This window comes from Bos javanicus, chromosome X (genome assembly GCF_032452875.1).
Source record: "Bos javanicus breed banteng chromosome X, ARS-OSU_banteng_1.0, whole genome shotgun sequence".
NCBI classification, from domain to species: domain Eukaryota; kingdom Metazoa; phylum Chordata; class Mammalia; order Artiodactyla; family Bovidae; genus Bos; species Bos javanicus.
In genome coordinates this window covers 143,970,734-144,253,303 of record NC_083897.1, presented here as the reverse complement: position 1 = coordinate 144,253,303, position 282,570 = coordinate 143,970,734, and the positions used below count along the sequence as shown (strand labels likewise).

The following is a 282,570-nucleotide window of genomic DNA, read 5'->3' as shown; positions in this document are numbered from 1 at the left end:
TCAGATGGTAAAAGAATCCGCCTGTGATGCAAGAGACTGGGTTCAATCCCTGGGTCCGGCAGATCCTCTGGAGGAGGACATGGCAACCCCCTCCAGTACTCTCCCCTGGAGAATCCCATGGACAGAGGAGCCACGGGTCACAAAGAGTCGGACACAACTGAGCAAGTAACACTTTTAATCTTTATGCAACCCACAAAGGCGTGACTTTCTGAGGGACCCAGTCTTTGCCTAGGTGTGTGTTACAGCGGGGCTCCAGTAAAATCTTGTCTGACTTCAGCAACCACATGGACTGAAGACAATCTTGTTGTTTTTTAGTCGCTAAGCTATGTCTGACTCTTTTGCAAGTCCATGGACTGTAGCCCACCAGGCTCCTCTGTCCGTGGGATTTCCCAGGCAAGAATATTGGAGTGGGTTGCCATGCCCTCTTCCAGGGGATCTTCCCAACACAGGGATGAAACTTATGTCTCCTGTATTGGCAGGCGGGTTCTTTACCATTGAGCCACCGGGGAAAAATAAAAATGTTAACAACTCAGTCTTGTCTGGGTCTTTGCAACCCTGTGGACTGTAGCCCACCAGGGTGCTCTGTCCATAGGATTCTCTAGGCAAGAACACTGAAGTGGGTTGCCATGCCCTCGTCCAGGGGATCTTCCCCACCCAGGGATAAAATCTGCATTGCCTACATTGGCAGGCGGTTCTTTACCACTGAGCCAACCTGGGAAGCCCATTGAGGACGTCACCTGTCAGCAGTTAGAACTCAGAGAGCACGTCGATTCCCCAAACACAGGAAACATGCTGCTAGTCTCCTGGTTCATCATCTGCATGCGTGCTCTTCCTGTCTGGGGGTTGTGCTTTGGCTTTTAAAGTCGCTGTCACAGTGGAGGTTGGGCCACTCGGATTCATGTGGAGTCGGGCTGACCCAGTGTGAATTAAGGGACGGAGGGAAGTGGGGTGAGTGAGCTGATGAGAATGAGCGCCTCCTTGGTTTCAAGGCGAGAGAGACCCTCTCAACGGTGACCTGCAGCTTCGTCGTACGGGGGTGCCAGCCGTGTTCCTGGCGGGGCCGAGCGTCCGGCCAGCATTATCTGCCCAGTGAGTCTTCATTCCAAACCTCTGGCCACCAGATGCGAAGAACTGACTCATTGGAAAAGACCCTGATGCTGGGAAACATTGAAGGCGGGAGGAGAAGGGGACGACAGAGGATGAGATGGTTGGATGGCATCACCAGCTCAATGGACATGAGTTTGAGCAAGCTCCAGGAGTTGGGGATGGACAGGGAGGCCTGGCGTGCTGCGGTCCGTGGGGTCGCAGAGTTGAACACAAGCAAGTGACTGAAGAATGACAACCACCCAGGGAGCAGGAGGGTGGCTCAAAGGACACCACCCCGTGGACAACGACACCATGCTCCTTCGAGGCGGTTGCTTTTTTCAAGCAGAAGCCTGGAAGCAAGAGGCAGCCAGCCTCCGAATGCAGGCCTGGAAGGTGCCATGTGCTTCCTGCGGGCTCTGTTTAGAAAAAAACAACCAGCAACAACAACAGAAAATCTCCTATTTCCTTTAGTGGGAAACCCACCTGAGTCTGGAGGAGCGGCCGGGTTTCCGCGTTTCCGAAGGGCTGTCATCTCCGGCTCCGGCTGGAAGCCTGCCAGGGTGCCCTGCTGGGTATCAGGGCAGGCCGCCCCCCGCCGCCGGGGACTCTGACAGGTTGACCTGCCCCAGGAGGGCTCGGAGGGGTACCTGACAAAGAAAGACCTCCCCTCCACCCCGGGGCCGGGGGGCGATGGGGAGTTGAGACCCTTCTGGGAGTCCAGGAAAAGAGGTGTGCGTGTGTGCGTGTGTGTGTGTGTGTGCGTACGCGTGAGCTATTTTCTCGTCCATAATAGAGAGCATCGTGGCGAGGTTAGATTAGAAAACTTCAATTAAGCCTTTCCAAAAAAAAAAAAAAAGACCATCTGCCGACCGATGACGGGGGGGTTGCGTGTAAACAAAAATGTCTGCACCGCTGACAAACAAATGATCTTACCCATTGTCTTGTGTTACAAATTAAAATTAGATTAAGCCACCTACACGGTACCTCCTCTGCATGTACAATTGCCCGGCGCATCGGAGCAGCGCTCCGCACATATTGAAGCCGGGCCGGAGCAGCCCTCATTATCTGTGTAGCGGCATCGCTACCCGAGCGCAGCATAATCAAAGCCTCGGGGTACGTATTAATTATCCTTTTGAATAGTGATGAAATTTTAAAAACATCTCCTTTAGGCTCAGATCATCAGCAGATGAAACAAAGGCAGCCACAGCTTGCGTGTGCAACCCTGCGTGTGTTTTTACATCTGTTCAGGATATTTCAATTTGAAGCTCAACAAGCAGAGACGGCGATTAAAGAGGAACATGGAGACAGGCGGGGGGGGGGCAGGTGGAGTGGGGGAGAGAGAGGGAATAAAGTATAAAACCCTGCAATAACAAATAGACTGCCCCCCTCCACCCACCACCACCACCAGCTCATCAACCAGAGAAGAAAATGAGGTTCCTTCCCCGAAACGCACTGTTGTTCTAGGAAGCGTCGGTCAACGACTGGGATTCAAACGCTAGAGTCGCTGGGCGACGTGTCCACCTGTTACCTCCAGGCTCCAGCGTGCGCCCTCGAACCTGCAAGTCAGGGCCGCCTCCTGTTGATTTTCGAGGGTGAGGCGCCGAATTCGCAGGATCCGTCAGCGGACTCTGCAATCTATCTGGAACTGGAAAGCAACTGTGTGGTTGTTCCGCTGCTCAGTCGTGTCCGACTCTTTGCGACCCCGTGGACCGCAGCACGCCAGGCCTCCCTGTCCATCACCAACTCCCGGAGCTTGCTCAAACTCATGTCCATCGAGTCGGTGATGCCTTCCAGCCACCTCATCCTCTGTCGTCCCCTTCTCCTCCTGCCGCCAATCCCTCCCAGCATCAGGGACTTTTCAAATGAGTTGGCTCTTCGTTTCAGGTGGTCAAAGTATTGGAGCTTCAGCTTCAACATCAGTCCCTGCAATGAACATTCAGGACTGATTTCCTTTACGATGGACTGGTTGGATCTCCTTGCAGGCCAAGGGACTCTCAAGAGTCCTCCAGAACCACAGTTCAAAAGCATTGATTCTTTGGTGCTCATCTTTCTTTGTGGTCCAACTCTCACATCCACACATGACCACTGGAAAAACAATGGCCTTGACTAGATGGACTTTTGCCAGCAAAGTAATGTCTCTGCTTTTTAATATGCTGTCTAGGTTGGTCATAACTTTTCTTCCAAGGAGCAAGCGTCTTTTAATTTCATGGCTGCAGTCACCATCTGCAGTGATTTTGGAGCCTAAAAAATAAAGTCAGCCACTGTTTCCCCATCTATTTGCCATGAAGTGATGGGACCAGATGTCATGATCTTCGTTTTCTGAATGTTGAGTTTTAAGCCAACTTTTTCACTCTCCTGTTTCACTTTCATCAAGAGGCTCTTTAGTTCTTCTTCACTTTCTGCCATAAGCGTGGTGTCATCTGCATATCTGAGGTTACTGGTATTTCTCCCAGCAATCTTGATTCCAGCTTGTGCTTCATCCAGCGTGGCATTTCTCATGATGTATGTACTCTGCATAGAAGTTAAGTAAGCTGGGTGACAATATACAGCCCTGACGTACTCCTTTCCCGATTTTGAACCAGTCTGTTGTTCCGGGTCCACTTCTAACTGTTGCTACTTGTCCTGCATACAGGTTTCTCAGGAAGCAACTCCGGGAGCCCAGGAAGAGGACAGTCCCTGCTGTGAGATGGTTACGGGGATGAGAGCGGGGGTCTTTGGAAGTTGAGGGGATATTTAAATGGACTTATCTGCGCTGGAGTGAAGGTTGGCGGACATGCAACCAGACTCCCTGCAGACTGAAGTTGTCGGTGTGGGATTGAAAGGTAGGGTCTCGCATTAAACCCTGAATGCTCACAAATACTGATTTGCTTTTTTTTAAGTGTTTGTTTTTAATGTGGACTGTTTTAAAAGCCTTTCTTGAATTTATTACAGTATTATTTCTGTTTTATGTTTTGATTGTTTTGGCCACAAGGCATGTGGGAATCTTAGCTCCCTGACCAGGGATTGAACCCCCATTCCTTGCATTGGAAGGTGAAGTCTTAACATCTGTACCACCAGGGAAGTCCCAAATTTGCTTTTAATTCACTGTTTAAAGCAATTCAGAGGGTGTCGTGAAACAGCGGCACCAAGAGTGGATTTGGGGAAGATCATCCAGAAATGGGGGCTTCTCTGGTGGCTCAGATGGTAAAGAATCTGCCTACAATGTGGGGGACGTGGGTTCTATCCCTTGATCAAGAAGTTTCCCTGGAGGAGGGCATGGCAACCCACTCCAGCGTTCTTGCCTGGAGAATCCCATGGACAGAGGCACCTGGGGCACTACAGTCCAGAGGGTCGCAAAGAGTCGGACGTGACTGAGCCATGAATACTTTCTACTTTCTTTATCCAGAAATCAAAATGTCATCAAAAGCCATTTGAAGTGTACAACAGCTATGTGACTGAAGGCGTCTTTGAAATGACATTTGAGAAAATGCCCCTTATACCACTGGGTGTGATGAGAGCTTAACCCCAAAATATAGTAAAAATAAAATTCAAGGTCATTTTTTAAAATCTCTGAACCTGCTTTTCTGGACAATTGGAGATGAAAGAGTTCTTCCGTTATGCATGCTGTGTGTTGTGGTAAGTCACTCAGTTGTGTCTGACTCTTTGCAACCCAACGGACTGTAGCCCACCAGGCTCCTCTGTCCATGGGATTCTCCAGGCAAGAATACTGGAGTCAGTTTCGATGCCCTCCTCCAGGGGATCTTCCCAACCCAGGGATCAAACCCAGGTCTCTTGCATTGTAGGCGGATTCTCTTATCATCTGAGCCACCAGGGAAGCCCATGTTGTATCAACGTCCTAAGACTGTTGTGTTGGTTATTCATCAGGTGGGGTGGATGGCCAGGAGATCTCAGGAAAACAAAAATATGTTTTTTGCCGTTTCTGGAGATGAGAATTTGGAAATCAAATTGGCAAGGCTGGGCTCCCTCCAGAGGCTCCAGGGGAGGGTCCTTCCCACCCCTTCCAGCTTCTGGGGGCTCCACGTATGCCCCTGGGCTTGTGGCCGCCTCCCTCCCATCTCTGACTGCCTTGTTGCCTGGCCATGGAGAGTCAGGACTGACGGTGGTGATGCAGCCAGGAGGCTGGAGCTGGGAGGAGACAAGCAGACCTCGGCGAAGGACAAAAGTCAATCTGCAGGTGATGGTCAATCCTTGTACCTTGGGTTCAAAATAGCCCTGGACTGAAACACTCCTGAAGTCAGTGTGAATTCATCTACGCTGAGAAAGTCCAATGCACAGGCCACGCAGACAACTCTATCATATTCTAGCTCACCGAGTGGAGAGAGGGGGCACGCAACGGACAAGGGTGACTCCAGAATTGAGCCCGGTCAGGAGGACAGGTAAGACAAGCCTCACAGGGTGGTCCCCTAGCTGACCCCAACCACGTGGGCCCAGTGGGTATATCTCAAGGTAGTCCCGCATTTGACCGCAACCACGTGGTCCCAAAGGGAACATTCTCCTAGGGCTGGTCTCCTAGCTGGTCAGAACTACACGGGCCCGATGGATATATCTCCTCCACGTAGTCCCACATTTGACTGAAACTGCATAGCCCCAATGGACGCATCTCCTTGGGGTGGTCCCACAGCTGATGGTGACACACCCGTGTAGACCCAGTGGCCATATCTTCCTTGGGGTGGTCCCATAACTGACCCCAGCTCGTGGACCCAAAGGCCACATCTGCTCATGATGGTCCCCTGCTGCTGATAAGTCGCTTCAGTTGTGTCCGACTCTCTGCGACCCCACAGACAGCAGCCCACCAGGCTTCCCCATCCCTGGGATTCTCCAGGCAAGAACACTGGAGTGGGTTGCCATTTCCTTCTCCAATGCGTCAAAGTGAAGTCACTCAGTAGTGTCCGACTCTGTGCGACCCCATGGACTGCAGCCTACCAGGCTCCTCCGTCCATGGGATTTTCCAGGCAGGAGCACTGGAGTGGGGTGCCATTGCCTTCTCCGCATGATGGTCCCCTAGCTGACCCTAACCCAGAGTGTCATTAGTTGGAAAGCTTCATGGGTAGAGAATCTTGTCAAAGGAACGCCCTAAACCTGGGGTCTTCACCCGGGGCCAGCATTGCCCAGAGACATCAGGGGCATCCTGATGTTATAGGGTGGATTTTTTTTTACAGGTGTCTTTCTAAGAGGAGGTTTCAACTTTTCACACATCTCACAGGCTTTTGTCTAAGGAAGCTTGAGATTTGCTACCACTGGAAGTTAAGAGACTGTATAAAAGGAGGAGCTGCCGTGATGGAGACTGGAGAGGACAGAGCTTCTGAACCCAGCCTTTGGGTGACCCAGGAAGACAGTGGTCTGGTCAGATAAGTGCCTCATGATGGAGGCTGCAGAGGACATAGCTTCTGAACTCAAAAGCTTCTGACCCAGAAGCTATTCACTCATCCATGAGCCTTTGGTCACACGATGTTCTTGTCCTGTGACCCAGGACACACAATTCCAGACAACGGTACCTTGATCGGTCGTCCAGAATGATGGCCCCCCGTGGACAACGCATCAGCCCCCAGACGATAAAAATCCAACTCCTCCCCGTTGAAACACCCGGGAAATTCACTGTGATGGTCTCTTGAAATGACTAGATTTATTTTTCTTTACACCGCCTTGATTTTGTTTAATTGTGTCCTTTGCTCCCGGGCTGAAATTCTACGACTCATTTCAGCCTACAGCAGTTTGAACAGCTGAGTGATAAAGCTCCCCAAAACAGGGTTCTTGCAGCCAGCTGACGTCACTTTATCTCCTGAGGAGTGGAGGTGGCAGAGCTTTAATTAAAAGGACCTGGAGTACTCTGTCTTGGACTAACCTAAATAGCTATCAGGGTAACTTAAAGTTTCTCCGGATTACCGAAGGCTGTAGGACATGGAAACCGTGTTCTTCCTTGCCAGCAAAACAGATTGCCCTATTCCGATGACGGGTGAAAAAAAAGCAAGCTTGTCTGTGGGTTTCAAAATGACCCTAATAAAATATTCTTTGAAAATGCACAGAGATGGGACCGCAGGTGGGGGCTCGGGCTGTGGGAGAAGCCACTCAGAAATGGCTGAAATGATTCTCCCCGCGTTCACCCCAGTCTCGCAAGAGGCTGCAGCCCTGCTGTCTGATGGCGAGCGTAGCCGTTAATGCTTAAAATTGGATATTAGGTAATAAAAATAAACATTTCCCGTCCTGTATCTCTCTCTCTCTTTCTTTAAGTACTGTGGCTATTTTTTTTTTCCTCTCTCTCTCCCTCTTCTGGATCTGATATTCTGTTGATTTCTTCAATGTGTGAGGATGAGAGAGTCTGGGATGAGTTTTCATGTTCGTTCTGGTTTAATAATATTTTCTTCTGAGATTTCGTTGGACTCCTTGATAAAAGCTCTGCTGTTTTATAACTTAGCGTTTTATGACTTCCCTTCAGCGTTGTTCCTGCATTCACCCTGAGTTTTTGCTTGCTTGCTTTCTCTCTCTTTCTCTTTTTTTCTTTCTCTTCCTTTCTTCTTTGTTTTCTTTCTTTCTCTCTTTCTTCCTTCCTTTCTTTCTCTCTCTCCCCCTCCTCTCTCTTCTTCTTCTTCCTACTTTGGGCTTGCTTTCCTCTTAGCTGCTAATTCCCGGCACAGTGTTGGGAAGTGAGGTTTCCCTAACCTGGCACAAGAAGGCATGTCTTGTTTTTTTTATTTTGTGTGGATAAGCTGATCCATTGGACATTCTCTGTGGATACTTCTCTTCTTCTGACTAGGAAGGATGCGTGAGCCCTACGACGGAGTATCGAAAGAAGTAAGGGATAAAGATGGGAATTATGTAGTTTATCCCAGAGGAAGCAGAAGTAGGAGAAAAGTTAAAATAATGGGACAGCTCTTGGAGGTACGAGTCTCCCAACACCATCCGGTCATCATCATAGCCATCATCGTCATCAATGTAATCACCAACTTCATTATCAACATCATCACCGCCACCACCATCTTCACCACCATCTTCACCGCAGCCGCAGCATAACGACCACCTCCATGCATTTGGAGCACACGCTTCAGTTCCCATGTGGCTTTCCAAGCTTCAAAACTGAGTTATCTCAGGGCTTCCCCGGTGGCTCAGTCAGGAAAGAACCCACCTGATATGTAGGAGGTCACCTGCGATGCAGGAGCCCAGGGTTCGAGCCCTGGGTCGGGAAGATCCCCTGGAGAAGACAACAACAACCCACTCCAGTCTTCTTGCCTGGAGAATCACATGGACAGAGGAGCCTGGTGGGCTACAGTCCACAGGGTCACAACAGTTGGACATGACTTAATGACTAAACCACCAACCACGACCCTGCCAAGAAACCCTGTGGTTCTAGAGACCTCATGCCCAGACACTCTGATGCCCCCATCCAATTTCTGCCACTAGTCATTATTCAGAACTGCTTCTGAGTGTTAATGTCTGAACCTGGGAGTCCTGGCTCAGTGTCTCCGGTCTCCACGATGGTACAAATGTAACAGGCTTTGCTTATTTTTTTTTTTTTTAATCATTTTTGCAGACAGCATCTCAGAACTTTGGGAAGGTGTTGACCTGGCAGCTAGTGAAGCTTGGGGAATGAAGCAATGCCTTCATTCTTTTTATTTCAATAGAGAGAGTGTGGTTTTTGTCCTTGAGCTCTGAGCCAGGTTCCCAGGCCGTGGAAGCGGTTGCCTATGCAGACTGGGTCAGCTTCTGCTGGACGGTCAGGAAACCCGGATGCGCGTTCGTCGCACGCCCTCTGCTGGGGAAATCCAAAGCTTCCCTCTCTTGCTTTCAGCTTCCCTACTTCCTGAGGCTGTTGGAGGAGGGGATGGTTGCAAAGATAAGGCTGTGTTCTTAAGACAGGCTGGAGGAGGAAAAACCCAGTGTGCCCTGACCCTGTAACGCCACCCGCGGTTGGGACCCGCTAAGAATGCGAAGAGAAAGTGTGAGGGCTGCTGGGGCTGATACTGTGACGTTACTCATGCTAAAGACCACCAAGAGAGAGAAGGAGACAATGCAGGGAGAGACTGTGGAACTCACAGCCAACTCCGACAGACCCAGTGTCCCCAGCCCCTGGAAAGAAGTGGATGGTCATTGCATTGCTTCCAAGGGCTGCTGCAGGAACAGCTATGGGCTTCCGAGGTGTGTCTCAGTGGGAAAGAAGGCACCTTCCAATGTGGGAGACACGGGAGACGCAGGTTCAATCCCTGGTCTGGGAAGATCCCCTGGAGAAGGAAAAGGCAACCCACTCCAGTATTCTCTCCTGGAAAATCCCACAGACAGAGGAGCCTGGCGGGCCACAGTCCATGGGATCACAAAGCGTCGGACATGACGTAGCAACTGAACAACAACAAAAAAACAGCTACAGACACAGTGGCTTAAACAGCACACACGTTTCTATCGCCTAAGAGTTCTAGGGGAGAGAGGTCGCAAAGCGCGAAAGACAAGGAGTATGCAGGGATGGTCCCTTTGGGAGCTGAACCTGTGTCCTTCCCTTCTCATCTCCTGGAGGTTTCCAGCATGCCCTGGCTTGTGGCCCGTCCCTGCATCTTCAAAGCGCGTCACTGCAGCTTTGGTCATGTCTTCACATGGCCTCTGAGCCTCCGACATCCCTCTTATGAGGGGTGATGTTCATGCACCCAGGGTTATGTTTTCATCTCAAGAGGCTTAATTCAATGACCTCTGCAAAGCTGCACTTCTCAGAGAAGGTAACACTCAGAAATTCTACAGGTCAGGATGTGAACACCCCTGAGGACATCACTGTCCCCACACGGGGTCAGGGTGTGGTCACCCCTGAGGACATGACTGTCCCCACACGGGGGTCAGGACGGGGTCACCCCTGAGGTCATGACTCTGTCCCCACACGAGGTCAGGGCATGATCACCCCTGAGGTCATGACTCTGTCCCCACACGAGGTCAGGACGTGATCACCCCTGAGGACATGACTCTGTCCCCACATGAGGTCAGGGCATGATCACCCCTGAGGACATGACTCTGTCCCCACACGAGGTCAGGGCATGATCACCCCTGAGGACATGACTCTGTCCCCACACGGGGGTCAGGATGTGATCACCCTTGAGGACATGATAAGATCCCCACACACAGGGGTCAGGATGTGGTCACCCCTGAAGACATGACTCTGTCCCCACACGGGGGTCAGGATGCGGTCACTCCTGAGGTCAGGACTCTGTCCCCACATGGGGGTCAGGATGTGATCCCCCCTGAGGACACGACTCTGTCCCCACATGGGGTCAGGACATGATCCCCCCTGAGGACACGACTCTGTCCCCACATGGGGTCAGGACATGATCACCCCTGACGACATGACTCTGTCCCCATATGGAGGTCAGGACAGGGTCACCCCTGAGGTCAGGACTCTGTCCCCACACGGGGTCAGGATGTGATCACGCTGAGGACGTGACTCTGTCCCCACACGGGGGTCAGGACGTGATCACCCCTGAGGACATGATAAGATCCCCACACACAGGGCTCAGGATGTGATCACCCCTGATGACATGACTCTGTCCCCATACGGAGGTCAGGACAGGGTCACCCCTGAGGACATGACTCTGTCCCCACACGGGGGTCAGGACGTGGTCACCCCTGAGGACATGATAAGATCCCCACACACAGGGGTCAGGATGTGGTCACCCTTGAGGATGTGACTCTGTCCACACGGGCTCAGGATGTGATCACCCCTGATGACATGACTCTGTCCCCATACGGAGATCAGGACAGGGTCACCCCTGAGGACATGACTCTGTCCCCACACGGGGGTCAGGACATGATCACCCCTGAGGTCATGATAAGATCCCCACACACAGGAGTCAGGACGTGATCACCCCTGAGGTCATGACTCTGTCCCCACACGAGGTCAGGACGTGGTCACCCCTGAGGACATGATAAGATCCCCACACACAGGGGTCAGGATGTGGTCACCCCCGAGGACATGACTCTGTCCCCACACGGGGGTCAGGACGGGGTCACCCCTGAGGACATGACTGTCCACCACCAAGGGGCCTTCTAGGTACCACATGGTGAAGGCCAATCCACCCAAGAATGGACTGAAGCCGAGGGTCGGTGTGCAAAGAGCAGGGGTGGGAAGGGGCGGGCATAGTCCCAGTGGACCGAGCTGGCATGCACACCAATCAGGTCCTAGGTCTCAGGTCCCACTGTAAGCACAGCCAAGCTCCAACACCCTTCCCTCATCCGCTTCCCTCCCCAGCTCCTCCAAGACCTGTACATGCAGCCATAGAGAAGTGTTACTCAGTCGTGTCTGACTCTTTCTGACCCCATGGACTGCAGCCCGCCAGGCTCCTCCATCCAAAGGACTCTGCAGTCAAGGGTACTGGACTGGGGTGCCATGCCCTCCTACAGGGGATCGTCCTGACCCAGGCTTGGAACCCACATCTCCTGCATGGGCAAATGGATTCTTCACCACTGAGCCACCTGCGAAGCCCACTGAAACATGGGGACAGCTACATGCCTGGGAAATGCACCCAAATTCCATCCCAAATAACCAGCAGAGGTTATTTCCACTCTGAGCAGAAAAGCCTACTCTTGGTAGGGAGGGTTAACCCTGGAAGACTCGAGACCTCGAGGGAAAGAAACACCCTTGTTTGCAATTTGTATCCTGTTTATGAGTTTCAGTCGAGTTCGTGTTCCGGGCTGCAGAGGTGGGGCGAGGGTTAAGGTTTAATTTCCTTTTCTCTCATGCATTTGTAATTAAAAACCCAGAGGACAAAGGAAAGAAACCTCATACGGCCCCCTGCTCGCGAAAGCTCTGAGGAAGGGTGTTTTCCCCTCTTCTGCGATGGATCAGGGTTAAGTGATGCCCACACGGAACCCACGGGCCAAGGGGAGCCCGTCATCCCTGCAAGCGGAGCAGGATTGCCTGGCCTGAGACACACACGACGTGCACACACGGGAGCCCAGATGACACGGAGCATCTGCCTTCTGGGACCCTGTTCCCCTCTGTGGAACCATGACCATCTCCTTCGTGAGTTTGACCAGTGAAAACAGAGAGAGGGGGGAAAAAAAACCACCGTTCTGACTTGTATTATAAATCACGTGCTCTTTGTCCAGTCGCTCAGTCGTGTCCGACTCTCTGCGACCCCACAGACTGCAGCACGCCAGGCCTCCCTGTCCATCGCCAACTCCCAGAGTCCACCCAAACCCATGTCCATCGAGTGGGTGATGCCATCCAAGCATCTCGTACCCTGCTGTCCCCTTCTCCTCCCGCCTTCAATCTTTCCCAGCATCGGGGTCTTTTCCAATGAGTCGGTTCTTTGCATCAGGTGGCCAAAGTTTTGGAGCTTCAGCTTCAGTCCTTCCAGTGAATCTTCAGGGTTGACTTTCTTTAATCCACTGCTTAGTTTACTGGAATTTATTTTATACAGTTCCATGAATTTGGTCTATGGAAGCACAAACACACACACACACACACACACACACACACTTTGCCCTGAGCCTTGAAACCAGCCAGCATGCTGCAGCAGAGTGGTGTTTTTACCTGGAAGTACTCAATGCTTCCACCAACCCTTGGAATCTCGGATTGCCTTTGAAGGTAATGGCAACAATTATCTGGGCTTCATAAATACGGAATTACTCTCTAATACTCCTGGTTATTAACCAGGGTATTGCTTTTAAAAAGAGACGTGTGCGTCATGGACAGCCTTCACCGGAGGAATGAAATCAGTTCCCAGGAGGTGGGGACGTGGCTTTGATGTCCCCGCTGTAGAGAACCACACGGGGGAAGCCGGGCCTGCTTGTTCATGGCTGGAAAAGGTCCAGGAGAGGCTGAGGCCCCGGCGTTCCCTGCCACTCCTCTGCGATGCTCCATCTCTGATGGCGGGTAAGTAAAATCTCTCCTGATGAGCTCGGAGGGAAACACAGGAATAGGGACCGGCGTAGAGTTTCTTTTCCTTTGGAGGATGGGAAAAACCTGGGGATGTCATGACTCAGAGACAGAATAATGTCCCCAAGGACGTCCACGCCCTGGTCCCCGAGGGGTGGACAGAACAGTGTCCCTCAGGCTGTGTCCCCCCCACCCCCATTTCTGGAGGCTAGAATCTGAGCTCAAGGAGTCAGCAAGGCTGGTTCCTCCCGAAACCTCTGTCTTCGGCGTTTGGACGGCCGTCTCCTCCCCGAGTCCTCAGCTGCTCGTCCCTCTGTGTCTGCCTATGTCCTGACTTCTTATGAGAACCCCAGTCCTGTGGGATCAGGACCCACCCTAGTGATCTTATTCCACCTGCATCCCCTCTTTAGAGACACCCATCTCCAAATAGAGTCTGGGGTCCTGAGGGTTAGAAGTTCAATACAGCAGTTCGAGGAGGACTCGATTCACCTAGTAACCGTCAGCGTGCATTGCATCTCTCTGTAGTTTTCACCCTGTGAATTCCTTGTTTCATCAGCACCTCTGAGCTCCCCAGGGCGCCAGCAAGAAGTCACGGCCATCAAGCCCTTGGGCACTGCAGCCGTCCCCAGCGGCCCACACTGAGGGGACCCAGGATGGAGGGAAACGGGACACGCACCTCAGATAGCTGGGGCACCCATCAAATGACTTCCAGGAGCCCAGGCTCTTGCGGGCATCCCTGGTGGCTCAGCTGGTAAAGAATCCGCCTTCAAGGCAGGAGACCCCAGTTCGATCCCTGGGTCGGGAAGACCCGCTGGAGAAGGAAACGGCTACCCACTCCAGTGTTCTTGGGCTTCCCTGGTGGCTCAGCTGGTAAAGAACACGCCTGCAATGCAGGAGACCAGGGTTTGATCCCTGGGTCGGGAAGATCCCCTGAACAAGGGAAAGGCCACCCACTCCAGTATTCTTGCCTGGAGAATCCCATGGACAGAGGAGCCTGGTGGGCTACAGCCCATGGGGTAGAAAAGAGTTGGGCACGACTTAGCGACTAACACTTAGAGCTGCTTTACAAAGCTGTGTCCGTTTCTGCTGTACAGGCTGTGAAGTGAAGCTGTTAGTCACTCAATCATGTGAGATCCCATGGACTGTAGCCCGCCAGGCTCCTCTGTCCATGGGGTTCTCCAGGCAAGAATTCTGGAGTGGGTTGTCTTTTCCTCCTCCACGACATCTTCTCAACTCGGGGACCGAACCCGTGTCTTCTGCATTGGGAGACGGGTTCTTCACCACTGAGCCTTTAACGCACTGAATGGAAGGTGACGTCTGTATTATCATTGCTGCTGTTCAGTCGCTGTTCAGTCTCTAGGTCGTGTCCCACCCTTTGTGACCCCATGGCGTGCAGCACGCCAGGCCTCCCTGTCCATCACCAACTCCCGGAGCTTGCTCAAACTCACATCCATCGAGTCGGTGATGCCATCCAACCATCTCATCCTCTGTCATCCCCTTCTCCTCCTGCCTTCAATCTTTCCCAGCATCAGGGTCTTTTCCAATGAGTCGGCTCTTTGCATCAGTGGACACAGCATTGGAGCTCCAGCTTCAGCATCAGTCCTTCCAATGAATACTCAGGGTTAATTTCCTTTAGGAAGGACTGGTTGGACTCTTGCAGACCAAGTGAGTTTCCAGAGTCTTCTCCAACACCGCAGTTCAAAAGCATCAAATGTGGAGGCTGTTAACTGCCCCCTAGGATGGAATCACTTTCTTGGACAGGGGATCCCAAAGGACAACAGTCCATAGGGTCACAAAGAGTCGGACACAACCGAGCAACTAACGCTTTCACAAAGAGTCCTGTGGACTCTAACCCACCCAGTCTGTGATGAGGACCCAACATGCATGCAGAGAACAGACTGACTGGGGCTTTCAATGCCCCGGGGAGCCCCGTTTGGAGCTCTTAGGAGTCGCCCAGCTCGTCCGTGTCCGCTGGGGGCGAGGCCCGCCTCCCGCGCAAATGCAGCTCTCCCCGCCTGCCTTTGTGCGCCGCAGAGGTGATCTATTAGCCGGGTCCCACGCTTCCCTCTTTCAACCTCTCAAACTGGCATTTGCTCCTAATGGGAGACAGAGGGGTCCAGCAGGTCCCCGGCCCGCGCTCGTTAGCGTCTGCGGGCAGGACCGGGCGTGATGAGGTGCTAATCGGATACAGCACAGGCAGAAGAGGCCCCGACGTCTCTGCCTCACGTCTGGGTAAAATACAGCCCTGATCTGTGTGGCTTTCATGTGGCTGTCTGCAGGAATTCGAGTCCCCCCTGCCCAGACCCCCTCACCCACCCCCGCCAGCCTCTCCTCCCCTCCTCCACCCCTGGCCTCACCCAACCCCTGCCGGAGCCTTTGAAAGCCTGAGCCGGGTTTCCTGAACCTGGAGCTTCTCTGGGTTGCCCCGCTCCCACGCCGGGGAAGGGATAGGCTGCCCAGGCCGTGTGTGTGTGTGTGTGTGTGTGTGTGTGGTGTTTGAAGCTGTGTATCGTCAGCTGGGTTTTTGACAGGCTTGTATCTAAAGAGAACCTGCAGAGATTTCTTCCCTGAGCGGCTTGGGGGTCAAGCATCTGCCTGCCAATGTAGGAGACATGGGTTTGATCCCTGGGTCGGGAAGATCCCCTGGAGGAGGCCATGGCGAGCCACTCCAAGATTTGTGCCTGGAGAATCCCACGGACAGAGGAGTCTGGCAGGCTACAGTCCACGCGGTCACAGAGTCGGACATGGCTGAGCGCGAGCAGAGAAGAGATAGGAGATGGATGGATAGATACCTAGGTAGGTAGACAGACAACTGGATGGCTGGGTAGGTGGTTAAATGGATAGATAGATGATTGCTACAGAGATACATACATACGTAGCTCACAAATAGATAAGAGATGAGAGAGATGATATAGATAGATAGACAGACAGGCAGATAGAGTAGGTAGATTCAGAGTAGCAGACAGACAGACAGTCTCCTGTGGTTTGACCAGAGGTTCTCCAGGCCAGCATCTCAGTACCCGGGGCAGGACGACCCCTCTGGTCTCAGGACCATCAGTCCCGGTCTCCGCCGACCACGGGCCAGGAGCATCCCTCCCTCACCACCCGTGACAATGGGGAGTCACCACAGGTCCCAGGCAGGGCAGCGTCGCCCTGTTTGAAAAACCCCTGTTGCGGAGGCTTTTCTGCTGCGGATCTGGAAGGCCCTCCCGCACCCTTGATGCCTCTCTGGGGCTGCAAAAATGCTTCTGAAGGAGGAAACAGAACAGGCTCCGTCTTGAGAGCAGGACTCCATCTCGGGCCTGACTGTGGACTTTGAGCTCCATGCCCAATATCTATGGAAACCACACATCAACTGGAAAACCAGGCCGCCCGGAAGGAAGAGCCACAGGGCTCTCCATCGCCTAAAAGAACACCCTAATTATCTGTGTAACCGAACAGAACCATACATTCTATTATGCTTATTAGGGAATGACCACAGGCCTATCGATAATTGTCCACTGTTAACCACCTGGGCTTAAGGCGTATGAATCACCGGTGAACTTGGATTGTATCTTTCCTTTTCTTTTCTCCTGACTAGTTTCAGGCGATTTGGGGAGGTGGGTTTGGGCATGTACGCTTACGGTATATAAGGTTTTCACAAAAAGTGGCCGGGGTCCTTGGCTAAGAGGAGACTGCCTGGGGCCCGCTGGTGTAGTGACCTGCACTCCACTACCTGCATTGTCCTTCTGAGTGAGTTTCTTTCCCGGAACGCATGGCTGCAACACTTTCCCAGACAGGGTCATGCTCTGCCGCCCCGAATACCTTGCAGAATTTACAGTCCAGGAAAGGGAAAGGCTCGAGTCGATTCCTTGCATCTGGGTCCAGAATGGGGTTTCTGCACCAGGAAAGCAGGGCACGGCGGTTTGGAGTCTGAATCCCAGGGAGGCTCAGGGCACGTCTGTCTCCCGAGGTCCATCTGGGAAATAATTCTCGCCCCAAGGTGACCCAACATGCCCAAGGCCCATTTCCCACTTAACAGATCACCTTCTACCAGGCTTTGCAGAAAACTCTAGTCTGACCGAAACCTCCTGAAAGAAAGCTTCCCTTTCAGTAATACCTTCCAACTTTGTCTCTTTTTTTTTAGAGGGGGGGGGAATACGAACCATAGAACACTTCCTTTATTTACTTTCTTCACCACCCTAGCCCCCAAACAATAAACTATTTAGGCAATGTCGTCCTTGGCTTCTCACCTCGGTGGTCAAGTCATTAATTACGAAGCCTGGCCGGCTGCTAAAGGGCCCTGCTGGCCGGCTCCTGCGTGGGGTGCAGAGAGAGCTAACAGTGGGGAGCTTGTCCGGCCCTGGGGGAGGGCGGAGGGCCCCCCTAAAAGGGCTACTGTGGCCGCCAGCCTGGGAGGACTGAGTTCTCTTTCTGAGCCTCTGGAGGAGGGAGCCCGCGGGGCTGGCGGACAATGGGGATTTTATGCAGACTCACGTTGAACCCGATGCTGGGAAAGCTTGAGGGCGGGAGAAGCGGGCGATGGAGGATGAGATGGCTGGATGGCATCACCGACTCAATGGACATGACTTTGAGTAAGCTCTGGGAGTTGGTGATGGGCAGGGAGGCCTGGCGTGCTGCAGTCCATGGGGTCGCAAAGAGTCAGACACGACTGAGCGGCTGAACTGAACTGAACGTGGAACTCGGGCTTCCCGGCTGGTGTTACTGGTGAAGAACCCGCCTCCCAGCACAGAATATATGAGACCTGCGTTCGATCCCTGGGTCAGGAGGATCCCCTGGAGGAGGAAATGGCAGCCCACTCCAGTATTCTTGCCTAGAGAATCCCACGGACAGAGGAGCCTGGCGGGCTGCAGTCCACGGGGTTGCAAGGGTCACACGTGACTGGACGACTGAGCGGGCACGCATAAGTGCTTCTCCCCTGCAGCCTGGATGCCGCCGCTGGCCAAGCTCAGGTGTCAAGGTCTCATCTTTCTCCCTCTCCTCCGTCCCTGCTTCCCACCCAGGAACTCGACATCCTGCAAAAGAGGACGGATGGCTGCAGACACCCCACCCCCGGGAGTGGAGCCCGGTGAGCAGACCACACGCCTCTTCCAGTCCACCGTATCACTTGCCATGAAGCCCCCTCGAGAAAGAGAGGGTCCTGTATTTCTTAGGGGGATGGTCAGCTCACACTCAGTGGCTCAGCAATGCCTTCGATCCTAAGGAAGGAAGTGAAGCAAAAGTATTAGTCGCTCTGTTGTGTCCGACTTTCTGTGACCCCCTGGACTGTAGCCCACCAGGCTCCTCTGTCCATGGGATACTCCACACAAGGACACTGGAGTGGGTTGGCATTTCCTCCTCCAGGGGATCTTCCCGCCCCAGGGACTGAGTCCACGTCACCCGCATTGCAGGCAGATTCTTTACCAGCTGAACCCCCAGGGAAGCCGAACAAAAATAAACCAAATGATAATCAATTATAATTATTAATCAAAAATAATCAAATTATACTATCAGATCATATCAGAGGGAATAAAATGGGAGTTTTTTCCTAAGACACTCAGCGAATTCTATTGACGCGACTTTCTTCTTCATAGCGACGTTTTTAAGGCATTGAAAGCTCTCATCTCACCCTGTACGCGTCTTACTTACCCACAAAGGCCGCATTGCTCCAAGAAGCTTTCACGGACTCCGCTGTGCGTCCAGCAGATAAGAATCCATCTGCCAAGGCAGGGGACACAGGTTCGATCCCCGGCCCAGGAAGATCCCACAGGCCATGGAGTAACTGAGCCCGTGCACCCCAACAAGAGCAGCTATTGCGATGAGAAATCCATGCAGAACTGGAGAGGAGCCCTGCTTACCGAAACGAGAGAATGCCAGTGAGCAGCAGTGAGGACCCAGCGCAAGCAAAAATAAATAAGCAAATATATCTTCTAAAAAAGAATTGTTCATGACTATATATTGTTGTTGCTGCAGTTCAGTCGCTCAGTCGTGTCCAACTCCTTGCGACCCCATGAACCGCAGCACGCCAGGCCTCCCTGTCCATCACCAACTCCCGGAGTTCACCCAAACTCATGTCCATTGAGTCAGTGATGCCATCCAACCATCTCATCGTCTGTCGTCCCCTTCTCCTCCCGCCCTCAGTCTTTCCCAGCATCAGGGTCTTTTTCCAATGTATACGTTGCAAGTATTTTTCAACCCCACGAGAGACTGACATGTCATGGAAATTTTTCCTTCCTACTTCTTCATGATTAAAAAAAAACAAAGACTTTTAAAAAAATTTAATGGGAACAGACTCTTGGTTTCGGATGACAAAAATGTTCTGGAGATAAATGGTTAGAATGGGTGCACAGTGAAGTTAAAGTCTTTCATGGGTCACAGAACTGTGCGCTTAGAGTGATTAAGATGGTAAATGTTATGCCGCCCATCTCATACCACAGCAAATGCTGCTGCTGCTGCTGCTGCTAAGTCGCTTCAGTCGTGTCCGACTCTGTGCGACCCCATAGACGGCAGCCCACCGGGCTCCCCTGTCCCTGGGATTCTCCAGGCAAGAACACTGGAGTGGGTTTCCACTTCCTTCTCCCAACAAATGCTACATGCAGAAATTCATTCTCTTCTTTAAAAAAAAAAAAAAGAAATTCATTCTCTTCTTTTATTTCTCAGTGACTCTTCCTCGTATATCCCCGGCTGTAACGTGAATGGACGCTTCAATACCTGTTGCCCTCAGGATGTCGTAAAAACCCTCCTGAAGGATAATATAAACCATCCTTTTTCCTGTGAGAATTCGGCCTCGTGAGGAATGGAGGCCGGCGCCGTCAACTCCAGCGTCGTTTAGATGGAACACCTTGACGTCTGTAAGCGAACCGTCAGGAATTCGGCGGGTTCTGCTTTGAGTTTTCGAAAAGCGCTATTATGGAGAGGGGCCGGGGGCAAAAAACAGAAAGAGCGGTCCCCACTTCCGCCGGGGGTCACCCCAACCCCAGCACCCGCCGCAGGTTGCATAGCTGGCACACACAGCCCTTTCTTCCTCCGCCAAGAAAAGAGGAGATTTTCAGAAACAAACAAAAAAACGCGCTGAAAGGGAAACAGGCAGAGATTAAAAATTCACTCACATCATTTTCGCCAGACCCATCCACCCCAAAAATACCAGGGGAAAATCTGTAGCATTTTAACTGGAAATAGTTTGGGCGTTAAGAAATCGTATAATCATAAATCGCACCTATAGAATTCGACCATTAATGAGTTTCACCTGTTTTGGGGAGGGGGGGTGTGCATAAGTCTCACCAGACCCCGAATTTCAGAACTTAGGGCAATGAAACCTAACACTTCACTCTGGACTGTTGGGATAAGCGACACAGTCAACCTGACTCGTGTTTTTTTGTTTTTTTTCAAACGGAAAGGAAGAAAACGGAGGAGATTTTGAATTAGTTAAGCATGCAGAGAAGGTGACATTTCATCTTACCTGCTTTTCAATAATATTTTTTTAATGAGGCTTAATCCAATTGCAAATTCTTCGCAAGGACCATACGCGTGGGTTTTTTGAAAGCACAAAGCTGGAAGTGCAGAGTCAGGAGAGGAACAGACCCTGCTTGTGCGGCTCACGCGTGGATTCCTACCGGCAGCCGGTTCCACACGTCTCTTGTTCAGTCGTGCCCGACTCTCTGCGACCCCGTGGACTGCAGCACGCCAGGCCTCCCTGTCCATCACCAGCTCCCGGAGCTTCCTCAAACTCATGTCCATCTAGTTGGTGATGCCATCCGACCATCGCATCCTCTGTCCTCCCCTTCTCCTCCTGCCCTCAGTCTTTCCCAGCATCAGAGTCTTTTCCAGTGCGTTAGTTCTTTGCATCAGGTGGCCAAAGTATTGGAGTTTCCGCCTCAGCATCAGTCCTTCCAATGAACATTCAGGACTGATGTCCTTTAGGATGGATTGGCTGGATCTCCCTGCTGTCCAAGGGACTCTCAAGAGTCTTCTCCAACACCACACTTAGAAAGCATCAATTCTCCGGCGCTCAGCTTTCTTTGTGGTCCAACTCTCACATCCTTACATGACTACTAGAAAAACTATAGCTTTGCCTAGATGGACCTTTGTCGGCAAAGTGATGTCTCTGCTTTAAAATAAAAATTAAATGTCAGGGAAAAAAGCAAAAGCACCTTCATCGTCCTGAAAGCAAGCTGACTCCAAGGCTTTACCATTGGTACTTACCACCCAACCAGACCCAGGTGGGGAAACTGGGCAGAGTCTAGAGCTCCTAGTATCTGCGAAGTGTCCCCCAGCCTCATCGATTTTCCTTCTGCAGGTGCGGTGCCTCCCGGTCCCCAGCACGATTTCTCAGCTACTCATTTACTCAGAAACAGGAAGCTCCCTGGCTCTCTGCTTCTCCTCACGTTCATTCCCAACGTGACCCTGCCCCGTTCGCCATAGTCCAAGACATCTTCTGAACAAATGGGCAAATTCCAGCTGCCTGGGACCCACGGACCAACCGCCGTCTTCCCCTTGGATGACGCTGAGCTGAAGCGGGAACCTCCGATGAGGACCTCTTGGCTTCCCAGATGGCTTGGATGGTAAAGAATCCACCTGCCAATGCAGGAAACTCAGGTTCGATCCCTGGGTCGGGAAGATCCCCTGGAGAACGGCGTGGCAACCCACTCCGGTATGCTTGCTTGGAGAATCCCATGGACACAGGAGCTTGGCAGGCTAGTCTGTGGGGTCGCAGAGTCAGGACACGACGGAAGCAACTGACCGTGCAGGCGTGCACGCCCTGGTTCTGTGTCCCTGGGCGACCAGTCGCCGGTGCGTCACTGTCCACCTAACCAGACCGACCTTGGGGGGAAAGGGTGGGCTTCTTGGGCCTGACTTGATTACCGCTGGGGTAGGGAGGTGTCTTTCACACCCGCTGTGGAGTTTGAGGGAATGCAGAGTGCACAGTGGGTTCTTAACAGCCTTTACATTTAGTTTTTTATTTTTGCTTTTTTTTTTGTTTTTAAAACCAAATAAGGTCTTGTAGAGAAGCTGCAGGTATCTGCTGCCCCCTAGTGGCAGCTGGGGGAGTATGGCGCATCCTTCCGGCCCGTCTCCTAGGAGGGCTTCCCAGGTGGCTCAATAGTCAAGAATCCGCCTGTAGCGCAGGTTCGATCCCCGGGTTGGGAAGATCCCTTGGCGGAGGACATGGCAACCCACTCCACTATTCTTGCCTGGAGAAATCCATGGACATAGGAGCCTAGGGGGCTACAGTTCATGCGGAATCAAAGAGCCAGACACAATTTAGGGACTAATCAACAATGGCAAAATAGCAGAATAAAAATATATAATTTTATGGATTGAGTCAGAAGTAGATGGCACAATAAACTGTATCTAATCCTGTGCTTTTGGCTAGAAAGAAGTAGAATAAACTATATGGAACTTTGCGCATTTAGGCAGAAATAAGTAGCAGAATAAAAATATCTAATTTTATACATGTAGGCAGAAATAAATAGAATAAAAGCATCCAACCTTATGCATTTATGCAGAAATTTTAGAATAAGCTGTATCCGATCTTATGCATTTAGGCAGAAATAAATAGAATAACCTATATCAAAGCTAGTGTTTTAGGCAGAAGTAAATAGTGGGATAAACCATATATGACCTCATGCATTCATGCAGAAATAGATAGCAGAATAAACTATATCTAATGTTATGCATTTAGGCAAGAATAAATAGAATAAACTACGTTGAAACGTCTGCATTTAGGCAGAAAATAAACCGTAAAATAAACCACATGTAAACTTATGCATTTAGGTAGAAATAAACAGTAAAATAAATTACACGTAACCTGGGCTTCCCTTGTGGCTCAGCTGCAATGAGAATCCGCCTGCAATGCAGGAGACCTCAGTTCGAAGCCTGGGTTGGGAAGATCCCCTTGGAGAAGGGAAAGGCCACCCACTCCAGTATTCTGGCCTGGAGAATTCCATGTCACTCGGACACAACTGAGTGACTTTCACTCTGACTTTTATGCATTTAAGCAGCAGTAAAGCATAGAATAAACTATATGCATTTAGGCAGAAATAACTAGAATAAACTACATCCAATCCTATGCATTTAGGTAGAAATGTAGAGTGGACGAAATATACCTAATCTTATGCACTTTTTTGCCTAAAGAGGAAGCTTTTTGTATACAGGAATGATAAGCAATCAGGAAAAAAAAAAAAAAAAGCTTTTACATCATATTGGACAGCTTCATTCTCGTTCGGGAATCAGGCTTCCTAAGAAATGAAATTTTTGGCTCCTTATAAATAAACGGGCATCTCAAACCTCAGCTGCCACCTGTGAGTGTCCTCTCCACGATTCCCTCCTGGGGCATGCTGGGAAATTCAGCATTTGAGATGCTGCGCTGGGTACCAGGATCTGAGTGGGAGTCTTGTGTGCATTTGGATCACGGGACACCACTCTTGCAAATTCCCTTGGGTCATCTTTTTCTTCACTTTTTTTTCCTATTGGAGAATAATTGCTTTATAATATTGTGTTGGCCTCTGTCCTTGTATCTTTTTTCTTAATGGACAGAAAGATGAAAGAGGTTGGTGATGCCTGCTGCCATCAACAGTGTATTTTCCATCTTGAAGACGTGTGATTCTCTTCCAGCAGCTCAGAGGAGGGACTGGTCAGTGGGGGGACTAGGGGGAGTGCTCTTTCTGGTGAAGGCAGGTGCACGCCAGGCCGTGAAAATAAAGGTGCCTTCGGCCGGGAATCTTCCTTCCTTTCAGGAAAGGAAGTAACTTTTGTCTACCCTCAGGAAAGGAATGTATGCACACAATTTACAGAGCCCAGATAACACAGAGCAGAAGACTGAATTTAGGGAAATTCACCTTCTCTCCCGGAAGGAAATTTGAAAGCTGACCAGCAAGGAGGGACGGAATCAGCAGCAATATGGAAACGCCAGCTCAGCAGTGAAGAAACTGGCAGAAAGGCAAAGACTGGGGGCAGGAAAGAAGTGCTTTGGGGTAGGACGCTGGGCGGGGCTGTGGGGAGGAGACGCAAGAGAGAGAGGGTATATGTGTAGGTATAGCTGATTCCGGAGAAGGCAATGGCACCCCACTCCAGTACTCTTGCCTGGAAAATCCCATGGACGGAGGAGCCTGGTGGGCTATGGTCCATGGGGTCGCTAAGAGTCGGACACGACTGAGCGACTTCCCTTTCACTTTTCACTTTCATGCATTGGAGAAGGAAATGGCAACCCACTCCAGTGTTCTTGCCTGGAGAATCCCAGGGATGGGGGAGCCCGGTGGGCTGCCGTCTATGGGGTCGAACAGAGTCGGACACGACTGAAGTGACTTAGCAGCAGCAGCAGCATAGCCGATTCACTTTGCTGTACAGCAGACACCAACACCGCTCTGTAAACCCACTACGCGTGCCTGGCCCCTTCCGTCGGTCCAACTATGAGACGCTATGGACCGCAGCCGTGCCCTCCTCCGAAAGCAATTAGACTCCAGTTAAAAATAAATTTAAGAAAACAGCAAATACAGTCGATGAATTGCTAAGGCGGATACATTTGAGTAAATTTGATAAAACTGATTGCAAGTTGATTAACTGCTCAGGCCGAGCACAGAGTGAAAAAATAATGTGAAAGCGTTAGTCTCTCAGTCGTGTCTGACTCTCTGCAACCACATGGACCGTAGCCCACCAGGCTCCTCTGTCCGTGGGATCCTCCAGGTAAGAATACTGCAGTGCGTTGCCATTCCCTTCTCCAGGAGATCGTCCCGAATCTGGGATCCAACCCCGGTCTCCTGAATTGCAGGCACATTTCTTTACCGTCTGAGCCACCAAGGAAGACCCAAGGGAAGGACAGGAATAGACTAGGAAAATATCTACTGTATTTCTAGCCACTGGTAATGAAAACTTAGAAAGTAAAAATTTTAATTAATGTATAAAGAAGTGTAAAAAAAATTTACAGGTACACCAAAAACTCCCAGTATAAACAATTAAATCTAGCAAAATAAATCCAGCACTTCTTTCAGAAAGCATTCATAAAACTTAAATAGATATGACGATCATCAATTTTGTTTGGTGGTTAAAAACTCAATATGGTAAACACTTCAATTTCCCTGTATTGCTTATGGATTTAAGGGAATTCTAATAAAAAATCTTTGCTGATTTTTTTAAAAAGTAGCATTAACACATGTGCATTACCATATGTAAATTAGAGAGCCAGTGGGAATTGGTTGTAAGAGCTCAAACCGGGGCCTCTCCGTGACAACCTAGAGGGGTGGGAAGGGGTGGGAGGTTCAAGAAGGAAGGGACACGTGTCTACCTGTGGCTGCTTCATGCCGATGTTTGGCGAAAACCAACACAATATTGTAAAGCAATTATCCTCCAATTAAAGACAAAGCAATTTAAAAAAAAAAAAGAAAGAAAGAATTGCTTTGCACATATGGCGACCCGCCCAGGGGTCAGAGGGCTAAGGAAACACGGACTGTGGTCCCAGGCGCCCGCAGGGTCAGGGGTCACCGAGGAGAACTGGTACCCAGAGCCACATGTGGAAGACGGATGGGGCAACGGCCCCTCCCCTCCGGGACGCGACGGCTGCAGGTGGGCAGGGGGGCGGGCACCCCATCTGGAAGCAGGGAAAGCGTGCCCCGCCCTGGGGAGAATAAATCAGAAGAGGTTAGAGGTCACGGGTCACATTTCAAGAACAGGCAGTCAGGATTCCACCTGCTGGACAGTCACGCGACTGGCTGGGCCCCCAGACCTTGGAATCTCAGCACAGGGGTGACCCCCACGGGCACCTTGTGCATGGCATTGGCGAGCGTGTGCTATAAGACCGAACGCTACCTTTTCCCCCTCACCCCAGGAAGAGACGGCATCCCAGGTGTGACCATACACACGAGTTCAGTCTTGTGTGGAACCATCACTTCCTGGGAAGGTGTTTCTGTGTTGAGGGGAAAGGGGTGCGGCATTTGCCACTGTGGCATAAAATTTTGTTTTTGTTTCTGAAATTCTTCATCTGCCTGAAAGTAGAGTCTCCCCCGCAACACGAGTTGCCCAGCACCCACTTCCTGGGTGCAACTCTAATCTTGTTTTCTGGGCAGTGAGGATGGGACCACACCCCACACAGACGTTAATACCCAAATATCATATCTCCCATCTATTCTACGAAGGGCACATTTGCCTTCTGTTCTCTGAAGGGCATGTTTATCTTCCCAGTTATTTGTTTTTCTTTCAGGGCCCTTTGTCTCCCCATTTCCAGGAAGCCATTTCTTCTCCCAGAAATGTCCTCTTCCGCTCCTCATTCCCTGTGAACATGAAATAGAAAGCCCCCAATGATTCAGAGTCCTCTGTGAATTCCTGTGCATATATATATATACATGCATCATTCAATGTTTTATTCCCTTGTTAACCCAGCTTTTATCAGTTTAATTTGCACACCCCAATGAAGGCACCTAAGATGGTAGAGGAAAAGTTGTTACTCCTTGGCAATATCGACAGAGGGAAAGATGATACAGAGTGGCTGGATCCAATGTACCCCAACTTCATCTGCTCCCCCAGAGTAACCTTTCCACTTTTTCCTTCCTTTTCCCATCTTCAAATACCTGCCTCCCCAGATACCAATGCAAGAGACCCAGGTTTGATCCCAGGGTTGGGAAGATCCCCTGGGGGAGGAAGTCTTACCCCACTCCAGTATTCTTGCCTGGAGAGTCCCATGGACAGAGGAGCCTAGTGGGCTACAGTTCAAGGGGTTGCAAAGAGTTGGGCACAACTGAGTGCCCAACACTTTCACTTTTCAGATACCAACAAAATGCAAGCTTTGCGCTTCCTTGAAATCATTTCTCTTGGGGCATTGAGGCTGGACCCGAGCGACAGGTTTCCCCTGGCAAGTATCTAGGAAACAGTCCCTGGGACGTTGGTGATGGGCAGGACTGCAGGAAAGGATTCTCAAGGGGCCCTAACAGGAAGCGTGGGAAGCCAGAGCCAGACCCTTGACCAAGGTTCTCAGGTCCTTCAGTCTTGGTGCCGAACTTCTCAGGCGGCTTGGGTTACAGTATGGGCTTCTCTGCTTACCACTGTCTGCAGGGAGAAAACTTTTCCACGCTAGGGGGCTGAGCTACTGTCTCTGTATACCAGTGGATGACCACAAGGGCATGTACATCAAGCCTGTGTGAGTTGAGTTACTGTGAGCTGGGCCTTAAGAAAAAAGGCTGGCTTTGGGAATTCTGGTGAAAGTAGATTTCTGGGTCTGTCAATTTGAAGGGGCAGCTTCACTACTGGAGGAAGTCAAACTTAGCAGGACTAACATCCCAGCCGACTTTAGTTATAAGCCCTGTTCACTCAGTCATGTCCGAGTCTTTGCAACCCCATGGACTGTCGTCCCCCAGACTCCTCTGTCCATGGAATTCTCCAGGGAAGAATACTGGAGTGGGTTGCCATTCCCTTCTCCAGGGGGTTTTCCCATCCAGGGACTGAACCTGGGTCTCCTGCATTGCAGGCAGATCCCTTACCATCTGAGCCACCAGAGAAGCCCATTTAGTTATAAAGAGCTGACACAAAAGCTGTAAAATATCGCTGATAGGATAAAAAATTCAAAATGTTACTGAAAATGGAATCAACTGATGATACACCATCAGTTCAGTTTAGTTCAGTTGCTCAGTCGTGTCCGACTCTGCAACCCCATGCATCGCAGCGTTTCCACATAATGCACTCTGTATTTCAAAGAGACTGCTGGTCTGCAAATTTACCTGGTGATCAGCCCAAATGCAATCAGAATTTCTACAGTTTTTTTCCCCCCATTGTTATTTACAAGCTATTTATAAAGGATGTGTGGAAATTCAAAGGGCTTAGAATCGCCCAGCAGAAGGGGTGGAGGAGGGAGGGAGGCCGACAGAGAGAAGAAACAAGAAACACTTCTAGCAGACAGTCAGACGTCACGTTTATTTGTTGCTGCTGTTCAGTTGCTCATTCGTGTTCAGCTCTTTGTCACCCCCATGGACTGCAGCACTCCAGGCTTCCCTGTCTTCACTGTCTCCTGGAATTTGCTCAAACTCCTGTCCATTGAGTCGGTGATGCCATCCAGCCATCTCATCCTCTGTCATCCCCTTCTCCTCCCGCCTTCAATCTTTCCCATCATTAAGGTCTTTTCCAACGAGTCAGCTCTTCACATCAGGTGGCCCAAGTATTTTTGAAGTTTCAGCTTCAACATCAGTCCTTCCAGTGAACATTTAGAACTGATTTCCTTAGGATGGACTGGTTGGATCTCCTTGCAGTCCAAGGGACTCTCAAGAGTCTTCTCCAGCACCACAGTTCAAAAGCATCAATTCTTCGGCACTTAGCCTTCTTCACAGTCCAACTCTCACATCCATACATGATGGCTTGAAAAAACCGAAGCTCTGTTTATACGGACCTTTGTCAGCAAAGTAATGTCTCTGCTTTTTCATATTAAACCGTGGGAGCACTCCGAAACTCAGACAGGAGGAGTGATGTACCACCTGGGGAAGGGGGACTTGTTTACACGAAAATGCAAAAGAACAAGGTAATCCGGAAAAGACTGATGCATCAAGGAGTCTCTGGACAGTAGGGTGAAACCTCATTTCCTGCTAGAGACTTTTCCCCAAGTCCCTTCCAAACACTTCTGACTTTCTAACGTATTTCTTGCTTACACCGAGAACCGCACCCTCTCGGAACTCTCTGCTGCCCTGGAGGCGGGCATGCCAAACCACACCAGTATCCTTGCCTGGAGAATCCCACGGACAGAGGAGCCTGGCGGGCTACAGTCCATGGGGTCACAGAGAGTCAGACACGACTGAGCAAGTAACACTAGGCTAGACTAGAAATCTCCAGATGCGTCTGTGTGTTTCTTCCTTTTTCTTAGGAGCATGGTTTTATTATTATTATCATTTTTACTACTGCCCTGTCCCCGTGTTATTGGCAGATTTCTGTTTATTTGGGGAGAGCGTGGCTTTAGCGCGCGCGCTCGCACACACACACACACACACACACACACACACACACACACACCCCGCCCCCGGCTTCCGTCAGCTTCCGTCGGCTTCCCTCGGCTTCCGTCGGCTTCCGTCGGCTCCCCTCGGCTTCCATCGGCTCCCCTCGGCTTCCGTCGGCTTCCGTCGGCTTCCATCGGCTTCCCTCGGCTTCCGTCGGCTTCCCTCGGCTTCCGTCGGCTCCCCTCGGCTTCCGTCGGCTTCCGTCGGCTTCTCTCGGCTTCCCTCGGCTTTCGTCCGGCTCCACGCCGATCCCCGGAGAAAGGAAGTCGCCACCCCCGACCCCTCCCCAGGCGCCAACTGTCAGTCTTGTTGCGGAGAAGAAAACAGAAGTTGCGCCGAAAGGCTGATTTCACGCCCAAAAAAACCCCGAATCCGGGGGTATGCTGGCTGAGCCGCTCAGTGGTGTCCGAGTCTCTGCGACCCCGTGGACTGTAGCCCGCCAGGCCCCTCTGTCCATCGCATGCTCCAGACGAGGATACTGGAGCGGGTTGCCATTTCCTCCTCCAGACCCAGGAATCGAACCCAGGAAGCCACCGGGAAAGCTTGGGGAACAAGGCTACACAAATTCCTCCTCACGGTGGAGTTACTTCCCGAACTCAGAACATCAGAAAATCGCCTCCCTTTAAAAAAAGATTAAAAAAAAAAAAAGACACCCCCCCTCCTCACTCCCTTCTCCAGCAGAATTGATATCATTAAAAGAGTCGGAAAAATTATCAATAGATGGGAAAACAGTGGAAACAGTGTCACACTTTATTTTGGGGGGCTCCAAAATCACTGCAGATGGTGACTGCAGCCATGAAATTAAAAGACGCTTGCTCCTTGGAAGGAAATTTATGACCAACCTAGATAACATATTCAAAAGCAGAGACATTACTTTGCCAACAAAGGTTCGTCTCGTCAAGGCTATGGTTTTTCCTGTGGTTATATATGGATGTGAGTGTTGGACTGTGAAGAAGGCTGAGAGCCGAAGAATTGATGCTTTTGAAGTGTGGTGTTGGAGAAGACTCTTGAGAGTCCCTTGGACTGCAAGGAGATCCAACCAGTCCATTCTGAGGAGATCAGCCCTGGGATTTCTTTGGAAGGACTGATGCTAAAGCTGAAACTCCAGTACTTTGGCCACCTCATGCGAAGAGTTGACTCATTGGAAAAGACTCTGATGCTGGGAGGGATTGGGGGCAGGAGGAGAAGGGGACGGCAGACGATGAGATGGCTGGATGGCATCACTGGCTCGATGGATGTGAGTCTGGGTGAACTCAGGGAGGCCTGGTGTGGTGCGATTCATGGGGTCGCAAAAAGTCGGACACGACTGAGCGACTGAACTGAACTGAACAGACTCACGTCATCACAAACTTTATTATCTCAGTTTGTGCTCGGAAAACCCCCTCGTTTCTCCAGAAAGTCACTTGTTTTCCTCGTGGTGCCTTTTGATCCAGCCAGCCTTCCACCCTCTCACTTCGTAAGATGTTACAGAAGCCCCAGAAATCCTAGCCAACCTCACGGGTGACTCAAAACACATCACCCCCGGTAATGCCACTTCAGCCTGTGGATGGTTTGCACCTAAAAGTCACAGAGAACCAGTAGACTCCGAGTAAGCTCTCGGTGTTCTGTTAAAGCACATTTCCATGTATGATGAAAATGCTCTTTGTAAAGTTGAATCTCTGCTTTTTAATACGCTGTCTAGGTTTGTCATGGCTTTTCTTCCAAGGAGGAAGCGTCTTTTTTAAAAGCACACACGTCACTTTGCCGACAAAGGTGCGTCCAGTCAAAGTTATGGTTTCTCCAGTAGTCATGTAAGGATGTGATGTTGGACCATAAAGAAGGCTGAGTGTTGAAGAATTGATGGTTTCAGCTGTGTATTGGAAAAGACTCTGAGAGTCCCTTGGACTGTAAGGAGGTCCAACTGGTCCATCCTAAAGGAAATTAATCGTGAATGTTCACTGGAAGGACTGGTGCTGAAGCTACAATCGTTTGGCCACCTGATGCAAAAAGCTGACTCCTTGGAAAAGACTCTGATGCTGGGGCAGATTGAAGGTGGGAGGAGAAGGGGGCGACAGAGGATGAGATGGTTGGATGGCATCACCGACTCCGTGGACGTGAGTTTGAGCAAGCTCTGGGAGATGGTGACGGACAGGGAAGCCTGGTGTGCGGCAGTCCGTGGGGTCACAAAGAGTCTGACAAGGCTGAGCGACTGAACAACAAATGACGAATCTGTCTCCCATACTGGGAAAAAAGAGGTCTCTTAAGAACTTTTATCAGGAGACTATTAGAAGATGGCGGTGGAGTAGGACGGGGAGACCACTTTCTCCCCCACAAAGTCATCAAAAGAACATTTGAACGCTGAGTAAATTCCACAAAACAACTTCTGGATGCCGGCAGAGGACATCAGGCACCCAGAAAAGCAGCCCATTGTCTTCGAAAGGAGAACAAGACCCTTTAAAAAAAAACTACAGCTGGGTTTGAAGCAAGTTGAGAAACCTATAATGTGTATTATTGATTATTTTCCCATCTCTGCAAAGGCAAAGATACTAAAAATAGTGAAGTCACTTATCACAGCCTCCTCCAAGGCCCTGTGCTGAATTTTGCATTTGTACTTTCCTGTTCTTAAAGAGGACTTCCCCACTGCCTAATATGCAGGCATTCTAAAACCTGGATTCATTCTTGAACCTGTGAAAATCAGGCCACACCGGCCTGGGAATAAAGTCAGAGACAAAAGCAATATTTTTATAATTCTACAGCGTCTTGTTATGTTTAAAATAAATTAACAGAATTTGGAAAAAAAAAAAAAAGAACTTTTATCAATAGAGAAAGAGGCCGCTTAGGATAAACCTAGAGTCTGTCATACACTGTGAAGTAAGTCAGAAAGAGAAAAACAAATACCACATATTAATGCATGTATACGGAATCCTGAAAAATGGTGCAGATGAACCTGTGTACAGAGAAGAAGCGGAGATGCGGACGCAGAGACTGGACATGTGGCCACAGCAGGGGAAGGAGAGGCTGGAACGAATGGAGAGAGTAGCACTGACATATCTACATATACTTTTAAAATAATCATTTTTAAGTTAAAAAATAGAGAATGCAGTCGCTTAAATCGGCATAACAAATGTTAATAAATACCCTATTTCACCAGACTTTCCTAGTCAGCTCCCCATAATTTGCCTTCTCCCCAAATCTGTTTTCCTTTGATTGTCTTAAAAAGGAATACAAGGACCCCTTTGAGTTATTGGCCTCTGGGGACTGCCAAGTGTGACTGAGACGCTGTGTTAGTAAACTTGAGTTTCTCTTTCTCTTGTTAATCTGTCTGTGGCCAACCTCAGTCATAGGGTTCCACGCAGAGAACTTAAGGAAACAGAGGGAAAATTTGTCTTTTCTTCCATATGCTCATCACTGAATTCTGCTGGAATTATGCATATTGCATGCATAAATCAGCTCTGGCATGGTTCCCTCCCCCCCCCCCCCCGCCTTCTTATTACTCTTTTGTTAGTTTAATTCACAGGCCCCAGGCACAGAGCATAAGAGGGTAGAGGGAAAATGTTTTTCCCCTACAGTTCAAACCTCACTATGGAACTGTCCTCCCAGACCAATTCCTCTTGAGAACCACTTGCAAGCAGAGAATTCTGTAGCCATCTAGGTCTTGGGCCAAATTCTTGGGTCTTGTCCCAAATGCTTCATTTCCTCCATGCACCCAGGGCTTGGGGTGTGATGGACATGCCAAGAATGTCCCTGACTCAGCAGGAAGGTCCATAATGGGGACCTTATGGGAAAAAACACAGGTTATCAGAGCCTATAAACATTCGGAGAAAGGAGCCTGGATTCCAGGAGGTCCTGACGTGGCCATACCTTTGTGACTTGATCCTTCACCAGAAACCAGTGGCTGATATGGCTGGGTGGGCCTTGTCCAATCAGTTGAAAGTCTGAATAGAACAAAAGCCTGACCTGTTTTGAATAAAACAAAAGCCTGATACCTTGCCGATTGCTTGATTTCAGTTATGGAAACAGATTCTAAGTAGAAAACCCAGCTCAGAAATGTGTATGACATACACATTATATGTTGTCAATATAGCCAAATGTGTGTGTAAGAATGTGCTATGCAGCATAGCTAAAGAAAACAATTTCTAACTCAGAATTTATATGCAAACCTACCTAGATGGAATACACACAGACTTAAAATTAGGGAGCTATTTTAACTTCTAGGAGGGAATAGGAAGCTTTATTTATGGCATCAGCATAGGAAATTATGTGTTTAAGCAAGACACCCACCCTAGACAGCAAAAGTATTCTATGTATTCAAGAGCATGAGTTCATAAAAATATTCTGTTCCATGTGAACAAGCAAAGGGTCCTCAACACAGGTCATCAGTCATCACCCTTCAGATTTTATGTTTGAGGGAATCCAGAGGAGTCTGTCACTGGCCAGAATTCCTAAATGTGAGTGAGCCCAAGATATGTAATGACTGTCATCATATGAGAAACACCGTCTTCCTAGGAGACATTTACGACTCTTTTCCTTCAAGGGGATTCAGATGCAGGAGGCAAATGATGCAGACCTTAAACACGTCCTTGCTCCTGCTGAAATGAGCTTCCGGAATCCCATATTTCCAGCAGAATAGGTAGGGACCACCCAGATGTGAGATGCAGGAGGTGGGAGAGTGGAGGAAAATTGAAATATTCACTCTTTACCAAGTTCTGGGTCTCACAGCCCAGGGAAGGTAAATAGAGAACCTGAGAAAGTAGGGTCAGCAGGTAACATGTGGAAATCACTCACTCCCTTGTTATAAAATTCAACTGCTTGCAAAATTCCCTCCACAAAAATCTGGGGGTATTAGAGTGTGAATATGTGAGTGTGTCTGTCCTAGCTTGATTTTGCATCCATGAACTTGGTTTTAAAAAATGTGATTTTTGACTTAAGACTGGGAGCCTCTGAATTTATACAGCTCAGCAGCTCTTAAATTCATGAGGTTTTTTTGGCAGGCACACAGAGGCACAATGTGGAGGCTTCAAATATGCCTCTTAGGGGATTTTTTTTTTAATTGAAGAAAATGTGAAAATAGAGTCAGCAGTGATGTTAACAAAACATGGACATTTTTACTACTTCTTTTTTTTTTTTTCCAAAAAAAAACAAAAAACAAAAAACACAGGCCCCTCACAAGGCCTGGAAAAGGTCTGGAATTTTTTTTCTATTAAAATCCTGTTTGCCCTGTGTGACAGAAACAAGCCCAGAGGGCATTCAGCACTTCTCACCTGGTGGGTGATAAGGTACAAAAGATTCTCTGACAAACACAGGCAGAACATATTATTAAAAGGAGCACCCATTTATTTTGTGGCATATTTTGAGCATATATTTTTCCTAGAATCCATTGTTACGTCAGATTTCCATCAGAAAGCTCCTTCTATCAGGATTCCCTCAGAAATTTTATCATTTCTCTCAGAAATCACATTGTTTCACCAAGGTTTCCAAGAGATTTATCCATTTATCTGTTAGGATTCTCTCAGAAATCTACTTTCTGTCAGGTATAGGGAAGAAGTCTCCTACTTACTCTCAGGTTTCCCTCAGAAATCTTTCTTCTTCTCAGGTTTTCAGAGAAAACTTCTTTTTCTCAGGTTTTAGATTCAAACCTATCTCTTTTAGCAGAATTTCACACACACACACAAAAAAATTCTTCCTCAAGACTCTACCTCAAACCTCTTTCTTTTCATCAGATTATGCTTCAAACCAACATATCATCAGATTTTATTTCAAAAGTACCTGACTTATGTTAGATATTACCTCAGAATGTCTTAGTTTCAATCAGATTTGCCTCAGAACACCTAGTTCAGGTCAGATTTTAACTCAGAACCTCGTAGATTCTATCAGATTTGAACTAAGATCACCCCCAGTTTCTGTCAGATTTTGCCTCAGAAGACCCTACTTTCTCAGAAACACCCTACTTTCTCAGAAGACCCTAGTTTCTGTGAGATATTAAATGAAAAACACCCAGTTTCTGTAAGATTTGATCTCAGAGTTCCCTAGTTTCTGTCAGATTTTATCTCAGAACCACTCAGTTTCTGTCAGATTTTGCCTTAGAAGACCCTACTTTCTCTCAGATTTTGCTGCAGAAGATGCTTTCCTTTGTCATCTTTGCAAAAGAAGCCCCCAAGTTCTGCAACATTTTGGCTCAGAACACCCTAAACTCTCTCAGACGTGCCTCACAAGGTGCTCCTTTTGGACAGATTTTGCCTCAGAGGTACTTCTTTCTGCCAGATTTTACCCCAGAAGGTCCTTCTTTCTGTCGAATTTTGCTTCAGAAAGACTGTCTTCTTGTCAGAGTCTACCTCAGAAGGTCCTTCTCTCAGCTTTTACCTCAGAAGGTCTTTCTCTTAGATTTTACCTCAGGTCTTTCTCTTTGTCAGATTTTACCACAGAAGGTCCTTCTGTCTAATTTTACCTCAGAAGGTCCTTCTGTCAGATTTTACCTAATAGATTCTGTCAGATTTTAAACCTCAGAAGGTCCTTCTTCTTGTCAGTTTTTACCTCAGAACCTCCTAATTTCTGTCAGATTTTACCTCAGAACTCCCTGGTTTCTGTCAGTTTTCCTCAGAACCCCCTAATTCAAGTTAGATTACACCTCAGAACTCCCTTCAGTCAGTTCAGTCGCTCAGTCATGTCCAATTCTTTGCGACCCCAAGGACTGCAGCACGCCAGGCCTCCCTGTCCATCACCAATTCCTGGAGTTTGCTCAAACTCATGTCCATCGAGTCTGTGATGCCATCCAACCATCTCATCTTCTGTCGTCCCCTTCTCGTCCCGCCTTCAGTCTTTCCCAACATCAGGGTCTTTTCCAATGAGTCAGCTCTTCCCATCAGGTAGCCAAAGGATTGGAGTTTCAGCTTCAGCATCAGTTCTTCCAATGAATATTCAGGACTGATTTCCTTTAGGATGGGCTGGTTTGATCTCCTTGCAGTCCAAGGGACTCTCAAGAGTCTTCTCCCCAACCAGGGGTCAAACCCAGGCCCCCTGCATTGGGAATATGGCGTCGTAGCCACTGGGCCACCAGAGAAGTCCCTCAGCTACTCGTGACTAGCAGAAAACCTTTTGTAAAAGAATCGCTTGATTGCATGAACTTCCCCTTCACCAAAATCACATATACACGGACCCTCCCCCTGACCTCTCTGGAACAGTCTCTCAGAGCTCTCTGAGGTGCTATCTTCCGGGCTGCAGACCTCGTTCTGCCCCAGATAGATCCTGACTCCCATCTCTCTCATGCTGTGCTTTTTTTGTAAGGCAACAGTGGACACTGTTTCTTCATTTTTCTAGACATCACAGACCCCAGCCGAGGGACCCTCGTACATCCAGGGCCTGATGCGGGGTGGGGGTTGGCGACACCACCAGGCATGCTGGGTGGCCGCAGACAAGACCACCACGTGTCCACAGCTGAGAGTGTCCCCAAGGAAGGGCGATCGCAGCCAGAACCAGGTGCAGCCTTGGAGACGTGCGCAGGGGAGCTTTTCTCACCTGCCCTGTGCATAAAAGCAAGAAAAGAAGCCCGATGGGATCTCTCCACATAAAGCCCCCAATTCCCACCCACTCAGAAACGAATACTACTTTTTCTTTCTTGAAGCAGAGTTGATTTGCAAGGCTGTTAGTTTTTCTGCGTGCAGCATAGCGATTCAGTAACGTTTTTCAGATTCTTCTCCATTACCGTTTATGATAATATATTGAGTAGAATCCTCTGTGCTATTCAGCAGTCCTTGTGCTGAAGCTGAAACTCCAGCCCTTTGGCCACCTGATGTGAAGAGCTGACTCACTGGAAAAGACCATGATGCTGGGAAAGATGGAAGGCGGGAGAAGAGGACGACAGAGGAGGAGATGGTTGGATACCATCACCGACTCGCTGGACATGAGTTTGGGTAAACTCCGGGAGTTGGTGATGGACAGGGAGGCCTAGAGTGTTGCAGTCCATGGGGTCACAAAGAGTCAGACACGATTGAGTGACTGAACTGAAGTCAACTGTGGAATATCTATTTTATAGACAGCAGTGTGTGTCTGTTAACCCCAAACTCCTAACATATCCCTTCACCACTTTTCCCCTTTGGTAATCCTAAATTTGTTTTCTATGTCTGCGTGATGTGAAGTGAAAGTGATGGTCACTTAGTCTTCTCTGCGTCTCTGAGACCACATGGACTGTAGCCCACCAGCCTCCTCTGTCCATGGGATTCTCCAGGCAAGAATACTGGAGTGGGTTGCCATTTCCAGGTGATTTTCCCGACCCAGGGATTGAACCCTTGTCTCCTGCATTGCAGACAGAGTCTTTACCATCTGAGCCATGAGGTAAACCCAAGAATACTGGAGTGAGTAACCTATCCCTTCTCCAGGGGATCGTCCCAACCCAAGGATAGAACCCAGGTCTCCTGCATTGCAGGCGGAGTCTTTACCGTCTGAGCCATCAGGGAAGCCCCGAGGTTCTGAGCCTCGTCCAGAAATGCTCACAATGCTTCTGACACAGGCAGGGTGTACGTGTGTGCGGTTTCCGCGTGGAGAGAGTCTGCATTGTACCTGCACAGCAGGAAAAGTGCATCACCATCCGGGGTGACCTTGAGTTCCCGTGGTTACCGCAGACCCCGCAGGGTAAAGAGTCGGCCGCACAGGACGGCCCGGCTTCAGCCAGACGGTAGAGACACAGACGGCGAGGGGTGGAGTGAGGGTGCCCCCTGCTGGTCACAGGCAGTGCCTGCAGGAGGTCACCGGCCGGAAGCTCCCCAAACCCCCGAGGTTCAGGGGTTCACAGAGGATCCGCTGTGGGTTAGGTCTCTGGGCAGGGCCCTCCTCTCCCCTCCCTGGAGGGCCGGGGGTGGGGCTGAACTTTCCAACCCTCTAAACACCGGGTTGGTTTCCCTGGCAACCAGCCTCCATCCCGAAGGCTTCCTGGGGCCCCTGGAGGGTTGAAAGGGGCTTACTGTGAATAACAAAAGATGTCCTTCTCCCTACAATCCTCAGGATGTGCTGGGGGTTTTTAGGAGTTCTGTGTCTGGAACCTGGACTGAGAATCTATGTTAATAATGGTTAAGTCACTACGAAAAGATCTGTCTAGTCAAAGCTACAGTTTTCCCAGGAGTCATGTATAGATGTGAGAGCTGGATCATAAAGAAAGCTGAGCGCTGAAAAATGGATGCTTTTGAAATGTGGTGTTGGAGAAGACTCTTGAGAGTCCCTTGGACTGCAAGGAGATCCAACCTGTCCATCCTAAAGGAAATCAGTCCTGAGTGTTCACTGGAGGGACTGAAGCTGAAACTCCAAAACTTTGGCCACCTGATGCAAAGAACTGATTCCTTGGAAAAGACCCTGATGCTGGGAAAGACTGAAGGTGGGAGGAGAAGGGGGCGACAGAGGATGAGATGGTTGGATGGCATCACCAACTCCAAGGACATGAATTTGAGCAAACTCTGGGAGACTATGAAGGCCAGGGAAGCCTGGCGTGCTGCAGTCCATGGGGTTGCAAAAGAGTTAGAGGCAACTTAGCGATTGAAGAACAACAACAAAAACAGGAGACTTCCGTCTGTAGTAAAAGTCAGCAAAAATAGGTCTTGTTTGGCATTTTGTTCAGTACCTGCAAACTCTCAGCTGCAACAGAACGTTTCCTTTTCCACAGAAATTGTTTTAATTTGTGTATGGTTACTTTACAGTGTTGTGCTATTTTCTGCTGTACAGAAAAATGAATCAATTATATGTATACATGTGAAAGTGAAGTCAAAGTGTCTGTCGTCCAGTCATATCCGACTCTCTACGACCCCATGGACTGCAGCCCGCCAGGCTCCTCTGTCCATGGGATTCTCCAGGCAAGAAGACTGGAGTGGGTAGCCATTCCCTTCTCCAGGGGATCTTCCTGACACAGGGATCGAACCTGGGTCTCCTGCATTGGCAGGTGAGTTCATGACCATCTGAGCCACCAGGGAAGCCCATTTGTACACATATATCCCCTCTATTTCAGATTTCCTTCCCATTTAGGTCACCACAGAGCATTTTCTAAGGGACACTTACACCCCAATATTCATAACAGCCCTACCTCCTTACAATAGCCGAGACATGCAAACAACCTAAGTGTCCATCAACAAAGAAATGGAAAAGTTAGAAGTGGTACATATATACATCCTAAAGGAAATCAGTCCTTTGGAAGGACTGATGCTGGAGCTGAAACTCCAGTCCTTTGGCCACCTGATGCAAAGAACTGACTCACTGGAAAAGACCCTGATGCTGGGAAAGATTGAAGGTGGGAGGAGAAGGGGGCGACAGAGGATGAGATGGTTAGATGGCATCACCGACTCAATGGACATGAGTTTGAGCAAGCTCCGCGAGTTGGTGAAGGACAGGGAGGCCTGGCGTGCTGCAGTCTGTGGGCTGCAAAGAGTCGGACACGACTGAGCGACTGAACTGAACTGAACTGAACATATATACGATGGAATATTACACAGCCATAAAAAGGAATGAAGCTGAGTCATTTGCTGGTTTTTATTTGCATTAGTAACAAATTCCAGAGGCCCCAGAATATCATGCATAAGATACATAATAGCTAGTGTGGTTAACAATATGGATAATTGTATGATACATTTTCTTTGAGTAAATCCCATGCAAAGGATTCCTCTTTGATAACCTCCACGAACCAAGTTTATTATTAACTCTACGACCTTCTGGGCTTCCCCGGTGGTTCAGCAGTAAAGAACCCACCTGCCATTGCAAGAGATGAGAGTTCGATCCCTGGGTCAGTAAGATTCCCTGGAGAAGGAAATGGCAACCCACTGCAGCATTGTTGCCTGGAGAACCCCATGGACAGAGGAGCCTGGCGGGCTACAGTCCACAGGGTCGTAAAGAGTCAGAGGCGACCCAACACACACACACACACACACCCTACAAACTTCTTGGGAGGTAGAGAAATACTCTCTTTTATAAATCAGCCTGAAATCTGTTCATCTGAAAATAGATTTCTCTCTGGTAAATGGTACAGTTAAATGTACCCCAGGGAGAGTCTCCCACCCACAGGAATGGAAGTGGAAGATGTGGAAATCCCAGTGGAAGAGGAGTCTAACTCCACCTCCCTAGTTTAAAAGGCTTTGCAGACCCCTGCTTCCATCCGGCGTGTTCCACGCCCCTCTGCCTGGGACCTGTCTCCTTGGTTCATTCCTCCAGCTGCCCCGGGCGGGACTGCAGGCTTTCAGAACACACAGGCTCAGAGAGGTCCCTACCCTGCCTGAGGCCACACAGCACAGCACCATCTGACTCCAAGCTGCTGAGTCACTCTCTCCGAAGCTCCGGCCCCACGCAGGGCTGCGGTCCCATGGCGTTTGGAGAGTGGACTTGTGCCCTCTGTCCAAAAACGTTCCATTTGCCTTTTCCCATCGCCCGGGACCGCCAGGCACACGGGTGTTCAGCTGGGGTTTTCAGGGGCGTGTAGTTAAAGCCTGTGAGAGTCATTTCTGAGGTTGATCACGGTGATAACCGTGCCCCTGGGGGGCTCAGGGGAAGCACGGCGGAGCGAGAAGGACAAGGTGTAGCCGGAGATAGAGGGCAGATAGCATCTCTGACTCACGGCCGTCCTGTACAACAGCCGATATCGTGGGGTGTGTTAGGAGCTTAGCGTCAAGGACGTCCCGTCTCAGAAGCAGAAATGTGAGAAGCACCGCTCTGTGGCTGGGTCGGAGTGCAGGGGAGTTGGGGGTAGAGTCCCTTGTCCTGACTTACGTTTCTGGAATTGATTGTCATGGAGCTCCGACGTGGGGTGCAGTGGAGGTTTATCAGAGCTGTGTTTTCATGGCCGGCATGTACGTGCTGAATGAGGAAGGGAGACCACCCCCTCTGGGAGAGACCAGCCTTTGTTCCAGCAGAGCCTTCGGCCTGCGGCTCGGTGACAGACGGGTAGGGCCATCTGCTGGGACCCCCAAGCCTCAGAGCTCAAACCCCACCCCCCTACCCGGCCAGGGAGGTTGCTGGTGTCTTTAAGGAGCAGGAATTCTAAACCTCAGTGAGGTCCCCAACACCCCACGGCTGACCTTCTCCGTGAAGACGGACACTGGAGCTCCCCAGTAAGGGGCCCGGGTCCCCTCCCTGAGCAGCCCACGAAGGGCAGGACCCCCGGTCCACTTCTCCAGGCTGTCAGCCACAGGCTTGGTTGCTTGGCCATGTCTGACTCTTTGCGACCCCGTGGACTGTAGCCAGCCAGGCCCGTCTGTCCATGGGATGCTCCAGGCAAGGATACTGGAGCGGGTTGCCATGCCCTCCTCCAGGGAATCTTCCCCACCCAGGGATCGAAGCTGGGTCTCCCACATCGCCAGCATATTCCTTACCCACTGAGCCATCCGGGCCTAAACCTCAGTTCTGGAACTTTAAGTGAGGCTTTATCTCATACCTTAAATGATAAGGTTTCTGACACAGCAGACCTCAGCCCTGAGCAGAAATCAGATCTGGTACCACGAGGTCCCTTATGGTTCCCAGGGGAAGGATGGCGGAAGGGATAGTCAGGGAGTTTGGGACAGACATGTCCACACTGCCATATTTAACATGCAGAACCAACAAGGACCTGCTGGACAGCACAGGGAACTCTGCTCTATGTCACGTGGCAGCCTGGATGGGAGGGGAGTTTGGGGGAGAGTGGGTGCACATATATGGACGGCTGAGTCCCTTTGCTGTCCATCTGCAACCCTCACAGTGCTGTTAATCGGCGATAACTCAATACAGGAGAAAAAGTTCAGACTTTGCTGTTTGACTCAGGGAACTCAAAGCAGAGGTCTGTGACACCCTAGAGGGGTGGGGTGGGGTGGGTGTGAGGGAGACTCAAGAGGAAGGGGTCATACATACACCTATAGCTGATCTCCTTACAGAACCCGCCTGCCAAAGCAGGAGACCCGGGTTCGATCCCTGGGTCGGGAAGATCCTCTGGAGGAGGGCACGGCAACCGGCTCCAGTATCCTCGCCTGGAGCATCCCATGGACAGAGGGGCCTGGCGGGCTACAGTCCACGGGGTCGCAAAGAGTCGGACACGACTGAAGCCGCTTAGCACAGCACAGAACGTGGCTGATCCATGTTGGTGTGGCCAGAGAGCAGCACAGAGTTGTCATTATCCTTCAGTGAAACATAAATCAATTACGAGAAAAAATAAAAAGAAGGGGTGGAGTGTTGAAACCGATCCCACATAAGGATGGGGAGTGGGGTCCTGCCTCCCTCATTTCATCGATGCCTGTCTGGAGACCAAGTACTGGAAACAGGGTCAAACCCAGGGCGGCCGTGAGAGCTCTGAGCAGGACTGCTAAAATGCATTCACACCCTCCTTTCTCTGAACTGTTCCGGGGCCGTGGGATGCAGTGGTTTCAGAAGAAAGCACTTTTTCTGAAACAGGATGTTCTAAACTTTCTCCCTGCTCACAAAATCCCCTGCCCCACTCTACTGCCCAGCTTGGGATCTGCCTCGCGGAGCAGTGACTTCTGGGGTCCCCTCTCCCCACTGGCCACCTTGCACAGCACCTCTGACCCAGGCATGACCCTTCCACACCAGGAGCGACCTGGTGAACGCCCAGCCTCTGGGGAAGGCGCGGGGGGCCTGAGTGCAGCTGGAAACCTGGCCCCAGGTTGCAAAACCCACACCCCACAGATACAAGACACGTAGCCGTGTTTTCTGGAAAAGGCCCAGGGAATGGGTTGCTGAGGTGAAAAAAAAAAAAAAATGGGATGAGAGTCTTTCTCCGTTTGCAATACCCTGTCAAGCTGGCTTCCTGAGATGGGTGTTGCATTCTGGTGTCAAGTGAAAATTAGTGAGCAGCTGAAAACAGAGGGTTATTTTATTCGGTGGGACTGCGTGTAGGACTCCAAGCCAGTATCTCCGTAGCTCTGAGAATACAGCTCCGAGGAGGCGGGAGGGGGAGTCAGGCTGTGTGCAAGTTTGCAACGGAGGGAGCAGGCAGGTCTGAACGTCAAAGATCAGATATCAAGGGAAGGAATTTAGCATTCTGTGTAAGGGAGGATGCAAGCTTGTGGGCTCACTGAATTCACTCCTTTCATATTCACCTCTGCTATCTGGGGCCAAGCCTGTTTCCTTGCTCACCTTAAGGAGTGAAAGAGGTCACGGATGGCTGATTCTTGCATTTTCCCCAGCTCCTCTGCCACTCAGCGCTCACCATGGGCATGGATTAGGGGGGTTTGGGGGGGCGGCATCTTCTGGATCACAGTTTTGGGAGCTCACATTCATATTTGTCCAAGGGAGATCCAACCAGTCCATCCTAAAGGAAATCAGTCCTGAGTATTCACTGGAAGGACTGATGCTGAAGCTGCAGCTCCAATCCTTTGGCCACCTGATGCAAGGAGCTGACTCATTGGAAAAGACCCTGATGCTTGGAAAGATTGAAGGCGGGAGGAGAAGGGGGTGACAGAGGATGAGATAATTGGATGGCATCACCGACTCGATGGACATGAGTTTGAGTAAACTCTGGGAGTTGGTGAAGGACAAGGAAGCCTGGTGTGCTGCAGTCCATGGGGTCACAGTCAGACACGATTTGGCGACTGACCAACATTCGAACTCGGAGGGGAGACATCGCTGATGGCTGTGAGACGTCTGGTTTATTTGACACGCAGGAGGCATTTTCCTCTTCACACTGGCTTGCTGTTTGTTCACTGATAAAGGTGATTTCTTTCATTTCTACCTTTGTGGAGGAGTTTTCTAGGATGGGGATACATTCTGCTAAATTAGACATCCTCGACACCACAGACACACACACATACAGACTCCAGGTATATCTGATCAAGCTTGTTTACTGCATCCTGCAGATATAGACAAGATAAATTCAGTGCCAGCCTGAAAAAAAAAAGCACAAAAAACCACCTGAGAAATCAATACTCTAGACGCCTAGAAAGCTCCTGTACCTGAAGTCTGCTGCTGCTGCTGCTGAGTTCAGTCGTGTCTGACTCTGTGCGACCCCATAGACGGCAGCCCACCAGGCTCCCCCGTCCCTGGGATTCTCCAGGCAAGAACACTGGAGTGGGTTGCCATTTCCTTCTCCAATGCATGAAGGTGAAAAGAGAAAGTGAAGTCGCTCAGTCGTGTCTGACTCTTAGCGACCCCATGGACTGCAGCCTACCAGGCTCCTCCACCCATGGGATTTTCCAGGCAAGAGTACTGGAGTGGGGTGCCATCGCCTTCTCCGACCTGAAGTCTAAGGGGGATCCAACTGCCATCTTCCTGTCTCCACGAACAGCAGCAACCGCTTACATTCTACCATAGTTCTCATGGTCACACTTTTTTAAAAATGTCAGTATCAAAAAGAAACAATGATGTACATTCAGCCTGGGAAGCTCTGTCCCTGCAGAGCGCCGTTACATTCAAGCATGTCTCAGGAGCAAGGTCCCAAGTCACTGGTTTAACGGAACCGCGGTTTGTAAAATGCCTCGGTGATTGCACAAAGGGGCTTTTTTGCCTCTCTGGGGTGGGAGGCGGGTGGCTGGTGTCAGTAAAGCAGGCGTTCTGCACCTCGCCTGCTGGCTACGTGTGATGAGTGAGAAATGATGCAGGAACCTCTTGCGAGTGGATATGGGAAGGACAGGAGCGGGCGGGCATGTGCAAAGCAGGGTGGTCTTGGTCATCTTCCCTTATGATTTCTGTGAGCCAGGAGACAGCAAGAACCAGCCCGACCAAGGATCTGCCGCCTACAGGCAGTCCACCTTCAAGCCCCTGGATGTCGGCATGAATGGGATGCACTGGTTGTGGGTGACCTCAGACGCGGGTTGGGGCGTTGGAGCACTGGGCGACCTTAGACGTCAGCACCCTCGGTTCCGGGGAGTCCCCTTCGTGGTGGATTGTTTGGCTCCCAAGATGTTCTCCCAGGTCGTCAAGCATCAACGTAGATTTGGATGTTGGCTTGTGAGTTTGCACCCCCTCATAACATCATGTAAGAGTGGTCGCTCATCACAAACGTGAAATCCCCAAGAGAGACCACCCCACGGCCCTGGGGCGGCTGGCGAGGGAGCTGGCTGAAATCCCCAGTGGCTTCTTCCTCCCCTGTCTGCGAGTACAGCGGGCTCGTCATCAGCACGGTCTTGGGCATCTCGGCCTCGGCCGGCTGGACCACCACAGCGTCTTCAGGGGCGCACTCCAGCTCCCCGTCTTCCATTTTGTTCAAGGGCGCCACATTCTGTGTGTCCTTGATCCACTCCTGCAAGGAGGAAACGTCTGTAATAACCTTATGGTCACCAGGGGGAAGGATGGGCGAAGGGATAGTCAGGGAGTCTGGGATGGACATGGACACACTGCTGTCTTTAACATGGAGAAGCAGCAACGATCTGCTGGACAGCACAGGGAAATCTGCTCAATACTCTGTAATAACCTTATGATCACCAGGGGGAAGGATGGGCAAAGGGATAGTCAGGGAGTCTGGGATGGACATGGACACACTGCTGTGTTTAACATGGAGAACCAGCAAGGACCTGCTGGACAGCACAGAGAACTCTGCTCAATACTCTGTAATAACCGTATGGTTCCCAGGGGGAATGATGGGGGAGGGGATAGTCAGGGAGTTTGGGATGGACATGGACACACTGCTGTGTTTAACATGGAGAACCAGCACGGACCTGCTGTCCAGCACAGGGAACTCTGCTCAATGTCATGTGGCAGCCTGGATGAGAGGAGAGGTTGGGGGACAATGGATACACGTGTATGGATGGCTGAGTCTCCACTTGCTGTTCACATTGTTAATCATCTATACCCCAATACAAAATGTTTTTGGTGTTAAAAAAATTAAAATTAAAAAAGTTACTGTGGCTCAGACTCTGTGTCTCAAAGCCCTGCCTTTGGAGCTGGTGTGTCTTCACACATGTCCCCGGCGAGGACACTTTCCCTGGTTGGGACAAAAAAAGCTCTCGTATCTAGCCTCTAGGTCTGGAATCCTGTGGTTTTCACACCTGCCTTCTGTCATCAGCCTCAAAGCGCCGGCCTGTGGTCACTCAAGACACAGGAGGGCGCCTGAACATCTTTTCAGAAACCGAGATCTGTTCTCCACCCCCAGGTGTGCCGTCTGAGATGGGACTGATGACGCGTCAGAAGGAGGACCTTCTGTCAGCAGGTCCGAGGGGGCGGACGCCGAATTTCTAACAGGTGACCCAAGATTTCCTGAGGTTGGCAGCTCCATGGGACTGCCCTCCTCAAGGGGACTCCTCACTCCCTTCTAACATCCCTCCCCGGCTCCTTCTTCTAGTCCCAATTTTGGGGGAAAAAATGAGATTCCCTGTCCTCAATTCTGTTGTAACCCCCTTTCCTCCCCTTTTAGGGGGACCGGGCCCAACTCCCAAATATGCCCCTTTGACGTGCGGAGGACGCTGACCTCAAGGCAGTTAAGTATGAAGAGTTGCAGAGCGTGTTCTCTGCTCTCCACTGATCCTCCCTAAAATTGAGGTTAATGTTAATTAATGCCCCTTTGGGAAAGTACATGTACATTTGGAAGAGTCACCGGATCCCTTCCAACTCCAGCTGCTGCTGCTGCTAAGTCGCTTCAGTCGTGTCCGACTCTGTGTGACCCCATAGACGGCAGCCCACCAGGCTCCCCCATCCCTGGGATTCTCCAGGCAAGAACACTGGACAACGCTTATCACCTCAGAGAGCTTGAGTCTGCATAAAATCTCACTAAACAACCCTCACTTCTTATGCATTTCCTAGTCACCTCCTCACATCTCACCTGCCACTCACAGGTCCCCAACCCCTTTTCCTTTACCTAGTCTTTTCCGAACAGTCCATCATCCTTTGTTAAAATGCCAAATCAGCCCCATGGTCTAACTACCTCTTGGGGGTGTTCACGTCTCTCTCTTTCATCTCTCTGGTCTGTTTAATTTGCAGGGCCCCAGGGACAGCACTTAAGAGGTTAGAAGAAAAAAAATTTTTTTTTTTCTTTTCATCTCCTACACCTAATTAGTTTTACAATTCACTTTGCCTGTTTAGGAAGCTTAATGGACTTCCCAGGTGGTGCTAATGGGGGGGGGGGGAACGCCCACCAATGCAGAGGACCTAAGAGATAGGAGTTTGATCCCTGAGTCAGGAAGATCCCCTGGAGAAGGAAACGGCAACCCACTTCAGGATTCTTGCCTGGAGAATCCCTCAGACAGAGGAGCCTTGGGGGCTGCAGTTGATGGGGTCACAAAGTGTTGGATACAACTGAAGCAACCGAGCAAAAACAAACAAACCAAACACTGCACTCTCTTTCTAAAATAATGATATACCCGAGTGCTACCCCCTCAGAACCTGGGAACAGGACTTAATTTGGAAATGAGCTCTTTTCTTTGCAGATGTGATGCAGTGAAGGGTCTGAGATGAGGTTCCTCCTGGATGGGGGTGGCCCTAAACCCAGGGACAGGGTCCTTATAAAACACAGAAGAGGAGAGACAGGGAGGCAGAGGAGAAGCCACGTGGAGACGGAGGCGGAGATGGGAGGGAGGCGGAGACGGGAGGGAGGCGGCCACCGGCCCAGGGAGGGACGCCCGGAGCCCCCAGAAGCTGGAGGAGGTGTGGAGAACACTCCCCTGGAGCCTCTGCAGGGAGCTCAGCCCTGGGACCCCCTGACCTCAGACGCGTGGTCCCCAGGACCGGGTGGAGGATGAGTGTGTGATGCTTTGCACCCCCAGGTTTGTGGCAGCCCCAGGGGACTGCTCCCGGCGTCCTATCAAATCCACACCTGGTGATGCGGGGAGCCGGACCCCCCCTCGCTCCCTCCTCCCCAGTTCCTCCTCGGCCCCCTGTAAAAGCTTATCACAGAACGAAGTTTAACGACCATAAACGTTGAAAAGCGGAAATGCAGCGACCATCAAAGTCGAAAAGCGGAAATGCAGGTTTCGCTGTCGGCCCCCCTGCAGTGGGAACAGTGTCAGAACGGAACCTTCCGATAAGATCAGAAGGCCAGGAGGCTGGAAAATCCCATGGTCCTGCGGCAGGATTTCAAGAGACTGATTTCAAGAGAAGCCGCCCTCGGAGACGCTTGGATCCACTTTCTCTGACCGAAACAGAAAAACGGTAAACCGCTGCTGTCGGATTCGAAGAGGCTCGCAGGCGTTTAAAGAGGAATAAAAGCCGTTTGTTGATTTTTTTTTTTTTCATTAATGATGAATCAGCCCCAGTGTTCATTACAACTCTGTTTACAATGGCCCAGACACAGATGCGGCCTAAGTGTCCATCCACACACTAATGAGCAGACAGTTCCTCCTCCAGGGGGATCTTCCCCATCCAGGCATCGAACCCAGGCCTCCTGCTTTGCAGGCGTATTCTTTACCATCTGAGCCACCAGGAAAGCCCCCGATAAAGGACATGTGGGGTATATATATACACTGGAATGTTGCTTACTCATAACAAGGATGAAATAAATGCCATTTGCAGCAACAGAGATGTACCTAGAGATTATTATACCAAGTGAAGAAAGTCACACAGAGAAGGAGCGATATCCTATGGCAGCCCTTACATGCAGACTCCAAAGAGAAATGATACAAGTGAACTTACGCACAAAACAGAAACAGGCTCACAGGCCAGAGAATGAACTTACGGTTCCCAGGGGGAAGGGTGGGGGAAGGGATAGTCGGGGAGTTTGGGATGGACATGGACACACTGCTGTGTTTAACATGGAGAACCAGCAAGGACCTGCTGGACAGCACAGGGAACTCTGCTCAATACTCTGTAATAATCTTATGGTCACCAGGGGGAAAGATGGGGGAAGGGATAGTCAGGGAGTCTGGGATGGACATGGACACACTGCTGTATTTAACATGGAGAACCAGGAAGGACCTGCTGTCCAGCACAGGGGACTCTGCTCAATGTCACGTGGCAGCCTGGATGGGAGGGGAGTTTGGGGGAGAATGGATACATGTATGGCTGAGTCTCTTTGCTGTCCAGCTGAAACTGTCATTAATAGGCTATACCCCAATGCAAAATAAAAAGCTGATTAAAGAAATACCTCTAGGCAGAAAAAAATAAAATAAAATATTGAAGAGGGGTGATATTAGGCCTGCCCAGAGCAAGCTTGCACAAGGAGATGCTGCTTACCTGGAAGTTACCTTGGTGGGACTCAAAGAGCCCCAAGAAGGAGAACTTGGGATCAGGGACGCTGGGCATGAGAACCTTCTTAATCCTGAAATGGACATGGACAGTCTGGTCAGATGGGCTGGCACCCCCGAGCGGGGCATCCACGTGGAAAGACCCCCACCAGGGGCCCAGGACAGCTGCATATGGATCTCGGGGGCTCAGCACTTTGGGGGAATTGCATCCGCTTGAGAAAAACAGAGCCAAGAGATGCTCTCTGCCCTCTCCCATCTGCCTGAAAGGAGAGCATCAGTTTCCCCTCCTGATTGAAAAAAAAAAAAAAAACACAATAATTCCATTCATAAAAGTGCGCCCTCCTGTAGCAAGAAATGGAGAATGAGTCATATCACCAAGATGGTGTCAAGATGATTCCATTCAGACAACCTTCATCTGCCTGCAGTTTGTCTGACACACCTCTTAATCACTCCCCCACAATTTACGCCCATCCAGACTCCCTGTTCCTTTGCCTGGTGACTTCTCCACAGATTATTGCCCTTTGTTAAAATGCTATAAAAGTCCCCAGATGAACTGCCTGGTTAGCTGTTCACTTGCTTCCTGAGAATGCCTTGTGCACTTAAAAATATGACATCCAAAAAGAAATATAGGCATATTCTTCTGTTACTGTCTTTGGTTGGCCAGTTTAATTTGCAGGCCCCTAGGAACAGAACCTGAGAGGTTCTCGTCTGATAGGATGCTAATCCGATGGGAGTGGGATCCTCATAATAAGAGGAGGTCAGGACACAGACACGCACACAGAGGGGAAGGAGCATGTGCAGACTCGGAGGACACGGCCGTCTGCATGCCCAGGAGAGAGGTCTCAGGAGGAACCAGCCCTGCCCACACCGGGACCTCAGGCTCCAACCTCCAGGACTGGGAGAAATAAATGTCTGTTGTTTGAGCCCCCAGTCTTTGGTGCTTTGTTATGGCAGCTCCGGGAAAATAATACAGTTGATTAGACCACTCATTGTAACAGAAGCTTTCTTAAAGACAGGAGGAGTGTTTTTTTCCCCCCAAAGAAGTGTATTCCTCAGATTCCCTTAGGAGTGGTTTCAGTTTTGAACTAAAAACACCACAGCAAAACAAAACAACAAGACCAAAAAAAAAAAAAATCAGACCTGTCACTTGTCAACACCCCTATCTGACTGCTGCATCTCCTCCCTACTCCCTACTTCCTCTGTTCCCCAAGAGAGAACGATGAAGGTGGCATGTGTCTAAGCTGCTGAAAGCAGGGAATCTAGACTGAAGAATTAATGGGCAGTTTGCAAGAATTAAGAGAATTACCCCCATGCTATATCCAACCATGATGGAAGGTCCTTGAAACTGTCTAACTCAGCCTGGCTCAGACCCAGCGTGAGTGGTCCAGAATGGCACCCCATCTTTCTCTATGCATCGCTCCCAGTGTTGCTATGGAAACGGCAACCGGAGAAACAAAGATGGCGCCCCATTGTTGCTATGGAAACGGCAACCTCAGAAACAAAGATGGCGCCCACAGTCCTGAGCATCAGTCCCTTCGAACATCATCAACAGTCAAACGCCCGGGCACAACTGAGCTTGAATAAGGCTGGAAATGGCAGCGGTTAAATTATTGCCTGGAAGGATAACAGAGAGAACTATTTAATATCGTATTTTTGGAAAAGTTTTCCATGGTTTCAGAGAATTATGTTTTGCTATATCTGTAACTGGATTTACAAGCTTTTCTTGTCCGATTCTCCTCACATCACTCACCAAGTTTTCTTTAATAAATATGAAAAAATTAAAAGATGTTCTATGTGCTTGTCATTCTAACATGATAGGAGAACAGAGCTCAGTGGGGTGTGCGTTTGAACAAAGTTAACTACAATAAACTTAGAAGAATTATTAAAAAGCAGAGACATCACTTTGCTGACAAAGGTCGGCATAGTCACAGCTATGTTTTTTTTCCAGTAAGTCATGTACAGATGCGAGAGCTGGACAGTAAAGAAGGCTGAGCGCCGAAGAACGGATGCTTTCAAACTGTGGTGTTGGAGAAGACTCTTGAGACTCCTTGGATGGAAAGGAGATCAAACCAATCCTAAAGGAAATCTGTCCTGAATATTCATTGGAAGGACTGATGCTGAAGCTGAAACTCCAATCCTTTGACCACCTGATGTGAAGAACTGACTCATTGGAAAAGACCCTGATGCTGGAAAAGATTGAAGGCAGGAGGAGAAGGGGGCGACAGAGGATGAGATGGTTGGATGGCATCACTGACTTGATGGACATGAGTTTGAGCAAACTCCAGGAGTTGGTGATGGACGGGCAGGCCTGGCGTGCTGCCGTCCATGGGGTCAGACACAACTCAGTGACTGAACAGCAATAACACTCTTAGGAGTGAACATTCCTGCATCTTATGGTCTTCGTGAGAATATTTCTCAACAAATTCTGCAGCTATCTCCACACCCTTGGCTCTATTCACCTCTCTGTTTTCTTGTCATATACCATGTGCATTAGAGAGAAAGTGATATTCAGCTAAATAATCACATCACACAATTATTATTATTATTATTATTTTTGCCCAACTCACTGCATATGGGAACCAAACCCAGGTGTCTGAGGATTCTGGTGGGGGCCTCCTTACCTGTGCAGTTTCCATAGAGACAGAAGCAGAAGGAAGACTGTCAGGAAGGAGACCATGCCAGCAATTAAAATAAATTTGGGGAAAAGGCTGTTTTCCCAGCACGAATCTAAAGGGAAATGGAATGAGACCTGTGAAGTTTTCAACATGATACGGGGTCACGCTCTAATCCCCACCCGCCCACTGTGGTTTTTCTTTCCCTTGAGAATTGTCAGCATCAGCAGATCTTGCTTTTGGTGTGAAATATCCTGGTAAGGAGAGGTGGGTACACTGGAGAGGGAGACGTCGGGCAGAAGGGAGCACAGACTCACCTTACTCCCAGGGGTGTTTGAGGGTACCAGGGCTTGATTTTTGTCTGTCTATCTATCTGTCCAGCTGTCTATCTATCTGTGTCTCTATCCATCTGTATATCCATCTGTCTGTCTATCTATCTGTCCAGCTGTCTATCTATCTGTCTCTATCCATCTGTCTGTCTTTCCATCTATCATCTATTTATATGTCTCCCTGGGACTTCACTGCTGGGTCAGCAGTAAGGAATCTGCCTGCCAATGCAGGAGACACAAGAGACCCGGGTTCGATCCCTGGGTCGGGAGGATCCCCTGGAGGAGGAAATGGCAACCCACTCCAGTATCCTTGCCTGGAGAATCCCATGGACGGAGGAGCCTGGTGGGCTACAATCTATGGGGTCACAGAGTCGAACACGGCTGAAGCAAATGAGCAGGCGTCCACACGTCTGTCTATCATCTATCTGTCTATTATCCATCTACTTGTCTACCACCTGTCATTATCTATGTCGATCTGTGTATCTCATCTATCTGTCTCTGCCATTTATCCACCATCAGCTTATCTACACCTGCGTCCTAAGTCACTTCAGTCGTGTCTAACTCTTTGTGACCCCATGGACTGTAGCCCACCAGGCTCGTCTCTCCATGGGATTCTTCAGGCCAGAATACTGGAGTGGGTAGCCTTTCCCTTCTCCAGGGAATCTTCCCAACCTAGGGCTCGAACCCCGGTCTCCTGCATTGCAGGCAGATTCTTTACCAGCTGAGCCAACAGGGAAGCTCAACAACATTCAGAAATATCACTTATTATTCTTGCTGGGTCAACAGAAATAAAAGTGAAGCTTAGTCCGATGATAACAGCCACAGGAAGAGGCATTGCTTCCACAGTGACCTCTGCAGAAGGCCTTGGGGTCATCCATGTTTTCAGGCGGCCCATTCTGCCCTCCCCGCACGGAGCCCACTGGCCTGTATTGGGCAGCGATGCTGCGTGACAAGCATTACCTCGCAGCTCACCCCTCTGCTGGTATGTCACCTCTGACCAGTCACTGGCGTACGTTTCCGAGCCGTAGGCAAACTCCAGGGCTTTCACCCTGGCCCGGAAGAAATAACACTTCTCAGTATCCAAACCATCGATGGTGACATTGCAGGTCTCTGCCTCTGTGGACTGGAGCGGAAAAAAACACTGTGACCCCTGACTGACGCTTTAGCCTGACGCGTTCATCTTGTCCCACAGATTTGCATGAGATTCCTGCTTCCAGTTTCACTTCTCTCTGGGCAGATGTTTATCCTCAGAAACAACAGCAAAAAAAAAAAAAAAAAAAATGCCCTTCCCTCCAAAAAGGAAATAAATCCGCCATAACAAATGTGATGAAAGATGCTTTTGAAGACTTTCTAAGGTCTTCCTTTTTACAAAGTAATTTTTTTAATGTATTTATTTATTTGGCTACATCAGGTCTCAGCTGCAATACGCGGGATCTTCATCACAGAACACAGGCTCAGTCATTGCCTCACAGGCTGAGCTTCCCTGACGCACATGGAATCCTGGGTTCCCGGACCAGGGATGGAACCCACCCACGTGGTCTGCTTTGCAAGGCAGATTCCTAAGCACTGGACCTGCCAGGGAATGTGATAAAGAAAATGCTAGCCGCTCAGTTGTGCCCGACTCTCTGTGACCCCGTGGACTGTAGCCCACCAGGCTCCTCTGTCCATGGGATTCTCCAGGCAAGAATACTGGAGTGGGCTGCCATGCCCTCCTCCAGGGGATCTTCCCCACCCAGGGATCGAACCCGGGTCTCCTGCATTGCAGGCAGATTCTTTAGCGTCTGAGCCACCAGGAAAGCCCATAATCACGTGAGCAAGTGCATTAAACAAGTCTGGATGTCTGTGCCTCTCCGTCTCTCCATCCCGAGGGTGCCTACTCACACCCGACCTGAGACAATGGAACCTCACCTGCCACTCAGCGTCAAAGACAGTCTTGTGTTGGATTTCGTACTGCAGATCGTTGTATCCCAGGCTGGAGCAGGTAACCGTCACGGCCTCCTCGCGCCACTGGAAGCTCAGGGCGCCGGGGGATCTGGGTTTCACTGAGAATGAAGAGACAGCACAGTGACCAACACCGCTGTAAAGATAAACACGACCCATCTCTGAACTCACAGCGGTCCCTGGGCTTCGATTCACCTTCCTCTCTGCCTGCTCCCCGTCCTCTCCCCGATACTTCATGAGACGTGAGGTTCCCTTGTCTTTAGCGCATGGACAGTTAGAAGGGTTAGCCAGCTCTCCAAGGACCCAGGGGGGGTCTTGTGGAAAGGAGCCCCCCTGAAACCAGTGGAGAAAGATTTCAGGATGTGTCAGGCAACGAATTGTGTTCCCACCAGAAAAAGTCGCCTTGAACTCCTGGCCCCTAGCCCTTCACCAGCTCTGGAAAGAGGATCATTACAGGAGGTAACCGTTTAACGTAAGATGAGGTCGTTAGAGACCGTGGGATTGAACAGTCAGACAGAGAAGCATAAACATGCTATGACATCCGTTATATGCAGACTCTAAAAAGACGTGATACAAATCAAGGTAGTTACAAAACAGAAAGAGACAGAGAACGAACTTATGGTCACCAAGGGGGAAAGGACGGGGAAGGGATAGTCAGGGAGTCTGGGATGGACATGGACACACTGCTGTGTTTAACATGGAGAACCAGCAAGGACCTGCTGGACAGCACAGGGAGCTCTGCTCAGTGTCACGTGGCAGCCTGGGTGGAGGGGAGTCTGGGGGAGGATGGACACATGTATATGTGTGGGTGAGTCCCTTCCTGTCTACCTGAAACCATCAACATTGTTCATCGGCTATATTGTTGCTTTTTAGTTGGAAAGTCATGTCTGACTCTTGGGACCCCGTGGAACGTAGCCCACCAGGCTCCTCCATCCATGGGATTCTTCAGGTGAGAATACTGGAGTGGGTTGCCATTTCCTCCTCCAGGGGAATCTTCCGCACCCAAGGGTCGAACCTCCCACCGGATTCTAAGATGGACCTCTGACATTCCAACCCTCGACGAAAAAGAAAGAAAGGAAGGACCATGACACCGCAGAAACGTAGATCAAAGCAGCAAGCTTTGGAGAGACTGGTTCACTCCACGTGTACGATGGCTCCTCACCCGAGATGCGTAGTCAGCCCTCAAGGTACGTCATACGTACGGTAAGTACTAATGGCCAGGTCCTTGGTGAGAAGAGGCTCTGTTCCATTCCGGATGGAAAAATACAGAGGTCCATCTCTGTGTACCTCCAGCAGGCACCCGGCCCTGTAACCGTGTTGAAGGATGTAGTCGGGGCATGGTCTGTATTCCTCCTTTGTATGGAATCTGTGATTTTAAAAACAGAATCACTCAGTCGTGTCGCGTCCTTGAAAATAACATCTTGGGGCTTCCCTGGTGGCTCAGCGGTAAAAAAGCAATCCGCCTGCCGATGCAGGAGACTCGGGTTCGATCCCTGGGCCGGGAAGATCCCACGTGCTGAGGAGCAACCAAGCCCATGAACCGCAATGACGGACCCTACTCCCTAGAGCCTGCAAGCTGCAAATTGTGAAGTCCGTGCACCCTAAAGGGGGTGCTCCACCACAGAAGAGTGTCACACCCGACAACTAGAGACAAGACCGCACGGCAGCAAAGCCTCAGCGCAGCCAACGATCATACATGTAGATCAAATGAAAAATAAAGAGCATCGCGAGGGCCATTCCTTTGCCCCACATCTCTGCCACGGACTCAGAGTGGGCACCAGGTCATCTGCTTCGACGACCTCCCTCCCCTTACCACTAGAGCAAGACCTGTCAAAACAGAAAAGGAGCCCCGTCTCTCTCAAATGTTGATGGCCCTTCGATAGATCCCTAGGAGTTGAACAGTGGCTCTGCAAAAGGCATGCCTACCCGCTAACCCGGAACCTGTGAACAAGACCTTATTAAGAAGCAGTGTCTCTTCAGCTGTGATGGAGTGAAGGGTCTGAGATGAGGGTTCTTCTGGATGGGGGTGGCCCTAAACCCCACGACAGGGTCCTGATAAAACACAGAAGAGGAGACAGACGGACACAGAGGAGAAGCCACATGGAGACGGAGGCGGAGATGGGAGGGAGGCGGCCACCAGCCCAGGGATGGACGCCTGGAGCCCCCAGAAGCTGGAAGAGGCAGGAAGGTCCCTCCCCGGAGCCTCTGCAGGGAGCTCAGCCCGGGGACCCCTTGACCTCAGACGTCTGGTTCTCAGGACTAGGGGAGGATACATTTTGTTTTTCCACTGTTCCCAGTTACCCAGCTTGCTGTACTTTGTTGAGACCATCTAGGATACTATTAATGGTATCAATAATAATAATTGCTGTCACATATCAATACCATGAGCAATCAATAAATTGGTGTCCGTAAATAATTGACCTCCAGAGCAACCAAGCCCTTGATTCAAGGATGCACTTTTAATATGGACGTGCCAAAATTGGATAAAGCTTTGAGACTCTCCTGCAATGTGAACGGGAAGCCTAGAGACAGGTTTACACTCACTCCATCCTTAAGACTCAACCCCAATCTGTGATGAGATCAAGAATTATCTCCCGTACGACAGGACAAACAGCTGCTCAGGGAAAAAAAAAAAAATGAAATGAGCTATCTGTGAGACCATCTGTACCATCCAGCGCTTGTTTCTTTGCCCCATGAGTCTTATTTTGCCAACAAATTCACCTTAAAAATTTCCCTCTTCTGTTTGCCTTCCTGCCTACCTCATGTTTTATCAGATGGCAACGACTCAAGCCCTCACCAAACACCCCACTCTTTACAGAACTGAGACCAAATTCACTGGAAAAAAAAAAACAAAAACCCTGCCTCCCACGTGGCCACTCAGGTCGTGGTTGAGTCAGGCAGGGCAAAGCGCCCTGTGAAAGCGGGAAATGGGGTTTTTTGGAAGGCCGCCCCTGGTCAGCAGGGAATATAGTTGAAGGCGACGGAGTTGAAGGTGGGCAAAGACGGTTGCCGGGACGTTGCAGGGGGCCCCGTGGGGGCAGACCGCTCTGCATCTCCTGCGAGAGTCCAGGCGGTTTCGAGAGAGACTCAGTCATCCCCCGGTTAGAAGGTCTGGGAGCTGTGGTTGTGTTTGTGGTGATACTGGTGGTGGTGGGGGGGGGGGGGGGAGCTGTCCAGAGGGCATACGCACACATTCACACTTGCACGTATGGTTTTTCACACCTTCACTTCCTGGCTGCCCCCGTGGTGCCCTCTTCCGAGGGCAAATGGTTTATCCGAAGGCATGGTTTTCCGTGGAGGGGTGGTGGGGGGGCCCTTACTTGCAGACGGACCTGATATTAATCCCCGTGGCGGCACTTACTTGTAAATGAACGTGAAATTAATCCCAGCATATGCACTTGAGTTCCACGTAACCTGCACCGTTTCGAAGTTAAAGTTGATCACCTGAAGTTGCAATGCGCTTCCTGTGCAGAAAAAAAAAAAAGCAGAGAGGACTCTGAGGCGACGCTGGAAAGGCTTTGAAATTTGTAAAATGATGTCAGCACTCATAAGAATGATACGGTGCTTTTTCAAAAAAAAAAAAAAAACTTGATCATGCATCTTATTTAGCCCGGCATAACCAGAATATTGGCTTTCCATGATGGCTCAGTGGATAGAGAAGCCATCGGCAAAGCGGAAGTCACAGGAAATGCGGGTTCGATTCCCGGGCCGGGAAGATCCCCTGGAGGAGGAAATGGCAACCCACTCCAGTGTTCTTGCCTGGAGAATTCCATGGACAGAGGAGCCTGATGGGCTACGGTCCATGGGGTCGTGAAGAGTCAGACACGACTGAGTCACTAAGCATGCAGGCAACCAGAATATTATCATTTCAGCATGTTACCTATTATCATTATATCGAGTTGTTATCTATCTCGTGTCTGCATTTATATATCTATCAATCAACTGTCATCCATGTCATCTATCTAGTAACTATCTATGTAATGATGTACAGGTATCTATCTAGTTATCTATAATTATCAAGACATTTTATATTTTTCCTGTGTGTCCAGAGTCTGCGTGTGTTTGGCACCTATAATGCAAGAATGATGCAGTTCTTCAAAGGGAGTATAGAAACTATTTTATAGTAACGGTAAAGGGAGCATCGCTTTTCAAAGATGAGAATCGCTATGCTGTACACCTGTAACTTATATTAATACATGATGCCTCTGCTATGCGTGCGAGCGTGCGTGCTCCGTCATGTCCGACTCTTTGCAACCCTGTGGACTGCAGCCCGCCCTGCTCCTCTGTCCGTGGGATTCTCCATGCAAGAATCCTGGAGTGAGTTGCTACGCCTGCCTCCAGGGGAATCTTCCCCAATCAGAAATCGAACCCGAGGTTTCCGTGGCTACTGCTCTGCGGGCAGAATCTTGACCGCTGAGCCACCGGGGAAGCTCACACATCAACTCTACGTCAACTAAAAATTCTGTAAAGCAATTATCCTTCTACTAAAAAAGAAATAATCTTTTATTTAAAAAAAAAAAAAAGGATTGAGTTGTTTGCTTTAAAGAGCTGAATCATCTGGCGAGTAAATTAACTAAGCTGTTAACCAGAACATCACCGCCCCCCGCCCCCCAATCCACCTTTTTCGCCTAATTTCATTTCCCCCAGATCCTCTTCACGTCTGACACAGACTTTGTCGTCTAACACTGGTGAGCAGGGAGCCCCAGGAAGACGGTCTTGAAAACGGGGGCCTCCTATCTCATGGATCCAGACGCTTCTGAAAGTTCTGGGGGCTTTTGTAAACATGACTTTGGTTCTGTAACTTCTTCTTTTTTTTCAACGTTTTCTCAGAAAACCAGCAAGGTCGCGAGCAATCTGGACGTGAACAAACGTACCAGCTTCGGGTCTCCGATAGGCAGACACGTCGTGTAAATACCAAGAACTCACCGCACCCAGCCGCCTCCCCAGAGGTAGAACCCGCTTCCCGATTTGGAGAGCGTATAGAAAAACATGCAGATGAATCAGAGGCATTTGTTCCTGCGAGATAGGGCGTTCAGAGGGACTTGGAGCCCGGCCTTGCTGAGTATTTCCAAGGGGGTGTGAGTAAGGTCATCCAGGGCGGCAGGTCGTGGGGGCAATCAGCAGTCATCTGTTACATTGTTTGTTACCATTGGTTACATCGTTTGACATAGAGTCCTGGGGTCTTTTTCCATCCTGGAAGGTTGGGGCAGTTCAAGCAGGTTTGGCTATTACAGATACAAAAAGGGTTTTACATGTATACACGCTGCTGCTGCTGCTGCTGCTGCTGTTATGCTTCAATCGGGTCCGACTCTGTGCAACCCCATAGATAGCAGCCCACCAGGCTCCGCTGTCCCTGGGATTCTCCAGGCAAGAACACTGGAGTGGGTTGCCATTTCCTTCTCCCAGTCATGAAAATGAAAAGTGAAAGTGAAGTCGCTCAGTCGTGTCCGACCCTCAGCGACCCCATGGACTGCAGCCTTCCAGGCTCCTCCGTCCATGGGATTTTCCAGGCAAGAGTACTGGAGTGGGGTGCCATTGCCTTCTCCGACATCTATGTCTATATCTACATATATATGTAATCTCATCTCCCTAGCTTCCCAGGTGGCGCTAGTGGTAAAGAATCCACCTGCCAATACCAGAGACGTAAGAGATATGGATTCGATCTCTGGGTGGGGAAGATCCCCTGGAGGAGGGCATGGCAACCCCTTCCAGTGTTCTCGCCTGGAGAATCTCATGGACAGAGGAGCCCGGCGGGCTACAGTCCACGGGGTCGCAGAGAGTCGGACACGACTGAGTGACTGAGCACTCATGCACACACGTGCTTGCTCACACACACTCCGTCTCTTGCCCACACCGCCTTCTTACTTCTAGAGCAGCTCGTGAACTCAAGGGCACAGCAGCGAAGACCCAGCAACGGCCGAAAGTAAATGCACAGATAACATAAAACACAGCATCTCGAGAGCCGTTCCTTTGTCCTGCGTCTCTGCCACAGACTCAGACTGGCCACCGGGTCATCTGCTTCAACGACCTCCCTCCCCTTACGACGACAGCAAGACCTGTCAAAGCAGAAAAGGACCCCCGTCTCTCTCAAATGCTAGCATCCCTTGAATAGATCCTGTGGGGCTTGGACTGTGGCTCTGCAAATGGCCCGCCTACGTGCTAACCCCAGAACCTGGGAACAGGACCTCATTAAGAGATGGTGTCTTTGCAGGTGTGCTGCAGGGAAGGGTCTGAGATGAGGTCCTCCTGGATGGGGGTGGCCCTGAACCCCATGACAGGGTCCTTATAAAACACAGAAGAGGGGAGACACGGACACAGAGAAGAAGCCACGTGGAGACGGAGGCAGAGGTGGGAGGGAGGCGGCCACCAGCCCAGGAATGGACGCCTGGAGCCCCCAGAAGCTGGAAGAGGCGGGAAGGACCCTCCCCTGGAGCCTCTGCAGGGAGCTCAATTCTGGGACACCTTGAGCCCAGACATCTGGTCCCCAGGGCTGGGGGTGCGTGCGTTTTCCTTGTAAGTTCAAGGGCATTTCTGAGGAGGGCAAAGGGGCCCCGTCAGTAGCCTAGTAGCCCTGCCACCAACGCATGATGGCCTCGGATGGAAATACTGACAGTTCACTGCAGCCACGAAGTCGGACTCTGTTCATTAAAAATGGATCGACTGAGTGGAAACGGCCCCTGAGGGGTCTCTCGACACAACTCTGGGACCTTGGGTGGGAAGAGGGGCTGCTTTATTAAGACCATGCCTGGTGGGTTCTTAGGGTCTCACACCCGTAATGACCTCAGGCAAACAAAGGCCATTCATAAAGTGAGCCCTGCGTTTTCCAGGAAGTTCCTACGAAGGTTCTGACCGAGCCCAGCTTCACAGGGGGATGAGCCCTCCGCCCTTCCAAGCCCTCTCCCGTGTCCTTGAAAGAAAAGCTACGACAAACCTAGACAGCGTATTAAAAAGCAGAGACATCACTTTGCCAACAAAGGTCTGTCTAGTCAAAGCTATGGTTTTCCCAGTAGTCAGGTATGGATGGGAGAGTTGGACTATAAAGAAAGCTGAGCACCGAAGAATGGATGTTTTCAAACTGTGGTGTTGGAGAAGACTCTTGAGAGTCCCTTGGACTGCAAGGAGATCCAACCAGTCCATCCTAAAGGAAATCAGTCCTGAATGTTCATTGGAAGGACTGAGGCTGAAGCTGAAGCTCCAATCCTTTGGCCACCTGATGCAAAGAACTGACTCATTTGAAAAGACCTTGATGCTGGGAAAGATTGAAGGCAGGAGGAGAAGGGGGACGACAGAGGATGAGATGGTTGGATGGCATCACCGACTAGATGGACATGAGTTTGAGAAAACTCCAGGAGTTGGTGATGGACAGGGAAGCCTGGCGTGCTGCAGTCCATGGGGTCGCAAAGAGTCGGACACGACTGATCAACTGAACGACAGCAAAATCTTACTATTGTATTTGTGCTTCAAGTGGTTCAGATTCCAGAGCTGGTCTAAACTGCACTTTTCCACCCAAACTCCAAGTGTAGGAGTCCCCCCCCCACCGATCCCCGCCAGGGCTTCAGCCCGGAAGGTCCCCGAGGACCCATCCAAACCAGCTGGGCAAGAAGCCATCTCAGACAGCGAAGGTCTAGTGTAGGGTGATGCCCGAGGACAGTTCAGAAAAAGAACATCAGGAACGTGCCATCACTAGCTCCCACCTGGGCCACCCTCAGCGTGAAAGTATTAGTCACCCAGTTGTGTCCAACTCTTTGCAACCCCACGGGCTGTAGCCCACCAGGCTTCCTCTGTCCATGGGGATTCTCCAGGCCAGAATCCTGGAGTGGGTAGCCATTCCCTTCTCCAGGGCATCTTCCCAACCCAGAGATCGAATCTGGGTCTCCTGCATTGGCAGGTGGGTTCTTTACTGTCTGAACCATCAGGGAAGCCCCACCACAGAAAGGTAAGTATTAATTTAAGCAAAAGGCTTGCAACCTCTTTGCAGGCAGGCAGCACAGTGAAACCACCCAGATTCTCAGTTTTCTAGACACAGGCTCTTACATTTCTCTTTTTCCCATCTGGACCTAATCCTGAAGGCAATGAAGAAGAGGGTCCTTTACAACAGGCAGACCCAGGTTTGTAGAGACTTCAGTCGTAACCTATTCTTTGTGACCCCCATGGACTGTAGCCCTTCAGGCTCCTCTGTCCATGGGGATTCTCCAGGCTAGAAGACTGGAGTGGATTGCTGTGTCCTCCTCCAGGGGATCTTCCCAACTCAGGGAGGGGAACCTGTGAAAGCTCTTCTCAGTTTCACAAAGAAAACCGTGAGTTTGCAAAAGACATCGTAAAAAGAAAAATGAAAAAAAAAAAAAAGCAGAGATGTTGAAAGCAAGGGCATTTCACGCAGACAGGCGGCTACAGCTGTAAGCAGGACTTACCCAGTTTGGTTTTCCCTGAAGCGTTCACGCGTCCCAGCAAGAGGACAGCGGCGGCCGCCCAGGGCAGAAAGACATGCCTCATGGTGGAGGTGGAGGCGTCGAGCCGCAGGTCGACTCCTCCAAGAGGACTTCGGCTCATGACTAACGTATGAAGGTCACCCCTTTTTTTAAAAGGCGGAAAGGAAACTGGGGAAATGACTACAGGAAACACTCATGCTTTTATTTTAAAAGATGACTGGTCAGAAAGGGAAAAAAAAAATGCAGAATCATTTTTTCAGCCTCGGCGATCATGTGTGCAGCCCCACCGGATACAACTGTCTAGAGAGGCTATTCAGATAGTGGATGTTGTCCTGATAAGGTTCCCAGCCTCCGGTGGGTCGTGATAGTCCTGTGTTTGGAGACGGAGGCCCAGACAGGTCTCATCTAGCTGATGCTTTCTGGCTGCTCATCCAGGGCCAGGGAGATTTGGTCCAGCTCCCGATGGCATCAAAGGAAGCAGGGGACAGTATGATGTCTCTGTTGGCTGGACTGCAGGGTCTCAATGGAGAATCACTTCCCAGAGGTTATCAGGGAGATTTGTCAATGGGGTTTGTCCAGTCAGTGGGCTTTGTCCTGCAGAATAAAGCCTGGGTTGACCATCAGGAGACAACTTACTCCCACCCCTTCAGGTCACAAAAGCAGTCCATCCTAAAGAAAATCAAACCTGAATATTCATTAGAAAGACTGATGCTGCAGCTCCAATACTCTGGCCACCTGATGCAAAGAGCCGACTCATTGGAAAAGACCCTGATGCTGGGAAAGACTGAAGGCAGGAGGAGAAGGGGACGACAGAGGATGAGATGGTTGGATGGCATCACCGACTCGATGGACATGAGTCTGAGCAAGCTCTGGGAGTTGGTGAAGGACAGGGAAGCCTGGTGTGCTGCGGTCCATGGGGTCACAGAGTCAGACACGACTGAGCGATTGAACAACTCACACCTGCGTGCAAAACCACTCCTGGGAGTCAGTGTTGCTATTCAGTCCACAGGTCGTGTCTGACTCCCTTCGACTCTTACTAAATAACACCCAGCGTGATAACCGTCCTTGCAAAATCATGTTTGAAAAGCTACGAAGCTCTAGGACCTCCCTGGCAGTCCAGGGGTTAAGAATCCACCTTGCTCCCGATGCAGGGAACGTGGGTTCAATCCCTGGTTGGGGAACAAAGCTCCCACGTGCCTCGGGGCAACTAAACCAGTGTACCAGATAAAGACGGTGTCGCCCACAGCGAAAGACCCAACATGTTGAAACAGACCAGACACAGCCAAAGAAATGAATTTAAGAGAAATTAAAACACACACACACACACAGAAAATGACCAACCGCTTTCACAGATATTCACTGATGGAATCTGTGAGCCATGGACAAAGTGAGCATAAATTGCTCCATTTTAGAGTTAGAACCTGAGTTTTCCCAGAAGCTGACCGTGGTTGCATGCATGCTAAATCACTCCAGTCGTGTCCAACTCTTTTGCAACCCCATAGACTGTAGCCCACCAGGCTCCTCTGTCCATGGGATTCTCCAGGCAAGAAGACTGCAGTGGGTTGCCATGCCCTCCTCTAGGGGGTCTTCCCGACCCAGGGATCGATCCCTGGCTGATGGACCTCAAATCGTTCGTTGTGGTACAGGGTGAGATTCAGGTCTTCCTGGCCCCAGACCAGGGGTGCTTCGGCCATGACCATCCTTCTGGAGGTCTGAGGCTCAACGCTGTGGTCTCTGGGCTAAAATCCAGGTGTAGAGTAAGTAGATAGATAGATAAATAGAATAAAAGTATTTGGATAAATAGAATAAGTAAGTAGATAGAACAAGTAGATAGACTAAGTAGACGGAATAAGTAGGTAGATAGATAGAATAAGTAGCTAGATAGAGTAAGTTCAGTTCAGTTCAGTTGCTCAGTCGTATCCGACTCTTTGTGACCCCATGGACTGCAGCACGATAGACCTCCCTGTCCATCACCAACTCCTGGAGTTTACTCAAACTCATGTCCGTTGAGTCAGTGATGCCATCCAACCGTCTCATCTTCTGTCATCCCCTTCTCCTCCAGCCTTCAATCTTTCCCAGCATCAGGGTCTTTTCCAATGAATCAGCTCTTCGCATCAGGTGGCCAAAGCATTGGAGTTTCAGCTTCAACATCAGTCCTTCCAGTGAACATTCAGGACTGATCTCCTTTAGGATGGACTGGTTGGATCTCCTCAAAGTCCAGGGGACTCTCAAGAATAAGTAGATAGAGTAAATGGATACATAGAATAAGTAGACGAACAGACGAAGTAGACGGATGGATGGGCAGAGAGCATAAATGTGTGATTAGACAGTGACGCTGGTTCAGGGTTTCTCAGCCTCGGCACTGCCGACGCCTGGGTCTGGACGGCTCTCTGAGGCGGGGCGTCCCGGGTCCCGGGCCCTGCGGGGTGTGGAGCAGCGTCCCTGGGGTCCCCCCACCGCACGCCGGGAGTTAGCCCTCTGCCACCAGCCGCGACGCTGAAACGTGCGGGATGCCTCTGCCCATCGCCCACGCCCCACCTCCCTCCTCCCTGCCTCATGTCTCCTGCAGAGAAGCTGGAGCTTCGAGCCCTTGTTTGTCCTTTGAGGGAACTCAAGGGGCATCAAAGGAAGGTCAGAGCTCACCATGTCCTCCAGCGTCTCTTGGGAAACCATGAGAGACAGCATCCTGGACATGTTCACAGCTCCGAGAAGGAGTACCCGCTGGGCTTCTGTGGTCTTGGGGGACTGCGCAGGAACCTCTTAGGTTCCCCGGTCTAGCCCTTCAAGGGGACAGACACCTGGAGGAGACGGGGCCAGAAAATAAGCAAACCTCCCCAGTCCCAGCCCCGAACTTCCCCAGCTCCCTTCCAGACTCCAGCGTGGAAACACTGACTGCACGCGAATTCCGAGGACCAGTGGCGTCACCTCTCCTGTGGATGACACACCGCCCCTCCCGGGAACCTCCTTCCCCACGCCCCCAGCGTGCACGCAAAACCACAAACCGAGTCCCCAGCGTGTGTTTCTTCCACCCCGTCAGGCGCAGGCACTGAGTCAGCAAGCCAAGAAAGGCAACGGGGCGGAGGTGGGAAGACGTGCTTGTCCCAGCGGAGATAGAAGCGTCAGCTGTTCTCTCTCGTGGGCATGGCTGCCCTCCCGCACGCGGGGGAATGACTTGGGTGGGCTACGGCTGCGTCTTGTGATGCCACGACGCTTGGAGGCATCCATGAGCAGCGGCGGGTCATGTGTCCTGATTGACAGCGTGGGTGCGCCTGGGAAGCTCTGCTCAGGCTCGGGTGGGGCCACTCTCAACGGGAGGCTTGAGTGCGGGGGAATGTTTGAGCACCTTTACACACACACACGCACACACAGGGCCGCTGGGCTTGAAAAGTAACCTAACAGCTTGAGCGGTCTCTTTCCTGGCCGGGAGACTTGATTTGATGGTCAGCCTTCCCGAGGATCTGGTCACTTCGGCTATTGTCCGCTGGCCAGAGCCAGTCATGAGCCAGCCCAGACTCGAGACACACCGAGCGTCCTTGGGAGGAGCTCTGACGAATTCACAGCTGGGCTTGGTGGTCCAGTGGTTAAGAATCTGCCTTCTTGGAGGAGGCAATGGCAACCCACTCTGGTATTCTTGCCTGCAGAATCCCATGGACAGAGGAGCCTGGTGGGGCTGCTGTCCATGGGGGTACCAAAGAGTCGGATGCGACTGAGCAACTTTCACTTTCTTTCCCCAGTGGCACAGTGGTTAAAAAAAATCCCCCTGCCGATGCAGGGGACGCGGGTTCGATCCGTTCTCTGGGGGAGACTCCACCCACAGCGACTGAAGCCCACACGCCCTACAGCCTGTGTTTGGAAACAAGAGAAGCTACTGCCGTGAGAAGCCCTCTCTCGCCACAGCTACAGAGTAGCCCCCCCCCACCCCATTCACTGCAACTAGAGAAACCCCACAAGCAGCAATGAAGGCCCAGTGCAGTCAAAAAAAAAAAAAAAGAAGAAGAAGCACATTTTAAAAAAAAGAATCCACACCTGTACGGATGTCTGTTTGATAAGACTCAGCATGCCTTCCAAAAAAAGACACTCGAGTCTTGCATAAATTCAAGATAAGACGGGCTCACGGGGACGACGCTGACGGCAAGGACAGTTCCCCCGCCTTACATGTCACAGCCTCCAGCCCGCACGTAGGTTTGTAGAAACGAGCGGCGGGCGTGACACGACCTCTTATCTCTCCTCCGGTGGGCCAGGTTGCCACGGCCAACTGTCACAGAACAGCCCCAGGCCCGCGAACCCCCCCGCGCGGTTTTGCTATCAGATCCATCTGTCGGGTTTGACACCCTGTTGAGAGCTGTTACATAAGAGAAGGGTTTCCCCTCCCCAGCAGCAAGCGGAGGACCATCTGCGGGGCGCAGAGACTGTGGGAAGCTCTCTGCTGTTTCACCTGTTTGGAGAGACATTTGAAGACGGGCAGAGGTGATGATCAAGGACTTTGGAAAAGGAGGGATTGGCTTCAGGCGGCGCGAGAGAAGGGTCACGGGGGGTCCGTACCACGTAGACCATGGTTGTCCTTGCTTTTCAGTGGCCGAGCTGTGTCTGACTCTGTGCGACCCCGCGGACGGCAGCACACCAGGCCTCCCTGTCCATCACCAACTCCCGGAGTTCACTCAAACTCATGTCCATTGAGTCAGTGATGCCATCCAACCATCTCATCCTCTGTCGTCCCCTTCTCCTCCTGCCCCCAATCCCTCCCAGCATCAGGGTCTTTTCCAATGAGTCAGCTCTTTGCATCAGGTGGCCAGAGTATTGGAGTTTCAGCTTCAGCATCAGTCCTTCCGATGAGTATTCAGAGTTGATTTCTTTTAGGACTGACGGGTAGACCATGGCGTGTGTTACTCTCTCATTCGTGTCAAACTCTTTTGCGACCCCCTGGACTGTAGCCCACCAGGCTCCTCTGTTCATGGGATTCTCCAGGCAAGAATACTGGAGTGGGTCGCCTTGCCCTTCTCCAGGGGATCTTCCCGACCCAGGGTTTGAACCTGAACCGGTGCAGAATACCTATATCTCAAGGCAGAGAAAAGACAACCTCTTGACTGTCTCGGCCAGACAGTTGCAACGATGAGCATTGGGGCCTCCCTCCTCCGAGTACACAACCTCTTAAATGCATGGAACCCACCCTGCTGACGCTTTGATTTTGGACTCCTGGCTCCCAGAACTGCCAGACGATACATTTCTGCTGTTTTCAGCCACCCCGCCCGTGGTGCTGTGTTACGACCAAGCCCGGAAACTCACACGGGTGTCACCTAAGTCTTGTAGGGGCGGTAAGCTTGGACCTTCCGTCTGGTGTCCAAACGGCTGCAGTGGACAAAAAGTCCACCCGTTACCCCCAACCTGGCCTGTCCTCCGACCACACGGAAAAACCCATCTCCGTGGGAGCCCTGTTCAGATGGCTGAGGATGGCAAGTGCTACCTCGATTTCCACGTCAAACGAGCCTCCTTCTTTGATGAGCTCCAAGACTCTTCAGTAGCCTGATATCGTGTCAGATTCAAGATGCTGAGCGACCTTCCATCGACTTCCTTCAGGCGCCCAAACAGTAATGATGGAAAGGGTTCAAATGAGTTGGTTTCAGAGATGGAAACATCCAAGAAGGGGAAGGAAGGAAAAAAGAGAAACAAGCAAAGAAAAGTCTTTTCCGTCTATACTCTTAGGTTCTTTCCCTGTGCCCCTGCAAATTAAATTCACAGAAGATCGGTTTGTAGGAAAGAAGAAAGCAGAGTTTACATGTTCAGCATGCATACACGGGGGAGAAACTCAGTGATGAGGAATTGCAAGGAATGCTTAGAGTTTGGGGTTTATACATCTAACTTGGGCTTCCCAGGCGGCTCGGTGGCGAAGAATCCGCCTGTCAATGCAGGACATGCAGGTTTGATCCGTGTGCTGGGAAGATCCCCTGGAGAAGGAAATGGCAACCCACTCCAGTATTCTTGGCTGAGAAATCCCACGGACAGAGGAGCCTGGTGGGCTGCAGTCCATCGGGGTCGCAAAAGAGTCAGACACCACTGAGCAAATTAACAGCAACATGCCTAAGTCAGTAGGTGACGGGGAGGTGGATAAAACACACTGAGGGGAAAGCAAACGGCTTTGAGACACATACGTGGGTTTTTCAGGAGAACAAACAGGAGATGAGAGAGTGGGACAGTGTTTACACAGATAAGAGTGAATTTTCCCCCGCCTTCAGGACTGCAAACTTGCCTTGGAGATGGAATTTGCGGGGTGGGGGTGGGGGTTTTTACTGTCTTCTCCCACCTGGGAGAACATACACCCCGGAGGAGTGGTATTTATGGAGCCCTATTTCTCAGAAATTGCTGCTTTTGATCAGATAGGGAAGCTCCAAAAAGACTTTTTTTTTCCCGTCCTGAATCGGTTGCAGTTCAAAGGTCTTCAGCTTAAAATAATCTTGACACAAAAAAATGTCATCTGTTGCTTGTGGTGTATTCAAATCCCACAGCTGAGGAGTAGTCTGCGGAGCCCCTTTTGCCTGGGGGAAGCCGAGTACTTCATGAGGCTTCGGAGAAGCAGGTGGAAGGTGAGCGATGGATACCCAGCAAGGCATAAGGATGCACCAACCCAGTGAGGAGCCCTCAAGAGGGCTTGGCCGGCCAGCACTTTTCGATGAGAACACCCTGAAAGGGGATCTGTTATTTTCCGCCCCCCCCCCCCCCGCCCCAAGAAATCTGTATACTGGAATTTCCCTGGTGGTCTGGTGGTTAAGAACCCACTTTGCAATGCAAGGGATGCAGCTCACTTTCCCTGTCCCCAGCTTCCCCTTCATGGCAGGCGTGTCTCAGGACCGGCCGTGGGGAGCTGGGCGCGGTTGCAGCTGCGGGTGTGAGTGACTGCGTCACCCGCTTTGCAGTCAGAGCGCACGTCTCACTCCTGGCTAACTCCATCCCGGGTCGGGGAACTCGGATCCCACATGCTGGAGCAAGACAGCATGCACACCATGACGATGGAACTCCACTCGCACCGGAGTGACGAGCATCAGTGCCGAAACTGAGCTCCAACGCAGACAAGGAAATATAAGCCCATGTTTGTTTTTTAAGACTTATTTTTTAATTGAAGATTAACTGCTTTGGGCTTCCCTGGTGGCTCAGCTGGTAAAGAATCCGCCTGCAATGCTGGAGACCTGGGTTCCATCCCTGGGTTGGGAACATTCCCCTGGAGAAGGGAACGGCCACCCACTCCAGTATTCTGGCCTGGAGAATTCCGTGGACTGTATAGAGTCAGACACAACTGAGTGAATTTCACTTCAGTTTTAACTGCTTTACACAATTTTGTTGCTTTCTGTCAAACATCAACAGTAAAAAAAATACTAAAAAAAAAAAAAAATCAAGCTGTATTAAGCATGATCTTTAGAGTCTGGGCTTCCCTGGTGGCTCAGATGGTAAAGCGTCTGCCTGCCATGTGGGAGACCCAGGTTCGATCCCCTGGAGGAGCAGATGGCAACCCACTCCAGTATTCTTACCTGGAGAATCCCACGGACGGAGGAGCCTGCTGGGCTGCAGTCCATGGGGTCACAAAGAGTCGGACACGAGTGAGCAACTTCACTCACTTTTAGAGTTCTGGGTTAAGCAAGAGGAGAACTGGCAAAGAGAAAGAGGGGTTCCAGGTGTGGAGGGATGGCTGACAAGATGCAGGGTCTGTTTTTTTCTGTGATGCTATCTGGATGTGGCATCCTAAGTCACCTCACACCACCTCAAAGTTGGGGTCCTTCACGTGGGCTGCAAGGAGGTCCAACCACTCCATCCTAAAGGAGATCAGTCCTGGGTGTTCGCTGGAAGGACTGATGCTGAAGCTGAAACTCCAGTACTTCGGCCACCTGATGTGAAGAACTGACTCATTAGAAAAGACCCTGATGCTGGGAAAGATGGAAGGCAGGAGGAGAAGGGGACGACAGAGGATGAGATGGCGGGATGGCATCACCGACTGGATGGACACGAGTTTGAGTGAACTCTGGGAGTTGGTGATGGACAGGGAGGCCTGGCGTGCTGCAGTCCATGGGGTTGCAGAGAATGAGATGGGAATTGGGGACTCAACAGCAAAAACAACAAACGTTCTTCCTCTGGAAGGAACCGGGCTCGCAGTTCTGCCGTCTCTCCCCGCGCCCCCGCCCCGTGCAGTAACGCGGAGGAGGAACTCTTCTGTATTCTCTGGCCACGCTGCAGACAGCCGCACCCCGGATTCACGGTCACAAGGGGAAGGGGGTGGAGGGAACCCCCAGAGGTGGCGACTTTCCCTTCAGTAGAGACTTTATTTTTAGAGCACTTTTACGTTTGCAACCAACCTGAGAGGGAAGTACAGGGAGGGTTTTCCCATATGCGTCCTTACCCCACACGGAGAGTTCCCCTGGTATCAACAGCTACCCTCAGCCGGGTGTGTTTTGCACAAATCATCAGCCGGAGTGCTTTGTCTGTTAGATCGGTATCAATGCATGGTCATTGACACGTTGATTGCTATCAGTGTGTTATGAGAGCGATGCTGTGAGTACATGGGTGCATTTGAGCCTGGCGTGATTAATCTTGTTTAGACTCTAAGTCGTGTCCGACTCTGGGCAATCCCCTGGACTATAGCCCGCCAGGCTCCTCGGAACGTGGGATGCTCCAGGCAAGGATACTGGAGTGGGTTGCCTCCCCACCCAGGGACGGACCCCACATCTCCCGCATTGGCAGGCGGGCGTCTTTACTGCTGAGCCACCTGGTAAGTCCCTGTTTCAGGCAAAGGACTCAAAAGCGGAAGGGAAGGACCAACAGCAGGAAAAGCCAGCAAATCTAACATCTGCATAGTTTACAAAACAGCAGAAGGGTGGCCTTACATGGCGTGCTGTGGCTAAAGCTGGTCCTTTTTTTTTTTTTTTTTGGCATCGAGCTTACGTGGGCTTCCCAGGAGGGGCTCATGGTAAAGAACCCACCTGCTGATACAGGAGACACAGGAGATGCAGGTTCGATTCTTGGGTTGGGAAGACCCTCTGGAGGAGGAAATGGCAACCCAATCCAGTATCCTTGCCTGGAGCATCCCATGGACAGAGGAGCCTGGCGGGCTGCAGTCCACAGGGTCACAGAGAGTCGGACACGCCTGAAGTGACTCAGCACACACACGTCCTGCATCAGCCATGGGGTCTTTCCAGCTCACTGTCCGTGACCCCTGCTTCCCCTTTGCGGCAGATACGCCTCTGAGTACTGGCCGTGGGGCGTCAGGAGGGGGTGCAGCTGTGCAAATCTGTGGGTGTGTCACCTGCTCTGGAGTCATGGCCACGTGTAACTCCGTGGTCACTGACCATCCCCAGCGGTGTGTTTGGTACAAATATCCCCTGCCACCCACGGTCCTCACTCATGGGCACATGACCCAGGGCTGGGGGGGCGGGGCATTGCACCAGGAGCCTGCGTGAGGTTGCAGAGACAGGAGCCCAAAGCTGGTCAGTCGGGAGGAAGATACAGCAGAGTCAAACGCAGCAGCCTGTCTGTCGGAGCTTCAGACCGCGTTCCCGGGCAGTGGGTATCTGGGAGCCCGTAGGCTTTTCGAAAGGTGTCCCCGGCTGCTGCTCTGCTTCAAGCTCATGTTCACTTTTCCTGCACGATGTCCACTACTTTCCTGAAAGATACCACCTCCTCGGAGGACAGGAGAGGAAAGTGTTGGCAGTTTGGGGTTGGCAGCTGCAGACCTAGGCTTCCCTGGTGGCTCAGGCGGTAAAGAATCCACCTGCAGTGCGGGAGACCTGCGTTCCATCCCTGGGTCGTGAAGATGCCCTGGAGAAGGGGACGGCTCAGAATACTATATAAATACATGCCTGACCTGCCTCTTGAGAAACCTGTACGCAGGTCGGGAAGCAACAGTTAGAACTGGACATGGAACAACAGACTGGTTCCAAATAGGAAAAGGAAGACGTCAAGGCTGTATATTGTCAGCCTGCTTATTTAACTTCTATGCAGAGTACATCATGAGAAACGCTGGGCTGGAAGAAGCACAAGCTGGAATCAAGATTGCCGGGAGAAATATCAATAACCTCAGATATGCAGATGACACCACCCTTATGGCAGAAAGTGAAGAGGAACTAAAAAGCCTGTTGACAAAAGTGAAAGTGGAGAGTGAAAAAGTTGGCTTAAACCTCAACATTCAGAAAATGAAGATAATGGCATCCGGCCCCATCACTTCATGGGAAATAGATGGGGAAACAGTGGAAACAGTGTCAGACTTTATTTTGGGTGGCTCCAAATCACTGCAGATGGTGACGGCAGCCATGAAATTAAAAGACACTTACTCCTTGGAAGGAAAGTTATGACCAACCTAGATAGCATACTGAAAAGCAGAGACATTACTTTGCCAACAAAGGTCCGTCTAGTCAAGGCTATGGTTTTTCCTGTGGTCATGTATGGATGTGAGAGTTGGACTGTGAAGAAGGCTGAGCGCTGAAGAATTGATGCTTTTGAACTGTGGTGTTGGAGAAGACTCTTGAGAGTCCCTTGGACTGCAAGGAGATCCAACCAGTCCATTCTGAAGGAGATCAGCCCTGGGATTTCTTTGGAAGGAATGATGCTAAAGCTGAAACTCCAGTCTTTGGCCACCTCATGTGAAGAGTTGACTCATTGGAAAAGACTTTGATGCTGGGAGGGATTGGGGGCAGGAGGAGAAGGGGACGACAGAGGATGAGATGGCTGGATGGCATCACTGACTCGATGGACGTGAGTCTGAGTGAACTCTGGGAGTTGGTGATGGACAGGGAGGCCTGGCGTGCTGCGATTCATGGGGTCACAAAGAGTCGGACACGACTGAGCGACTGAACTGAACTGAACTGATGTATATATATGGTGGAGAAAGAACAAGCTCTTACTGTAGAGCTCAGGGACCTATATTTGATATCCTATGATAAACCACAAAGCAAAAGAATATGAAACAGTATATACATGTATATATGAAGCCCTTTGTTATCCAGCAACCATTAACACAACATTGTAAATCTAGTACATTCTCGTTGTTCAGTCGCTCAGTCGTGTCCGACTCTCTGCGACCCCATGGACCGCAGCACGCCAGGCCTCCCTGTCCATCACCCACTCCCGGAGCTTGCTCAAACTCATGTCCATCGAGTCGGTGATGCCATCCAGCCATCTCATCCTCTGTTGTCCCCTTCTCCTCCCGCCTTCAATCTTTCCCAGCATCTGGGTCTTTTCCAGTGAGTCAGTTCTTCCCATCATGTGGCCAGAGTATTGGAGTTTCAGCTTCAGCATCAGTCCTTCCAATGAATATTCCTTCAGCACTACAGTCCTTCCAATGAATATTCAGGGTTGATTTCCTTCAGCACTACATGGTCTGATCTCTTTGCAGTCCAAAGGGACTCTCGACTATAATTTAAAGAAAAAAAAAAAAAGACACCCGTCACCAAATTGTTGACATGAAGTCGGGCCTGCCGCCACAAGTGAAAAGTTTGATGGTCTAAACTGCCTGAATCTTTCACGCTCCTTTTCCCAGAAAGTCACCCTTTTTTTCCTTTGCTGTTGCTATGATCGCGATGTATGTCTTTCCTTTTCCCTGAGCTGGCGGCTGGGACCCCCACCATATTCCTCCAACAGCAGGAAGCACGTTCCTAGCAGCTCCAGAGCCCAGTTACCCTCTGCCTTCCTGCCTGCTTCATTAGCATTATAAGCTTGGACCAAAAAAAAAAAAAACACCAAACATAAGCCCTTCTTCACGAGATTTATACTGCGGAATACATTTCCATTTTCTTGTGTATCAGTGATTGAAATTCCAGCCTGCGATGCGGGAACTGTAAAATAAGCGCCCGCCTCCTGACCCCGAATTTTTTTTTTTACCCTGAAAGTGGTATTTTACCCCAGGAAATAGCCCTCCAGGGAATCGCCCCTGACTGAGGCTGACTCTTAGGGAAACCGGCTTTTGAAATCTTTAAAAGCACTCAGAGAGGGGGTTTTCAGGAATTCCCTGAGCGACCCTTGGAACTTTTGCACTCCAGGCTTGAAAAAAAAATTGGGTGACTGTGTCCTTCCCTTCGCCCCAAAACTCCATCATCTGCTCCCCACACTGCGGCCCCCACCCCAGCCCCAACCTACACACAGCTCTGTCTGGCTTGGTCCTGGGACCCTGCAGGGCTAGTGCGCTGACAGCCCCTTTCAAGCTCCCTGCAGACGATGGTAGAAATGAAGCGGTAAGTGCTTTGGTTATTCACCGGAGTGAAGTACCTAAAACAGGGGCTTCCCTGGTGACTCAGACGGTAAAGAATCTGCGTGCAATGCAAGAAACCCGGGCTCATTCCTGGGTCGGGAAGACGGCCTGGAGGAGGGCGTGCCACCCCACTTCTGTATCCTTGCGTGCAGAATCCCATGGACGGAGGAGCCGGGCGGGGCTACCGTCCACGGGGTCGCACAAGAGTTAGACGCGTCTTAGCTACTAAACAGCAACAAAAGCCTTAGAAAGGTGTCCAAATTCACTTACGGATCAAGAGATTCCGTCACACAGGCCCTCTACGACCTGTGTGTGTATGGGGGTGTGTGTGTGTGTGTGTGTGTGTGGTTACACGCTCAGTCGTGTCCGACTCCTTGCGTCCCCGTGGACGGTGGCTCAGCAGGCTCCTCTACAAACGCCGGGGGTGTTTAATGAAGCCCTGAGGTGGAGGCAGGTTGCTCCAGCAGACGCTGAGTTGCTGACACAGACCCCCTCCCCGTGAGGGACTCTGTCTCTCCTGCCTGGGACTCGTCATCAAGGCTCGGGGACTGTGTCTGAAGGGTGCAAAATTCGGGGATGATTCTGGGGTCTCTGGGTGGTTGATAGAAATCGGAGATGATCTTTCTTCCATCTTTGGACAGAGTGGGGAAAAATCTGGGGTTATCTTAAGGGTCTTGAGGAATGAGGGATGGAAATTTGGGGTGACTGAGGGAGGGTCTCTGGGGGTGATGGATGGAAATTTAGGGCAAATGGGGAAGGGGTGAGTCTCTGCAATGAATGATGGACATTTGGAGTGAGTACAGGGTGTCTGGGTGAAGGAATGGAGAAGGGCATGGCAATCCACTCCAGTATCCTTGCCTGGAGAATTGCACGGACAGAGGAGCCTGGCGAGCTACAGTCCATGGGGTCGCAGAGAGTCGGACACGACTTAGCAACTACACCACCAAAAGGGATTTGGAGTGAGTGAGATTGGTATCCATCACATACCAATGCAGGGTGAATGGGGGTTTTTTGGGTGAGTGGTGGAAAATCCCACGGACGGAGGAGCCTGATAGGCTGCAGTCCACGGGGTCTCGAAGAGTCGGACACGACTGAGCGACTTCACTTTCACTTTTCACTTTCATGCATTGGAGGAGGAAATGGCAACCCACTCCAGTGTTCTTGTCTGGAGAACGCCCAGGGACGGCGGGGCCTGGTGGGCTGCCGTCTACGGGGTCAGGACACGACTGAAGCGACTTAGCAGCGGCAGCAGGTGGAAAGCTGGGGTGAGTGGTAGGGGTGTGTGTCTGGAGTGAGCCTGGGTGTCGTCAGAAATTCCGTAACCTTAAACCTGCCAGGGCACAACAGATCTGAGCAGAAAGTGCCAGAACACTGAACACGTCTCTTCTCCCCATCCTTGAGAGAGAGACACACACACAGTCCAGTCGCTCAGGCGTATCCGATCCTGTGGACTCTGCGACCCCATGGACCGCAGCACGCCGGGCCTCCCTGTCCATCACCAGCTCCCGGAGCTTGCTCAGACTGGTGTCCTAATCCATGGACAAGATGCACCAACGGGAAACACACATCAAAGCCTGGAGAGATCAAGCCGGGGCCACAGGGGTCATGCAGACCCCAGGCACAGCCAGGCGCTTCCAGATGCCCTCTCACCTCCTGGTGGCAGAGAGCAGTGCCCCCTCCCGCAGGCCCCCGTCCCAATCTCTCCTGCATCTAACCTCTCCGCACCAATTACCTTTTTAAAAAAATTTTTTCCAGGAACAGAAGCTCCCCTCCGAGTACAGCCCGGGGGCTGAGAGGGGGTTTCCGAAACTGCAGCAACAATAGAGATAAGCCCGGCAGATAAGCACGCTAATCTCCTGTTTAAATTAAAAAAAAAAAAAAAATGTGAGCGAGCTGGTTCTGCAACCACCTGGGGAAAAAGAAAAAAAAAATGTGAATAGAAGCAGGAAGGGACACAGGTACACCTACGGTTGATTTCTGTTGATGTTTGACAGAAAACAGCAAAATTCTGTAAAGCCATTATCCTTCAATTAAAAAAAAATAAATATATATTCCATCCCTGGGTCGGGAAGATCCGCTGGAGGAGGGCATGGCAACCCACTCCAGTGTTCTTGCCTGGAGAATCCCGTGGACAGAGGAGCCTGGGGGTGGCTACAGTCCGTGGGGTCGCAGACAGTCAGACACGACGGCCGTACTAACACTTTCACTATCTGGTGGTCTCACACCGGTCCCTGGGGGCTGGGGGTGGTCTCTGGCTGACGTTGGAAACCCTAGGACCCAACAGCCAATGGTTTGGCTCCTGAAGTACATCCCTGGGAAGAACCATTCAGTCGCTCCGACTATTTGCAACCGTGTGGACTGCAGCACACCAGGCCTCCCTGTCCATCACCAACTCTCGGAGCTTTCTCAAAGCAGGGAAGAATAACTTTTGCATTTAAAGGAGAATTTGGGGTGGGCGCTTTTGAGAACCAGCCCCCCCCCCATTCCAGCATGACCCCTGTGCCCAGGGATACCTCTCACACAAAGGCGGGAGGTGGTGATATTGCTGATTCATGTCTGACTCTTTGAGACCCCATGGACTGTAGCCCACCAGGCTCCTCTGTCCTTGGGATTCTCCAGGCAAGAATGCTGGAGTAGGTTGCCATGTCCTCCTCCAGGGGATCTTCCCAACCCAGGGATCGAACCCGCGTCTCCTGCATTGACAGGCGGGTTCTTTACCTTCTGAGCTGGGTGAGTGGGCTCATAGAAACCCCACGCTCTTTCCGCCCAGCCTTAACAACACTCCTGCTTGGCCAAGGATAAGTTCCTGATACTCAATGCGGATGGGAGGCCCCTTTCAAGGGCAGCGAAACTCCTTGGACGCCAGCTGGTCTGGATCGGGCTTGCAGAGAGCGCTAGTGACCCCTACTGACGAAAACTTCCAAACCGCGCCAAGACCACCCCCCTTCGAACCACCCCCCATCCCCCGCTCACCCAGCAGCTTAAAGAACAGACCCTGCCCAGCTCCACCCGGCGGGACCTGAGGGCACAGGCTTTCGGGGCAGCTCAGGGCTTGCTAAGTCAGAAGGTGGAGGGTGGTTTAGTCGGTGTGGGTAGAAATGTTTCTGTTCAGCCGCTCAGTCGTGTCCCACTCTTTGTGACCCCATGGACGGCAGCACGCCAGGCCTCCTGTCCATCACCATCTCCCGGAGCTTGCTGAAACTCATGTCCATCGAGTCGGTGATGCCGTCCAACCATCTCACCCTCTGTTGTCCCCTTCTCCTCCTGCCCTCAATCTTTACCAGCATCAGGGTCTCTTCCAATGAGTCAGCTCTTCGCATCAGGTGGCCAGGGTACTGGAGCTGCGGCTTCAGCATCAGTCCTTCCAATGAAGGCTGTTGCCAGGACGGAATCTGGAAGTTTCGGCCACTAGGGGTCAGAAGCGCTCCTCGCAAACCCCGCGCCGGCGCGCATGCGTGCTCCGTCGCGTCCCGCTCTTTGTGAGCCCCCCCCCACCCCGGTGGACTGGGCCCGCCGGGCTCCTCTGGCCGTGGTGGGGGTTCCAGGCGGGCATACTGGGGCTTGGGGCCATTTCTTCCTCCAGGAGAGCTGGACTCCACAAAGAGAAACTGAAAGTGGAGCTGGGCAGCGGGGGTGCGGGGCGCTGGGGAGACAGAGGACGCAGAGATGTGAGCCTGGGCGGCTGGGCCCGGGACCGCGGTCTAACACCCGGGAGACCCCGGGGTGACGAGGTGATGGGCCAGGACTGTCTCCCCGGGGGGGCAGCTCAGAGGTGGCCGTGCCCACGAGGAGGCTCCCGGGGAGTGATCCTCCAGCACGAGACTAAGGCCTGGCCTCTGCGTCTGCAGGAGCTGCGGGTAAGGAGGTCGCATTGTGCATTTAATCCTTTTATTTCTGTGTGTACGTTTGGCTAAGGCTGGGTCTTCCTTGCTGCACGCTGGCTTTTCTCTAGTTGAGGCGAGCAGGGTGGGGTGGTGGTGGGGGGGTGCAGCCTCTTTGTTGGGGTGCGCGGGCTTCGTTGGGGTTCATGGAATGAGGGTTTTTTTCTTTTTGTTTCCTGAATCGGTGTCTCCTGCATCGGCAGGCGGATTCGTTACCACTGAGCCACCAGGGAAGCCCCAAGGAGGTCACGTTTTCCATTGGTTATCACTGAAGGTGCGGGTCCCAGGGGGGTTTTGTTTGGGGATTGCTTTTTCTCTTTTTTTTTTGGCCACTTTGCAGCCTGTGGGATCTTAGTTCCCCGACCATGGATTGAACCTGTGCCCCTCACTGCGGTGGAAGCACAAGAGTCGTAACCCCTGGACTGCCGGGGACCTGCCATTGTTTGGGGGTTTCTGACTATGTGTCCAGAGGGTTCTCAGCACAAGCTAGGCAGTGGCTGCAGTCCTGTGCATCCTTCCCCGTCTTCCTTCTGCCCAGCGTTTTACTCCAGGTGAACTCTGACTCTGTCTTCTCCTGGGGGTGGCTCGCTGCGTTTTCTGTAATGTCTTTACATCATCTTTAATGTCTGTGGAGGCTTTTCTGTTCTTCCTGCAAACTAGGGCAGAAGGTGAGGAAGCAAGAGTCTTACCTATTTTTAATTTTTGCAGTATGTGTTCATTTGGCCGTGCCAAGCCTTAGCTGTGGCAGGCAGGCTCTTTGCTCTTTAGTTGCTACATGTGGGGTCTGGTCCCCTGAACCACGGATGGAACCCAGGCCCCCTGCACTGGGAGCTCAGCGTTTAAGCCTCTGGACCAGCAGGGAAGTCCCCACACTTCCCTTTCCAAGAATGGTTCTTACTTATGTCTACTGAGCTTCAACTTTCTATAGATAATGTATTTTTTTTTTTTTTCAAATTGTTTTCCATCATAGGTTATGACAAGATGTGAGTGTATTTCCCTGTGTTATAAGGGTAAATCCTTCAGTCGGTAAGGAATCTGCCTGCAATGCAGGAGACCCAGTTCCATCCCTGGGTGGGGAAGATCCCCTGGAAAAGGGAGAGGCTGCCCACTCCAGTATTCTTGCCTGGAGAATCCCAGAGGAGCCTGGCGGGCTACAGTCCATGGGGTCACAAAGAGTCAGACACTCCTGAGAGACTAGACCGCCACCACCACAGGAGATATTGAATAGAAGTCCCCGAGCTGTGCTTGTTGGTTATCTATTTTAGGTATGGTACTGTGTACACCTCCATCCCAATCTCATCATTTACCCCATCCCCCGCCCCACACTTGCATCTGCAAATCTGCACGTCTGTGAGTCTGTTTCAGAGATAATTTTGTGTCATCTTTTAGATTTCACATCCAAGTGATATCACGTGATGGTTTTCTTTGTCTGACTCACTTCCTTTCGCGTGATCCACTCTAGGTCCACCTCTGTAGCTACAAAGGGCATTATTTCATTCATTTTCATGGGTGAGTAATATTCCATTGTGTGTATGGACTGCATCTTCTTTAATCCATTCCTCCGTTGATGAACACTGAGGTTGCTTCCGAGGATGGGTTGTTTTTTTTTTTTTTTTTTAATGCATTAGTTTAATTTTTTGACTGCGCTGGGTCTGTGTTTCGGTGTGCAGCTTCTCTCTGGGTGCAGCCCCCAGGCTCTAGAGAGCACATTCAGTACTTGGGGCATGTGTGTTTACTTGCTCTGGGGCATGTAGGATCTTCCCTGACCAGGGATTGAACCCATGTCCCCTGCTTTGGCAGGCGGTTTCTTTACCAATGAGCCACCAGGGAAGGCCTGAGTGTTAATTTTTTAAGAGTAGGTCTTACTTACGTCTTCTGAGTTTAAACATTATATACATGTACATATATATATATATATGTATCGGAGAAGGCAGTGGCACCCCACTCCTATACTCTTGCCTGGAAAATCCCATGGACGGAGGAGCCTGGTGGGCTGCAGTCCATGGGGTTGCCAAGAGTTGGACACGACTGAGCGACTTCACTTTCACTTTTCACTTTCATGCATTGGACGAGGAAATGGCAACCCACTGCAGTGTTCTTGCCTGGAGAGTCCCAGGGTTGGGGGAGCCTGGTGGGCTGCCGTCTATGGGGTCACACAGAGTCGGACACGACTGAAGCGACTTAGCAGCAGCAGCAGCATATATATGTATATATAAATATTCCAGATTATTTTCCATCATAGGCTTCCTTGGTGGCTCACACAGTAAAGAGTCGGCCTGCCGGGGTCCAGCCCCGGTGGATCCAGGGAATTCGCAGCGGGGCTGGCGTCGGTGACCAGGAAACAATAGATCAATTAAGCGTTAATTAAAGATGTAAAGAGTGGTTAAATAAGGATAGCTCAGTAGGAAAATTCAGTGAAGAAAAGAGGCTGAATAACTTGGTTTACATGGAAAGCCAATAAAATTTCAAGACAAGAAATCTGCGTCACCTACGTAGGCCACAGGCATCCTTCCATTCTCCCGAAGGAGAGTAGACACTAAGGCCTCCCCGGTCAGATCTTAGAAGCCCAGGCATAATTAGTAGGCTTGACAAGCCTCCAGGCTCCAGATGGGAATTCACCCAGAAGGTGAGAGAAAGAACGACATAAGGAGACCAGTCTTTCCAGGAACCGATCCCATTCTTTATTTTCCAGGGTCCGCTTTTATACACAGAGATGTAATACAAAAGTCACGCGGGGTCAGCAGTCCTGACTTTTATCAAAATCAGGTGCTTCATACAAATGTACACAAAGGTCTTAGGGGTGTTACATCATCTTCTGGCCAGGGGGCCTGCTGACAATTTATGACCCTCGGCTTGTGACAGCGGTCAGTCAACCAGAACACTTACTTCTCCAGGGGTGACTATTGTTAAAACAGACGCCACCTTCTGAAGGCACCAGATAAAGTTACATTCTTATAGGGTGAGAGTGTAGTGGGTTTTAATTAAGGAAAGAATTTGCTTAGCCTAAGGTCTAACGTGATTAATATCAAAGGTTAATACTTATTTCTCCTATATGTAGTTATATTCATTAACGTGTATAAGGGCAGGGAATGTGGAGACTTAGCAGCAAACATTGGCTTAACAAATGAAAAAACCCTTCACCAGTACAATTCCTAATCAGCCCACTATACTATACTAATAGTTTTCTAACTTCCCTAAAGAACCTGTCTTTAGAAGGTTTAAAGCATCTCGTGCCTCTCACGGTTGGGAGGCTGTGAACAATCACATGTGGCCAGACAAGCCTGTCAGGCAGGCTAGAGAACCTTCAGAGGAGTTTGTAGGTTGATACACTCCTGTCACGCCCAGGAATTATTATTAACTGGAGCTGTAAGTTAACTCTTTTTCAGAGAGAGGTGGTGGGGGACAGCCCCCTGTAAAGTCAGAGGTGTAGGTGAGAGCACAAAGCAGAAAGTAGGCAGACTCTGGTTTTGGGGGTAGATGCTCAAGAATTTCCAGGGGGACTCCTGAGGCTCGATCCTGCCTTTACGTATGTCGAGCCTCCTTCCTCATGACCTTTGCCACGGGCGGAGTTCCTCACGCTGGCTCCCGGAATCTGCCTGCAACGTAGGAGACCCAGGTTCGATCCCTGGGTTGGGAAGATCCCCTGGAAAAGGAAATGGCAACCCACTCCAGTACTCTTGCCTAGAGAATCCCATGGATGGAGGAGCCTGGTGGGCTACAGTCCATGGGGTTGCAAAGAGTCAGACACAACTGAGTGACTTCTCTTAAACGTTGTTACAAGATTTTAATATTGTTCCCTGTGCTATATAGTAAATCACCGCTTCTATATATTTTATATAAGGTATTGAGTATGGCGGAGAAGGCAATGGCACCCCACTCCAGTACTCTTGCCTGGAAAATCCCATGGACGGAGGAGCCTGGTAGGCTGCAGTCCATGGGGTCGCTAAGAGTCGGACACGACTGAGCGACTTGCCTTTGACTTTTCACTTTCATGCATTGGAGAAGGAAATGGCAACCCACTCCAGTGTTCTTGCCTGGAGAATCCCAGGGACGGGGGAGCCTGTTGGGCTGCCATCTATGGGGTCACACAGAGTCGGACACGACTGAAGCGACTTAGCAGCAGCAGCAGCAGCAGCATTGAGTACGGCTTCCTGTGCTGCACAGTAGGTCCTTCTGTTGTATCTATTTTGCATATAGCAGTGTGTATCTGTTAACTCCAGACTCCCAGTTTATCAACCCTTGGCCGACCACAAGTCTGTTCTGTATGTCTGTGAGTCTCTTTCTGCTTTGGAGATGAGTTCATTTGTCTCTCTCGCTCTCTTTTTTTATTCCACATATAAGCTATATCATACGACATTGGTCTTCTTCTGTCTGACTTAGTCCAGTACTTTCATCATGTCTGGTTACATCCGTATTGCTGCCAGTGGCATCGTTTCGTTCTTTTTCACGGCTGAGTTAATACTCCATTGTATATATGGACCACGTCTTCTGCATCTACCCGTCAGTCGATGGACTCCAAGGTTGCTTCCGAGTGGTTGTCGTTCTTGTTCAGTAGCTCGGTCGTGTCTGACTCTTCAACCCCAAGGACTGCAGCCCTCCAGGCTCCTCCGTCCATGGGATTCTCCAGGCAAGAATCCTGGAGTGGGTTGCCAGTCCCTTCTCCAGGGGGATCTTCCCAACCCAGGAATCAAACTTGGGTCTGCCGCATTGGTGGGCAGATTCTTTACCGCTGAGCCACCTGGGAATACTCCTCACCCGTAAAAAAGAATGGAATAATGCCATTTTTAGCAAGAGGGATGGACCTAGAGGTTATCATACCGAGTGAAGTAAGTCAAAGACAGATATCATACGCTGTTGCTTATATGTGGTATCTAAAAAAAATGATACAAATAAATTTATTTATGAAACGGAAACAGGCTCACAGACTTAAAAAAAAAAACCTTATGCTTGCCAACTTAGGGCTTCCTTGGTGGCTCAGATGGTAAAGAATCTGCCTGCAATATGGGAGACCAGGGTTCCATCCCTGGGTCGGGAAGATCCCCTGGAGGAGTGCATGGCAACCCACTCCAGGATTCTGGCCGGGAGAATCCCATGAACAGAGGAGCCCGGTGAGCTATAGTCCATGGGGTCGCAAAGGGTCAGATACGACTGAGTGGCTAACACCTTCACTTCCTGTGGTTGCCAAAAGAGAATGAAGGGAAGGGATAGATTCAGTCGTGTCTGACTCTTTTCGACCCCATGAATTGCAGCACGCCAGGCCTCCCTGTCCATCACCAACTCCCGGAGTTCACCCAGACTCACGTCCATCGAGTCAGTGATGCCATCCAGCCATCTCATCCTGTTGTCCCCTTCTCCTCCTGCCCCCAATCCCTCCCAGCATCAGAGTTTTTTCCAATGAGTCAACTCTTCGTATGACGTGGCCAAAGTACTGGAGTTTCAGCTTCAGCATCATTCCTTCCAAAGAAATCTCAGGGCTCATCTCCTTCAGAATGGACTGGTTGGATCTCCTTGCAGTCCAAGGGACTCTCAAGAGTCTTCTCCAACACCACAGTTCAAAAGCATCAATTCTCCAGCGCTCAGCCTTCTTCACAGTCCATCTCTCACATCCATACATGACCACTGGTAAAACCATAGCCTTGACTAGACGGACCTTTGTTGGCAAAGTAATGTCTCTGCTTTTGAATATGCTATCTAGGTTGGTCATAACTTTCCTTCCAAGGAGTAAGTGTCTTTTAATTACATGGCTGCAGTCACCATCTGCAGTGATAGATTAGGAGTTGGATATTCACAGATTCACACTGCTATATATGAAATAAATAAACTATAAGGGCCTACTCTATAGCACAGGGAACTCTATTCACCATCATGTAATAACCTATAGTGGAAATGAATCTGAAAAAAATACATGTGTGTATATATATATGTTACTGAATCACTTTGCTGTACAGCTAAAACTAATACAGTATCAGTAGTCAACTATACTTCAGTTGGGCTTCCCTGGTAGCTCAGATGGTAAATAGTCTGCCTCCAATGCGGGAGACCCGGGTTGGATCGCTGAATCGGGAAGATCCCCTGGAGAAGGAAATGGCCGCCCACTCCAGTGGACAGAGGGGCCTGGTGGGCTACAGGGCATGGGGTCACAAAGGGTCAGACACGACTGAGTGGCTAACACCTTCACTTCCTGTGGTTGCCAAAAGAGAATGAAGGGGAAGGGATAGATTAGGAGTTGGATATTCACAGAGTCACACTGCTGCTACTGCTACTTGGACAGAGGAGCCTGGCAGGGGCCTACAGTCCACGGGGTTGCAGAGAGTTGGACATGACTGAGCGACTGATATTTTCACTGCACTTTGACACTCCAATTAAAAAACACTAAAATGGGGACTTCCCTGGCGATCCACTGGTTAAGCCTACAAGCTTCCACTTTAGGGGGTGGGGGGTTACAGGTTCCATTCCTGGTCGGGGGACTAAGATCTCGCAGTCCTCCTGTATGGCCAATAATAATAATAGATAAAATGAAACTTAAAGAAAAGAAAAAAATACCAGCGCAGCCTTCCTGCTGCCTGAAGATCTTTGTCCTGGAGTCTGGGAGGAAGTGAAGCCACTCTTGCCGAACCCCGCCCGCCCCCGCCTTGAGTGTGAGGCCCGGCTCAGCCCATCAGGAAGTTGAGAAACTGTGAGTTTGTTAGGAAATGTGTCTCCTCGTATCTGGTTTCCTTTCTGGGAAAATCGATGTTTTAACTTAGTGGGCTCCACCCTCCCCCCAAACGCTGGCTCACTGAGATCCTGCGGCCCACACCTCTGTTTTTCTCTGGAAGAGGCAATGATGACCCCTCTTGCCCATGACCCCTTTTCCTCTCTGACCCGGAGGAGAGTCTGGGAAGGGCGGAAATGTGGGATTCTGGCGGGTGAAGGGGTGGGGAGGAGCCGGTGTCAGCAGAAGGGGCACAGAGATGCTGTCAGCAAGTGCCTGCACGAGCTGGTCAGCCTCAGCCGCCAGGCGTCCGGGGCTGGACGAGTCTCTGATGGGGGGCGTCCTGGGCCCTGTCTGGGGTGTGGAGGAGTGTCCCTGGGCTCCCCCCACCGCACGCCAGGGGGACCCCCTGACCCCATCACTGTTAGGGCCACAATGTCTCCAGACGTTGTTATATTTCCCCTAGGAGGGTAAAGTCCTCCCAGTCTGTGAACCACAGCCAGAGGTGCATACGTGGATGGATGGGTGGATGGATGGATGGATGGACGGACAGATGGATGGATAGGTGGATGGATAGATAGATGTATCAGTGGATAGATAGATGGATGGGTGGATGGATGATAGATGGATGGATAGATGGATGGATGGATAGATGGATGGATGAGTGGGTTGATGGATGGATGGATGAGATAGATGATGATGGACGGATGGATGATGGATAGATGATGGGTGGATGGATGATGGGTGGATGGATGGATGGATGAATGGATGGATAGATGGTTGGATGGATGGACATATGGATGATGGATGGATGGATGCATTGATGGATGGATGATGGATGGATGGATGATGGATAGATGATGGGTGGATGGATGATGGGTGGATGGATGGATGGATGAATGGATGGATAGATGGTTGGATGGATGGACATATGGATGATGGATGGATGGATGCATTGATGGATGGATGATGGATGGATGGATGATGGATGGATAGATGGATGGATAGATGAGATGAATGATGGATAGATGGATGGATGGGTAGATGGATCATGGATAGAGATACATGGGTGGATCGGTAGATAGATGGATGAATGAATAGATAGATGGTTGGATGGATAGTTGGATAGATGGATGGATAGATAGAAGTATGGATAGATACATGGATGGATGGATACATGTATGTATGTATGGATGGATGGATAGATTTATCAGTGGATAGATAGATGGATGGGTGGATGGATGATAGACAGATGGATGGAGGGATAGAGGGCTGGCTGGATGGGTGGATGGATGGATGGATGGGTGGATGGATTGGTAGATAGATGGATGAATGAATGGACAGATAGATACTTGTATGTATGTATGGATGGATGGATGGATGGGTACATGGATGAATGGATGAGTGGATGGATGGATGGATTGGTAGGTAGATGGATGGATGGATGAATGGATACGTACATATACATGATGCATAATAGGTAGATGATAGCATAATTATGCTAATCATGGAGAATGGAGACGGATAGAAAAACAGACGGAGAAATCGTTAGACGACAGACTGTCGTGCCTGCTCAGGGATCCTCAGCCTCAGCACTGCTGACACGCAGGGCTGGACGTGTCTCTGACGTGAGGAGTCCTGTGCACTACGGGGTGTGGAGCAGAAGCCAAGGCCAGTTAGACAAAAGATGTATTACAATGTAAGCAAATTTAAAAATATAAATGGATTAAAATTTTATCATTTTAAAAACTATGCAATAACCAACAAGGATCTACTGTGTAATACAGGGTACTGTACTTTCGTTCGGATTCACATATATATATTCTTTTTTAGATTCTTTTCCATTATAGGTCATTACAAAGTTTTGCGTGTAGTACCCAGTGCTTCCCAGGTGCTTTAGTGGAAAAGAACCCACCTGCTGATACAGGAGACATAAGAGACTCGGGTTCGATCCCTGGGTGGGGAAGACCCCCTGGAGGAGGGCGTGGCAACCCACTCCAGTGTTCCTGCCTGGAGAATCCCAGGGACAGAGGAGCCTGGCAGGCTACAGTCCAGGGGGTCGCAAAGAGTCAGACACGACTGAGAAAGTTAGCGTGCTTTCACGCACACACACACGTGTATAAGTGAATCACTTTGCCGTACACCTTAAACTAACCCAACCCTGTATATGAACTCTACTTCAATGAAAAAAAAATTTTTTTTAACATGCAGATCAGAAAAGAGAAGTAAAACCATATCCCATCTGCAGATGGCTGTTACGGAAGGAAAATCTTGATGAGAATCCACTAAAAAAAAAAATCTTAGAACTAGTACCCAGATTTGGCCTGGCAGCAGGGTATAAGATTCAGGCACAAAGACCCAAGTGCGGGGAACTGTCCAAAAAAAGAAATTCAGAAAACAATTCTATCTGCAGTAGCATCTGAAAGATGGAAATATGTCCATTTTTGTTGTTGCTCTGTTACTCTTTTATTTTTTTAAATTGGAGGCTAATTACAATATTGTATTGGTTTTGCCATATATCAAAATGAATCTGCCACAGGTATACATGTGTTCCCCATCCTGAACCCTCCTCCCTCCTCCCTCCCCATACCATCCCTCTGGTCATCCCAGTGCACCAGCCCCAAGCATCCAGTATCGTGCATCGAACCTGGACTGGTGACTCATTTCATATATGATATTATACACATTTCAATGCCATTCTCCCAAATCATCCCACCCTCTCCCTCTCCCACAGAGTCCATAAGACTGTTCTATACATCAGTGTCTCTTTTGCTGTCTCGTATACAGGGTTATTGTTACCATCTTTCTAAATTCCATATATATGCATTAGTATACTGTATTGGTGTTTTTCTTTCTGGCTTACTTCACTCTGTATAATAGGCTCCAGTTTCATCCACCTCATTAGAACTGATTCAAATGTATTCTTTTTAATGTCTGGGTAATGTTCCATTGTGTATATGTTCCACAGCTTTCTTATCCATTCGTCTGCCGATGGACATCTAGGTTGCTTCCATGTCCTGGCTATTGTAAACAGTGCTGGGATGAACACTGGGGTACACGTGTCTCTTTCAATTCTGGTTTCCTCGGTGTGTATGCTGAGCAGTGGGCATGATTGCTGGGTCATATGGCAGTTCTATTTCCAGTTTTTTACGGAATCTCACAGTTAACCTTTAATAAAGGGTAAAAGGTATTCTGTGTGGTGGGGAGGGGAAGAAAAAAAACCCCAAGCCTCAAATAGAGACAGTGAAAATGAGAACACACGTCCACTGGCCACCTGTAAGTCGGTGGTCCCTGTGGAGGACTCTGTCCCCCAGGCCCTCTGCCCCGTCTTGCAAGCTCTCTGCACACTGTCCTGAAGGACTCTTGGCGCCACCCAGGACCAGGCGCCATCTCCTTTACTCTTGCTCGCCTTGTCTGCACACCCTGCTGGGAGGTCTGAGCTGGTCTGGGAACACGCCAGGGCGATGAAGACGAGAAAAATCACAGAAGGTGAAAACTGGACCTAGAGGGCAGGTCTCTGTTGGACCTTCAGTCACACAGACTGAAGGAGGGAGTCAGGACGAGAAACACAACTGTCGCATCTTGACAGGTTTATGAGGAATCTAGAAAAATGGCAGAGATGCCCGTACTTGTGAAGCAGAAATAGACAGACGCACGGACTCTGAGCAGGGAAGGAGGGGGTGGGACGAGTTGGGAAATTGAGATTGGCACGTATACATGGTTGAGGCGTGCCTGCTAAGTCGCTGCAGTCGTATCTGACTCTTTGTGACCCCACGGACTGTAGCCCGCCAGGCTCCTCTGTCCGTGGGATTCTCCCAGGCAAGAATATTGGAGTGGGTTGCCATGCCCTCCTCCAGGGCATGTTCCTGACACAGAGATCAAGCTCGTGTCTCTTAACTTCTCCTGCGTTGGCAGGCAGATTTTTTACCACTAGCGCCACCTGGGAAGCCCATCTTGATACTGATACTATGTAGCTAATAGATCCTTATACATGTTTACATATACAATAAATCGATAGTATGCATATTGATACTATGTATATAGTAGATAATGAGTCAGAACCTGCTTTACAGCACAGGGGACTCTACTCAGGGCTCTGTGATGACCTAAATGGGAAGGAAATCCAATAAAGAGGGGATACACGCATACTTATGCTGAAGCTCCAATCCTTTGGCCACCTGATGTGAAGCGCTGACTCGTTTGAAAAGACCCCGATGCTGGGAAAGATTGAAGGCGGGAGGAGAAGGGGACAACAGAGGATGAGATGGCTGCATGGCATCACCAACTCGATGGACGTGCGTTTGAGCAAACTCTGGGAGTTGGTGATGGACAGGGAGGCCTGGCATGCTGCAGTCCATGGGGTCGAAAACACGACTGAACGACTGAACTGAACTGAGATAAGGGGACCAAGCTGGTACCGGATGTGAGTAGACTTGGGGAACCTTCTGGTCCAGTTCCTGGGAAGATGACCCTCTCCACATCTGTGATGAAAATGGTTGCTGAGGTGGGTTCAGTGGTAAAGAACCCTCCCACCAGTGCAGCAGACAGGGGTTTGATACCCCATCGGGGAAAAAAAATTCCACGTTCCATGGAGCAACTGAGCCCGTGCGTCACAGCTGCTGAAACCTGGGGGCCCTGGAGCCCACGCTGCGCAAGAGAAGCCACTGCAGTGAGAATCTTGTGTCCCACAGCTACGGAAAACAACCGCATGGTCAAAACATCAAATTAAAAAAAAGAAAAGGTCAGTGAGAACAGGCCCACCTGGTCCCTGACCTGAGAAGATGTGGTGAAGCGTTTGGTCCAACTCTAAGAATATGACCTTCTCCACGCGAGTGATGGGCGGGGGTGTGGAGACCAGAGGACCCGCCTATCCCAGTTCCTCCTCGTGGCAGGCGTGGCAAGGGGAGGGAATCGAGGAGAAGAAAACAGGAACCCAGCTGACGGCGTCTGGTTGTGCTGTCCACGGGACATCACTGTCGGGTGAGAAAGAGAGGCGTCGGGGCGGTCAGACGTGGAAGCCTGGCAGGAGAGCGATGGGGAACGCAGGTTGGCAGACGCGAGCGTGGGGCGTGTGTGTCGGAGGGGAGGGGTGTAACCCGGTCCCCCCTGACCCCCGGGGTCCTCGAAAGTGCCACTTCCCTGCTTCTGTTGCTGCCGTTGACGGTGGGTGCTCCAGGTGGGTCAGAACAAACGTGCTACTCTATCTGCTAAGTTACTTGAGTCGTGTGTCCGACTCCGTGACCCCGTGGACTGTAGCTCCTTCCCAAGCTTCTCCAGGATTCTCCAGGGGATTCTCTGGAGTGGGTGGCCATGCCATCCTCCAGGGCATCTTCCTGACCCAGGCGTCAACCTGGGTCTCCTGCACGGGCAGGCGGAGTCTGTAATGTTTGCACCGCCTGGGAAGCCTTTCGGATGCAGGGCGCCCAGGCAGACAGGGTGATGGATGAGGGGTGGCGTGTGGGCGCTGCGTTCTCAGGTCCGAATGCGCCCCCGGGGACTTGGCCAGGTTGGGGTGAAAGATTTCGGAGTTCCCCAGGCCAGCCCGTGCCTGTCGGGATTGGAACGAGACTTGGGTTTGCGAGCTGTGTGTGCTGCAGTGATGGGGGCCCGTCGCGGCTACGGGTGCTGCCTGGGACGCTGGCATGGCGTTTTGTGTGGCTCAGTTTGTAAAGAACCTGCCTGCAATGCAGGAGACCCTGGTTCGAGTCCTGGGTCGGGACGATCCGCTGGAGAAGGGATAGGCTACCCACTCCAGTATTCTGGCCTGGAGAATCCCATGGGCTGTATGTGTATAGTCCACGGGGTCGCAAAGAGTCAGACACGACCGAGCGACTTTCACTCACGCTCTCCCTGGCGCGCCGAAAAGCACGGTGAGCTCGTGCAAGGGTCCCCCTTGGACTGGCCTCCCGGTTACCCAGCCCCCTCCCCAGGGCGTGTCCTGAATCTGAAAGACGTGTCGGGCCCTCCTACAGGGTTGTAAAACTGAAATCTTTAAATGGGGAAAGAAAGCGCGGCCTGGTGGTTACCAAAACAAGAAGAGAAAGCGGGCATTAAAAAAGCAAGGGGTGACTCGATTCCATGTACAGGAAGCAAAGCCGCACAGGCGAGTCCACGGAGGCAGAAAGTGGGTTCGTGCTTGGGGGGGCTGGGGGACGAGAGGTGGAGGCTGTCGGCTCAGGGGGACAGGTCTCCCTTGGGGAGACGGGAAGGTTCTGCAGCCAGGCTTTGTGGATGTGCTGAGTGTCTCTGAGTTGTACAAGGGGGCTTCCCTGGTGGCTCAGTGGTAAAGAATCCTTCTGCTGACGGAGGAGACACGGGTTCCGTCCCCGGTTCGGGAAGATCCCCTGGAGAAGGAAGTGGCAACCCACTCCAGTGTTCTTTGCCCGGAGAATCCCCAGGGACCAAGGAGCCTGTCGGGCTACAGTCCACAGGGTTGCAGAGAGTTGGACACGACTTAGCGACTGAGCGCAGAGGGTTGCACCCCGTGTGAATTTAGCCTGAATTTTTTTTTTAAAAAAAAGGGCAAAATTAAGTGAAACAGCGATGAGATTTCTGTGGATTTCAGTCTTCTGACCACTTCTGTGAGGCTCCTGGAAGTGCCTCGTAAGATGGAAGTGACAATTAAATCAGGGATTGGCTGAATAAGATACATCATGTTGTTATTCAGTCGCTCAGTCGTGTCTGACTCTTTCCGACCCCATGGACTGCATGCCAGGCCTCTCTGTCCATCACCAACTCCCGGAGCTTGCTGAAACTCATGTCCACTGAGTCGGTGAGGCCATCCAACCATCTCATCCTCTCTTGCCCCCTTCCCCCTCTGCCTTCAATCTTTCCCAGCATCAGGGTCTTTTCCAATGAGTCAGTTCTTCGCATCAGGTGGCCAAAGGATTGGAGCTCCAGCTTCAGCATCAGTCCGTCCAGTGAACAGTCAGGACTGATTTCCTTTAGGATGGACTGGTTGGATCTCCTTGCAGTCCAAGGGACTCTCAAGAGCCTTTTCCAGTGCTACGATACATCACACCCATTGCAGAGTCTCCTTTGGAGATTTTCTCATAGTCCTTGACCAAGAGCCGGCGTCTCCGACGAACTGATGATTTAAAGCGAGCAACTTTTGGGGATGGGTTTCTGTGTCCCTTTGTGGTATATGAGAACTCTTTTTTCGGTCAAGGTTACAGCAGTTTCTGGTTTTTGCTCCATCACGATGAGCAGGAAGCCGGCGGGAGTTCAGTGCACAAGTTAGTGGGGAAGTTGGGGTGAAGGGTGTTGATGAGTCGGGTGGGTTGGGGGGCACTTTGCTACCCCCTCTGCGTGTCCACCCCGCACCACCACCCGGAGGCCGGTACGACGGTATGCCCCGTGGAGGAGAAAGCTGGACTCAGGGAGCTTGGTAAGACAGGTGCTGCCCTCACCGAGGAGGTGGGGAGACTGGTCAGGCTGCGGTTCCTCCCCCACCCCGCCCTGCACCCACGGCCTATCCCCCTCGTCTCCCGTTAAGCAAAGCTCAGACCGCAGACATTTCGCAAATTGCAGATGTGAAAATCCAGGCAAGGCACCAAGAGCCGTGGGGGTGTGTGGATTGAGGAAGGTCCTCTCGGAGAGGTTCCGGGGTGCCGCGGGCAGGCAAGCACACCCCCTCCCCGCTGCAGGAAGCAGCCTCCCCCACAGGTGGGGATCAGACAGCAGGCCCCCGAGAAAGACAAAGTCTGCATGGGGCAGGGTCTCGGGGGGACGGTCCCTGGAGCAGTGGAACAGGAGATGACAGTCAGATGGGAAAGTTGGAACCGGTCTGGTGGGTTGTTTGGTTTTGGTTCCCCTCTGTGATGGCAAGTGAGGTTCCCTGAGGGGACGAGGTTGAACGTGGGTGGGCAGGAATCTGAGGCTGGGTGCTTGTCCCCGGGTATGCTGACGGGCAGGTGTCCCTGTCCTTAAGGAGGGAGGGTGTTTGTGGTCCTCCATGCTTGGCATCCGGCCGGGAGGACCTGGTGAAAATGCAGACGGTCTGAGTGAGTCTGAGAAGAGAAGGCGGAAGAGGATTAAATGTAGGAGGACCAGAGTGAGGAAGGGAAGATGGAAGGAGACAGGAACGATGCAGGGATGCAGGAAGGGGAGAGAAAGAAGGGAGAGATGGAGGGAAAAAGGCGAGGAGGAAAAACAAAAAACCTTGTCATTTGTCACGGCAACCGCCAGGAAAGGAACTCCCCAAGAGACAGAAGCCAGCCTGAGACCGGTAGACTCCATAAACCCAAGGACATGATGGAAAATACGACCGTGCCCAGTAAAATGGAGACAGAGAGGGGGAGCCCTTGGGGAAAAGATACAGAGATCAAAGGATGGGATTCCTGCGAGCACAAAAAGGTGAGGAGGGGGTCTGCAAGAACTCGGCTCGAGACAAATGGAGATTTGCACTGTAGAAGAATGGAAAGGCACATTACAAGTGAGAGCAATACTGGAAAGGAATCAGCACGACCCAAAGCAGCCGGGTATGATTCCTGGTGGCCCCGTGGACCGGAGCCCCGCCAGACTCCTCTGTCCATGAGAGGGATTCTCCAGGCGGGAACGCTGGGGCGGGTTGCCGCGCCCTCCTACAGAGGGATCTTTGCGGCCCAGGAATCGAAACCGAGTCTTCTGTGTTGGCAGGCGGGCTGTTCACCACCTGAGCCACCAGCAAAGCACAGCCTAAAACCACTGCTGGGGAAACAGTGGGTACATCCACAGCTGCCACCCCAAACCCAGCTGGGCGATGAGGTGTTTTCCAGAGTGTGGCTTTGTGGGGGATAGAGGACGGTACCTTGGTAGTTTTTTTTTTTTTTTTAAGTTTAATTTTTAAATTTTTATATTTTTGCCCAAGATGTGTGGCATGTGAGATCTTAGTTCCCCAACCAGCGACGGAACCCGAGCCCGCTGCGTGGGAAGCTCGCCGTCTTAACCCCTGGACTACGAGGGAAGTCCCTAAATTTTCTTGTTTAATGTTAGTCGAGTTTATTTGCTTAGGGCGTGTGTAGGTTTGTAGAAACATGAGGTTCGGAAAGTGTTGGGAATTCCTGCATACCCACTTCCTCCTACAGTTAGTTCCCCAATGATGGACACCAAGCATCAGTCTGGACCGTCTCTTACAATTGATGGAGCAAGTTTGACGCAATATTCTTGACTCAAAGTCAGAATTTGCATTAGGGGTCACTGTTGCTGTTGTCCAGTAGTTTGGCCACCAGATGGGAAGACCTGACTCATTGGAAAAGACTGATGCTGGGAAAGATTGAGGGCAGGAGGAGAAGGGGACGATAGAGGGTGAGATGGTTGGATGGCAGCACCGACTCGATGGACATGAGTTTGCGTAAACTCTGGGAGTTGGTGATGGACAGGGAGGCCTGGCGTGCTGCAGTCCATGGGGTCGCAAAGAGTCGGACACGACTGACCGACTGAGCTGAATTGGGCTTGCTGCTGGGTCTTCTGTGGGTTTGGACAAATGTGTAATGGCAGGTATCCATCATTAGAGCAGAATATTTCCACTGCCCTAAAATCTCCTGTCCTCCACCCACCTGTTCATCCCCCCTGTTCTCACAACCCCTGACAAGCACTGATGCTTTCTCTCTCTCCATTGCTGTTGTTCAGTCGCTCAGTCGTGTCCGACTCTTTGGGACCCCATGGACTGCAGCACGCCAGGCCTGTCTGTCCATCACCAACTCCCGGAGTTTACCCAAACCCATGTCCATGGAGTCGGTGATGCCATCCAACCATCTCATCCTCTGTCATCCCCTTCTCCTCCCGCCTTCAATCTTTCCCAGCATCAGGAGCTTTTCCAATGAGTCAGTTCTTCCCATCAGGTGGCCAAAGTATCGGAGCTTCAGCTTCAGTCCTTCCAATAAATATTCAGGATTGATTTCCTTCAGGATGGACTGGTTGGATCTCCTTGCAGTGCAACGGACTCTAAAGAGTCTTCTCTAGCACCACAGTTTGAAAGCATCATCAATCCTTTTGCACTCCAGTATAATTTTACCTTTTCCAGAAAGTGATAGAACTGGAATCATGCACTCCGTGTGCATGCTAAGTCGCTCAGTCATGTCCGACTCTTTGGGACCCCGAGGGCTGTAGCCTGCCAGACTCCTCCGTCCATGGGATTCTCCGGGCAAGAATACTGGAGTGGGTGGCCATTCCCTCCTCCAGGGGATCTTCCCAACCCAGGGATCAAACCAGAATCTCTTAAGTCTCCTGTGTTGGCAGGCAGATTCTTTACCAGTAGCGCCACCTGGGAAGCCCATGCACTTTGAACTCTTTTTCAAATTGTCTTTTTAGTTAATTTATTTTTTAGCTGTACCGTGTACCATGGGGGATCTTAGTACACCGACCAGGGATCGAAACTGTGGCCCCCTGCGTTGGGAGGACAGAGTCTTAACCACTATAAGCAAGTGACCCAAGCTGCTGGCCAGGTCAGCATGCCGATGCTGACCATCACCCTGGAGAGAGTCCTGTGTTGTTGGGTTTTTTTCCCCATCTCCCTGGGGAAACATCACTGGTGTCCACATCAAGACTCCCACGCAGGCTGGTTTTTCTCACCCCGCAGCGCTTCTGCGTCGTCTGGGCAGCCCTGGAAGTCTCCTGGCGACGGTGGTCCTCCTCTCCATGGTGCTTGACTCCGCGTGGCTCCTCACCCAGGAGCAGCAGGGTGAGTATGTGAATGTGCCTGACCTCTTTCTGCTTCCCCCCATTCCCCTGACCCCAGCTTCTGGGGTGCATGCCTATCACTTCAGTTCAGTTGCTCAGTCACATCCGACTCTTTGCCACCCCATGGACTGCAGCACGCCAGGCCTGCCTGTCCATCACCAACTCCTAGAGCTTGCTCAGACTCATGTCCATCGAGTCGGTGATGCCATCCAACCATTTCATCCTCTGTCGTCCCCTTCTCCTCACACCTTCAGTCTTTCCCACATCAGGGTCCTTTCCAATGAGTCTATTCTGTGCATCAGGTGGCCAGGATTGGAGCTTCAGCTTCAGCATCAGTCCTTCCAATGAATGTTCAGGACTGATCTCCTTTAGAATGGACTGGTTGGCTCTCCTTGCAGTTCAAGGGACTCTCAAGAATCTTCTGCAACACCTCCATTCAAAAACATCAGTTCTTTGGCACTCAGCTTTCTTTATACTCCAGCTCTCACATCCATACATGACTCCTGGAAAAACCGTAGCTTTAACTAGACAGACCTTTGTTGGCGAGCCTATCGGCATAGCCACGCCTGATGGTGCCTGACTCTCTGCCCGTGACGAGATGGGATTAACTAGCCTCTGCTCCTTGCTCGGTTGATCTTCATTTATTTTCACCGTAGACATCTCCACTTGGCCCGCCCTGGTGGCTCAGTGGTAAAGAATCTGCCTGCAGCGCAGGAGACATGGGTTCCATCCTTGGGTCAGGAAGGAGGGCATGGCAACCTACTCCAGTCTTCTTGCCTGGAGAATCCCACGGACAGAGGAGCCTGGCGGGCTACAGTCCAGAGGGTCACAAAGACTCAGACGTGGCTTAGTGACTGTATAACAACAGAGGCATCTCCGCTTGGAGAAACGGGCAGGAGGGAGAGACGGGACAGAGGGTAGGGGACACAGAGGATTTGACAGGGGTGGTTGGCAGTGATCCCTAACGCTGATCTTTCCTTGCAAGACCTGAGGCGAATTGCTTGAGTGGGCATGGAGTTGGGAAAAGGGGCGTTTCTTGATTCCTGAGGTCACGTCCTGCAGATCTTCCAACCGTGAAGCCAAACGCCAGCCTAAATGTGAAGTTTGACCCACAGACGACGAAGCTGACTTGGGACTGCAGGGAAAACGCTAGCTCTGGGGAATGTGTGCTGATTCACAAGGAGAAGGGGCCGATTAAGAAAAAGGTAAGGTGGTTTGGGCACGCGTTTGAGCAAACTCCGGGAGATGGTGCAGGACAAGGGAAGCCCGGCGTGGCTGCAGTCCACGGGGTCACAAAGAGTCGGGCGTGACTGAGCCACTGAGCAGCAACGACGAGGTAGATTGCACAGGCCCCGTTGCGATCCTTTGTCGAGCTCTCATCAAGCATGAGACAAAAACACAAGAGTGACCTGGGGATACGTCTAGGAAGTCATGGTGCGTGGTGCACCGGGGAAGTGACCCTCCTGTCCGGGATGTGTTCAGTAGGCTGACTCCCTGGGGGGGCCACGTTCTTTTCGCTCAGTTGGCTCACGTGCTAGACTTGATCCTGAGCAAGAAAGAAACATTCGCTTGGCCTGTTACATGGAGCCAAACTAAACCGACTGACTTGGATACAGTGTAACCATGACACTCCTGAGACAATGATGCCTGTGGCATAAGACAAGAAAAGTCAGTCCCGTAGAAGAGGGTGTGGGGACTTCCCTGCTGGTTCAGACTTTGAGCTTCTGGCAGACGGGGGTTGTGGGTTTAGTCCCTGTCCCACGGGCTGCATGGCGTGGCCAAAAACACAAGGTTGGGGGGAATGTGAGGTTCCAAAAAGTGGAAAGCGATGAGGATGTAAAGAACAGTCCAAGCTGCATCCCTTGGGAGTTTGTGAGACCTCCCAGACTTCAACTGGGAATCATGTAACCAGACTGTACATTTTCACAAGACCCCCGGTGAGCTCTAGGGGGGTTCGGAGGGAGGTTCAAGAGGCAGGGGACATATGTATACTTCCAGCCGATTCACATTGTTGCAGCAGAAACTAACAGACCATTGTAAAGCAATTATGTGCACATGCCTTGAGTCAAGTCTGACTCTCTGCAATCCTATGGACTGCAGCCCACCAGGCTCCTCTGTCCATGGGGTTCTCCAGGCAAGAATACTGAAGTGGGTTGCCATGCCCTCCTGCAGAGGATCTTTCTGACCCAGGGATGAAACCCATGTCTCTGGCGTCACATGCATTGCAGGTAAATTCTTTACCCACTGAGCCACCTGGGAAGCCCAAAGTGATTATACTCCAATTAAAAATATATATATACTTCATTCTTAAAAAGGTGAGCTCTGAACACTGACTTTCTGAACCTTGCTAGCGGGCCTCTTCTCAAAGAAGGTTACCTGGGTGAGATTTCCCATAGGGAGGTGGATGTCGTGACCAGTGCAGGAGCAAACGGCATGAGGATGAGAGGAAAGAAGACAGGTTCTTAACCCACGGGCCGGTTGCGTCTCTTCAGGTCAAGGACAGTGAGTGTCAGTGCACGTTTCAGGACTATTCTCTCCACGGGGGAGTCACGCTTACCGTTGAAGTACATGTCAACCAGAGACGGCTTTCAGAAATGCTGGTCTACACTAACCCAGGTAGGGAACACACGGGCGGTGACCCTTCTGCTCCCCACGAGCGTCTCGACACACAGGAATTGTGTAGATTTGAGGATTTGTTGGCTTTGTCACTTGGGTGCTTTTGTCTTGGGCCGTTCCTTTGCGGCTTGTGGAATCGGACTTCCCTGACTGGGGAGGGAATGCGGGCCCACAGCAGTGAAAGTGTGGAGCCCTAACCAGTGGCCCGCCAGGGAGTTCCCACATTTGCTGTTTCAGTCTTTGCACGCCTTCCGAAACGATGACCACAGTCGAGCTGTTCACGTCTCTATTCTGCTGCGTGTGTTTTTTTTTTGTGGTGAGAACCCTTCAGGGATCTTCTCTCTTCAGTTTAGTTCATTCACTTAGTCGTGTCCGACTCTTTGCGACCCCATGGACTGCAGGACGCCAAGCTTCCCTGTTCATCACCAACTCCCGGAGCTTGCTCAAACTCATGTCCATCGACTCAGTGATGCCATCCACCCATCTCATCCTCTGCTGTCCCCTTCTCCTCCCGCCTTCGATCTTTCCCAGCATCAGGGTCTTTTCCAGTGAGTTGGCTCTTTGCATCAGGTGGCCAAAGGGTTGGAGTTTCAGCTTCAGCATCAGTCCTTCCGGTGAATATTTAGGACAGATTTCCTTTAGGATGGACTGGTTGGCTCTCCTTGCAGTCCAAGGGACTCTCAAGAGTCTTTTCCAACACCGCAGTTCATAAAGCATCAATTCTTTAGCGCTCAGCTTTCTTTATAGCCCAGCTCTCACATGCATACATGACTACTGGGAAAACCATAGCTTTGACTAGACGGACCTCTGTCGCCAAACTAATGTCTCTGCGTTTTAATATGCTGTCTAGGTTGGTCATAGCTTTTCTTCCAAGGAGCAAGCGTCTTTTAATTTCATTTCTTTTCTCTTAGGGAATTTCAAGTGGACAATACAGTATTGTCAACTGTATCCGCCACGGTGTATGTTAGATCCCTGGAATGTATTCTTCTGTTTTTTGGGAAGAGTCTGAGAAGGACTGATATTGATTCTTCTTTGAACCACGAAGCCATCGGGTCCATCCCTCTTTAAACATCATTGTTTTTTTCTGTACCTTCCCAGGTAGGGAGGGCACAGCTGCCCAAAACTTCTCCTGTGTTATCTACGACGCGAATTTCATGAACTGCAGCTGGGCCAAGGGCCGAGCGGCTCCCGACGACGTCCAGTACTTTCTGTACATCCGATCAAAGTAAGTGTTGACCTCACGTAGACAACCCTGACGAATGCTGCGAAGAAGTGAAAACTGCCCTGACAGTTCTCTGAACGTTTGGGGATCCGACAGGAAAAGAATCGAGAGGGAATGTCCTCGTTACCTGAAGGACTCGGGGACCCACGTGGGATGTCACCTCCAAGACCTCTCGGGATTAACGTCGTACAATTACTTCCTGGTTAACGGTACCAGCCAAGAAACCGGAATCCAGTTCTTCGACTCGGTTTTGCTGTTAAAGGAAATAGGTGAGAACGACCATCCGGAATTTAAAACCACTGCTTAGATAGATGTGACAGAATTTGTGTGGGCATTTGCATTGAGATCCCCGGAGATGCTGTAACACGTGAGCACATACTGGGAGACTTAAAACAGTGGAAATGTATTCTCCCAGCGTTTTGGAGGCCGCAAATCTTGGTCCCTTTCGGAGCATCTGAAAGAACCCGCACTCCCACGTCTGTCTGTCTGCTCCTGCTGACAGCCAGCAGTCCTTGGCTTATAGATGAATGATTCCAATCTCTGAAGCTGCTCCCTCCCTGGAGAACTCGGGAGCTCCTGTTTCTGTCGGGATGGCAGAAAGGGGTCTCCCGTCCGTGGAGTAGCGGAGGCATCCCGCATCACAGGTGTCTCCGGGGTCTCGTTACAGAGCAGTACAACCCACCTGACAACATCACCGTCCAGTGCAACGAGTCCCACTGCCTCATCAGGTGGGAAAAGCCCAGGACCCGACAGCCATGGCCCAACAGGGAGTTCCAGTACCAGCTGGACATCCAGAGACGGGTAAGTGGACTCGGCTCCCAGCAGGGCAGTGAGGCTCGGGGAGCCTGGCAGCCAGCCCCGCATGGAGACTGGACGACCTGGGGCACGAGAGTGGGGCGTGGAACGGGCGGGCATCCAGGGGATGCAGGGCCTAGCAGAGCAGAACGGGTGGGCATCGGGGACAGTCCATGCTGTGCGCCAAGGCCCCTGGACCCGGAGCAGACACGGACACGCCCTCTCCTCACGTCCCCCTGGACCCGGTGTAGACACAAAGACACCCTCTCCTCACGTCCCCTGGACCAAGTGTAGACACGAAGAGACCTCTCCTCACATCCCCCTGAACCCAGTGTAGACATGAAGACACCCTCTCCTCAGGTCCCCCTGGACACAGTGTAGACACCAAAGACCCTCTCCTCACGTCTCCTGGACCCGGTGCAGACACGGACGCACCCTCTCCTCCAAGCCCATGTGCATTCTTAATAGGACCCACCGACTGCTGCGTTTCTGGACGGAGCCATGAACCAGCGGCACTCTCTGTCGTGTGCATAGGTTTCCTCCTCCATGTGGAGCCAACTCCAGCTTAGGAGGAATGTAAGGAGCTCAGCTGTTTGTTGGGCACTGACTGTTTTGTCTTGACTTCATGGAAAGGGGAGATGGGATGAGATCTATTAAAAATTTCAAAATGGAGAAAAGTAAATACTCTCTTTTCGTTTTTTTTTTCTAGCGCGATACCAGCAGCGGTAGAAGTCAACTGGTGAGTGCCAACCCTGACCCTAAATATCACCCTCGTAGTTCAATCCTACATGTGTGTGGGCATGCCCAGTCGCTTCAGTCATGTCCGACTCTTTGTGACCCCGTGGACTGTAGCCCACCAGGCTCCTCTGTCCCTGGGATTCTCCAGGCAAGAACACTGGAGGTGGTTGCCCTGCCCTCCTCCAGGGGAATCTTCCCAACCTGGGCATCGAACTTGTAACTGCCTGTGTCTCCCTCACTTCAGGTGGATTCTTTATTCACACAGCCACCAGGGAAGCTCCAGTTTAATCATACAATATCCATCAATGGACACACACCAATTGGAATTGATCCAGCAGTGGCCAGTATGGAGATGAGATAAAAGTCAGATGATGGGGTTTCCATAGAGCAGTGGTCTCCAACGGTTTTGGTACCGAGGACCAGTGTGTGGGAGACAAATTTTGCATGGACAGAGAGGGATGGTTTAAGATGATTTAATAATAATAAGAAGAAGATGGTTTAAGGGTGATTTAAGAGTGTTGCATTTATTGTCTACTTTATTTCTATTGTTACATCAGCTGTACCTCAGGTCATCAGGCCTTAGGTCCCAGAGGTTGAGGACCCCTGCCTTCGCATATCATCTAGGCAGTGATACACCCCTAGTTACCACTGGGGTGGGGTCTCCCTCTTCTGTCCATGTTGCTCCAGGAAATACTTGAAGTGTCACAGAGATGATTGCGTCCCTCAAAACTGCTCTCGAGGATGATCATCAAAGTACTTTTTGTTGATTTTTTCCAAGCTTCACCACCACTGTGACCTCGGTATCGTCCTCTATCCGATGAGGAACTTGAACTTGGTCCTCTGAACATCCTTCGCGGGGCCATGATCCGTCTATGGGTCTGTCCACATCCTCTGCAGTTCCTGAACCTTTGCTGCATCTGTACTGAACCGTCCCGGAAGCCCCAGGAGTAGTCACTCAGAAAATGCAGGACAATCACCCATTCGCTTTATTTATCTAAGCATCTCTCTGGAGTACTCAGGACGCAAATTACAACATTCATGCCCAGGTTGGGAGGGTGTGGGCTTAAATTTTTCACTTCGGTTGGGCAGACACACACACACACCCACACACCCACTCTTTTTCTCAACACAGGGGACAGCTCTAACTTTCTGCTTTCTCCAAAGATTGTAGTATTTGGTGATTCCGGGAATAGATACAACTTTCCGAAACCGGGATCCAAAGCGAAACATACTGTGAAGATCAGGACAGCGGACGCCCGGAAAGCCCACTGGGGAGCCTGGAGCCAGCCCGTTGAGTTCGGTAGGTGTCCCGAGACCATCCCCGGACAGGTCCTGGCATTCCGAGGCCTTCTCTGAGCCATTCTGGGAAGCGTTCCCGTCCACGAGCCCCTGGTGACACTGTCCCCCTGGCAACGCCTGGTGAGTGAATGTGAGTTACCCAGGCGTGTCCGACTCTCGGCGACCCCATGGACTGTAGCCCACCAGGCTCCTCTGTCCATGGGGTTCCCCAGGCAAGAATGCTGGAGTGGGTTGCCATGCCCACCTTCAGGGGATCTTCCCGACCTAGGGATGGAACCCGGGTCTTCTGCATTGCAGGCAGATTCTTTACTGTCTGAGCCACCAGGGAAAGATTAATTTAAACTATGGGCGAGGAAAAAAAAAAAAAAGTTGACTTTTCCCAGAATACGACTTTTCCTAGAATACAGTTCTAAACAGACTTGGCTCACCTCCACACGGCCTTTTGTTTTGTTTTGTTTCGCCTGCCATCCGGAACATGCAGTTTTGACAATTGACGTATCGCTTAAAAGATAACCGCTGTGCTTAACAGGTCACATTTTATCTGTGTATACTGAGAAATGTTGCAACCGTGATCGAGGCCCATCGGGGTATAATCACTCTGATAGACTGAGAGTTTCTCATTGTATTTTTGACTATTCACAGATGAAAAATGTGCCCTCGTTAGGAAAAAATAATTTTGCAGAAGGAAATGGCAACCCACTCCAGTATTCTTGCCTGTGAAATCCCATGGACAGAGGAACCTGGCGGGCTACAGTCCACGGGGTCGCAAAGAGTCGGACGCGACTGAGCGACTCAAACAGACAAAGGAAAACAGTTTATTGTAAAGAGCACTTACTCTAAATGACTCGTGAAATTAAAGCTTAAGGATGGATGGGAGGGGACTTCTCCGGTGCTCCAGCAGTTAAGATCTGCCTGCCACTGCAGGGGACGTGTATTTGATCCCTGGTCGGGGAGCTAAGACCTCACATGCCTTCAGGCGGAAAGCCCAAAGCATAAAACAGAGGCCATAGGGAATTCCCTGGCGGTCCAGTGGCCAAGAGGCTTCGCTCCCAATGTTCAATCCCTGGAACTAGATCCCTCGTGCCGCAGCTAAGCCCCAGCTATAGTCAAATAAAGGAATAAACATTGAAAAAATTACTATTGTAATAAATTCACCAAATGGGAGGGAATGAAGTTTACAACTGTTTGCCTGGTACTGTTCATCCTATTCAGCTATTGATCCTTTTTTCTGTCCATTTTTAAGTCGAATGGTCTTTAGGTTGCTGTGTTCTAAGAGTGCTCTAGGGGTTTTGAACGTGGTCTTGGGCTCATCTCTCATCTCTTGTTCAGTCGCTCAGTTGTTTCCGACTCTTTGCGGCCCCATGGACCGCAGCACGCCAGGCCTCCCTGTCCTTCACTGTCTGCTGGAGTTTGCTTAAACTCATGTCCATCGAGTCGGTGATACCACCCCACCATCTCATCCTCTGTTGTCCCCTTCTCCTCCCGCCTTCAATAGCATTAGGGTCTTTTCCAATGAGTCAGCTCTTTTCATCAGAAGGCCAGACAAAGTATTGGAGTTGCAACTTCAGCATCAGTCCTTCCAATGAATGTTCGGGACTGACTTCCTTTAGGATGAACTGGTTGGATTTCCTTGCAGTCCGAGGGACTCTCAAGAGTATTCTCCAGCCTCACAGTTTGAAAGAATCAGTTCTTCGTCACTAAGCCTTCTTTATGGTCCAACTCTCACATCTGTACATGACTTCTGGAAAAAACCGTAGCTTTGACTAGACGGACCTTTGTCGGCAAAGTGCAGTCTGTTGTCTCACAAACATTTTCTGTGAAAGCTCCGGGTTAGGGTACTCTGGTAGATTTCCCTTCTTATGAGGCTTCTCTGGTGGCTCAGACGGTAAAGAATCCACCTCCGATTCAGGAGACACAGGTTTGGTCCCTGCTTGGGGAAGATCCTCTGAAGGAGGAAACGGCAGCCACTCCGGTATTCTTGCCTGGAGAATCCCTTGGACAGAGGAGCCTGGCAGGCTACAGTCCGTGGGCTCGCAAAGGGTGAGACGTGGCAGAGGGACTAATGCTTTCAGTGTCACTGGCCGTGCTTCCTCATCTGTGAGCCCGTGAGCTGGCTTCGTGACGACAGCTGCTGCCCCTCCCTTTCGGGGTCCCTGGCATGTCCCCCCGCTCTGTCTTCCCAGGCTCCGAAGAAACAGAGTCCAGCCTGGTGCACATCTACATTCTGGTGGTCCTGGGGACTCTCGTCTGTGGCCTGACCCTCGGCTGCCTTTTCAAAAGGTAACCCCAGGGAGTCCCGGGTTGGCTAACCCCCGTGGTCAGTGGAGGGGCCAGGGCTTGTTCTAAAGTCACCCCACCCCGATCGGCTTACAAAGATGAGAAGGCAGCCTGCAAACACCCCAGGCGGTCCAAGCCACCGTGTAGATTTTCCATAAGAAAATTTGTCTGGGGAAAACAGTGTTGACTTAAAAAAAAATTGCACAATGTGAATGTCGCGAGTTTATGTTTTATTTGGGGCAAAATTAGGACCACGGGCTTCCCTGGGGGCTCAGATGGTAAAGAATCCATCTGCAGTGTGGGAGACCTGGGTTCGACCCCTGAATTGGGAAGATCCCCTAGAGGAGAGCACGGCAACCCACTCCAGTATTCTTGCCTGAAGAGTCACATGCACAGAGCAGCCTGGAGGGCTACAGGTCACGGGGTCGCAGAGAGTCTGCCGAGACTGAGCGACTGAATAAACAACGGAACGAATGAAGGATCGCAGCCCAGGACACAGCGCCTCGGATAGCTCTGAGGAGCTGCTGCAAAGAGGCAGGGAAGGCAGGTTGGGGTATATGTGATTTCGCTGAAGGGGGAGTTCACGCAATCAAGCATATATATATTTTTTTGCAGAAGGTCTCTGCTAGTCACAGGGAGCAGACATGACCATGAAGCGTTTCAGTGCTTGTCTAGCTATGAGGAGATGCAAAAGTTGCGCTCATAAACTGGGTTCCTGAGAATATCTATTTGAAGACCTTTCCTGCCAGTTTTTTTTTTTTTCCTCCAGAGCACAGAGTGTCTCATGTCTGCTCTCCACCCTGAACTTCTTTCAGGAGATGACTGCAGGTCAGCAGCTGCAGAAGCAGCTGGTTTAATCTTTGTAGAGGTAGATGAAGTTTTCAAAGAGTGAGTCGCTCAGTCGTGCCCGACTGTTTCCAACCCCGTGGACCGTAGCCCGCCAGGCTCCTCCGTCCGTGGGATTCTCCAGGCAGGAATCCTGGAGTGGGTTGCCATGCCCTCCTCCAGGGAATCTTCCCGAACCAAGGGTCAAACCCAGCTGTCCTGTACTGCAGGCAGATTCTTCAGCGTGTGAGTCATTAGGAAAGCCCCCTTACAGCTCAGCTGTGCTCCAAGTCCCGCCTTCCGTGTTTTTCGGAGCATCTGAAATCCTTGGAATGTCCCTCCTCGACAGACTTCTGTTGTCCCACAGTGTGTTACTCAGCCCCGGCTCCCAGGCGTCTCCCCACACACACAGGGACCCCTGCCAGAGTCTTTCCTGTCATGTAAGCTCAGCAATCACGCAGGCTCTCTCAAGATGCCCCAGAAGGAAGCCCGGCACATGCAGAATAAAGCTTGCGAGCTCTGCAAAGCCACGGGGAGATTTGGCTCACGGGGAGACCCTCCTGCAGGGCTTGTGGGTCCCATGGGCGTCCACCTGAGGCGTCTTTGTCACCAGGCACCCCCCGCCCCCGCCGTGGTTGGGCGACCTGTGTCTCCCCGGAAACAAGGGGAGACCCTGAGTGCCTGCTGCAAGAAGCTGCAAGGCATCCCGGTTTTGGGGACACGAGGAAGACTGTGGACAGTCTGACCGCAGACGGTGGGGACAGGAACACATGTCGTGCTTTAACACCGAAGACTCATCTTAATCAAAACCTATGTGACTTCCTGTGGTTGCCGGAACCAGTGACCACAAGCTGGGGGGCTTAAAACCACAGACATCCATCCTGCCCCAGTCCCAGGGACCAGACGTCTGAGGTCAGGGTGTCCCAGGGCTGAGTTCCCTTCAGAGGCTCCAAGGGAGGGTCCTCTTGGCCTCTCCCAGCTTCTGCGGGCTCCAGGCGTCTGTCCCTGGGCTGGTGGCTGCCTCCCTCCCGTCTCCACCTCCGTCTCCACGTGGCTTCTCCTCTGTGTCCGTGTCTCTCCTCTTCTGTGTCTTATAAGGACCCTGTCCCTGGGTTTAGGGCCACCCCCATCCTGGAGGACCTCATCTCAGACCCTTCACTCCACCACAACTGCAGAGACCCTATTTCAAAACAAGCTCCCTTTCCCAGGCTTCAGGACCTGAGTGGATCTTTGGGGCCAACGTTCAGCTCAGCACAGCTTCTTATGAGGTCACACGGTTGCTCCCTTGTCGTGAGAACGAAAATAAGTGCCCGTGTGTTCATTCAGCACCACTGGGACGCTGGGGCACCGTGGCATAGCCCTTAAAATACGTGCCATCCACAGCAAACTGGTCAGTCTGGAACCGTGGTCTTCAAGGCTGGATATCTCTCCTGGCCTTTTAACACCAGAGACTGTGGATTCCTCCAAGCTGCTCAAGACTGGGCACATACCACCACTGCTGTCTATGCACCCAAGACAGTGAATGTTCAGTTCAGTCGCTCAGTCGTGTCTGACTCTTTGCGACCCCATGGACTGCAGCACGCCAGGCTTCCCTGTCCATCACCAATTCCTGGAGTTTACTCAAACTCGTGCATCGTGTCGGTGATGCCATCCAACCATCTCATCCTCTGTCGTCCACTTCTCCTCCCTTTCTCAATACTCTGGTTTTTCTTCAAAGACAGTGAATGAAGGTTCTGGAAAGACCTTCCTAGGCATTTCTTAAGTACATCCGCACAGTCTATTATATTCTCCGAGTGTAAGATTGGAGGCCATCCGTCTGTGATTTTTTTTAAGATTTTTTTTTTTGTGGTGGATCATTATTTTTTTTTAAAAATGTCTCTCCTTTTCTTTTTTTTTTTTTTTCGGACTTTGAAGTTTTTATTTTGTAAATTGAAAAAAGTAGGGAAAACCACTAGGCCATTCAGGTATGACCTAAATCAAATTCCTTACGATTATACAGTGGAAATGAGAAATAGATTTAAGGGACTAGATCTGATAGACAGAGTGCCTGATGAACTATGGATGGAGGTTCGTGACTTTGTACAGGAGACAGGGATCAAGACCATACCCATGGAAAAGAAATGCAAAAAAGCAAAATGGCTGTCTGGGGAGGCCTTACAAATAGCTGTGAAAAGAAGAGAAGTGAAAAGCAAAGGAGAAAAGGAAAGATATAAGCATCTGAATGCAGAGTTCCAAAGAATAGCAAGAAGAGATAAGAAAGCCTTCCTCAGAGATCAGTGCAAAGAAATAGAGGAAAACAACAGAATGGTAAAGACGAGGGATCTCTTCAAGAAAACTAAAGATACCAAGGGAACATTTTATGCAAAGATGGGCTCGATAAAGGACAGAAATGGTAGGGACCTAACAGAAGCAGAAGATATTAAGAAGAGGTGGCAAGAATACACAGAACAACTGTACAAAAAAGATCTTCACGACCCAGATAATCACAATGGTGTGATCACTGACCTAGAGCCAGACATCCTGGAATGTGAAGTCAAGTGGGCCTTAGAAAGCATCACTATGAACAAAGCTAGTGGAGGTGATGGAATTCCAGTTGAGCTATTTCAAATCCTGAATGATGATGCTGTGAAAGTGCTGCACTCAATATGCCAGCAAATTTGGAAAACTCAGCAGTGGCCACAGGACTGGAAAAGGTCAGTATTCATTCCAATCCTAAAGAAAGGCAATTCCAAAGAATGCTCAAACTACCACACAATTGCACTCATCTCACACACTAGTAAAGTAATGCTCAAAATTCTCCAAGCCAGGCTTCAGCAATATGTGAACCGTGAACTTCCTGATGTTCAAGCTGGTTTTAGAAAAGGCAGAGGAACCAGAGATCAAATTGCCAACATCCGCTGGATCATGGAAAAAGCAAGAGAGTTCCAGAAAAACATCTATTTCTGCTTTATTGACTATGTCAAAGCCTTTGACTGTGTGGATCACAATAAACTGTGGCAAATTCTGAAAGAGATGGGAATACCAGACCACCTGACCTGCCTCCTGAGAAACATGTATGCAGGTCAGAAAGCAACAGTTAGAACTGGACATGGAACAACAGACTGATTCCAAATAGGAAAAGGAGTACGTCAAGGCTGTATATTTTCACCCTGCTTATTTAACTCATATGCAGGGTACATCATGAGAAACTCTGGACTGGAAGAAACACAAGCTGGAATCAAAATTGCCAGGAGAAATATCAATAACCTCAGATATGCAGATGACACCACCCTTATGGCAGAAAATGAAGAGGAACTAAAAAGCTTCTTGATGAAAGTGAAAGAGGAGAGTGAAAAAGTTGGCTTAAAGCTCAACATTCAGAAAACAAAGATCATGGCATTTGGTCCCATCACTTCATGGGAAATAGATGGGGAAACAGTGGAAACCATGTCAGACTTTATTTTTGGGGCTCCAAAATCACTGCAGATGGTGACTGCAGCCATGAAATTAAAAGACGCTTACTCCTTGGAAGGAAAAGCAGAGACGTTACTTTGCCAACAAAGGTCCGTCTAGTCAAGGCTATGGTTTTTCCAGTGGTCATGTATGGATGTGAGAGTTGGACTATAAAGAAAGCTGAGCACCGAAGAATTGATGCTTTTGAACTGTGGTGTTGGAGAAGACTCTTGAGAGTCCCTTGGACTGCAAGGAGATCCAACCAGTCCATTCTAAAGAAGATCAGTCCTGGGTGTTCATTGGAAGGACTGATGCTAAAGCTGAAACTCCAGTACTTTGGCCACCTCATGCGAAGAGTTAACTCATTGGAAAAGACCGTGATGCTGGGAGGGATTGGGGGCAGGAGGAGAAGGGGATGACAGAGGATGAGATGGCTGGATGGCATCACCAACTCAATGGACATGAGTTTTGGTGAACTCCAGGAGTTGGTGATGGACAGGGAGGCCTGGCATGCTGCAGTTCATGGGGTCGCAGAGAGTCGGACACGACTGAGCGACTGAACTGAACTGAACTGATAGCCCATGAAGAATGTTGCGATAGTTTTGGGTGGACAGCAAAGGGACTCAGCCGTACATAAACACGTATCCCTTCTCCCCCAGACTCCCTTCCCATCCAGGCTGCCATGTGACTGAGCAGAGTTCCCTGTGCTGTCCAGCAGGTCCTTGCTGGTTCTCCACGTTAAACACAGCAGTGTGTCCACGCCCATCCCAGACTCCCTGACTATCCCTTCTCCCCATCTTCCCACTCCCTTGTAACGATAAGTTGGTTTTCCAAGTCTGTGAATCTCTTTCTGTTCTGTAAGTTTGCATCATTTCTTTTTAGATTCCACATGTAAGGGAAGCCACAGGATATTTCTCCTCTGTCTGACTGACTTCACTCAGTACGACAATCTCTAGGTACATCCATGTTGCTGCGGATGGCATTGCTTCATTCTTTTTAACGGTTGCGTAATATTATATTGTGTATATGTACCACGATGTCGATCATTTTTAAAGTTTTTACTGAATTGGTTACAACAGTGCTTCCTTTTATGGTGTTTTTTTGTTTTTTTTTTTTTTGTCTGCGAGGCATGTGGGATAGTAGCTTCCGGACCAGGGCTCGAACTGGCACCCCAGGGCCCGAACTCACACCCCCTGCCTTGGAAGATGATGTCTTACCTCCTGGACCTCCAGGGGAAGTCTCCCCTTCTATGATTCTTAAAGGAAAGTGTTCTGAAGATGTGAGTCCAGAGGGCGTGTTTGCACTTAACATGAGGGTGCCTCTCCTCCGGGAGCCAGGACAAAAATGTGGGCCTGTCCGTCTCCTCTTCATCTCGTTTTTTATCTCCCCAGATTCCTCAAGAGCCACAGGTTATTCCCTCCGGTTCCACAGATCAAAGATAAATTGAATGATAACCATCAAGTCGACCACGAGGTATGTCCGGGATGAGTGAGGGGGCAGCCAGGATGGACAGGTGGGGAACGGTGAGCCCAGAAGCTCGTCTGTGCTCACCCAAAGCTGAGGTCCACAGGAGGAGGCTGGAATCCCGTGTCCTGCTCGCTGGCTTTCTCCGGGGCGGAGTGGGGAGGGGGTTGGGGGTTTTGTCTGCAAGCTGTGTCCGGGGAAATTAGCCAGGTCGTGGAGAAGGAGGAGGAGAGAAGGGGAAGATAGGGATGGAAGAGAGACACAGAGACAGACTGAACGGGGTCCAGCCAGATCTCTAGCACACAGGATGAAAAACGATAAGGAACAGGAGATGAGAGACAGACTGAACGAGGTCCAGCCAGATCTCCAGGGGGCAGCACACAGGATGAAAAAGGACACGGGATGAGACAAACACCCCCGCCCCCGATATGTAGGGCTTCCCTGGTGGCTCAGATAGTGAAGAACCTTCCCGCAATGTGGGACACCCTGGTTCGGTCCCTGGGTTGGGAAGATCCCCTGGAGAAGGGGAATGGCAACCCACTCCAGTATTCTTGGGCTTCCCTTGTGGCTCAGATGGTAAAATAAAATTAAAAAAAATCCGCACGCTATGAGGGAGACCTGGGTTCGATTCCCTGGGACGGGAAGATCCCCTGGAAGAGGGAATGGCAACCCACTTCGGTATTCTTGCCTAGAGAATCCTCATGGGTAGAGGACAGCCTGGTGGGTTATATACTCCATGGGCTCACGAACAGTTGGACACAGCTGAGCGAATAACAGTTTCACTTTCAAATGTGGGAAGCCCTCCCCTGCACATGTGTTCACCTGTCGAGCCCGTCTTCCCGAGGCAGGGACTGTGTCCTCCTCTTCCACGTTCTGCCGTCATGCCCTGGTGGGTTCCCCGGGGAGGTCTAGGGTCCCGCGACACTCTCCTTCCAAGCTCTGAGCTCCGTGCGGTCCCAGTGAGTGTGGTACGCGAGTCTCAGATGTCCCTCCCCTGGCTCACCCGCCGCCGAGCTCCCACCCGGAGACCAGGCTCCCGTTTCTGTCTAAACCCTCCACCTCCGTGGCTCCTCCGGGGGCTCCTGGGGAGTTGACATCCCTGCGTTTCTCCCCCATCAGATGCTATGGGAGAAGTTTACACACGAAACGGGAAAAAGTGACAAGGAAGAGGTCTTAACCGTGGAGACAGTCTCAGAAGCCCCAGCGAAACTGTGACTTCCAGGCATCTCCATACCCGGGACTTTCTAGAAGCTGTTGACTTTTTTTTAAATATTTTTTTTTAACATTTCTTAAATGTTTTATTTACGGTTTTCGAATGAAGCTTTTTTAAATTGTTGTGAGTGTTTGTGTAGCTTTCTATCTTTTTGTTCTTTTAACGAGGCTTCCCAGGGAGTCAGTGGTAAAGCAGGCGCCTGCGAATCTAAGAGACTCGGGTTCAATTCCTTGGTCGGAAAGAACCCCTGGAGAAGGAAACGTCAGCTCACTCCAGTATTCTTGCCTGGAGAATCCCATGGACACAGGATCCTGGGATCCTTATGGGGCCATGAAGAGCCGAACATGAATGAGCAACTAAAAAACAATTTTTTTTACTCTAAAAGATAATGTCATGTTTCTCAAAGGTGCTTTTGTAGCTGGAGAGATGTTTGCATGCCTTTCAAATCTGAACAACTTAATGCACCTCTCAGCGCCTCCTGGAACCCCATCCCTTCATCACACACAGGTGTCCAGACTGCCAGCGGCTGCTGGGGCGGGAACGCCATCTCCCCTGCCTCTGCTTCTACTGGCGGACAGAATTCATCCTCCTGTTTTGGTTTCTTTTTTTTTTTTTTTTCTGTATCAGCTACAGTTTAGAAAGAAATGAGTTTCCAGAGGCTGTTGTCATGGGACCTCCATGATGGACTTGGCGTGGCAGGAATCTATCCGTTAACAGTTCGTACGGTCTCCTGTGTAATTCTTTTAACAGTATCTGTGATGACCTGACCCCCGGGCGGGCGGTCCATGACCCAGTCTCCATCTCTGGATCCTGGCATTCGTCACCGCTGTTAACTTAACTTCCTTGTGTCAGAAGGCAACCTGTTTGTGGGTTCCAGGATTTAGGATATCATTGGGGATGTTATTCTGTCCACCACACGGGGAGGGGATGCAGACATCCTTGGGCACATTTTTCTGTCCACCGCACGGGGTCCCAAAGAGGGGAGCTTCTCTGAGCGGCTGTGATGGCTGAGCCGGGAGCCATCCCCAGACCTGCAGATTCAAACGTCACCCTCTGGGCATGGAGGCCCCTTTTTCCCCCGACCCTCCCACCCCCTCATAACATGTGCTGTGCATCTCTCCCATTCCCCTGGAATCCTCCACCAAAACCAGCTGAGTCGTATACTATTTGCACAATCCGGCAAAGCCTTTTTTTTTTTTTTTTTTTTAACTCTGGTCTTTTTGTGAGCTTTGTCAGCCATTTTAGCCAATTACCAAGCCCCACGGAGGGGGTCTTGGGAAGCCTGACTTATAAGCTGGTTGGTCAGAAGTCTGGGCTGCCTGGGACCCCCCTCCCCAGGAGGGGTCTGAAGAGACTGGGATCAGAAGCCTTGAGGAGCCGATTTTTCATGCTGAAAAATGACCTGGAAGCTGACACACAGGCAGGTGAAAACCCATCAGGGCTAGAAATGATCTGGACACAACAGCTGTGCCATTTTAACACGTGGATGTTCCAGAACTCGGGAAACATGAGCTATTTGCGTCTGTTGGTCTGCTTCTGTTTGTACACAAGTTCCTTGTATTTTATTTTTTTAGATTCCAAAAGGATGGTTGCCAATGGGGAAAGGAAGGTAGGGTTCGTGGAGGGGAGGGGCGGGGTAATTTAGATGTTTGGGGTTAAAAGTGTGAAGTGTAAATTGATTAACGGATATAAGGTGTTAGATGTAAAATAGATAGGCAACAGAGATTTATGGTATACCTCAGGGAATCAAATAATCGTATTCGATATCATGTCAGACGCTATAATGAAAAGGGGTCTGAAAAAATGTATGTCTCCAAAAGGGAATCAGTTTGCTGAAACGAACACAGTGTTGTAAGCCAGCCATGTGCTCAGTCGCTCAGTCGTGTCCGAGTCTCTGCGACCCCATGGGCCGTAGCCCGCCAGCCTCCTCTGTCCATGGGACTCTCCGGGCAAGAATACTGGAGTGGGCTGCCATGCCCTCCACCAGGGGATCTTCCCAAGCATCAAACCTCTGTCTCCTGCCTTGGCAGGCGGATTCTTTACCACTGAGCTACCAGGGAAACTATACTTTAAAATTTAAAAGAAATGTAACGTAAAGTCACTCTAGAGGCTTCACAGGTGACTCCCTGGCCAAGAATGTGCCTGCCAATGCAGGACACATGGGTTCGATCCCTGGGTCAGAAAGATCCCCTGGAGGAGGAAGTGGCTGCCCACTCTGGTATTCTTGCCTGGAGAATCCCATGGACAGAGGAGCCTGGGGGGCTACAGTCCGTGGGGTCTCAGAGAGTCAGACACAAGTGAAGGACTGAATGACAGCAAGAAGGTTATTCTAGTAAGAAAAAGAAAACAGTTCTTCAACCGGACGCCCTTGGCACGGAGGATCTGATGCCCCCAACCCCCCTTCCCATCCTGTCCCCCCAGAAGGCCTCCTCCCAGGCTCCCGCTTGGCAGTGAGGCTGCCAGCCCAGCTGTTCCGTCTCTGCCGCCCAGGAGGCAGCTGTGTACCCTCCCAGACCTGTGGTTTGCACCACGACGTCCCTGCAGGAACCAGCGACCGTGGAGTTGAGAGTCTCGGGAACTGGTGTCTGCAGTGGTGTCTGGGAGGATGAGGAAGCTGGCGCAGCTGGGCTGGTGGGGTCAGTCCTGGCGACCCCAGCCACCGCCTGGGTCCTCTCCGTGCGGGAGGGCTCAGAGCAAGCATGTGCTTCCTGGGGGCCCCTCTCGGGGAGGCTCTGCAGCTGGCTGAGTTGTGTCCTTAAATAGACAGCTGATGCGCTCATTTAGGATCGAGTTACCTGGCATGGATGCATGGAGCAGGGTCCGTTTCTGCATCATGGGATCCTTGGGGCGTGGGGGGGAGTGGGCGCTGGGAGGGGAGTGTGTGTGCGTTAGTCACTCAGTCGCGTCAGACTCTCTGCGACCCCATGGACTGTGGCCCACCAGGCCCCTCTGTCCGTGGGATTCTCCAGGCAGGAATGCTGCAGTGGGTTGCTGTTCCAGTATTCTTGTCTGGGAAATGTCATGGACGGAGGAGCCTGGTGGGCTGTTACAGTCCAGGAGAGGGAGGGAGGCAGAGAATAGTTCCCACCCCGAGGGAGCCACCTCCCAGGGAAGAAGCTGAGAACATGTCACGTGGAGGAGGAGGAAGTGGATTGCGTGTGAGTGACATTGGTCTTTGAATTTGAAGTTCCCCTCCAACTTGCAGCTTCTTCCTTGTTGTTATTCAGTTGCTGAGTCATGTTTGACTCTTCTCGAGCCCATGGACCACAGCACGCCAGGCCTCCCTGTCCATCACCAACTCCCGGAATTTACTCAAACTCATGTCCATAGAGTTGGTGATGCCATCCAGCCATCTCATCTTCTGTTGTCCCCTTCTCTTCAATCTTTCCCAGCAAAAAGGTCTTTTCAAATGAGTCAGCTCTTCGCATCAGGTGGCCAAAGTATTGGAGTTTCAGCTTCAGCATCAGTCCTACCAATGAATATTCAGGACTGATCTCCCACCTGCAGACCACTGAAGGCTCAGCCACACCCTTGCTGGTGGGTCAGCTCCGCTCACAGTGGCGGGGAAACTGTAGCAGTCAGAGTTTGCTAGAGAAATAAGATGAACAGGATGGAGATTTGTGATAGATGGGTGGACAGATGGGATAGACAGAGAGATTGGTAGGGAGACGGATAGAGAGAGATGGTAGAGAGAGAGAGATGATAGATAGACAGACAGGTAGGTAGAGATGGTAGATAAGTAGGTAGACAGATAGGCAAATAGAGATGATAAATGTATAGGTAGAAAGTGAAAGTGAAGTCGCTCAGTCGTGTCCGACTCTGCGACCCCATGGACTGTAGCCTATCAGGCTCCTCCGTCCATGGGACTTTCCAGGCAAGAGTGCTGGAGTGGATTGCCATTTCCTTAGATGATAAATAGGTAGACAAATAGGTAGGTAGAGATGATAGATAGGCAAATAGTTAATAGAGATGATAGATAAATAGGTAGGCAAATAGATGTGATAGGCACAAGGTAGATATAGATGACGGATACAGATGGTAGATGGACAGATAGACAAACAGGTACACAGACAGATAATCCGGAGGTAGACCCAGATGATAGATGGACCAATGGGGAGACAGATAGATGGACAGGTAGACAGAGACGATAGACGGGTAAGTAGACAATAGGTAGGTAGGTAGATGGTAGATATAGATGGCAATGGCACCCCACTCCAGTACTCTTGCCTGGAGAATCCCAGGGACGGAGGAGCCTGGTGGGCTGCAGTCCATGGGGTCACTAAGAGTAGGACATGACTGAGCGACTTGACTTTCACTTTTCACTTTCATGCATTGGAGAAGGAAATGGCCACCCACTCCAGTGTTCTTGCCTGGAGAATTCCAGGGACGGGGAGGCCTGGCGGGCTGCCGTCTATGGGGTCGCACGGAGTCAGACACGACTGAAGTGACTTAGCATTAGCATATAGATGTATATAGGGAGAGAGAGAATCTTATACAGCTGGCCCTCCACACCCCACAAGTGCAGAACCCAGGGCCGTGGAGGGCCAACTGTATATACACGAAGATAGATATACAGATATCTATCTATATATAGAAAGAGATACTGCTACACCTATCTATCTGGAGAAAGGTAGACACATGTGGTGATAGATATGCATAAGGATGGAGAGACACTGATTTCAAGGAATTGGCTCGTGTGATTGTGGGGCTGGTGACTCTGAAGTCCGCAGGTCAGGGGTCCAGGCTGGACACCCAGGAGTTGACACTGCGGTCTGGAGACAGAATTTCATCTTCTCTGGGAAACCCTCAGTGTCGGCTTTTAAGAGTTTAGCTGGAATTCTCCAGTGGTCCCGTGGTTATGACTCACTGCTTCGAAACGTGCAAGGGGCGACGTTTCGATCCCCGGTCAGGGAACTAAGATCCCAAATGCTGTGCAGTGCGGCCAAATTAAAAAAAAAAAAAAAAAAGGTCTCTTCACCTGATTAGACGAGGCCCACCACCACATGGAGCTTCTTCTCTGTGCTTCAAACCCCCCATTTAAAAAAACCCTTCACCTGATTAGATGAGGCCCACCACTACATGGAGTGTTTTCTTTGCTCCTGATTAGACAAGGCCCATCACCCCTGGAGCCTCTTCTCTTTGCTTCAAGCCAGCTGCCTGTGAACTTGAGTCACACCTACAAAATCTGTTCCCAGCCACCCCCTGGGGGAAGTGTGTGAATGAATGGGGCTGTCACCTGGACAGATGGACGCATGAACGGACACCCCAGGAATATGTACGGCACATCCCACTGATAGCAGTGTCTCCCTATCCACGTGTCCACGGGAACAGATGCACCTCTTGCGTGCTGCAGAATGTTCATAGTAGGGGGCTCACGGGAAAATAGGGGAGGTGGAGGAGAGGTCCACGGGCACTCTGTGCCTCCGGCTAGGTGTACCTGAAAAGCCAAAAATGTGAAAAAATAAAACGCATTAGTAATAATCCACCTGCCAATGCAGGAGACACAGGAGAGGGAAGATCACCCAGAGGAGCGCATGGCAACCCACTCCCGTGTTCTTACGTAGAGAATCCCGGGGACAGAGGAGCCTGGCGGGCTGCAGTCCACGGGGCGGCGGCGCGTCAGACACGGCTGAGCGAATGCGCACACGGCGGTCATAGGATATCATTACTGAAGCCAGGAGGGAGAAAACAAACAGCCGATATCTACAAAGCGTTATCAGGGTCTTCTGCAGCAAAAGCCGCAGAGTTCTGCAGCAGAGTCGGTCTTTTAGGTGATGAAACCCAGAAGTTAAGACGGAAAAGTGAGACTTCAGGAAATGTCGTGTGTGGGCGTTTGTGGGCGGAACCGCAGTACAAACCGAGCCGCCGCCAACTGGCACAGTTTCCGGCTGTGTCTCTCTGTCTCTGTCTCTCTCTCTCCCAGACGAGCCCGCAGTGGCAGTGGCTGACTGGTTCGGGCCTCAGGGTCCCGGAGAGCCCCGTCTCTCTGTCTGTCTGAGACACGGGGGGGATGGCCTCTGCGGTGGGTGGTGCCTGCTGGCTCTGGGGGCCACGTTAGGCATCCCTGGTACTTCTGTGGGTGCTTGTGCCGCGTCAGAGCTGGAAGAAGCACATGGACTCACAGATCCGAGGCCTCCGCGCCTCCTCTGTCTCCTGCCCTGAGTCAGGTCCCACACAGAATCCTGCAGGGCTAGGGCAGGTCGCACCGTTGCTGCTGCTGCTGCTGCTAAGTTGCTTCAGTCGTGTCCGACTCTGTGCGACCCCATAGATGGCAGCCCACCAGGCTCAGCCGTCCCTGGGATTCTCCAGGCAAGAACACTGCAGTGGGTTGCCATTTCCCCCGGAGCCTCTGGGCCAGAGCAGACGTTTTCCAATCACATCTTCATCTACTTCTGCCTCATTGACTACACCTTTGATGGTGTGGCTCCCAACAAACTGGAGAATTCTTAAAGGGATGGGAATGCCAGATCACCTGACCTGCGTCCTGAGAAACCTGTATGCAGGTCAGGAAGCAACAGTTAGAACTGGACATGGAACAACAGACTGGTTCCAAATAGGAAAAGGAGTTCGTCAAGGCTGTATATTGTCACCCTGATTATTTAACTTATATGCAGAGTACATCATGAGAAATGCTGGACTGGAAGAAGCACAAGCTGGAATCAAGATTGCCGGGAAAATTATCAATCACCTCCGATATGCAGATGACCCCACCCTTATGGCAGAAAACGAAGAACTAAAGAGCCTCTTAATGACAGTGAAACAGGAGAGTGAAAAAGCTCGCTTAAAACTCAGCATTCAGAAAACGAAGGTCATGGCATCTGGTCCCATCACTTCATGGGAAACAGATGGGGAAACAGTGGACACAGTCTGGTGGGCTTCAGTCCGTGGGGTCGAAGAGAGTCGGTCTCGACTGAGTGACTAACGCTTCATAGCAAACGGGTGTGAGTCCTTCCTTAGGGAGAGATGGACTGAAAGTCAGCTCAGTTCATCCCTCCCTCTGCCCCCAGGCCCCTGGGGGACACAGACCCGGGCAAGAGCCAGTCACAGCCTCTGGCAGAGCTTCCGAGCTGAAAAGGAACCAGCTCCCAGTGGATGTAGACAATGCTCTAAGGAGATGCCAGTTTCCCAAACACGGGAACACCGAGCCAACACCCCATGACCCCCGACACCCCGCCACCCCTGATCAGAAGATGCAGGAAAGCCAAGTGGCCATCTAGTCCCCTGCTGCTAAAAGAGGAACCTTGGGAGGTCAATTAAACAAAACAAAAAAAACTGAGGGTCAGGCTACATGCTTGAGAGAGAACACGGACTGTGTTATGATACTTCCTGTTCCCTGAGATGATAAACGCGGGCTGGTCACTCAGTGACGATGAAGGCTCTGCTGATAAGAGATTACTTCTGCAATTGCTGACCTGGGGAGGCTCCATTAAAGAGAGAAGGAGAGAGCGTGCTCGTGGGGAGGACCAGACTCAGGCTCTTTGTCATACCTGCCCCCCAAATCCTACATCCAGAAGGGAATTGGGGGCCTCCCCCCACCCAGGGAACCTGCTACCAAGGCGTCCAGGAGTGCCCACCCGCCACGTACCCTGGGCGGGCAGGACAGCGGCTTCAAGGAGCCCCAGATTCGGACAGTTGGGGAAGAACGATTCAGAAAGTAGACGGACCGGTAAGTGGACACTTCCTCCATCTTTAGTGGGGTTTGCTCTGGCTGGTAGGATCCTCTGACCGCATGGGTTTGTGATGGGACGGGAGATTGGAGTCTGGGAGAGACGGCCTCATCCCGGGGGAGACTGGAGAAAGGAGCTACCGGGGTGAAGGTCAGGCCACCCCGAGCTTCGGGAAGGGAAGGGTGGACACTGAGTCTTCTGCATTTCCGACTGACGTGGCGGGGAGTCACCAGCTGGTGGGGTCTGACTCCTGTGCATGCCGCATTATCTGTGTGTGTGCTTAGTCACCCAGTCGCGTCCGACTCTTTGCAGCCCCATGGACTGTAACCCCGCCAGGCTCCTCTGTCCATGGGATTCTCCAGGCAAGAAGACTGCAGTGGTTTGCCATGCCCTCCTCCAGGGGATCTTCCCGACCCAGGGATCGAACCTGGGTCTCCCCCATTGGAGGTGAATTCTACCCCACACTATCTACCTGTGAAATATTTCCTTTGCGGGTGTCTTTAAGCTATGAAGTCCTCGATGGTTTTGTTCTCACAGGACAAGACGCACGGGACTGATTTCCACTCCCATCCCCTTTGGTCTCGCTGGGGACACAGACCCTCGGTGGGGACACAGCTCCCTCTGACCCGGCTCCTGGTGATGCCCAGTGAGGGTATGGGGGGCGTCTCTCCCCCAGGAAGCACAGAAGTGAGATCACCTTCACTCTGTCCTCATGAAAGTTAACAGAAGTGGCGGGGAATGTCAGCCTGTGCTCAGAAGCAAGCGAAGCTTTTTTTTTTTTTTTAACCTCCTAATCGCTCGGCTCGTTGGATCTCAGATCGAACCCAGATGCTCCACAGTACGTGTGCGGAGTCGTCATCGCTGGACCACCGTCAGATTCCCCCAGGAAGCCTTTCCATGCCTTGCGCTGAGAAGCATCTGGGAGCCATCTGGGTCCCCATCAGTGGGGACTTTTAGGTTCCTTGGGTGGAGAAGCAAATGGCAAGCCACTCTGGTATTCTCGCCTGGAAAATTCCCTGGACGGAGGAGCCTGGCAGACTACAGTCCACGTGGTCGCAAAGAGTCGGATACAGCTGAGCATCCACACACACTCGGGAACCACAGGAAGAAAGTGGATGGGCTCCAGACTGAGTCCATCTTCAGAACTCACTTTATGACATTTCCTTGTTTTGGGGGAGGTCAAGATGCCGGGGTTATTTTTCAAAGCGTCCCCATCACGACTTAGAAATACAGATGAAAAAAAAAATACAGATGGAGATGTTTTTCCACGGATAAGAAGTGAGGGGCTTCCCCGATGGTTCTGTGAGTGAAGAATCTGCCTGCCAACACAGGAGACACAGGAAGTGTGGGTTCGATGCCTGGGTCGGGAAGATCCCTTGGGGTAGAAAATGTCAGCCCTCCCACCTCCAGTAGTCTTGTCTTGGAAATCCCATGGACGGAGGAGCCCGGTGGGGCTACAGTCCATGGAGTTGCAAAGAGTCGGACACGACTGAGTGACTACGCAGAAGAGGTGAGGGTCTGGGACTTCGCTGGTGGCCAAGTGTCTGAGATTCCGCATTCCCAATGCAGGGGCCGTGGGTTCCATCCATGGTCAGGGGACTAGACCCCATGTGTGGCAACTAACACCCAGCTCAGCCAAATAAGGAAGGAAAGAAAGAAGGAAGAAAGGAAAGAAATGAGCGTTTGTGGCAAAAATGGCCCGGGAGGCAGTTGACTTCATGGAGATGTTCAGGAAACAGGTGGCGGGTGAGGTGATGATAGTCAGAGACGTTTCAGGGAACTTCCGCACACACGGAGATGAATTTGTCTCCAAAGGAGGTTGGCAGCTGTCCCCGAGAGGAAGCCGAAATGCCGAGGGTCCTTGCGCCCCATGCGGTTGGTGGCCTCCTGGCTGCTATCAGCTCCTCCTGCAAAGATGTTTCATTGTCGGGCAGGTCGACTGCAGCTTCCCTCCTGATCACCTCTGTGCAACCAGCAAGGGCGTGCCCATCTCTTTGTGTTCATAGAGTCATGAAGACATCAGAGGGAAAAAAAAAAAAAATTCTACTCAAATGCACAAAACCCAGCCCTGTAATCACCAAACATAAAAAGAACCTCCATCAGAATATTCTAGGACTTCTTAGAGACTTTTTTTTTTTTTTCTTGCTGCCCTGGTGAAAGGAACAGTTTTCTCAAAGGGGAGGTGTTTAGTAGCAATGAGCTGATCTTCCTAAGGCTCGGTTTATCCCCTAGGTTGTTGCTGGGAGTGTTCCTACCTGCAGGGGCCTTTGTAAGCAGAAGAAAATGGAAGAAACAGGGTGTCTGACTCAGGGACAGACAGTTGCCTCATGCCCCAAAGTGGTTGCTGTGGACCCAGCATCCTCATCATACATCCCTTCTTTTCACTGGGGGTGTCACCTCTCCAGACCCTCACTGATCACTTAGGAGAGGATCAGCTTAAAATAATATTGATTAGCCACTCCCGAGTATACCTCTCAGCAGCAGTAATGTGGACCAGTGGTAGTGGGCTGAGGGGAGAAAAACAGGTTGGGTAGAGCCCATTAAATGTTTCTTTAATCCCAGTTTGCTGAGACTTGTCATCATGAATATGCGTTAAATTTTTTGATGCTTTCGATAGAGTTTCAAACAGAAGTTAAAAGGGACTCTCACGTTGATGTATGGCAGAAGCTAGCACAGAATTTTGCAAAGCAATTATCTTCCAGTAAAAAACTTTAGAAAAATGGAATCTGATCATGCCAGCTAACCCAGAGGTGTACAAGCAGGATGATAACCTCACACTGTGCTCTGATGGAATATTGCTGACCACATAGGGACATATGAACAAACCAAAAACCCTTTAGAGAGGTGGAAGAGGTGAGGCCACCAGTGAACAGAAGAAGGGATGTGTAATGAGAATGCAGGCCTATGGCAGCCACTTTGGGATATGAGGCAACATTGTCTGTTTACTCACAAAGGCTCTGGCAGCCAGGTTCTGGTTCCCAACAACTGCCTGGAGGTTGTGCTAAGAAGGAAGTCCTCCTGCCTCGACTGCAATCCGTTTTCTGAACTGCTGTCTCCTGTCTGGAGGTTTAGGTCCAGCTTCAGATCTGCAGCATGGTGGTCCTGCTGGATTTCGTAATCCTCCTGGTACTCCTGAACTCAGCACACTCCACGGTCCTGGGTAAGTGCCAGCTAGGCTTCCAACGCTGGGGAGTCCGTGATGTGGTCAGGGCTGCCGCCCTCCTAACCCCTGAAAGGACAAAGTCTCTCATGACCTGAGTACCTCCCACTGCTGCTAGCTGAAGGGGGTCTTCTTACAAATCATTCTAGAGGTGGGTACCTTTATCATTCAGCAGAATCAGGGACTCAAAGGTGAGGGAGAGTCCTACAGCTACAGCCCCAAATCCTAAAGTCAGCTGGAATGTCAGATTTGCTGCCTATACTAGGGTTGTTGTTCAGTCACTCAGTTCAGTCACTCGGTTATGACCCCATGGACTGCAGCACACCAGGCTTCCCTGTCTTTCAATATTTCCCAGAGCTTGCTCAAACTCATGTGCATTGAGTCAGTGATCCCATCCAACCATCTCATCCTCTGTCGTCCCCTTCTCCTCCCGCCTTCTATCTTTCCCAGCATCAGGGTCTTTTCTAATGAGTCAGCTCTTCCCATTAGATGGCCAAAGGATTGGAGTTTCAGCTTCAGCATCAGTCCTTCCAATGAACACCCAGGGCTGATCCTTTAGGATGGAGTGGTTGGATCTCCTTGCAGTCCAAGGGACTCTCAAGAGTCTTCTCCAGCACCACAATTAGAAAGCATCAATTCTTTGGCACTCAGCTTTCTTTACAGTCCAACTCTCACATCCATACATGACCACTGGAAAAACCATAGCCTTGACTAGACGGACCTTTGTTGGCAAAGTAATGTTTCTGCTTTTAAAGATGCTGTCTAGTTTTGTCGTAGCTTTTCTTCCAAGGAGCAAGCATCTTTTCATTTCACTCCTGCAGTCACGGTCCGCTGTGGTTTTGGTGCCCAAGAAAATAAAGTCTGTTACTGTTTCCAGTTTTTCCCCATCTATTTGCCATGAAGTGATGGGACCGGATGTCATGATCCTAGTTTTTTGAATGTTGAGTTTTAAGCCAGCTTTCCATCATTGAAAATGAAATCCCCTGAAAATCCCTGGGAAGCCTCTCTGTGAAGCAGGCAGAGAAAGAAAACAGTCTTCTTGTGAAATAAGCCTGGAACCAAAATGGATTGTGCATTGCAGGCAGCTCGCTAAAGAGGTCCCGCAGAGGGAAAGATGCCTCACCTCATGACAGAACCACGTCCAACACGCTACCTGACATGAGACGCTCCAGTCCTTTGCCCATCTGATGCCAAGGGCCGACTCATTGGAAAAAAACCTCTGAAACTGGGAAAGTTTGAGGACAGGAGGAGAGGGGGACGACACAGGACGAGATGGTTGGATGGCATCACGGACTCAATGGGCATGAGTTTGAGTGAGCTCCAGGAGTTGGTGATGGACAGGCAGGCCTGGTGTGCTGCAGTGCGTGGTGTCACAAAGAGTTGGACATGACTGAGCGACTGAACAACCCTTCACCTTCAGTGGGTTCGCCATTTGAGCTAGGTCCCGGCTATAGCTGGGTTCTCTCCTCCTAGGAACTGGGGAGGTGGGCACACCTTACTTCCACGGTCACCTCTGTCCAGAGGTTTTATTTAGCCAGTTAAAAGATTTATATGCATTCAAAAAGGTCAAGCAGAGAAAAGAGAAGGTGAGGTGGATGGTGAGAATGTCTTCGTTCAGGGCAGGCTTGTCCTGACAGGTGGTACCTGTCCAGCACCACCTCCTTCACTCCAGTCCCCAGCTCAAAGGGGACGCTCCCGGACACTTTGTGGTGGCACCCCCAGACACACACACAACTCACCCATCCCCTCCTCCATCCTGAATGCCCAGAAAGGGGAAGCCGCTCAGTTAAACCAACACATCATGCCCTGCCTTTGCATCCTCGCCCACAGCATGGAGGTGTCCGGCTCCTACGCATCCTCTGCAACAATTAACTTCTGGTTCTTCAGATTATCACGATAGGTAGCCATCACTGTAGCACCGCTTCTCAAGTGGCACTAAAAGAACCCGCCTGTGAATGCAGGAGACGCTGGACGCTTGGGTTCCATCCCTGGGTGGGGAAGGCCCCGTGGAGGAGGGCACGGCAACCCACTCTGGTATTCCCGCCTGGAGAATCCCATGGACAGAGGAGCCTCGAGGGCTATAGTCCATGGGTTCGCAGAGAGTCAGACACGACTGAGTGACTGAGCACAGCACACAGCTGATCTCATAGGGATAACGCGGCGCTTCACCAAAGTTTGGGTTTGCATCCCTCTGATGATTCACGGTGCCCACCATCTTTCACGGGCTCCTGAGTGTCCCTGCATAAGAAAGAAAGAAAGTGAAGTCGCTCAGTCGTGTCCGACTCTTTGAGACCCCATGGACTCTGCGACCCCTCTGTCCATAGGATTTTCTAGGCAAGAGTACTGGAGTGGGTCGCCATTTCCTTCTCCAGGGAATCTTCCCGACCCAGGGATCAAACCCGAGTCTCCCACATTGCAGACAGATGCTTTACCATCTGAGCCACCAGGGAAGTCCCTGCGTTGTTTTTGTTAAAACAGCTCGCTTAGGTATTTCCCTGGTGCTTCAGTGGTTTAGGTCTCCTCCTTCCAATGTAGAGGGTGTGGGTTCAATCCCTGGTTGGGGAGCTAAGACCCCCCACGTGCCCCGTGGCCAAAAAGCCAAACATAAAACACAAGCAGTGTGGTAACAGATTTGATAAAAGACAGGAAATAAAATGGTCTGCATCAGAATAAAATAGCTAATTCCAGAGAAAGGCAAGTACTGTGCGGTGTCAGTTAAATGTGGCATCTAAGAAATACAAGCGACCAGTGAATGTAACAAAAAAGAAGCCTTCTCCCAGGCGTAGCAGACAGATAAGTAATTCCCGGTGTGGAGACGGAAGTGGGGGTGGGCAAGACGTGCAGGGATTTATAAGAGGCAGGAGATGACACTATTAGGTATAAAATAGGGAAGACATGAGGATGGATTGTCAAACGCAGGGAATATGTCCATGGTTTATAATAACTGTAAATGAATTACAACCTTTAAAAGTGGTGACTCGCTACATTGTACTTACATAGTAACATACTGAGAGGTTGTTGCTGAACCACCGAAAGACGCCAGGATTCTTGGCCTCAGGACAAGAATTCAATCCGAGGCCAGAGACGAGGCTTGATCGCTGAGAGCTTCTGTGTAATACAGTTTTATTAAAGTGTAAAAGAGATAGAGAAAGCTTCTGACATAGGCATCAGAAGGGGGCAGAAAGAATACCTCCCTGCTAGTCTTCAGCTGGATGTTATATAGTTACTGCTGCTGCTGCTGCTGCTAAGTCGCTTCAGTCGTGTCCGACTCTGTGCAACCCCATAGACGGCAGCCCACCAGGCTCCCCTGTCCCTGGGATTCTCCAGGCAAGAACACTGGAGTGGGTTGCCATTTCCTTCTGCAATGCATGAAAGTGAAAAGTGAAAGTGAAGTCTCTGAGTCGTGTCCAACTCTTAGCGACCTCATGGACTGCAGCCTACCAGGCCCCTCCGTCCACGGGATTTGCCAGGAAAGAGTACTAGCAGTCTGCTAGTTAAAGGAAGGAAATGTCTCAAGACTCAGAGAATGGCATCAGGCCCCTCACCCACAAGATGCATTTTGAGATAATCTTGGCACTAGGTGAGTCATCCCGGGCCATAAAGCAACTGATGTGAATCTTGAAGAAAGGCAGATTCCCATACAAATATATGGTTTCATTAACATAGATTAAGAGAACAATATCTGAGTCTAACATGCTGGTTTCTCAAGTCAGTTCTGAGCCATTAGGCGGAACTGACCTGAAGACAGACTCTGGGGTAGACGGATGGTACATTAACATAGCTTAAGACAAACATTTCCGTAAGAAAAATGCATTGGTTAGCTCAAGGTTTGAGAAAAGTTAAGTGCAGGTGGAACTAGGTGTCATTCTGGCAACACAGTATTTTAGGATAAACCTCTTTTTAAATTTGTATAGAGAAAGGAAAAAATATATATATCACTGGTTTTTCTCCTCCTGCCGCTTAAGAGAGAGAGAAAAAATCTCTGACACTTGCAGCCTGTTTCCTCCGATCGGAAACCCCTGGCCTTCCTGCCTATTACCCTCTCAATAATATGCACATATCTTCGATATATTGCATTCTCATATATTGTGTTATATTTACAGTTATATTTACTTGTATTTAAATCTGTGTTATATATTTGTGTTATATTTATTATATAATATATTTAACACAATAATATACAATATATGTTATATAATATAGGAAATAGAATTAATAATATAATACATAAATATAAAGATATCTATTGTTTATTTATTATGATATAAACATAATATGTTTATATACTATACATTTATTTATACATTATAATATATTCGTATAATATATTTGTGGTTGCTAAGTGATGTCCGACTCTGCGACCCCATGGACTGTAGCTCGCCAGGCTCCTCTGTCCCTGGGATTCTCCAGGCAAGGATACTGGAGTGGGTTGCCACGCCCTCCTCCAGGGGACCTTCCCGACCCAGGGACAGAATCTGCGTCTCCTACATTTCAGGCGGATTCTTTACCGTCTGAGCTATCAGGGAAGCCCTGACTCTCCCTAACTGCTATTTTTGTTCTGTGTTTAATTATGGCAGGAGAGAAGGAATCTCCTATTGTAAACCTGACTCTGGATTCAAGGAAAAAAATCTTAAGCTGGAATTCCCGGAGAATCGTGACTCAGCAAACATGTGCGATAGTCACGCCTCTTGACCCCGACACCAGCCAAGAGCCGCAGGTGGGTGCTCATGGATCACGTCCTGTGGGTCTGTCTGCTCCCTGTCAGTCTTGAATTTCCCTGTAAAATGCCTCTTGAGCCTCTCACTCTTTAACATTCTTGGCTGGGAGGAAAACATATTTCCTCCATCTTCTTCGGTTCAGTGATGGGGGCCTGCAGATGAAGTGGACAAAAGCCAGATTACCAGGAGAAAAAGCATCCCAGTGTATTCACTTTCTCTCTTTTTTTTTTTTTTGGTCACACGGCACCTTAACTCTCCTACCAGGAATCGAACGCACAGCCCCCCTACACTGCAAGTGCAGAGTCTTAACCACGGGTCACCAGAAAAGTCCCAACATTTCTAACTTTCACATAAACGAGGCAGAAAAGACATGAAGTGATCGGACTAGGGAGTCTGTGTGGCTTTTTAACAAAAGGTAATAAATTAGAGAAATGTCAGAGGACAAAGAAAATAGGATTTGGGTTTCTGGGGCTGAAAAACTGTGGGGAAATGATTAAGAAATATATAAGGGGACTAATGGAAGATGAAGGTGGTTTTAAGTTCCTTAAGTTAAACTTCCTTTAACTTCCCTAAGTTCCTTGCGGTTGGCTTTCACTGCTGTGTCCAATCCCTGGTGAAGGATCTGAAATCTCACAAGCTGCAATAGTGCAGTGTAAGAAAGAAACAAGTTATGTTATGAGGTCACCCTGAAGCTGCTTCCCCATCTAAGTTGGTAAAGATCAACCTCCTCAATCCCATATGGGTAAGATCGGATGTGTATGCTACCTTCACAAAGGGAGATCTATGCCTGCTTTTGTGCAGATAACGGGTTCTGCATTTATTGATTCGTAACTGCTTTTAGCTCTGAATAATCTTTAGGCCAAAGTGGCATGTTTTGGGGATCCCCAAAGCATGAATTTGAAAAGATGCATGCACCCCAGTCTTCGCAACAGCACTGTTCACGAGAGCGAGGACACAGAAGCAAGCTAGGTGTCGACTGACAGATGAATGGATAAGGAAGATGCGGCAGGGATATGCAGTGGAATATTACTCAGCCATGAAAAAGAACAAAGCTGCCATCTGCAGCTACATGGATGGAACTGGAGGCTATGATGCAGAGTGAAATACGTCAGGCAAAGACAAATATTAGACGATACCATTTGTACGTGAAATCTAAAACAGACCACGGACTGGTGAATATAGCAAAACAGAAGGAGACTCACAGATGCAGAGACCGAACTAGTGGTGGCCAGTTGGGAGAGGGAAGTGGGAAGGGGAAGATAAGAGGAACGAACTCAGAGGAACAAACCGCTATGAGCTAATAAGGATATAGGAGGCAACACAGGGAACTGGACCAGTGTTATATTGTAACTAAAAACGGAGTGTGTGCACGCACGCTAAGTCGCTTCAGCCTTAGTCAAGTCTCTGTGACCCCGTGGACGGTAGCCCCGCCAGGCTCCTCTGTCCATGAGATTCTCCAGGCAAGAAGACTGGAGTGGGGTGCCATTTCCTCCTCCAGGGGATCTTCCCCACCCTGGGAAGCCCCGAAATGTGATTTTATAACCTTTAAAAATTGTGAACTACACTGTTGTACGGCTGAAACGAATCTCACGTTGTCTGTTAACTGTACGGCGATAAAAAAAGACGGGGGTCCTCGTGAGGGTCCCCCACCCGACCCCGAGTCGCTGGAACAGTCGCGGGATTGAGTCCGCCCGCGGGATTGAGTCCGCTCGCAGGGAGCCCATAGCGCAGGCTGTACGTTCATACTCGCTTCTGCCCCCTGCAGGTCAGAAACGACACCTACTTTTGCACGTTTCCCAACGCCGTCCTGCACAGGGGCGCCACGCTGACCGTGAACGCCACCTCTGAGGGCCAGGACTTCTGGCACCAGCTGGCCTTTAGCAACCCAGGTGACGTCTCCGCGGCCGCTGGGCACGTTTCCGACGGTGCCCGGCGTCCGCGTGGCCGGCGGGGCGCCGGTGATGACTCGGCCGGCAGTGAGGATCCGGCTGTCTTGTCTTCCCAGGCAAGGAGGGCTCTGGAGCCCAGGACCTCTCGTGCATCATCTACAACGTCCGACTCATGAACTGCAGCTGGACGCGGGGCCCGGCCGCCCCTGCAGACGTGCGGTATCAGCTGTACTCCTGGACTTCTCTGTAAGCCTGGCTGGGGTCCTGATGCTGAATGCTGGGTGAGCCGTGGGCCCCCATGGTCCAGGGACTCACAGGGTCCCGATGCTGAATGCTGGGTGAGCCGTGGGCTTGTCCCACGGTCCAGGGACTCACAGGGTCCTGATGCTGAATGCTGGGTGAGCTGTGGGCCCCATGGTCCAGGGACTCACAGGGTCCTGATGCTGAATGCTGGGTGAGCCGTGGGCTTGTCCCATGGTCCAGGGACTCACAGGGTCCTGATGCTGAATGCTGGGTGAGACATGGGCCCCCATGGAGCAGGGACTCACAGGGGTCCTGATGCTGAATGCTGGGTAAGCCGAGGGTCCCCCCATGGAGCAGGGACTCACAGCGTCCTGATGCTGAATGCTGGGTGAGCCGTGGGCTTGTCCTAAGGTGCAGGGACTCCCTGGGGTCCTGATGCTGAATGCTGGGTGAGCCATGGGCCCCCATGGTGCAGTGACTCACAGGGGTCCTGATGCTGAATGCTGGGAAAGCCGAGGGTCCCCCCCCCACCACCATGGAGCAGGGACTCACAGGGGTCCTGATGCTGAATGCTGGGTGAGCCGTGGGCTGGGCCATAATCTGAGACCTCAGACTGGAGCTTTGCTATGCTTCACCACTCAGTCGTGTCTGACTCTTTTTGACCCCTCGGTCTGTGGCCCACCCAGGCTCCTCTGTCCTTGGGATTCTCCAGGCAAGAATCCTGGAGTGGGTCGCCATGGCCTCCTCCTGGGGATCGGATGCTAAATGCTGAGCCCGTCCCATAGTCCAGAAATGTTTCTTCTAAGACTGGAGGACATCAGTCTACAATGTCCAAACATCCAGAGAGGAGAACACCCGTCCCCCTTTCTTCTTCATGCTGCCTATTGCTCCATGTTGTGAATCCCGCTGTGGTCCCAGAGTGTCAGGAAATTAGCAATTTTGTATTATTTTTTAACAGTTGAAGTATAGTTGAAGCGAAGTAGAATAGTTTCGAGGTCACAGCATGCACACACACACACAGACACAACATGTGGGTATATATATATATACACATATGTGAGCTTCCCAGGTGGCGCCAGTGGTAAAGAACTCTCCAGCCAATGCAGGAGATGTAAGAGGTGCGGGTTTGATCCCTGGGTTGGGAAGATCCCCCTGGAGGAGGGCATGGCAACCCAGTCCAGTGTTCTTGCCTGGAGAATTCCACGGACAGAGGAGCCTGGCAGGCTGCAGTCCATGGGGTCTCAGAGAGTCGGACATGACTGAACCACTGATCAAGAACAATCCCAGGAGGATACACACTGCTTAGCTGCTCCTTGATGTCTTTTTTGGACGTCACAGGCATGGAAACGTGTCCGAGTGCAGCCACTACGTCCTTGACTCGGCCGGGACGCGCGTGGGCTGCCATTTCGACGAGCTTGGCGAAGGCCACACCACGGACGATTACTTCTTTCTGGTGAACGGAACCAGCAGCGACACGGACATCCAGTTTTTGGACTCTCCTAGCGTGAACGGCCCTAGCCTGGGTAAGACGGTGAATCGCTCCCCTTGTATTCGCCTTCTCCTCTGCCAGCCGTGTGCTTCGTGGCATTTGCATTTGTCCCAGGGCTCTGGAGGCTGTGTGTTCCCTCAGCAGGATCTACATTAGGGGTGAAAGCCCCTGATGCTGGGAGGGATTGAAGGCGGGAGGAGAAGGGGGCGACAGAGGAGGAGATGGTTGGATGGCATCACCGACTCGATGGACATGCGTTTGAGCAAACTCTGGGCGTTGGTGATGGACAGGGAAGCCTGGCGTGCTGCAGTCCATGGGGTCGCCAAGAGTCGGACACGACTGAGCGACTGAACAAGAAGCAGAGACGCAGAGAGGGAGACAGAGGGGCGTAACTCTCCCTTGGGGCGGGATGTGTCTGCTTGCGTCGCATATGAACACATTGCACTGACGGACGCAGCCTTGGAAAGGAATTCCTCTCTGGTGAGGGGACCGAGTGTACTTCTGGGGGACTCTCCAACGTCACAGAGTCTGGTTCCAGACAGACCATCCGCTGGCTTAGCCACTGTGTTTTCCTTAAGGTGGGCCCGTGGGTGACTTCAGGCGCGTGTGTGTTTCGTCACTCAGTCGTGTCCAACTCTCTGTGGTGTGCAAACTTCTTGGAGGTGTGGAAGTGTATCAAAAAAAACCTGAAAACAGAACTAACTTATGACCCAGCAATTCCACTCCTGGTTATATATCTTAAAAAAATAAAACACTGAAAACACAAAACTGAAAATACTGGTTCAGAAAGATCACATGAACCCCAATGCTCATAGCAGCGTGGTTGACGATCACCAAGATAAGGAAGCCATATAAATGCTCATTACCTGGTGAATGGATAAAGAATATATAGTGCATATATTATGAAATGCTGTGCTAACTCGCTTCCGACTGTCAGCGACCCCATGGACTGTAGCCCGCCAGGCTCCTCTGTCCATGGGATTCTCCAGACAAGAACACTGGAGTGGGTTGCCATTCCCTTCTCCAGGGGACTCTTTCCAACCCAGGGTTTAAACCTGTCTCTTAACGTCTCTGCATTGGCAGGCGGGTTCTTTACCACTAGCGCCTCCTGGGGGTCCCACAATGAAATACTGCTCAGCCATAAAAAAAAAAAAAAAAGATGTAAATTCTGCCATTTGCAACAACGTGGATGGGCTTGGAGGGTATCAGGCTAACTGAAACAATTCAGACACGTAAAGACGTGTGGTTTAATCACTGAGTCGTGTCCAGCTTTTTGTGACCCCATGGACTGTAGCCTGCCAGGCTCCTCTCTGTGGGATTCTCCAGGCAACAATACTGGAGTGGGTTGCCATGCCCTTCTCCAGGGGATCTTCCCGACCCAGGGATCGAACCCAAGTCTCCTGCATTGGCAGGTGGGTTTTTTACCACTGATCCCCCTGGGAAACCCGAGTGACTCCAAGACTTGACACGAAGTCTGGCTGCTGGGGTGGTCCATGTAGATGCTGGGTGAGTCTGCTTCCCGCTTGTAGGGTGTCCCGGAAAAGGCGAGGGATGTGCCCAGAGAACATTCTCCTAATGGCAACCCACTCCGCTGTTCTTGCCTGGAGAATCTCCCTGGACCAAGGAGCCTGGCGGGGCTATAGTCCACGGGGTCACAAAGGGTCGGACCCCACTGAAGCGACTTAGCTCGCACGGCAGCATCTCTGCCTGGGGCTCCAGCGAGTCTGCAAGGCAGAGGCAGAGGGCGGGGGTCGGGACCCGGCCAGGAGCGGACAAGCCCAGAATGCGCGCTCAGCCGGCCTGAGGTTTTGCTTCCTCAAGAGCAGGGTTTCTCTGGGTTTTACGCAACAGCACAGGAATGGGCCCAGGTTAGCGGGGGAGGCCCTGCCGCTGCCTCTCACCCACTCGACTCCTGCGGGTTGCAGGTTTGTGACCCTGCTTCCTGTTTGGGTCTCTTCTCAGAAAAGTATAACCCGCCGGCGAACCTCACCGTCCAGGACAACGTATCGCATTTCGTGATTCGCTGGGATGCCCCCGCCATGAGGTACAGCCTGTCCAATAGCGTCTTGCGCTATGCACTGGACATCCAGAAGATGGTGAGGACCTGACCCTTCGTGGAGGAACACGGACTGCCTCGCCTCTGCTCCTCTCGCTTTGGGGTCCACCCCCCACACACACACACACCCCCACACACACACTCTTTGCCTCAAGAGTCTCTTTTCTGCTTTCTCCCTTACTGTCTCTTTGTCCTAAAAGTGCCGCTCGTTCCTCTTAAAATTTTTTGATTTCTTTGATTTTTGGCTGCGCTGAGCCTTCGTCGCTGCACGTGGACCTTTTTCTCTAGTTGCAGACAGCGGAGGCTGCTCTCTAGGGTCGGCAGTTTCAAAGCGCGGGCTTACTTGCTGCACGATACGCGGGATCTTCCTGGACCAGGAATCGAACCCATGTCTCCTGCATCGGCAGGCTGAGCGTTAACCACGGACCCCCACCCTCACCGCAGGGAAGTCCGTGTGCATTCATTTTTGCCAACGTTCACTTACGAACTGTTTGGTTTTTTTTTTTTGTCTGCCGTCGTTGTTCTTGGTGGTCGTACCTAGGAAACCAATTAGTGTCGCCCGAGGTCATAAAGATGGTGCTTGTGTTTGAGTCTCAGGGTTTCGTGGTTCTAGCGGTTCCGTTTAGGGCTTTCATCCACCTCTGCTGTCTGCCTCTCTCCACCCCGTGGAAGGCAAGTTCCCTCAGAGCAGGGGCTGCAACAACAAAAAATAAATCAACGTTCATTCATTCCCGCACGGAGCTCACATACTGAAAGGTAGCATCTTTCCTTCCCAAGTGGATAGAGGAAAGGCAAAAACAGGAGAGAAAACCTTCTCGAGGGGGAAAAAATGTGTTCCTTCTTTTTCGTTTTGGCTACACATTTTTTGCAGTCTTTGTTCCCGATCAGGGATAGAATCCTTGCCCTCAGCCGTGAAAACACATAGAGTCCTAACCGCCAGAACACCGGGGTTGCTGTGGTTCAGTCGATCGTAGGGTCAGGGAGACCCCCTGGAGAACTGCATGCACAGACGAGCCTGGGGGGCTGCAGTCCACGGGGTCACAAAGAGTCAGACACAAAACAGGGACAAAGACAGCACTAACTTTGCAGGGGATACAGGAGATGTGTGTTCGATCCCTGGATGAGGAAGATCCCCTGGAGAAGGAAATGGCAACCCACTCCAGTATTCTTGCCTGGAGAATCCCATGGATTAGGTGACTCAGACGGTAAGGAATCTGCTTGCAATGCAGGAGACCCAGGTTCAGTCTCTGGGTCAGGAAGATCCCCTGGAGAAGGAAACGGCAACCCACTCCAGCATTCCTGCCTGGAGAATCCCATGGACAGAGGAGCCTGGTGGGGCTACAGTCCATGGGGTCACAAAAAGTCAGACACATGTGAGCAACTTAGCACTCCCAGAAGCTTTTTGCTTTCAGCTTGATAAGAGAAACTCCGAGAAGCCTCTTTTAAATCCCTGCATCTGTGGAAACGCGAGTATCTCCAGCTTAAAATAATCGTCACAGCGCTCCTGGGATTCCCAGGGGGTTCTTGTGTTTGCAGACAAAACCAAAAGGCCAGGCACTTAGCATCTCTCCTTTGCTCTCTCTTTACAGGGCAGCTTTTCTAAGAGAGAACCCGTAAGTATGCCTTCCTTTCTCCGCTGCATCCGTGCTTGGGTCATAGATGCTCAGAGTCCCTCCCTCGGCAGGCAGGGCGCTCAACTCAGCCTCGGGTCCCTCTGTGCCCCTGTTTAGGGGTCACCAGGCTCTGGTGACCGATGGAGAATTTGTGGTCTCTCAGACGCCTCTGACTCAGCTCAGGCAGCCTGGTGTCATCCTCCTTGTGGACACAATAACATGGTGGTCCCGAATGGGCCTCCTTGCACCTTCTGAGCCCCACACTAGTGAGCTGAAAGGGTCCCTGTAGAAGTCAGGTCCACCAAGAACCGCACAGCACGACTTTATTCGGAAACGGGGTCTCTGCAGAGGTGATGAAGTGAGGGGTCTGAGATGAGGTCCTCCTGGATGGGGGTGGCCCTAAACCCAGGGACAGGGTCCTTATAAGACACAGAAGAGGAGAGACACGGACACAGAGGAGAAGCCACATGGAGACGGAGGCAGAGATGAGAGGGAGGCGGCCACCAGCCCAGGGACGGATGCCTGGAGCCCGCAGAAGCTGGAAGAGGCGGGAAGACCCTCCCCTGGAGACTCTGAACAGAGCTCATTCCCAGATCCGTGGGGCCACCGGACACCCCCAGGCCACACCCCCCTTTCCTCCCTGACCACCCAGCCTCTCCCGACTCACAGGTCCCAGAAGAGCCCCAGGGGCGACCAAGGGCTGCCATGCTCTGACCCCAGCTGGAGGAAAAGGCCTGTCTATCGTGTGCGTGTGGGAGAGGCGTCCCTGGGCTCAGAGCCTGGCTGTGCCCTGCATGTCCCTGCCCTACCCTGAGTTCTGTGTGTAGAATCCTTTTGCTTTTTATTTCAACAATTTCTTTAAAGGACTTTTATTTTACTTCTTTATCTTGGCTGTGCTACAAGGCACACGGGATCTTAGTTCCCAGGCCAGGGATCGAACCTGCATCCCCAGCAGTGGAAGTGCAGAGTCCTAACGACTGGACCAGCAGGGGAGTCACCCCCCTGTGTACCCCTCAGAATAACCGCAAGCCCGCGTCCCAAGGGCATGGGGCCCCTGCAGGAGGCCCGGACGCGGACGGACAGCTGAGAGTCCTGATTGGTGTTCAGTCGCTCAGTTGTGTCCAGCTCTTTGAGACCCCACGGACTGCAGCACACCAGGCACCGCTGTCCTGTTATCTCCCAGAGCTGGCTCAGATTCGTGTCCATCGAGCCGGTGATGCCATCCAGCCAACTCATCCACTGTCGTCCCCTCTTCCTCCTGCCCCCAATCCCTCCCAGCATCAGGGTCTTTTCCAATGAGTCAACTCTTCACATGAGGTGGCCAAAGTACTGGAGTTTCAGCTTTAGCATCAGTCCTTCCAATGAAACCCAGCACTGATCTCCTTTAGAATGGACTGGTTGGATCTCCTTGCAGTCCGAGGGACTCTCAAGAGTCTTCTCCAACACCACAGTTCAAAATTATCAGTTCTTTGGTGCTCAGCCTTCTTTATGGTCCAACTCTCACATCCATACCTGACTAGTGGGAAAACCATAGCCTCCACTAGACGGGCCTTTTGTTGGCAGCGCGATGTCTCCGCTTTTTAATTCGCTGTCTAGGTTGGTCAGAGCTTTTCTCCCAAGGAGCAAGCATCTTTTAATTTCATGGCTGCAGTCACCGTCTGCAGTGATTTTGGAGCCCAGAAAAATAAAGTCTGCCACAGTTTCCATTTTCTATGCACCTGTTTGCCATGAAGTGATGGGAGCCCCAGATGAGAGACGGCAAAGCCCCTTCGGGCTCCCACAGTGGGCTGGGAGGGATGGATCAGAGGCGGCAGGTCCGCTGTGCTCCCAGCTGTCAGGGGGCACACCCTCCGCCTTCTCCGTGTTTCCCGTCTGGTATCCGTGGCTGTCACAAGGTCCTTTTTTCTTTCAAAGGTTTTTCTAAGCAGACAATATAAAAACAAGTACAGACTGCCCCGCGCTGACGTGACAGGAGCGCACACCGTCCGCATGAGGGTGCAACATGTGCTGTTTCAAATCTGGAGTGAGTGGAGCTCCACGCACCATTTCGGTGAGTCTCCCAGAAACACCCGTAGATGCTGACATGTGCCTGGTGGGGGATAGGAATGACCTTTCCTTTGAATCTTGCTGTCCAATCCTCCTTTTTTTTTTTTTTTTACAGTTTCTCTTTTATTTCAAACCAGCTCACCTTCATTTCTGTTGTTCAGTTGCTCGTACACACCTCTTTCTCTCACCCTTGACATTTCACAATTACGCATTCATTCCTTTGGCTATGCAGTGCAGAACCGAAAGTTAATATTCACGGACAAGGAAGGCATTGTGCAGTATTAATTGTGCCTTTGTAGAAAAGTAATTGCTGTATCATCTTTTGAGAGTGGCAAGGAGGGAGGTGGGGAGATTTGTTATTTAGTTGCTCAGTTGTGCCTGACTCTTTGCGACCCCATGCACTGCGGCACGCCAGGCTTCCCTGTCCTTCACTATCTCCCAGAGCTTACTCAAACTCATGTCCATCGAGTCGGTGATGCCATCCAACCGTCTCATCCTCTGTCGCCCCCTTCTCCTCCCGCCTTCAATCTTTCCCAGCATCAGGGTCTTTTCCAATGAGTCAGTTCTTCGCATCAGCTGGCCAAAGGATTGGAGCTTCAGCTTCAGCATCTGTCCTTCCAGTGAACATTCAGAGTTGAGTTCCTCTAGGATGGACTGGTTGGGGACAGTGACATACAGTGGGCTGTGGTGGGTGCGGGATCCCAGAAGAATAGATTCTTTGGTGCCATCCTTCTCAAATCCCTGGGATCCCTCTGTATGGAAATTCCCCCCTCCTCCTCTCCAGCCCTGCTTCTGCCCTGTCATCCAATACCAGGGATGGGCAGGCAGGAGTCACTCCTGACCCTCTGCTTGTCTGCCCACCAGGTGTCCCAGAGGAGAATTTCCTGGTGGTCTTGATCGGGCTGGTGGTGGGGGCCACGGTTTTGTTTGGCATGGCCCTGATGTTCCTCTGTAAAAGGTAAGACACACACACACACCCCAGATAAACTCGGAAACGGCAGGTCAGAACCCACACACAAAAGGGCCCACGCTTGTCACTGCCTCCCCACAGAGTGGCCAGAATCCCAGACTTGGAATGCAGTGTGGAGGTTGCTCAGGGTGGAGGGGTTGGGAACACGGAGTGGCTGTTATTAAGGGGCCCGGGTTTCGACATTGGTCTGTCGTGGGACCTAGTCACGGCACAATTTAATTTTCCTGTGTTCCTAGGGGTTGCGTGGTTAGTGCCAAATGCACTCTTGATTTAGTGCCTGAAGGAGTGAACTTTAAAAAGAGGCTTCCGAGAGAGGTGAGGCCAGGGGTCTCTGCAGATAACACAAGCCTGAGCGGAAGATGGGTCCCGAGCACGTGGCTGGGCAAAGCGAGCGCCCCAGTTAGGGGGCAGTCCAGAAATGCCTCCCAGGGGACCCTGCAGGCGCAACCGAGGGGTGGTGGAGGCCGGCTACGGCCACAGCCGCCACACGGGGGCGGCAGCGAGCTGCTTGCCTATTTCCAAGCCAAAGGCGGGAGGAGAAGGGGGCGACAGAGGATGAGAGGGCTGGATGGCATCACCGACTCCATGAACTTGAGTTTGAGCAAACTCCGGGAGATGCTGATGGACAGGGAGGTCTGGCGTGCTGCAGTCCATGGGGTCATGAAGAGTCGGACACGACTGAGCGACTGGACTGAACTGAGAAACACAGGGAAGGACTGTGTTCCCAGGGGAGACCCGGGCTGTGTGGCATAAACTGCAGCTGCAGACGCAGGCTCTGCCCCCTTTCCTGGCTGCCTCCTCACACCTGCGCAGGTGTATTGAAAGCCAGGGACCCCCTCCCGCCCCCCCCCCCCCCGCCCCCGCAGTGTCCGGAGAAAGGCTGCCCGTAGGAGACCCAAGGCAGGGGGCTGCCGCGGGCGTGCGGAGGGCAGTTGAGGGCGTTGTCGTACCCACGCTGGATGTGTCTGGAACGTTTCATTCACGAGGACCAGAATCAGTGATGGGGTGTCTAGGGGCTCTCATATAGAAGGCATTCTGTGAGGGCACACGGGGGCTTCCCCGGTGGCCCTAGTGGTAAAGAACCCACCTGCCACGGTAGGAGATGTAAGAGATGCAGGGCCGATCCCTGGGTGGGGAAGATCCCCTGGAGGAGGGCGTGGCAACCCACTCCAGTATTCTTGCCTGTAGAGCCCCATGGACAGAGCGGCCTGGCGGGCTGCAGTCCACGGGGTTGCAAAGAGTCGGATATGACTGAGCGACTTAGAGTACGCACACGCGCACACACGCACACGAGGACGGGGGGCGGCCTGGCGGTGTTTGTATGGCATCCAGGAGGCTTTGGGGCCTGGAGAGGGGACACTTGAGGGTGCTCAGAGGGGCTCCGGTCCCTGGAAGGTCTTGAGGTCACATGCTCGCCGAGTTTGCGCGGACAGGCTGGTGGAGTGGCTGGAGCCGGTCCCGAGGCCACCTGCCTCTGGGTTTCTGCTCTGGTTGCAGCGTGGGGCCTGGGGTCCAGGGCTCCTCGCTCGCGGGGGACAGGGTCTCCCGTCTCAGCTGTCTGTCCTCGCGGGCCCGCCCCGCAGTCGGGGCTGAGGCGGGCAGCTCCGTCAGGCGCTGAGCGGTCCCCAGGACGCCCGGCCTCCCTGCCCAGACCCCTGGGGGCGCCCTAGCACCGACCCGCCAGCTCCGCACGGTGGCCAGGGCCAGCCACGTGGGCACCTGGTCCTCACCGCGCCCCGGGCGAGGAGAGAGAGCTCTTCGGGCAGCGCTGTCCGCCCCGGCCCGCGTTCACCCCTGAGGCCGGCCGCGCCACACGAAGAGCCGGCCTCGCCACGGGGCTGTGGGCACTCGGACAGGACAGGGCCCCTCGCAGCTCTGAGGCTGGGCCGCAAGCGTCTCTCGTCTCTTCCCGCCAGGTTCTCCCTGAAGAAGAAGCTCTTTCCGCCCATCCCGCGGGTGAAGCAGGAACTCGCCGGTGCGTTCCTGGCCAGCCCGGAGGTGAGCGAGGCCGCCTCCCGGGCGCCGCCTGGGCTGGGAGACTGGCGCTCGGAGACGCGGGGGGCGGGCGCCAGTGTGCTCGGTGTGGAAGGCTGGCTTGGGGCCGTCAGTGCCCGAGGAGGGCAGGGCAGGGGAGGGGAGGGGCGTGGAGGGAGGGAGCGGCCTAGGGGAGAGGCGGGGCCTAGGGCAGGGGAGGGGAGGGCAGGGGAGAGGGAGGAGGGGAATAGGAGGGGCGTGGAGGGGCCTAGGGTGGGGAGGGCCTGGAGGGGAGTGTGGAGGGGAGGGACCTAGGGGAGGGGAGAGGCCTAAGGTGGGGGAGGGGCATGGAGGGCCGTTGGGAGGGGCAGGGCCTAGGGCAGGAGAGGGGCGTGGAGGGCAGTGGGGAGGGGAGGGGAATCCTAGGGCAGGGGAGGGGTATGGAGGGGAGGAGCCTAGGGTAGGGAAGGAATGTGGAGGGGAGGGGCCTTGGGCAAGGGAGGGGAATGGAGGGGAAGGGAAGGGAATGGAGGGGAGGGGAGGGGAGGGTCTTAGGGCAGGGGAGGGACCTAGGGAAGGGGAGGGGCCTAGGGCGGGGAGGGGCCTAGGGCGGGGAGGGCGTGGAAGGGAGTGTGGAGGGGAGGGACCTAGGGGAGGGGAGAGGCCTAGGGGAAGGGAGGGGCCTAGGGCAGGGAAGGGGTGTGCAGGGCAGGGCCGAGGGCTCATGCGGTGGCGGCGACACGGGTGTCCAGCTGCCTGCACCCACAGCTGCTTCTGCAGCGAAGTAGAGAAAGCGACACAAGGCGACTTATCTCCACGTGGGAAACTGCAGAGCTTGGGTTTTGTGCCTTTCTGGGGTCGCCATGGAAACCGCGGTAGGCTCACCTTGGGATTTTCGAGGAGTGGCATCTGTAAAGACCGCATTTCCGATCCAGGCGCCCCGTGTGCGCTCCTGGGTGGATGCTGAATTTTGGCAGGAGGGCGTCCGTGTGACTCACGAGCTCCCGCCCACCCCCCACCCCGCGGTGGCTGGAGGCAGGGACCCTCCCGGGAGCAGCTCTGCGCCCCACTACATCTCCCCATCCGCCACACGTGTCTCCGTCCCCGTGAGAAAGCAGAGATGCCCCTAAAGCACAACCTGCGTTCTGAACCCTAAACCATTTCCCCAGGAAGCCCCCTCCCCTGCTTCCAGTGCCCCTGGGTTTCTTCGGTGGAGCCCGTTGACTCCAAGGCAAAAGTTTTGCGTTTCTTTATCTGTGCGTGACCAAAGCGACCGTGGTGCTTAGCGCTGTTGAGATAACAGATAAAACCACAGATTGTCAACGACCTGAACCTTCCAGAGGTCCTGTGCTGACCTCACCCCTCTGCCCTGCACCTGCGTGCGTGCGTGCTAAGTCGCTTCAGTCGTGTCCAGCTCTGTGCAACCCTGTGAAACGCAGCCGGCCAGGCTCTTCTGTCCATGGGACTCTCCAGGCAAGGATACTGGAGTGGGTTACCATGCCCTCCTCCAGGGGATCTTCCCCACCCAGGGATCGAACCCAGGTCTCCTGCATTGAAAGGTGGGTTCTTTACCACTAGCGCCGCCTGGAAAGTCTCCTGCCCTGCACAGGCGAATCCCAGGTCCTTCAAATGTGTGGTCTTGTGTGTGGGACTCAGTGGCTTGACATCAACGGTCCTTATTTCCTGGAGGGTGGAGTTGTGAACTTACCACCCCCAGCCCTGACTCTCAGCCTTAGGCCAGCCAGGATCACCCCCTACCTAAACTGGGGAGTGAGGCTCCCCACATTTTCAGTCAGCCACCCACCTGGCTCCCTAGGCCACTGATCCCTCTGGTCACCTCCGTCCTTGGGGTCTAGACACACCAACTTGGTGGGGCTGTGGCGTCCACCAGAGGTCACACCAAGACAGGGGAGGGTCTGTTCAAAATCGGGAACTGTCTCTCTGTGATTTTCCCGGGAGATGGCAAAGACCCATCCCTCCACCTGGATTGCAGGCATCTCAGAGATGACTGTACCCATGATGTGTTTATTCTTTATTTAAAAAATAAAAACACAGCATTATCAAGATTTCACTCACATGTCGCAGAATCCACCCTTTAAAGTAACAGTTTGGGGCATTTAGCAAGTTCCCAACACTGCAGCCATCAGCTCTGTCTAGATCCAGAACATGCTCATCGCCCCCAAGGACACCCTAGCTACATCACCAGTCACTTCTCCCCTGCCTGCCGCAGTCCCTGGCAACCACAAACCCACTTGCTGTCTCTGTGGACTTGCCTGTTCTGGAAGTTTCCTATCAGTGGAGTCACACACTGCGTCCTTCTGTGTCTGCCTCTCTCACTGAGCAGCGTGTGTCAGGGTCCATCCCTGTTGTAGCCTGTGTCAGATCTTCTCTCCTTTTCATGGTTCTGTAATATTCCACTGTGTGGATGGACCCCATGCTGTTTATCCACTCATCTATCCATCCATCCATCATCCATCCATCATCCATCCATCCATCCATCTATCCATCCATCCATCATCCATCCATTATCCATCATCATCTGTCCATCCATCCATCATCTGTCTATCCATCATCTGTCCATCCATCATCCATCATCATCCATCCATCCATCCATCCATCTATCCATCCATCATCCATCCATCATCCATCCATCCATCCATCTATCCATCCATCCATCATCCATCCATCCATTCACCCATCCATCCATCATCCATCCATCCATCATCCATCCATCCATCATCCATCCATCTATCCATCCATCCATCCACCCACCATCCATCATCCATCCGTGGATACATGAGCCCTTTCCACCTTCTGGCCGTCATGAGTACCACTGATTAGGAGGACCAGGGACTCCAGAGCGTGGCCTCACCTGTGTGCTGTGTCCTTTCTTCTAGGAGACAGCCTCGTGTGGAGGCCATCCGCCAGCAGCCTCCCAGGACCCCGAGGACATCTTCACCGTGGAGGAAACCCTGTCGCTGGCGAGTGCACCAGCAAAGATGGGAGGTCCAGCCCCAGCCCCCAACCCTTACGAAAACATCCCTTCTGGGGGTCCTCTGCTCAACCACTAAGAGGACTCTGATTCGACTTGCCCGCCTCCTGCCACCCGATCCCACTGCCTCAGCCTCTGCTACACCACCCCCCGCTTCCCCGCCCACTGGCCACCGCTGCACACACCTTTCCCAGTTGCAGGAGGGACCAGCCGCCAGCCCGTCACCCAGATGTGCCCTGTAGGTGGGTGAGGATATTGGCAGAGTCCGGCTCACACTCTGGTCCAGGCTGTCCCTGTGAAGATGGGCACCAAACTTGCCCGTAACAGCACAGACTTGGAGACGAAGAAATAACGGGGTGTCCGGTCTCCATGGGTTCAGGAAGATCCCCTGGAGGAGGGCACGGCAACCCACTCCAGGATTCTTGCCTGGAGAATCCCATGGATGGATGGACTATAAAGAAAGCTGAGCACCGAAGAATTGATGCTTTTGAACCATGGTGCTGGAGAAGACTCTTGAGAGTCCCTTGGACTGCAAGGAGATCCAACCAGTCCATCGTAAAGATCAGTCCCGGGTGTTCATTGGAAGGACCGATGTTGAAGGTGAAACTCTAATACTTTGGTTACCTAATGCGAAGAGTTGACTCATTGGAAAAGACCCTGATGCTGGGAAAGATTGAGGGCAGGAGGAAAAGGGGACGACAGAGGATGAGACGGCTGGATGGCATCACTGACTCGATGGACATGAGTTTGAGTAAATTCCGGGGGTTGGGGATGGACAGGGAAGCCTGGTGTGCTGCGCTCCATGGGGTCACAAAGAGTCAGACACGACTGAGCGACTGAACCAACTGAACTGAAGGGTGCCAGCGAAGCAGATAACCTCGGAAAGGATGGAGGCTTTAGGAGAAAGTGAGCAAGTTTCTCCCAGTGAATCACCGGCCTCTGTCCGTTTTGGGGGCGCAGGGAGCACACGCAGAATGAGCACGGAAGACGCCCGGTGGAGCGCGAGTCTCTTCCGTGGCCTCTCTGGACAACCACACGTGAAGCATCTCGCTGGGTTCCAGCCACGTCCAGGAGGGACCCGTCTCCCGGGCACAGCTCTCTCACGCTCGGGCTGCCGGCTAGCGATGCTAGAAGCAGAGACACCCAGCTCCGACGGCGGGAGCTCCTGGCTCCGGTTTCCCGGGAACACCATGCGCCGGTCCCAAGTCCACGCTACAGAGAAACAGGCGTTTCTCAAGAGACGGCGGCCGCTGGTAAGATTTCATTGCGAAACTTCCGCGTTTGGCGCGCTGCGCAGGAAGAGCGTCTTGGGAAATGCTTGCGGTGTTTCGAGAAAATAGAGAAAGATGAGGTCGTGGAATCAGAGAAGGTGCCCGCTATCGCTGTGGCCACAGAGCCTGCGGCCCCGAGATACGCCGTGCGGTCACTCCAGCGCGTCTCTGGGGTGCGGTGCTGCCTGTGATCAGCGGGCGGGAGTGACCGGAGGTGCCCCAGCTCCGGCCCGGACTCGGAAAGACCGGTTTCTCTTCCGGCATCAGCTCCGCTGAAGATGGGCTTGCACCCTGGAACACGCTGATTGACAGGGATGAGTTTATGAGTAAGTTAAACGTCAGAACCCAGGGACTTTCTTGGCTGTCCGATGGTGAAGACTTAGCTTTCCATTGTGGGGGGGTGGTGTGGGTTTGATTTCTGGTGGGGAACCTAAGATCCCGCATGCTTCGACACCAATAAACCAGAACATAAAACAGAACAATATTGTAACAAACTGAATACAGGCTTTAAAAATTGTTATTGTTGAGTCTCTCAGTTGTGTCCAATTCTTTGCGACCCTATGGACTGCAGCATGCCAGACTTCCCTGTTCCTCAGTCTCTCCTGGAGCTTGCTCAAACTCACATTTATTGTCAGTGATGCCATCCAACCATCTCATCCTCTGTCGTCCCCTTCTCCTCCTGCCTTCAATCTTTCCCAGCATCAGGGTCTTTTCCAAAGAGTCAGTTCTTTGCATCAGGTGGCCAAAGGATTGGAGCTTCAGCTTCAACATCAGTCCTTCCAGTGCAGCAGCAATAGGGTTTGCTGTAATGGGATTCATTGGCTTGGCTTTTTTTTCTGTGAAACTGATCCATATCCCTATGAATACCATCATTGTTGGTGGCCGAGTACCTTTTTAGAAAAGTTATCTTAAAAAAAAGAAAAGAAAAGAAGAGGTATCTTTGATCTTGCAGACTGGTGAACAAGTGAGGATTTGAGAAGCTCGGGGAGCAAAAACTGGTTGATGTGTTTTCTGTTTGTCTTTATTTTATTTTATTTTATTTGGTCTTCCAAGATGTTTTCTATTTGTAAATGAAAATAATTTCACAGTAGGGTTGGGGGAAAAATGCAGCAAAAATCTACCTCCTCAGACAGGGAGCTGGGGAATCATAAGTGCCTCGTGCCCAGAAGCCAGGCTTGGAGCCACTCTGGGGGTGGGGATGGGGGGGATAGATATGCAAGTTCCCGGAGGTCACAGAGGGCAAACCTGGGGGACCTTAGAGCAAGGAGCGCCCCCCGCCACCCCCCCACCAACACACACGAGGAAGATGGCTTGGCCACTGTGGCGGGAAGTGTTATTTGCTGGATAATCAGGGAAGCCCCTTGTCTCAGGGGAACCCCACGGGCGACGGTTGGGGAGATACAAAATGAGAGTATCTCCTGCCATCTCAGTCAACAAGAAACGTCTCAGCCAGCAGCGAGTTCTGGGCTCCAGATGTGAAGGCGGGCTCCTGAAACTTTGGTCCGCCGCTCCCAGTGGTGATGGCCCTGGGGGCTGTGGGGCAGGGAATGCAAGAATCAGACATCTGTCACTCCTGAAGGCAAACAAGGGAACAGCCTTGGCCCCAGAGAGCTGAGATGCATGTGAAAGGAATGACCTCCGTGAGCCCAGAGGCCCGCACCTTCCCGAACGCAGAACCATCAGTTCGTCAAAGACATATCATCTTGCATGTCTTTACTGCCTGCCCCCCAAACTTGGGTATCGCTTGGCTCCCCTCCCGCCTCCTCGAAGCAGTTTTCTCAGAGCTAAGTTTTCTAAGAGCGAAGTCTCAGAGCTAAGACTAAGATGCTGTCTCCCGGAGCTCCGAGTCCTAAACATGCCCGAATAGAAAGTACTGGCTACTTGCAGGTCGCGGCTGTATTATTATTTTTTTTTCAGTTGACAGAGAGCAGGCTGGCCTGACTCCCAAGGGCAAGGCCAGGGAGTGTCCTCTGGTCTGCGTTCTGGGCACGTCGTCCCCACCTGAGGCTGAGTGGGAGGGGGCTTTAGGGGCTGTGCTTCCGGGAATACAGAGGGAGACCCCTCCCCACCTCCCGCCTTGGAAACTGACCCACCGGTCCGGCATCTGCATGGACGCTCAGAACCGCCCGTCTGGCTGGGATCCCAGAGAGAGAGCGAGCTGTCGTCCAGCCCCCGATGGACATGTGGCCTTGGGATGATGTCCGTCAGCCGTGGGGTCACGGGCTTCCCAGGATCCGCCCATTAGAGGAAACACTCGAGCGAAACCTCGGGCCCTGACCGGGGCACCCTGGTGACCGTGCGCGTGCGTTATTTTTGTACGACAAGAGATCCTGAGAAGGGACACGGAACTGACGGGCCACCACCCACTGGAAGAGTTCAAGAAAGGTCTCCTTCAGCCTTTCGGTATCTCGCGGGCACCCTTCTGGGCTGCACAATGGGAAGGACCCCGATTCAGAGCGATTGGCCGGAGGTAACCTGCAAACGCGCGCTCTCGGCGGCTGCCCTCCCCGACGCGACGGACGCGAGTCTGAGAAAGCGCCGGAGTCAGTGATGGACAGGGAGGCCCGGCGTGCTGCGCGGTCCCCGGGGCCGCAGGGAGTCGGACACGCCCGCGCGGCCGAACCGCAAAGCTCGTCTGCATGAAAGCCGGGAGCGTGAGCCCCGGCGCAGAGCAGTCGTCCGGGGTTCCCTTACCCCCGTGTTCCCCGCCCGGGGGACCCCCACCCTGGACCAGTGAAACCTCTTGCTTTCTCAGCACGCGTGTCTCCTCGGACGGTTCGTTCCTGAGCGTCGGAGGAGAGCCCGCTCTCGGCCCCGGGCAAGGCGTCCCCCGCTCCCCACACCTGCTTCCTGTACCGTGGCTGCTCCGCCCTGCTGGCTGCACCCTCGGGAGGCAGGGGGTGAGGGGAGGCAGGGGCACAGCTGCCCAGCGCCGGGGCTTGAGAAGCCGCGATTCTGGCCTCCCTCCCGGCCCAGCTGCTCGGAGCCCCGGGCTCGCGCAGTCCCACTCGCGGTTCCCCGTTTCTGTTCCCTGCGGACCCCGCCCCACCTCGAGGGCCGGATCCCGGCCGCACGGTGAACAAGCGCGTCCTTCTCTGGCGCTCCTGGTTCTGTGCCGGCTGTTTTGAAGGTGAGGATGGAGCCAGGGTCCCCGGAGTTGGGGACCAACAGGTCTCCGATGCCGGGGAGGCTCAGGCTCAGCGCACACGTGCCCACAGGCCTCTGCGCCGCAGACCCAGATGCTGAACCTCAGCACCCCCCACTTTGTGGGGACCTGGCGGGGCTGTGAGCAGATCTGGGTGTACAGTTCCTGAAACAGGCCTGGCACTGGCAGCTCCCAGCTCAGCACGTCCAGGCTTCGCTGGTGGCCCAGACGGTAAAGAATCTGCCTGCCATGCGGGAGACCCGGGGTCGATCCCTGGGTGGGGAAGATCCCCTGGAGGAGGGCATGGCAACCCACTCCAGTGTTCTTGCCTGGAGAATCCCCATGGACAGAGGAGCCTGGTGGGCTACAGTCCACGGGAAAACAAAGAGTCGGACACGACTGAGTGACTGAACGAGAATGCCAACACGGGGACTGTGCCCCCATCACATTGTCCAAATAAAACATGTCTTATTTAAAAAAAGAAGAAGAAAAGAAAAAGGGAAAGAAAGAAAACAAATGAAAAAAATAAAGAAAAGACAGAATATAAAGATGGAAGGACAGAAAGGAAGAAAAAAGAAAGGGGAAAAAGAAAAAAGAAAGAAAGGGTGGAAAATAAAGAGAAATAGAAAAGAAAGATGGAAAGCCAGAAAGGAAGAAAGAAACGAATGTGGGAAAAAGAAAGGGGAAAAAACAGATTAAAAGAAATAAGACAGAAAAGAAAGATGGAAATGAAGAAAGGAAAGGGAAAAGGAACAAAGAAACAAAGGGAAAAAACAAAGAGAAACAAGACAGAAAAGAAAGAGAAATAAGACAGAAAAGAAAGAGAAATAAGACAGAAAAGAAAGTTGGAAAGACAGGAAATGAGAGACAGAAATAAAGGAAGAAAGAAAAGAAAGGGGGAAAGAAAAAAGAGAGGGAAAAAAGAAATAAAGATAGATAAGACAGAAGAGAAAGAACGGAAAGCCAGAAAGGAAGAAAGAAACGAATGTGGAAAAAAGAAAGAGAAATAAGAAAAGAAAAGATGGAAAGACAGAAAAGAAGCAAGAAAGAAAAGCAAAATAAAAAGAAAGCAAAGAGAAGGAAAGGAAAGAGGAAAAAAGGGGAAGGAAAAGAGGGTGAAGGTCGAAGCCGGGCAGTCCCCGCGAGGCCCTTCCCTTGGCCCCCTCGGTGGAGCTGACGCTGGACCTCGGGAACGTCCGCGTCTGCACGTCCAGCGCTCACCCCTGCTCCATGGCGGCCGCACCTCCTTGTCAGAGCCCGGGACAGTGGGAGGGCCAGCTGGCGTGTGTCATAACCGCGGGGCCAGCACAGAGGTCAGCGTGGCCTCCTTATCTCCGTGGGCCCCTGCTGCCCCGCTTCTGCAGAAACCACCGGGTTCCTCCCCCCGCCCCAGCTCCGTGTCGGGGCGCAGAGCAGACACGCTGCCCGGAAAGGGGTCCACTCGGGGCTCAGCGCCGTGCGGGCCATGTCTGCTCTGGACTGACTGCGATCCCCTCACTTGGGTCATCTGTCCCCCTCCTCCGTCTCCCTGGAAACCCCCTCGCAGCTCCCCTTCATCCTACTTCCATCCTAGACCAAGTGGGGCCTGAGACAAGAGGCGTGCACCCCAGGTGGTCATTGTCCATCAGGCATTCTGGAATCGCCCCGGGCTTAGCAAGACGGTCATCATCCCCGAGGGGGACGAAGGGACCAAGGATCCGACCTTTTCCCTTGGGGTGGGGGACAGTGGCTTTTGGGTACTCGGGAACCAAGACTCCTGCTCTGTGGCAGGTGGGCGGCCGTCACAGAGGACTCCACGCTGGACGGCTGCAATCCACATGTGCAATCCACATGTCTGAGGTCCTCGGGTCCCAGGACGGTTCAAGGGGTCCCAGGACTGAGATCCCTCCAAAAAGTCTCCTGGGGAGGGTCCTCCCTGCCTCTTCCAGCTCCTGGGGGCTCCAAGCATCTGTCCCTGGGCAGGTGGCCGCCCCGCTCCCATCTCTGCCTCTATCTACAAGCGGCCGTGTCCTATCTACAGGCCCATGTACGAGCAGCCGTCTGCTCAGGACGGCGGCCCCATGGGACGTGGGGACTGCCCTGTCCGAGCTGGACTCTGTGTTACCCTCATCCTTAGCCCTGCGAGAAAGCCCCGCTTCCACAAGAGGTCAGGCTCTGAGATTCCAGGTGGACGTGCAAGACCTAGGTGGGAGGAAAGGAGACAGGGAGGCAGACGGGAGGACCCGGCCCACGACGTCAGACCCCGTCTGATGGGGTGGAGGCCCGTCAGACTCTGCTCTGCACCCTGGGTAAGACCCCCACACACAGCCCCCACCCAAGAGGTGGGGAAGACAGACGGCTGCCCCTGGAGACGCAGTCCTGAGCAGCACCTCCTGGGGGACTCCGGGATTTGGCACGCATCTCCTGGCCGCTGAGATGTGTCGTCCGGGGTCCATCATGAGGAGGGGACAAGCGAGTGGGGCTGGAACCCAGAAGCTGTGACAGACACACAGGCAAGTGACCCGTGTTGAGCGGGGGCATGGAGGAGGCCCCGGGCACGGGGAAGTCAGAGACGGCGCCTGGGAGCATCTTGGTGGGTGTTCTCGGCTGAAAGGTAGACGTGGGGGACCGCGACTCAGGCATTCAGCGCGTGGGGGTACCTGGGGGCACCTCCTTGTCCCCGCGGGCACGAGCAGTCACTCCCACAGGGACCTTGACAAAGGGGGGGTGGCATCCAGGCGACCAGGGCCCCCCAGACATTCGTTCTGGCCGGCTCCAGGAAATTGCCCAAGACTGAGGTGGAGCGGTGGGCAGCCACTGGGGTCCTGACAAAGCAGAAGCTGCAAACGAGAAGTGAGAACAGGAAAAGAAATACTTTGAAAGAGAAAGTGTTTCTTCCAGGAAAAACCCAGGGCTGTTGCCAGGGTCCTGACCCCCAGATTCTAATTCTGACTCGAGGGCAGGGGAGGAGGGGCCAGATGCCAGACTCGGTCACACCCTCATGGGGTTGATGATTCTTATTTTTTTTTCCTGATGAGGTGGAGCCGCCCCCTGCCCCACCCGGAGACTATAAAAAACACTGAATGGGGGAGAAAATACACACCCACACCCATAGAAGTTTTGTTTCTCCTTCAGGAAGCAGACCGCAGCACACGGCCGGGAAATCAAGCCCAGGGTCCACCCCCATGCCAGCAGGACAGGCACAAAGGAGCTGCTGCCTGTCTCCCACTGACGTCAGACTCTGCTCTGCATCCCAGGTAAGACCCCCACACACACTCCTCATCCAGGAGGTGGGGAAGGCAGACAGCTGCCCCTGGAGACTCAGTCCTGAGCAGCACCTCCTGGGGGACACCGGGATTCGGAACGCATCTTGTGGCCGCTGAGATATGTCGTCTGAGGTCCATGGCAGGCTGGATCCAAAGGCTTTATGCCCGAGAAACAATGATAGAGGGTCTAACTAACCAACCCAAGTGATGCAGGTTCGATCCCTGGGTCAGGGAAGATCCCCTGGAGGGGCGCATGGCAACCCACTCCAGTATCCTTGCCTGGAGAATCCCATGGACGGAGGAGACCGGTGGGCTACAGTCCACGGGGTCGCAAGGAGTCAGACACGACTGAGCGACTAACACATACACATTTCAGAGAGCCGTTTCATATGTACGGAGTCACAAGTGGCTTCAGTGGGAAAGAACCCGCCTGCCAAGGCAGGAGATGTGGGTACCATCCCCTGCTGGAGGAACTGGCAACCCACTCCAGTATCCTGGCCTGGAAAATCCCATGGACGGAGGAGCCTGGTGGGGCTACAGTCCAGGGGGTCGCAGAGAGTCGGACATGACTGAGCGCAGGACAGGACGCTGGTTTCAGCCTTGTACGAGCCTGGATGTGTGGTGTATTTTCACCGGTTCTGTGTTTCGTGCTGGGTCTTACGGTTGAACGAATGAGCTGGTCGGAGTGGCCTTCCCAGGACGAGAGGTGCCCGGTAATCACAGTGCCCACCAACGCTTTCTGGCTCAAATTCCTGCCACCTCCAACCCAAGCAAGGTGGGCTGCTAATGTTGAGAGCTCCACCGTCTCCCTCTTCCAATTCTGCGGACCCCAGCCCCCAGCCTCTGGGGGCCCAGGTCTGTCCAGACAGGCCCCGTCCCTTCGTCCTTTGGGGTCACCAGCATACGATGACCACGTTCATGCCGTTTGGGTCTTTAAAGATGTGAGCGCCTCCAAGTGAGGGTGGAAGCCTGTGGGTGGATACGGATGTCACCGGACTGGAGCCCGGTATATGCTGCAGCAGGGTGGGGAGGGGGGAGCAGGGAGCTCGGCTTACCTGAGCAGAAGCCAGGAGCCCACCGCCGTCCTTCCAGGGACATCCCCGAGGGCTGTCTGCATGGATGAAGACGAGCCCCACGCCCTCCTCGTCGGATCGTGATGAGTGAGAGTTGCCCAGTCGTGTCCGACTCTTTGTGGACCATACAGCCCATGGGATTCTCCAGGCCAGAATACTGGAGTGGGTTGCCGTTCCCTTCTCCAGCAGATCTTCCTGACCCAGGGATGGAACCCAGGTCTCCCGCGTTGCAGGCGGATTCTTTACCAGCTGAGCCATCAGGCAAGCCCAAGAATACTGGACTGGATAGCCGTTCCCTTCTCCAGCAGATCTTCCTGACCCAGGGATCAAAACCCAGGTCTCCCGCGTTGCAGGCGGATTCTTTACCAGCTGAGCCACCAGGGAAGCCCCCTCATCTGATACTTGTTCAGTGTTCGGAATTTTTTTTTCTCCCCGTGAGCTTGCTACCTGAACCACTCGTCGCTCAGTCGTGTCCCACTCTTTGCGGTCCCATGGACGGTAGCCCCCCAGGCTCCTCTGTCCATGGGGATTCTCCCAGGCAAGAAGACTGGAGTGGGTTGCCGTTTTGTCCTCCAGGGGACTCTTCCCTACCCAGGGATTGAACCTGCCTCTCCTACACGGGCAGGCGGACTCTCTGTCACTGAGCCACCCGGGAAGCCAGAACTCTCGTGGGCAGGGCGTGGATTGTGACGCTGGGCTTATAGGCAGCCTCCTCTCAAACCTGGTGCCTCATGCCTCACTCTCCACACCCTGATCCTTGTTCTTTAACTGGATTGCCAAGCGTCCGTCCCTGTATACCTCCCTGTGATACCGAGTCTTGGGTCTTTCCTGTTGACCTGTCCTGAGAAGGAGTCTCTCCCGGCTTCACCCCGAGTTCAGGGAGAACCACAAGAGTCAGACTCTGGGATCGAATGTGTGTGAAAGCTGGCACTTTGTGGGGGGGCACAGATCAGTCCTGGGGAGTCTCATGGGAGCCTCGGACCAGGCTGGGGGAGCAGGCAAGGTCCTGGATGGCTGGAGTCTGGGCTGGGTGTCGTGATGGAGAAGCTGAGAAGGCCCTGAAGGATGTGGGGGAGAGTCCTCACCCCTCCTCATCAGTTCCCAGGCTAGATTCTCAAGGTGAGGTGCCCTGGGAGGGGGGCACATTGGGGGAGCAATCCTGAGGCCCTGGGGAGTGGCGGACCCCAGGCAGGGGAGCGTCTGAGGCTCTGAGGCCCTGGGGAGGGGCGGCCCCCAGGCAGGGGCGCATCCGAGGCTCCATCTGTGTGGCCGCCGCCCACTGGCCTACAGGGACCGATGGCAGTTGCGTGAATGACATAAGCAGGTGGGGAGGGGTGGGTGGGCTCCACCAGGAGACCCCACGGCTGGGACCTGGGAGGTGCGGAATGTAGAGCCCCCGGGGAAGGTTCAGGAGAGCCAGCCTGCTGAAGTGGGGGGTGCTTCCTGGGGACTCCGGGGCAGAATTCTGGTGGGGGTGGTGAGACAGCATGGATTGCGTTACCGTAACTCATTCTGAGCAGGAAACTGAGTCAATGTGATTTCATGCGTTTAACTGCACTTCCTTCCACTGTTTGTGAGTCCAGCATTTCCCGGCGCTGCCTGGAAGGTGCTTTCTGGGCTCCTGTATGGGGTGGTGCCAAGGGCGAGTGATAACCCAGGGAGGGAGCGCCGTAGAGACAGGCTGATACACACGCAGGCACGCAGACATACAGGTGCACACATGTGGACATGTATGCAGACATGCACACAGACATGCAAACACATGTGTGCACACAGATGCACAGACACATGAATAAGATGCTCACACAGATACATGTGTGTGCATGCAAGGCCCACAGAGAATGTGTATGCACACATGCACACCTGCATGCACACAGGCACACACAGTGTGCACACAGACGCAGACAGATACACACACGCCATGCACGCACATAAACACAGGTGATGTGTGCTCACATGTGTGCATATACAGAGACATGCAGCTTGCACAGATGCACACACAAGACACATACACAGATGCACACAGGCACCAGACACATAAACACAAGTAGTGTGTGTACACATGCGTACACAGGCACACACGTACAGTGCACACAGATGCACGTATAAGACATGCACACACGTGCACTCATGCAGACGCACACATGCACACAGATATGCACAGACACACACGGGCACATGTACGCACGCTCAGTGCACAAACACGTGAACGCATGCATGCACACATGCACACAGGCATGCACATACACACGTGCGTGTAGACAGATACACACATGTGACATATATGTATACACACTCTGCACAGACACATGAACACATGCACACACACAGACATGCGGAGCACACAGGTGCATGTATGCGACACATGTACACATGTGCACTCACACATATACACACTTGCACACAGAAATATACACAGATACACACGTGCACATATATGCGCACTCAGTGCACAGACATAAACACATACATGCATACACGTGTGCACACAGACATATTCACAGAGATACACCCATGCACATATATGCATGCAGAGCCACGTAAACACAAGTAATGGGTACACACATCCATACACATGCACAGACATATACACAGATATCCATCCATGCCACACACACACATAGGCACAGGTAATGTGTGGTCACATGTCTGGATATACATATAAAGAGACGTGTAGTTTTCACAGATGCATATACAAGACACATACACACATGTGCACACACAGACATATACACACATGTACACAGACATACACACGCACATATAGGCACAGTGAGCACATAAACACATGGATGCACATGCACACGTAGGCATGCGGTATACACAGATACACACAGGTACACACGTACACGCACATGCATACACACACATGTGCACACATGCACACACATGGGAGGCTCCCCTCCCGAAGCGGCTCCTTGCCCTTCCACCAGGACACCCCCGGGGGGTTCACTCCCCTCCTGCCCCCTTCCCCCAGCCGTCCCCGCAGCCACCCACTGGTCACTGTATCTTCTCATGCAGCTGACAACCGCCGTCCTGTGGGAACTGCCTGGCCCATGGCCCTCCCCTGGCTGGCCGTGCTCCTGACACTCATCTGCTGCTCGATGACCACGGACCACGGTAGGAAAAGCCGGAGGGAAAACGGCCCCGTGCGGTGTGCCGGGGTCCCTGGGGCTGTGCTGCTTTTCAGTTAAACGGCCGTCGCTGGGGTCACGGCCGCGCCACTGGGCCGCCGTACGAGATAATCAGCCGCTTCCCGTTGTAGCCCTCTTCTCAGCCGCCTTGGCGGGTACATCTTGCAAGACTCGGACCTCAGAGCCAAGATGTTCATACTGATACGGTCACGAGGCTACGGCCAGAGCTGCTGGTGTAGCTGGGGCGCCGGGATCCGTCTCTTATCTTTGATTTCCTGTCATCCTCTTCCTGGGTCGGGAGATGTCCGTGGGAAAATGAGGGTGACGGGCTGAACCCTGTCCTCAGCAAGTCCATGGGCTCAAGTCGTAACCAACAGAACCCCAGAACGGGAGTTGTTTGGAAATAGAGTCTTGACACGCGCTGTTTTTTAAATATAATATTATGTATACATATTGGCTGTTTGGGGTCTTCGTTTCAGCATGCAGGCTTTTCTCTAATTTCGGTGAGCGGGGGGCCTTCTCTCTAGTTGCCGTGTGCAGGCTTCTCATTGCCGTGGCTTCTCTTCTTGTGGATCACGGGCTCTAGGGCGTGGGTTAAAGGACAGAGTTTGGGACTTCCCTGGCCATCCAGTGGTTAAGGCTTTGCCTTCTGATGCAGAGGACGCGGGTTCCATCCCTGGTCGGGGAGGTAAGATTTTTGGCCTTTGTGGCCAAAAATCCAAAAAGTAAAACGGACACAATATTGTAACAAATTCAATAAAGACTTAAAAACTGGTCCACATGAAAAAAGAAAATGATAAAAAAAAATGATGCTTTGGGGGTAACTCCATCCTGTTCTTCTGATGTTCCTCCTGGAGATTTAAGGGAGGTAGGGGGCAGACCAGGGTCAGTTCCCAGGATCCACTGATGGTGGATAGTGAGCAATTTACAAAACCATCATAAGACTCCTCGGGGGTAACAGTTGATCAAGACGTGAGAATGGGTGACGGAGATTGTCACGCTGCGTGCCCATCTCTGACAGTCTGGCTGATTTTGGGTGGCGGTTGTGGCTGAAGAGAACATTCAGAGTGGGGATTAGGGGGGCTAGCCAGATGCTGCAGGAGAGGTTCCCCTGGGGGATGCCCCCACCCTCAGCTTCCCCAGGTACAGAAATCGTACGTTGCTTCGGCACCCCGCAGTAAGCGCACCCGGCTCCAGCTGCAAACCCGGGGATGCTGGTGGAATTCAAGGACACATGGAGCCCACCAGGCAGGCGTGTGCCCTGGTGAGGGTCTGCACTGGAAGCCCCGCCCATGCGGACTTCTCTGGCTGACGAGCGGACCCCACACAGGGGCCAAGGGGGCGATGTACTCCTCGGGTTCCTGTCCGACTCCCCCTGCATGCAGATGGGGACCAGGCTTTGGGCGACAGAAGGGCGCAGAGCCGGGCCAGCTGCTCACCACAGACGCTCTGTGATTGCGTCAGACAGGGTGACCTGCCTGCGGTGACAGCCACAATGTTGCGTAACTGAGAGAGGTTTGTTCCTTCCGCAAAGGGTGGTGGAACGGAGGTGTGCGTGTGGCTGTGCATATGTGTGTGTGTGTGTCTCTGTGTGTTTGCACATATATGTGTGTATGTGTGTATACGTGTGTCTGTATCTGAGTATATGTGTGTGTATACATATACACCCACCCCACGCGTGCATGCGTGTGTCGTGTGTATACATGTGTGTATATGCGTGTATACGCATGTTCACCTACCCCCATACACACATGTGTGTGTTGTGTGCATACATATGTGTCCATGTGCCTTTGTGTGTACATGTGTATGTGTGTGTATATATGTGTATATGTGTGTTGGGGGCATACGTCTCCCTGGGGCCTACTGGCTTACGCAGCTTTGCATTGAGTTAATAAAATACCATAGTCTCGGGGATTAAGTGACAGATTTATTTATCATAGCCCTGGAGACCAGACATCTGAGGTCAAGGTGTCCCAGGGCTGAGCTCCCTGCAGAGTCTCCAGGGGAGGGTCCTTCCCGCCTCTTCCAGCTTCTGGGGGCTCCAGGTGTCCATCCCTGGGCTGATGGCCACCTCCCTCCCGTCTCTGCCTCCATGTGGCTTCTCCTCTGTGTCCGTGTCTCTGCTTTTCTGTCTCTTACAAGGACCCTGTCCTTGGGTTTAGGGCCACCCCCATCCAGGAGGACCTTAATTCAGACCCTTCACTCCATCACGTCTGCAAAGAACCTTGTTTCCAGAGAAGGTCCAATTCTCCGGTCCTCTGATGGTTTGTTGGGGAGGCTGGAGAGAGACCACCGTTCATTCCACGCCAGCTGGCTCCATCATCTCCTCGGAGCAGTGTGTAGAGGCCTCCCAGGGCGGTTTTCAGGGGCCGCAACTCCAAGGACCACAGGTTGCTTCCGTCCGTCTCTCCGTGTCGATATCAGTCCCATGACCACAGCTGGTGACCAGAGGGGCTGGGAGATGCGGGAGCTCTAGAAGGGGAGGGGGCTTCCTTCACATCTCAGGATGCTGCCCCGCCCCCCACGTCCTGCCTCTTGTCTGCCCCCACTGTCCTGGGACCCAGGCTGCTGCCAACTCTGGGATCACATCAGGCCCTTTGTAAGGAGGGGTCACTGACCACAGGCAGGAAGTGACCTCCTCTCTAGGAGACACAGTGAAGGAAGCGGGCTGCAAGCTGAAACATTGTAACATGACCCACCCTTCAAGCCCTCCTAAAAATACAACCTTGGTGGAACTGCATCTGAGGGGCCTGTGGGTACAGGAGACAGTGGAAGAGAAGGAAGCACCAAGGCATATGGAGAAGTGGTTAGTCTTTCACCACTGAGTCTTAATTAGCGCATGGATTTTTCATAGCTTTATCAGGGGAAGGACGTGTTCTTCTATTTCTAGTTTGCTGAGAGCTGTTAATCTCCAGGGGTGTTAAAATGCTGTCAAAATATTCAGAAAGGAAAAACAAATGCTGTGACTTCCCTGGGGGTCCACTGGTTAAGACTCCGTGTTTTCAGTGTAGGAGACACGGGTTTGATCCCTGCTCTGGGTCCGAACATCCCGCATGCCATGTGGTATGCCCAGAAGAGAAAAAAGTAAATGAAACAAGGGGCAAAATATTTCCTGCTTCTGTTGAGGAGACCATCAGTTTTCTGTTTAAAAAGGGTGAATCAAAAAAAATTAAAAATAAAAGGGTGAATCATAGTGATGGTTAAAATAACCTCGCCTTCTTAGAGTAAGTGTCTGGGGTCAAGAGGTATTACCAGCTTTATATGCTGCCCTATTTTATGTACTCGCATTGTGTAAAGGAATTTTGTATCTATGTGATATTGGTCTCTAGTTTAAGTTCAGTTCAGTTGCTCAGTCGTGTCTGACTCTTTGCAACCGCATGGACTGCAGCACACCAGGCTTCCCTGTCCATCACCAACTTCCGGAGCTTGCTCAATCTCATGATCATTAAGTTGGTGATGCCATCCAACCATCTCCTCCTCTGTCGTCCCCTTCTCCTCCCACCTTCAGTCTTTCCCAGAATCAGGGTCTTTTTCCAGTGAGTCAGCTCTTCGCATCAAGTGGCCAAAGGATTGGAGCCTGAGCTTCAGCTTCAGTCCTTCCAATGAATATTTGGGCCTGATCTCCTTTAGGATGGACTGGTTGGATCTCCTTGCAGTCCAAGGGACTCTCAAGAGTCTTCTCCAACACCACAGTTCAAAAGCATCAATTCTTCAGCGCTCAGCTTTCTTCATAGCCCAACTCTCACATCCATACATGACTACTGGAAAAACCATAGCTTTGACTAGAGGGTCTCTAGTTTACTTATATTATTATTATTTATTTTGGGCTTCCTTGGTGGCTCAGACAGTAAAGAATCTGCCTGCAATACAGAAGACCTGGGTTCAATCCCTGGGTCAGTAAGATTTCCTGGAAAAGGGAACGGCAACCCGCTCCAGTATCCTTGCCTGGAGTATCCCATGGACAGAGAGAGGAGCCTGGCGGGCTACAGTCTATGGGGTCACAAAGATTCGGACACGACTGAGTGACTGAACCGAACTGACTGCCCTGAACGGCTGTTTTAACAGACTTCTCTATTACTTTCATCGTCTGCCATTTATGGCGTGACTTTTTTCTTTAACATTTATTTGGGTCTTGGTTGTGGCACTCGGGTTTCTCTCTAGTTGTGCTGTGCGGGCTCCGTTGCCCCGAAGCATGTGAGATCTTAGTTCCGTGACCAGGGATAGAACTCACGTCCGCTGTACTGGAAGGTGGATTCTTAACCACTGGGCCACCAGGGAGGTCCCAATGGGACGGTTTCTAAGCCCTGATACTTCTGTTCAGAGACAACATATTCCCGCTTCTCTTGTGTGTCTAGGAACATTTTATCCAGTGCCATCCCGTAAACCCATCCTGTAAACCCATCCCGTAAACCCATCCCGTAAACCCATCCTGTAAACCCGTCAAAGCTGGAGATGTAAGAGACGTGGGTCCCATCCCTGGGGAAGGGCCCTGGAGGAGGGTATGGCAGCCCACTCTAGTACTCTGGCCTGGAGAATCCCATGGACAGAGGAGCCTGGCAGGCTGCAGTCCACGGGGTCGCTAAGAGCCGGACACGACTGAAGCGACTTAGCACGCACGCGTGCGGTGTTGCTTTCAGCAGCGGAGCAAAGTGGATCAGCCATATGAACACAGCTTTCTTCAGCATGTGTGGCTGACAAAGGTACATTTCCCAACCACAAGGATGGGAGAGGTGACCTGCTTTCCTGATGTTTTCCCCCACATCATTGGTGAGAAGCTGGGATCACTAAGATGCTACAAATTCCTGACTTTGAATTTGTACAAATTCGTGGTTGCTCCTGGCAATCACGTCTCCGCCTAGAACTCAGCTTCCCAAAGGCTGACTCCCCACACGCGGTTTATGCCTTGTGTGTCTCTCCCACTCTGTAGCCATCTCTGATCCAGACCCACCGATTAAGAACTTAAGGATAGATCCAGAAAGAAAAAGATTGGTCTGGGACCAGCACGAAAATGTTTCTGAAATTGGGTGTTACGTCAATTCGAAAATTTTAAGAAAGGTAAGCCGTCTTCCTTGTACTTAGCCTCACAGAGACATGGGTTCCACCCTTGGGCCCAGGGGTCATTTATGGGCACCACGGCTCAAGACATCCACAGTGGTACCTACTGGACAGGATTGGTGTGAAAAGGAGCTGAGATATTGCAGCTGGACAGACAAGCCCAGTTGAAAGTGGTGTTGTTGTTCAGTCGCTCAGTCGTGTCTGAGTCTTTGCAACCCCATGGACTGCATCACGCCAGGCTTCCCTGCCCGTCACCAACTCCTGGGGCTTGCTCAAACTCATGTTCATCGAGGCAGTGATGCCATCCAACCATCTCATCCTCTGTCGTCCCCTTCTCCTCCTGCCCTCAACCTTTCCCAGCATCAGGGTCTTTGCCAATGAGTCAGTTCTTCACATCAGGTGGCCAAAGGATTGGAGTTTCAGCTTCAGCCTCAGTCCTTCCAGTGAAAGTTCGGGGTTGATTTTCTTTAGGATTGACTGGTTGGATGTCCAGGTGACTTGATTTTATTGTGAATAAATGGCTTCATCTCTCTCAGGCAATAGAGAAGCCCTATTGCAGTCTTGGCGACTTGTCATGCGAAGTGAAAAACTATACTGTGAAGGTGATAAAAGGTCAACCGTTCTCTGCTTGGATTCAGTATCCAAAGCAAGGTGAGGGGTAGATGCTCTCTTGGGGTTCCGTTTGCTTTTGATCACCCGTTAGCATTCTGAATACCGAGGTAATGACTTTTAACTTGGATGGATGGGTCTGCAGTGACGTAGCTTTGTGGGAAAAAGGCCATTTCTTGAGAGTCCCTTGCACAGCAAGGAGATCCAACCAGTCCATCCTAAAGGAAATCAGTCCCCAGTGTTCACTGGAAGGACTGATGTTGAAGCTGAAGCTCCAATACTTTGACCACTTGATGCAAAGAACTGACTCATTTGAAACGACCCTGATGCTGGGAACGACTGAAGGCGGGAGGAGTAGGGAACGACAGAGGATGAGATGGTTGGATGGCATCACCGACTCGATGGACATGAGTTTATGATGGACAGGGAGCTGGTGATGGACAGGGAGGCCTGGCGTGCTGCAGTCCATGGGGTCGCAAAGAGTCAGACGCGACTGAGTGACTGAACTGCACTGAACTGATGTTCAAATTCGTGTCCACTGAGTCCTTGAGGATTGACTGGTTATGTCTCCTTGCCGTCCAAGTTAATGTCCGCTGACAGCTCAGTGACTCCGTGGTATATACGTGTATTCTTTCTCATATCCTTTTGCATGACGGTTTTTCCCGGAAGAGAGGGTAGGTGATCTACAGAGCCGGACCCTGTATCGAGGAGCTCACTTTCCCCACCCCTCCCTCTTCTTTGCGAACCCCAAGGCAACCCCCTGGCGGCCGCGGACAACCTGACCTGCCGGGTGCGCGACGTGGATCAGCTCAGCTGCAGCTGGGCGGTGGGCGAGGAGGCCCCGGCGGACGTTCAATACCATTTCTATCTGAAGCACCCCTTGTAGGTGTGACCTCGCGCTCCGCCGGGCTCCGTCCCCAAGCCCACCCCCCCAAAAACCCAGGGGCGGGCTTCAGGACGGGGCTTTAGGGGGCGGGCCTTCAGGGGCGGGCCTTTGGGGCGAAACTTCAGGGGCGAGGGCTTGGGGGCGGGGCTTCAAGGGCTTTGGGTTGGGGCGGGGCTTCAGGGCGGGGCGGGGCTTTGGGACGGGGTTTCAGGGGCGGGACTTCATGATGGGGCTTTGGGGGCGGGCCTTAGGGGCGGGGCTTTGGGACGGGGCTTTAGGGGCGGGGCTTCAGGTTCGCCCCCTGACCCTGCCCCACGCGCCTGCTGCCCGGCCAGGAAGACGTGGCCATGTCCCAAGTACATGCAGAACCAGCAGGGCGTCAACGTCCAGTGCCATTTTGACAGCCTCTCCCTTCAACCTGAACGCCAAACTCAGTTCCGTTTCCTGGTGAATGGTACCAGCGGTGGCTCCAAAATCCCCTGCCGCCAAATGACCCATAGATTGGAAGAAATTGGTGAGAAAACGTGAAAACCTCCTTCACGTGCCCCCCCCCCCCCCGAAGTTCCTTGGCTTTGCGATGCTGGCATCTTGTGGCGGAGAGTGGGGCAGGGTACCCCACCCTTGGAACCAAATGCCTCAAGCTGGGGGCTGTGTGTTACTCGCTCAGCCGTGTCCGGCTCTTTGAGACCCCATGGGCTGCAGCACGCCGGCCCTCCCTGTCCATCACCAACTCTCGAAGTTTACCCAAACTCATGTCCATTGAGTCCATGATGCCATCCAACCATCTCATCCTCTGTTGTCCCCTTCTCCTCCCGCCTTCAATCTTTCCCAGCATCAGGGTCTTTTCAAGTGAGTCAGTTCTTTGCATCAGGTGGCCCAAGGATTGGAGTTTCAGCTTCAGCATCAGTCCTACCAATGAATATTCAGGGTTGATTTCCACAGGCTCTAGAGCGCTCGGATTTCAGTCCTTGCCGCTCATGGGCTCGCTGGTTCTGGCTCCCTGGCTCCAGAGCACAGTCTCAACAATTGTAGCCCATGGGCGTAGCTGCTCCAGGGCATGTGGGATCTTCCTGGACCAGGGATTGAACTCCTGTCTTCTGCACTGGCAGATGGATTCGTATCCACTGGATGAGTCCACAGGGAAGGAAGTCCTAGGAGGCCTGTTTTAAAAGTATCTTTGGGAAACAATTTTTGTTTGTTTACTTTTCCTGTGCTTTACTCATTGAAGTGTTGTTGTTGTTGTTTTTTTCCCTCCCCTAGAAATATTAGCTGCCCCGAACATCACAAAAAAGTGGTGTAACGAAAGCTACTCATTCATGGAATGGGAAGTAAGGAGTCTCTTTACTGAAGACATCAAGTATGAACTTGAGATACAGAAGGTAAGCATGCCGCCTCCCAGGTGGGCATCTCTTGTGGTCTGATGCCCAGGACTCTGGAGTTTTCGGGGTAGTCAAAGCATCTGAAGAAAAGAGGAACCGTAAGATAAGTGACTGCGGTGAAACCCGAAGTGATTGGTTGTTAGGGACTCCCCCGGCCGTCTGTCGGTTAAGACATCCCCTTCAGTGCTGGGGGTGTGAGTTCAATGCCTGGTTGGGGACCTAAGATCCCACGTGCCCTGAGGCCAAAAAAAAAAAAAGAAAAAACCAGAACGTAAGAGAGAAGCAATATTGAAACAGATTCAATAAGGGCTTTAAGAATGGTCCACCACACACAAAAAAAAATTGAGACAGCAACAACAAAAAAAGCGTTTGGGTGTTTGAAGGACAACGCTGACCTTGGAAAAGAAGTCAGAACGTGCAGGGAAGTTTTCTCTCGTGTTTGGGGTGGAGGACGCATGCTCAGCTGTCGTTCAGGAGACAAATGATGTGATAGACGAGGCTGAAACAGACACTGGAGAAACCCTCTGAGTGCATGTCACGTGCACGCGTCTGGGCTAACTCCCGGCGGTCATATCCGACACTTTGCGCCCCCACGGACTGCAGCCTGCCAGGCTCCTCTGTCCATGGGATGCTCCAGGCAAGAACACTGGAGTGGGTTTGCTCGTCCTCCTGTAGGGGATCTTTCTGACCCGGGATCGAACCCGAGTGTCTTACATCCCCTGCACTGGCAAGCAGCTTCTTTACCACTAGCACCACCTGGTCGTATGTCACAGAGCTTGCAATTTCCGTGTGAGAAATGAAATCCTTCCTCCCCACCAAAGATGGTACCCAGGCGTGCATAGACCCTATGTGTAAAGTGTTCCCCAAGTTCGACACCACTTGAGGGACGGGATGACTGAAATATGGCCACAGAGTGGAATCCTATCCACCAAGAACCGGAGGGTCCTATTTTACAATAGCCTGGACATGGAAGCCACCTAGATGTCCATTGACAGAGGAATGGATAAAGAAGATGTGGTCCACATGTAGACGATGGACTGTTACTCAGTCACGAAGAGGAATGCATTTGAGTCAGGTCTAATGAGGCGCGCAAACCTAGAACTGCTCATACAGAGCAAAGTAAGTCAGAAAGAGAAAAGCAAATGTACATTAACGCCTGTGTAGGGGAGGAGTTTGTCTCAGATGGTACCGAATCAGCCTGCAATGCAGGAGACCTGGGTTCAGTCCCTGGGTCGGGAAGATCCCCTGGAGGAGGAAATGGCAACCCACTCCAGTATCCTTGCCTGGAGAATCCCACAGACAGAGGAGCCTGGTGGGCTACAGTCCATGGGGTCACAGAGTTGGACAGGACCAAATGCACACACACAGCCATAGTGTGTGTATATAAATCCCAAACTCCTAATTTGTCCTTCCCCCAGGTACTTTTTCATCCATTGACATGTTATATGCAGTTACCTCTATTTATTATTTTCATGGGCTTCCCTGGTGGCTCAGATGGTAAAGAATCCGCCTGCCAGAACAGGAGACCCAGCTTCGATCCCTGGGTCGGGAAGATCCCCTGGCAACGCACTCCAGTCTTGTTGCCTGGAGCGTCTCATACGTATGACATCTGTGATTTCTGTTCAGTGAGTGATTAGTGCCGACTTTTCTGTGACTGTGAAACCGCTCGGACCAATGAGAGCCTTTCTTGGGTCTGGATCAGACTCCCACGCCCTCCTGTTCTCTTACAGGGCACGGACCTCGCCTACAAAGAGGAGGTGGGTATCCATCCCGTGCGGCCCCCGCAATCTGCCGTCCCAAGCACAGGCTCCTTATTTCCATCAGTGTCCAGACCCTCTGAGACGAAGCTTCCCAGTGCACAGACTGGGCGTTATCACCTACATACCCTCCTTCGCGGCTACATCCCTCGGGACTTGGTGACAGCATCCTCACGCCCAACTGACCGAATCTAACCCGCAGAGGCGGCTGTTCCCACCGGCAGTCATGAGTACCGGTGCAGAACCCATCTCCCTTGTCTGTCTGTGTGCCTCCCTCCCGTCTCTACCTCCATCTCCACGTGGCTTCTTCTCTGTGCCCATGTCTCCCTTCTTGTGTGTCTTGTGAGGACCCTGTTGTGGAGTTTAGGGCCACCCCCATCCAGGAGGACCTCATCTCAGACCCTTCACCCCATCACCTCTGCAGAGACCCTGTTCCGTAATAAAGGCGTCTTCTGAGACTCTGAGCGTTAGGATCCCCCACACATGAATCTGGAGAGGCCCCGCTGCACCCCTTCCCAAGCCCCGGTTCTGCAGCCCCAGACCTGCAGGGGTCTCTCCCTTTCGTCTGCTTGATTTTCAACTGCAGACAGAGCTCAAGGTTTTGGGGCTGAGGAATCCGGGACCCTACACAGTGAAGATCAAGGCCATGGACTCCCTGTTCTTCGGGAGCAGACCGGAAGGCCAGTGGAGCGCCCCGCAGCACCTCGGTGAGGGGGACACCCCTCGGGACTCTCCAGGAGTGGGTGTGTGTTGGGGGCGGGGGTCTCGGAGGCATGGATCCCTGGTGGGCAGCAGCCTGCCAGACACGCTGACCATCGCTGCCCCTTCATGCACCTGCTCCAGGTAGAGGGGACCATCCACCTGCCGTGACCTGGTGCCCCAGAGAGGGCTCCGGGGACCAAGGCTGAATCGTGGAGGGCGGGAGACAGCAGGTGGTCCCGGGGAAGCACCCCGTCCCCAATCCCACTCAGCCCTGCACCCCAGCCCAGCCCATCATACGGGAGGTGTGGGCTGGTATCCGGGCCGTTGTCTCCCACCCAAAGCCCCCTGGGGATGGGCTGGTATCGGGGTCTGTGTCTCCCACCCGAAGTCGCCCTGGGGACGGGTTTTCCTCCCCAGTTAGAAGGCCCTCCCCAGGTAAGAGCTGCTGGGTGTCTGTGAGCTCTGCTCCAAAACCCCACCTCCTCTTTGGCCCCAGGCCACACAGCATTCCTGATGTGACCCAGCAGGAAACCTGGGGCTCCAGGCTGAGGCCGTGGCCTGAGTGTCCTGGTGGGAGGGGGAGTGGGGCGGCTGTAACAAATGACCACAGATGAGGGCTTAAGCAACAGACACCCACCCTCCCCGAGCCCTGGAGACCCGACGTCTGAGGTCAGGGGGTCCCAGGGCTGAGCTCCGTCCAGAGGCTCCAGGGGAGGCTCTTTCCCGCCTCTTCCAGCTTCCAGGGCCTCCTGGCGTCCATCCCTGGGCTGGTGGCCGCCTCCCTTCCATCCTTGGTAGACTTTGCGCCCAAGTTGTTCCATGGAGATACGCAAGGTGCACTGGAGACGGCCATTGCCAAAACTCTCAGAAGATAAACTTTTTAATGCATTAAAAAAAATCCAAAGGGATGTGAAAAATCCGTGATGACCACATATTAAATTCGAAGGCTGACGAAGGGGCGCACCCAGGTCGCTGCAAGCGAAGGAGGTGGTGATGGTTCCCCTGGGAAACAGACGAGCCCACGGGATCCCATGGCGTGTGCTGTGAAAGCGATAGTCACTCAGTCGTATTCGACTCTCTGTGACCCCATGGGCCGTAGCCCGCAGGCTCCTGTGTCCATGGGATTCTCCAGGCCAGAACACTGGAGTGGGTTGCCATTCCTTTCTCCAGGGGAATCTTCCCGACCCAGGGACCCAACCCGGGTCTCCCGCATGGCAGGCACATTCTGTGCGCCAGGCTCCATCTGGTGGTCAGTGGCGGGGGCAGCGGGTGGGTACTGGTATTCTGGCGACTCGGGAAGGATTCCCGCGTGGCCCGGGCAGTGGGCGCAGGTGGCTCATGTCCGCGGGGTGCATCGCGCTCTTGGGCGCGCCCCTGAGTCCCCCGCCCCGCAGGGAGGCCGCGGCCCGGCCCCGCCCGACGTTTCCGGCCCGCCCCTTCTTCCGTAGACTGCGGCCGCAAGGACGCGTCCTTCCCGATCTGGCTGGTATACCTGCTGGCCCCGCTCGGGGCGCTGCTCCTGGTGGGGCTCGTCTTCCTGTGTCGCAGGTGAGCCCCGCGCGCCCGCCCCCCCGGGTTTGCGCTCCGGAGGTTTTTTTCTGGAGCGGGGCACGGGCAACCCACCCCAGTATCCGCTGTCTGGAGAATCCCCACGGACAGAGGAGCCCCCCTGAGCGGCTGACACTTTGTGGAGCGCGACCCGTAGGCCCGGCGGCGCGCGCTCCCGCCCGGACCCGTGCGCCCTGCGTCTTGGCCGCGGGACGCGCGCCCCCGTGGTCTCCGGCCGCCGCTTCCAGTCTCCCCAGCGGTCTTTTATCAACCGGACCCTGGTTCCCCCCGGCTGTTCTCTGCCTCCTGCAGAAGCCAAGGAGCCCAAAGTCCACAGTGCACCATCCGGGGAGCGCGGGGGTGTCCTGCCTCCCCGGGCCCCCAGTGCGCGTGGGGCGCGCTGTCTGCGGCCAGGCTCTGCGGCTGGTCCCCACACGCCCCCTGCACTGTGCTCCTCACAGCTCGCCGCGACGCTTTGGGCCCCCACCCCGCCGCCACCAGCAACCTCCGCACTGGCCTCAGGGAGGCCTCCCGAGCCCAGCAGACAGGCAGCAGGCGGACGCGGCGGCGTGCTGCCCTTTCACCCCTGACCGTGCCCTCGCGGTGCCTTCCAAACGCCTGCGCCCTCAGCCTCATCCGTGCGCCGCCCTCCGTCCACCCCTGGGGCTCGGTGCGGCTCCTGCCTCGTGAAGCTTCTGGTTTCACACGCGCGCACACACACACACATGGACAGACACACATAGACACACAGACACACACGGACAGGCATACACAAACACACATAGACACACACACACAGACATACCCAGAAACACACAGACACACACACACAGACACACACACGACCCCATACATATACACATAGACACACACACATGGACACAGACGGACACACACAGATACACAGAGACGCAGACACAGAAACACACACACACAGAGACACACACGACCCCATACATAGAGACACAGACACACACAGATACACAGAAACAGAGACACACACGGACACACAGAGACACGCACATAGACACACAAGCACACAGAGACAGACCCGGACAGACACACAGGCGCACACACACACACAGACATACCCAGAAACACAGCCACACATGGCCCCATATATAGACAGACAGACAGACAGACACACACACCGCCCAGCCAGGGGCTAGGATTGGGAGTGGATAGGCCGCAGCCCCAAAGGAGGGGGTCCACCCGCTCCCAGCAGACGCCACTGGGCGCGGGGAGGTTGCCATGGTGATGGGATGGGGCGGCCTCCATCCTTACAGGATCGAGAGGGAGCTGACTGAGCCGCCGCCGCCCTGCTGAGGCTCTGGTTTCTGTCTCCGGATGGTGTGGGGCGGGGGCTTGGGAACGAAGAGCTCCTCCCAACGGAGGGCGGAGTCCGAGTGCCTGCAGGCCTCGCTGGGGCCCTCTGGGGGGCGCCGCGGCACCGCCGTGCCGCGCGGGTTTCACACCCGCCGCGTTGCTCTTCTCCTCCGAGGTGGCCGTTGATGCAGAAGCTCTTCCCGCGTGTCCCTCACGTGAAAGACCCTGTCGGCGACAGCTTTCAGAACGAGGGGATGGTACGCGCTGCGCGGGAGCTGGGGGTCTGGGCCGCGCGCCCCGCCAGGGGGTCGGGGGCGGAGGGGGGCGCACTTCCCGCTGGCCGCGGCGGTGGCCGAGCAACGTGATGGGCAGGGGAGCTCGCTCCAGAGGCGCGGGCCTGGGAGCCCGTTCCCGAGGCGGGGGTGCCCTGTCGGGGCCCCTGCGCTATCCGAGGCTTTCCGGGGTGAACGTGCCGCCCAGCGCCCCCACTCACCCCCACCCCTGCGCCCTGCAGATGGCCTGGGACCCCGAGCAGCAGAGCCAGGAGGAGTGCCCGGTGGTCCGCGTGCAGGTGTTGGGGGAAACGTGAATCTCATGCAACCGGGGCTTCGTTTTTCCACCGGGAGCAGGGCGCACAGCCGGCCTGGTTGGACGCAGACGTTTGCGGCACACCTGAGGATGGGAAGGCCTGGCGCACCTGACCGGGGGTTTGCCTTTGTGCTTATTTCTCAAATAAAGGGCTTTTTGACCTGCCACGGGCACCCTGGAGGTGGGGGTCACCCCGCAATGCCGCACAGCCCCCTGAACACCCCAAATGCCCACTGTGTTGGCTGGCCTTTAAATGGTTGCATTTCCCATTTTGTGTGTGTTAGTCGCTCATTTCCCCTTTTAAGCCCTTTAAATCACTTAATTGAGCTAGGTACAGACACACACGTCCCCACACCACCAGCTACAAGGTTGAATCTGTGGGACAGGGGGCAGGTAGACTTGGGTGCTGACCTGCCTCCAGAGACAGCGGGTGGTGGCCCCGTAGGAAAACACCCACCCCCTTGAAAGCCCTGGTGCGCTGAGAAGGTAAGGACTCCGCCTGCCTAACCCAGGGTGGGGAAGGGTCCCCTGGAGGAGGGCATAGCAACTCGTGTTCTTGCCTGCAGAATCCCATGGACAGAGGAGCCTGGTGGTCCATGGGGTTGCAGACATGACTGAAGGGACTCACACACAGACACTGAAAACCCAGGGGAAAGGACTCAGCCTGCCCCCTACAGGAACTCAGGGCTTCTCGGGAGGGACCTCAAACCTCTTTTGTCTTGTGTACACGCTTCAATTTCTGGCTGCAAAGAATTCACCCCAACAGCAGAGGCGGGCTTGCAAGCCTGAGGGAGGGAAGCCAGCTGGGCATGCCCCTGCGGTTATCCCACTCAAGGTGCTGAAGGCACCTGGTAACACGTGTCCCGGGTCTGACCACTGGCCGTCAGTGCAGGTCTGGGCTGACAGGTTCCTGACTCAGTCCGCCCTAGCGGCCGGGTCGGAAGTGAGTACACCTCTGCCTGGCGGGTGCCAGGCTCAACCCCTTTTGGCGAGTGCTGGCTGATCCTTGGTCCCTGTTCCAGGTCAGCCAGTGTGGGCGGGGCGACCTTGGGGACAGCTGGCTCCAACTTCCTGTTCCCGGACTGACCTCACCCTGATTTGCAGATTATCAAAGCCCTGCCTTTTAAGCCGGCCTGGGGGTGGGGAGCTGTGGCTCGGCTGTGACCAGCAGACCACCCCCACCAGACCTCGCCAATGTCACCGGGTGCTGGCAACTGCAAGTGGAGCCAAGGGACACCAGTGTGCACCCTCCTGAGGGCGCAGGCTGGTGAGGACCCCACATCCCAGACACTGACATGGAGCCAAGGGACACCTCTGTGTGCACCCTCCTGAGGGCACAGGCTGGTGAGGACCCCAGACATGCTCCCCGACCCCTAAGGACACCCCGAGGAGGCCTCAGATCCAATCCCACGTCCCCCACGACCCTGACATCACAGTATTAGGGCTCGGGTTTCTGGAGAAATGCTTAGCTGCGTGGGGCTGGGGGGAGGGTGTGTGTGTGTTCTATCAGTCGTGTCTGACACCCCGTGGACTGTGGCCCTCCAGGTTCCCTGCCCGTGGGACCCTCCAGGCAGGAATACTGGAGTGGGTTGCCATATTCGTCTCCATGGGCTCTTCCCCACCCAGGGATGGAACCCAGTTCTCTGACATTGCAAGGGTGATAGGTGAGAGCCTAAAAGTTGGTGAAGAATCCACCTGCAATGCAGGAGACCTGGGTTGCGGAGATCCCTTGGAGAAGGAATTGGCAACCCGCGCCAGTCTTCTTGCCTGGACTCTCAGGCACAGACGAGCTTCTCAGGCTTCAACCCACGTGGTCATACAGCTCAGCAACTACACCAGCACCAGGGAAGCCGCAGGATGCCCACCTTAGAGGGGGATCCCCAGTGAGCCCCGGGCATGGGGGGCCACACAGCTGCCACCACCCTGGGATCCTGTGTGGTTAAACCCCAGCTGCAGTTGAGAAGGCTGAGTGCCCAAGGATTGACGCTTCTGAACTGTGCTGGAGAAGACTCTTGGGAGTGCCTTGGACTGCAAGGAGACCCAACCAGGCCATCCTAAAAGAGATCAGTCCTGGGTGTTCATTGGAAGGACTGATGCTCAAGCTGCAGCTCCAATCCTTTGGCCACCTGATGCGGAGAACTGACTCTTCGGAAAAGACCCTGATGCTGGGGAAGATTGAAGGCAGGAGAAGGGGACGACAGAGATGGTTGGATGGCATCACTGACTTGATGGACCTGACTTTGAGCAAACTCTGGGAGTTGGTGATGGACAGGGAGGCCTGGTCTCCCACCTGGAGACCCCATGGTCTGCTCGCTGACCGCCCCTCAAGGCCTCTCTGCTGAGACATGAGACCAGCGCCTCTGTGTCCTGATTTTATTGTCCGCAGCGGAAATGCCCGACGGAAAAACATAATCGCGCGTATTCGGCTGTGCAAAAGAGAGGATAGTGCTTAAGTACAAATGGAGACATGATTTTCTTAAATAAATACTTAAACACGGGTCGGTCCTACAAGCACCTGGAGTCTAGGTCTGGTGTGCGGAGCTGCCTCGACTGTGGACCCACGGAGACCCCCCCGATTGCCCTCTCCCCCCACCCCAATCAACGCGTGGACCCAGGGCCGATGGTCCGCCGGCGAGGAGCCCCCGGCACGGGGTGGCCCGGCCCCGGCGGGGACGCTGGAATTTCTCGAAGTCGGTGGTCCGTCACAGTGAGGGATGGCGCTAGGCGGTCGCGGCGGGCGGGCGGGCGCCTAGATGACCTTCTTGAGCTCGTCGTAGAGGACCAGCACGAAGGCGCCGCCCATGCCGCGCAGAACGTTGGACCAGGCGCCCTTGAAGAAGGCCTTGCCGCCCTCGTCCTTGAGGATCTTCCGCCAGCAGTCCACGGTGCCCTTGTACATGATGTCGGCTGTGGGGAGACGGCGGGGTCACGGTGCGCTCGGACACGGCCCCGGGGAGACCCGGCACAGCTGCTGAGCCCCGGGCTGCCATCTGCGCGCCAGGAGGAGCTCTGAGCCATTTAGACGTGGCTCTGGGCACGCGCTCTCGGGAGGGGATCAAGCCCAGGACGCCACCCCCCACGAGGCCCAGGGACGCCAGGTCAAAGACCGAGGGAGCTGCGGGCACGGACGGGCGCCCACGGGGGACCCCCATATCAGATCACAGGGTACCGGAAGGGCCCTGTGCCTGCCCCGCCCCATCCGCCCCCACGAGGCCCGGCTGCTTCTCTCTGGGACCAGACGCTGGCCCCCGCCTCTGCAGGAAGACACATGGCCGCCGCCGGGGCCCCAGCACCTCCCTGAGCCCGTCAGCGCTCCCTGAGCGGGCCGGCGTGTCCTTCGCGCACCACCCCCCACCCCGAGCCGAGCGGAGCCGATACCTCCTTTGCGCCCCGACTGCATCATCATGCGCCGCCGCACGGTGTCGAAGGGGTAGGAGACCACGCCCGCCACGGCCGTCACGGTCTGCGCGATCATCCAGCTCACCACGATGTGCGTGTTCTTGGGGTCGGGGAGCATGCCTGCGGGGGCGGGGGGCACGGGGTGAGGCCCCGGGGCCGCCCACACCTCCGCATGCAGTTCCCAGCTCCACGGGGACACCAGCCGGATCGGACTGGCGTCAGCACGCGCCCCGCCAGCCGGTGGGACGGGCCCAGCTGCCGAGGAGGGGACGCTCGACACCTGCTCCACTGCAGAGGGTACCAGCCGGCCAGGCCTCCGGGGCGGCTCACCTACAGGGACTGAGATCGTGGTGGAGCCCACACCCCAACCAGAGGATGGAACTGCACGTATCAGAACGCTACCGTCTCTAACTGTAGGTATGTACAGGAAATCAAATCAAACACTTTACAGATAAAACCTAGGTCAGAGAGAAACACTCTAACTCACTACAACTGGGGTCCCTTTAAGAACAGGTCAGGGCAGAGACACACACAGGGACTCGCAGCAGGCCGTCCACACGCCCAGGAGAGAGGTCTCAGGAGGAACCCGCCCCGCCCACACCTGGGTCTGACTCCAGCCTCGAGGACAGGGAGCAATAAAGCTGGGCTGCTTAAGCTGCCTTTCTGCGCTATCTGCCCAGGCCAACCAGGAATTCCTCCTATCAACGGTGATGAATTTACATGTTGTATTTCTAACTCTCAGGAGCTTAGAATGTAGCTGTCTTTGGAGACCCGCCGGAGGCCAGGGTCTTTCAAGAGAGAATGAAGGTGAAATGAGGTCACCGGGCGTGTCCTCAGCCGCCTGGGTTCTGGGGTCAGACAGACACACCCAGAGGGAGAAGCTCAGGACTCACGGAGTCCGCAGGCCCAGGAGAGAGCCCCGCCCACACCTGGGTCTCAGCCTCCAGCTGCCAGGGCTGGGAGCCCACAGCTATCAGCAGCTGAGGTGCCTACGCCCTCCCCCAGGACTAGGCCCCTGCCCCCAGGGAGCAGAAGGCCCCGGCCCTCCCGGGTGCCACCCCCGCCGCAGCCGCCAGCAGGGAGCTCACCCTTGGCGGTGTCGTAGATGCCGAAGTAGGCGGCGCGGTAGATGATGATGCCCTGCACCGACACGTTGAAGCCCTGGTACAGCCCGCGGATGCCGTCGGACTTGGTGATCTTCACCAGACAGTCTCCCAGGCCCCTGAACTCGCGCTCACTGCCCGACTTGCCCACGTCGGCCGCCAGGCGGGTTCGGGCGAAATCCAGCGGGTAGACGAAGCACAGGGAGGTGGCCCCGGCCGCCCCGCCGGAGGCCAGGTTGCCCGCAAAGTACCTCCAGAACTGCGTGCGCTTGTCCACGCCCCCCAGGAAGATCTGCTTGTACTTGTCTTTGAAAGCGAAGTTGAGCGCTTGCGTGGGGAAATAGCGGATGACGTTGGCCAGGTTGCCCCGCCAGAAGGACAGCACGCCCTGCTCCTTGGGGATACGCACGATGCAGTCCACGATGCCCTTGTACTGCTTGTCGGCCGCGATCTGCTTGCTCGCGTGCTGTACCTGGGGGGCGGCGGAGGGAGACACAGGGCTTTACCGGGGGCCTGGGCACACCGCCAAGACTTAGAGGAGATTCTGGTGAAGCTCAGACAGCTCTGAGCCACTGCTCCAAAGAGGTGAGGGAAAGGTCGGTATGGATGAGATTCTGGTCAACAGAAGTTCACACGAGCTAGCACGTATTTTCGCAGAGCGTTTCTTAGTCTCAAGGAGCATTTGTCACCGTGAAGGCTTTTAATGCTTTTTCAAACATGACAGACAGGGAAGCTTGGCGTGCTGCAGCTTGGGGCGGGGGTGAGGGGGAACAGGGCTTCTTCACCCAGGGCCTCAAGCAGGCCTCCATGACCACTTATAAAAAATACACAACCTGAGAGTGGGGAGTTAAGATCTGGGGCAAAACGAGGACTACACCCCCGGGGGAGAGCACTTCGGATAGCTGAGATTGCTCCAAAGAGCAGAGACTGGATGGGATTCTGGTCAATGGGAAGTTCACAGCGCAAGCACAAATTTTCGCAGAGCCTGTCTCATAGCCTCAAGGAGCATTCGTCACCGTAAAGGTTTTTAGGCTTTTCTAAACATGATGGACAGGGAAGCCTGGCGTGGTACAGTCCATGGGGTCGGCAATGATGCGACACGACTGACCGACTGAACTGAAACATGAGGTGGGCAAGCAAAAAGTGGGCTCACCATCAGCCACTGGAAACATCTGTCTGATGACCTGGCCTGTCACTTTTTCCCAGAACCCGCATGCCTCACTCCTGCTCTCCACCCTGAAGTCCTTTCACGGGGTTTGAAGGTCAGCAGCACCTGATTTAATACTCATAGAGACGGCTCAGACGGTCAAGAATCACCCTGCAATGCAGGAGACCCGGGTTTAATCCCCGAGTCAGGAAGATCCGCTAGAGGAGGGCATGGCAACCCACTGCAGTATCCTTGCCTGGAGAATCCCATGGACAGAGGAGCCTGGCGGGCCTACAGTCCATGGGGTCGCAAAAGTCGGCGGACACGACTGACCTACTACCGCTTCCAAAGGTAGACAGCAGGTGCCCACAAGAGCCAATTTGCACTTGACACCTGCAGAGGTCACCAACGACAGACGTCGCCTTAACAAGACATTTACACGGGGCCTTTAAGCTATCCTAGCATCCTTCCTGAGGAATCCTATTTTCTTTAGGGGCTGCAATCACATCGCAACGCTAATTTCACTGGCTCCCCATTTGTAAACAGACCAGCGCAGTTTATTCTGCGTCAGACCCGCGCAATCAAGTGCGAACAGTGGGCAAGAGGGCAAGTACAACTACGAGAACTAAAGATCTTCCCCCGTCCACGGCCCAAGGGCACGGGACCCTACCCGCAGCCTCGCAGGGTCCGTCCACGCGGCTCTCCCCGCGCACATGCGCACCCCAACTCTGCAGGCCCCAGGGCGCACGCGCGGAGGCCGCCCCCGCCGGCCTCCCGACGCGCATGCGGCCCCTCGCGCCCCAATGCGGACGTACGGTCATCCCCGCCGGCCGCCCCCCGCGCATGCGCTCCCTCGCGGCGGTGCCCACGTGACGCGACCCCCCGGAAGCCAGCCGGGTCGGCCGCGCGCGGACAAAGCCGCGCGGCCTCCCCGCTTCCGGTCCCGGGGTCGCGCGCGCCCCCGAGCTCCCCGGGGCCTGGCGCCGGCGGCTGCGCGCCAGCAGCCTGACACGCACCTGCAGCAGCAGCTTGACGCGCTCGATCGGGGCAACGGCAGTCTTGGAGATGGCGGCGGCGATGCCCCCGGCCAGGAAATCCTTGGCGAAGGAGATGGCCTGTTCCGTCATGGCGGCGGGCGGAGAGCGGAGCGGAGGCGCAGAAAAGCAGAGAGAGAGCCGGAGGGTGGGCACCGTTGCCTCAGCCCTGCCGCCGCCGGGACCGAAAGGACGGGGCGGCCACCGCGCAGCCGCTAAGGAGCCCGCGCCCCGCCTCCCGGCCCCCGCGCGCCGCGCCCATTGGCTGCGCCGCCCCTCGGGCCCCGCCCCCTAGACGCGCGCCCCGCCCCCGCGTGGGTTGCCGGGAGCGGCGCGGCTCCCCGCCCCGTGGGTCCGTACGGCCGCGCCCATTGGCTGCGCCGCCGCCCCGGCCCCGCCCCCTGAGCGCGCGCCGCGCCCCCCCGCGGGCTGCCGGGAACTGCGCCTCGCCCCGCCCTGCGGCCTCCCGTGCGCCTCGCCTATTGGCTGCGCCTCCACGCAGGCCCTGCCCCCTGGCCCGCGCGTCTCACCGCGGGGCATATCGGGAGCCGCGCCCCGCCCCTGCGCCAAGCGTTCCCGGGGCGGGTCGCAGTGGGGTGCGTGGCGGCCACTTTGACCTTTTCAAGGTCATGCTTGGCCTGGCGGCGGCGACGGACAACAACGTCGTAGGGGACCGGCCGGGCTTTGCGGAGCCCCGCGCCCTCTCTTCTCCCAATCGTAGCACCGTACGCTCGGATCCCCAGGCTCGTCCAGTCTGGCCGGTCCGATCGTTGGGGCCCCGGCTCCGCGCCGCAGACCCCCGAGTCCCGCCCGCGACCCCCACCCCCCAACCCAGCCCCCCCGAGAGGCCCTGATGACCCCTGGCGGCCTCCAGGCCCCGCCTCTCCCCGAGGGACGAGCGATGCAGTCTGGGTTCTGACCCAGCGTACGAGACCGCCCCGAACCCCGGCCGGCCCGGCTTCGGAGCAGTGTTTGCCTGAGCCCAGCCCGGGAGACCCGGGTCCGCCCACAAGAGTGTCCCCGGAGGACCCGGGGTCCCCCAACCCTGACGACTCTGGGTACATTTGGGGGTCCCGGGATGGAGGAGGTCCGGCTGTCTTTCCAGGGCCCAGTGGGGCCCAGACTCGGGGTGTCCCTGTCAAGCCGGGCACTGCGACTTGGCGGCGGGGTGTGGGGGGGGTGTCTCCTAGAAGAACAGAGGCATGTGTGCTGGTTTCACAAGCTCACTGACAGGTGCACTCACGTGTGTGAATACGTGTGTCTACAGACATGCACACGTATGCAGCCATTGCACATGCCCACGCGCAGACATGTGACATACCACACGCGGCAGTATAGGCCCCCTGCCTCCAAGAGCGTGTCCGGAGACCTTGATGTTTGGAAGGCCTGAACGCCTTATGCATGTGGTGTTTGCTCAGTCGTGTCCGACCCTTTGTGACTGTGGAATAAAAAAAAAAAGTATAACTTAAGACTTGTGAGTTAAGTTTTATTTGGGGCAAGATGAGGACTGCAGCCTTGGGAGGCAGCATCACAGATAGCTCTGAGAGACTGCTCCAGAGCCGCAGTGGGGGAAAGTCAATATATGAGGTTTTGGTGAAGGGGGAGTTCAATGCCACGAAACAGTTTACAAACGGTTTTTGTTAGTCATGAGGATCTGATGTCACCGTGAATGGATTTAGTGCTTCTCTAGGTATGAAGGACTGATGTTGAAGCTGAAAGTCCAACCCTTTGGCCATCTGATGGGAAGAGCTGACTTCATTTGAAAAGACCCTGATGCTGGGAAAGATTGAAGGCCGGAGGAGAAGGGGACGACAGAGGATGAGATGGATGGCATCACTGACTCAATGGGCATGAGTTTGAGTAAACTCCAAGACTTGGTGATGGACACGGAGGCCTGGCATGCTGCAGTCCATGGGGTCGCAAAGAGTCAGACACTGACCTGAACTGGACTAGATACGAGGAGTTGCAAGGATTGAGATCATAAAATCTGTTCCTAAAAACATCCAACTAACTAAAGACCTGTCCCACCACATTCCCTGGAGCACAGAGTGCCTCATTCCACCCTGAACTCTCTCAGGGATTGTTGCAGGTCCACAGCGATAGCAGCATGGGGTTCGATCTCCGTAGAGGCAGATGGCAAATTGCCTTTGTTGTTCAGTCGTCAGCAATGCTCTTTTAAGTGCCAATTTGTAGTTGACACGACCCCGTAGACTTTAGCCCTCCAGGTTCCTCTGTCCATGGGATTCTCCACGAAAGAATACTGGAGTGGGTTGCCATTTCCTTCTCCAGGGGATCTTGCCCATCCAGGGAGTGAACCCAGATCTCCCGCATTGCAGGCATGTTCTTTTCCCGTCTGAACCACCAAAGGAAAACCCTGTGAGCTCTTTGAGTTCAGTTCAGTCGCTCAGTTGTGTCCGACTCTTTGCGACCCCATGAATCGCAGGACGCCAGGCCTCCCTGTCCATCATCAACCCCCAGAGTTCACCCAGACCCATGTCCATCGAGTCAGTGATGCCATCCAGCTGTCTCATCCTCTGTCGTCCCCTTCTCCTCCTGCCCCCAATCCCTCCCAGCATCAGTCTTTTCCAATGAGTCAACTTTATTGAATTATAAAGAACTAAACAGCACAAATCCTAAGGGTACTGTCCTGTGAATTTTCACAAAGCGAATGCCGAGGTGTGTCAGCAGCCAGGTCCAGAAAACAAATTCTTTGTAGCAACGCAGGTGCAAGAATTATTTCTTTATTTGCCTCTCTCTGCCCTGTTGCTCTTTTCGCTTTCTATCCCCTTCCTCTTTTTTCTTTATGCCCCTCCCCCCACGTTGGCTCGGATGGTCAAGAACCTGCCTGCAGCCAGGTTTCGATGGCGGGGTGGGGAAGATCCCCTGGAGGAGGGCATGGCAACCCAAGTCTGGTATTGTTGCCCCGGGAAAGCCATGGACAGAGGAGCCTGGTGGGCTACAGTCCGTGGGGTCGGCAAGAGTCGGACACGACTGAGTGGCGCTTTCTTTGCTGTTTCTGTTGCTTCTTTCTTTCTCATCCCTGCCTCTCTGTCCTTTCTGCCGCCCCGCCCTCTTTCTCATGAGGGGGGCTCCTCCAAGTGCCACTGGACGGATGGATGCTAGGACTACTGACCCACGAGAGCCGAGGCACCCCCCTTCCCCCCACCCCAGCCGGTCATTCATTTCTCCAGCCCCCGGTGTCCTGGCAGGAGGGCCTTCCTGAGTCCTCTTCCTGGGAGAGGCAGGTAAGAGGTGAGGCCGAGAATGGTTGGGCCCCAGAAGGGTGGGGACGGATCAGGTCGCTGTCAGCGGATGAGGATCTCAGCGCGGGGTAGGGCCTTGGTGTTCTGGCATTTTCTGAGGCTTCACTGGGGCTGGTCTGGGGCCTGGAGGACGGAGCTGGCTGGTGGCCCAGCCCGGTTCCGGCCGGCCGGGACCACACGGCGCTAGAAGAGAGGGCGAGGCCGGCCCGGGTTCTGGGCGGGGACGCGTCGCTGGCTCCGGGGCACGCCCGGGTGAGGGAGGCATCCCTTCCGTGTGGGCGGGGCGGGACCCGGCGATGCTCATCACTGCCCGCTGGGCCAACGAGGACTTTCCAGCCGGAGCTGGTCCTTCAGGCTGCCAGGCCCTGGCACTCCGCACTTTGCTTTCAGAACCGGCGTTGGGCACCCCAGGACGGCTCTCTGCAGCCTCGGTGGTGGAGGCGGTTAACTCTACGCCACCCTGTCCCCTCCCCTATATGACGGACCTCCCCCTCCCTGGGGCCCTGCGTACATCCCAGGGGTCACCCCACCCCCGCCCCGACTCCTTTCCCCCAAGTCAGCAGCTTGCTGCCTGCGGGAAGGACTGAGTGAATATGAAATCTGTCCTCGTTGCTAACTAGGGCGCAGAACGCGTTTCTCCTTTAAAAGCACTTCACATGGGCCTTAGATGGGTGTGTACTCCCTCTGCGTGTTCTGGGAGGACGGGTGGGGGGCATCGGTGGCCCAGGCCGTGTGCTCCCCTAACGGCTGACCCGGGAGGGCGGCAGGACCACAGACACCCCGGGTATTGGGGGAAAGACTGCACCCGTGGGATTTTCGATGGGGATGGTTAAGGGAGGTGGGATGGTGGATGGGGGTGGGGGAAGAAGGGCTTCTATTCCGGGACTCCGGGGGGCACGGGTGCACTGCCCCGAGCTGTAATTACGACGTGCACAGCGTTAGACGCTGCGCATCCGAGAGATGGTTTTTGTCGTCTGGCTGCTAAGTCATGTCCGACTCCGCGACCCCATGGACTGTAGCCAGACTGCTGGAGCCGGTTGCCATTTCCTCCTCCTGGGGATCTTCCCGACCCCGGGATCGAACCCTGGTCTCCTGCATTGCAGGCAGATTCTTTACTGTCTGAGCTACCAGGGAAGCTCCAGTAGTCTTGCCTGAGAAATCTCAAGGACAGAGAAGCCTGGCGGGCTACAGTCCGTGTGGGTTGCAAAAAAAAAGCCAGACAGGACTCTTAGCGACTCAGCGACATCTGAAAGATGGGTGGGTTAACTAAAAGAAAAGAGGTGGTTGATGATCGGCTGAGTCACGGAAGGGCCGAGGGGCGCATTTGGGGCGGGTGGAGGGGGGGCAGTGCACGAGCCAGGCTCTGTGAGTCAGTCCTCGGTGTCAGCCAGACGGGATTGCGCTATGCTAAGTGGCTTCAGTGGTGTCTGACTCTTTGAGACTCTGTGGACTATAGCCCACCAGGCTCCTCTGTCCGTGGGATTCTCCAAGCAAGGATACTGCAGTGGGTTGCCATTTTCTCCTCCAGGGGATCTTCCCCACCCAGGGACCGAGCCTGCCTCTCAGGTCTCCTGCATTAGCAGGCGGGTTCTTTGCCCCTAGCGCCGTGTGCTTGTTTGCGTTCTAAGCAATGAAGAGACACGTTGTATGTCCGTCAGTCATATTTCCACCTCTAGCCTTTTAATGTTTTTTTTTTTTTTTTTTAACTGCAAAGAGCCCCAACACGAAAAGGAGAGTGAGTCGAATAAGGCCCCCACGGGCCGGCGTTCCTCGCTTCCGCAGACGTTAGCTGCCGTCAGCCTCCACCTGGGGGGTCTCGCTCGGGCGTGTCCTTGGCTCGCGGGCCTGCTCGTGGGTGTGGGACCCCTGAGTCCCGCCTGCATTAGGCGCACTGCGGCAAGGACTCTTGGGGTGGGGTGGGGAGCTCGGGTACCCGCCTCCCCGCGGGCTGGTGTTCAGACCCTTCTGGATAGAAGGGAAGGTTTCTTCTAGGGAACCTGGTGTCACGAGGGGCCGCGCCCCCCATGCGCTCCCGGGGCTGGCTTTGCACGTCACTTGTTCTCACTGGGGGCCCAGCCTGGCTGCCACCAGGTGCCCTCGGGGGGGAGGACCGCACCCCCTGGCTTTCCCGGGGGTCCCCTCTGTCGGTTGCCTCCAGCCCCGGGCCGCCCCAGGCCCCTCTCCGAGTCCCCGCGACGCTCCCCCACCAAGCATTCCCAGACCGCATAGCCTTCCCCTCCCGGGTTAGAGGTCGTGTCTCCTGGGTCCAGGGCGCCCCCTACAGACGCGCGGAGACTGCCTGCTTTCAGTCTCCTTTAATAATCGTTGTCCGGCGAGACCCCTCTTCTCTGGGAATCAACCCGGCCAGGCTCGCGCTGTGACCCTCGGGGCAGGGCGACCCTCAGGGTGGGGCCCGGGTCCCCAGGACCACGTGCAGCAGGCCTGCCGCGCACGCCGCCTGCACGTCCTGGAAGCCGAGCCGCTGCAGGAGGCGCTGGTACTGCCCGGGGTTCCGGGGGGGCCGCCCCACCCCCAGGGCCCGCAGCCCAGGGGGCCTCCGTGCCGCCCCGCTGGCATCCTCCTCCTCCGCGGGCGCCAGTTCGGCCAGCAGGAGGCCAGCGCCTGGGGAGACAGACACAGAGATAAGGGGAAGGGATGGGCAGGCGTCCCAGGACCCAGCCTGCGGGTGCCCCCGGGGCTCCCCGCGGGAGGACTTCCCTGTGGGGAAGGTGGGAGGAATTCTGTCTGCAGGCCCAGAGCCGCAGCCTCTGCAATGCCCGCTGTGCTCAGTCCCTCAGTCATGTCCGACTCTGCGACCCCGTGGACTGTAGCCCGCCAGGCTCCTCTGTCCATGGCATTCTCCAGGCAGGAATACTGGAGTGGGTAGCCTTTCCCTTCTCCAGGGGATCTTCCCAACCCAGGGATCGAACCTAGATCTCCCGTATTGCAGGCAGATTCTTTACCATCTGAGCCACCAGGGGGAGCCCATGAGACCCCCATACGCATACTGCAGCTGGAAAGCTGAGAAATGAATGACCGACAACTGGGAATCAGCTATGTCCCGGGCAGACGGTAAAGTGGGCACCGGACCGTGGGCTGGACGGGTGGCGAGGCCACCGGACTGTGGGCTGGACGGGTGGGGAGGCTGACTTTGTAACACTCATTCGGTTTCTTTCTTTCTTTTTTGGATGGGAAATTGTCTTTAAGTGTGAAGAAAGGCAAGTGCAGGAAGAAAAGGCAAGTCCAAGGTCTCACCTGGTTTGCAGCAGCCGGAGACCCGGCTCAGGAGCCCGTGGAGTCGGTCGTCCGGCCAGTCGTGCAGGAGGCTGCAGACAATGTACAGGTCTGCGGGCGGGAGGCTGTCGCTGGAAAGGTCACCTGGGTTAAACACAGAAGGGGTGGAGGCGTGGAGGCCACAGGGACCGCTTCTGCAGCCCGCGTCCTACATATAGATGTAACACACACACAGCTACACACAGACACACACAGACACACAGCTACACACACACAGCTACACACAGTGACAGACACACAGACACACACAGTGACAGACACACAGCTACACACAGACACACACAGTGACAGACACACAGCCACACACAGACACACACAGTGACAGGCACACAGCTACACACAGACACACACAGTGACAGACACACAGCCACACACACACAGTGACAGACACACAGCCACACACAGACACACAGAGTGACAGACACACAACTACACACAGTGACACACAGATGTAACACAGACACAGCTACACACAGACACACAGCTACACACACACAGCTACACACAGCTACACACAGTGACAGACACACAGACACACACAGACACACACAGTGACAGACACACAGCCACACACAGACACACACAGTGACAGACACACAGCCACACACAGACACACACAGTGACAGACACACAGCCACACACAGACACACACAGTGACAGACACACAGCCACACACAGACACACACAGTGACAGACACACAGCCACACACAGACACACACAGTGACAGACACACAGCCACACACAGACACACACAGTGACAGACACACAGCCACACACAGACACACACAGATGTAACACACACACAGCCACACACAGCCACACACAGCTACACACAGACACACACAGTGACACAGACACACGGATGTAACACACAAACTACACACAGACACACAGCCACACATAGCCACAGCTACACACAGACACACACAGCTATACACACAGCTATACAGACACAGCTACACACAGGCAGAATTATACACAGACACACAGCTACACACACATCCAGATGCACCGACACACAGAAAGATAGATGTACACAGACCACAGACAGATACACACACTGACACACACACACGCGGAAGCATGCATATGTACACATACACACCCGCACACACAACACCCTGGTGGCCCAGACAGGAAGGAATCCACCCCCAGTGCAGGAGACCTGGGTTCAGTCCCTGGGTCTCGAAGGCCTCCTGGAGGAGGGCACGGCAACCCCCTCCAGTCTCCTTGCCTGGGGAATCCCATGGACAGAGGAGCCTGGCGGGCTGCAGTCCATGGGGAAGCCAAGAATGAACAGCTAACACTTTTTCGCTTTACACACACAGACACAGAAACACACAGACACACACACAGAGAGACACAAAGACACACAGAAAAGTACACATATAGACACACAGACATACATATTTAGACACACAAACACACACACAGACCACATATGCGTGCACACAGACACACATGCACACACTCACAGGCACGTGCACTCAGACACACACAATACACACTCAGATACGAGACAGAAATGCAGACATAAAGACACACAGGCTGTATACATGTGCTCAGTCGCATCCAGCTCTCTGACACCCTATGGGCTGTAGCCCAGCAAACTCCTCTGTCTGTTGAATTTCCCAGAGAAGAATACTGGACGGGTGCCATTTCCTCCTCCAGGGGATCTTCCCGACCCAGGGACCGAACCCACATCTCTTGCTTTGGCAGGCTGGCTCCTTACCACTGCGGCACACTCACCCCGTACAGGAGATAAATAAGGGCACCCAAAGAGGGATAGCTGGCAGACAAGGGCGCCGCACTGACCTGGCACAAAGTGGATGCGCTCTGACGGCCGTGCGTCGGTCTCAAAGTCCCCGGCAAGCTTGATGACCTCTGGGAGGGCAAAGATGGTCACCTGCAGACGCGGGTACTCCTGGACAAGCTTGTGGGCCAGGGCGCCCGTGCAACCTGTGGGAAGAAACGAGGGCTCTGGACCATCCTGGCCTGTCTCCAGAGGTGCAGCTCTGGCAGGACCAAATCAGCATTCTCGGACATGACCTGAGCCTGTGCCCTCACAGGAGGTCAGCCAGTGGGGAGATCTCTGCTGTCTCACACTCAGGGCCTTGGAGAGTGCTGCTGGACCAAGCGCTGGCCCAAGCCAGGTGAGCAGGGCGGAGAGAGAGCCACGGGGGATCCTAGAGCAGAGTTCTAGAGAGTTATACTCTTTCCTTCTCTGTTCTGTTGCGGGAATGCAGATGTGATGGCTGGTGCCACAGCAGCCACTCTGGGCCACCTGGAGGAAAGCTCTGCAGAGGATGGGAAGATGCAAGCTGGCAGCTCAGGAGCCCTCCCAGGACCCCAATCCCACTACACCGCTTGGGAAGGCATCTGCTCCTCCTCCGTCCAATGTCCTGGGGGAAGGACTGGCTGGGAGGAATAGAGGGTGTGTGTGTGGGGGGGCATAATTAGACCTCATGAGATGGCAGCAGACAGGTTCCACGGTCCCCTCCTCTGCTTGGCAGCCCCCAGGAAGGAGCTGATAGGACTGAGCCATCCCTGGGACCTCCGAGCACTTGGGAATATCACCCCAAGCCCCGCATCCACCCTGGATACATTTAGATCCTTGGGTGCTTTGTAGAGATAAACCCATTTTCCAAGTCTTATTAGTAGGTATTGTGTGTTAGTCGCTCAGTCGTGTCCGATTCCGCAACCGTGTGGACTTGTAGCCCTGCCAGGCTCCTCTGTCCCTGGGGATTCTCCAGGCAAGAATACTGGAGCGGGTTGCCATTCCCTTCTCGAGGAGATCTTCCCGACCTAGGGATTAAACTTGGGTGTCCTGCCTTGCAGGCGGATTCTTTCCCATCTGAGCCACTGGGTGAGCCTATCTGCAGGTAAGGCCCCTGCAGCTTCCAACAAGAGGAGCGCTCGCAGCCGTTTGCCCCTGACTCCTGTCGGGCAGAGGGATGTACCTCCCAGGTGGCAGGCGGAGGTGAAAGGGGACAGGTCAAAGGCCGTGGCCACGTGCTGGGCGGTCAGCTTGCTGAGGCCATGCGAGGCCCTCATGAACTGCAGGGTCGCCTCCGTGCTCCGCTTGTGGGGGGCCTGAAACGGAACAGGATCTCAGGAGAGACCCCCCGGGGGCCCAGGCGGTGGGCACCCGGGATGACGTTCTGCATGGCATCTCTTGAGGGCAGGGGGCTTTTTGGGCTTCCCTGGTGGGTCAGATGGTAAAGAGTCCATGTGCCGTGCAGGAGACCTGGGCTCCACCTCTGCGTCGGGAAGATCCCCTGGAGGAGATGGCAACCCACTCCAGCACTCTTGCCTGGAGAATCCCATGGACAGAGGAGCCTGGTGGGCTACAGTCCATGGGGTCGCAAACAGTCAGACACGACTGAGTGACTAAGCAAGGGGGGCTTGGTAGGCAGGATGGGGGCAGACTAGGTGGGGAGGGGTCCGGGGGACACAGCGAGGGAGGCAGGGGAGGGCAAGAAGACATCTATCGAGGAGCCAGGAACTGCGTCCTCACTGGACACTAAACCCACCCTTGCCAGGGTCTCAGACGTCCAGCTTCTACAACCACAGGGAATAAATGTCTTTGTTTCTAAGTGAAAAGCTGAGAGTTCCTGAGTCTTGTCCAGCTCTTTGTGACCCATGGACTATACAGTCCATGGGATTCTCCAGGCCAGAACAGTGGAGTGGGTTGCTATGCCCTCCTCCAGGGGATTTTCCCGACCCAGGGATTGAACCCAGGTCTCCCGCATTGCAGGCAGACGCTTTACCATCTGAGACACCAGGAAAGCAACTTGCTCGGTCGTGTCCGACTCTCTGCAACCCCATGGACTGTACAGCCCATGCAGTGCTCCAGGCCAGAATACTGGAGTGGGTTGCCATTTACTCCTCCAGGGGATCTCCGCAACCCAGGGATCAAACCCAGGTCTCTTGCATTGCAGGCGGCTTCTTCACCAGCTGAGCCACCAGGGAAGTCCCCCTGCCCCCAGACCCACTGAACACCCCCCAGGGCTCTCTCTGGACGGTCGGGAGCCAGGAAGCAGGGCAGAGAGGGATTTGCAGACTCTGAGCTCAGAAGGCACAGTCTCTACACAATCTAGCCTCACATAGGAAACAGGGGGCACTGGCTTGCGGCAGCCCCTTCGTGGAGACACCCTCTTTGGGAGCTGTGGGCGGCCAGCTGCCCCCCACGCCGTCCCTAAGAGCCCACATCCGCAGCCTCCTGCCGGGATAATGGGTTCTGACGGTCCCCGGGTCTAGGATGCTTTCGGGGCCGTGGCCAGCCCGTCAGCGGCAGAGATGGCACGTGAGAAGCAGCGTCAGATTCTGGGGTACCTGCGGCAGGGGCTCTGGGGTCCACGCTGCCCCCTCTCGCACGGCCCGGCCCAGGTGCGTGAAGGCGCCCCAGACGGGCCCGTCGTGGTAGGCGGCCAGGCCGTGGAGAGACTGCTCGCCGTCCGACGCCAGGTGCAGGCTGGCCATCTCCGTGTTGCTGTAACCTGAAAGGAAGGAGCGTCGTGGGACCCCTGTAAGGGCTCCCTGGACATCAGAGGGACGGAGGGAGCCACTGCTCGGGGTCCCTGTGGTGGTAGCCCAAGCATCGTCCGGCCGACAGCGTGATGCCCTCGCACACGCCCGACTCTTTGCGACCACGTAGACTGCAGCCCGCCAGGCTCCTCTGTCCATGGCATTCTCCCGGGAAGAATACTGGAGTGGGTTGCCATTTCCTCCTCCAGGGGAATCTTCCCGACTCAGGGACCGAACCCGCGTCTCTTGCACTGGCAGGCAGGTTCTTTACCATGGAGCCACCTGGGAAGCCCTTCTATGTATCCACCTGTCTGTTTATATCTGTCAATGGCCTCCATCTCTCTCTCATCTGTTAACCATCTAGCTGTCAATCTGTGTATGTGTCATCTACCTGTTTGCTTACCAGCTGTCATCTGTGTGTGAATAAATCCATTTACCTATCATTTGTCATCTCAGCTCATCTATCGTTTACCCATCGACACATCTGTTGCCTATCCATCAATCCCCCCACCTATCACCTATTTATCCATCGTTTATCTATCTACCCTGGAGAAGGAAATGGCAGCCCACTCCAGTACTCTTGCCTGGAGAATCCCATGGACGGAGGAGCCTGGTAAGCTACAGTCCACGGGGTCGCAAACAGTCGGACTCGACTGAGCGACTTCACTTTCCCTTTTCCCTTTATCCATCTACCTATCCAGCTATCATCTCTGTCATCAGTTTTTATCTATTGATCTATCAATTTATCTACTATCTGTTTATCCACCTGTCCACCCATCAGCCTGTATTCATCACCTGTCTTTCTGTCATCTGTCCATCCACTTAACCCTATTTTCTGTTTATCCGTCTGTCTGTTCTCTATTTATTCATCAGCTATCTGTCTGGTGACCTTTCTATCAACCATCTATTCATCCATCTACTTATCTATTTACAGGCCTATTACATTCACCTATGAATCAACCAAGCAATTTATCATTTATCCATCCACCCATCTATCTATTGGGCTTCCCAGGGGTCTCAGCAGTAAAGAATCTTGTGGCCAATGCAGGAGACACAGAAGACACAAGTTCGATCCCTGGGTGGTGAAGATCCCCTGGAGAAGGGCGTCTTGCAGTATTCTTGCCTGGAGAATCCCACGGACAGAGGAGCCTGGTGGGCTATAGTCCACGGGGTCGCAAAAAAGCTGGCCACGACTGAGGCGCCTGAGCAAGCAGCATCTGTCTGTTATCTGTTTGCTCATCCATGAATCATCTATGTATCCACCATCCATCCATCCACCGATCTGAGCATCATTCTACTATGAATCACTCTCTAGGCATTCACCTCACCTGGCTGCCTACCTGAACAGATAAGTAAGTACGCAGGTATGTTCGCTGTGCACACGCACACACCCTAGGAGTTGTTTCCTTGGGGAACCTTGGCTGATACAACCCCTCTGAGTCCGTAAGGAAGTCTCTCTCTTGAACATCACACACACACGCACACACACACCCCCTCCTAGTTCCTCCTCAACATCCACACACACACCTGTTTCCTCCTAAACATCTGTTTCTCACACACATACACACGTTTCCTCCTAAATATCACACACAGACACACACACCTCTTTCCTCCTAACATCACACACACACACACGTTTCTTCCTAAACATCTCTCTCTCACACACACACACCTGTTTCCTAACATCACACACACACACCTGTTTCCTCCTAAACATCACACACACAACACAGACGGCTTTCCAACTAAGCATCACACACACACACACACACACACACAGAGCTGTTTCCTCCTAAACATCTCTCTCACACACACACACGTTTCCTCGTAAACATCACACACAGACACACACACCTGTTTCCTCCTAATCACACACACAGCTGTTTCTTCCTAAACACCACACACACGCACACACGCACATATCTTTTCTCCTAAACATCACACACACATCTGTTTCCTCCTAACATCACACACACACACCTTTCCTCCTAAACATCAAATACACAGAAAGACACAGAACTGTTTCCTCCTAAACATCTCTCTGACATACACACACAGCTGTTTTCTCCTAACATCACACACACACACACACACACTCTGACACACACACACTGACACACACACACACCCTGTTTCCTCTTTGCCCCCTCACCCCCACCCCGCAGCTCCCCGCCCTCTGGGAGCCGCCCCGCGTCCGGGACACAGGGCCGGCCGGTCTGCCCATCTCTGCTCAGGAGCCACCGTCAGCTGGCGGCCGGGCCCCGCCTGCGGAGCTGCCGCGACGACACCCGGGACGCCCCCTCACCTCTGTCCGACTTGTCCAGCAAGCCCAGGGCCGCACAGACGTCAAGCAGGCGCGCGGTGCCGCCCACCGAGGCGTCGATTTCGCGGGCGACGTCCGCGGCCGCCAGGGGGCCTCGCTCTTTCAGCACATCGAACACTTGGAGCTTGCAAGCCGCGAGCAGGGCCTGACCGTGACGGAGGGCCGCAGTCAGGCTACGATGCGAGTGACCGATCGCTCGTGACCCCCACGGCGGCGAGGCGGGGGCAGGGGGCCCGGGACTGTCAGAATCGCCGCGCCCATCAGGGACCCTTCTTCTGCAGGGGGAGTTGGGTTTGGGCTCCAGCTTGCACAACGTTTGCTCCAGGGAAGAACACGTCAGTGAGGGTTACGCAGAAAAGCTCTCTCGGCAGAGAAAACCCAACGTGCTTCGGTCAAGGGCTGTGTGGTAGCTCCCCACGGTGCCCACGTCGAGGCCACAAACCCTGGGACCTTGAGGGCAGGCTGTGTGTGCACTTGGGTGCTCTCTGCAGGGCACAGACTCTCCACCGCTCACCACACACCTCACGGGACAGCCTAACCTCCCCGCGGCTCGCCTAACAAAGGAACCTTCCCCGGACGTGGGGCACAGGGTGGTGTGAGCCCCGTCACCCTCGGACACCCACACGGACCCCGCCCCCGCCCTGCCAGTCTTCAGGAACGATGACGTTCACGTCCTGACCCCCAGAATATGCGAGCAAGGCCTTCCGTGCAAATACAATGTCTTCGTAGGCATGACAGAGTGAAGGGTCTGAGATGACGCCCTCCTGGATGGGGGTGGCCCTAAACCCCAGGGACAGGGTCCTTATAAGACACGGAAGAGGAGAGACATGGACACAGAGAAGCCACGTAGAGACGGGAGAGAGGCGGCCACCAGCCCAGGGATGGATGCCTGGAGCCCCCAGAAGCCGGAAGAGGCGGGAAGGACCCTCCCCTGGAGCCTCTGCAGGAAGCTCAGCCCTGGGACCCCTTGACCTCAGACGTCTGGTCCCCAGGGCTGGGGTGGGGGTGTGTGATGGTCTGAAGCGCCCCCCATGCTGGGGGTCACCTGATCGCGAAGGCACAGAGGTACCTTGGATGCTTTGAAGCCGTCCATCAGCTCCAGGAGGCCCACGGGGAGCGGGGGCTGGCTGTCCGTCACCCCATTCAGATCCGCCTCCCGGGGGCGGGGAGCCTGCGGCTGCGCCCCACACGCCTCCAGGCCCTCGTTGGCCCGAGCAGGGTCAGAGCCGCCTCCCTCGGCGTCGCTGAGATCCTCGAATGTGTCGACGGCCGGGATGGAGTCGTGCTGGACCGGCCGCGGGGCGCCGGGAGCACGGGGTGCGTGGTACAGGCGCGCCAGCTCCTTGCAGAAGCGGTTCAGCGGGAAGCCCACCACGTTGAGAAAGTCGCCGCGCACGTACTCCACCAGCATCCCACCCAGCGCCTGGATCCCGTAGCCGCCGGCCTTGTCCCTGCGCGGCGGGCAGGACCACAGCGCAGCGGGAAGGAGGAAATAGATGGACATGGCGATGCTGAGCTTTGCTGGGTGCGCACACCCGGCCGGCCCTGGGCGGCCGTGTGCCGGGGGTGGCCGGCTCCAGGACCAGCCCCCAGGAGCATCCCTCGGTCCCACTCCCAGGACGGGATGAAGGCTCCACAGTGGCTTCTGGGGATGCGCGAGGGGGCACCTGCCCCCACACCAGGCCTGGGTCTCCTGAGGGGGTGAGCTTTGCCCACAAGAGACTGGGGCCCCCCAATGGGGTTTTCCCACATGTCTCTGACTGGAGCCTCAAGAGGAGGACTCCTCGCAGGGGTCCACAGCCCGGGTCTTCCCAGGAAGCTCTGCTGAGACCTCCTTGCAGGGGAAAAGGGGCCCATCCTTTTCTGTCCATACTGACTGAGCCCCCAGCCCTTCTCAACTCTAACCAGCAACCCCCCTCAACAGACCAGGGTGCACAGAACAGCGGGAGCTGGGATATGGGGCAGGTGGAGGGGTGGGTTCCCCCAAAAGACCAGGCTGCACAGAACGGCGGGAGCTGGGATATGGGGCGGGTGGAGGGGTGGGTTCCCCCAAAACCGCACAGGGTTTCCCAGGTGGCGCTAGTGGTGAAGAATCTGCCTGCAACGCAGGAGACACGGGTTTGATCCCTGGGTTGGGAAGATATCCTGGAGAAGGGTCTGGCAGCCCACTCCAGTATTCTTGCCCGGAGAATCCCATGGACAGAGGAGCGTGGTGGGCTACAGTCCACGGGGTCACAGAGAGTCGGACACGGCTGAGCGACTATCACTGATACTGGGTGGGGAGACCAGCCCCACGGCAGCATCTGCCTGACCTGCCCGACCCATATGGGTGCCCTTTGCTGTGGAGACAGCAGTGCTGTAGGGACGGGGGGCGGGGTAAGGTATCTTTCCATCCTTCCTAAGCACGCTGCCTGGCCCTGGGCACGTGGCGGGCACAGGCCCCCAGTACGGGCTCAGCCCCGGCCTGTCTCCTGCCCACGGCGGGCATTCAGCACCACGGTTCCAGACAGAGACTGGGTCCAGCACCGTGGCTCCGGACAGACTGGGTTCAGCACCGTGGCTGCAGACAGAGACTCACATGGGCTCCCCGCTGTCGATGTACTCCCACAGCATCTCCTCTGACAGCTCCGAGAACTTCACCGTGGTCTCCTCGTAGAACTCGGACACCTCAGTGTCCAGCTGACCATCTGCAAGGAAGTGTGCACTGCGGTGAGGGGACGCAGCCGATGCCCGTGGGGGCCCTCGGGTCTAACCGTGTGAGCCCAGGAGGAGGCAAGCCTGATGCTGAAGCTGAAGCTCCAGTGCTTTGGCCACCTGTTGAGATGAACTGACTCACTGGGAAAGACCCTGATGCTAGGAAAGATTGAAGGTGGGAGGAGAAGGGAATGACAGACGATGAGATGGTTGGAGGGCATCACTGACTCGATGGACATGAGTTTGAGCAAGCTCCAGGAGTTGGTGATGGACAGGGAGGCCTGGCGTGCTGCAGTCCGTGGGGTCGCAAAGAGTCAGACACGACTGAGTGACTGAACAGCAACAAAGCCTGAGCTTTGCATGCGATTCATACACACACACACACACAAATACACACACAATCATTAATGGGGCATAAAGGATTCTCCACTGTAGACAAGGGAAACAAAGAGAGAATAAAACAGAAAGTGAAGTAAAAGTGTTAGTTGCTCAGTCGTGTCCAACTCTTTCAGACCCCATGGACTGTAGCTCTCCAGGCTCCTCCGTCCATGGGATTCTCCAGGCAAGAACACTGGAGTGGGTTGCCATTCCCTTCTCCAGGGCATCTTCCTGACCCAGGGATCGAAATCCCATCTCTTGTGTCTCCTGCATTGCCAGGTGGGTTCTTTACCACTGAGCCACCTGGGAAGCCCCCAGCAGGCTCCATGGTGCTCCTTAAACTTCACACCCACCTAGAACCTCAGAATAGGACTTATATGGAAATAGGGTCTCTGCAGACGTGATGAAGTGAAGGGTCCGAGATAAGGTTCCTCCTGGATGAGGACACCCTAAACCCCATGACAGGGTCCTTCCTGGGGCTCAAATCTCTTTTAAGAAGCTTTAAAAGTTATTCCTCAGGCTTTTTGTGCTTTAAAAAAAAAAAAAAACCCTTTTCATCATGGTATGTCTTAATGCCCGCCAACGGGAGCCAAACTTCTCCACCGTTCAGACCAGAGAGCTCAAAGGCAGGCTCCGAGTGGGTCATGTTGGACAAGGCGGACTGTCCCCCACACCCTACACGGGGTCTACTGGATGCTCACGATGAACCCCCATATTTCCACGTGGGACCCCAACGTTCCCAGGCCAGGTGGGAGGGCGGGCCCGCGTGGTAGCAAAGACAGGGATGCCCCAGGGCGCCCGGGTCCTCCACCGAGGAGCCCCGGCTGCTCCCATGGTGGCCCTGACTCCCAGGGAAGGTGGGGGATGCGGGCCGTCCAGGTACCTTTGGTGTAGCAGTGGACGATGGCCACGCCCGTGAACACGCTGTGCTCCTTCCCACTGAGCCTGCAAGACACAGCCGGGCCGGACGTGTGACTGTCCGGAGTATCTCTGGAATCCAGGGTGACCCCTGCCCACCAGCCCCACCCTCCTATCACCCGGGCTGCGTAATCACTGAGGAAACCATCCCAGGGGGACTGTGAAGCTTCCCTGCGAGACTGGTCACTGCGCTCAGAGAGGGGCTGGGGCGGTGGTCAGGCCACCTCACAGGACAAAACACAGGACCACGTGGACCCTGATGGGAGTGGCCGGCACCGCACAGAGGACCCGGATCCCGGCCACTCTAGGCCACCCCTTTCCTGGATCCCTGTGTGGTCCTGGGCGTGGACACTCAGCATGACTGAGCCAGGAGGAGACCCTGAATGTGGCGGGGTGGTGTGGGGAGTCGGAGCCCTGTTAAGTCGAGGTCGGTTCAAGGGCACGGCCTGGTCCTCTGACCTGAACCAGGAGGGGCGTCTATGGGAGACAGCGGACATGATGCCCGTGGCAGACACGGGGACGTGATGGGTGATGGGGGGTGGACAGACGGCTGATGAGCAGATGCTGATGGTGAGTGGACAGATGGTGAACGGCCCAGCCTCTGTCCCACGCGTCCCTGGAGGACCGCTGGGACCCACCCACCTCGACAGCATGCGGTAGGCGTCTTGCTTGTCCACCGGCTTCTCCAGGATCAGCCCCCCGACCGCCTGCGAGAGAAACGCCATGGAGAGAGTTGCTTCTGCTCCCCGAGCTGCTCTGCGCCAGCTGTGCCGTCCACCATTTTAGACTCATGTGTTTTTTTTTTTTAATTTAGGCGAGATTTGTATAATGTGACACTGACCATGTTAAATGAAACCGTGTGGTATGTTTCCACTGTTGGGTGAGAGTTCCCGAAGTCTTTCATCTGGAACACCCCTCCCCACAAGCTGCTCTCCCCACAAGCTGCTCTCCCCACCTCGTTCCCTAGCCCGTGACAACTGCTGATCTGATTCCTTCCTCAGTGGACTTCCCTATTCTGGATATTTCATACAAATACAGTAATATGTACCCTTCTGCGTCCGGCTTCTCTCACTGAGCACTGTGTGTTCGAGGTCCATCCACGTAGCCTGTGTCGGGGCTTCCCTCCTTTTCATGACTGCGTCATATTCCACTGTGCGGATGGACCCCCATGCTGCTTATCCATCCATCCACCTATCATTCTATTCATCCAAGCATCTACCCATCCATGCATCATCCATCCATCCATCCACCCATCCCTTTATCCATCCACCCATCCATTTATCCATCCAACCATCTATCTAGCCAACCATCCATCAGTCCATCCAACCATCTACCCAACCATCCATCCATGCATCTTCTATCCATCTATCCATCCATCCATTATCCACCCATCTATCCATCTATCTATCCAACCATCTACAAAACCATTCACCCATTCATCCATCATCTATCCACCATCCATCATCCATCCACTCATCCATCTATCCATCCAACCAGTTAACCCAACCATCCATCCATGCATCATCCACCCGTCTATCCATCCAACCTTCTAACCATCATCCATCCACCCATCCATCCACTCATCCTTCCATCAACCCATCTATCCATCATCAATCCATCATCTATTCATCATCCATCCAACCATCCATTTATCCATCTAACCATCTACCCAACTATCCATCCATCTATCCATCTATCCATCCATCTGTTATCCAACCATCCATCCATCCATCTATCCAACCATCTACCCAACCATCCATCCACCCATCCACCAATTTATCCTTCCATCCATCATCCATCCACCCATCCATTTATCCATCCACCCATCCATCTAGCCAACCACCCGTCAATCCATCCAACCATCTACCCAACCATCCATCCATGCATCTTCTATCCATCCATCCATTATCTACCCATCTATCCATCCAACCATCTACACGATCATCCACCTATTCATCCATCATCCATCCACCCATCCATCAACCATCCATCCATCCATCATCCATCCACTCATCCATTTATCCATCCAACCAGTTAACCCAACCATCCATCCATGCATCATCCATCCATCCATCTATCCATCCAACCTTCTACCCATCATCCATCCACCCACTCATCCTTCCATCCACCCATCCATCCATCATCAATCCATCATCTATTCATCATCCATCCAACCATCCATTTTTCCATCCAACCATCTACCCAACTATCCATCCATCCATCTATCCATCCAACCATCTACCCAACCATCCATCCATCCACCCATGCATCAACCATCCACCAATTTATCCTTCCATCAACCCAGCCATCCACCCATCAACTCAACCATCCATCCATCTATCCATCCATCATCCATCCACCCACCCACCCATCATTTATCCATCCAGCCATCTATCCATCAATCCATCCATCTATCCATCCAACCATCTACCCATCCAGCCATCCATGCATCTTCTATCCATCTATCTATCCATCCATTATCCACCCATCCATCCAACCATCTACCCATCCATCCATCCACCCACCCACCCAGCCATTCACCCTTCCATCCACCCATCCATCATCCATCCATCCATCAACCCAACCATCCATCCATCCATCCACCCATCCATCGTCCGTCGACACACACATCCAGGGACACTGCTGCCATGAACACCTCAGCAACGAGGCCCAGCATCCCTGGGCGATGCTCACTATCAGGCCAGCCGGGGTCTCAGACAGACGGCCATGACCAGCGAGACAGAGCTGCTCTATGGATCACTGTGATGACCCATCCAAAAGCCCGACTCTCGGCGGCCAAAACCCCTATCTTGGGGAGATTCCTTTCCCCAGGTCCCGGCCCCCCCAGCCCTGTGAACAGGACATTATTGATACTAGGATCTTTGCAGATGTAACAAAATTTACGAGGAGATCATACTGGAGCCAGGTGCATCCTAATTCATGATGGATGGTGTTCTCGTAATAGGAGAGACACAGAGCAGAAGCCGCGTGGAGACGGAGGCAGAGATGGGAGGGAGGCGGCCACCAGCCCAGGGACGCCCAGGAATTTGCAAAAAAAGCATCAGAAGCCGGGAGAGAGAGGAGCCTGGGGTGGATTCTCCCCCAGGTCTTATAGAAAGAACCTGCCTTCCCGAGGCCTGGATTTCAGTCGCCAGTGACACGGAAAGCCGGAAAGCAGACTCACCACGATGGTGTCGGCTCCGATGACCACGTCTGGGGCCCGCAGGTCCTTCTGCAAGAAACGCAGACTCGGCTTTAGGCGGGACGAACCTGTATGTCTTAAACATTTTCACATCACAACGCACGGCACACAGCATCACAGCTTATTTATGGATCCAGTCTTGCTTTAGAAAACGAGACTGGAGTGTCCTCAAGACAATGATCAAAGGAAACAGTGAAAGTGAAAGTGAGTCACTCAGTCGTGTCTGACTCTTTGCGACCCCGTGGACTGTAGCCTGCCAGGCTCCTCTGTCCATGGGATTCTCCAGGCAAGAGTACTGGAGTGGGTTGCCATCTCCTTCTCCAAGGGATGTTTCCCACCCAGGGATCGAACCTGCATCTCCAGCATTAGTGTGTGGATTCTTTACCACTAAGACACCACGGGGGCCCCAGTTATATATTACTATATATAATTATGACTTTCCAGGTGGCTCAGATGGCAAAGAATCTGCTTGCAATGCAGGAGACCTGGGTTCGATCCCTGGGTCGGGATGATCCCCTGGAGGAGGAAATGGCAACCCACTGTAGTATTCTTGCCTAGAAAATCCCATGGACAGAGGAGCCTGGTGGGCTACATTCCATGGGGTCACAAAGCAGAGTCGGAAATGACTGAGCAAATAACACTTCACACTTTCATGCTGCTGCTGCTGCTAAGTCACTTCAGTCGTGTCCGACTCTGTGCGACCCCACAGACGGGAGCCCACCAGGCTTCCCTATCCCTGGGATTCTCCAGGCAAGAACACTGGAGTGGGTTGCCACTTCTTCTCCAATGCAAGAAAATGAAAAGTGAAAGTGAAGTCACTCAGTCGTGTCCCACTCTTCGAGACCCCATGGACTGTAGCCTGCCAGGCTCCTGTGTCTATGGGATTCTCCAGGCGAGAATAATGGAGTGGGTTGCCATTTCCTCCTCTAGTATTCTATCCAGAATCCAGGGAATTCTGTATCATAAATGATTCTATTTTATTAGTTACAGTAGCACCCAGCATGGTAACACCTCGTGATAGACTAGGTAGATCGCTTCTTTATCCTGAATGACACTCTGATATGAATTGCCACAGCGGGTTACATACTAGCTAAGTGACAGATAACGTTGTATAAACGATACCATCCCATGAATTACACGTGTCCACAACACAAGGACACTCAGTCGCAGAGAAGCTACACCTATTGCCTGCTGTGAAGGGCACTGATTTACAACAGGTGTGATTAAAACCTGAGGACGCCCTGCTAGCAGGAGACCCAGGAAAGGAGCCCTTACCTGGTACATCCGGTCGGCCACCTCCAGGGCCTTCTGCTTGGCCGTTTCCACAGCGTACGCCTGCGGGGTGGCGAATGAGGCCTTGTGCAGCTTCTCCTTGAACCTGGACGGGACCACCTCGAACCTGAGGCCCTGGAACAGGATAGAAGAGGGGTATGGGGGGGGGAGCCCCAGGACGCTGACAGGTGGGCAGGAACTGAAGGAACCCACCCAGCCCCCCTTCCCTGACTATGGACACTGACCAAGGGCCGACTCCCGGCCGCTGCGTGTGACTGGTGTGTGTAGGGGGTCGGGGCGGGGGGGCTCGGGGACCCTGGTGGGAAGACCTCTGTGCACGCAGAGGCCAGCAGGGCGCTATTGATTGGGGTGCAGCCCCGAGGGGTCAAAGGGCTCCTGGAAGAGTCCCAAAGGCCGGCATTTCGCCCTTACAGCGGTCAAACTACTGAGATGATAGAGCCTGCAGGAAAGGCCACAAAAAAGCCACAAATACGGCGGCTGTGTGCAGGGGAACAACTAGGCTGCTTTGACTTGGTGCCCAACACAGGTGACCCGGCAGTGCCTGCGGAAGGCAGGTCACAGGCCCGCTGCCTCCAGAGTGGGGGATGGGGTCTTGACCACAGAGGGTCAAACTCCCCCTCCCACACTCGCAGGGACCTCTGTGAGCAGCCAGCTGCCTCTTACTTTTCTGCACCCCAGCCCCCTCCCCACCTCCATCGTGGACCTCCCGGATCCCCAGTTAACCCCTGGGTCACACTATGAGACACCCCCGCCTACGGTTCTGTACCCTCGCTGGGAGGTACATAAAGCACTTCTCATTCTGTACCTACCCCCCATCCAGCCCAGCTCACGCCCCCCACCCAGGCAAGAATTTCTGGCTCTATCTGTTCCCCTAGCTGGTATCCTCGCTTCTCTAAACCACCCCCCGCCCAAATAGGGCTCCCCCTGCAGACCAAGCCCTGTCCAGTGGCTCTGTCCCCTTCCCCACCGCCACCCCCCCCACCAACACCTGGACAAATCCAGCTCAGGCACACAGACCTGGCCTTGGCCCGGCAACCCCACACTCCCTGGCCAGCAGATCGCCAGGTCACTGAGCCCTGGCTGGAAGACCCTGGCCCGCCCCCGATCACAGAGACCACAGATCTAGACCCTGGTCACTAGGGTCCTACCCTCTGCCTACCTCAGCCCCCAGTCCTGCAGACTCCGGATACCCAGTCACTTAGGCCCCCAGCAGATTCCCGCCCCACTTCCTCACTCACCAGACCCTCAGTCACAAGGCCTCTGTCCCGATACCCTGCATCTTTGACCCCGTCAGTCGGTCCCACTGCTGACCCCGGGCCTGCAAACACCCACCACCTCTTACATCCCCCCTCCCAAGTCAGTACGATCCCCAATAACTAGGTACTGGCCCTGCAGATCCACCAAGGCCCCTGTCATCTCCCCCGGCGCGCCCCGCCCACGAAGCCTAGGTCATCAGGACCCTCGGGCACTCGTCTCCGACCACCGGACACTGGCCAAAGCCCTCCGCTAACTACTAAGACACCCCCAGTTTCTAGGCCCCGGACCCGCAACTCTGGGGTCCATCCGGGAGACCCGGGTCACGACGCCGGGGATCCCGAGGCCTCGGGTCACTAGGCCCGGGTCCGCAGGGCCGGCACCCCCAGACCCTGGGCCCGGGCCGCTCACAGCATTGCTGAGGATCTCCCGGCGGCGCGGAGAGGAGCTGGCCAACACCACGCGCTTGTGCTGCAGCTTCCCGATCACCGGGCACAGGAGCATGGCGCCACGCGCCCGCGCCCGGCGCCCGGAGACCGGCGGCGGGAGACCAGTGCCGGGGAGACCCGCGCTGCGCGCGCGCGCGCGCGCGGCCCAGGTCCCGCCCCACCAGGCCCCGCCCCCTTCTAGGCCCGGCGCCCGGTCTCTGGAGCCACGCCCAGGCCTCATCACCAATGAAACCTCGCCTCACCCCGCACAGGCCCCGCCCCAGGCCCCTGCCCACCATTAACTTCCTTCCCGTCCGTTGGAGCCACGCCCAAGCCTCGCCACCAACGAAGCTCCGCCCCAGGCCAGCCCACGGCCGGACCTCACCACCAATGAAGACCTCGCCCAGGCCGCACCACCAACGAAACCCCGCCTCTGCCCGCCCACGGCCCGGCCTCACTACCAATGAAAGCTCGCTCCAGGCCGGCCACCAGCTAAGCCCCGCCCCGGCCGTTGGAGCCACGCCCAGGCCTCTCTGCGCAAGGCCCCGCCCTCCCCCGAGGCAGGTGGGGCTCCGGCGGCGCTTCCGGGCAGCCCGAGAACGAAGCCCCGCCCCATCCTCGAAGCCCCGCCTCCAGCTCGCCCCGCCCCCAGCAGCTGGGGATTCCTGCCAGGCTCGGGCGGGGGGCGGGGCCCAGAGCCCGCAAGGCATCTTGGGAACGCAGAGATGAGGGTCCCGGTGGCTTGATGGAGGCAGAGATGGGGGTCCCCGGGGCTTGATGGGGGGAAGGTGGGGGTCCCCGGGGCTCGATGGAGGGGAGGTGGGGGGTCCCCGGGGCTCTATGGGTGCGGAGACGGAGGTCTCTAGGACTTGATGGGTGCGGAGACGGGGGTCCCCGGGGCTCGATGGGTGCGGAGTTGGGGGTCTCTAGGACTTGATGGGGGCGGAGATGGGGGTCCCAGGGGCTCGATGGGTGCGGAGACGGGTGTCCCCGGGGCTTGATGGGGGCGGAGATGAGGTCCCCGGAATGCAGTGCGGGTGTGTGGAGATGGGGGGGTCTCGGGGCGCGGTGGTCTGTGCAGATGGAGCTCCCGGGAAAGCAGTGTGGGTGTGTGGAGATGAGGGTTTTCGGGGCGCGGTGGTCGGCGCAGATGGTGGTCCCCAGAGTGCAGTGGGGGTCTGTGGAGATAAAGGTCCCCGGCCTGCGCTGGGGGTGCGGGCCCTTCTCAGCCTAAGCACTACTGACCCTCGGGGCCGGATCATGCATTTTCGTGGGGCTGCCCTGGGCGGCTGCAGCGCATTCAGTAGCGACTCTGGTCTGTGTCCACTAGATGGCAGTAGGTGCCCACTAATGGTGAGAATCCGGACGTCCGCACGCGTCCTGTCCACCGGGGAACTGAATCACCCCTCACTGAGTGCCCCGGCTAGACAGGGCTGGAGAGGTGGGTGATGGACGGATGGATAGATATGATGGATGGATGGATAGATGGATGGATGAATGGATAGATAGATATGGATGAATGGATGGATGGATAGATAGATATGATGGATACATGGATGGATGGATAGATAAGATGGATGGATGGATAGATATGGATGGATAGATAAATAGATGATGGATAGATATGATGGATGGATGGATGGATGGATTGGATGGATGGATGGATGGATAGATATGGATGGATGGATGGATGGATGGATATGATGGATGGGTGGATATGATGTATGGATAGATAAATAGATGATAGATATGATGGATGAATGGATAAATAGATCATAGATATGATGGATGGATGAATGGATAGATAGATATGACAGATGGATGGATAGATAGACTGGATGGATGGATGGATGAATGGATAGATAGATGATGATGGATGGATGGATGGATGGATACTACACTTTATTTATTTATACTATAGAAACCAACAGATCTGACTGACGGATGGATGGATACATACGTAGATAACGAGAGATGACAGATTAAGTAGGTAAGAGTCATGTCTGGTCAGAGTCTCTGCCCTACCGCCGTCTGGGGCTGGACGAGTCTCTATGGGGGGTGTCCTGTGCACTGTGGGGTGTGGAGCAGCTCTGTTCTCCCCCCACCACATGCCAGGGGCAGCCCCTGCCCCCAGTGCTGAGAAGCAAGATGACCCCTGACTAATTCATACCACGTATATTTAAACTAATACATATCTTTGTGTTCATGTGACTGTATATAAGAACCTGGGTCTCTTGCCTTGCAGGCAGATTCTTTACCACTGCACCCCCAGGGAAGCCCCTATATATATATATATGGTATATCATGGAATATGCTATATATTGGGCTTCCCTGGTGGTTCAGATGGTAAAGAATCCGCCAGCAATGTGGGAGACCTGGGTTCAATCCCTGGATTGGGAAGATCCCCTGGAGGAGGACATGGCCACCCACTCCAGTATTCTTGCCCGGAGAATCCAATGGTCGGAGGAGCCTGGCGGGCTGTAGTCCACGGGATTGCCAAGAGTCAGACACGGCTGAGCGACTTAGCACATGTGCACCCCTGTGTGGAGTTAGGATAAACTCTTCATTGCTAGGTTAAAACAAACATCTTGCTTAGAAAAAAAAAAAGATGGTTTATTTTGAAGAAGTTCTAGATTTAAAGAGCAGTTGTCAACATAGCATCGAGACCCTACGCAGTCATTCCATCGGACATATTCCGTCCCCCTCAGGGACTCCAATGCAGTTCCTTCATTTACACGCATTCCTGCTCTTGAGGCTTTTTAACAGCACTGAGAAATGTCAGTGAAATGGCAGGATCACAGGTTTCCAAAGACACAGCAGACACTGGGAAAAAACAATAAATCAATGTCTTCGTCTGACGATTTCCAGCAAACCGCATGCCTTCAGTGTGGGTGTTTTAAAACAGGTTCGAGAAAAGAGATGTCATACTCTAACCACCTGACGCGAAGAGCTGACTTTTTGGGAAAGACCTTGATGCTGGGAGATTGAAGGCGGGAGGGGAAGGGGATGACAGAGGAGGAGATGGTTGGATGGCATCACTGACTCGATGGACATGAGTTTCAGCAGAGTTCGGGAGATGGTGAAGGACAGGGAAGCCTGGTGTGCTGCAGTCCATGGGGTCGCAAAGAGTCGGACACGACTGAGCGACTGAACAAGAACAATATTATTAACCTGCTGAAACAGAAGGAAATCCAGCCCTGGGATTTTCAGTGATCCGACAGGCACCCCTCGGAAAGGCCGACGGGTCCCTGAAGATGCTGTTGGATACTGGGCAACTTCAGTGGAACTGGGGGTCCTTGGGACGCAGAAATCAGGGAGATGTCGGTGGCCCAGAGGGGCTGGACAACGAACTGTTGGTGACGATGGTGATGAAATGTGACCTGAGCTCTCTGGGACCCAAAGGCTGGATGGACGTCACACCCATTGAGGGCTGGGGGGTGGGGGTGGTGAGGGGCAGTGTTATTGCTTAGACCGGCTTCCTCCGAATTCAAATGGTGATGCTTGTTCTCAGCTCAGCAAGAAGACGGTTCCGTGAGGGTGGTTTGAGGTTTTTCACAGCTTTTTAGAGTCAGACGCTGGAAGCCCACGCCCAGGACGTGGCCGCCACTGTCTTGCTGGGTCAGGGTTTTTCTGCCTCCGGACTGTTGTCGTGGCGACCTGACTTTCTAGGGCCTTGGCTCTGGGAACAGTTGGGAAGAGCGGGTGGACTACACACCATCCTGGGGCGATCCGAGTCCTTGAAGCCGGCCCTTCTCCAGCCACCCGTGGGCGAATGTCCTTTCTCGGGCAGGGGGCGTGTCTGGTCGGCATTCTGAAAGCAGCAGACGGTGGGTCTCTGCCCTGTGCAAACACTGCTGACTCGGGGAGGATGGATGCCCTGTGCAAACACTGCGGACTGGCTTGGACGCTGTCCCCTGTGTGGCCTCCCCTGGTGGGGATGGGGATGGATGGGACCCCCAGGCGAGTCCTTCTCCCCGCCAAGAGCATGGACTGCCCTATGCAGGTCCCGCCCCAGGAGCCAGCACCAGGCACTGCGACCCCTAGAACCACCCGGCCAGTGGCCAGAGGCCCAGTCTCAGAATTGCAGACTGCAGGGGTCTCCTAGGGCAGCTGTGACAGTTCTATAAATGAGGGGCTTAACGCCCCAGAGAGGCATCCATCCTCCCCGAGTCCTGGGGACCACACGTCTGAGGTCTGTGTGTCCCAGGGCTGAGCTCCCTGCAGAGTCTCCAGGGGAGGGTCCTCCCCGCCTCTTCCGGCTTCTGGGGGCTCCGGGTGTCCATCTCTGGGCTGGTGGCCGCCTCCCTCCCGTCTCTGCCTCCATCTCCACGTGGCTTCTCCTCTGTGTCCGTGTCTCTCCTCTTTGGTGTCTTTTAAGGACCCTGTCACGGGGTCTAGGGCCACCCTGATCCTGTAGGTCACACTCATATTCCGGGCAGACGTGGATTTGCAGGGTTGGGACACCATCCACTCCGCCACACGCGTGTGTGGTTCTCATTCCCAAGCAATGATGTCGGGGGACCAACTGCTCCGGTAACATCGGCTCACAATCCCACCAGCATCTCTGAGGTCTGATGGGGGGATGTCACCTGCTTTGCAGCCACCCTGCCCTGGGGGTCTCCCCGAGCCCCTCCCAACTGGCCCCTGCCAGGTATCACCTTACAGCCTTCAGAGATGTTTTCTTCTCCACCCCCCCACCCCACCCCCCTGAGGGAACCCTGAACTTATCCTATGCTTCTCCCTGTGATGCACAGAGGTTATTTCAGGCAGACCCTGACGACCTGCTGTCTCAGCATCCTGGGCACTCCAGGAACTGTGGTCCATCATCTTTTCAAAACCTCACAGCTGCGGGGGGCTGCTGCGGGCTCGTGTGCTCGCTGGTCTCGCCCGGTCCTCAAAGGATCGCAGGGGTCAGGCCAGGAAGCACCGCAGACCCCAGGAGGACCTGCTGTGGCTGGGGGCGGTCGGCGGGGAGGCGGCAGGCAGAGAAGGGGCCCGTCCAGCGTGGTCCGGCTGAATCCCAGCGCACCCGGAGTGACCGAAAAGAGGCCCCAAAGACCCCTGCTGTCCCTCAACGCCCCCCGCTCCACTCGCGATGAGGGGTGCCTGTCTCAGAACACGCTCTCCTGCCGTTTCACGCTGGGCCTCTCGGGCGCCTCCTGCCCGTCCACGGAGCGCGCGGACAGGGTCCGCCCGGAGAAGAGGCTCTCGTGGCGGCTGTCGGGGCTGTCGGCGGCGGGCAGCGGGCCGTAGCCCAGGTAGTCGCGGAGGCGCAGCTGGAACTCGCTGGACGCGAAGTAGTAGACGAAGGGGTCCAGGCAGTTGTTGAGGCAGCTGAGGCAGAGCGTGAGCTTGTAGATGTGGTAGTAGCTGCGGCCCAGGAAGAGGCGGCTGACCATGTGCACCAGGAGCACGAAGTTGTTGGGGGCGAAGCAGGCGACGAAGGCGAGCAGCACCACGGCGGCCAGGGAGACGGCGCGGCGCCGCTGCGCGCGGCCGTGGCGGTCGGCGGAGCGCAGCAGCGTCAGGATGGTGGCGGTGTAGCAGGCCACGGTGACCACGAAGGGGATGAGGAAGAGCACGACGAAGAGCGTGAAGAGGAAGGCGGCCCACATGGCCACGCTGGGCAGCATGTTGGACTTGAGCACGTCGAAGCAGGTGACGATGCCCAGCGCGTCCACCGCGTAGGTGAGGTCGGTGCGCGCCAGCGGGGACAGCGCCGCCAGCAGCAGCAGCCACGTGGCGGCGCAGGCCGCCAGCGCGTAGCGGCGGCGGCGCCACCGTGCGGACGCCAGCGGGTACACGACGCCCAGGAAGCGGTCCACGCTGATGCAGGTCATGGTGAGGATGGACGAGTACATGTTGGCGTAGAAGGCCACGGTGACGGCGTTGCAGAGCAGCACGCCGAACACCCAGTGGTTGCCGTTGCAGTGGTAGTAGATCTGGAACGGCAGCACGCAGGCCAGCATGAGGTCCGTGACGCTCAGGTTGATCATGAAGATGACCGACGGCGTCTTGGGCCCGATGTGCCGGCAGAGCACCCACAGCGAGAACAGGTTGCCGGGGATGCTCACCAGCGCCACCAGCGAGTACACCACCGGCAGCACCACCGCGATGGCCGGGTCGCGCAGCATCAGGATGGTGGCGTTGTCCGGGCGCGTCATGTTCACGTCCATGCTGCAGCCGTTGGGGGTGGCCTCGGGATACGGGGTGCCGATCTGCAAGACAAGGAGGGAAAGGGGGGTACCGGGCAGGTGAGAGGCGCCGGAGGACGGGGTGTCCTGGGAGAGGGGCGGACACACGGGAGCGTCACGGGTGCACACACACGTTCGCGGGAGCGCTGATGTCCTATGGTATATGCACGTGTGATATAGACACACACACATTACATATATATATGACACACATACCATATTATGTGTATATATCTATATATGTGATATACACACACACACCACATTGCATTATATATGTATATATGTGTGACACACACACCATATTGCATGTATATATCTGTATATGTGATGTATATATACACATGCCATATTGTACGTGTATATGTATATATATATATATGTGATACATACACACACACCATATTGCATGTATAGATCATGAAAAAGGCAAGAGAGTTCCAGAAAAACACCTATTTCTGCTTTATTGACTATGCCAAAGCCTTTGACTGGGTGGATCACAATAAACTGTGGAAAATTCTGAAAGAGATGGGAATACCAGACCACCTGACCTGCCTCCTGAGAAACATGTATGCAGGTCTGAAAGCAACAGTTAGAACTGGACATGGAACAACAGACTGGTTTCAAATACGAAAAGGAGTACGTCAAGTCTGTATATTGTCACCCTGTTTATTTAACTTCTATGCAGAGTACATCATGAGAAACGCTGGGCCGGAGGAAGCACAGGCTGGAATCAAGATTGCCAGGAGAAATATCAATGACCTCAGATATGCAGATGACACCACCCTTATGGCAGAAAGTGAAGAGGAACTAAAGAGCCTCTTGATGAAAGTGAAACAGGAGAGTGAAAAAGTTGGCTTAAAGCTCAACATTCAGAAAACAAAGATCATGGCATCCGGTCCCATCACTTCATGGGAAATAGATGAGGAAACAGTGGAAACAGTGTCAGACCTTACTTTGGGTGGCTCCAAAATCACTGCAGATGGTGACTGCAATGAAATTAAAAGACACTTACTCCTTGGAAGGAAAGTTATGACCAACCTCGATAGCATATTTAAAAGCAGAGACATTACTTTGCCAACAAAGGTCCATCTAGTCAAGGCTATGGTTTTTCCTGTGGTCATGTATGGATGTGAGAGTTGGACTGTGAAGAAAGCTGAGCACCGAAGAATTGATGCTTTTGAACTGTGGTGTTGGAGAAGACGCTTGAGAGTTCCCTGGACTGCAAGGAGATGCAACTAGTCCATTCTGAAGTAGATCAGCCCTGGGATTTCTTTGGAAGGAATGATGCTAAAGCTGAAACTCCAGTACTTTGGCCACGTCATGTGAAGAGTTGACTCATTGGAAAAGACTCTGATGCTGGGAGGGATTGGGGACAGGAGGAGAAGGGGACGACAGAGGATGAGATGGCTGGATGGCATCACCGACTCGATGGACATGAGTTTGAGTGAACTCCGGGAGATGGTGATGGACAGGGAGGCCTGGTGTGCTACTATTCATGGGGTCGCAGAGAGTTGGACACGACTGAGCGACTGAACTGAATTGAACTGAATGTATATATATGTGACACACACACCATATTGTCTGTATATATGTATATATATGTGATATAGACACACACACCATATTGCATGTAAATATGTATATATGTGTGTGTGTGACACACACCCCATATTGTATGTATATACATATTTATATGTGTGATACACACACATACCATTTGCATGTATACATTTATATGTGTGTGACATATAGACACACACACCATGTTGCATGTATGTGAAAAAAGTGAAAGTCACTCAGGCGTGTCTGACTCTTTGGGACCCTATGGACTATACAGTCCATGGAATTCTCTAGGCCAGAATACTGGAGTGGGTAGCCTTTCCCTTCTCCAGGGGATCATCCCAATCCAGGGGTGGAACCCAGATCTCCCGCACTGCAGGTGGAGTCTTTGTCTGCAGAATATTCTTTACCTGAGCCAGCAGGGAAGCCCATTGCATGTGTATATGTATGTGTGTGTGTGTGTGTGTGAGACATATACACACACACCATACTGCATGTATGCATTCTTAGTCACTGCACTGGTGTCTGACTTTTTGGTGACCCTCTGGACCGTAGCCCACCAGGCTCCTCTGTCCGTGGGATTCTCCAGGCAACAGTACTGGAGAGAGTTGCCGTGCCCTCCTCCAGGGGATCTTCCTGACCCAGGGATCGCACTCAGGTCTCCTAAGTTGACACCTGCGTTCTCTACCGCTGGTGCCACCAGGGAAGCCCACTGCATGTACATATGTGTGTGTGTCTATACATAACACACAGATATAAATCTGGTATATACATGCGTGTGTATGTATATATATAAACACATGTGTATTCAGTTGTGGGCTTTTCTCGTGGCTTAGATGCCAGAAAGTCTGCCTGCAGTGCGGGAGGGCCTAGTCCGATCCCTGGGTTGGGAAAATCCCCTGGAGGAGGAAATGGCAACCCACTCCAGTATTCTTGCCTGGGGAATCCCATGGACAGAGAAGCCTGGTGGGCTACAGTCCATGGGGTCGCAAAGCATCAGACACGACTGAATGATTTAGCATGGGCTGGTAAGACGCCCTGCAGCCTGACTGGAAGTGCCAGCCTGCTGGAGACGGTGAGTTCTGTGCTGACTCCTCCTGCTGCTGGAACCTGAAACTTGCACTCTTGAACTTCTGTTTTTTCCTGCTGACCTTCCTCCCCGCTCAAAACAGACAAGTCCCCGGAGCACCTTGCTCGTGACTGGCTGGCCCCTCAGACTCACACAGAGAAAGGGGCCCAGGGCCCAGGGGAGAAGCAATTCCTGGGGCTGCCTGCCCTCCGCCTTCTGGACACAGTGGGTTCCCAGGGTCACTTTCTTTGTAACTTCTTATGTAAATGCAACCCAAAGGCAGCTCGCAGTTCATTTCTGTTGGTTTTTTCAAAGTCTGGGGGATGGTTTTGTTATCTCTTTGTTCACTCCATTCAGTCGCATCCGACTCTGCAACCCCACGGACTGTACCCTGCCAGCCTTCTCTGTCGACAGGGTTTTTGCAGGCAAGCCATGCCCTCCTCCGGGGGATCTTCCCAACCCAGGGATCAAACCCGGGTCTCCTGCATTGCAGGTGGATTCTTCACTGTCTCAGCCACCTGATGAAGTTGCTATTTTTCCTGTGGCTGAAGCTATCACTTCTGTTTTTCACCGTGTCTGTGTGTGTGTATGCGCGCCTGATATCGGGGCTCCAGAAATCAGGGTGTGGGGCTCAGCTGGGCAACCGGGTGCCACCCCCGTTATAGCTCAGGCCCGGAAGACGCCCCCTGGCTCACGTGCGCCTTGCAGTGGGACACCTGCTGGTGCGGTCCGGGGAGGGTGTGCATCCCCAGGGTGTCTGTTGGCAGGAATCATGGCCCCTGAGTCGCCGGGCCCTTCAAGGCTCATGGCATTGCAGCTCCCCTCTCGGACCCTGGCACCCCGGGGCATCTGTCTGTTCCTCCGCAGGAGATGTAACATCTGCGGTGGGGGTGTGCCGAACGAGGTTCCTCAAACCCATTTAAAAATGACCCTGGTTTCGCTTTGAGTAGGAAACTTTCCACACCACTAGCTCACGGCCAGGTGCAATCGTACAGTTGTGATGGTGTGTGTGGGGTGCAACCCCACACCTCACGGCCCCCAACCTCCATCCATCTTTGGGGTTCAGGAGCAAAATGTCCCCAACGTCTCAGGATCACACGTGGAGGCCACATGGTGGGGGACAGTGGAGAGGACAGAGGTCTCTGATCTGTAGGGGAAAGGGGAACTCGGGGAGGGGATGGGGCTGGGGGGACTAGGAGACTACTGCGTGTCCACAGTCGGGGGGGGTGGGGGGAATCTGAGAAGATGGGGGGGTGCACAGAGCTGGAGACAGAAAGCTCAGCCTCCCCCATCGAGTGGCACTGGGGGGCGGGGACCCTGCTGGGGGCTCCCCTGGGGGCTCAGATGGTCAGGAATCTGCCTGCAGTGCAGGAGACCTGGGTTTGATCCCAGGTTGGGGAAGATCCCCTAGAGGAGGGCATGGCAACCCACTCCAGTATTCTTGTCCAGAGCATCCCACGGACACAAGAGCCTGGCGGGGCTACAGTCCACGGGGTCACAGAGTCGGACTACAAGTCAGCGGCTAACACACTTTTCCACTTCTGCCCGGTGATGACCGCCCCCCCCTTCCTTCCCCCGGATCTGTCATAACCTCCTGGTGGGAGCTTCAAAAGAGACTTCATTTGCATAACACAGCGGCTGGCCCCCGCAGAGAAGCCACGTGGGCGTCCAGGAGGCCTCCGTCTGCACCCCGAAGCTGCCGCCTCCCCCCACCACACCACCACCACCAGCCCCCCGGGGGCCCCCCCAAGCTTTCACCTGTGCCCGTCTCGGAGACCGGGCAGGCAGCCCCCTCCCCTGCAGCACGGCGACGCACGGCTGATTCATAAAGAAATCACATCTAACAGATGCGGCCGGCTCCCAAAGCCGCGGGCGGGGCGGAGGCCCAGGGGGTGAGGGATGGAAGTGGCGTGAAATGAGCCAGAAACAGTTGCTGGCGACCACAAGACGGTCCCCGGGGTGCTGGGCAGGCAGAGGTGACTCTTTGCCAGAGGCACGGGGCAGCCTGCAGGCTTGGGGGCCGCAGGGTGCGGTGTGGGGCGGAGGTTCTGCAGGAAGCTACATGCAGGCATCACACACAAGCTTGCACAGAGCTGCAGCCCGTGCGCCCTTGGCTCCTGGGAACCCCCCATGCCCGTCGACCTCTCTTCTTAACGGCTTTACAGAGCCACCAGGAAAACATCATCAAGGTCACCTCTGCAAAGTCGACGTAGCGCTGCGGGCGTTAGCCCCTCAGTCGTGTCCGACTCTCTGTGACTCCATGGACTATAGCCTGCCAGGCTCCTCCATCCATGGGATTCTCCAGGCAAGAATACCGGAGTGGGCAGCCATGCCCTCCTCCAGGGGGTCTTCCTGACCCAGGGATCAAACCTGCATCTTCTGCATTGCAGACCGATTCTTGACCATCTGAGCCACCAGAGACACTACAGTGGTTTTTCGTATATTTGCAAAGAGAAGCAACCAGCCCCATCACGCAATCCCAGAACGTCCTCATTGTCTTGAAAAGAAGCCCTGCACGCCATGGCCATCACCCCTGCATCCCTTCCCCAGATAAACATTTAAAAACTGGAGCTCAGATTCACCTATCATGCCATGCTGAAAGTGGAGGGTTCTGTGGTACAGAGCAGGGCTCACAAGCCTTCACGACCATCATCTCTGTCTGGCTCCAGGCATGTCCATCCCCCTCAAAAGGAGACGCTGTACCCTTAAGAGTTCCCACGTCTTCCCAGGCCCTGGTGTGCCTTCTGAGTCTTCGGATTTGCCTGTTCAGGATGTTTCGTATCAGTGGAATCACACACTGTGTGTCCTTCTGTGTCTGCTTTTCTCACTGAGCAGCGTGTGTTCAGGGTCCAGCCACGCTGTAGCCTGTGTCAGAGCTTCACTCTTTTTTCACGACTGTGTCATATTCCACTGTGTGAATAGACCACATGCTGTTTATCCACCCATCATCCATCCATCTACCCACTCACTTATCTACCCATCCATCCAACCATCCATCCACTCATTTATCAGTCCATGCATCCATCCACCCATCTATCCATCCATCATCCATCCATCCATCCACTCACTTATCCATCCACCCATCCATCCATCCACCTATCCCCCATCCATCTATCCATACATCATCCATTCATCCATCCATCCGCTCACTTATCCATCCATCCATCCATCATCCATCCACCCACCCATCCATAAATCATCCGTCTATCCATCCATCCATCCACTCACTTATCCATTAATCCACCCATCCATCCATCATCCATCCACCCACCCATCCATAAATCATCCGTCTATCCATCCATCCATCCACTCACTTATCCATTAATCCACCCATCCATCCATCCACTCACTTATCCATTAATCCACCCATCCATCCATCCATCTATCCACTCGCTTATCCATTCATCCACCCATCCATCCATCCATCCATCCATCCACTCACTTATCCATCCATTCACCCATCCATCCATCCATCCATCCATCCGCTCACTTATCCATCCATTCACCCATCCATCCATCTATCCATCCAGTCACTTATCCATCTATCCATCCACCCATGCATACCTAGCTGCTAACACTTAAAGCAAGCCCATGACTCCATTCCCCACCATCTGAAGGTCAGACATACTCAGGACACTGGTCCTTCTCTCTCTTCTGAGGTGGGTCTTACTCAGGTGCTTGGGTTAAAAACAGCCCAGAGTCAAAGGGACGACTGCTCTTTAAGGACCTCCCGTGAGTCTTTTCAACAACAACAGCCCAAACTTCCCAAGCGCTGGGGGGTTCTCCTGGGGCTGAGCTCACACAGGGACTGGAGGGTCTGGACCAAAAGGAAGCCATGACCCAGCCCTGCGCCAGGGTGGGCTGGCATCTTTTCTGGGTTTCTTAGGGGTCTTATGCCACCCAAGTCGTGGTGCTTTGTGGGGGCAGCTCTGGGACCCTCAGCCCCAAAGCACTCAAAGGCCACGGCTTCAGAGAGCTGGTGACATCACAGAGTCCAAATGGGTGCTGCCGTGCGGTCCACAGAATATTCACTCCTGGCATGTTGCTGTTTACTCGCTCAGTCGTGTCCGACTCTTTGCGACCCCACGGACTGTAGCCCACCAGGCTCCTCTGTCCATGGGATTCTCCAGGCAAGAACACTGCAGTGAGTTGCCATGCCCTCCTCCAGGGGATCTTACTGGCCCAGGAGGCCCAGGTTTGAATCCTGGGTCGAGAATCCTGGGATGACTTAACCACACAGAGCTCACAGCTGCCGGGTGCAGGAAGGGTTGGGAAGAGGCAGGCTGTGAGGTCCTGTCCACCCAGACCCTCAAAGTCCTTATCTGTCATATCATGGATAGAGACTCACCCTCTGAGGGTGGTCGTGGGGCCAAGGGACTCAGCGACGGCAAACCACGCTGTCAGCCTGGGTGTGTCCATAAATAGTAGCTAGACCAGTAACTGGGGGGTGTCCTGGACTGTCCTAACGGAGGGCCACAAACTGGGGAGCTGGTGAAAATAGACATCTATCCTTTAAGGTCAAGGAGTCCCAGGGCTGAGCTCCCTGCAGAGGCCCCAGGGGAGGGTCCTTCCAACTCTTCCAGCTTCTGGGGGCTCCAGGCATCCGTCCCTGAGCTGGTGGCCGCCTCCCTCCCGTCTCTGCCTCCGTCTCCACGTGGCTTCCCCTCTGCATCCGTGTCTCTCCTCTTTGCTGTCTTATAAGGACCCTGTCCCTGGGTTTAGGGCCACCCCCATCCAGGAGGACCTCATCTCAGACCCTTCATTCTGTCACCTCTGCAGAGACCCTGTTTCCTAATAATGCCCGGCCTGATTTTCTGAGTGGGCATGAATCTTAGGGGGGCAGCCTTCAACCCACTACACCACGCCACTGAGCAATAGCCCTATAAATAACTCAGCAAACAACAGGTGGATTTCTTCTGAAATTCGATCATGATAGTTAATGCACTCATCTTTAGAGAATCTTTTTTTGGGCATTGCTTTTTTAATTAATTTTATTGGAGGCTAATTATTTTATAATATCCAGAATCTTTATGTAGGTGCCCATCATCTATTGGCAGGATTTCAAAAAATATCTTAGAGTCACTGACTGATGAACTTTGTGGAAGGTTACTTGTCATTGCGTTTAGGGCCACCCCCATCCAGGAGGGGGCTTCCCTGGTGGCTCAGCTGGAAAAGAATCTGCCTACATTGAAGGAGGCCTGGGTTCGATTCCTGGGTGGGAAACATCCCCTGGGAAGGGAATGGCAACCCACTCCAGTTATTCTTGGGTTTCCCTGCTGACTCAGATGGTAAAGAATTTGCCTGCAGTAGGAGAGACCTGGGTTCTATCCCTGGGTCGGGAAGATCCCCTGGAGGAGGGCATGGCAACCCACTCTGGTATTCTGGCCTGGAGAATCCCATGGACAGAGGAGCCTGGTGGGCTACAGTCCATGGGGTCACAGAGAGTCGGACACGCCTGAACGACTGAGCACAGCACAGCTCAGAATCCAGGAGGGCCTCATGTCAGGCCCTTCCCTTCATGACATCCGCAGAGACCACATTGTTCTCCCCACTCGTGGGTTCCAGGGGGTCAGGATGTGGGTACATCTTTGCTGGTCCCCCGCTTTAGGCATCAAGGAGAAGACCTCTAAGAGCTGTTCAGACCTCAGTACATCCCGGAGGGGAGGGTTCTAGCTGAGTCCAGCCGGGTCCCCGCCAGCATCAGGGCTAAGTCACGAGCGTGGACAGAAGACTTTCCAAGTGGCAAATCATGGAGAGCTGGCAGCTACACAAGGCCGCTTTGGAATCTGACCATCACGCCCAGACATTCCGGCCACTGCCTGCCAGGGAAGGGGTGAGTCGTCGGCCTCGTGTGGGAGATCCTGCCCTCTTGCCCTTGATCCGAGGCCCCGGGCAATGTTTGTGAACCTGCCCAGGAGAGGAAGCTGCGATGGGTTTTCTGGTTGACCATGGGGGTGACACAGAAAAGATGCCGGAAACTCTGTGGCTGTCACGGGTGAATTGTGTCTCCCCCTTTCAAGTTCAGGCTGAAGCTCTAACTTGCTGTATGTAAAAGGGTTGCCTTCGTTCCAAGGCGGGGAGAGGGGGTGTGTCTTTGCAGATGTAATTCTTTTAGGTTCACGTGAGGTCCGTCTGGACTTCCGAGTTGGCTCAGTGGGTAAAGAACCTGCCTGCAAATGCAAGAGATGCGGGTTCGATCCCTGGGATGGTAAGATCTCCTGGAGGAGGGCATGGAAACCCACTCCAGTGTCATTGCCTGGAGAATCCCATGGACAGAGGAGCCTGGCAGGCTGCAGTCCATGGGATTGCAGACAGTCGGACACAACTGAAGCGACTGACCACGCATGAGGTCTTATTGGAGCGAGAGGAGAAACGTGTCTGCTATGACCGGTGTCCTTATAAAAAGGGGACGTTAAGGGGGATTTCCCTGGTGGTACAAGGGTTGGGAATCTGCCTTCCGAGGTAGGAGACACAGGTTTGATACCTGGTAGGGGAATTAAGATTTCACTTGCCTTGGGGCAACTCGACCTGCGAGCCACAGGACTGAGCCTTCAGATGTCAGCTGGAGTCTGAGCAGCCTGGACCCTGTGAGCTGCAATGGAGACCCTGAGTACCACAGCTAACATGCAATGCAGCAAGAAGGATATAAATATTAAAAATGCAGGGAGGCATTGGGCAGAAGGAGGGAGACGGCCGGGCACAAATGGAGGCAGAGGTGGAGAAGATGCTTCAATAAGCCAAGGAACGCCAAGGATGGGCCAGGAAACACCAGAAGCCGAGACGAAGTGACAAGTGAAAGTTTGAGTCGCTTCAGTCGTGTCTGACCCTTTACGACCCCGTGGACCATAGCCCCGCCAGGCTCCTCTGTCCATGGGATTCTCCAGGCCAGAACACTGGAGTGGGCTGCTCTTCCCTTCTCCAGGGGATCTTCTTGACTCGGGGATCGAACCTGTGTCTCCTGCGTTGGCAGGCGGGTTCGTTACCATCCGAGCCACCAGGGAAGCCCAGAGGCTGGGATGGAGGCGTGGAAAAGATTCCCAGCCACAGCCTTCAGAAGGAACCCACCCTCCCACACACACCTTGACTTCAGGTCTCCAGGCACTGAATCTGAATTGTTCAAGCTCTGCTCCCAGTTGGGTGGGGGGGAGACGGTTTCCTTCCAGCAGCCCCAGGAAACAGACACACAAGCGAAAAGAGGCAGAGTTTAGCCGATGGAGTACAGAAAGCCAGAGCAATCATCCTGCGAAACGAAAGAGGGGGAGGAATCTTTCAGAAAATGTAGGGCGTGAAGGGATGAGATTGCAGGAAAGACAGAGACGTGAGGATATGGGCAACAGCCTCGCGGGTCGTTCGGTGGACGCTGACCCAAGTTAAAGATGGGAAAACTGCCCTCAGCGTGACGTGAACGCACACCGAGGGACTTCCCTGGTGGTTCAGGGGTGAAGAAGCCACCTGGCAAACCCGCCTACACCGTTGGCTGTACATGGCTGCCGCCGCTGCGCAGAACAGAATGGAGGTTCCTTAGAAAACTAAACGGAGACCTACTGTGTGATCCAGCCATCTCACCCCTGGCAGGCATGCAGAGAAAAACTCGCTCTGAAATGACCCACGCACCCCAGCAGGGCCGTTTACAACAGCCAGGACATGGAAGCAACCAAGATGTCCACCAACAGAGGAGTGGAGAAAGACGATGCGGTGTGTATACACAATGGAGTATGACTCAGCCACAAAAAGGAACGGAATACAGCCATCCGCACCAACAGGGTGGACCCAGAGATTCTCCTGCTGAGTGAAGTAAGTCACACAGAGAAGGGCAACCGTCGTTGACGTCAGTTATACGGAGACTCCAAAAAGACATGATACAAATGAATTTACTTACAAAATAGAAAGAGGCTCACAGACTTGGAAAATGAACTTAGGGTCACCAGGGGGAAGGATGGGGGAAGGGATAGTCAGGGAGTCTGGGATGGACATGGACACACTGCTGTGTTTAACATGGAGAACCAGCAAGGAGCTGCTGGACAGCACAGGGAGCTCTGCTCAGTGTCGTGTGGCAGCCTGGATGGAGGGGAGTTTTGGGGAGAAGGGATACATGTATATGTAAGCCTGAGTCCCTTTGCTGTCCGCCTGAAACCATCACAACATTGTTAATTGTCTACACACCAATAATAAAAACTTTACAGTTTGAAAAACAAATAAATAAAGGAATCCGCCTTACAGTGCAGGAGACGTGGGTTCGAGCCCTGGTTGGGAAACTGAGGTTGCGTGTGCCTCCGGGCAACTCAGCCACGAGCCCTAACTACTGAGCCCGAGCGTCACAGCTAAGGCCCGACTCAGCCAAACAAATAAACATTAGAAAGAAACAGCGTTGGAACTTATTTTCCCTCGAGGGCCCTGGCCCACCCCGTAGCTGGTCAGTGGGAGGCGTCTGCTCTGTAGCATCCTTCCAGGCACGTCTCGGTGTGCACGAAACACACATTTCACATACTTACACTGTGAAATGAGAGTATCTCCTCACATACCAGTAAACTAGAAAGGTCACGGCCATCAGCAAGTTCTGCCCTCTGCATGAGCTATGGTTTTCCCAGTGGTCATGTATGCATGTGAGAGTTGGACCATAAAGAAAGCTGAGCACCAAAGAGTTGATGCTTCTGAACTGTGGTGTTGGAGAAGACTCTTGAGAGTCCCTTGGACTGCAAGGAGATCCAACCAGTCCATCCTAAAGGAGATCAGTCCTGGGTGTTCATTGGAAGGACTGATGCTGAAGCTGAAACTCCAGTCCTTTGGTCACCTGATGCGAAGAACTGACTCACTGGAAAAGAGCCTGATGCTGGGAAAGATTGAAGGCAGGAGGAGAAGGGGACGACAGACGATGGGATGGTTGGATGGCATTACCGACTTGATGGACATGAGTCTGAGCAAGCTCTAGGACTTGGTGACGGACAGGGAGGCCTGGCGTGCTGCAGTCCATGGGGTCGCAAAGAATCGGACACGACTGAGCGGCTGGACAACATCAAGGTAAACAAGGAACAGGATTTGCCAAGACAGCTGAGGTGCACATGGACGGCATGAATGAATTCAGTGACCCAGAGGCCTGCATCCTCCCACACGCAGAATGCCCAATTCCTTCCCTGATACCTGATCTTTGCTGTTCAGACCGCCTGCTCCCTTTGTTGCAAACTTGTAAACAGCCTGACCCCCGTCTCCCCGCCTCCTTGGAGCAGTTTTCTCAGAGCTACCAAGATGCTGTCCCCCACCAGGCTCGGAGTCCTCAGCATGCCCAGCAAATAAAATACCTCCCTTATTAATTTCCGGTCGTGACTGTATGTTTTAGTCAACGACACTCACCCACACAGGCAGACGTTTTACCGTGCATGCCGTACACATCGCCTGCCATGACCTTCTCACTTTGGGCGTTTATGAACGCCTCAGTCACATATACACAGTGCTCTGCCATTTTCTACACTTGAATACCCAGCGGGTGTATGTCCTCTTGCTCCCCAGGCTGTGGGCACTCGGACGCATTGCCTGAACTCTGTACTCCTTAGACACACATCTGTGCAAGCATTTCTCTACATGGCTGCAATAACGTCTTTCAAAGCCAAATTGTGGTTCAAATGGTGCAGAATCTGCCTGCAGTGCAGGACAGCCGGGTTCGATCCCTGGGTCGGGAAGATCCCCTGGAGGAGGGCATGGCAACCCACTCCAGTGTTCTTGCCTGCAGAATCCCATGGACAGAGCAGCCCGGCAGGGCTACAGTCCACGGGGTGTCAAAGACTCACGTTTACTACGGAGCAACGAACACACACACAGGATTCCGATACAAAGGCTACGCTCATTTTAAATTGAATGCGTTACGTTAGTTAGCAAGGAGAATAGATGTAAAACCAACCCTGGAGCCTTCCACCTTAGAAATTAGAACAGGAGGATCCGTTTAAATCCCAAGGGAGTAAAACACAGGAAGTGATAAAAGTGAGAGCAGAAAGCGCAGAAACTGAAAACAGAAAATCAAGAGAGGAAAGAGAAAGACATCAAGAGCTGGGTCTTGGAAGAGATGGAGAAAGTCAATAAACTGCCAGTCAGGCAAAGGAAAAACAAAGAGACTCAGAGAATAAATATATGGACACCACCTGGGGAAGGGTTGGCAGGATGAATTGGGAGATGGAACTGACACTTATATACCACTGATGATCTGTATAAAGTAGATAACTGATGAGAAGCTACTGTCTAACACAGGGAACGGTACTCACTGCCGTGTGGTGAGCCAAACGGAAAGAAAAATCCACACAGGAGGGGACACAGGTATGCGTACGGCCGATTCACTTGGCCGTACCCTGGAAACTGAGGCAGCCTTGCAAAGAAGCTGTCCTCCAATAAAAACAATAAAAGAGACACAGACACACATCACAAAAATCCGAAACCAGAGACAGGCTGCCACTACAGACCACTTGCTTACTCGCTCAGTCATGTCCGCCTCTCTGCGACCCCGTGGACTGTAGCCCGCCAGGCTCCTCTGTCCGTGGGATTCTCCACGCAAGAAAAGCGGAGTGGGGAGGGAGGTTCAAGAGGGGAGGAAGGTATGTATTCCTGTGGCTGATTCATCTTGCCATATGGCAGAAACCAAGACAATATTGTAAAACAATTATCCTTTCATTAAAACTTAATTAATTAGAATTAAAAAAAACACTGGAGTGGGTTGCCCTTTCCAAAGACATTGAAAAAACAATCAAGCAATACTATGAAGAGTTCTGTGCCCACAGATTTTATTACCTAGGTGAATTGGACCACATCCTTGACACGACCTGCTGAGACACACCCAAGGGTAAACAGGCCATTGGAATTGGTCTGTGTTTATTAAAGAATAGAATCAATAATCATTAACATCCCCCCCCCAAAAAAAGCACCATGTGCAGAAGGACTTACTGGTGATTTCTGCCAGACTCTTGAAGGATGGAATGATAGCAATTCTCTACATTTTCCCGCCAAAAAAAATAGAGCCACCATCACCCCAGATCCTTCCCACACACGGCGCCAACCTGAAGTTGCAGAAAAGAAAACAAGGGTGGGATGGGGGAAGGGGGCACTCATTCGTCACGCTGTCAACAACCACAGCCCGACAGCAGCCTGCGTCATCGTTTCCATCTGAGGGGTGAGATTTGCCATGTCACCCAAGGTTCAAGTCACACCTCACACGAGGGCCGCAGAGGTCGACAGTCTCTGCTTCTATTTTCTGGGGTTGACTGTCTTTCTCGAGTTCTCAACTGGCACTTCCTCCGTGACATGGCTTTGCCAAACCAAGCCAGACCCACCGTTGGGTCACTCAACTCTGTCTTATCAGCGTGATGGTAGCAGCTGTTTCCACACAATCGAGTGGATCATATTCGTGCGGATATATTTCTGGGATCGCTATTGTGTTTCCATTGATCCGTGCGTCTCTCTTTCACCAAATTACACTGCCTTTTTTTAAAAATTATTTTTTATTGCAATCTAGTTGCTTTCTATTGCAGTACTTGACTTTCCTGGTGGCTCAGCTGGTAAAGAATCCACCTGCAATGCCGAAAACCTGGGTTCAATCCCTGGGTCGGGAAAACCCCCTGGAGAAGGGACAGGCTACCCACTGCAGTATTCTTGGGCTTCCCTGGTGGCTCAGATGGTAAAGAATCTGCCTGCAACGCAGGAGACCTGGGTTAGGAAGATCCCATGGAGAAGAAAAAGGCGACCCACTCCAGTATTCTTGCCTGGAGAAGCCCATGGACAGAGGAGCCTGGCCGGGCTACAGTCCATGGGGTTGTAAAGAGTCGGACACGACTGAGTGACTAAGCACAGCCCCTGGGTTGCTTCAGAATGTTAGGTTAGTTTCTGCTGTACAGCAAAGTGCATCAGCTATACGTATACATATATCCCCTCTTTTTTTTGGATTTCCTTCCCGTTTAGGTCAACACAGAGTATGATTCTTTTTGCTCTCCAACTTACTTGGGTATGTAACAATATAAAAAAACAGATCAAAACTCTGCACAATCGTCAACGAGTTAAGTATAAGGCTTTTGCATTCACAGAATAACATGTGTGCTTTAGTTTTTAGGCTACTGATTCTTTTTTTTTTTTTTTCAAACTTTAAACTTTTTATTTTATATTGGGGTCTGGCCGATGAGCAAGGTGCCACAGAGGCCTGGGTGGAGTTCCCTGTGCTGTACAGTAGGTTCTCATTGCTCATCTATTTTATGCATAATTTCGATGGTGCATATTTGTCAATCCCAATCTCCCATTTTTTGTTGTTGTTAAAAAATTTTTTTTATAAACATTTTTTTTCCTGAAACATAGTTGATTTACAATGTTGAGCTCATTTCTGTTGTAAAGTGAATCAGTTTTACATATATATATATATGTAAGATTTTTAAGATTCTTAAAAGATTTTTTTTTTAAGATTTTAAGATTCTTTTCCCATATAGGTTATTAAGATTCTTTTTAAGGTTCTTTCAGCATATACGTTATTACAGAATATTGAGTAGAGTTCCCTGTGCTGTACAGCAGGTCCTTCTTGACTGTCTGTCTATATAGTGCTCTGTATTTGTCTGTCCCAATCTCCCGACTGATGCCTCTCCGTCCTCACAAGTTTTAGTATTTTTCCTATTCTGAATGGTTTATGTTCGTATTCACGGAAGAATTTCAGTCGCTAGAAAGGAAAGAAAAGACTATATGTGCTTCACACGCATATTTATAATTAATATATGTATTTGCCTTGATTACAAATATGATCACAACCTCAGAAATTTGCAGCTGCTTAGGGTTAGCAACTTAAAAAAAAAAAAAAAAAAGGAGGAAAAACTTTAGATACTGGTTAGAGAAGATACTCCTGAGCTAGGTATATAGTATATATATATACTATATAAGAGTATATAGTTGATGTACAATGTCGGACTAGCCCTCAGGTACACAGCAAAGTGAATCAGCTACACATGGACACGTACCTCCCCTCTTTTTCAGATTCTTTTTTTCGCTTAGGCCGTTACCGAGTATTGGGTAGAGTTCTCTGTGTTATACAGTAGAGTGACATTAGGTATCTCCTTTACATACAGTCGTGCATATTTGCAAACCACACAGTCCTGTTCGGGTCTTGAACTGGCCACACCGGAACTCTGCTTTGCTCTCTGTGTGCTGTGCTGATGACCCTGAATCACATCACTTTTTCTGGCCCGTGTGCTGCCAGCAGTTCTCTGTACACAATGAGCAACTTTTACTTCTGTTGGTGGCATCTGATAGATGCACTCGCATTTTGCATCTTTAAAGATGTGTTTCATATGGATCATTTTGTCAAGTGGAGCATTTTTTTTAAAGTGGTTTGCCTTATGGAATTTGCTCCAATACTCCCTCTGTTTTATGTCTTGGCTTTTTGGTCAAAAGGCATGTGGGAATTTAGCTCCCTGACCAGGAATTGAACCTACTCCCCCTGCACTGGGAGGCAAAGTCTTAACCTCTGAACCACCAGGGAAGTTTCAATATTTTGTATCTTTCAGTTCAGTTCAGTTCAGTCACTCAGTCGTGTCTGACTCTCTTCGACCCCATGGACTGCAGCACGCCAGGCCTCCCTGTCCATCACCAACTCCTAGAGTTTGCTCAGACTCATGTCCATCGAGTCGGTGATGCCATCCAATCATCTCATCCCCTTTTTATCTTTATCATTATCTTTAGGTTACAAAATCTTGCCACGATGTCATGTATATTTCATACCTAGCTCAGGAGTATCTTCTCTAACCAGTATCTAAAGTTTTTCCTCCTTTTTTTTTTTTTTTAAGTTGCTTCTACTTTTACAATTTTTCTTATTTGGAAAAGAAATAAAACAGCTGCTCCATGAGGAAGGTGGGATGTCAGTTCCCCAACCAGGGATGGAACCCGCTCGCCCTGCCATGGAAGCACATGGTCTCACACACTGGGCCTGCGGGGGAGTCCGACATTTTGCTAGTTTTGTGTTGCCCAGGCCATGCTGTAACTGTGCCATCACCCACAGGGACAGTCACCACGCCTGCCCTTGACAGAGGCTCCGTGTCTGCTGAGCAATTGCAAGATGGGATCTGAGAGAACACGCTGGAAGGAAAATGTCAAACTCTCGGGAAGCAGGGGTATCTGAGACATCCGCAAGTTCGCTCACCCATCTGAACTCTGCTGTCTTCCCAGATGGGGCTGTCAGCCTTGCCTGAAGGGGCCTATGTGGGGGCACTGGAGACATCCCTGCAATTCTAACACCTTTTATGAGACGCGGATACTGACCAAGTGATTTTAGACTCTATATGCATGTGCTAAGTCCCTTCAGTGGTGTCCGACTCTTTGCGACCCCGTGGACAGCAGCCCACTGGGCTCCTCTGTCCATGGGATTCTCCAGGCAAGAAGACTGGAGTGGGTTGCCGTTCCCCTCTCCAGGGGATCTTCCGGACCCAGGGACTGAACCTCGGTCTCCTGCATTGCAGGCAGATTCTTTACCATCTGAGCCACCAGGGAAGCCCTTAGCGAGAGGCAAAAAGTCCAGAATAGCCAACACACAACTTAAGGAGAAGGAGAAAATGGGCTCATTGACACCACCTGACTTCAAGACTTATTACAGTAATAAGCTGTAGTAATTACAGTAGTAATTACAGTCATCAAGATGGTGGGGTGGGAGGGAAGTGAGGTAGGGAAATTCAGAGGGAGGGGAATACGAGGCATAAGCTCTCATCTATAAAATAAGCTACAAGGATATTATGTATAAAATAGATTAACTAATGAGAAACCCTGAGGAGGGGATGGCAACCCACCCCAGTGTTCCTGCCTGGAGAATCCCATGGACAGAGGAGCCTGGAGGGCTACAGTCCATGGGGTCGTAGAGAGTCAGACACGACCGAGCAGCTAACACTTTCATAGCTGATTCAGTTTGCCGTTCAGCAGAGAAACTAACACCATATTGTAAAGCCACTAGGCTCCAGTGAGAAATCGGTCCCGAATATTCATTGGAAGGACTGACGCTGAAGCTGAAAAACACCAATCCTTTGGCCACCTGATGCGAAGAACTGACTCACTGGGAAAGACCCTGATGCTGGGAAAGATTGAAGGCCAGAGGAGAAGGGGGCGACAGAGGATGAGATGGTTGGATGGCATTACGGACTCGATGGACATGAGTTTGAGCAAAGTCTGGGAGCTGGTGATGGACAGGCAGGCCTGGCGTGCTGCAGTCCACGGGGTCGCAAAGAGTCGGACATGACTGAGCGACTGAACTGAAGAAATAATTTTACAAGTGTTGGGGAAGATACAAAAAAAAAAAAAAAGCTACAAACACATATTGTACAACACAGTTAATACAGCCAATATTTTACGATAGCTGTCAAGGGAGTATTGTCTTTAAAAACTGTGAATCGCTAGGTTGTACACCTGTAACTTAAACACTATTTTACACCAACCATAGTGAAGTGGAAAAAAAAAAAGAATCATGGTCTTTTAGGAATATTTTTGGTAAAAATGTTTTTTTAAGACAGTGCGGCATTGGTGATATGATAGAGAAATGGATCAATGCAACAGAACAGGGCCTACAGAGGCAGACACTCTCCATGAGCTTAACTGATCTTTGACCAAAAAGCATTATAATGGAGCAAAGAAAAAAAAAAAGGCAAAAACGAGCAAAGATCTTTGACAAAAAGGAGCGAAGACAGTCCCTTTAAAAAACGATATTGGAGCAACTCATCCATATGCAGGAAAGAAAAAGAATCTAGACACAGACCTCACTCCCTTCGTAGTAATGAACTCAAAATGGATCACAGTCCAGATGTGAACAGAAAACAGTAAGACTTCTACACAATAATGCCGAAGAAAAACCCAGATTACCCTGTGTGTGGTGATACCTTTTTTCTTGGCTCGGCCGAAACCGTCACTGGGATTTCTCTAACATCTTAGACACAGCCCCAGAAGCACAATCCATGAAAGAAATCACAGATAAGCTGGACTTTGTCAAAATTAAAAATATGTGCCCTGCCAACAACTCTGTCCATAAAATAAGACAAGCCATAGACTGGGGGGAAAATAGTTGCAAAAGACGTATCTGGGGGAGGGGGGAGACCAGAATCCACAATATGTAAAGAGCTCTTAAAATATGAGTAGGAAAATAAACAACCCAAGTGAAAAAGGGGTGGCCAAAGACCCAAGAGCTTCATCGAAGAAGTTGTCCAGACAGCAAAGAGGCACAGGAAAAGAAGCTACAGGTCGTAAGCCCATCAGGGAATTGTAAAGTAACACCCCACTGAGGACAAGCTGCCACCTGATGGGTATCAGAATGACTGAGCTCTGAAAACACCGACATCCACCGCCCGCCGGCGAGGAAACGGGAACTCTACTCCACGCCGGGCGTGGGCGCTTGCATCTTCCACGGCCCTCCGGCCACTCTGAGGCCAGAACCACACTCTAAGTGGGACCTGATGACCTCCAGAGTCCACGTTCTCCAGGGTCCCTCCCCTGTCTCTGTCACCCCGGGACGTTACCTCTGGTGTGGCGTCCCCTCAGGGACTCTGCTCTGCAGGCGGAGCGGTGGAGACGGGGTGGCGGATGGAGACTGCACCGGGCGGCCGTCCGTCTGTGCTCTGAGTGGAGCTCTCGGATCGCAGGACGGCTGAGCACACAGGCAAACGCAGGGCTCTTATCTCTGTCCCCCGTTTACATGTCCCACAGTTGCACAATCGGGGCGCAGAGAATCACAGATCATTTGCATGCCCACACGTGTGTGATTTCCATCTGTCTTCTCCACGACCCAGCCTAGGGTTCTCAGACTCCCGTGTGTTTCTCTCTGCTCTCCAGACTTCGCCAAACGAGCCAGAGTCCACTTTCTACTCAAAGGGGGAAGGAAAAAAAAAAAAAAAAAAACCTCTGCTATTCTTTTGCATGACAATGTTTTGTTCTTTAATTTTTTTTTTTTCCATTGGCAAGCTGCACTCCTCAGCCGTCGGGTCTGAATCACACCTGCAAATTTAGCCTCTGTCTCTAAGGCAGGAAGCCACTCAAAGTTGATGCATTAATTAAGCATTAATTAACGTGAAGCGCCGCTGTGTAAAGAAAAAAAAAAAAAGAGAGAGCTGGCCTGGGCTAGGGGGGTTGGGCGGCGGACCTGCCGGGAAATAGGACTTTGCAGGTTGCACCTATTGTGAGAGTCACAAGGGCTTGCTTCGTGGGTGAACCAGAACGCCAGCTGTGTGAAGAAGTGGGAGAGATTTGCTTAGCAGATCAGTAGACAGAGAAAGTCACAGAGACGAAGAGATAGAGGCAGCGATATATAGAGAGTTCTGCCCACCCTTGATTCCCCAGTGTATGCGTGCTATGTCGCTTCATTTGCGTCCTACTCTTTGCGACCCTATGGGCACCTCTGTCTACGGGATTTCCCCCAGCAGGAATACTGGAGTGGCTTGCCATGCCCTCCTTCAGGGGATCTTCCTGACCCACGGATAGAACCTGTGTCTTCTGCCTTGCAGGCAGATTCTTTACCACCTGAGCCACCAGGGAAGCCCTGGCAACATGGAAAAGCTTGCTCGCATGCCACTGAACACAGACCCAGTTGCGCGTCTTGGCGATTTCTCAGGAGGCGCTTGGCGTTCCCCCAGAAAAAGATATTTTAAGCGAAGGTGCCACAGTGAGCCCTCTTGGGCACTAGTCTGTATTAGACATAAAACTCCACAGACACGTCTCCTGCCTGGATCCCCCCCCGACCCCCGCAAGCTCAGCTGGAGAAGGTCAGAGACGAGGGTCTCCCAGGCTGGGCAGACCACACACCACAACCTATGGGGAAAACCTGGTGAATCTGACCTGGCCCGGAGGAAGGATCTCCAAAGAGCCCGTCCCCCGGAGAGGGTCCCAGATGACCCGGGGGGAGGGGAGCCCAGAAGGACGTTTCAGGGCTTGCCAACTTAATTCTGGTTTTCATCTGGAGCCTGGGAAAGACACGGTGCTTTGCTGAGAGTTAGCTGATGGTCTGACCATCAGCCTGTATCTGGGTTACGAACGAAACGAATACAGATGTTTGGAGATACACGGTCAGACACTGACCACCCGCCCCCCAGTCGGTAAGAGTCAGGTCTGGAAATGAGTAAATGCAAAATGCGCAGAGCTTGGAAGCTGTTTAATGAGGAAGAGGAGATGTCAGTGGACTTCCATAGGAAGTCTCGTTTGCCACCAACCTCAGAGGGAGCTGCAGGGCCAGAGGGCTGCAATATGAGATCAGAAAACGGCTAATTCTCCTGGGAAACAAAGCTACGATAAACCTAGACAGTCTATTAAAAAGCAGAGACATCACTTTGCTGACAAAGGTCCGTCTACTCAAAGCTATGGTTTTTCATGTACGGATATGAGAGTTGGTTGGACCGTAAGGAAGGTTGAGCGCTGAAGAATGGATGCTTTTGAACTGTGGTGTTGGAGAAGACTCTTGAGAGTCCCTTGGACTGCAAGGAGATCCAACCAGTCCATCCTAAAGGAGATCAGCCCTAAATATTCACTGGAAGGACTGATGGTGAAGCTGAAACTCCAATACTTTGGATGCCTGATTTGAAGAACTGACTCATTGGAAAAGACCACGATGCTGGGAAAGATTGGGGACAGGAGGAGAAGGGGACGACAGAGGATGAGATGGTTGGATGACATCACCGCCTCGATGGACATGAGTTTGAACAACCTCTGGGAGATGGTGATGGACAGGGAGGCCTGGCATGCTGCAGCCCATGGGGTCGCAAAGAGTCAGACATGACTGAGCAAGTGAGTGACGGTTTCACAATGGGTGGGAGGAGGGGCTGCCCACACGCCTGGGCTTCTCTGCGGGGCCAGAAAGGAAGCAGAGACGAACCAATAAAGAGGTGTGGAAGGCTGGGCTCTGGTTTATAGTAGAAAGTGCCAACTGGTGACCGTGGCTTCCCAGTGCCCACAGAGAGAGTGGAAACTTGCCAGTATTGGTCAGTCTCCTGGGGCTGCCAGAACCCAACACTGGGGGGTTAAAACCACAGACATCCATCCTCCCCGAGTCCTAGGGACCAGACTTCTGAGCTCAAGGGGTCCCAGGGCTGAGCTCCGTCCAGAGGCTCCAGGGGAGGGTCCTTCCCACCTCTTCCAGCTTCTGGGGGCTTCCAGGCTACAGCGTCGGAGAAGGCAATGGCACCCCACTCCAGTACTCTTGCCTGGAAAATCCCATGGATGGAGGAGCCTGGTAGGCTGCAGTCCATGGGGTCGCTAAGAGTCGGACACGACTGAGTGACTTCACTTTCACTTTGCACTCTCAAGCATTGGAGAAGGAAATGGCAACCCACTCCAGTGTTCTTGCCTGGAGAATCCCAGAGACGGGGGAGCCTGGTGGGCTGCTGTCTGTGGGGTCGCACAGAGTCGGACACGACTGAAGAGACTTAGTAGTAGTAATAGTGTATATCCTAAATGCTCCTGTATTGTTTTGGGACTTCCGTGGTGGCTCAAATGGTTGAGAATCCACCTGCCAATGCAGGAGACCGGGTTGCGATCCCTGGGTCGGGAAGATCCCCTGGAGGAGGAAATGGCAACCCACTCCAGTATCCTTGCCGGGAGAATCCCATGGACCGAGGAGCCTGGCGGAGCTGCAGTCCACGGGGTCGCAAGAATCAGACACGACTGAGCGACTTACACACACACATGTATTGCTTACTTTGAAGGGTTAACTGCATATGATGCAAATGCTGGCTTCGTTTTGAAAAAAAGCCTCGTGAACACCAGGGGAAACGTAAGGCTGGGTCTGGGGTGCTTTGCTGTATCTCACTGACCTGCTGCCCCGCGAACTCCCTGGCTCCCTGTTCACCCCTCATTTGGAGACCGTCCCTCCCTTGATTCCATCATCCGCACCCCTTCGGTCAGTGCCGGGTGTCTCGAGCTGACCGCCCACCCACGTGTCTGGGTCTGCGGTCCCCGAGGCTCCTTGAATGCCCGCCAGGACTTGAACAGAAGGAAGAGATGGCCTGGGCGTCCTCACTGTTCACACGAAGCATGTTCCCAGATGCCTCCGTGGACCAGGAGAGCTGGCCGGTGGCTACGGTTCTCATTCCCTTCTTTGCGAAGGTCACAGACGACTCCTTCCTGACCCTGCGTCCCAGAGAGAAGAGCATGAAGGGTCGGGCCCCGGTTCCTGGAGCCCTCGGGCCACATCGTCTGGTGTTTAGGGGGCATCGTCCTATGGGTGTGCGTGCTAAGTCACTTCAGTCGTGTCCGACTCCTTGCCTCCCTGTGGACTGCAGCCAGCCACGCACCTCTGTCCACGGGGCTCTCTGGGGACCCTGAGGTGCAGAGGGGTGAAGGGCCTGGTGTGGGACATGGTCAGCTCTGTGCTGAGTTCAGAGCCGGACACGAGGGTGTTCCTGGTAATGACGGAAGGCAGGGAGGGAGCCGGTGAGAGGTCGAGGGATGCTGGATGCTCTCTGTGATCTCACAGGCAGAGGGCAGAGGAACGCACGGGGAGCAACAGATGGAGGGACGCTGGGGATGGGGACCGGCCCCGGGGCTGGGGCTCTGGACAAGCTACTCAGCCATCACCTCGTGTCTCCTGCTGAATGGGACCTGCTGTCCAGGCCCTTAGTGTCCCCTGAGGTGACCTGGCATCCAGGCCCCTCGTGTCCCCTGAGGTGACCTGATGTCCAGGCCCTTCGTGTCCCCTGAGGTGACCTGGCGTCCAGGCCCCTTGTGTCCCCTGAGGTGACCTGATGTCCAGGCCCCTCGTGTCCCCTGCCCTGACCTGGCATCCAGGCCCCTGTGTGCCCTGCACTGAGCTCCTGTCCAGGCCCCTCGTGTCCCTTGCCCTGACCTGGCGTCCAGGCCCCTCGTGTCCCCTGCCCTGACCTGGCGTCCAGGCCCCTCGTGTCCCCTGCCCTGACCTGGCATCCAGGCCCCTCGTGTCCCCTGAAGTGACCTGGCGTCCAGGCCCCTCATGTCCCCTGCACTGACCTGGCGTCCAAGCCCCTCATGTCCCCTGCACTGACCTGTATCCAGTCCCCTGGTGTCCCCCTGCTCAGAGAATACAGGAACGGACAGGGCATAAATGATGACTTCAGCCCCTGGATCAAGCCATTCCTGAAGCTGCCCTGACATTTCTGATGACCCAGCTAGTCGGTTTCTGCATTGACCTCTGCTTCTCATGAGCCAAGTTTCTATCGTTTCCCACCAAAACCATTATGACTCATCCACCAGGAGCCAGTGTGCCCCGCCCTTCCAGTGGGAAGACAGAAGTCCACAGAGCCCTCATCTCCTCCTTTGACCAAGGCTTGGACACCACGGTAGCCATGTGCCCTCAGCCATGGGCACCCACCTTCTCCCCTCCCTGCCTCTGGATCTTAGGCAGATTTCTCAACTCAGAGCCACTGTTTCCATCTCAGCCAGGCATGACAAGAGCACCTTACGGTGTGGAAGGATGGGGGACGTTTCCCCGTACGCCTTAGGCATCATTAGAGCCCCCATCTCATAACCCGTTCACATCCTTTGTCCTCTCTCTGCAAACCCCATGAGTAACCCTTATGGCTCTGGGGTGCCCGCGTTACACTCATACAGTCTTGAGAAGAGCTGATGTGATGTGAGCCCTCTCGGCACAAAATCGGTCGTGCCCGAGTCTTTGCGACCCCATGGCCCATAGCCCACCAGGCAAGAATACTGGAATGGGTTGCCATGCCCTCCTCCAGGGCATATTCCCGACCCAGGGATCGCCCCAGCGTCTCTTATATCTCCTGCGTTGGCAGCCGGGTTCTTTACCAGTAGCGCCCCCTGGGAACCCCATTAATAAACATTGTTAAAATGGACACTTTGTGTCCCCAAGCCTCCCAGGGCCTCCGTGGGGGACACTGTCCCCTTCATGGTCCCCCCCGCCCCATCCCGGGTCCCGTGACTCACGTGGCTGCAAGGAGGGTGGCCGTCCTAGGTGAGCAGACTTGAGCCGGGCGGTGGGGAGACCCTCCCGGCCCCCTTCAGAGGGGGAAAGCCCAGATCACAGATGCCAGATCACAGACGCCAGATCACAGAAATGGGGCCGAAGGACAGCTTTCCTGCGTCTTCTGGGGACCCTACCGCCCGTCCGCCCACCAGCCCTTCAACCGACAGGGTCCGCAACCTTCTGGGGACACAGTGGGCCTCCTTTTAACGGTAATCTGTCAGCTGAACGCTTTAATTAAATGCGCAAACGTTACGAAACTCTGCCCGGGGGCAGAACCCTCCGCGATGGAAAAGCTTCCTCTTTTTCACGGTGGGGTCCCTGCAGGGGGACAGGGTAGGGGGGGAGCCGGTGGCACTGGATCAGGTCACCAGAGGGGATTTTACGCATTTTCATAGTACCTCTTTTAAAAACAAGGGTAAAACAAAGTAAGTCTCACCAAAACAGATTCAGGAATCACTTCCTAAAACTTGCTAGTTGATGATGAGAAACTGTAGTAACTTGAAATGAGGTTTCGTTGGAATATATTTAATATTAGTTTGTTTTGGAAAAGCTGCTAATTAGGAACTATTTAGGAAATCATACGAAGAAAGCTAAGTGCCAAAGAATTGATGCTTTTGAACTGTGGTCTTGGAGAAGACTCTTGAGAGTCCCTTGGACTGCAGGGAGATCCAACCAGTCCATCCTAAAGGAGATCAGTCCTGGGTGTTCATTGGAAGGACTGATGCTGAAGCTGAAACTCCAATCCTTTGGCCACCTCATGCGAAGAACTGACTCACTGGAAAAGACCCTGATGCTGGGAGGGATTGGGGGCAGGAGGAGAAGAGGAGGACAGAGGATGAGATGGTTGGATGGCATCACCGACTCGATGGACATGGGTTTGGATGGACTCTGGCAGTTGGTGATGGACAGGGAGGCCTGGCGTGCTGCAGTTCATGGGGTCACAAAGAGTTGGACGCAACGTAGCGACTGAACGATGACAACAACATAGATCCAGACCTGGGATGGCTAGATCATACGGTAGCTCTATTTTTAATTGTTTGAGGAATAGATTTACACAGAGTGAGGGCCATCTGTACCGTGGAATATTATACAACCATGAAAAAGGAAGGACACTGTGACACAGGCAGCAACAGAGAGGAACCCTCAGGACGTGATGCCCAGTGAGAGAAACTCACAAAAACACGGATCCTGTGTGATCACACTCACAGGCGGTCTGACCTGCCTGAGCCATTGTGCCCACTGAGAACGGTTTTGTATTACGCACTTAGAAATCTGTTCTTAAACATCGCACTTAAAAACAAAATAAAGTGAGATAAAGTAACATGAAAAATATTTTCAATAAGGTAAAATATGCATTTGGTGTTATTGTTTAGTAGCTGAAGTGAAAGAAAGCAAAAGTGTTAGTCGCTCGCTCGTGTCTGACTCTTTGTGACCCCGTGGACAGTAGCCCTCCAGGCTCCTCTCTCCATGGGATTTCCAGGCAAGGATACTGGAGTGGGGTGCCATGGCCTCCTCCAGGGGATCTTCCTGACCCACGGATCAAATGCATGTCTCCTGCACTGGCAGGCATATTCTTTACCACTGAGCCACCAGGAAAGCCAAGAGGGGGAATAAATCAGGAGTTTGGGATTAGCAGACGGACCCAGTGGCAACTCACTCCAGTAGTCTTGCCTGGAAAATCCCATGGATGGAGGAGCCTGGTAGGCTGCAGTCCATGGGGTCGCTAAGAGTCGGACACGACTGAGCGACTTCACTTTCACTTTTCACTTTCATGCATTGGAGGAGGAAATGGCAACCCAGTCCAGTGTTCTTGCCTGGAGAATCCCAGGAACAGGGGAGCCTGGTGGGCTGCCGTCTGTGGGGTCGCACAGAGTCGGACATGACTGAAGCGACTTAGCAGCAGCAGCAGCCACCACATATAAAGCAGATAAACACTGAGTTCCTGCCCAAGGAATTACATTCAGTGTCTTGTAATAATGTGTAATGTAAAAGAATCTGAAGCAAAATCAAATCACATAAGATAAAAAAAATCATCAAGCTAAAATATAAAAAAGCTTCTTAGATTGGGTAGGGGGGAAAAAAGGAAATTTCTACACTGATTCTGGTGTGAGCTTTTAGTGTCCTATGCAGAGCATGGAGACTCCACGTGGCTACCTAACCCATGTCGTTCGGGCTGCCCTGGGCTGGGAGATGACCATGGGTAGCCCAGGTCGCCTGCAGTCACCTCAGGGTCCTTCTAAGTGGTGCAGAGGCAAGACTGTTAGGTGCTTGGTCGTGTCTGACTCTTTGTGACCCCATGGTCTGCAGCACGCTAGGCTTCCGTGTCCATGACCAACTGCCGGAGTTTACTGAATGGAGTCGGTGATGCCATCCAACCATCTCATCCTCTGTCGTCCCCTTCTGCTCCTGCCACGACCAGAGATGAAATCCACGTCCCGTGTGTGGGGAAAGTCCAAGAAAATCCAAGGCAGGGACTTTTCTAACCTTGACCTTCTCCGGTGACCACAGAACAGCGTGCCAGGGTGTGAGACCATCCCCGGAGTGTCCGGGCCTGGGCCCAGCTCTGTCTGCGTCGGGAGATGACTCCCAACAAGCACGAAGTGTCAGGCCTGTGAGCCATCGGCAGCGTGACTGGCCGGGACCTGCAGGGTTTCCCGTGTCTCTGAGTTTCTGTCCGTCTTTCGCTTCCGGACTTGGGAAAACAAAGCGCTTTCCAGGTGTGCGGTGGGTGGAAAGAGACCCCCAGGAGCACACTGAAAACAGAGTGGATTTCTTTATGCTCCTGCGGACACATCCCAGGCCCCCTCCCCAGCCCGCCCCGTCCCTCTGCCTCTTCGAAGATGAGTTTGACGGATGCCTGTGGTTTTAAGCTCCCTTCCCTCCTCCCTGACCCAGTTCATGGTCCTTTGTAGCAGGCCGCAGGGGACACGAGCAATGATAACTTTCTCTGTGCACGAGAAAAGACTTTCAAGGTTGACAGCTAACACGTTAAGTTTCAAAGGAGGCATGTGCTTTCCCGACACGCCGTGAACCACACGCCATTTAAAGGTACAACTGCTGGTTGACCTTTGTGAGGGTTTTCAGGGCGGGCTAACTCTTTCTGGTGAAATACGCTCCATGATTCATTGAAACAGCCCGTGGAGAAGCTGTATGTATAAAGACTGCGGAGGGATGTCCCTGGTGTCCAGCGGTTCAGACCTCGCCTTCCGAGGTGATACAGGTTCCATCCCCCGGCCTGGGAGCTCGGATCCCACGTGACTTTCGGCCAAAAAAACCCAAAACATTAAAACAAAAGCAAGACTGGAACAAATTCAATAAAGCTTTTAAAAATGGTCCATAAAAAAAAACTTTCAAAAAACGATGGGAAAAATGTCGCAATGTTCCTGTCCTTTTTCCTTTAAATCTTTTTCTTAAAGTTCACTTTACTGCTTTCTCTCTGCGAACTTGTCTTTCATTTTGATCATTTTTGCAGAGTCTAAATTTAACGTCGTCCAAATCTACCTTGGCACATTTTTTATCACCTCGTCCAACTCAAGACGACAAAAAACAGGTGTTAGCATCGACACGTCGAGATGGTTTTTACTTCCTGTAGCAGCACAGGGCCGACGTGCTAAAAGCTTTCCTCCGAGTGAGTGGTCCTCGGGTGAAAACTGATCAGAGCAGCATAAATATATCGTGCAGCCCTCATACACAGTAGTTTTGTTGCTGTTCAGTCGCCCAGTCGTGTCTGACTCTTTGCGACCCCGTGGACCACAGCACGCCAGGCCTCCCTGTCCATCACCAACTCCCGGACTTCACTCAAACTCACGTCCATCGAGTCGGTGATGCCATCCAGCCATCTCATCCTCTGTCGTCCCCTTCTCCTCCTGCCCCCGATCCCTCCCAGCACCAGAGTCTTTTCCAGTGAGTCAGCTCTTCGCACGAGGTGGCCAAAACATTGGAACATCAGCTTCAACATCAGTCCTTCCAGAGAATATTCAGGGTTGATGTCCTTTGTTTAAAACAATGTATTGGATGTTATTTATTCCCTGGAGGAGGTGAATCCCGGTACAGATCTTCCAATGCATTTAATGAAGAGGAAGATTTGCACAGCTAAAGGTTTATAAAACCCTGTACCTGGCTTCCCAGGAGACTCAGTGGTAAAGAACCCATGTGCCAATGCAGTAGACACAAGAGACCTGGGTTCCATCCCTGGGTTGGGAAGATCCCCTGGAGGAGGAAATGGCAACCCACTCCAATATTCTTGCCTGGAGAATCCCATGGACAGAGGAGCCTGGCAGGCTACAGTCCACAGGGTCACGAAAGAGTCGGACACGACTGAGTCACACACACACACATACACACATATGCAGCTCGTATGTCAGTTAAGCTTCTATTAATTTCTTTATTATTTATTATTATATTATTTATATTATTATCCTTATTATTTATTCTTTATTTATTTATTTTTTGAAGTATACTTGATTTACAATGTTGTGTTAATTTCTGTTGTGCAACAAAGTGACTCATTGATACACATGGATACATTCTTGTTCATATGCTTTTCCACTGTGGTTTATGACAGGATATTGAATATAGTCCCCACGCTATAGAGTAGGACATTGTTAATGACCCATCATGTACATAACGGTTTGTATCTGCTCAGCTCAAACAAGAATACTGGAGTGCATTGCCATTTCCTGCTTCACTGTTCATTCCTATGGCATTGTAACTGCGTGTTGAAATGTTAAAAACATTAAAATGAGGAAGCGTGACTTTGCGGGCATTTTTCACAAGGAAATCTGAGTCGTAGGGGGCTTCCCTGGCAGCTCAGATGGTAAATATGATGCTACATCTATTCTGTCCCCACGAAAAGACTCAAGGACACCACCCCTCTTGTGCTAAGTGAAATGATTCAGAGAAAGACAAATACATTATTTTTGTATGTATGTAGAACTTAAAAAAATAATATGAATGAGTTTACAAAACAGTCAAGACATGGAAGCAACCTAAATGTTCATTGACACAGGAGTAGTTGCAGAGTGCTACACATTCAGGGTGGAATATTACTCAGCCATGAAAAAGAATGAAATAATGCCATTGGCAGCACCATGGGCAGACTTAGAGATTGTCACGGGTTTCCCTGATGGCTCAGTCAGTAAAGAACCCGCCTGCCCATGCAGGAGACGGGGGTTCGAGCCCTGGTTCGGAAAGACCCCACGGAGGAGGACATGGCAACCCACTCCGGTATTCTTGCCTGGAGAATGCCATGGGCAGAGGAGGCCGGCGGGGCTACAGTCCACAGGGTTGCAAAGAGTCAGACACCACTGAGCACGCAACCTCAGCTTATTTTGCTCACCGTGTCATTCGTGAAAAATCTCCTCTGTTTCTCTCACGATTCCTTCTCTCACCCTCGGGTTATTTGGAATCGTCCAGCCCTTGAAGGATCGTTGGACCTGTTTTAGTTGCTGGCTTGCAGCCTAATTCCATGAGGGTCAGACTGTGTGTCCCGAATGCGTCTCATCCTTTGGAATGTGTGAGGTTTGCTGGAGGCCCAGGAGATGCTCCGTTTGGGAACTGCGTGGACATTATCATTATGTCTGCCGTGTCCGGACGTAGCTAAGGAAATCTGGGGTGAATGACACTCCGTGTACTGGTTTTCATGGTCTCTGACCCTTGTGGTGCATACATGCATTCTCAGCTGCTCGGTCATGTCCAACTCTTCTGCAACCCCGTGGACTGTAGCCCCCCTGGCTCCTCTTTCCATGGAATTCTCCAGGCAAGAATACTGGAGTGGGTTGCCATGTCCTCCTCCAGGGGATCTTCCCGACCCGGGGCTTGAACCCCCATCTCCTGCATGGGCAGGCGGCTTCTTTACCACTCAGCTGCCTGGAGGATCCCTGGATTAGGGACCACACCCCAGAGGACTCTGCTGCAAAAAGGATCTTAAAAGACTGTCCTCTGTAAGGACCTTATTTCCAAAAAAAAAAAAAAGAGGGGGGGTCATATTTTGAGGTCTTGGGGGTGATGACGTTCCCCAGCTGAACTTCCGAGGTGCCCATTTCAGCCCCTAACGGTCCCACGTCTAAGTCAGAGTATTTTGGCGTTCCCCGGTCGGCAAGATACGTGACGGACTAGGCATCAGGTCATTCTGCTGCTTTCCCGCCGAGTGAATGAACACGAGAACTTTCTCTGTGCTCTGACCATTCAGCTGCGCTGTGGGCTACAAGCCACTGAACACTTGTGCTCTGCACACTTCGAATCTGAGGCCCCATCTCCAGCAACCCAGAGGCAGGGCCCCTGGGTGGAGAAGGGCTGGGTTTCCTGGGTGACAAGAGGAGACCAGGGGCTGATGCTTGAGAAGGTGATAAGATCGTAGGAAGCAGATGTTTATCTTTCCGTGAAGGGCATGACAAACATCACGTAACACCTCGGGGCACTGACGACCAAGGACCCTGGGTTTCCCACTGTGGTGGGGAATCAAAAAAAAAAATTGACTCTGTCTGTCCTGATACATCTGCTGAATCTCCGAAGACATAACAAAAGATGTCTCCACTTGGGCTCTGACCACAGCATTCAGAATCTGCTCGCTTAGATTAGGGGGAAAAAAATAAGTGGTTCAGACGGGAAAGCATCTGCCTGCAATGCAGGAGACCTGAATTTGATCCCTGGGTTGGAAAGATCCCCTGCAGGAGGAAACAGCAACCCACGACAGTATATCTGCCTGGAGAAATCCCCATGGACAGAGGAGCCTGGCAGGGCTACAGTCCATGGGGTCACAAAGAGTCGGACACGACTGAGAGAGTTAGGGTGCATTTCTAAACTTCGTAACAGAAATATATGCTGATCGATACTAACCAAAGCATCTTTGTTTTTCCTTCTTAAACCCTGCTCCACGTAGTGGTAGCCACACTGCCATACCGCAGACTTTGCACTCGACACAGTGTTCTGATCACTTAGGTCTCAATAAAAGTCGAGGGGACTGGACTTCCCTGGTGGGCTGGTGGTGAAGACTCTGCCTGCCAGTGCAGGGGACACGGGTTCAATCCCCTGTCTGGGGCGGCTAAGCCCGTGCACTGAAGCTACTGATCCCGTGTTCTAGAGCCTGGGCTTTGCAACAAGAAAAGCCCCCGTGATGAGAAGCCTGCACCATAACCAGAGAGAAGCCCCTTCCTGCTGCAACTAGAGAAAGCCCACGCACAGCAAATGAACACCCAGCACAGCCACAAATAAACAAATATGTCATTTTCTTTTTTTTTTTTAATTTGGGGAGGATAAAGAAAGGAAAAAAAAAAAACACCTCCACACAAAGACTCGTACGAGAGAAGAAAACATGTTCTCTCATGCTCTCAGCCCCTGTAGGATGAGCCTGGAGGTTTGCCATCCAGGGAGGAGAAACAGGCTCACGCTCTTGGCAAGGCAAGAGGTCTGTTGGATGAAGGGGTAGGGGGGCGGTTCCTGCCCACCCCAGATCCCCAAGGACTCTTGAGAGATTCCCTGCTCCGTGGTTGCCATGGTGACTAGAAGCTGAGGCATATCACCGCATCCCAGGGACTCAGGAGCGTCACGCTGGAGTCCTGGCTGCTTCCATTCTCTGGACACACGTGGTTCCCTGGGACAGTGGATACGCCTTGCGAGTGTCGACACCCACAGGAGTGGATACAGGGAGGGTTGGGGGAGTGGCCGAGACCCCAGGGGCCCCAGTGTGAGGACTAAGGGGCTGGTCACAGAAACCAAGGGGTGTGATCAGGTCCGGGGGCCCGATGTAGGGCACAGCGGAGACTTGAGGGAGCTGATCGGGTCCTTGGGAGCCAGGCCAGGCCATGAGAGGCAGGGTCAGCCTTAAGTCAGGCCTCGGGGACCTGACGTAGTCCAGGCGAGCTGCTATCAAACCAGTACAGTGAATTTTGTCTACAGTATCCATGTGTGTGTGTGTGTGTGTGTGCGTGTGTGCTCAGTCATGTCTGACTCTTTGCGACCCCATGGACTGTAGCCTGCCAGGCTCCTCTGTCCGTGGGATTCTCCAGGCAAGAACACTGGAGTGGGTCGCCATTTCCTTCTCCATACAATATCTGTATATGTGGTCAGTTACCTGTCTAGATATTGCTGTGCAGATGTTTTTTTTTAAAGCCATGATTCACATTTAAAGCATTGAACTCTGAGCAAAACAGATGACCTGTCATAACATGGGTGGGCCTCGTCTAATCAGTTGAAAGCTTTTGGAGAAAAGAAACTGAGGTCCTCCAAGGAAGATGGTATTCTGCCTCCAGACAGACTTCAGATGTAACCTACAAAATCATCGTTTCCGTGGGCCTCCAGACTACTGGTCTACCCAGCAGAACTGGGACTTATCACGATCCACCATGAACATGAGTTTGAACAAACTCTGGGGGATGGTGAAGGACAGCGAAGCCTGGCATGCTGCACTCCGTGGGGTCACAAAGAGTTGGGCACGACTGATCTTCCACACTCTTAGGCATTTTCCTTAATCATCTCTATGTATCTATGTATCTAGTTAATCCATAGATAAGTATATACATCCATCTATCATGTATCTATCATCTATCTTGTGTTTCTATTCTTCCCCATCCAACCATTCATGATCTATCTATCTATCATCTATAAATAAATATGGATCTATCTATCTAATCATCCATCCTTTTAATACTTGTGTTAGCTTTGGGGCTTCCCTGGTAAAGAATCCACCTGCCAATGCAGGGTTCTATCCCTGGGTCAGGAAGATCCCTTGGAGGAGGGCATGGCAACCCACCCACTCCAGTATTCTCACGTGGAGAATCCCATGGACAGAGGAGCCTGGAGGGCTACAGTCCATGGGGTTACACAGAGTCAAAGATGACCAAGTGACTGAGCACACCACAGCACATTAGCGTTCTCCAGAGAATCAGGGCCAATAGCGTATATATTATAAGGAAACAACTCCTGTGATCACGGAGACTGAGAAGTCCCAGGATATTCTGTCTCTAATCTAGAGACCCAATGGGGCAATGTTGGGAGCCCACCAATCCTCAAGACCAGGAAATCATCACTGAGCCCACAACCAACGTGTCCTTAATTTACCCCACGTCCCGTGACGGAGTCACAGAGCCAGTTTAACGTTAAAGACCAAGGACTGCTGATATACCCATTGAATGGATTTCTAGACTGAGGCTCGGGAGAGATAAGGACACCCTCTCAAGAGCCAGTTAGACCCGTTTTGCTGGTGGACACCTCTCGCCTATGTAGTTTTATATTTATAGAAGCTCTCTTTTTTTTTAAGTGCAGCATCATTGTGATGAGAAAGTGGTGTTTTTCTCATTTGATGGAAGAGGAAATTGAGGTTTAGTCATTAGGTCACGGGGTGGCCATGGTCAGACACACAGCTAGGGGTGTATCTCAATCTGTGGGAAGAAGCAGACTCCCAGTGGCCTCACCAGACAGACGCACACACCTTCTCACGGTGAGGCCAGACCGTGATGGCCCACTCTGTGATGCTACGGGTGGCCCTGTGGTCTTCCCCTCTGGCCTTCACAGCTTCCCAGAGGATTGGGGCCTGTCTACAGATCCATCCTCACGACGGAGCCCCAGCTGGACACGCAGAAGCAGCTTTGGGCCAAGAGTCAAGGGCGGCCCTTGGTCACACTGCGCTGGACGCCAGCCAGCTAACACTGATGTTCTGGCCGCTGTCTCGAGTATCAGCGTCCCTCAAAACCATGGGCGGTCTGTCCACCAGCTGCAGCTATTTAAACTGGACCCTGCGGCGGTCAAGGGCTTTCTACCGTGGGTGATCAGGCCGCCCCCGCCCACTGGGGACACTCAGAGGTGTGTGTAGCTGTTTCTGGTTGTCATCACCTCCAGAAGGGTGTCCTGGCACGTGGTGGGTGGAGACCAGGGATGCCGTGGGGTGCGGGACTCACCACATCAGAGAGTCGTGCATCCCCAGGTGTCAATAGTGGTGAGTCTGAGACATCCTGACCTAGCTCAAGAGACTTCATCGACTTATGCATGTATCCATCATCACTGATCATCTACCTGTCACTCATCCGTGTAGGAATCATCTAAGTATCTGAAGACCTATCATCTATCTCCCATCCATTCACCCATCCATCTACCTGCTAACATGTATCATTTAACCATCACTCATCCATCTAGGAATCATCTAAGTATCTAAAGACCTATCATCTATCTCCCATCCATCCATCCATCCATCCATCCATCTATTATGATCTATCATTTAACCATCATCCATCCATCTATCCGTCTTCCTATCCATCCATATCTATCTATCATCATCTGTCTATCATCCACCCATCCATTATCATCTCATTGAGCATCATTCATCCATCTAAGTATCATCTAGTATCTATATCCACCTATCATCTATCTGTAATCTATCCATGCACCTACCCATCTGTCTTTTCATCCATTTGTCTATCTGTCCATCCATCATGTATGTATCTATCCATCCATCCACCATCTCTCTTCACCCATTCATCCATCCACCTATCCATCTTTCTATTCGTCCATGTCCATCTATCTTCTCTGCTCTTCAGTAAGCTTCCTGAGCCCTACACTTCACTCCTGTCTCTATCAGCCTCTCAGGTCCCTGGTATCCTGTCTGGTTCCCCATCCTCTCTCTTGCATGGTCCATTGTAATCAACGTGGACAGTGGAGGAGGAAATGGCAACCCACTCCAGGATTCTTGCCTGGAGAATCCCATGGACAGAGGAGCCTGGCCGGCTACAGTCCATGGGGTCGCAAAAGAGTCGGACACGGCAGAGTGACTAAACAAGGACAAAAAACGTGGACAAAGAGTTATGTTTTCACAGATCAGCCCGGTTGTAAGGCACCTCGTGGTCTGAACCAGGGGGACTCCCCTGGTGGTTCTGTGGCTAAGACTCCATGCTCCCACTGCAGGGGGCCTGGGTGCAATCCTTGGCTGGGGAACTAGAGCCCTCGTGTTTCAGGGAAAGTTCCCATATGCTACAATTAAGACCTAGTGCAGCAAATAAATAAAGGAATACTAATTTTAAAAGAAAGCCACAGACGGGAGGGAGGCTGTACAAAGCCAGCAGCCCCGGTCCCGCTCTGGTGCCCAGACCTGGCCGTCCATCATTTGCATGGCTGTTTAGAAATGGCGATGGCGGTGTTTATTTAGAAGGGAGCTGAGCTTGGAAAGGAAATTGGCCACCCGTGGCGGGGACAGGCAGCTTGTGGTGGGGGGACCTCAGCAACACCCGCGCCATTGGCTTCCTGTGAGCGTGACTCAGAACCTGCAGGAGCCGGCCAGGCTCAGCAAACGCTCGGGCAGACAGTGTTTATAGCCCGGGATGAGGAAGTCAAGCGTGGGGGTGTGGCGGCCGGCAGCTGCCTCTTTCCTCTCTCTTTTTAAAACGGAGGTACAGCTCACGGTTTGAAAGCATGGGCTCCACTGGCGTTCAGGGCATTCACCGCATGCTGCCAGCTCCTCTCCTGCCTAGTTCTAGAACACTTCCACCATCTCCACGTGGGCTCGTATTTTAGCATCAAGAACAGCCGTCAGAGAGAGGGTTCAGATTCCCCGTGCACGGAGCAGTCCTTATCATCACCATCAATCACCATCATTATCGCCATCACCATCACCACCACCATCACCATTATTATTAGCGTCACCACCACCACCATCAATCACCACCATTATCACCACCACCATTATTATCACCACCACCATCATCACCATCAATCAATCACCAACATTATCACCATCAATCAATCACCATCAATCAATCACCATCATTATCACCACCACCATCATCACCATCAATCAATCACCATCATTATCACCATCAATCACCATCAATCAATCACCATCATTATCACCACCACCATCATCACCATCAATCAATCACCATCATTATCACCATCAACCAATCACCATCAATCAATCACCATCATTATCACCACCACCATCATCACCATCAATCAATCACCATCATTATCACCATCAATCACCATCAATCAATCACCATCATTATCACCACCACCATCATCACCATCAATCACCATCATTATCACCATCAATCAATCACCATCATTATCACCATCAATCACCATCAATCAATCACCATCATTATCACCACCACCATCATCACCATCAATCAATCACCATCAATCAATCACCATCATTATCACCACCACCATCACCATTATTATCACCACACCATCATCACCATCAATCAATCACCATCATCACCACCACCCATCATTATCACCACCACCATCACCATTATCATCATCACCGTAATAATAAGGCAGTGTAGACCATCAGCTGGCTGGATGACTTTGAGAAGGTAACAGAGTCACTTGCTGCCTCAGTCTCCCCATGTGTAAAGGGATGTCAACAACATTCTCAGAGGGACATCATGACGGTTCCAGGAATCCACCTGAACACCTACAATGACAGCCCTACAGGGAATCCTGCAAGATGCGGGATGAACCCCCGAGCATGAAATCAATCAAGGACTTGCTTGCCACCAGTGTTGAACAGACAGGTGGATCTTCCTCAGTCTTTAAAACGACCCTTTTAGGCGATACTGTTCTTATGGAACTTGTTCTTGTGCTTTGCAGCAGGGTTCCGTGAGCAAGTGAGGGGCTCAGAGTGGGGGCATTTGGGCAAGGTCCCAGGTCGCGACTTCTCCAGAGCACCTTCTCTCTCCCTCTGACTAGGATGAAGACAGCAAGACTTCAAGGAGAATTTATTAAGATGTATTCAACCCTGGTGCCTGCGAATGTGGCCTTATGTGGAAAGACAGTCTATGAAGATGTGATTAAGATATAAGTTAACGTTAGCCCATTAGGGTGGATCCTAAGCCAGTGTGACCGGTGTCCTTGTGAAAACAGAAGACGCACAGATTGATGCAGAAACACACAGACAGAAGACGTCTGTGCAAAGATGGAAGCAGAGGCTGGAGGGAGGCGACCACAAGCCCAGGAACACCTGGAGCCCCGAGAAACTGGAAGAGGCAGGAAGGACCCTCCCTTGGAGCCATAAGAGGGAGCACCGCTCTGTAGAAACTTTGACTGTGGAGTTCTGGCCTACAAAATGTCAGAGGAAAAAATTATGGTGTTTTAATCCACTCAGTATGTGGTCATTTGTTATGACTGTCCCAGGAAGCTAATTCAAAGGAACTGACTGGGAACCAGCCTCCTCTTTTGTTTTGCTGTCCATACATTCATTCATTCGTCTATCCATCACAATTCACCCACTCATCCATCCATCAATCCAACAAAGTATCCATCCATCCACCCATCCATCCAGTCACTCACCCAACCATCCATCCATCCATCTACCCACCCATCCATCCATTCATCCATCCATCCACCCATCTATCCATTCACTCACCCAACCATCCACCTATTCATCTATCCATCCATCATCCACCCATCCATCCATCCATCACCCACCCATCCATCTATCCATCCATCCACCCATCCATCTATCCATCCATCCACCTATTCATCTATCCATCCATCATCCATCCATCCATAACCCACCCATCCATCTATCATCCATCCATCCATTCATCCATCCACTCACCCACCCACCCATCCATTCATCCATCCATCCATTTACCCATCTGCTCGTCCACCCAACTATCCATCCGTCCATTTATCCACCGACATATCTGCCCATCCATCCGTCCATCCATCCATCCATCCACCCATCCATCCATCATCCAACAAACGTCAGCTGAGCCCACGCTGACTGATTCTGGCCCCTCGTTTACAAGGCCGCAGCCCACACATGCTTCCCGCCCATTCATTCTCGGTGGCTGTGACTGAGGAGTTGTCTCTGCTTCTACTCCATCCACCTGCCGGCCTGCTGGTCCAGCCCTGCTCCGACTGCTCAGGTGCCTGTGAGATAAACACTTGGAGACCCATGCCTCCAGCTGCAGGGTAACTCGGAGGAGCCCGCAACCCTGGCTGACGGGCCTGGCCCATGGCGGTGACTGGCCGGGAGGCTGGGATGCGCGTCTCCTAATCCGCCCACTCCCTCCATTCCCTTTATAGCACAGGATATTACAAAAGACGCTTCCTACACTTCCCGTTTTTTCAGTAACAATGCCACTTGTTGGAGCCCATGCTTGGTTCATCCTTGAGTGGGTAATCCCATGGTATGGCGAAGATGCAAAGGGCGCATGCTGGGGCTCTTTGTATGGACAGTTCAGTTCAGTTCAGTTCAGTCACTCAGTCGTGTCTGACTCTTTGCGACCCCGTGGACTGCAGCACACCAGGCCTCCCTGTCCATCACCAACTCCCTGAGTTTACTCAAACTCATGTCGATTGAGTCGGTGATGCCATCCAACCATCTCATCCTCTGTCGCCCCCTTCTCCTCCCACCTTCCATCTTTCCCCGCATCAGGGTCTTTTCCAATGAGCCAGTTCTTTGCATCAGGTGGCCAAAGGACTGGAGTTTCAGCTTCAGTATCAGTCCTTCCAGTGAATATTCAGGAGTGATTTCCTTTGGGATGGACTGGTTTGTGTGGACAATGGGGTCTAAATCTTGGTCCATTTGGAACGGAGCAGGATGCTATGGTCATTGCCCACCACCCCCATGTCATCTGCCTGCCTTTTAATCAGAGAAGTAGGAGATGCAGAAACAAAGGAAAATAGTCAAAGGAGACTAAATAATAATAATGTAGTCTTTAAGCTGGAGAAAGCTGAGCCCCGAAGAATTGACACTTTGGAACTGTGGTGTTGGAGAAGACTCTTGAGAGTCCCTTGGACTGCAAGGAGATCCAACCAGTCCATCCTAAAGTAGATCAGTCCTGAGTGTTCATCGGAAGAACTGATGCTGAAGCTGAAACTCCAATACTTTGACCACTGGATTCGAAGAACTGAGACTCATTGGAAAAGACCCTGATGCTGGGAAAGACTGAAGGCGGGAGGAGAAGGCGACGACAGAGGATGAGATGGTTGGATGGCATCATCGACTTGATGGATATGGGTTTGAGTAAGCTCCGGGAATTGGTGAAGGACAAGGAGGCCTGGCGTGCTGCAGTCCATGGGGTCGCAAAGAGTTGAACGTGAGTGTGCGACTAAACTGAACTGAGTCATTAAACATAGACAGGGACTTTTACCTCTTTCTCAAGGACTCTATATTCTGAGCCATATCCTGTGAGCTGTCTTATAGATACTAGAACATCAGGTAGAGAAGATAACTACATGATGACCAGATTGTACCGAGGACATGAGCTGCCACTGTCCCGAGAGTTGGCCACAAAGAAATGGAAACAAGTGCATCCCTGGAACTGAAGACGAACTGTAGCTTAAACAACCAAGATGACGCTGGTGAGATCACTGATGTCCGATGTGAAGGTGACTGTTCAGGATGACTGTTCTGTTTCAGCATATAGTGCTCCCTCCTTCTGTCTATAAAAGCTCTCACCCCTTGCTTGTTGGAGCGGGGGTGGTGGTGGTGGGGGTGGGTAGTTGGCCTCTGGACAGATGTCCACCACTCTCCGCCACCCCCCACCCCCGACCCCCAGCCAGTTGCCAGCATCTGAAATAAAGCAAACTTTCCTTTCCACCAGCCTGGCCCGTCTATTGGCTTTTAAACAGCCAGCAGCCAGATTCCACACCCTCTTTCAGTAACACATTGCCCCGCCCAAAGCGTGCTCGTGTATCCCGTACCTGTGATCTCAGCACAGCACAGGGTCTTCTCCCATTTCATTATTGTATTACAGAAACAGGAGCATGTGGCTAAGCTTGAGACATGGCAGAAAGTGGCCCAGCAGGCTCTGAAGCGGTGGGTTGCCACCCTGAGACCTGGGGCGGGCGGGGGGGGTGGGTAGGGAGATGTGAGGTGGCCTTCTCCTCGAGCCCCATGGCTGCACTCGTCCCTCCACCATTTCCTTGTCCTTTCCCTGGTGGTCATGAACTGGGGCGGGGGGGGGGGTGATTCTGCCCCCCAGAGGAGGCTTTGCTGATGTCTGGGGACAATTTTGCAGGTGACGATCTCTGGGGATGCTAGAGGCCTCTGGTCGGTGAAGACCAGAGATACTGTTTAATAGCCTACAGTGCAGAGCAGGGCCAAGAATTATCCCATCTAAAAGGCCAGTATCAGTGGTGTGAGTAGAGAAACCCTGTCTAACCACAAGAGCCGTCTATCTCAGGATCTCTGTACCTACCTCTTTCATCTATCACTCTCTCTATATACATCTCCATTCCTACATCCTATCATCTATATCTATCCATCTATCCATCCATCTATCCATCTATCTGTACACCTATCCATCTATCCGTCATCTATCCATTTATCCGTACATCTATCCATCCAGCCATCTATCCGTCCACACATCCATCCTCTATCCATCCATCCATCTATCCATCCATCCATCCTTCTATCCATCTATCCATTGATCTAGCCAGCCAGCCATCCATCCATTCATCCATCCATCCATCTATCCATCTATCCATCCAACCATCCATCCATCTATCCATCCATCCATCCATCCATCTATCCATCTATCTATCTGTACATCTATCCATCTATCAATCCATCCATCCATCTATCTCTCTATCCCTCCATCTATCTGTCTCCATACTTACCTATCATTTATACCTCTCTCTGTCTTCTATCTATCCATCTATCCTCCATCAGTCACCCAAACTATCATCTATTTATCCATCTATCATCCATCATTTATCTATATTTTTCTTTATGTGTGTGCTATATATGTTTACCTATCTATGTGTGCATGAATGCTAAGTCACTTTGATCATGTCTGACTCTTGGTGACCCCATGGACTGTATGTAGCCCCCCAGGCTGCTCTGTCTTTGGAATTCTCCAGGCAAGCATACTGGAGTGGGTTGCCATTCCCTCCTCCAGGGGATCTTCCTGACCCAGAGATTGCATCCAAGTCTCATGCATTGGTAGGCAGATTCATCTACTATTTTTTTTTTAATCCCTCTGTCTGTCAGTCTATCATCTATGCATCTATCTCTGTCATTTATTATCTCTGTATCTGTCTACAAATCAAAAAATTCACCTCCTTGTCTGTCTATCCAACTCTCGGTTGTCAATCTGTCTACCATCTATGAATCATCTATCTAATTTATTTGCAATCTGCTTGTCTATCTGCCTAGCATCTACTCATCTTCCAGACCCAGGGATCGAACCCACATCTCCTGTGTCTCCTGCAATGGCAGGCAGAACCTTTACTGTGGAGCCACCAGCAAAGCCCTGAGTTCCCTGCCAGGCTCAAAAGCAAACCCGGTCACCAGTTGCCTGTCAAAGCATGGCTTTCCCTAAGAGAAGGCAGACCCTGCATCCACATGTCCGTCTGTCCAGCCAGGAGTGGGTGGTGGACACGGCTGCAGGACTCTCCCCGGGGGCTCCCAGCGCTGACCCCAGGGGACACCACCCTGCAGGCCATGTGTGTGCTCATCTGCTGGGTCAAGGCTCCCTGAGATGTGGTGTTGGCCCTGAGGAGGGTCTGTGGTGGGCATGGGTCATCTCCTGGGGGAGCAGATGGGGGGCCTGGACAATTTCCCACAGTCAGGGACCAGGATAAGGTACCAGAGGGGCATGGGATTCCCGGTGTCTTGTCCACTCCTGACTCCTCCCAGACAGGAAAGGGCCCTTGGGCAGGAGCCCAGGTGGTGGACACACCCATGGAGGGAGGGACAGAGAGGCTGGGCCAGCGAGGAGGGGCACCCTGGGGAACCCCCAACGGCCCACCCCCCCAATCCCTGTTACTAACCCATCACTCCCGGCCTTCCCGCCTTCATCCCTAAGATGAGAACACAGGCCTCAATAGGTTTGGAGGGGGTCCCAGGTGACCTCTCAGGGGTGGTATTGCCCCTTCGCCCGCCTGTGTCCGTTCAGCTGAGTGGGGATGTTTCAGAAACCAAGGCTGATGTCTGGAGGGTCGGCCCAGCCTCCAGACTCGTCCCACGGCCCGGTTCCTCCTCCTAGAGCGAGCAGGGGTCTCCAGGATGCGGGGACCACATACAGGGGGTGCACCCCCTCCAGCCGCGAACCCTGGCCATGGCAACGCAAGGCTCCCCCTCACCGCCGCCCCCCCACCGCTCCCGAAAACGAAACTGCGATTCTTTCAGCTCCTGGAGGTGTTTTAAAAAGGAAAGTCCGCGCTCACGTTCGGCCCAGGTGCCCATTCCAACCCAACCACTCACCGCACTTCTAAAGGGGCTGACGGAGCGCGCGGGCCCCGCCCGGCCCCGGTTCCTCTGCGCTCCTGCCCCGGGAGCGGGGTAGGGGGGCCCCTTCTGACCCCCACGCAGAAGACACACGACAACCTAACAGAGAGCAGAGAAGAAGAAGGGGAGGGGAAAAAAAAAAAAAAAAAAAACCTCCTTGGTTTGGAATCAGAACCATTACGCTGCGTTAATGCCTCCTCGCCAGGCGTGACCCTAAGCGCACAGACTCCCGGTTTGCACCGCCAGGAATTCCCAGGGCGGAGACCAGTGTGCACGTGGGGCTTCACTGCTCCCCAAACTGGGGGTGGTTTATAAAATACAGCTTTCCAAGGAAAGAACCTGCCTGCCAAGGCAGGAGACACAAGAGACTGCGGGGTTCGATCCCCAGGTGGGAAAGATTTGCCTGGAGAAGGAAACAGCAACCCAGTCCAGTATTCCTGCCTAGGAGATTCCGTGGACAGCGGAGCCAGGTGGGCTACAGTCTGGATTCGCAGTTTCTGGGTGAATCGGGGCCAGTGAGGTGATCTCAGGGCTCACGGGGGCCCCCCAGTGGCTGGAACCCTCCCCGACCCAGGAGGCCCCCACCCCCACCCCATCCGGCCCTGTCTCCGTCCCCTAGTCGTGCCTGGCCACCTTCAGCGCTCATCTGCTCTTCGCAGGTGAGTTTTCCTGAAGTTTGCACCAGTAGACTGTGTTCAAAGCATCTCCCCGCCAAGCGGTCGCACCTGCAATGCAGGAGCCGCAGCAGACCCGGGTTCGATCCCTGGGTCGGGAAGATCCCCTGGAGACAGGCATGGCAATCCACTCCTATTCTTGCCTGGAGAATCTCCATGGACAGGAGGGGCCTGGCGGGCTGCTGTCCGTGGGGTCGCAGAGAGTCGGACACCACTGACTGAGCGCGCACCAAGGCCCTGTCTGTCTGAAGCTTTTCCTGTCTTGTCCACGCCCCCCACCCCCGAGAGAGGAGGACGCACGCAGCCCTCCTTCCCAGGCTCTCACCCCCGTAAGTCCCTTCCCGGGCGGCGCCCCGGGTTCCACACAACGCGCGTAAAATCGGAAACTGGACGCACCTGGAAAGGCCGATGCGCGTCCGCGGTGCAGACGCAGCCCGGGGCTGGATCCGAACGCGCGGCAGCCGTGCGTCAGACCGAGCCTGGCGTCAGGAAGCCGCCGTCCCGCCGCCCCCGAAGGAGCCCGGGGTGGGTGTCAGGGCGTGGCGCGGACTCCAGCATCGCCGCCCTGTCGGGCGCGCACATTGCGCGCGGGCTTGCACCCTCGCCGGATTCAGAGCCTCGAAAGGTATCCCCTCGCCGGCTCCGGGCGGCCTCCGAGGAGACCCAGGGTCGGTGCAGAAGAAACCCGTTTTGAAATTTCCTGTATAACCGTCTGACGGAATGCAGTCTCCTGGCGTCCAAGCCCGCCGGGGTCCCCTCCTATCAGCGCGCGCCCTGCCCCGGGGGCGGGGTGCAGGGGCGGGGAGCGGGGTGCGGCCCACGGCTGGGACCTCGTGGTGGCTCGTGCCGGCCCTCGCAGAGACTGCTTCGGGGACAAGCAGCCTCTCCGAGAAGGTCTGCAGCTTGCAGACGCACACCAGACCCTGCAGACCAGGAGGGGAGGCACTGACCTGCAGTGAATCCTAGACCGAACAACGCCTGACGATTTTTATTAAAAAAAAAAAAAAAAAAAAAAAACTGTGCTAAGCCAAGAGACTTCCTCTTGCAGGCGAACCTGAGTGCCTGGCGACCTCTTTTGGTTCTGCAGCCAGAAGGTGACCTGCGCAGGTGACCCACGCCCCTGGGGACTCCCAGGAAACCCCTTCCCTCTTCCATCTGGACCGACCCGGATTCATGCCCCACCCTCACCCCGACCCACCCACCCCTGCCCCAGACCCCCGGCCGCTCGGTCGATGAGGCACTCCAGAGCAGAGGGGGAGCTGGGCCGGTTGGCGTGGCCCACGTGAAGAGGTGAGGAAGGGGACTTCACAGCAGGTGCGCTGTGATCAGAAGGAGGCAGCTGCCGGGAAAAGACCCTCCGAGAGCCAAAGTCCAGCCCTGGGGCCCAGGGTCATGCGGGAGAGGGGATGAGGGTGCTGATTCTGGGCGGCCGTCTTCTGGGAAGTCACAGGGGTGCTGAATGAGCGAATGTGCAACCGCAGTTTGGGAAAACCCGGGGTCATCCGTCTACTTATGGGGTATGGAGGATGTAAGTACTTCTATGTGCTTCCCTGGTGGCTCAGACGGTAAAGAATCCACCTGCAATGCGGGAGACCTGGGTTTGATCCCTGTTGGGAAGATCCCCTAGAGGAGGGCATGGCAACCCTCTTCAGTATTCTGGCCTGGAGAATCCCATGGACAGAGGAGCCTGGTGGGTTACACTCCACTGGATCTCAAAGAGTTGGACATGACTTAGCAACTAACTTCTTCTTTCTATCTATGTATCTAGTCATGTCCAACTCTTTGTGACTCCATGGACTTTAGCCCACCAGGCTCCTCTGTCCATGGGATTCTCCAGGCCAGAATACTGGAGTGGGTTGCCATTCCCTTCTCCAAGGGATGTCCTGGACCCAGGGACTGAACCTCAATCTTCTGCGTTGAAGGCAGATTCTTTACCATCTGAGCCACCGGGGAAGCATGTCGATTTTTATTTTGTCTTGCTTGATTGCTTTTCTTTGTTCCTGTGTTTTCTTGGTTCTCTGATTGAATGTATTCTTTGGAACTCAGGGAGGCCTGGGGTCAAAGCTTTGCTACAAACTAGAAGGCAGGCTGGGGACACTGCAGGGCAGGTCTGTCCTGGGAAGGCCTCGTAGGCACCTGCCCAGTTACAGTGGGGAGGGACACGTCCATTCTCCACGTGGTATGAGATTATTTAGTTGTTGAAAAGCACTTTCGGATGACAAGATGGCAATCTGGCAGCCAACCCAGCTCCACTCTCATGCAAACGGCAAAATTTGTCCACTTGGTGTCTTTCCAGCAGCTGGGGGGTCTACTCTCCATCCTGGCTCTCAGGGGTCCCGGCTCTAGCAAATGTGAAAGTAGAAGGTAAGAGAAGCCTGATCTGCTACTGAGCAGGGTCAGGCCACACCCCTGGGTGGATGCTGATGACATCTGGGGTGAGCCTGTGGAGGGGAAATCCAGTTGCCCACATTTCCTCTTCCTCCCCACGGAGACCAGACCCATGGGTGGATGGATGGATGCATGAACGATGGATAGATGGATGATGGATGGATGGATGATGGATGGATGATGGATGAATGGATGGATGGATGATAGTGGATGACAGATGGATGAATGGATGGATGGATTATGGATGGATGATGGATGAATGGATGGATGGGTGATGGTGGATGACAGATGGATGATGGATGGATGGATGATAGATGTATGGATGGATGATGGATGTATGGATGGATGATGGATGTATGGATGGATGATGGATGTTTGGATGGATGATGGATGATGGATGGATGATGGATGGATGGATGAATGGATGATGGATGGATCGATGATGGGTGGAAGATGGATGATGGATGATGGATGGATGGTGGATGATGGATGGATGATGGATGGATGGATGAATTGATGAGAGGATGGATGGATGAGTAGATGGATGATGGATGGATGATGGATGAATGGATGGATGGATGATGGATGGATGGATGATGGATGGATGCATGCATGCATGGATGGATGATGGGTGGAAGATGGATGATGGATGATGGATGATGGATGGATGATAGATGATGGATGGATGATAGATGGATGGATGAATTGATGAGAGGATGGATGGATGAGTAGATGGATGTTTGGATGGATGATGGATGATGGATGGATGGATGATGGATGAAGAATGGATGATGGGTGGAAGATGGATGATGGATGGATGATGGATGATGGATGAAGAATGGACGATGGATGAAGAATGGGTGATGGGTGATGGATGGATGATGGATGGATGGATGATGGATGAAGAATGGATGATGGTGATGGATGGATGATGGATGGATGGATGAGTAGATGGATGTTTGGATGAATGGATGGATGGGTTGATGGATAAGTGGCTGAATGGTCTAGGTCATGGTCCTGAGCCTGCACTTTGGTTTCCATCACAGCTTTCAGAGCAAAGTGGGCCCCAAGAGGCAATGAAGCCAGCCGCTAGTTTTGCAGGAACCACAACTGGCCTCTCAGAAAGGCGGGTCCCTGTACCACGGCCTCCGGGTTCCTGTGCAGCCCTGGGTGGACCACTTGGTACGGAGAATCAGGTGAACACACGGGAAGAGGAAGGGACACACCCTTCAGCTCACCTATCAGCGCTCTCCATCAGGTCTGGCGGTTTCTCTTGAGAGGCTGGCACTGACAAAACCTCAAGAGGAAAAACAAGGTCATGGGTACAGGAGGCTCAGGGGGAAGGTTTCAGTTCCCCATAGCCCTGGCACGAGGCCAGGCTGTGAGGTCTCAGTGTATGAGTGCTAAGAGAGTCAAGGGGATCAGAAAGGGCTCTTGGTCCCACTAAGTGGGACCCAGGAGGAGATGAGTCTGCATTGTTCAAGTGGCATGAGTTACAACAGCCCAAAGCTGGAAACAACCGGTGTCCATGCATGGATGGATGGTTGATAAATGGATGAGGGATGGGTGGATGGATGGATGGGTGGATTGGTGGGTGGATGGATAAAGGATGGATGATTGATAAGTGGATGATGGATGGATGATGGATGGTTGGATGGATGGGTGGGTGGATGGATAAAGGATGGATGATTGATAAGTGGATGAAGGATGGATGATGGATGGATGAGTGGATGGATGGAGGATGAATGGATGATGGATGGGAGGGTGGGTGGATGGATGATGGGCGGGTGGGTGGGTGGATGGATGGATGGTTATGTGGGTGATGGATAAGTAGGTGAATTAAAGGATAGATGGATGGATGGATGATGGATAAACAGCACGGGGTCCATCCACTCAGTGGAATATTACGCAGCCATGAAAAGGAGTGAGGCTCTGACACAGGCTGCAGTGTGGCCGGACCCTGAACACACACTGCTCAGTGAGACAAGCAGACACATCAGGACGCACAGTGTGTGATTCCACCTGTAGGAAACGTCCAGAACAGGCAGATCCACAGAGGGGGAAGTGGGTTTGTGGTGGCAGTGACCTGGGGGAAGGGGGATAACTTATTGGGTGGTGTGTCTTTGTGGGGGGATGGAGACGTTCGAAACCTCGGTAAAGACGACAGTTACACAACACTGTGAATTTTGAAATGATTCATTGAATGCTATGTGGATTTCACCGACATTAAAAAAGAATCAGACAGACTCTGTCCTTGAGAGTGTCAACTGCCCCAGGGCTTTTGAGTCTCCTGCTGGGTCCCTGCTGCCCACCAACCAAGAGCCCAGAGCCCAGGGAACAGATGGGATGTGTGACGTGGAAATAGGGTCCCTGTGTCACCTGTATGATCCTGGCAAGCAGAACGTGGCTGGCTGCATACAAAACCGACGAGACCCTGGAGATGGTTGTCCGCAAGCAAAAACAAAAAGCGAAACTGACAAATGGTACCAAATCAGTAACCTGCACTTGGCTCACCGTGGTTTCAGATTCGAAAGCCCCTCAGCGTGAGTTCCTCATGACGGTTTCTGTCCTGGCAACGCTGATCCTGTAACTGAAAGCAAGCCCTGCGCTCCTTGAGACGCTCGAGAACCCAGCTCAACATGGCTGGGCCATACAGAGGTGTGCAGGCTCCTGGCCAAGGACGCAGCCCCCCGAGAACAAACCCTCTGCTGCCAGCTCTGTCTCTGTCCTCTGGGTCTCCTGGCCCAGGGTGTCCAGAACCCCGATTTCTCTCCACCCCCCAAAGACTCGAAATCTTGCATGTCTTAAATAATACCACTGTGGTGGTCTCTGGGGGGGGGTGTGTCTGTGCTAAGTCACTTCAGTCGTGTCTGACTCTTTGCGACCCCATGCAGCCTACCAGGCTCCTCTGTCCATGGGATTCTCCAGGCAGCAACACTGGAGTGGGTTGCCATGCCCTCCTCCAGGGGATCTTTCAGACCCAGGGATCAAACCCACATCTCTTTTCTCTCCTGCATTGGCACATAGGTTCTTCACCTCTAGAGCCACCTGGGAAGCGCAACCAGCTGCTACAAATGACCATAAGCTGGACATATTAAAATAATTGGAATCTATCATCCCCGAGTCCTGGAAACCACACGTGTGAGGTCAAGGGGTCCCAGGGCTGAGCTCCATCCAAAGGCCCCAAGGGAGGGTCCTTCCCACCTCTTCCAGCTTCTGGGGGCTCCGGGCATCCGTCCCTGGGCTGGTGGCTGCCTCCCTCCCATCTCTGCCTGTGTCTCCACGTGGCTTCTCCTCTGTGTCCATGTGTCTCCTCTTCTGTGTCTTATAAGGACCCTGTCCTTGGGTTTAGGGCCATCGTTCTCCAGAAGGAACCTCACCTGGATTATTGCATGAATTAACCTCTGCAGAGAGTGTTTTCACTTCAGTCACAAGGGTGGCATAAGTCTTCAGGCCCCAGGGCTCAGCCACAGAGAGAAGGGAGCCCCAAGGCTACCCCCAGACTCTCCGTGGGAGCATGGCTTGCTTTGTGGTGGGGACAACCTGGGGGTTGTGGGCCCACCCGCAGACGACACCCACCTCTGTGTGGTTTCAGGGTTTTCCTCTGGGGCAGGTCTTGGCCCACCCCACATCCAATCTCCTCTCATCAAGGCGAAGACAGAACGGCTCAGAGAGAGGGACCCCCTCCCTTCTTCCTTCTTGTCAAGATTTCCTGGCTTGCGACAGCTCAGAACCGAGTCTGGAGGGGCAGGGAGATGAGGAGACAAAGTAGGGAGGGCGTCCGTCTGGCAAACGTGTCCTGGACCGGCATGCCTCGGGCAGGGGGATGTGTTCATTTCTTCCCTCGTGCCATCCACAGGTGGATGGGGTTCGGAACAAAGTGCTTTATTTTGTGCCCCAGGCAGAGGGGCAAGGTTCTCTGAGGTGGGCCATTGTGTGTGATTATAGTAACAGACGCAACAGAGAGCAAATCCAATAAACAGTTCCAACGTGGAACCAGAGGGGCCTTTTCCAAGCAACACATCCCAGCAGGTACTGTCGCGGGCTAATCTTACCCGAACTGCTTTCCACGTGCAAAACAAAGAACCGTAAAGCTTGTGTGCATCTCTGCATCTGCAGAGAGGCACAGTGAATGCTAGGGAACTGGTTCATTTACGGAAAGACCCAGATGTGAGGGCCCTGGCCACGATGGGTGCTGAAACCCTCTGCACAGAGGGAGAAGGGCCCCATGGCACCCTAAACACTGATTCCAGCTCTAAAGTGAAAAGTGAAAGTGTGAGTCTCTCAGTCGTGTCTGACTCTTTGCGACCCCAAGGACGGTAGCCCGCCAGGCTCCTCTGTCCATGGGATTCTGCAGGCAAGGATACTGGAGTGGGGTGCCATTGCCTCCTCCAGGGGATCTTCCTGACTCAGGGCTCGAACCCTGCATTGTGAGTAGACTCTTTAACATCTGAGCCACCAGGGAAGCCCTATCCAGCCCCTAAATATCCCTGCAATTCCGCATGTCGGCCATTGTCACAGCAGCTGCAAGATGCCTGGTGAGCAAAGAGGTCAAAAAGAGATCCAAGAGAAGGCAGGAAGTGAAGAGCCGGCCCCACCCAGCCCCTCGCTGTAGGAAGCAGCAAGTTTACCTGTGAGCCAGGCTGGGTGATTGAGATGGGCTGCAAAGCTAGCTACTGTCTTGCGGGGAGGGAAATGCCAGCAAAAACTGGTGAGGGTTTCCCTGGGTTTGCTGATCATACGTCCTTGGGGAAGCTGTAAAACTAGCAGCCCCAAATTCACTGATCAGCAGAGCGATGCTCGTGGCATGCGATCTTTGAGAAGAGCGAAACTTGTTGCAAAAATGCACAAGGAACCAAGCAGTATCGTTTTAAACAAGGATGGGACGCACGAGGTGAAGTTCATGAAACATGAAGTGCAGAGACTGGTGGTCCCTTGATCAAGAGAATTTTGTCCAAAGTGGCAATTCTCGCAACTGAGGATGAGATGTGTGGAGAAGGAGAGTTTGAGAAGGGTGATGGATGGACGGATGGATGGGTGAGTGGATGGATGGGTGGATGGATGGATGAGTGGGTGGATGGTTGGGTGGGTAGGTTGATGGATGGATGGATAAGTGGATGGATGGATGATGGATGGATGGGTGGATGGATGGATGAGTGGATAGATGGATGGGTGGATGGATAGATGAGTGGGTGGATGGATGGATGGATGAGTGGACGGATGGTTGGGTGGGCAGGTTGATGGATGGATGGATAAGTGGATGGATGGATGATGGATGGATGGGTGGGTAGATGGATGGGTGGATGGATAGATGAGTGGGTGGATGGATGGTAGGTTGATGGATGGATGGATGGGTGAGTGGATGGACGAGTGGCTGGGTACGTTGATGGATGGATGGGTGGATGGATGGATGGATGAGTGGATGGATGGATCGATGGATGATGGATGGATGGATGAGTGGATGGATGGGTGTGTGGATGATGGATGGATGGATGAGTGGATGGATGGGTGTGTGGGTGGCCGGATGACTGGGTGGGAGGATGGATAGATGACAGATAGAAGGTTTATGGGTAGGTAGATGGTGGGTGGCTGAATGGATGTATGTGTGCATGATGAATGGATAAAGAGGACAAAGGCGGCCAGTGCTGTGAATTCTCAGACCCTAGTTCATTTCACTTGGCACTGGGATTCTCAGTCCTTGCAACTGTGAATGAGAAATATTGACTTCCGTGTCACAAAACAAAGACGATTGCAGCCATTCAGCCCCTACTGTCACCTGGCCATGAGTCCTGAGGGAACTCAGGACTGAAATAAACGGAATGCACACACCACCCCCGCCCCGACACAGTCCTCAGCCACCGTGGCCGCTCCCAACAGAGCACCCTGAGAGGATGTAGGGGAAAAACAGGATACTGGCCCCAGATTACTGAGGTGCGCACGGAACAAATGACTTCAGTGAGCTCAGACGCCTGCACAGAGATTCCCAGGTGGGACTGTGGTAAAGAATCCGCCTGCCAATGCAGGAGACAGAAGAGACGCAGGTTCGATCCCTGGGCCAGGAAGATCCCCTGGAGGAGGAAATGGCAGCCCACTCCAGTCTTCTTGCTTGGAGAATCCCATGGACAGAGGAGCCTGGTGGGCTACAGTCCATGGGGTCGCAAAAGAGTCGGACACAACTGAGTGACTGAGAATGCACGCCACATGCATGGATTCAGGTGAGAGACCCAAAGACATCATTTCTTCGAAGGGAAGAACTCTTGTTTATCTTGGTTTTGTATCTTTCTCTCCTGTTCCAAAGCCTCTCTCTGATCCTCACAACATCTCACTGTCTACTTCTCACAAAAGAAATAAGCCAAACCCTCTGCATCCTTCACACCACATCTATAACACCACTCACAGACCAACATCTAATGAATTCCCAGAATCTGTAGCACAGGCTGTGCTGTCAGTGAAATGTCCTCCCCGATCCCCAGTTGCTTAGCAACCTTAAACAGCCCAGAGTGGTACCCTGGGTCCTTTCTCACAGAACCTTTTTAATTCTTGCAAGCTCACCATCAAGGGCTGGACACAGGTCACCCCTCCTTGTCCAATCAGCCCCTGGACAATTTCCAGGGACTTGGGGTGGCTTCTGTTTGCCTCGCACCAGCCCTCAAGGGTCTGTGTCTGCAAACCCCAAAATCAGAGATGACGAACGTGTCGTACCATCGGCGGGAGAGAAAGGGAGGCGGGCAGAAAGACTCCAAGAGAACCGTACACATCTCAGCTTTCCTTTCAGGAAGGAGAAAGGGAGAGCTCGGGCTGGTGTCATTTATTAAATAGGAAGACTTTCTTGTGGGGATTTTCTCAAGGCAAGAAAAAGAGTCGGACACGACTGAGTGACTGGAGCACGATGAAGTCGTTGTGGACACAGCGGGTGGAGGAGAAAGCAGGAAAAACGGAGAGAGTGGCGTTGACACCTACACGTGTGTGTGCGTGCTGAGTCGTGTCCAATGCTTTGAGGCCCTATGGAGCCCCCCAGGCTCCTGTATCAAAGGGGGTTTCTCCAGGCAAGAACACTGGAGTGGGTGGCCATGCCCTCCTCCAGGGGATCTTCCCCACCCAGGAATCGAATCGGCGTCTCTTATGTCTCCTGCGTTGGCAGGCGGGTCCTTTACCCACTGAGACATCTGAGAAGATCCGACGCATGTACACGACCGTGTGTGAAACAGACAGCTGGTGAGAAGCTGCTCTATAGCACAGGGAGCTCAGCTTGATGCTCTTGATGACCTAGAGAGGTGGGTGGGGGGAGGGTCAAGAGGGAGGAGATATGAGCATATGTATAGGTGATTCACATTGCTGTTCAGCAGAAACTAACACAACATCATAAAGTGATTCTCCTCCAATTAAAAAAGATCTTATGATAAACCTCAATGGAAAAGAATATTAAGGAGAGAATGCACATAATACGTATAGCCAAATCGCTTTGCTGTACAACAGGAATTAACAATATTGTGAATCAAATTCTTAAGGAGCTGGGAATACCAGACCACCTGACCTGCCTCCTGAGAAATCTGTATGCAGGTCAAGAAGCAACAGTTAGAATCCGACACGAACAATGGACTGATTCCAAATCGGGAAAGGAGTATGTCAAGGCTATATATTGTCACCCTGCTTATTTAACTTCTATGCAGAGTACATCATGAGAAATGCTGGGCTGCAGGAAGCACAAGCTGGAATCAAGTTTGCCGGGAGAAATATTGATAACCTCAGATATGCAGATGACACCACCCTTATGACAGAAAGCGAAGAAAAACTAAAGAGCCTTTTGATGAAAGTGAAACAGTAGAGTGAAAAAGCTGGCTTGAAACTCAACATTAAAAAAATGAAGATCATGGCATCCGGTCCCATCACTTCATGGCAAATAGATGGGGAAACAATGGAAACAGTGAGAAAAAACTGTTTTTTTCTTGGACTCCAAACTTGGACAAAAACTTTTTCTTGGACTCCAAAGTCACTGCAGATGGTGACTGCACCCAAGACATTAACAGACACTTGCTCCTTGGAAGACAAGTTATGACCAACTTCGACAGCATATTAAAAAGCAGAGACATTACTTTGCCAACAAAGGTCCATCTAGTCAAAGCTATAGTTTTCCCAGTGGTCATGTATGGATGTGAGAGTTGGACTACAAAGAAAGCTGAGCCCTGAAGAATTGATGGCTTTGAACTGTGATGTTGGAGAAGACTCTTGAGAGTCCCTTGGACTGCAAGGAGATCCAACCAGTCCATACGAAAGGAAGTCAGTCTTGAATATTCATTGGAAGGACTGATGCTGACATTGAAGATCCAATACTTTCGCCACCTGATGGGAAGAACTGACTCTTTGGAAAAGACCCTGATGCTGGGAAAGATTGAGGGCGGGAGGAGAAGGGGACGACAGAGGATGAGATGGTTGGATGGCATCACCGACTCGATGGACATGAGTTTGAGTAGGCTCCAGGAGTTAGTGATGAACAGGGAGGCCTGGTGTACCACAGTCATGGGGTCGCAAAGAGTTGGACACGACTGAGCGACTGAACTGAACTGAAATCAACAACACTTCAATACAAATAGATATGGAAAACATGATGATTCCGGGGCTCACTGTGTAGATCTGGAGTAGAAAGACTGTGGAGATGCGAGGAGCTTCTGAGAAATGATGGAGGAGACTGCAAAGCCTGAAGACACTTGACTCACGTCTGCAAAGCAGCAACAACCACCCTGAAAATACAGCTCAGCTTTGAATGCCTGGAGCGGGGAGGGCCCTTGCTAAAGCGACCTCCTGCTCCAGGAAACACCGTGTGTGTCTGTCTACAATCTTGTGATGGGCCACATAGGCGAAGGGAAGTATGAGATGAAGGTGGACTTATCGCAGCGAGCTCTAACCACAGCCTCCACCTGGAAGCTGCCGGCAGGGGTATGGTTTGGCTTCTTGTCAATCGGCCAGGATCTTGTTCTCCGGGGGAACTCCACCGGAGGGCTCTGAGCTCCTGGCCCCCAGGGAAAGTCCTCATAAGGACCTTGGGCTACTGCCGCCTGGGCTCCGTGCAGAGGAACCCTGTTTGCAGCAGGAGGCCAGGTTCATCTCAGCTTCCTTCAACGAGCCCTGTGGTCCCTCCCGCCTTTGAAGCTCTCGTCCTGTTCTCCTACGGGGACTCCGCCTTCACCTCCGCAGGCTATCAGCCTTTGTCATCTTCCTTCAAAGCCCTGCTGTAAATCGTAGCTCCTCTGTGCTTTGCTCGTGTGTAGTGAAGATGCTGTTGTTGTTCAGCTGCTCAGTCGTGTCCCAATCGCGGTGACCCTGTGGATGGTAGCCCGCCAGGCTCCTCTGTCCATGGGATTCTTCAGGCAAGAATACAGGAATGGGTTGCCATTCCCTTCTCCAGGGGATCTTCCCCGCCCAGGGATCGAACCCGAGTGTGTTGCATTGGCAGGTGGATTCTTTATTGTTGAGCTACCAGGGAAGCCCCTGGCTTGTATGCAGTGAAGACTTGACCTGACTCAAAGACAGGTCCAAAGCTCCAATCCTTTGGCCACCTGATGCAAAGAGCTGACTCAGTGAAAAAGGCCCTGGTGTTGGGAAAGATTGAGGGCAGGAGGAAAAGGGGATGACAGAGGATGAGATGGTTGGATGGCATCACCGACTTGATGGACATGAGTTTGAGCGACTGGACAACAACAAGGACAGGTCCGTCTTTGCCTCCAGGCCCCGGAGTCTCCTTCTCAGAGGCGTGCCTTTGTCTGCTTGGGGGAGTTAGTAACTGGACCCTTTGATAATGCAATTTATGATGGGGACTCTGGGACACACCATGTCAGATCCAAACTCCAGGGGAAGACAGAGACTGCAAATGTTAGCTTCCTGAACTTCTGGGAGGGGCTGGAGACCAAAGAACAGACACGTGGCTAGTATGTGTTTGAGTATCAATAAATATTGGATGCTGAGGTTCAGGGGAGCTTCCCTGGTGAACAATATTCCATGCATATTGTGACACATTGATGCTGGCATGAATGGATGGATGGATAATTGAACTGGTGGATGGGTGGATGGATAATTGAACTGGCGGTTGGATGGATGAATTTAGGAATGGGTAATTGAATTGGTGGATGGATGGATGGATGGGTGGATGGATAATTGAATTGATGGATGGATGGATGGATGGGTGGGTGGATAACTGAATTGGTGGGTGGATGATGGATAATTGAATTGGTAGATGGATGGATGGGTGGATGGATGGATGGATGGATGATGGATAATCGAATTGGTGGATGGATGGATGGATAACTGAGTTAGTGGATGGATGGATGGAGGGGTGGATGGGTGGATGATGGATAATTAAATTGGTGGATGGATGGATGGATGGATGGGTGAATGGGGGGATGATGGATAATTGAATTGGTGAATATATGGATAACTGAATTGGTGGATGGATGGATGGATAATTGAATTGGTGGATGGATGGATGGGTGGATGGATAATTGAACTAGTGGATAGATGGATAACTGAGTTGGTGGATGGATGGATGGATGGGTGGATGATGAATAACTGAATTGGTGGATGATGGATAACTGAGTTGGTGGATAGATGGATAAATGAACTGGTGGATGAATCAATGGACAGATGGATGAATTGAGGGACAGACATGTGGACTAATGGATTGTGCCCAGTTTTTCTCCTGTCCTGGGGAAGCTCCTCCTACATCATGACCTTTTTCTGATGTAGGCTCACTCTGGACTCCTTACATTATGGGACAGCTCCATTAAAGCTGCAGGTGTCTCGGAACTAACTCAACCCAAGTGGACCCTCTTGCCTCCTTCCTACTCCAGAGTGTCCCTTCCCCTGTGGGTTTCCCCCTCAGCTCATGTCATTGACCTCACTCGGTGGCCAGAGCCTGGGACCTCAGGCGCACTCTTACCCCCGTAATCCAACCAGACACCCCTGATCAAGCTGTGAGTCCTTCATCCCATCCTCACCCTCCTCTCGGCTCCTTCGACCCGGCAGCCGCTACCCACCCCCCTCACCCCACCCTACACTGCCGATCCTGGTGTGGAGCCACCTGGGAACGCCGAGTCATGACAACAGTGGGGGATGTCACAGATCTGCAGCGTAAGGTCTTCCCGTGAGCACGTGGGTGGGTGAGAACATCCGAGCCTGACTCAGCATAGCCGTTACTGTAAGAGCTTACTCGGCATCCTGTGCGTGCCCGAGGGCTGTCTACAGTTTCAGGTCTCCTGCAGCCAGAGCCTTCACTTCACACACCCTTTTACACCTACAGGGACTGTGTGTGCGCGCGCATGCTCAGTCATATGGTCACATCTGTCTATTTGCGATTCCATGGACTGTAGCCCGCCAGGCTCCTCTGTTCATGGGGTTTTCCAAGCAAGAGTACTGGAGTGGGTTGCCATGCCCTCCTCCAGGGGATCTTCCCCACTCAGGGATTGCCTGGGTTGGCAGGCAGATTCTTTTCCAACTGAGCCACCAGGGAAGCCTCTTGCTTGTGTGTAATGAAGAGTTAACCTGAATCAAAGACAGGTCTCTTTTTGCCTCTACGATTGAGTTTCAACTTTGAGGATGCGTGCATGCTTGGTCTGTCAGTTGTGTCTGACTCTTTGCAACCCCATTTGCATCTGACTCTTTGCAACCGCATGGACTGTAGCCCCGCCAGGCTCCTCTGTCCGTGGGATTCTCCAGGCAAGAATACCGGAGTGGGTTGCCCTCCTGCAGGGGATCTTCCCGACCCAGGGATTGAACTTGCATCTCCTGCTTCGACAGGTGCGTTCTTTACCACTAGCGGCACCTTGGGGAGCTGCCACACAAGCGTATGGAATACAGCTTACACATACGCTTTTGTGTATCTGTGGGGAAATCATTCCATAGGACGAATTACCAACTTCGAGATGGCAGACTCAAAGAGAATGCAGGCACGTTGAAAATGGCATGTAATAGAATTGGTCCAACCTCCTTTGGAGAATCAGACGAATTTGTGCACGCAGCACCAGCAGAGCAGAGACTGGATTGTCTGCTCTGTCTTCCATTCGCAGGGTGACTTTTTCTTGTGCTGCGTAGTAGTCATGTACGGATGTGAGAGCTGGGCCACAAAGGAGGCTGAGCACTGAAGAATGGATGCTTTCGAACTGTGGTTCTGGAGAAGACTCTTGAGAGGCCCTAGGACAGCAGGGAGATCAAACCAGTCCATCCTAAAGGAAATCAGTCCTGAATATTCACGGCAAGGACTGATGCTGAAGCTGAAACTCCAATCCTTTGGCCACCTGATGCGAAGAGCCGACTCATTGGAAAAGACCCTGATGCTGGGAAAGATTGAAGGCAGGAGGAGAAGGGGACGACAGAGGATGAGATGGTTGGATGGCATTACTGACTCAATGGACAAGAGTTTGAGCAAGCTCTGTGAGACAGTAAAGGACAGGGAGGCCTGGTGTGCTGTAGTCCATGGGGTCGCAAAGAGTCAGACACCACTTTCAACTGAACAGCAGAGGGCACGAGAAATTGCATTAAAAGTTCTGGACTAAATAAAGAATGATCGAATAGACTGAGCATGAATGAACAAGATACTGAGTTGCAGAAGACAGACGGATTCCATAAACTGGGTAACATTCATGGGAAATGACCAGGCTGATGCCTTTGCTAAGGATGGATAATTTTTTAGACATGTTGGCTTCAAAACCAGACCAAAGGATCAATCTAAGGGAGCTCTCTCCAGTTCATTAAGGAGGTGTATGCGCCATCTGGTGGAAAGGAGTGGTTCTGAGTGAAGTCTTTAGATTTCCTGGTGACTCAGTGGTAAAGAGTCCACCTGCAAAGCAGGAGACACAGGTTTGATCCCTGGGTCAGGAAGATCCCCTGGAGGAGGGCATGGCAACCCACTCCAGTATTCTTGCCTGGAGAATCCCACGGACAGAGAAGCCTGGGGGGCTACCGTCCTCGAGGTTGCAAAGAGTTGGACGTGACTTAGTGAGTGAAACAACAACAACAGACTCGAGAGTCATGGATCTGTGAGGTGGATGGACAGAGGCATGGCCTGATGGGCAGACAGAGAGGTGGGCGAGTGAGGGCACATACAGATTCCCAGGTGGATGGATGCATGGACAGGTGAATGGACACAGATGCATAGGTGGATGGATGGATAGTCAGACCAATGGATGGCTGGATGCATGAGTGACTGATCGGGTGGATAGATGGATGGATGGATAGATGGATGGATGGGTGGATGATGGATGGGTGGATAGATGGATAGATGGATAGATGGGTGGATGGATGGATGGATATGATGGATGGATGAATGGATGGATAGATGAATGGATGGATGGATGGATGCATGAGTGAATGATTGGATGGATGGATAGATGCATAGGTTGATAGATGGACAGATGGATGGGTGGATAGATGGACGGATGGATGGATAGATAGATGGGTGGATAGATGGATGATGGATGGATGGATGAATGTATGGGTGGATGGATGATGCATGGATGGATGGTTGGATAAATGCATGAATGGGTGGATGACTGGATGGATAGATGGATGGATGAATGGATGGATGGATGGATGGTGGGTGGATGGTGGATGGTGGATGCATAAATGGATGGATGAATAGATGGATAGATGGATGGATGGTTACATGGATGGGGGAGTGGATGATGTATGTATGGATGGATGATGGATGGTGAGGTGGATGGATGGATAGATGGATGGATGGATGGATAGATGGGTGGATGATGGATAGACGGATGGATGGATGGATGATGGATAGATAGATGGATGTTGGATGATGGATGATAGATGGGTAAATGGATGGATGGATATATGGATGGATGGTTAGATGGATGGGTGGATGGATGGATGATGCATGGATGATGGATGGATGGATGATGGATGGTGGATGAATTGATGGTGAATGGATGGATAGATGGATGAATTGAGTGGATGGATGGATGAATGGATGCGTTGTTGGATAAGTGGATGGATGGATGGAGAGGTGGATGGATGGATTGCTGGATGAGTGGATGGATGAGTCAACGGATGTTTGGACAGATGGGTAGATGAATAGATGGATGAACAGATGGATACGTAGGCAGACAGATGTTGGATGGAGGCTACGTGTAGAAACAGCACAGTCAGCTCTGCCAGTCATCCTCAGGTCGGTCATCAGTGGTCTGACCAGCACCATCTTGGCTGTTTTAGGTACAATTAATCTTCCATTGCACGGTCGGTTTGTTCCCATTCTTTGAGGCCAGTCCTCAGATCTGTGACAGCTTATGTCATGCCTACAGCCTGGCCATGAAGTTGTTAACTTCTCCCCCTGGTAGAGGGTGTCAGTATCTACAAAGCAGCTCACAGGACGTGGCTCAGAACTTCTATAGCTCTCGCGTGCGTGCTCAGTCGTTAAGTCGAGTCCGACTCTTTGTGACCCCATGGACTGTAGCCCACCAGGCTCCTCTGTCCATGGGATTTTTCCAGGCAAGAACACTGGAGTGGGTTGCTGTTTACAACTTCACTACAGCCCTTCGGGAGGAACTAAAGGTACTTGACTATGCTTTATGAGTCAACTGTTATAATTTAGTCTTGCTTGACTGATTTGGTGTGGTTCTGCCATGTTCTTACTTCTCTGATTAAACTTCTGCTTCAGCTAAAGCAGAAGTTCAAGTTTATTTTTTACAGACAGAAGGCAGGCGGAGGGCATGGGAGACAAGGACCATAGGTTGTTGCTTCGTTTCAAAGGGACACTGGAGATTGTCGGCAAACCGCAGAAAGCCTGCTGACAGACCCGGAGCAGATCCTTCCTGGGAGCACTCGGAAGGAACCGAAATGCACCCATGCCTTGGTTGGTTTCAGACTTTCTGGTCTCCAGAACAGTGAGGGTATACATTTCTGTTCTCTTTGGGGTAACAGCTTACAGCAGCCCTTGGAAATGAATAGAGCGATAAGATTTAAGCACAGAACGCACACCATTGTCTGCATGGGGTAGAGAGGCACACTTTCCTGTGGTTGGTTGTTGTTTGGTCGCTAAATCGTGCCCAACTCTCTGCGATCCCATGAACTGCAGCACGCCAGGCTTCCCTGACCTTCACCATCTCCTGAAGCTTGCTCAAACTCATGTTCATGAAGTTGGTGATGCCATTCAACCATCGCATCCTCTGTTGCCCCATTCTCCTCCTGCCCTCAATCTTTCCCAGCATCAGGGTCTTTTCCAATGATTTGACTCTTCACATCAGGTGGCCAGAGGATTGAAGCTTCAGCTTCAGTCCTTCCAATGAATATTCAGGGTTGATTTCCTTTAACATGGATTGGTTTGATCTCCTTGCTGTCCAAGGAACTCTCAAGATAGTTCGAACGTATCAATTCTTCAGTGTTCAACCTTCTTTACGGTTCAACTTTCACAACCATACGTGACTATAGCTTTGAATACAGACCTTTGTCTGTAAAGTGATGTGTTTGCTTTTTAATATGCTGTCTAGGTTGGTCATAACTTTTCTTCCGAGGAGTAAATGTGTTTTAATTTCATGGCTGCAATCACTGTCTGCTGATTATGGAGCCCAAGAAAATAAAACCTGTCAGTGTTTCCACTTTTCCCCATCTATTTGCCATGAAGTGATGGGGCTAGATGCCATGATCTTAGTGTGTTCTGTGGTTGGTGATGACTTAATGTCCATATGTTTATTCTGGATGTGTTCATCATGTATGGCTGTGTAATAAACGACTTCAGACCTAGAAGCTTCTAAACAACAGACATCTGTCATCTCCCAGTTTCCCTCAGTTGGAATCCAAGCACATATTCCTAACAGGGTCTTCTCCTCAAGGGCTCAAAAGCCTGAGATCAAGCTAATAACCAGGGCTGGAAGGGGGATGTCTCTCCTTGGGGGTGTGGGTCTCTCTTCCAAGCTCAGTGATTGTTGGAAGAATTTCAGTTTCTTGTATCGGAACACTAAGAACCTCAGCACCCAGAAGCCACCTGCCAATCCCTGGCAAATGATCTCTTTCCACTTTGCTTCCTCGAAGGCAACCAGGCTGTGTTTCTATCATTTCAACGCTCGCTGACCCCGACAGCTGATTAGGTCAGGTCCACCTAGAACACTCTCTCATTTCATTAGACTGACAGCATCGATACCTTCACCACTCAGAAGCCACATGCCAATTCCTGCCAAATGGCTTCTTTTTTCCACCAGGCAACTGGCTTCCTCGAAGCCAACCAGGCTGCGTTTCCGCCGTTTCAAATGGTGTGGATCCTGACACCTGATTAGGGCAGGGCCACCTGGAATAACTTCTCATTTCATTAGCTTGACTCTACAGATGATAGACGACTGTAATTTCAATTGTAGAATTCCTTCAGCTGTGCAACATCACCCTGGAAGTGACAGCGTATCCTATTCCCGTTCCTCGTCATGCTCAATGGGAGTGAAATTTACATACCTGGTATTTATCACTCCTCAACAGAGGATTAAAGCTACAGGTCCCTGGGAACTTTGTTTCTGTGTTTCTGGGGGAACATTCCATGGAGGGATATTTTGCTGAAAAATGTAAAAGGACTTTCTTTGACTATTTCCCAGATTATTGCAATCGTCTCTTAGTCTTGCTGGTCCCAAAGAAGTGAGTATCTCACGTCTTAATTCGCTTTGCTTGGTTATTGGCAGTTTCCAAATTTAACAGGTCCCCAGGGCTATATTTTTGCCTGGAAAATCTCACGAACAGAGGAGCCTGGTGGGGGCTACAGTCCAAAGGGCCACAAAGAGCCGGACACGACTGAGCAGTGGGTTGCCATTTCCTTCTCCAGGGGATCTTTCTGACCCAGGAATTGAACCCAGGTCTCCTGTATTGCAGGCAGATTCTTTACCAACTGAGTTATGAGGGAAGCCATTTTATTTATACCATAAAATGACCTAAATGTACGGAGAAGGCAATGGCAGCCCACTCCAGTACTCTTTTGCCTGGAAAATCCCATGGACGGAGGAGCCTGGTAGGCTTCAGTCCATCGGGTCGCTAATAGTTGGACACAACTGAGCGACTTCACTTTCACTTTTCACTTGCATGCATTGGAGAAGGAAATGGCAACCCACTCCAGTGTTCTTGCCTGGAGAATCCAGGCAAGGACGGGGGAGCGTGGTGGGCTGCCGTCTATGGGGTCGCAGAGTTGGACACGACTGAAGTGACTTAGCAGCAGTAGCAGCAGCAGACCTAAATGTATTATTATGCATAAGATACATATTACAGGTAAAGTTATACAGAAGTTCATTATTTTTGCAATGGGTTATAAATAACATGGGTTTCCCACGTGGCATAGTGGTAAAGAACCCACTTGCCAATGCAGGAGACACAAGAGACACAGGTTTCACCCCTGGGTCAACAAGATCTCCTAGAGAAGACAATGGCAACCCACTCCAGTACTCTTGCCTGAAGAATCCCATGGACAGAAGAGCTTGGCACGCTACAGTCTATGGAGTCACAAAGAGTCAGACACAGCTGAGTGACTGAGCACACACACATATAACACATAAAGTATATTATATATTTATATTTAAATTTTATATATTAAGCGATTTAAAATAATAAAATGCATAGATGTATGACAAAAATATAAAATAATAATGATGCAATATGTGTTATTTTCAGATATCCTTAAAACTAAACATGAAACATAAATGTTAAAATGTAAAATTTTTCAATATTAAAATACTAGATATTTACACTAGCACTATATTACCTAAGTGTGTGTAGTTACATTATGGGAAGTGAAAGTCGCTCAGTTGTGTCTGACTCTTTGCGATGCCTATAGTCCACGGAATTCTCCAGGCCAGAATACTGCAGTGGGTTTTCATGCCCTTCTCCAGGGGATCTTCCCAACCCAGGGATTGAACCCAGGTGTCTGGCATTGCAGGCAGACTGTCTATCAGTGGAGCCACCAGGGAAGCCCCGTTACATTATATGTATGCTACGTTATAGCATAATATAACAATGTCATACAAGCAATCCATACTTCTAAGGAATTAAATCAGTAATTAATAAATATGCATTTGTCATAGTTCATAATGAAGTGATATTATATCTTATGTGCGACGCATAACTATAACAGCAGTGTACCCCACACAGCTGGCCTGAGTCCTGAGTCTGGTGCCTTCACGCTGGGGCCCCAGGTGAGGCCTCTGCCTGGACCTGAAAACAGGTAGCAGGGTTGGGGGCGGGGCGGGGCGGGGGGGGGCGGGGTGGGGGAAGGGCGCGGCGAGCTCGCGCACGCGCACCGCAAAGCCCGGGCCGGCCGGCCCCACCCACGGCCGCCCCGGAAGTCCCGCCTCTGGGGGGCGGGGCCATGGCCAGGAGGAGAAACCTGGACCCGCCGCGCGGCCAGCTTCCGCGGGCCCGAGCGGCGGAAGCGGAAATGCGTCACAGGGGCGGGCGGCGGCGGCAGAGGAGGCGGCAGCGGGTCGCGTCGGGGGCGCCTCCGGCGGACGGCGGTGGCGGCGGCGGCGCCGGGCGGGGAGGCCGGGCCTGCCGGCGTCGTCGGGGGCCCGCGGGAGAGCTGGGGCCAAGGCGGCGGCGGCCTGGTACGTGGACGGGGCCCCGCCCGCCGGCGCGAGGGACCCCGGGGTGTCGGGGGGCCGGGGAGGGCGGCCTCGCGCGGCGGGCGGCCGGGGCGCGGGTCTCGTGGGCCTGCGGCCTTCAGGGGTCGAGAGCCTTTGAGGGGCCTGGGCGCTGGGGGCATGGGGGTGACGGAGAACCGGGGGCCGGGGGCTGAGGGGGTCTCCCGGGACGGCCGGGGCGGGGGTGTCCTGGGCCTGCGGACTTGGGAGTGGGGGTCTGGGGACTTGGGGGTGTGGGCTTTGGGGGTCGAAAGCCTTTGAGGGGCCTGGGGGTGACGGACAACCGGGGGTCGGGGGTTGAGGGGGTCTCCCGGGACGGCCGGGGCGCGGGTGTCCTGGGCCTGCGGACTTGGGAGTGGGGGTCTGGGGACTTGGGGGTGTGGGCTTTGGGGGTCGAAAGCCTTTGAGGGGCTTGGGGGTGACGGACAACCGGGGGCTGCGGGGGTCTCCCGGGGGTGCTGAGAGCGGGGGAGGGGGGGGTTTCTGGGGGGGATTTGGGAGAGGGGACAAAGGCGATTGAGCAGAGGAGGGGAGGTCCCCAGGGAGCTGCGGGGTTGGGTCAGTGGACAGGGCTGTGCAGGCGAATCGGGGTCCACCAGGGTCGGAGGTAAGCAGGCTGTACCGGGGCTGGGGGTGAAGCTAGGGGTTACTGGAGGTTGGAGGGGGTTACCGGAGCCATAGGGGGCGGCTGGGGAGAGAGAAGGTGGGAGTTGGGGCAGTAGGGTGAGCATTTGGATGGGTGGAGGCGATGGGGATCGTGAGGGGCTGCCAGGGGTGTGTTGGGGGTGGGGTGTGCAGCGAAGGGGCTGGGGGTCGTCCCCAGGGTGCAGGGGCAGCTGGGCGACCAGGGAAGATGGGAATCTCCAGGGTTCCTAGTAGGCAGTGGGCTTCTGGAGTCTCTGACTCCAGGCCTCTCTGAGGTCTTTGGGGTTTTCTGCAGGTGGAGGGGGGCTGTCGCCACTCAGCCCAGGCTGAGCCCCCTCATTAGTGCCCCAGACCCGGGCCAGGTGACTCTTTCTCCAGCTGGGATCCCTCCACCCCAGTCCCTGCAGCTTCTCTGGGGTCTGGGTGTGTGTGTGTGCTTAATTGCTCAGTCGTGACTCTTTGTGACCCCGTGGACTGTAGCCCACCAGGCTCCTCTGTCCGTGGCATTCTCTAGGCAAGAAGACTGGAGTGGGTTGCCATGCCCTCCTCCAGGGAATCTTCCCGCCCCCGGGATTGAACCCAGGCCCCTCGGAAGCTTTCAGAGCCATCTGGTGGGCGGGCGCACAGCCCAAGGCCACCTCCATTACTGTGTGCTGTCCATGGGTCAGGTCTGGCCCTGCTTTGCGGAAGTAGGCACCTGTCCGACCGGTAGGGAGAAGCTGGTTGAGGGGGAGGAGAGCACAGTCAGCTCCCCGTCCGTGGCTTCCGAGAGGCCCTGCGGCTCTGATAGTTTTATCTGGACACAGAGAAGGTGCTTCTGCCCTCGGTAGAGATACTGAAGTCAACGGTCCTTAGCCGTTCTCTCAGCCTGAAAGTTCCTTCCTGTTTCTGCGGGCTTCCTCCTGCACAGACCTTCCCAGGTGTTTGTGTGGGTTGTCCCTTCCCCGGTGAGGCATCTCTGCACCCTCCATGGAGGTGGCCTGTCCCCCACACCCCGAGGGCAGGGACCCTGCTCATCTGGGCTCCCGCCATCCCAGCCCTGCTGGAGCTGTGTCTGGGTATTGGGGGCAGCTCAGTGCCCATGGAGGCTTGGGGCAGGCAAGTGTTCCTAAAAGTTTTGCAAACCCATCTTTTTTCCCCCTGTATTTGTGTAATCTGATTAAAAGGGCCCATATGTCAGGGGCTGGGGCTTCCTTGGTGGTTCAGACAGTAAAGCACCTGCCTGCAATGCAGGACACCCTGGGTTCGATCCGTGGGTGGGAAAGACCCCTTCCTGGAGAAGGGAAGGGCAACCCACTCCAGTATTCTTGCCTGGAGAATTTCACGGGCAGAGGAGCCTGGCGGGCTGCAGTCCACCGGGTCCAGAGAGTCTGACACGACTGAGCAACTAACCTTGAGGGGCTGAGGGGCCTTCCCTGACGTAGCGACCAGTGTGTCGGGCAAGCAGAGGGCAGACGGGCCCCCCTGCCCCGGGCCGCGTGCTGGCCAGCCTGGGGGTGGGACACCGGGCCGGCCATGAAAACGCGGCGTGCGCGTCTTGTGTTTCAGGCCCAAGGTCCCGGCTATGGCCGCGGCCACCATCGTGCACGACACGTCTGAGGCGGTGGAGCTGTGCCCGCCGTACGGCCTGTACCTGAAGCCCATCACGAAGATGACCATCAGCGTGGCACTGCCGCAGCTGAAACAGCCGGGCAAGTCCATCTCCAACTGGGAGGTGATGGAGCGGCTCAAGGGCATGGTGCAGCACCACCAGTTCTCGACGCTGCGCATCTCCAAGAGCACCATGGACTTCATCCGCTTCGAGGGCGAGGTGGAGAACAAGAGCCTCGTCAAGTCCTTCCTGGCCTGCCTGGACGGCAAGACCATCAAGCTGAGCGGCTTCTCCGACATCCTCAAGGTGCGCGCCGCAGAGTTCAAGGTCGACTTCCCCACGCGCCACGACTGGGACTCCTTCTTCCGCGACGCCAAGGACATGAACGAGACGCTGCCGGGCGAGCGGCCGGACACCATCCACCTGGAGGGGCTGCCGTGCAAGTGGTTCTCGCTGAAGGAGTCGGGCTCGGAGAAGCCGAGCGAGGAGGTGCTGGTGCGCGTGTTCGAGCGCTTTGGGGAGATCCGCAACGTGGACATCCCCATGCTGGACCCTTACCGCGAGGAGATGACGGGCCGCAACTTCCACACGTTCAGCTTCGGCGGCCACCTCAACTTTGAGGCCTACGTGCAGTACCGCGAGTACGCCGGCTTCATCCAGGCCATGAGCGCGCTGCGCGGCATGAAGCTCATGTTCAAGGGCGAGGACGGCAAGGCTGTGGCCTGCAACATCAAGGTGGGGAGTGGGGGATGGGGGGCGGGGCGGGCTGCGCCCCAGGGCCTCGGGCACGGGAGGGCTGCCTGGGGCCCCCACGCTGCGGGCGCAGAGTCTGTGTCTCAGGAAGCGTGGGGGCAGTGGAGCGCTCTCGCAGCCCCCGCTGAAATGAGGGGCGCTGCCCAGCATTGCCGCGGACGCTGGCCCGGGCGCTGGGTGGTGAAGGCAGCTGGCCACAGGGAGTGGGGGGCGCCCCACCGCAGGAGGGGGGAAGGAGCCACGCTCTCGCGGGCGCCGGGGCAGGCAGGGCTGGCCTCTAGGCGCGCTCGTATTTCCGGCGGAAGGGGCCGTCCTGGAAGGGCTGGGGTCCCGAGCGCTCATTTCGAGCCCTGCCCTCTAGTCCTGAGGTCCTCCCGGTCAAGGGCGTTAGGGGAGCCCGCTCTCTGCGGTGAGTCTGAGGCAGGCCGCCTGCTGAGCGCAGGGCCGTCTGCATGTGCAGGACAGTGCGAGCTCGTTCTAACCCTGCCCTGCCTCCGAAGGTGTCTTTCGATTCCACCAAACACCTGAGCGACGCCTCCATCAAGAAGCGGCAGCTTGAGAGACAGAAGCTTCAGGAGCTGGAGCAGCAGCGGGAGGAGCAGAAACGGCGGGAGAAGGAGGCGGAGGAGCGGCAGAGGGCTGAGGAGAGGTGCGTGCTGCCGGGCCGGCCGGGCTCCGCGGGCCTGTGCGCGTGCGCGCCTGTCCCGGGGGGGACGCCGCGGGAGTGCGCGGCCTGCGGCCCAGCCCCAGGGCACCGCCGGTTCCCGCTCTGCCTTCCCGCTGAGCCTCCCGGGGCGCCGTGCACCACCTGCTGACGGGGGCACAGAATTTTTGTCCATCTTACAGGCTTTTGGCATTCAGGCTGAGGCTGCCTTAAAGTGAAGTAGGCAAGTGAGGGTATTGTCGGCTTTTCCCAACAAGAGATATTTAGAAGTCCTGTAAAGTAACAGGCCTCTCGGGTCAGGACCTTTGTCTCCCGCTTTTACGTTCCGCGCTAGTGGAGAACCCGCCTGCCTGCCAGTGCAGGGGGCTTACGTGGGTTCCATCCTGGGCGGGGAAGATCCCCTGGAGAAGGAAAGGGCAGTCCACTCCAGTGTGCTGGCCTGGAGGGTCCTGTGGACAGGGGAGCCTGGCGGGCTGCAGTGCGTGGTGCCACAGGGTGGGGCAGGACGGAAGGGACTCAGCCTGGCGCCCTGTGAGCCCCGCAGGCAAGCTGGCCTGTGGACGAGCTGCATTCTGGGAAGGGGGCAGCAGTCCTGGTGCTCCCTCGTGCCTCCTGTGCTTGGGTGTTTCTTCCCCGCACTTGTCCGTGTGCGCGATGGGCAAGGTTTCTCTTGTGTGTTTTGCAGTGTTGAGTCTCAGGCGTGTGTGGTCTGGGGTTCATTCCTCACCAGCCTGTGTGTGTGTGTCTGGGCTGACCTGACTTGCGTGTCGCTCCGGCCTTGGGGCTCCTATGTGGTTCCCGTTTGGTTCCGATGGTCACTAACGCGGATTTGGGCCTGTCTCTGGGGTCAGCGCTTCCCCGGTCTGCCCCGGAACCCATTTCCAGAGCCGCAGGTGCTGGGGATGGTGCCGGCCTCTGTGCAGGCAGCCGGCCAGGATGTGGACACGGGTAGGGGGTCGGGAGCCCCGGAGTGAGGCCGTGGCTGCAGAGAGGACAGATGCCCGGAGAGGGCGGGGTGTCCTGGCCTCGTGGCGGGCCTCAGGTGGCGGCCACAAGCGGGGAGCAGTTTGGATCTCACACTGGACGAGGCCCTAGAGTCGGTATGCCGGCCACAGGCTGAACCAGGGAGCTCCGGCGGCATGCGCACCACGGGTCCTGGTCCCAGGCAGGGCCCGTCCTCTCTCTTCCACAATCGACCTTGTCCGAAGTCCCTGAGCTGGGCGTCACAGAGCTTACCCCACGGCCTTTCTGGGGCGTCACAGAGCTTACCCCACGGCCTCTCTAGGGCATCACAGAGCTTACCCCACGGCCTCTAGGGCGTCACAGAGCTTACCCCACGGCCTCTCTAGGGCGTCACAGAGCTTACCCCACAGCCTCTAGGGCGTCACAGAGCTTACCCCACGGCCTCTCTGGGGCGTCACAGAGCTTACCCCACGACCTCTCTACGGTTTCGGGACAGGCACTTTTCTCCACCTTCACGTTAATGTGGGGAAACCGCCCTGAGGGTGGCCTTTGAGCTCAGGCGGCAAGGGGTGTCGTGGGGGGAGACCAGCTCACAGCCGGCGGGGCGGTACCTCTGACAGGGCTGAGGAGGTTGGGCATGGCTGGCCTGGCATGAAACGTGGGCCCGTGGGTGCCCAGGAGGCCCTCGGGTGTGCAGGGCTGTGTGTCCAAGCCCAGTTGGCCTCACTGTTAGCCTGCGGGCCAGCCCGGGAGCCTGGGCGTCTTGTCCTTCGTCAGAGGCGAGCGAGTTGGTCCTTTGCTGCTAATGAGGTACAGCGTGGCCTGCAGCAGTCCTGTTCCTGGTCACGGGCCCTTAGCTGGACAGCTGAGGGCTCTGGGCACTCAGGGCCCCTGACTAGCAGTCTGAGCGGCAGCCCCTCACTGATCCCTGCCGAGGGAGACCTTCTGGCGTGTGGCCTCCTGGACGCCAGCGTTCTCGCGAGCCGCCTTGCCTCCCTGCGTGGCCGCCTCTGCAGCTGGAGCTTGGGTCCTCCGGCCTCCTTGTCCAGCTGCTTCTCTGCTGACCTGGCACCCTGGGAGTGATGCCGGCTCTTCTGCACAGTATCCTTCCTGGCCCTGGCGTCCCCGTGCCACATGCTGTCCAGGGCGGCCTTGCGTCTCTGCTGTGCCCGCCCTGCCCCTGGCCTGAAGGTTAAGACTGAGGGGTGCGAGTGTTCCATGAGGACACGCTCATTGGTCTTCCTGCCCCTGGAGGTCTGGATCCCTCCCAGTCGTGTGGGGGTCCTGGTTTCTGGATGAGGACAGGGTGCCGTTGGGTCTGAGCTGGCCGGCGCTGTGCGGGTGCTTACGGGACCGCCACTGTCTCCAGGTGCTATCTACGCGGTGACCTCACGGGGTTTCCCCCAGGGATGCGTTATGTGGGGCCCCCCGTTGGGGGACACCCCCTCCCCAGAGCAAGCAGATTGGCTGTGTGTCACTGAGCGTGTGCCTTTTCTGCAAGTCCCCATGAAACGTCATGCTGTGTGCTCTCGGGGGCTTCCAGTAGCTGGGTGCTTCTGGAACCTTCCTGTCACCGGGTGCATGCCTGCTCCCCTCCAGCTCCGGGGCTGGGGGCTCGGGGTGGGAAAGCCCAGGGCAGGGGTCTCTCCGGCGTTGGGAGCAGGGCCTGTCCAGCGCTCGGGCTGTGCCTGTGTGGTGCCCGTGGTGGAGGGCCTCCTCCCTGTGCTGCTGAGGCCCGTCCTGGTTCGTCTGCTGTGGTCCCTACAGGAGCAGCTGGATCTGGTGAAAAACTCCGCTTCCCACCATCAGCCTTGTTCAGTTGTCTGGGCTGGGGTTGGGTTTAGCCAGGCTCTCCCTGGAAACATGGGAAAGCCTCGCCCTGTGCGCGCCTCGCTCCTGGGGTCCTCGGCCGTGGCTGAGATGTCTGTGCGGACAGAGCGCTAAGGAGCCAAGTGCTGCGATCACCAACCCGGGCCCCATGGCCCTCACGGAGCCGTCATGTCCCACCCGCCCGCCCAGGAAGCAGAAGGAGCTGGAGGAACAGGAGCGCGAGCGGAAGCGCGAGGAAAAGCTGCGGAGGCGCGAGCAGAAGCAGCGGGACCGCGAGCTGCGGCGCAGCCAGAAGAAGCTGGAGAAGCTGCAGGCGGAGGAGCAGCGCAAGCTGCAGGAGAGGATCCGGCTGGAGGAGCGCAAGCTGCTGCTGGCACAGCGCAACCTGCAGTCTATCCGGCTGGTGGCCGAGCTGCTGAGCCGCGCCAAGGTACCGCCCGCCCAGGGGGACGCCCCGCCCTCGGGAAGCTCCGCCCACAGGGAGTGACGCGCCCACAGGGACTGCCAGCCTCTAGGGATGACCCACATCCATGGGCGCTCCACCCATTGCGGGGTGGCCCACGCTCGGGGATGCCTGGTACAGAGGGAGGATCGGCCCTTGGGATGCCGTACCCTCGGGGAGGCCCTGCCCACATGGCCTGCCAGCCTATAGGGATGCCCTACGCTGGGCCATGCCCCCTCACAGGGCCTGCCAGCCTATAGGGATGTCCCATCCCCATGGATGACCTGCCCACGGGTATGCTCCGCCCCTGGGAAGCTCCGCCCACAGGGCCTGCCAGCCTATAGGGATGCCCTACCCTGGGGGATGCCCCGCCCACATGGCCTGCCAGCCCATAGGGATGCCTGGCTGTTCAGGGAGGATCGGCCCTTGGGAGGCCTGGCCTTCACGGACGTGCCGCTTCTCCCTGGCGCCCGGTTCTAGCCCAGGGATGGCGTTTGTCGCGGGGGACCGCGGTTGCAGCCCCCTGTGTTGCCCCAGGCCCGGGCTGTACCCCGAAGAAATGGCAGCGCTGTGGGTCTGCGTCCCCGCAACCAGGCCTCCGAGGCCCGGCGCCGCAGCCGCGGGGTGGCCGGGCTTCCCCAGCGATGGAAGGGCCCCCGCCTGGCCCCACGACTCTCTACGCGCTCCCGCCGAGCCCATGGCACCGGTGTCCTTCAGGCCAGGCGTCCCCGACCGCCCGGGAGGACAGGGCGGGCTCCAGACAAGGCGCGGTCCCCATGTCAGTCCTCGGAGCCGGGCTGTTCTCCTGCCCCCACGGCCGTGAAGCTGGAGGGTCCCTGCTGCCCTGTGTGGGTGGCGCGCGTAGAGCCCAGGCAGGCGCGGGGCGACCCTCACCTGCCATCTGGTTACAGTTGTGACCAGTCTGCGGAAAGGAGAGCAGCGTGCGCGCCGAGAGCTGTGTTCTTATTGCGTGGTGAACGTTGAAGACCCCGAGCAGGCCAGGCCTCCACGCCTCCCACACCCACGCGGGATGTCAACTGTCCGCACAGTAATCTGGGGCCCACGTGGCAGGGAGCGTGCACCGGAGGGCCCGGGCCGCCCTCGAGGCGCCCCCCCACCCAGGGCTGTGCCGAGGAGGTTTGCCGGGCTTGCTCCTGGCTGACGATCGTGGCTTCCGAGCGTGCCACCCGGAGAGGCCTGGTCCGCCCGAGAGGGGCCTTTCAGGAGGGCTGTGCTGGGAATCGGCCGGGCTTGCTCCTGGCTGACGATCGTGGTCTGCGAGCATGCCATTTGGAGGGGCCTGGGCTGCCTTGAGAGGCGCCGCTCCCCGCCACCCCCGCCAGGGTTGTGCCCAGGAGCTTTGCCAGGCAGCCTCCTGGCTGGTGATCATGGCCTCCGAGTGTGCCACCCGGAGGGGCCCGGACCCCGATAGGCGCCCCTCCCCAGGGTTGTGCCCAGGAGCTTGGCCGGACTTAACCCCCAGCTGCCGGTCGCAGGACTCCCGGTGTGGTTGGACCCAGCGGGCCGCGCTCCAGCCGGGCTGTCCTTGGAGCGCCCACCCGCGCTGAGAGCCCGGCTCATGCCCCGCCGCCCCGCTCTGTCCCGCAGGCCGCCAAGCTGCACGAGCACGAGCACAAGGAGGAGAGCCTGCGGCTGCAGCAGCTGGAGGAGCGGCGGCGGCTGCAGGAGGCCGAGCTGCGGCGTGTGGAGGAGGAGAAGGAGCGCGCGCTGGGCCTGCAGCGTCGGGAGCGTGAGCTGCGCGCGCGTCTGCTCAGCCTGCTGCTCAGCAAGAAGGCGGACGAGCCGCGTGCCACCGCTGCCGAGTCGGGCCCCGCCTCCCCCGCCGACCTGCTCCGGCCGGTGTTGGACATCCTGCACACCGTGTCGGCCTCGGCCGGCGCCGCGCCCCGGGACCGGGAGCCCGCGGTGCGGCCGGCCGCCCCCCAGAACCTGAACGGGAGTGCCGCCGCTGCTCCCGCTGCTGCCCAGGAGGAGGCGGCCCCGGGCAAGGAGGGGCAGGACCCTCGAGGCCCGGACGCCGGCCACTCGGAGAAGAGGTGCCCCGCCGTGCTGGCCTGCATCCCGGACAACACCCAGCAGCCCAAGGCCGCGCCCGCCGCCTGCGAGCCGAGTGCGCCCCGGAAGGACGCGCGCTCCGAGCAAGACAAGTGCAACCGGGAGCCCAGCGGGGGCGGCGGCCGGGCCGGCGGCGGGGCGGGCCGGGACGAGGGCGGCGATGGCGAGCGCAGGCACAAGCGGGAGCGCAGCGTGCCGCGGCGGCGGGCAGGCAGCCGGGAGGACGGCAGGCCGCGCAGGGAGCGGCGGGCGCACCGCAAGCGCTCGCGCCAAGGCCGCAGTGCTAGCCCCGAGGAGCGCGGCCGCTCCCGCAAGTCCCGCAGCCGCAGCCGAGAGCGGCGCAGCCGGCGGGAGAAGAGCCAGAGCCGTGGCCGCGAGCGGGACCGCAGGGCTAGCTCCAGCCGGAAGCGCAGCCGCCATCGGCGGGGCGACGACAGGCCGCGCTCAGGCTCCGCCGGCCGCCACCGCAGCGCCTGGAATAGGTAATGCAGGCCGCGCGCCCCGGGGCCGCCTTCCCGGAGACCGGCCGTGCCACGGGCGCCCGGGGAGCGGCCCGGGGAGCGTCCCGGCGAGGAGCGCAGGGCCCCAGGCTTTTCCTCCAGAGTATCCTCCAGGCGGCAGCCCTAGTGCGTCGGGCTCGTGATCACGAGCTTCGGTTTCCCATCAAACTGTTGATCCAGTCGCTTTAATGTCGCCGGTCCTCCCTGGATCAGGAGAAGCTCAGGGGGCTGCGAGCCTTGAGCATCGGAGACCCCGCCGGGCGCAGCCAGACCAGCTGCGCGGCATCGGGCCACCGCAAGGAGACACCGTGTCCTGACCTCACAGGAGCAGAGCCAGGCCGCAGTGACGGGGACGTACCGGCTTCCAGTCCGTCAGCCGCGGCCCCACCGGGCATTAAGAACAGGAAGCGTCTCGCTGGAGGTCTTTGGTTTGTTTTTTGTTTCTCCCGTTTTTTGTTTTGTTTTTCCCCTTTTCTGTAGGGTTAACCTGTCGGGAATGAAGTTTGGGTGGGATGCTAAAGGCAAGTGGCTGTTGACGCGATTGTCACCGGAAGGAAGCTGCGTGCTCCGAAACACGGAAACTCTTTACGGGCGTGGGCTGGTGCAGACGGGATACAGAAGAGTCCCAAACATTCACTTTGTACGAATTCAAGTCATTCAGCATACAACAGAAGAGCGTCAGGTGGTACACAGGGGTCCCAGACATTCACTTTTTACAAACTCAAGTCATTCAGCATAAAACAAAAAAGCAGGCTGGTTTAAAATTAGCTTTGGTTTCTAGTCAAGGTTAGCCTGTGTGGTTTTTTTAAGAAGCCGTTTTGCTAAATTATTTTTACTTGGAACGTTTCAGATTTAAGGCTGCAAACTTGTTAAATTTTATAATTGTCAGCTTCTCCAAGGGAAGCTTGGAAATACTTAAAAATAGCTGTAACGTCCACCTTAGGAGAGATGGTGTTTATTCCAGTTTGCATTTTTATGGTAAAATAAAATCTTTTTTTCCAATGAACTCATGTTTCCCATGCTTACGTGGGGAGTTTTTGTTTTGTTTTCAAGGTCTTTAGGCTGTCACTAGCTGAGCATAATCTAGTGTGTTTAAAATCACTTGGTCATTTGTAAATGTTCACTTCACATGCCATTACTATCCTAACATAACTCCCTGGAGAGCATGGTCCTCAGAGGTGTTTGGTTTGTTTGCAAGTGAAAGCGTTGGTCACTCAGTCGTGTCCAATTCTTTGTGACCCTGTGGACTGTAGCCCTCCAGGCTTGTCTGTCTGGGGGATTCTCCAGGCAAGAATCCTGGAGTGGGTTGCCATTTCCTCCTTCAGGGAATCTTCCTGACCCAGGGATTGAACCCTGGTCTCCTGCATCGGCTGGGAGATTCTTTACTGTCTGAGTTACCCCTTTAGCAAGTTTACAAGAGCAGTTTTTTTTAAAGCTACAGCGCTATTTTGAAAAAGTGATGGAAAGACAGTGGTTGTTTCTAAACTTGAGGTAGTGGGTAGGTGTTGGTGCTCTCGCAGGGACCCTGGTTCTGAGAGAGGGGCACTTGTGTGAGTCACTAATTCGTGTCCATCTCTTTGCCGCCCCGTGGACTGCAGCACGCTCACCGTCTCCCAGGATTTGCTCAAACTCCTGTCCATTGATCCGTGACACCATCCAACCATCTCATCCTCTGTCGTCCCCTTCTCTTCCTGCCCTCAATCTTGCCCAGCATCAGTGTCTTTTCCAATGAGTTAGCTCTTTGAATCAGGTTGCCCAAGTATTGGAGCTTCATCTTCAGCACCAGTCCTTGCAATGAATATTCAGGACGGATTTCCTTTAGAATGGACTGGTTGGATCTCCTCGAAGTGCAGGGGACTCTCAAGAGTCTTCTGCAACACGAGAGTTTGAAAGCGTCACTTCTCTGGCGCTCAGCTTTCTCTATGGTCCAGCGTCACACCTGTATATGACTACTGGAGAAACCATAGCTTTCAGTATATGGGCCTTTTATCGGCAAAGTGATGTCTCTGCTTTTTAAGATGCTGTCTAGGTTTGTCGGAGCTTTTCTTCCAAGGAGCGTCTTTTAATTTCTGGCTGCAGTCACCATCCAGTGTGATTAGGGAGCCCAGAGAGTAAAATCTGTTACTGCTTCCACTGTTTCCCCATCTATTTGCCATGAAGTGATGGGACTGGATGCCCTGATCTTAGTTTTCTGAATGTTGAGCTTTAGGCCAACTTTTTCACTCTCCTCTTTCACCTTCATCAAGAGGCTCTTTAGTTCTTCACTTTCTGCCATAAGGGTGGTGTCATCTGCATATCTGAAGTCACTGATATTTCTCCTGGCAATCTTGATTCCGGCCTGTGCTTGCTCCAGCCCAGCGTTTCTCATGATGTACTTTGCATAGAAGTTAAATAAGCAGGGTGACAATATACAGCCTTGACGGACTCCTTTTCCTATTTGGAACCAGTCTGTTCCATGTCCAGTTCTAACTGTTGCTTCCTGACCTGCATACAGATTTCTCAAGAGGCAGGTCAGGTGGTCTGGTATTCCCATCTCTCGAAGAATTTTGCACTGTTGGTTATGATCCACACAGTCAAAGGCTTTGGCGTAGTCAGTGAAATAGAGGTCGATGTTTTTCTGGAATTCCCTGGCTTTTTCTGTAATCCAGCGATTTTTGGCCATTTGATCTCTGGTTCCTCTGCCCTTTCTAAACCCAGCTTGAGCATCTGGAAGTTCTCAGTTCAGTTACTGCTGAAGCCTGGTTTGAAGGATTTTCAGCATAATTCTTACTAGCACGTCAAATGAGTAAAATTGTGTGGTAGTTTGAGCGTTCTTTAGCATTGTCCTTCTTTGGGATTGGAATGAAAACTGACCTTTTCCAGTCCTGTGGCCACTGCTGAGTTTTCCAGATTGGTTGGCATATTGAGTGCAGCACTTTCACAGTATCATCTTTCAGGATTTGAAATAGCTCAACTGGAATTCCATCACCTCCGCTAGCTTTGTTTCTGGTGATGCTTCCTAAGGCCCACTTGGTTTCGCATTCCTTGTTGTCTGGCTCTAGGTGAGCGACCACATCGTCGTGGTTATCCGGGTCATTAAGATCTTTTTTTGTACAGTTCTTCTGTGTATTCTTGCCACTCTGCTTCATCTCTTGTGCTTCTCTTCAGTCTTTACCATTTCTGTGCTTTTTCATGCTCATCCTTGCATGAAATGTTCCCTTGATAGCACCAGTTTTTTTGAAGAAATGTCTAGTCTTTGCCATTCTGTTGTTTCCCTCTATTTCTTTGCATTGTTCATTTAAGAAGGCTTTCTTTTCTCTCCTTGCTGTTCTCTGGAACTCTGCATTCAGTTGGGTATATCTTTTCCTTTCTCCCTTGCCTTTCACTTCTCTTCTTTGCTGAGCTATTTGTACTGCCTCCTCAGATAACCAGTAACTTCCCCGGTGACTCAGTGGTAAAGAGTCCGCCTGCAATGCAGTAGCCCCGGGAGATTCAGCTTCTATTCCTGGGTCGGGAAGAGTCCCTGGAGGAGGAAATGGCAGCCCACTCCAGTATTCTTGCCTGGAGAATCCCACAGACAGAGGCGCCTGTGAGCTACAGCCCGTGCGGTCACAGAGCATGGGACACGACCGAGCGCTCCCGCAGAGAACCACTTTTCCTTCCTGCAGTCGGACCTCTGTGTGCTGGTCCGACGTCCACAGACTCCACCAGCCTCGGCTGAGAACGGTGTTTACCAGCTGAGCTTGGTTGAATCTGGTGACAGAGAACCACAGATGCAGGAGACGAACTATGGGACTTTAACATTGGAGAACTTGGGTACCAACCGTGGGTCCTGGGAACCCCACCCAGGGTAATGGTGTCGGGGGCTGGGGGACGTTTGGGAGGTGACAGGTGATGCAGGTCGAGCCCCCGTGCACGTCTTCATTAAAGACTCCTGGACTCCCCAGGGAGCTCCCTCATCCCTCCCACCACGGGGCACACAGCGAGAAGACACCCTCAGAGCCAGCAGGAGCACTCAGCAGACACTGTGCCCCCGCCAGGGTCTTGGACATGCAGCCTCCGGGACCCTGAGGAGGGTTCTCTTATTTCTAGGGCCCCCTCACCTGCTGTGGGACACCACGCGAGCCGCAGTACCCGACACCACGTGATGTCTAAGACCATCCAACCACGTCCCCTCTTGCTTTAGGGCAGCA

At 53.1% G+C, this 282,570-nt stretch overlaps 8 protein-coding genes and 2 long non-coding RNA genes across 40 annotated transcripts; 6 read left to right on the top strand and 4 right to left on the bottom strand.

Moving 5' to 3' along the window:
• Positions 1-43,619: 43,619 nt before the first annotated feature.
• CRLF2 (cytokine receptor like factor 2) lies at positions 43,620-62,359 on the bottom strand. Of its 2 annotated transcripts, XM_061408303.1 has the most exons (8): positions 62,199-62,359; positions 57,149-57,251; positions 54,990-55,153; positions 53,755-53,888; positions 52,807-52,969; positions 51,527-51,632; positions 48,895-48,979; positions 43,620-45,034 (listed from the first exon to the last, which is right to left on the bottom strand). In XM_061408303.1, the coding sequence occupies exons 1-8, from the start codon at positions 62,335-62,337 to the stop codon at positions 44,759-44,761; spliced, it is 1,170 nt and encodes a 389-aa protein (XP_061264287.1). In that variant the 5' UTR covers positions 62,338-62,359; the 3' UTR covers positions 43,620-44,758. The 2 variants fall into 2 exon arrangements, with proteins under 2 accessions (XP_061264287.1, XP_061264288.1); XM_061408304.1 differs by lacking the exon at positions 54,990-55,153 and having other exon boundaries at positions 62,199-62,290.
• A 15,551-nt stretch (positions 62,360-77,910) lies between these two features.
• On the top strand, positions 77,911-126,437 carry CSF2RA (colony stimulating factor 2 receptor subunit alpha). 16 transcript variants are annotated; one of them, XR_009734807.1, is made up of 13 exons: positions 89,428-90,057; positions 95,570-95,671; positions 96,733-96,875; positions 98,163-98,286; positions 99,385-99,511; positions 99,605-99,777; positions 100,176-100,309; positions 101,013-101,042; positions 102,206-102,341; positions 104,524-104,620; positions 110,266-110,347; positions 118,166-119,217; positions 122,291-122,378. XR_009734807.1 is itself a non-coding variant. In XM_061408295.1 (12 exons), the coding sequence occupies exons 2-12, from the start codon at positions 95,629-95,631 to the stop codon at positions 122,474-122,476; spliced, it is 1,275 nt and encodes a 424-aa protein (XP_061264279.1). In that variant the 5' UTR covers positions 77,911-78,293; positions 95,570-95,628; the 3' UTR covers positions 122,477-126,437. The 16 variants fall into 16 exon arrangements, 12 of the variants coding, with proteins under 12 accessions (XP_061264279.1, XP_061264274.1, XP_061264286.1 ...); XR_009734806.1 differs by having other exon boundaries at positions 122,285-122,378; XM_061408295.1 differs by lacking the exons at positions 89,428-90,057; positions 118,166-119,217 and adding an exon at positions 77,911-78,293 and having other exon boundaries at positions 122,291-126,437.
• Positions 126,438-126,660: 223 nt separating this feature from the next.
• On the top strand, positions 126,661-144,159 carry LOC133242193 (granulocyte-macrophage colony-stimulating factor receptor subunit alpha-like). Of its 7 annotated transcripts, none has more exons than XR_009734810.1 (12): positions 126,661-127,095; positions 128,862-128,985; positions 129,102-129,231; positions 130,567-130,751; positions 132,680-132,813; positions 134,363-134,386; positions 136,301-136,436; positions 136,970-137,065; positions 137,297-137,390; positions 139,319-139,400; positions 140,145-140,935; positions 142,274-142,362. XR_009734810.1 is itself a non-coding variant. In XM_061408310.1 (12 exons), exons 4-12 carry the CDS (start codon positions 129,158-129,160, stop codon positions 142,445-142,447), a joined length of 999 nt encoding a protein of 332 aa, XP_061264294.1. In that variant the 5' UTR covers positions 127,007-127,095; positions 127,361-127,511; positions 128,862-128,985; positions 129,102-129,157; the 3' UTR covers positions 142,448-144,159. The 7 variants fall into 7 exon arrangements, 6 of the variants coding, with proteins under 6 accessions (XP_061264291.1, XP_061264293.1, XP_061264290.1 ...); XM_061408310.1 differs by lacking the exon at positions 140,145-140,935 and adding an exon at positions 127,361-127,511 and having other exon boundaries at positions 127,007-127,095; positions 142,274-144,159; XM_061408307.1 differs by lacking the exon at positions 142,274-142,362 and having other exon boundaries at positions 140,145-142,078.
• A 3,385-nt stretch (positions 144,160-147,544) lies between these two features.
• On the top strand, positions 147,545-168,355 carry IL3RA (interleukin 3 receptor subunit alpha). Of its 4 annotated transcripts, XM_061408282.1 has the most exons (13): positions 147,545-149,356; positions 149,899-150,020; positions 154,124-154,222; positions 159,164-159,291; positions 159,828-159,942; positions 160,653-160,782; positions 161,122-161,300; positions 162,047-162,165; positions 163,896-163,922; positions 164,509-164,629; positions 166,073-166,172; positions 167,674-167,755; positions 168,013-168,355. In XM_061408282.1, the coding sequence occupies exons 3-13, from the start codon at positions 154,159-154,161 to the stop codon at positions 168,085-168,087; spliced, it is 1,140 nt and encodes a 379-aa protein (XP_061264266.1). In that variant the 5' UTR covers positions 147,545-149,356; positions 149,899-150,020; positions 154,124-154,158; the 3' UTR covers positions 168,088-168,355. The 4 variants fall into 4 exon arrangements, 3 of the variants coding, with proteins under 3 accessions (XP_061264266.1, XP_061264267.1, XP_061264268.1); XM_061408283.1 differs by having other exon boundaries at positions 147,545-150,020; positions 161,191-161,300; XM_061408284.1 differs by lacking the exons at positions 166,073-166,172; positions 167,674-167,755; positions 168,013-168,355 and adding an exon at positions 163,660-163,790 and having other exon boundaries at positions 147,545-150,020; positions 163,896-164,561.
• Positions 168,356-170,444: 2,089 nt separating this feature from the next.
• On the bottom strand, positions 170,445-175,027 carry SLC25A6 (solute carrier family 25 member 6). The gene is made up of 4 exons (XM_061408289.1): positions 174,752-175,027; positions 172,574-173,060; positions 171,465-171,605; positions 170,445-170,993 (listed from the first exon to the last, which is right to left on the bottom strand). The coding sequence occupies exons 1-4, from the start codon at positions 174,860-174,862 to the stop codon at positions 170,836-170,838; spliced, it is 897 nt and encodes a 298-aa protein (XP_061264273.1). The 5' UTR covers positions 174,863-175,027; the 3' UTR covers positions 170,445-170,835.
• Positions 175,028-179,690: 4,663 nt separating this feature from the next.
• ASMTL (acetylserotonin O-methyltransferase like) lies at positions 179,691-198,510 on the bottom strand. The gene is made up of 13 exons (XM_061408272.1): positions 198,328-198,510; positions 196,645-196,776; positions 195,352-195,399; positions 192,810-192,874; positions 192,133-192,194; positions 190,756-190,864; positions 189,247-189,628; positions 188,160-188,322; positions 185,663-185,826; positions 184,288-184,420; positions 183,143-183,286; positions 181,288-181,410; positions 179,691-180,654 (listed from the first exon to the last, which is right to left on the bottom strand). The coding sequence occupies exons 1-13, from the start codon at positions 198,418-198,420 to the stop codon at positions 180,434-180,436; spliced, it is 1,839 nt and encodes a 612-aa protein (XP_061264256.1). The 5' UTR covers positions 198,421-198,510; the 3' UTR covers positions 179,691-180,433.
• LOC133242184 (uncharacterized) lies at positions 180,653-181,961 on the top strand. Its single transcript, XR_009734799.1, has 2 exons — positions 180,653-181,104; positions 181,240-181,961. It is a non-coding gene; the product is annotated as an uncharacterized LOC133242184 (long non-coding RNA).
• Positions 198,511-198,534: 24 nt separating the features above from the next.
• Positions 198,535-200,835, top strand: LOC133242183 (uncharacterized). Its single transcript, XR_009734798.1, has 3 exons — positions 198,535-199,785; positions 200,266-200,334; positions 200,688-200,835. It is a non-coding gene; the product is annotated as an uncharacterized LOC133242183 (long non-coding RNA).
• A 2,195-nt stretch (positions 200,836-203,030) lies between these two features.
• On the bottom strand, positions 203,031-248,690 carry P2RY8 (P2Y receptor family member 8). 6 transcript variants are annotated; one of them, XM_061408277.1, is made up of 4 exons: positions 248,341-248,690; positions 223,667-224,008; positions 214,250-214,410; positions 203,031-204,562 (listed from the first exon to the last, which is right to left on the bottom strand). In XM_061408277.1, exon 4 carries the CDS (start codon positions 204,518-204,520, stop codon positions 203,456-203,458), a length of 1,065 nt encoding a protein of 354 aa, XP_061264261.1. In that variant the 5' UTR covers positions 204,521-204,562; positions 214,250-214,410; positions 223,667-224,008; positions 248,341-248,690; the 3' UTR covers positions 203,031-203,455. The 6 variants fall into 6 exon arrangements, with proteins under 6 accessions (XP_061264261.1, XP_061264260.1, XP_061264262.1 ...); XM_061408273.1 differs by lacking the exon at positions 214,250-214,410 and having other exon boundaries at positions 203,033-204,562; positions 248,341-248,689; XM_061408275.1 differs by lacking the exons at positions 214,250-214,410; positions 248,341-248,690 and adding an exon at positions 229,053-229,853 and having other exon boundaries at positions 203,033-204,562.
• Positions 248,691-268,741: 20,051 nt separating this feature from the next.
• AKAP17A (A-kinase anchoring protein 17A) lies at positions 268,742-279,404 on the top strand. The gene is made up of 5 exons (XM_061408271.1): positions 268,742-268,898; positions 271,128-271,905; positions 272,424-272,572; positions 275,570-275,810; positions 277,431-279,404. The coding sequence occupies exons 2-5, from the start codon at positions 271,144-271,146 to the stop codon at positions 278,382-278,384; spliced, it is 2,106 nt and encodes a 701-aa protein (XP_061264255.1). The 5' UTR covers positions 268,742-268,898; positions 271,128-271,143; the 3' UTR covers positions 278,385-279,404.
• The last annotated feature ends 3,166 nt before the right edge of the window (positions 279,405-282,570 follow it).

What these genes read in the sequence shown, in the direction of transcription:
- ASMTL (XM_061408272.1), bottom strand. Translation starts at nt 198,420, where the DNA reads ATGCTCCTGTGCCCGGTGATCGGGAAGCTGCAGCACAAGCGCGTGGTG. An exon ending in TCGGAGCCGACACCATCGTG is followed by an intron (nt 192,875 to 195,351) that starts GTGAGTCTGCTT and finishes TTTCTCTCGCAG; the next exon opens with GCGGTCGGGGGGCTGATCCT. An exon ending in CCCCAGAGCCCCTGCCGCAG is followed by an intron (nt 184,421 to 185,662) that starts GTACCCCAGAAT and finishes GTTCCGTTTCAG; the next exon opens with GCCCCCCACAAGCGGAGCAC.
- P2RY8 (XM_061408277.1), bottom strand. Translation starts at nt 204,520, where the DNA reads ATGGACGTGAACATGACGCGCCCGGACAACGCCACCATCCTGATGCTG.
- CSF2RA (XM_061408290.1), top strand. Translation starts at nt 89,826, where the DNA reads ATGACCTTCTCCACGCGAGTGATGGGCGGGGGTGTGGAGACCAGAGGA. An exon ending in TTTGCTGTTAAAGGAAATAG is followed by an intron (nt 99,778 to 100,175) that starts GTGAGAACGACC and finishes GTCTCGTTACAG; the next exon opens with AGCAGTACAACCCACCTGAC. An exon ending in ACCATCAAGTCGACCACGAG is followed by an intron (nt 110,348 to 122,290) that starts GTATGTCCGGGA and finishes CTGGAGGTTTAG; the next exon opens with GTCCAGCTTCAGATCTGCAG.
- CRLF2 (XM_061408303.1), bottom strand. Translation starts at nt 62,337, where the DNA reads ATGAGCCGAAGTCCTCTTGGAGGAGTCGACCTGCGGCTCGACGCCTCC. An exon ending in CCTGGCCATTAGTACTTACC is followed by an intron (nt 53,889 to 54,989) that starts GTACGTATGACG and finishes CTTCATTCTCAG; the next exon opens with TGAAACCCAGATCCCCCGGC. An exon ending in TCTCTATGGAAACTGCACAG is followed by an intron (nt 48,980 to 51,526) that starts GTAAGGAGGCCC and finishes TGTCCATTTCAG; the next exon opens with GATTAAGAAGGTTCTCATGC.
- AKAP17A (XM_061408271.1), top strand. Translation starts at nt 271,144, where the DNA reads ATGGCCGCGGCCACCATCGTGCACGACACGTCTGAGGCGGTGGAGCTG. An exon ending in CTGTGGCCTGCAACATCAAG is followed by an intron (nt 271,906 to 272,423) that starts GTGGGGAGTGGG and finishes CTGCCTCCGAAG; the next exon opens with GTGTCTTTCGATTCCACCAA. An exon ending in CGGCAGAGGGCTGAGGAGAG is followed by an intron (nt 272,573 to 275,569) that starts GTGCGTGCTGCC and finishes CCGCCCGCCCAG; the next exon opens with GAAGCAGAAGGAGCTGGAGG.
- SLC25A6 (XM_061408289.1), bottom strand. Translation starts at nt 174,862, where the DNA reads ATGACGGAACAGGCCATCTCCTTCGCCAAGGATTTCCTGGCCGGGGGC. An exon ending in CATCTACGACACCGCCAAGG is followed by an intron (nt 171,606 to 172,573) that starts GTGAGCTCCCTG and finishes CCGCCCCCGCAG; the next exon opens with GCATGCTCCCCGACCCCAAG. An exon ending in GCAGTCGGGGCGCAAAGGAG is followed by an intron (nt 170,994 to 171,464) that starts GTATCGGCTCCG and finishes GTCTCCCCACAG; the next exon opens with CCGACATCATGTACAAGGGC.
- IL3RA (XM_061408282.1), top strand. Translation starts at nt 154,159, where the DNA reads ATGGCCCTCCCCTGGCTGGCCGTGCTCCTGACACTCATCTGCTGCTCG. An exon ending in CTCGATGACCACGGACCACG is followed by an intron (nt 154,223 to 159,163) that starts GTAGGAAAAGCC and finishes CCCACTCTGTAG; the next exon opens with CCATCTCTGATCCAGACCCA. An exon ending in ATGAACTTGAGATACAGAAG is followed by an intron (nt 162,166 to 163,895) that starts GTAAGCATGCCG and finishes GTTCTCTTACAG; the next exon opens with GGCACGGACCTCGCCTACAA.
- LOC133242193 (XM_061408306.1), top strand. Translation starts at nt 126,949, where the DNA reads ATGGCAGGAGAGAAGGAATCTCCTATTGTAAACCTGACTCTGGATTCA. An exon ending in ACACCAGCCAAGAGCCGCAG is followed by an intron (nt 127,096 to 128,861) that starts GTGGGTGCTCAT and finishes TGCCCCCTGCAG; the next exon opens with GTCAGAAACGACACCTACTT. An exon ending in CTGTACTCCTGGACTTCTCT is followed by an intron (nt 129,232 to 130,566) that starts GTAAGCCTGGCT and finishes TGGACGTCACAG; the next exon opens with GCATGGAAACGTGTCCGAGT.